This window comes from Phoxinus phoxinus (genome assembly GCF_949152265.1).
Source record: "Phoxinus phoxinus genome assembly, chromosome: 16".
Lineage (NCBI taxonomy): Eukaryota > Metazoa > Chordata > Actinopteri > Cypriniformes > Leuciscidae > Phoxinus > Phoxinus phoxinus.
This window is the reverse complement of record NC_136891.1, coordinates 17,101,334-17,389,691: the sequence shown is the minus strand read 5'-3', so window position 1 is coordinate 17,389,691 and position 288,358 is coordinate 17,101,334. Positions and strand designations below refer to the sequence as shown.

The 288,358-nt window shown below is 40.2% G+C and overlaps 7 protein-coding genes across 7 annotated transcripts in view; 3 read left to right on the top strand and 4 right to left on the bottom strand.

Moving 5' to 3' along the window:
* Positions 1–29,447, bottom strand: part of rps6kc1 (ribosomal protein S6 kinase polypeptide 1) — a gene marked incomplete at its 3' end in the record, with an annotated part of 45,303 nt that extends 15,856 nt beyond the window's left edge. Inside the window, exons 1-9 of the mRNA XM_079584222.1 lie at positions 29,239–29,447; positions 28,663–28,698; positions 28,081–28,201; positions 27,725–27,840; positions 23,943–24,036; positions 18,604–18,954; positions 16,768–16,889; positions 10,806–10,898; positions 9,466–9,513 (exon numbers count right to left, since the gene is read on the bottom strand). Of these exons, the coding sequence (XP_079440348.1) occupies positions 9,466–9,513; positions 10,806–10,898; positions 16,768–16,889; positions 18,604–18,954; positions 23,943–24,036; positions 27,725–27,840; positions 28,081–28,201; positions 28,663–28,698; positions 29,239–29,340 (1,083 nt within the window). The 5' untranslated portion in view covers positions 29,341–29,447. The remainder of the gene's footprint in view (positions 1–9,465; positions 9,514–10,805; positions 10,899–16,767; positions 16,890–18,603; positions 18,955–23,942; positions 24,037–27,724; positions 27,841–28,080; positions 28,202–28,662; positions 28,699–29,238) is intronic.
* Positions 29,448–42,814: 13,367 nt separating this feature from the next.
* On the top strand, positions 42,815–55,781 carry ndufaf7 (NADH:ubiquinone oxidoreductase complex assembly factor 7). Its single transcript, XM_079639289.1, has 10 exons — positions 42,815–43,023; positions 43,727–43,887; positions 44,373–44,453; positions 44,547–44,657; positions 50,211–50,421; positions 50,519–50,577; positions 50,667–50,780; positions 51,273–51,416; positions 54,556–54,729; positions 55,289–55,781. Exons 1-10 carry the CDS (start codon positions 42,984–42,986, stop codon positions 55,490–55,492), a joined length of 1,299 nt encoding a protein of 432 aa, XP_079495415.1. The 5' UTR covers positions 42,815–42,983; the 3' UTR covers positions 55,493–55,781.
* A 1,763-nt stretch (positions 55,782–57,544) lies between these two features.
* Positions 57,545–79,787, bottom strand: cebpz (CCAAT enhancer binding protein zeta). Its single transcript, XM_079639288.1, has 15 exons — positions 79,468–79,787; positions 75,645–77,146; positions 73,786–74,017; positions 73,350–73,500; positions 70,160–70,248; positions 70,024–70,077; positions 67,994–68,096; positions 67,843–67,911; positions 63,639–63,705; positions 63,447–63,553; positions 63,302–63,362; positions 59,711–59,901; positions 59,246–59,310; positions 58,837–58,918; positions 57,545–58,644 (listed from the first exon to the last, which is right to left on the bottom strand). The coding sequence occupies exons 1-15, from the start codon at positions 79,612–79,614 to the stop codon at positions 58,490–58,492; spliced, it is 3,075 nt and encodes a 1,024-aa protein (XP_079495414.1). The 5' UTR covers positions 79,615–79,787; the 3' UTR covers positions 57,545–58,489.
* A 26,516-nt stretch (positions 79,788–106,303) lies between these two features.
* On the bottom strand, positions 106,304–110,018 carry marcksa (myristoylated alanine-rich protein kinase C substrate a). Its single transcript, XM_079639673.1, has 2 exons — positions 109,582–110,018; positions 106,304–107,946 (listed from the first exon to the last, which is right to left on the bottom strand). Exons 1-2 carry the CDS (start codon positions 109,675–109,677, stop codon positions 107,410–107,412), a joined length of 633 nt encoding a protein of 210 aa, XP_079495799.1. The 5' UTR covers positions 109,678–110,018; the 3' UTR covers positions 106,304–107,409.
* Positions 110,019–149,193: 39,175 nt separating this feature from the next.
* lama4 (laminin, alpha 4) lies at positions 149,194–230,845 on the top strand. Its single transcript, XM_079584142.1, has 40 exons — positions 149,194–149,641; positions 184,721–184,822; positions 185,043–185,170; positions 186,573–186,653; positions 186,745–186,959; positions 188,663–188,763; positions 189,827–190,007; positions 191,835–191,918; positions 192,340–192,491; positions 192,590–192,700; positions 194,425–194,536; positions 195,358–195,522; positions 195,613–195,806; positions 199,979–200,095; positions 200,531–200,679; positions 200,825–200,966; positions 201,833–201,926; positions 202,968–203,084; positions 204,341–204,526; positions 205,611–205,750; positions 207,168–207,332; positions 208,903–209,048; positions 211,103–211,265; positions 211,396–211,529; positions 212,178–212,349; positions 213,218–213,349; positions 213,448–213,590; positions 213,682–213,811; positions 214,914–215,051; positions 215,292–215,425; positions 216,218–216,376; positions 218,165–218,318; positions 218,400–218,584; positions 220,260–220,449; positions 220,687–220,842; positions 225,517–225,676; positions 227,187–227,317; positions 228,651–228,744; positions 229,050–229,169; positions 230,360–230,845. Exons 1-40 carry the CDS (start codon positions 149,546–149,548, stop codon positions 230,503–230,505), a joined length of 5,619 nt encoding a protein of 1,872 aa, XP_079440268.1. The 5' UTR covers positions 149,194–149,545; the 3' UTR covers positions 230,506–230,845.
* A 649-nt stretch (positions 230,846–231,494) lies between these two features.
* tube1 (tubulin, epsilon 1) lies at positions 231,495–275,741 on the top strand. Its single transcript, XM_079638985.1, has 12 exons — positions 231,495–231,738; positions 232,204–232,277; positions 233,379–233,431; positions 233,522–233,576; positions 240,472–240,587; positions 253,048–253,169; positions 253,259–253,446; positions 259,632–259,804; positions 260,521–260,661; positions 271,275–271,415; positions 272,642–272,816; positions 273,260–275,741. The coding sequence occupies exons 1-12, from the start codon at positions 231,714–231,716 to the stop codon at positions 273,407–273,409; spliced, it is 1,413 nt and encodes a 470-aa protein (XP_079495111.1). The 5' UTR covers positions 231,495–231,713; the 3' UTR covers positions 273,410–275,741.
* An 8,237-nt stretch (positions 275,742–283,978) lies between these two features.
* Positions 283,979–288,358, bottom strand: part of ccn6 (cellular communication network factor 6) — a 24,997-nt gene continuing 20,617 nt past the window's right edge. Inside the window, exons 5-6 of the mRNA XM_079584221.1 lie at positions 286,211–286,354; positions 283,979–285,159 (exon numbers count right to left, since the gene is read on the bottom strand). Coding sequence (XP_079440347.1) covers positions 284,878–285,159; positions 286,211–286,354 — 426 coding nt within the window. The 3' untranslated portion in view covers positions 283,979–284,877. The remainder of the gene's footprint in view (positions 285,160–286,210; positions 286,355–288,358) is intronic.

Here is a 288,358-nt window from a genome sequence, read left to right as displayed (position 1 = left end):
ATGAGATCTATAAGTGTACCGAGTTTCATATTATTTCATGCAAGCGTATTTGATTTATGGACCAAGTTTTCGGACCGCGTTCCAGGGGGGCGCTGTCGAGCCCCCCTGCCACGCCCGGGTACCAGCTTCAGTCCGGCTCTAATGGCCGCGGGTTCTGACATTTGTGCAAAGTTTCAAGAGTTTTTGAGCACGTTAAGGCCCCCAAAAGTGCCCAAAAGGTAGTAATATAATAAATATAGCTGCAAGCAGCGATTACGGGCCCAAGCCGGTGGCACCGCCACCCTGGTGCTTTTAGTTACACTAAAGGCACCGGGCTGGCGCTGCCACCGGCTTGGGCCCTCCATCGCTGCTTGCAGCTATATTTATTTATATATATATATATATATATATATATATATATATATAAAAAGCCGCCACCCCGTTGCCTTTCGGGTTCCTGTGCACGACGGGCAATAACGTAACCCCGCTTTGACTGTCGAGAAGAAGTCTGCTTTAGAGCTTGTATCAGTGTGAGTCTTTCTGCTCCCCTACAAACACACATAGAAAAGGGGGGGGGGGGGCTGTCTGTGTGTGTTTTTCTTTTCTCGCCATAACTTCGTTTCCTCGCCACGGCCAAACCGTTCGAGATATCAAAAATCCGTCCGCAATTTAGCGTCCTCAATGTCTTTACTTCATGCTGACCGAGTTTGGTGGCGATAGGATAATTTTTCTTGGAGGAGTATATCAAATTCCAGGGGCATGCGTTTTCATACAACCCATAATAGCAGACTTCCTGTTGGACTGGCGTAAAACTTAGAGCACGAAAGTTGTTCGGCCCGATGATATCTAAATGTGTACCGAGTTTCATACTTATTCATGTAAGCGTGTTTGATATATGGACAAGTGTTCGAATCCCATTCCAGGGGGCGCTGTCGAGCCCCCATGCCACGCCCAGGTACCAGCTTCAACCCGGCCCTGATGGCCGTGGGTTCTGACCTGTGTGCAAAGTTTGAAGAGTTTTTGAGCACGTCAAGGGCCCCATAAGTGCCCGAGAAGTCGCACACAGCAGAGAAAGGGTTAACATAAAGCCCCCCTCCTCTCTCACACACACAGACACTGAGAGAGACTGGCAAAATTCTCAGATTTTCTCCCATTCAAACCAAAATATCTGACTTCCTGTTGGTCGGGGCTAATGAGTGTAAATTAGAAAGTTGTCCGGATCGAAGAGAAGAATATCCGTACCGAGTTTGGTTACTGTAGGTGAAACTAATACCCCATTTTTGACTAAAGGTGGCGCTACTGAGCCCCTTACCACGCCCGTTTCTGAAACTTCGCACAAGTGTACTAGGCAATAAATGTGATATGCATGTTGAGTTTCATGCAATTTGAAGCATGTTAAGAGCCTCAAATGCATCCAAAAAGAATATAAAAGTTTAAAGCGTTGCCATGGCGACAGTATTAAAGATATCAATAATCCTTTCACAGGTCTACATCTGTCGTGTGTTTACATTATACAGATGAAGTTTGAAGCAAATCGGGTAAAAATAAGAGGGTGAATTCAAAGCATTTTGAAAGTGACACACTTCCTGCTGCCAGTTGGTGGTGCTATAACTTTGACTCACAATAGTCACATCCATGTGATCGGCCTCTTACAGCGAACACACTGCTGAAGTTTCATCAAGATCAATTAATGTATGAGGATGTTATAACACACTTCCTGTTTCCAATATTCGCCATAAATTCGTTTCCTCGCCACGGCCAAACCGTTCGAGATATCAAAAATCCCCTCGCAAGTTTTCATCCTCAATGTCTTGACTTCATGCACACCGAGTTTCGTGGCGATTGGTTGAATCGTCTAGGAGGAGTATTTTAAATTCCATTGAATGTGTTTTTCTAACTACCCCAAATAGCCGACTTCCTGTTGGGCTGGGGTAAAAAGTCAGAGCACGAAGGATATATGAACCGATGAGATCTATAAGTGTACCGAGTTTCATATTATTTCATGCAAGCGTGTTTGATTTATGGACCAAGTTTTCGGACCCCGTTCCAGGGGGCGCTGTCGAGCCCCCCTGCCACGCCCGGGTACCAGCTTCAGTCCGGCTCTAATGGCCGCGGGTTCTGACCAGTGTGCAAAGTTTCAAGAGTTTTTGAGTATGTTAAGGGCCCCAAAAGCCCCCAAACCCTTGAAGAACAATAATAATAATAATAAATAATAATCCTTTGGAAAACAATAGGGCCTTCGCCTTTTCAAGGCTTGGGCCCTAATAATGAAGAATAATCCGAAGGAAAACAATAGGGCCTTCGCCTTTTCAAGGCTTGGGCCCTAATAATAATAATAATAATACTAATAATAATAATAATAATCCGAAGGAAAACAATAGGGCCTTCGCCTTTTCAAGGCTTGGGCCCTAATTAAAGCTGCAAGCAGCGATTGCGGGCCCAAGCCGGTGGCACCGCCACCCTGGTGCCTTTAGTTGCACTAAAGGCACCGGGTGGCGGTTCTACCGGCTTGGGCCCTCCATCGCTGCTTGCAGCTTTAATTTATATATATATATATATATATATATATATATATATATATATATATATATATATATATATATATATATATATATATATATATATATATGCTTGGAAACATCACAGTGGAGCGGTGCTTACTGTGAACGGTACGAACTGTACAACTGACTATTTAAACAGAGCAGTGTAATTTTTTTATGTTAGGTTGACTATTTTATTATTAAAGGGGTCATGACATGTTTTTTTTTATTTTGTTATTATGTTCCCTTAGGTGCAATTATAGTATTACTATAGTTTTTTTTACAAAAAACTTTTAAAATGTAGTGATTTATGACCTTTTCCCACCCTGTTTCTCATCCTCTGATTCAAACAGTCTGTTTGGGGGGTGTTTCCCCTTTAAGAGTTCAGTGTTAACGCCCACTGCTGTGATTGGCTAACGTCAGTGCCTATGCATCAATTATTAACGCCCCCAGCCAGAACATTTGCGGATTCGGCGCAACTGTTTATTAGCGGGTGATGCATGCGAAGCGATGGCTCTTGCAATGATAAAACCTTATTATGTTTGAGCCGGAATCAGAGGAAAATGAACCATCACCACAACAACGAAGACTGGATCCGTCCGTGTCCACATGGAAAGTGAAACTATTTTGAATTAATAAAAAAAAATTAACCGGAGACACTTGAAAACGGATTATTGTTGCATAATTATCCTATAGCTTAATTTGCTAACAGTTTAACATTATTTAACTAATCACATGTAGGCCTAGCTAACTAGAAAGGCGACATATTTTCAAGATTCTCTTATACAAATCTGTTTATATTAGCCATGGTAAAAAGTAAGTTTGCGTCGTCGTTGTTGAGCCCAGAATAGTCGGCACGGACTTATCTTTGAGCAACAGTTTTCTGGCAAAGCCAAGCATCATATTGGGATTTTTTCCTCAAAACAGTCATCCTTAAATGTATAGAACAAACGCTTAAACTAACACTGCCGTGACTGGGACGTCCGCAAAAAATAAAGTGCATCCATTTTCCCCTGACGACTGGATCTTTCTGCAGCGTATTTAAAAAGTAGTTTAAAGTTTTAAACACATTACTTACAGTTTGCGTCGTCGATGTTGAGCCCAGAATAGTCGGCACGGACTTATCTTTGAGCAACAGTTTTCTGGCAAAGCTCAAAACAGTCATCCTTCAAATGTACAGAACAAACGCTTAAACTGACACTGCCGTGACTGAGACGTCCGCAAAAAATAAAGTGCATCCATTTTCCCCTGACGACTGGATCTTTCTGCAGCGTATTCACAGATGTTGTTTGTCCACAGCCAAGAACAGCACATCTGCGGCATCGTAATTTCCCTGTACACAGACCCACTCGCTGTCCGTCGACTGAACACTTGTGAGGCGGGCGCGACAACGATACAAAATGAGCGTAGTTGTCTTGCGCTTAAAGCGTAACTGTCTTCTGCTGGAGGCGGTCATTATGCAAACGCTGGTACGTCACTTCGTACCGTGACGTCACTTCTTACCATGGATCCAGAACGAGCTGTATTTAGAGCTTGATTAAATAAATGATTCGTTTATAATGGGGAGGACGTCTTAAGCTATGAAACTTGCAGGACGTTTAAATGGTACAAAGACCTCTTATATACCAAAAGATAAAGGCAAATTTGGTTTCTCATGTCATGACCCCTTTAAATTTTATCAAGGCTATAATGAACATGCTGCGATGTCAAGATTGGAATGCTGTGTGTGTGTGTGTGTGGTGTGTGTGTGTGTGTGTGTGTGTGGCTCGATCGAATGGAGACATAAAAACATACTCCGTCATTTTGTTCACACAGGACATCATTCAAAGTGTTTCTCTATATTTGTGTACACTCGCTCTCTCCTCCTCTCCACTCCGACTTCAACCAACCGGAACTGGACAAATACTCTGATTCATTCTGAACTTCATACACTGTTCACTCATTGGCCAGAGGAGAACTGGCCCCCGACTGAGCCTGGGTTCTCCCAAGGTTTTTTTCTCCATTCTGTCACCTGATGGAGTTTTGGTTCCTTGCCGCTGTTGCCTTACCTTCTGGCTTGCTTAGTTGGGGACATTTAATATTCAACAATATTATAGATCTGCCTTAAAGGTGGATGATGATGAAATTGTTTTTTTTGTATTATTTTCATGTTATCACTGTGAAGCTGCTTTGATACAATCTGTATTGTAAAAAGCGCTATATAAATAAAGATGACTTGACTTGACTTGACTCGCAATAAAGCACAACATTGTGCTTTTGTTAAACTATAAACTCTTGTCAAACTGTAACCTACAACTGTCACCCAACCAAAATCACACACACACACACGCACGCACGCACACACGCACGCACGCACACGCACACACACACACACGCACACACACACACACACACACACACACACACACACACACACACACACACACACACACACACACACACACACACACACACACACACACACACACAGAGAATGGCAGAGAGACAGAGAGAGACACAATCCACATTCAAACCACAATATCTGACTTTCTGTTGGTCGGAGCTAATGACTGTAAATTATAAAGTTGTTCGGCTTGATAAGATCAATATACAAGCTGAGTTTTTTAACTGTAGGTAAAACTATAACTAAGTTATAACACACTTTATCCTCGCCACGGCCAAACCGTTCGAGATATCAAATATCCCCTGGCAATTTATCATCTTCCATGTCTTGACTTCATGCTGACCGAGTTTCGTGATCATCGGATGAATTCTCTAGGAGAAGTGTTTCAAATGCGAGAGCAAGCGTTCTCCAATCAACCCGTAATAGCCGACTTCCTGTTGGGCTGGCGTAAAACTTGACCCAGGGAAAGTTGTTCGGCCCGATTAAATCTATATGTGTACCGAGTTTCATATTAATTCATGCAAGCGTGTTTGATATACGGACAAGTGTTCGAAATCCCATTCCAGGGGGCGCTGTCGAGCCCCCCTGCCACGCCCGGGTACCAGCTTCAGCCTGGCCCTGATGGCCGCGGGTTCTGACCTGTGTGCAAAATTTCAAGAGTTTTCGAGCACGTTAAGGCCCTCAAAAGTGCCAGAGATTTTGCACACAGCAGAGAAATGGTTAAACTAAACTAGCCCCCCTCCTCACACACACACACACAGAGGGGCAGAGGGAAAATGCTCCAAACAGTACACATTCAAACCAAAATATCTGACTTCCTGTTGGTCGGAGCTAATGACTGTAAATTAGAAAGTTGTCCGGATCGAAGAGAAGAATATACGTACCGAGTTTGGTTACTGTAGGTAAAACTAATACCCCATTTTTGACTAAAGGTGGCGCTACCACGCCCGTTTCTGAAACTTCGCACATGTCTATTACACAATAAATGTCAAATGCATGTTGAGTTTCATGCAATTTGAAGCATGTTAAGAGCCTCAAATGCATCCAAAAAGAATATAAAAGTTTAAAGCGTTGCCATGGCGACAGTAATAAAGATATCAATAATCCTTTCACAGGTCTACATCTGTCGTGTGTTTACATTATACAGATGAAGTTTGAAGCAAATCGGGTAAAAATAAGAGGGTGATTTCAAAGCATTTTGAAAGTGACACACTTCCTGCTGCCAGTTGGTGGCGCTATAACTTTGACTCACAATAGTCACATCCATGTGATCGGCCTCTTACAGCGAACACACTGCTGAAGTTTCATCAAGATCAATTAATGTATGAGGATGTTATAACACACTTCCTGTTTCCAATATTCGCCATAAATTCGTTTCCTCGCCACGGCCAAACCGTTCGAGATATCAAAAATCCCCTCGCAACTTTTCATCCTCAATGTCTTGACTTCATGCACACCGAGTTTCGTGGCGATTGGTTGAATCGTCTAGGAGGAGTATTTTAAATTCCATTGCATGTGTTTTTTAAACTACGCCAAATAGCCGACTTCCTGTTGGGCTGGGGTAAAAAGTCAGAGCATGAAGGATATATGAACCGATGAGATCTATAAGTGTACCGAGTTTCATATTATTTCATGCAAGCGTGTTTGATTTATGGACCAAGTTTTCGGACCCCGTTACAGGGGGCGCTGTCGAGCCCCCCTGCCACGCCCGGGTACCAGCTTCAGTCCGGCTCTAATGGCCGCAGGTTCTGACCAGTGTGCAAAGTTTCAAGAGTTTTTGAGCACGTTAAGGCCCCCAAAAGTGGCAAAAACCTTGAAAAAAAATTTATTATAAAGAAGAAGAAGAAGAAGAAGAAGAAGAATAACAAAAAACCCTTAGAAGAACAATAGGGCTCTGCGCCCTTTCAGGGCTTGGGCCCTAATAACAAAAAACCCTTAGAAGAACAATAGGGCTCTGCGCCCTTTCAGGGCTTGGGCCCTAAAAATAAAAAAAAGAGTATATAGAAAATAAGGAATATTTTCACAGTTTTTCACAATTTACAGCTATTGGGAATTTCATAATCAATAAAAATAGAATATTTTAACCAGTATTCTACTGTATACAGTATTCTATTGAGAGCATACCATCTGGCAATGTCTTGTCATTAGAAAAGGTTTACATGACACTAACTGTTGTTGTACTCAGTAAATGAGAAAAACAGGTTTCTGTTTAAAAGCAGCTTATGTTCCTCTTTTCTCTTTTAGTTGTGCAACCCATAATTTTACACCCCTTTCAGATATTTATCATTAAAAAAAAATTAGGAGGGATCACAATTTTTTTTTTGCATTTAGTTTTTACTAAATTTACTAGATCCGTACATTCCACAAGACAAGATAATAACTGAATTCACACAAATGAGCTAATTCAATAGCTTAAATCTATTGGTCCTTATTATGGTGTGAAGTTTCCTCTATGATTTATCATAGTATTATTTTCTGTGAAGTTGTTTGCTGTTCTGCCATTCATAGGTATCTAAATGTAAAGATAATAATAGCCTGATAAAACGTCTCATCTAACCTTTTAATATTCATATCCAATTGGGCTCAACTGATGAAATTATTATTTTTTTTAATTGAGAGCTGCTGGTGAGCAAAACTGATTCCCTTGTGAGCCGCTGCATAGCGCCGAATTGCTGATACTGCGTACCGGTGAGCAACTTTAAGCACTGCATACAGATCAAAATCACATTTTCCTCAATAGTTAAGGTTATTGACGTTTTTGTCATTTCAGGTCGAGTCCAAGTCAGGTCCATTCAAATTACGAGCCACTAACTTGAGTGCCCATCTCTGGATGTATAATGGTTACATAATTGTGCCAAACAATCTCTCCAACATAGACTAGAATGAGTCCGTAATATGAACACATTTTCAAATCTATCTAATTTAGAGGGTAGAAATTAGTTTATTGTACTTCTACAGGATAAAGGGGAGATACAATTTTAATGATGACTGTACTTTATTACACATTTTTAAAGTAACTCTCGTCCATTTACATATTACAATATTGTCACAATGGGATTCTACAAAGGGAAGTAAGGTTGACAGAGCCTTTTCTCTTATAGCCCCTTTCACACAGCGCGTTGATCCCGGGAAATTGCCAGAGTGCCTTCTGTGTGAACGCAAACAAGTCCCGGGATTGATGCCGGGTTTGATCCCAGGTTGGGGACCAATAACATTGCCGGTATCAGTCCCGGAACGCGCCCTGTGTGAACAAAAGCCAGGATCAATGCCGTAAGAGGTGTGTCATAGTGATGACGCAGGTGCCATCGCGCGACTGTTGCTCTTAGAAGAAAGTTTGTGTTCGTCATCAACAAAGAAAGAACGAAAAAATTTCTGCAAACTGGAACGAAGCAGAGACCAGGAGCTCCTTACTATCCGTGCTGAAGATGAGATCGTTCGCCAGCTTTGTGGAACGGTACGCGATGCGTTATTGTACATGTTTTCGACGCGTACGTTACACGTCTCATTCTGACATCACGTGTCTTTACGGGATCTTACCGGGATGTGTGGAACGTGCTCACTGATCCTGGAAAATCACTGGCAGTGTGAATGAACCAAAATCAAACGATCCTGGGACAAATCCCAGGTCACATTATCTGCGTATTTTCCGGAATCTCTGTGTGAAAGGGGCTTTAGTTTAGCTAGTGTTATTGATCAGTGTTGGTCAATTGGTTTCAGCTGCCAGTAATAATACTTGAAATTTGGAAGACTCACTTCTCCATCAGTCTTCATAAACTGTAGGGTTTCGTACTGTATTTTGGGCAGAGTAGAGGCCAATAATTAATTTCTCTAATTTGACGAATGTACTTTTGGTGATATCTACAGGCAACATCCGTGGGCCCTTGAAGCCACGTATATGCCCTTAATATTCTGTTTATGCTATCACCATAATACCTCCCTTTTATAAATCCAATTTGATCTCGATTTATAATATTGGTAATCACCTCGTTTAATAGTTGAAATTAGATGGTTATGTATGAAGATCCTCGTTTAAAAGAAGATCCCTGTATACACGACACATGGGTCCTTGCCTTCCTTGTGCATTACAGTTTTTCAAAAAGAGATGATTTTCATTAAAAAAATTCAAAATGGCAAAGGAAGGTATTATTATCAACCATGGCAAAATTGGTAACACTGTTCTCTGCAAGACCCAAAAAATGTAAAGAGAAAGGGCTTGTGACAATCGGCCAAATTAATCAAAAGTTATGTCTTTTGTATATAGTTTAATCACTAGGTATGTTCACCAATCCTCTGTCTCAGGTCCCTATTATTACGATCAAATCCATCCATTTGGCCCCCTTTTTTTCAATATTTAATTATTTATCAATTTGTAATACTTAAGTCCTCGAAATGGTTTAGATACAGCTTTTCTGGTATTTACCCTTACTGTTAATAGTTAAATCAAATTCAAACAGTCAAATTAAACAGAAGCGAAGCATTACAGCTTTTAGGGAGTATTATAACTCACTGTAAGTGATTCCTGTAAAATCGTTAGGTGTTATTAACTCTAAATGGACCACTTACTTTCAAAATAAAAGTTTCCTGCGTTCTCTTATCCATCACCAACAGCACCTGCACATAAAACACACGTATAAATAAAGGCAATGTTTAAACAAAAACTCTTTTGAAACAGTGTTATATTACGCCACCCTCTAAACATCTTTTGGTCAAGGGAGTTATATTTACAGTAAATATGGGTCACTGAGTCACTGTAGCATATAGATAAAAAAGTAAAAACAAACTAATTTAACAATTTAAAAGACAGATTCTTGTCATGAAAACAGTAACAATATACCGGTAGTTACGAGTAGTGATGATGAGCCCAAGCAGTACCTTGCCATCACCACCAGAAGGCTTTAGGAAAACATTGTAATTCAAGGAAATAAAAGAGGATTTCTTAAAAGTTTATCATAAGTGCCACATTTCCTGTTGCCAGCTGGTGGCGCTATGAACCCACAAAAGCTACAACCAAGTGATCAGCACCTATGACCACATACAACTGCAAGATATGAGACACTTTCGTTTCCCTTTGGTGCTTTTTTTTTGTTGCAATGGCAACACTGTTCAATATATCTCAATTTATGTGCATTGCTTTTATAGAGACGACACATTGCTTCCAGCTCTATATATACTTTTTTTCCCACCAAGATTTTGAGGGCTTTTGGAAAACATGCTTAATTTATAATGTCACAGAGGTGAGAACGGTGCGGAGATGTGTTCCGAAGATGAACGAAGGTCTTATGGGTTTGGAACAACATGAGGGTGAGTAAATGATGACAGAAATATAATTTTTTGGTGAACTATCCCTTTCATTAGGCAAAGCATGAAAACACGTGCAAATGATAAACTTTGTGCAAATGAATCGAAAAATCTATTATTCGGCCCATTACTGTATAAAGCGAGATACTAAACAGATTTCTCTTCTGCGTCTTTTTGCACTTGAACAGACAAATGCACACAAAAATGTCAAAATATTCTCGCAAACAGTAGTGTAAGTCTTAAGTGAACATAAACATTTGACAAAAAAAAAAAACACGTAACAGTATATCGTGTAAATGTTCTGTAGACTGTTGATTTTTGTTCATAGTATTCAGCTGCAATGAAATGTTTTACAATAAGACTTAGAAAATGTGAATTATATTATAATATTTTTTTACCTTATTGGAATTGAAATTAGGAATCAATAAAAATCTGAATCGAAAACGGAATTGTCAAAATTCAAACGATACCAAACACAACAGGCAAATGTATTTATTTATTCAACTTCGCCCTGTTAATTGTGGCATATACCATTAACTTGTACTGAGATGATTATGGTCATACCTGCCACTTAGAAAAGAGCTTGTGAAGATTGTGATGTGTACCTTATCAATAACGCCCAGCACTCTGTAATGCTTCAGCTCATCAAAGTGAGTCTGCTCAGACCACGAGCCGCCACAGCACTGCGAGCCCAACGCCTGGAGAGACACCAAACAAAGAGACATGATGGACAAGGTTGTAATTCATAAAAATGTGCACAGAATAATCCAATATGTGAGTGCACAATGTTTTAAATGTTCCTGTAAATGTATAAAACATTCATATACAAAGTACATGTATTGTTCACTCAGTTTGCCTTTACATCTATTAAAATTGTAAAAATCAAATCAGCATAAACTTGAATGAAGTAGCAGTGGATGACACAAATCCTGCACACATATGGCTTTTCTGTCTCCATACAAATAAAAGAAAATTGATTTCAGTTTCTGTTTAAGATCCACTGAAATTAAAATACTGAAACCTGAAGCCAAAAGCAGAAATTCTAACTTTACATTAGTTTTTAGATGTACATATCACACATGCTTTTCAAAACATCTCTCAAAACTAAGCCTGTCAGGTTTCAAAATATATTCTTCAAAATTAAGTTTATCCAGTTTCTGTTCATATTTTAAGCCTATTTACTTTAAAAAAATATTCAAATAAATTACAAAAAAAACTGTCTGGTTTATACCTTCATTAAAGGGATAGTTCACTCAAGAATTAAAATTAGCCCATGATTTACTCACCCTCAAGCCATCCTAGGTGTATATGACATTCTTGTTTCAGACGAATACAATCTGAGTTATATAACAAAAATGCCCTGGCTCTTCCAAGCCTTATAATGGCAGTGAATGGTCATTTCTGAAGTCCATAATAGTGCATCCATCCATGATAAAAGTGCTCCACAAAGCTCGAGGGGTTAATAAAGGCCTTCTGAAGCGAAGCCATGCGTTCGTGTAAGAAAAATATCCATATTTAAAACTTTATCGACTAAAATAACTAGTTTCCGGCAGATGGCCGTTACACACCGATTAATGATGAAAGTAACACTTGACTAGAACTTTGAAGAGAAATGTCGTAGGAGCTTGTGTTTGTTGCCCAGCCCTGTTTGTTTGAACCGCGAGAGGCATCAAAGTAGGTGTGGGCGATATGGCAAAATATCATATCACGATTTTATCACGATTCTTTTTCATGTTGTTTTTACTCTTTTGCAAGTGACTGAGCATTACAACCAAACTAATTTCCCTATTTTAAAAACAAAGCCTTACTAGGTAACAAAATATGAAATAAAAAAAGAATGGCAGACAATTAGGCCAAAGTGGAGCAAATAAAATAGGCTACATAACATAATATACAAATGAAATAAACTGTTTTATTTTTTCAGCTACAGTAGGTGTATTTAACAGTAGCATTCAAATGAAAAGAAATTAAATAAACAAATATAAAAATAAAACACTATAGACATCACTGTATAAATTATACATTGATTAAAGTTACTTTTAAAGTTCTCAGTCAAGAGCAGTGAGTGATTTTCTCTTTGTGTTTTGTTGTTTTATTAACATTAAAGGAACACTCCACCGTTTTTTGAAATAGGGCTTATTCGCCGTCTTTCCTACATTTAGATAGGTGGGCAAATGCATTTGTGTCTCAGTGCATGCATTGTTTTAGTTTGGCAGGCTCGCCGCTAGCTTAGCTTAGCATAATGAATGGAATCCTTTGTTGCCAGCTAGCATGTCCTGAGTAAAAGTGGTCAATCAAAAAAAAAAAAAAACACCTAATTATTTTTTGTGGCCTGCGTATTCACAATGAGTACAAATAGCAATGCAGATTAAGACTAGGCGATTTCTTAGGCAGATATTGACTTGGGACCATATTAGGGTGAAGCACAGGCGAAGCACTGCTACTTGGACGCAGAGATATCACGCAGCACCTAAAATCCCACAACTTCCGTCAACATACCGGTGAATAGTAGCTGGCTATTTTTCCTACAGTAGACATAGTGAATGGCAATGAACAAGGCTGATTTTGTGAGACGAAGAGGGTGACTTCTCAGACAGTCAAGATCCAGAACCATACCTCTATGAACCAGAGTTTTCAGAAGAGGAGCTGCGTGCTTTGGAAATAAAACGGCAGGAGGAGGTTGCGATCCCTCAACGCAGGAGCAGCACGTGAGCGTCAAAGGAGCGCTCAATTAAAGTGAAAGCACACTTGATGGACAAAAAACTAAATATGATTTTTACACAAAAGTATGAACTGGAGTAACATTAGGCTGTCTATGTCTAAAATTAAGACATCAAAAATATTTAGGCTATAAAAAATAAATAAATACATAAATAAATAAAGTACACTAGCCAGAAAATATGATAAACTTTATTTTACTTTATTGTGTAATACTCAGACAGGCAGGTTCTAGCAATACCGAAATAAAACCCGAGTTTGCAGTCTTTTTCCCCCGCCGAGTTTACGGTCCAGTTCAGTCCATTTTTATACTATAGCCTAGGCTACATGAAACATGAACTAGTAATTTTAAGGAAGAATTTATTTACAAATGACAATCAAAAAATTACATAGAAGACATGCATTTCTCAAAAGAGCACTATTTACAAAGTTGTAATTAACTTTTTTTAACACTAATTAATATGTAATTAATATTTTTTATATATATTTCATTGTTTGAAATGGTTCTGTCGGCGTTTAGTAGAGAAAACGCTTCCAGTGAATACTCGTGCGCTTACGGCGTGAAACCGGCGAATAAGCCAACCTATGCCGACTGAAATAGTGTCTGTGTTGTGGCGAGTGGGACAAGGTACTGCCATCGATGACCAGGCTCAAGTTGTCAGAACAAGATGAGCGTGCCTGCAGTTTTCACAGCTACAGAGTGCGATAAAGTAAACTGGAAAAAACGCCCAACGCCAAATGGACAGCTGTCCACAGAGTAAGTGATTATTTTCAATTACCAATCCATGTTTGCTGTAACTGTAGCTGTACCTGGACTGTAAAAAGTCTGCTGGGCCAGACCAGATTGAGCCATTTTTTCTTAAAACTGCTGCAAATTTGATTGCTAAACCCATCTCTTCCATTTTTAATCTTAGTTTATACAGTGGTTCTATTCCCAAATCATGGAAATCTGCATTTGTCCTCCCACTATTAAAAAGTGGAGACCCGTCGGCCTTAGATAATTATCGGCCAATTTCCAGATTATCTGTTTTGTCTAAACTATTCGAGTCTCTTATAAATGAGGATTTAAAACATTTTTAAGCTGATAACTGTATTTTAAGTTCCACTCAGTCTGGGTTCCGGAAAGGACACAGTACAATTACGGCTGTAACCTCTGTTACAAATGATATTGTTAATGCTTTAGATGGCAAAAAGTCTTGTGCTGCTATATTCATTGACCTATCTAAAGCATTTGACACTGTTGACCATAATCTTCTTCTGCAAAGATTGCAAACCATAGGTTTTAGTAGCACTGTGTTAAACTAGTTTTCTGATTACCTGAGTGGTAGAACACAGTGTGTGACATTAGATAACTGTACCTCATCATTGCTAGAAGTAAAAATGGGTGTCCCCCAAGGATCAGTTTTGGGTCCTATTTTATTTTCTATTTATATAAATAATTTAGGTGTAGATCTGAATCAAACAAAGGCTCATTTTTACGCAGATGACACTATTTTGTACACCTCTGCTACATCATTGAAGGAAGCAATTTATCATTTACAGTCTGCCTTTAGTCAGGTACAAAAATCTCTGATAGGATTAAAGTTGGTATTAAATGCTAAAACAACTAAATTAATGGTCTTTACACGTTCACATTCTCCTGTGGATTTCACTATTTTAACACAAAGTGGTACTCCAATAGAGAGAGTGACTTCTTACAAATACCTAGGTATTTGGATTGATGATAAATTGTCTTTTGGGGTTCATATTGAGAGCCTTTTAAAAAAACTCAGACCTAAGTTAGGTTTTTATTTTAGATTAAAGAAGTGTTTTCCTTATCCAGCAAGGAAAAGGTTAGTGCAGAGTTCATTCTTAACAGTTTTGGATTATGGTGATTTAATTTATATGCACTCTACCTCAGTTGTATTAAAAAAATTAGATGTATTATATCATTCTGCCTTACGTTTCATTACCGATGCAACAGCTAGAACTCACCACTGCACTCTGTATGAAACTGTAAAATGGCCCTCCCTTTCTCTCAGAAGAAAATTCCATCTATTGATTTTTATTGCCAAAGCATTAATGGGGAAATTACCCATTTACATTTCAAATTTACTTACTTACCAAAACAGTGTTTACAGAACAAGGTCGTCAAAAAAATTATTATTAATTATTCCATCAACAAAAACAGAATTTGGTAAAAAAGCTTTTTCATCATATGCACCAAATCTCTGGAATGAACTCCAAAACACCTTAAATTTAGAATCACTTCCATCTATTCATATTTTTAGAAACCTTTTAAAGACAACTTTGACTGAACGGTGTAATTGTTTTTAAACTAGGTACCCTTTGTAAATTATATGTTTGTATTTACTTAAGTAAAACAAAATGTTTTGTTTGTATATGTATAGTCTATAGATATTTGTTGTGTAGTATGACATGTTTTGTCCTGTTTCTTTTTTTTATTTTGCAACTTTTTTTGGCCGCCTATCTTGGCCAGGACTCCCTGGGAGAAGAGTTATTGTAACTCAATGGGACTTTTTTCCTGGTTAAATAAAGGTTAAATAAAAATAAATAAATAAATAAACTTCTCAAAATAAACACAATCCAAAAACGAAGATACTCTGTGCAGGTCACGCCGGTATGTTGACGGATTTCAGGTGCTGCGTGATATCTCTGCGCCCAAGTAGCAGTGCTTCACCCTAATATAGTCCCAAGTCAATATCTGCCTAGGAAATCGCCTAGTCTTAATCTGCATCGCTATTTGTACTTGTTGTGAATACGCAGGCTACAAGAAGTAATTAGTTGGGTTTTTATTTATTTATTGATCACTTTTACTTAGGCCATGCTAATGTAGCTGGCAACAAAGGATTCCATTCATTATGCTAAGCTAAGCTAGCGGCGACCCTGCCAAACTAAAACAATGCATTCACTGAGACAAAAATGCATTTGCCCACCTATTTAAATGTAGGAAAGACGGTGAATAAGCCCTATTTTAAAAAAAAAATGGTTGAGTGTTCCTTTAAAGGATTAGTTCTCCCCCAAAATGAAAATTATCATAATTTACTCTCTTAAGTTGTTTTAAACCTAAATACGTTTCTTTCTTCTGTTGAAAATAAAAGTTATTTTGTAGAATGTGGGTAACCAAACAGTTGCTGGTCCCCAGTGACTTCTATGGTATATATTTTCCTATGGAAGTCAATCAGGACCGTAGTACTGCAGTAATACTACTATGCATTAATGTGATGTGTGAGTGTATGTAGTGTTGAGATGGAGGCGCCAGAACTGAACTGATAAAATGCACTAACACGATACTACGATATTTCTTCAAAAGCAGATCGTTGAGGCATTTTAATCGTTCATGATCAAAAAACGTGATATCGCACACCCCTACGTCAAAGCTACCATTACATCTACGTCATACATCATCAAGTGAGTCTTCTGGCGCAAGTCGACTTGCGTAGGCCGTCTGACGGAAGCTAGTTACTTCAGTCCATAAAGTTTTAAATACGGATATTTTTCTTACACGAACGCATGGCTTTGCTTAAGAAGGCCTTTATTAACCCCCACAGAGCCGTATGGAGCACTTTTATGATAGATGGATGTGCTCTTTTGGGCTTTAAAATCTCATCCTCCATTCACAGCAATTATAAAGCTTGGATAAGCCAGGATATTTTTTTATTTAACTCCGATTGTATTTGTAAGAAAGTCATATACACCTAAGGCTTGAGGGAGAGTAAATCAAGGGCTAATTTTCATTTTTGGGTGAACTCTCTTTAATCCTGATTTGTTCCTCACTTTATAGAGGATCAAATATGCATGTGCATTGTATTAATGAGGTCTCAGGTGAAAGGTCAGACACACACTGACCCTGCTTTGAGTTGAGCTCTGGCCCATGCTGTCCTTGAGCTGTGCAGAAATGAGCTCGGCACGCATCAGATATTCTGCCGTCTTTCTCTTCACAGCCTCCCTTCTGCTGGGACTCACCTCTCCTGAAATATGCAATAAATACACACGCAATAATCACTAGGGGTGTGAATCTTCAGGCACCTCACAATCCGAATATCTGAAAATTCTCGCTTTACTTTATTTAATACTTTTATAATATAATAATACTTTTGAGAATAATTACACATTACTTAATTGGATTTTAAGAATTATTAACCAACTAAATATAGCTTCTTAACAACATAAATTAATAAAGGGAAACAAAGAAACATAAGCAATAATCAAAAAGTGCTTTCAGTCAGTATCTGTGAGTGCTTTAAGTATCTGAAAGTTTCATCCAATGGCAGTGAGGGATTTTTTCTCTTTCTCAGTATTAATGCTGTTGCTGTTTGATTATTATGACAGCTGCATGCCACATGCGTTCTTCAAAATGAACACACACAAAGCACACGTGAGCATTTGAAATTCCAACAGGTGAAAAAGGCTTTATATTAACACTTAAACCTTATGAATGTTTATACAAGTTTGATAGTTTTGTGTGTGTTTATTTGTTATTGGCAGCCAGCAAAAAACAGGACACTTCATTCATATTCAGCAATATTATTGATCTGACTGTATTGACGCAGTTGTATGAGAAATGAGCTGGATGACAATTTTTTGTAGAACTGCTTTATAGATTAAATAAACTAATTTAATAATTGACAATCTTTACAATGGAACTGAATCATCACTGAACGGACTTCAGTTGAACAACAGCCGAAATACACATTTTCCTGTTATCACTCTAAAGCTGCTTTGAAATAATCTGTGTATTGTATAAAGCACTATAAAGGTGAGTTGAATTGACTCTAGTGCAAACAAATGTCGTGGCAAAACCCCCTGTGAATGTGAACACAATGGCCAATTTGAGACAAATATTATGTTGAGTGCATGAACACAATGGCCAATCAGAGACATATGTTGAGTATGTGAACACAATGGCCAATCAGAGACATATTATGTTGAGTGTGTGAACACAATGGCCAATCAGAAGCATATGTTGAGTGTGTGAACACAATGGCCAATCAGAGACATATATTATGTTGAGTGTGTGAACACAATGGCCAATCAGAGACATATATTATGTTGAGTGCGTGAACACAATGGCCAATCAGAAGCATATGTTGAGTGCGTGAACACAATGGCCAATCAGGGACATATACAGTATTTTGAGTGCGTGAACACAATGGCCAATCAGAAGCATATATGTTGAATGCGTGAAGACAATTGCCTATCAGAAGCATATATGTTGAGCACGTCAACACAATGGCCAATCAGAAGCATATATGTTGAGCACGTCAACACAATGGCCAATCAGAGACATGTGTTCAGCGCATGAACACAATGGCCAATCAGAGATATGTTGAGCATGAACACAATGGCCAATCAGAAGCATATGTTGAGCGTGTGAACACAATGTCAATCAGAAGCATATGTTGAGCACGTCAACACAATGGCCAATCAGAGACATATGTTAAGCGCATGAACACAATGGCCAATCAGAGACATATGTTGAGCGCATATACACAATGGCCAATCAGAGACATATGTTGAGCGCATGAACAAAATGGCCAATCAGAAGCATATATGTTGAGCAAACGAACACAATGGGCAATCAGAGACATACATGTTGAGCGCGTGAACACAAAGCAAGTACATGCGACCAATAGTAGACAATTGCAGCTGTGCATGTGTAAATACATGCATTTAATGACATACCTTGTACACCCTGCAGCAGAAGATCCACACCTCTACGATAGTAGGAAAATGCCACTGCAAATTCCTGCTCCACCTCTTTCTGGACAGCTAGAGAGATCAGCCCACTGGCCTTTTCCAGGTAGTCCTCCTTCTCTGTGGAGCTCCTGAGACTGGAGGAAAAGCTCAAAGACCCACTGGTGTGGCTGGACTCTACACCCACCCGGCTCGGGGACGTCACTGGCTGTGGGATTGGAGACGGGTTGTTTTGTGTTGCTTTGTGCTTGATGCTGCCTGATGCCATTCCATCGTCCACAGCAGCCAGAAAGTCTCCATCAACCTCAAGAAAATTCAGCTCACTGTGACCGCTGCCACCTGCCATCAAAGACACAAATTCAGTATGAACTACACGACTGTTACTGCAAGCAGCAACAAAAGGCCCAAGCATTAAGGCACCACCACTACTAAATAGCTTTAAGAAAACAATGCACAGTAGGCCCATCCATGTGATCAGCCTCCTTTACCAAATTTACAACATCAATTTGATCTAAATCTCACAATGCACAATGAGACTCTTCTTGTGTCCCTTTCTTGTCATTAATTTGGCTTGACGAAAACAATAACTGTACTGGTGGTGAGTCTGGTGACTGTAGTCAAAATTGTTTAGCCAAAAGAGGGCGCTACAGAGTAGGGTCTGCCCAATCATACTTCGCCATTCGTCATTTTGTCTGACAAAGCAGTCAGGAGAGTTAGTAGATTAACATGGGAGGATTTACAGTGTACTGACGCCTTATGTTCATTCATGTTTATACGATGCTATAAATTAACTAGAAGGAAGAGATGATCGGTTAACACGCAGCTTTAACTGAGGCTCGACAGCGATCTGTAAGACACATTAAAGAGCCACAAAACGGTATTTTTTAAATATTAAATGTATATATAAAAAATTTTACAAATTTGAAAGGTGAGACTTTGTTTAAAATCAAAAGTAACCTGGTCTGTCCTTGTCTGTCAGTGCCCTCTCTGCTCCGCTATGTATTTTTCACTGCGTGAGAACATGGTGTGGCGTGAGAGTGTTGCTATGTCCGACAGCCACGCCGCATAGCAACAGTAACTAAAGGGTGCGGGTCTGTGCGAACGGTCACGACCCCAACTCATCTAAAAAGTAGTGTCTGTAAATATTTTGGGTTCTACACCATAGATGGTAAAGTAACCGTTAAAGATAAAGTTCTTCTCTCAACATTGACGCGCAAATACCTGTGTGTAACACCGCGGAGAACATCATCAATAAAAAGAGAGCCGCACTTGATCCAGATCAAGTTGATAGATTGGTGTTTCCAGCAAACAATATTAAGAAATTAATTAGGCTAGGCTATAGGCCTTACTCCTGCTGCTGTTTAAGTTGTCACATTATTGTTTGTGCCCAATGTGCCGTGCTGTTCCGATTCTGTTTTTTTCCATGTAACGTTAGTCTAATTTTTTGATCATTGGCTATGCATAGTGGCACTTCATATAGATTAAGTTGATAACCTGCCGTTTCAAACATTAAGTCAATTTTTTTTATTTCAGACAGGCTGTTAGACTTAATAAATGTATGATTGAATCTCCGTTACGGTGTTTTTTTTTTTAGGGGGCGGGGCTTGTAGATATTCAAATACATTTCTTGATATTTGATATCCGTTCGAATTTTATTTTTCTCAAAAGTGACAGCACATCTTTGTTTTAGCTTTTACCTATGCCTCCTAACAGCCAACAACTCAGATATGTTTGGATGACAAATTTCATGAAATTTTAAGCATGCTAAGAACTTTAAAACACCAGAACATGCAAAGAAAAGATGTGTTACCAACACTATTTAAGAGATCAAATGTCCCTTTGCAATTTTACAAGAACCATGTCTTGAAATTATTCTAACAGCATATTCTAACAGCATATTCTCATATTTCAAAGCCTGTTGTGTGTGTGTCCTGCTTCCTGCTGCCAGTTGTCGGCACTATGACCGTGACTCACAATATGCCTTTATGACAGTCTGCATGTCGTCACATCCGGCTCTGATTAGTAGCGTAAATTAATTTGCACCTGCATTAGTGTCAATGGACAGATGCCAGTTTTGAGAAGAAAATTAAACTACCGTATTTTCCGGACTATAAGTCGCTCCGGAGTATAAGTCGCATCAGTCAAAAAATGGGTCATGAAGAGGAACAAAACATAAGTCGTTTAATAAAAATAAAAATCCAAGACCAAGAACAGACATTTAATCTGAAAAGGCAAGTTATTCAACTACACAATAGCACACAGAACAACAGGTTGAATAGGTGTCCGGCATGTTAACGTACTGTAACACAGGGTTTCCCACAGCACTCCTGTTTAGAGCTTAGATCCTCTGCCCGAGCACGATATTTCCCGCCGCTATAGTCGGGCCGGGCCCTTGATCTTGTGACGTCTCTCAACCCACAGACATTGCGTCTGATATGGAGTGTTTTCGGCGAGGCAGAGGTCGACATCAGAGGTCCATCATCTATGCCAGCTCTGGGAACCACGCTTGGGTTCTCCAGAGAGGGGCTACTAGAAGGACTGGGCATCCGCTCTCCTTGGACGGACTAATTCTATCGCCCCTTTTGCTAGCAGATTTTGCACTTCTGCTAGCAAAAGCACATGCGTCACGTTGCTTCTCGCCGAGGTCTCGATAACCGCCTGAAAACGCGGGGGTCTGCGAGTGAATTGGAGTGAGTAGCCTCGCTTTATAATGTTCAAAACCCAGTTCGACACTTCGGGGATGGCTTGCCAGGCCTGAGCCCATGTGGCTAGGGATTGAATATACATTGGGGCTGGGCCACCTCACATAGGGGGACCTAATACCCTTGTGTTGTGTGCACATTTTTTCTTTTGTGTGACAGAGATAGAGTGACAACTGGGGGGGAACCACCTAGCAAAGGGGGATCGATTACCCGTGTGCTGGAATCACTCTTTTTGTGCTTTATTGGGTTCGCTGTGAAAACAGCGTTTGTTTGTAGGGGTGCATGCAGTGCAACGGACCCATTGACTACAGTATGAAGGTTTCCAGCCGCCTGAGATAAACAGGGAGCAGCGAGACCTAGATGTGCTCTTTTCGAGGACGGTCCGGCTAGAGCGGGACTCCGCAAGCCAAAAATGGCCGTGCGTACGCCAGAACCTGCGCAGGATTCACTTTATAAATCCCAGTCAGCGGAAGATTGTGCGCACATGAGTCTCCTCCCCAAAATAACCATATATGGAGCTTTCAACGGCTAGTTTTACTATGCATATCCTCATCTGCATATTATTTGCATATGATTATTCATCCACGTGATAACATGTTTAACGGTACAAGACATTAGGAAAATATGAAATACGGATGTGCCGTCACATTACATTAATAAAAATCATTTAGTAGCCTATCCTTGCCTTGTTTTTGAATAAATAAATCAAATAGTGTAAAATACATTTCAGAGAAAGTTTCTCAATCTTTTCCACTGGCCAAATAGTCTTTTTAATTGATTTATATTTTTTATGGAAACAGATAGACCTTGTTGTGCATTATATTTGCACAATCAGCTATTATCATGATAAGCAATCTCTGTAGTTAAAACATTGAAACACAGCATGCCAAAGGAAAAGTGTTCAAAAGTTCAGTAAATGTCATGTAGTTTAAGTGTTTAACTCCGTTAATGAGAATGGCATATTTAATCTAAATGTTTATATCAGAAATAAAACAGTTTAAATCATTGTTTTATAAACTGTAGCCTATTTATGATTAGGACTCATAATGAAGATTTACGGTTTTACTTCATCTGCCGTTAGATTTGCGTCAGTTTCACTAAACGGCCCAACGCGCTCGCTGGCGCGGACATTTAAGATGTGGATATTTGCTTCAAGTGATAGCTGGTGAGTGAAATTATATTTGTATTATCTTTCTGTATATGTATAATTTTATTTAGATTTTCTGTCTAAAAGTGACCAAAAAGACATTTAACTCCAGCTCACCATCGGTGTCGCCAAACTGCTCCGTCTCCAAAACGTTCGTACGCATGGGTCAGAGTTTGCGTGCAGGTGCGCACATTTTCCCATCAAGTTTGTTTTTATAAATCACAACTTATACGTCGGAAGTGGCGTACGCCTCTTTCGTGGCCTGTTTTGTGCGTACGCAACGGTTATAAATGAGGCCCCTGAGGCGCCGGTTTCGCTGGTCGAGAAGGCGGTGCACTCTTGTGGTGGCTTGAGGCAGAACTGGAGCGTCTCGGCAGGAAGTGCTTCATGGCTCGCGAAAACTTCTGTGCTTTGGTGAACCTTTCGGAGAACCCCTTCACAGCCGGGCCGAAGAGACCGGTGCATCGAGGAACGCTGTTCTGTTCGCTTCCTTGATGTCAGTGAGGTTCAGCCACAGGTGACGCTCGAGCACGACAAGGTTAGCCATCTTTCTGCCGATAGCCTGCACAGTAGCCTTGGTAGCGCGGAGGGCTAGATCCGTAGCGCTGCGCAGGTCACGGAACGATTTGGGCCAGACTCGTCTAAGCTTGGAGAAGTTTGGCCTGAAACACTTGCAACACCGCCATGGTGTGTAGAGCCGATGCAGCCAGACCGGGAGCGAAGAACGCGCGTCCAGCGAGGGCTGAAGTGTTACGGCAAGGCTTTGAGGGGTGCACCGCTCTAGCTCTCCAGCCAGCAGCAGTGGGCGGGCACAGATGCGCGGCGACTGCTACCTCTAGCGGTGGTAGCTTCTCATACCCTTTTTCTGCAGCGTCGTCAACGGAGGAGAGCGTGGGAGAGGTGGAAGCGTTCATGCGTGCTGAATAAGGCGTCCGAGTTTGTCCTGACTCTTTTGTTTGTCCTTTGATCCGCCAAAGGAGACAAGACCCACCGCTTGGTCGGAGGGGCGCTGGTCTGCCTGGGTGAACACGACCGGCGATAGAGACTGAGAGGGAGACAGCGAAGCACGCGGGGACTCGCTCGGCGTGGGCTCGCTTACTTCCATCTGCTCGGGCTGCCGTAGGCTTCTTCCGCGGCTGAAGTAGTGCCGGGAAGGGAAGAGGAGGTGTAGCGGTGTCGCCGTCTCGGAAGAGAGCAAACCGCAACGTCGAGATGGGCATACTCTCGCAGTGGGAGCAGGCCGCGGCAGAGAGTGCATCCTGAGCAAGGGCGGGTCCCAGGCACGTGGCACATTTCGTGTGCCCGTCATCCTCGTGCAGGAAAACTCCACACGAGGTACACGAGAGGCGAGGCATACCAAATGCTGTGCAGCTGCACTGCGTTTTAAATTATTTGCTTCAGTATTTCTCAAGGAAAGGAGTTTTCCCACTGCGTATAGCTACGCAATACGAAGTGACCGCTCTCGAAAGGGAACTTACCTTCAGAGCTGCTATCTAAGAGACTGTCAGCTAGGAAATCAGAGAAGGGCTCGGCTGGGCCGATGAGCTCAGAGCTGTCTTGCACCTCACCACCCTAAAACACACAAAACATTTGAGATCACTATGTTTAATTACTGCAAAAAGGGGAGGAAATGATAAACAAGAAAAACATGAAAGGAAACAATGGTTACTCTATATGTCTATACAGGTCTTCCTTTACACTGTTCTCACTCTTGGTTTGATTAGCTGGATTACCTGGATACCTGAGTTTGATTTAACCAAAAAAAAAAAAACCTACACAACAATTCAAAAGTTTGGACTAATCTACTATTCTACTACTTTTTCAACATTTTACAATAATTTTTATTCATTACAACTATAAAATAAAACAACTGGAAGTATAGGAAAATTTATAGACTAAAAATATCAAACAAAAACTATAGTTCTGTCAGGAATATGGTTTTGGTTCTGTTCTGGGCAAGAACTCCAGCGATAAAGCCCCTTTAGAGTAAACAGATCAGAACCAATATAAATGTATTGCAAATATCATCGCTGTTCAATAATTTAATGTACAACATAATTCAATAAAAATTTGTGATTTGAAAAGGAATATCAGAAGGCCAAGTCCTGACTGGATGAGAGGAGAAGCTGGGGATGGAGGAGGGTTATTATCTCCCGATCAATTTCTCTGTTCTTTTGTCAGCACACACTTGAAAACACCCGATCTGCTCCGCAGTCAGTGAACACGCACAGCCAGAGGAAAAGGCAGAGCAGAAGACAATCGCTGTGAGGTGCAGGTAGTGATGATGCCGGTCACAAGTGTTCTGAATCTGTTGATTGTGCTGGAGTTTCTACTGGACCATCATCAGACCCCATTAGATATCACTAGACCCAATTTCTAAACCACTCTCAACACTTTTTGGAAATAAATTAATGACAAATTTCTTTGAAACAAAAAAGCATGTTGAATTATTTTTTTTTTTAAATGCACTAATTAAAAAATATGCATTGCAATAACAGTTCTTGTATTTTAATGCAATGCATTTTCAGGGCTGAAATTCACTGTGGTCAGTTGTATTTTTAAGCTGAGAAAATTTCAACTTAAAAATGAAAAACTAGACATTCACCTTCCAGACTTCACGCTGTGATCCTTTTTCTAACTCTTATAGACGATAGCAACGTCCAGTGGCGACGTGCTGTACACTACTCTATCCGACGCATGGCATTGCACTTAGTGACGTGAGGCTTGGCCATGGAAACCCATGCCATGAAGCTCCCATTGCACTTTTTTTTTTTGGCTGATATTAATGCCAATGGAAGTCCGGATCTCTTCAGCTGTGCAATCAGCAGAGCGTTGCTGACTTTTACGCACCATGCGTTTCAGCACTCAGTGAACCGCTCTGTGACTTTACATGGTCTTCCGCTTCAGAAGTTGCTGCTTTTCCTAAATGCTTCCACTTTCCAATATTACCAGTTATTCGTGGAATACCTAGCAGAGGGGAAATTTCACAAACTAAAAAATTGAAAAGGTTGCAACTTGCATCCTATCAAAGTACAACGGTGAATTCACTGCTCTCTTCACAACAACCTTTATTTCCCCACAGGGGAACACAGCCTGTTTACACTTTGACTTCAAGTGCTTTCTCAGATTGGATAACTATTTGATCGTGAAAAAAAACAGGTGTAAATGCCCTCCGAAATGCTTCCGAGATTGATTTTATCCGATCATTCAAACCACTTTAGGAGGTGAGACGCATCCCAAACGAAACTGGACAAGTGTTAATGCATCTGGTTGTTGAAACCATATATATATATATATATATATATATATTCATATTCATTATTAGAAGCTGCACAATGTTGTGGCATTGTTGATTCTTACTGTGAGTGACGAAATCCTGTCCATTGCAAGATGGCCGGCACATATACGTGTCTGGAGCGGTCGAAACTGTGCGGTTGAAACCACATACTGCATGTATGTTTTACTCCTCCCAAAATGGTAAAAAAATAAGTGTGAGCGTGTGTTATAGGCTATATGAAGTTATATCCTATATCCAGATATGACGGCACTAGTGAAACACACATCTCCACAGTTATGGCCCACCACAGAGTAGTAGCTGAGTATCTCTTCAGCAAGCAGACGAGCAAACTTGGCCCAATAGATTAAAAGTATTCAAAAAGTTCCAGGACAGTGACACCTTGTGAAAAAAAAAAAAGAAATGTCTACACCTTTCAAAGGTCTAACCATTGAAAATACACATCAGAGCAAAAACCATGAAATGATGTCAAGGAAACTGCCTGCAGAGCTCAGAGACAGGATTGTATCTAGGCACAGATCTGGGGAAGACTACAAAAGCACCAAAGGTTCCCAAAAGCACTTTAATTCTCCATAATTCCTAAATGGAAGAAGTTTGGAACGACCTCCCCTTGCGGAACAAAAATATATGGGAATATGCTGCAAAATATAATGTGATATATTACATAATACATTTCCATATATGGGAAACTAGTGCTTATATTTTTCAATATGGTGAAATATATGCATATGGCTATATATTGATACATATAAAAAATATTTAGAAATAAAAACAAAAATAGCATTACATATGCTATTTTTATACATATAAAATTGTATCCTTTACCATGTACATATAATGCACATACATGTGAATGTACACACACACATATACTTTATTCACAGAATGAGTTACGGCAGATTTCTAGTTCCCAGCATGCTTTGTTTGACTGTCAAAGGAGAGAAAATGTTAAAATGAAGTGTTTAATGTGTTTTGCTCAATATTAATATAGTGGGAGATCAGTTAGTTTAATGTTCTATTATTTTGGAATTTAAAAGGTTTTCTGGTATGTGTGAGTTTTGGGGTTACCATTGTGCTGAAGAGTAGAGCCTGTGGTGAGGTTGACGATTGGCCCAACATAAATACATTTTGAAAGTAATGGCTGTGCACTCTTCAACACAGTGAAGATAGCTTAAAGATTTGAAATATTTATAATGTTAATAATTATAAAATATAAGAAATATATTACATTTTAAATTCCTCTATATATGTGTGACTGTGTGTATATACTGCAAGAGAAAATATATCTGTACATATGCAGTATCATATCTTATCACATGTACATCAATATATTATGAAGTGTATTACTAAATATATTTTTAAATGTATGAAAAGCAGCAATTCCTTATGTATTATTCAATATATTGTAATTTATTATTCTGTATATTTTCAAATATACCGTTAAATCATTCAATATATTGATCATTCATATATATATAAGTAAATATATTTTCTTTGAGTAAGGTTGGCCTCTTCTTAGAGTTGGCTGAACAATTTGAGGAGAAGAGTCTTGGTAAGAATGAGGTGGTCAGTGTGTTTGAGCTCCAGAGATCATGTGTGGAAATGCAGAAGGACACTGCAACACCAATCTGGACTTTTTATAGCAGAGTGACCAGGCGGAAAACTCTCTTCAGTTATATAGAAAAAAAACATTATACAAGTTTTTTGCATAAGTCTGCAACATAAAAAAGTGAAAAATGAAAGGGGTCTAAATACTTTCTGAATGCACTGTAGTTGATCGTGAAATAAGGCAAGTTATGTGTGATGTCCAGAGGGTGTCTTATAACTTATGAAACAGTGTTTCTCAATGAAATTCATGCAGGTCCATAGTTAAAATGCACATGACTATATTTGATAAATGAATAAATGTAAATATTATCAAAAACAACCCAACAGCTTTGATAGTATCTTAGTTAATATACATACCTTAAAGAAATCCTGTATATATTGGCTGCCATACAGAGCAGGAATATTAGCACTGAACTGCAGCAAATCCTCTGAGCACTGTCTTCTCTTTTCAATCACAGAATCATCAAAACGACCTTAAAACACAAAAGCACAAGTTATGCTATAATGCACTTGCTTTCAGGATATTTCTGATTTCAAACCTGCACAACCAGTCAAAAGTTTGGACAACTACTACTCAATCTTTTTTTTTTTACACTTTAGAATTAACATTTTATTTATTTATTTTTATTTAAGGAATTTCCATGTATGCCATTGCTGGCTGACACACACACACACACACACACACACACACACACACACACACACACACTTACCAAAAACTATAGCTTTGGCAAAGGGGGGGAAGAGCTCTGACTGGCCAAAGAGGTTTCGGTGGATCTGCCAAAGGTCTTGATGAAGCCTTTTGAAATCACTATACCTTTTCCACACTGTGATCTATTGAGAACAAGTCAGACAAATAAAGACAGTGTGTGTTAGTAACTCACTGAACAAGCTGTGCTTTGTACGGTTTCCCAAACATTGTTTCTAGTTTGAAACAAAAGTCTTCTTCGACAATGTGGCAATTTTATGAGTGAAACAAGATTTTTAAATCTATCGTTATTTTCAATTGCAAATCAGTTTCATTGCATTAACCTGCATTCATTACTATAACTAGCAAGATTTAAGAGAAGCTGCATTAGCTACAATGGTAGACTCAAAATACCTAAACAGCTAGGCCTAAATGATGAAAAATGAATCAGTGGTAGATCAAATCATTACATTTTGAAGAAACAATCTGAGGATTTTTTCCCCCTGATGAATAATGTGCACTGATGAATCATTCACAATAAGACCGGTGATATGTATTAATATGAGTAAATTAGGTCATTTTGATTGACTTTGTTAAGAATTCTCACCTCCTGAATGTCCTCTGGGTTCTTCCGTGAGATAATCTGGAAAGAAACAGAATAATATAGTCATCAATAGAGAGCAGCAAATATCTTTGATCTATATTATGAACAATAATGCTGCTTTAGTCAGCTCTTTATTGTTCATATGAGTGTGTGTAAGAGGAAGGAAGAGAATGCAAAACTGAAACACACTGCACCATCTAAAAACCATTCATTTGTTTAATATTAAATAACATATTTACTGTGACGGTAAGTTACATATTTTTGTCTATGTCTGATTCAGTCACATCTGATCTGATGCTTCTGTTGACATGTGTCTAAGTTTGAGGAATATAAATAAGAAACAAATCACAGGTTTATGATTATAATATTACACAGCTGACTGTAACTGTTAAAGATGCATTAGATTTACTTGACATCAGTAAACACAGCACACACACATACATACATGGCATTACAAATGTGACATGACAAATAAAATAATCCACTAATTAATGTTTTCCTAGTTTGTGTTGGTATTACTGCTAAACATTAGCGTTAGCACATGGGCACTACACCCTGGTTAAATCAGTCAAGTCTTACCCGGGCCGTGACTTTATACACCGTGTAGCCTTTCTTGTGTGTCGTAGGGTCGGTGACCGTGTAGAATCGCACAATTTCGTCTTTGTTCCGCGCGGAGATCATCCTGAGACAAGCATCGCCATAGCAGGACAATTACCCGTACAATAGACAGCTACAGCTGAGCTCATGAATATTAAGCAAGCCGTGCTGATGACGCTGCATGCGTAGGTAGCAACCTTCCGGGAAGCGTCACATTTAAAGGGACAGTTCACTTAAAAAAAAAAAAAAAAAAAAACCTGTCATTTTCTAACCCCCTTTCGTTCCTTCCAAACCGAAAATAAAATAAAAATAAAAAATAAAACTTAAAAAGATACAATGAGGCAAAAGGTAGCTACACCTTAAATGGATAGTTCACTCAAAAAAAGAACATTCTGTCAAGGTCAAGCTTTATTAATATGGCCAATTTGGATGCAGCACTAATAGACACAACTGACGGTAAGCCCACATCTTAAAAGTAATAATAATACATTATGAATCACAAAATACAAAAGTACACAAATTGTATAAAAATAACCTAAGAAATTCCTTTAAGACTATTTAACAATCGAATTGCACAAGTAACAAAGGAGTATTTGTATCGGTTATTTTTCATCTTTGGTAATCTAACGACGACCTGAAGGCAGCAGAGAAACAACTCCGGGTATGGTCACTATCTTCTAGACTCACAGAGTGGACTCGACTCAAAACATTTCTGTGAAACAGACCGGTCTTTATGAAGTTTGTTTGTTACAGAACAGAAGTTTGTTCTTTATGATCTTCCCACTGTTTCTAACTATTTTATTGAATGCATTTTTATGTTTCACACTAAGTGCATCATCCTGCCAGTATGTGCGCCATTGTTCCCCTCCCTCCGCATAGCCTACACAATGGGTCTTCCCTCATTCCCCATCTGTGGAGGTTTGTTGGTGATGGAAGTCGTACACTGAACGGAGCAGGAAGGAGATGTGAAAGGGCTCCAGTCTCCAGATCTCAGGCCACGTGATCTTCCGCTTCGGCAGGTCCCACTTTGTCCAAGCACCTTGTGCTCCAAGTTCGACGTCCCTAGACCCGAGCCTTTCTTCCTCCAGGTGTCGGACCTCGGCTTGAATCATGTCCCTCCTCTGCCTTGGGTCTGCTTTTCCCCACTGCTGGAAGTGGGTGGATTGCACAACCTTGATCCCAGAATGCACTGCAACATGCTTTATAAATGTCTGTGTGTCTCTTTTTTGAACTAAAGAAACTTTTTAGAAATTATTTGGATTAAATTGTAAAAGTTTATAATATTATGGAGTACAAGGCCAATACTGCTATAGTTTATAAAGTTAACCTAACTCATGAATTGGACTCAATATGAGTTCAGTGATTCAGGTCAAATGATTGTGAAATATTGATTATGCTAAAACACAACCATCACCATTAGATCACCGTTTCTCTTTGATCATCCAGCTGTTATAACTCATGTACAGCAGCCAAACAAAACTTAAAGTTAAAAATTTAAGGGTGAAGAGCCCAACTAAAACACACACTAATCTCCATAATGGTGACTTTAATTATGGTTTTCTCCTTCAGTGATTCTGCTTGTTAACATCAGGTGTCTTCAATGTTGGCAATAACATATATTTTGTAATTTGTACTCATTTTAAATGGTTAACATTTAAGGAATTAATTTGATTAATTATTACTCAATTCTAATTTGTTCAATTTAATTAATAATATTGCTTGTAATCTGTTGCCTCATTTTTATTAATTAGATATCAATAAAATCGATGTTTTCATTTTTACAGTGAGTAAGGTCATCCATAAAGCCTCTTATTGGAGGTTGGCGGGTGCCAGACTCCATTGATGGCCCTCTGGATTCCTTTCCTGCAGCTGTTATGAGCAGGTTCATTCCCATGACAAACAGAATGGGGGAGATGGTGCAACCTGTCACGATTCCCTTTTCAAGGTCCTGCCACTGGGTTGTGAAGTGGGCAGTATTGAACCGTAGATTAAATCCTCCGAAGTAGCTGGTAATTATACCCCTGGTGTGGTGGGGGATATGGTAGTGTTCCATAGCCGTGTTGATGAGGCCATGCGTGATTGAACCGTATGCGTTTGCCAAGTCAAGCCAGACAACCGTTAGGTTTCCTTTGCTCTCCTTGGCCTCCCGGATCAGTTGGTTGAGGATGCCCGTATGTTCCAAGCACCCGGAGAAACCTGGAATGCCACCCTTCTGGACTGATGTATTGACATATTTATTGTAACCAATGTTAGGGCAGAGGGTCAATAACCACACTCCGGAGGAGCAGACACCAGAGGACACCAAGAGGCGGACAAGAAGAAGTGAATTTTAAAAGGTAAGTATTTTATTAATTTAAAATAATAAAAGCAGTGATGCGAATGTTCGTGGCTGGGACCCGGCGTGGGAAGAGGAACGGGGGGTGCAGGTAAGTGGTTCTTCGGGGGTTCCTCTTCTCACTGGTTCGTGGGTGAGACAGTGGCTTTCTTCGTCTCTTCGACCCGTCAGATGTGCTCGTGAGACAGGCAAATGACAGTGCTCAGACTGGGCTGGTGTGTATGTGAGTAGAACAGCCGATGGAAGGACAGCAACTTCTCCTCTTCTCCGAGGGACAGACAGTGACAGTGCTCAGGCTCGGCTTGTGTGTGTGTTCGTAGAACAGCCGATGGAAGGACAGCAGTTTCTCCTCTTCTCCGAGGGACAGACAGTGACAGCGCTCAGGCTCGGCTTGTGTGTGTGTTCGTAGAACAGCCGATGGAAGGACAGCAGTTTCTCCTCTTCTCCGAGGGACAGACAGTGACAGCGCTCAGGCTCGGCTTGTGTGTGTGTTCGTAGAACAGCCGATGGAAGGACAGCAGTTTCTCCTCTTCTCCGAGGGACAGACAGTGACAGCGCTCAGGCTCGGCTTGTGTGGCCGGATCGCGGTACTTTACCCGCCTGCGCTCTCGTTCCGGGTACAGCAGAACGGCGTCGTTGGAGAGTTCGTGAGACTGGGCTTTCGTTGACGCGAGAGATAGTGCTCGTGAATTGTGGTGCTCAGGGTGTATTGAGCTCCTCGCCACACCGTGCACAAAGGGAAACCTGGACACAGCTTTAGACAGATCAATTTGAAGGGATCTTCATATTCAGACGTCAATTTTCATTCATCACAGTTTCAGAGGAAACACAGTCGTTTGATCTCACCATACTTGTGCATAAATCACTCTTATAAATCCTCACACGTGTGCATTTCACTTTTTCAGACACTGCAAACTCACTTCATCTCCACAGTGATTAATCGACCCGTTTCTCTTCTCGCTGTAGGGTGAATGATTCAAGGAATAGTGTTTTCAGAAGATTGACGTGAGCACATCAGCGATCCTCCCAGCTGTTCCAGTTACTTCGTTTCGCTCTTTCAACAGGATAACGCACACTGCCCGCAACACAGGTTAGTCACGCACTGGTGATGGACAAGCTTCACATGTGGTTTTCTCAAAGGGTAATCAAATGAAGGGTGCACTTAACTTTTCCTCGGTGTGTTATTCCAATCCTGCGATGGTTTCCTCTCTCACTTTGGCCAGTCACTTCTCCTTTTTCTGCTGTATAATCTCCTCACTTACTTCGTGGTGCTGCTGTTCATGGTTGCTTCAGAAAACTCACTTAATGAGCACGTCTCGGGGAAACTTCACAATAGAACACCGATCAGACATTCAACCTTCAGCTTTCTCTTGTTGCGCCGCTGTCAAGACACACACTGCTGTCGGGAGACACACACTTGCCCAGATACACCACCCTCTCACTGCTCAAACACTTCCCTTTTATGCTCCCTTGTCCTGAGCGCGTGCTTCAATGAAGCGCAGCTGATTCACCTCAGCTGCCGCTCGTTATGGCCAGCAATCAAGCACAGCCAGAATTGGGACCAATGAGGGATTTTTTTGAATATCTGGTTCTTTCACCCGGTGACACCATTCTTCACCATGTAGATAGTCATCCTTTTTGCCAGGACAGAAAAGAATACCTTGCATTCGACACTTAAGAGAGAAATGGTTCGGAACTGACTGATGTCGGAGGAGTCCATTTCCTTGGGTACAAAACACCCCTCTGCTCTTTACCAGGATGCTGGAATGATACCTTTTGTCCATATCTTTCGCAACAGTTTCCATAACCTGTGGAGGAGCATCGGTCATCGTTTGTATACTTTATAAGGTATATCGCTTGGTCCTGGGGCAGATGCTGAACGGGCTTTCTGCACAATGTCCGGGACTTCTCTCCATGTTGGTTCCCTGGTATCAAGCTCATCCTCAGGAGTTTCAGCAGTTCTGCTGATCTTTTGGTGTGCACCGCAGGCTTGGTTCCTGAGGGCGTCACTGTGGCTCTCTTTCAGGAACTCCTCTACAACTTCCTTAGGCCTGGTCAATCTTCCGGATCTTGGAGGTAACCCAGCACAGGCAAGCAGCCATCCGGTCCTGCAGCTGGTCACAGACCCACCTGTCAGACTGGGGGTACAAAGCGGCAAAGGCACGGGATGGGGGGTGGGCGGGGTGATTACATATCTGTATATATATATGTAAGAGTTTGTGTATGTGTAGGCCTGGAGAGTCACTACGCCTGGCATCATAATCTGGGTGCCTCAGTCCGCAGGATTGTCATAGCGATACACAGCAAGTTGCCATGGAGACAACCTTGATCAGGTCCCAGACAGAGTCAACAATCAGCAGGTGTCTGTGGGGAGTGGGGGAAGGAACGCAAAAGTGGCTCACTGCAGTGCTCTTCCGGGGGAGTTGTTGTTCCAGCAGTGGCCTCGGCCAAGGCCAGTGCTGGTTGAGGGGAGGCGAAAACAGATAAGATTGGGATTGTTTGGTCTTGGGGCGAGTAGCCGCATTCTAATTTACACGACTATTCTCCTGGTCCATTTTGGTCTCCGAATCGATCCATTTGCCTTTGCAACGCTGTGAGCTTCTCCCTGATGTTATCCATATTGTGGTTCATAGACCCAGTCTGAGTGCTGACAGCCCTGCCCACTGCTTCAATCATGACGGGCAGCCCTGTGAGGCTTTGGACAGCTGTCACCGTCTTCTTAATTCCTCTATAAACCAGGGCAATGCCTAATCCAATCAGCAGAAGACCTGTTATCAAGGTTCCGAATAGGTTGATATCTTCAACGTCCTCCACGGAAAGAGCCGCCAGACACACGACCCGCCACCTCTCCCACGCGTCCATCGTGTAGCCATCTGCGAACATTCCGGCAGGGCAGTCAGGTTCCCCCAAACCCAAGCTTCTCGTTGAGAAGATGGTGTCAATTGCGTTGAGAGACCAGTTGATCAAATCCATGATTTCTTGGTTTGGAGAGCAATGCGGAGAGAGTCTCTCAAAGTATAAGACAGTAGACTAGACGTGATGAGAGGAGGAAAGCAGGGGAGGTAAGGCGGGGAGAGGGAGAGAAAATGCGACCGCCTTCGTTGAGAGCCAAAGAGAATACAAAAATAAATGGAAATATAGCTGCAAGCAGCGATTACGGGCCCAAGCCGGTGGCACCGCCACCCTGGTGCCTTTAGTTACACTGCCTCAGATCTAAAATGGGTCTGAGACCCCCGTCTTTCTTCGGTGCCAGGAAATATCTGCTGTACAGACCCCCTTCGCTCTGAGCTTGAGATAAAGGCTCTATGGCCCCTTTGCTCAATAGCTTCGCTATTTCGGCTCGAAGTAGATGTGCTACTTCTGCTTTTACCGTGGTTTCGACTCTCGCCGTGTAACTGGGAGGGCGTCGATAAAACTGTAGCGAATAGCCTCTTTTTATAGTCTCTACCACCCATTCTGAGACCCTGGGAAGTCTTTCCCATGCATCTGCACGCGTGACTAGGGGTTGAATGTAATCTGGGCCCTGGTCGCGAAATGGCGGCGACACGAGAGCAACCGTGTGCTGTAACATGGACACCGTGGCGTCTGAGGCGGGGGGCATGTTTAACACAGTGTGCATCCCGCGCGCGCTCGACTCTCTAAGTTGAGAGAGAGCGCGCGGGGCGAGCCCCGTAGGACTTGTTATGTTTGTGAATAAATGTGGGCGCGGGGTAGCGGGCACATTTATAACACCGGGGATACTGTGTCTGTGAACTGACTGACCGTTCGTTGGTTTTGTTTTTACAGAAACCGCGAAACGTGCAGTGTGTAGTGGTTGTGGGCACTGGACAGTGGGCACGCTCACTACATGTAAAGCACAATCGACATGAGTCGATTTTATGTGTGCAAACCCTGTGTTGTATGGGGCTGTGCTTGTGTGAATGAATGGGCACTGGGTGGGCATTGCAGTTACACACATTACACCATCGGCCTTGGCCGTAACACCAGAAATTAAAGGGTTAGTTCACCCAAAAATGAAAATAATGTCATTAATGACTCACCCTCATGTCGTTCTAAGCCCGTAAGACCTCCGTTCATCTTCGGAACACAGTTTAAGATATTTTAGATTTAGTCCGAGAGATTTCTGTCCCTCCATTGAAGCTGTATATACAGTATACTGTCCATGTCCATAAAGGTAATATAAACATCATCAAAGTAGTCCATGTGACATCAGTGGGTTAGTTAGAAGTTTTTGAAGCATCGAAAATACTTTTTGGTCCAAAAATAACACAAAATAAGACTTTATTCAGCATTGTATTCTCTCCCGGGTCTGTTGTCAATCTGCGTTCAGGACTCCGCAGTGACGCTGCTGACGTAAGACGCTGATGACGTGTTATCTGGTGCCCCCGAGCTTCGTTTACAGTCTGAGGAAGACGCACGCTATATTCAAGCTATTCTACATTGTTTGCGTGGATATCATTTTTTTAATGGTGCGTAAATGTGAATGTCGCGGATGAGACACTTTTACAGCGTGCGTTTCCCTCAGTCTATAAATCAAGCTCGGGCGCACCAGATAACACGTCATCAGCGTCTTACGCCAGCAGCGTAACTGTAAAGGATTCACAACAGACCCGGGAGAGAATACAATGCTGAATAAAGTCTTATTTTGTGTTGTTTTTGGACCAAAAAGTTTTTTCGATGCTTCAAAAACTTCTAACTAACCCACTGATGTCACATGGACTACTTTGATGATGTTTATATTAACATCGCTTTTTACGGCGCGGCGCTACAGGGGGTGGAAGAGCAGCTTCCGTGAATGATGCAAGGCGAGTCCGCAGAGTCGCGATGGGCATCATGTCACAGTGATGGCAGCCGCCATCACCGAGAGCGATAGCTGCATATTCCTCGCCCAAGCAGGAAACACACAACACGTGGTGGTCCCCGTCAATGAGCGCGGCTCGGCAGGAGCCGCAGGAATAACGAGGCATCTTTAAAAAGACACTCGTTGCTCTTTTGTATGAGAAAAAATGTGTGACGCAGCAGCGAACACACACACAAAACACACACAAAGGATGAAAAGGATATTCCACGCCGGAGAAGCGCAGCAGGGAACGGCGGCTGAAGGCGGCGAAGACCAGCGGCTTCAGGTAAGGGCTCGTCCTGCTGAGGTGCTTGTATCAGACGGCTGTGGCGGCTCGAATCCAGTCCTACGATGCGTGTAGCTTCGTGAAGAATAGAAAATCAGAGTGGAAGACAGCTATGCTCGTATTTATACGCCCGTTTCGGCGGGAGGTGACGCAGAGGGCGCGGAGCGTCCTCATTGGTCAAGCGTCACTGGCCTCGCATAGGCTGTGCTTTTCTGGCGGAGCAGCCAATGGGCGCGCGATTTGCTCCGCCTAAGGTTGTATGCTACAGAAAAGCGTTTTACATATTTTACAAAATTAAGGATTAATTTTTAGGCTTCAATCTCGAAAAAGAAATCTTTCCCGTAGCTTCTTTCGACGCAGTACGAGAGAACTCTACGTAAGAGAACACATTTATACATAGTATAAAACACTAGATGGCACAATATACCTATTTTTAATAGTCTTTCTGCCCCCCTCCCCACACACACAGACAGGGGGGGCTGTCTGTGTGTGTGCCCTCCCTCCCCTCTCCACACAGACACACACACAGACACACACACACACACACACACACACACACACACACACACACACTGGCAGGGGGAACTCTGTCAGAGAGAGGCAGAGAGAGACAAAACCACATTCAAACCAAAATATCTGACTTCCTGTTGGTCGGAGCTAATGACTGTAAATGAGAAAGTTGTCCGGCTCGATAAGCACAATATACATACCGAGTTTTGTGACTGTAGGTGAAATAACCCCCCCACTTTAGTCAAAAGCATCTTGAAAGTAACACACTTCCTGCTGCCAGTTGGTGGCGCTATAACTTTGACTCACATTAGTTACATCCATGTGATCGGCCTCTTACAAAAAACACACTACTGAAGTTTCATCAAGATCAGTTAATGTATGAAGACGTTATAACACATCGTGTTTCTCTTTTCTCGCCATAAATTTGTTTCCTCGCCACGGCCAAACCGTTCGAGATATCAAAAATCCCCTGACAATTTTTCATCCTCCATGTCTTGACTTCATGCTGACTGAGTTTTGTGGCGATTGGTTGAATCGTCTAGGAGGAGTATTTTAAATTCCATTGAATGCGTTTTTCTAACTACCCCAAATAGCCGACTTCCTGTTGGGCTGGGGTAAAAAGTCAGAGCATGAAGGATATAGACGAATCCGGCGAAACTACCGGAAGTAAGCGGGCGCCATAACTGAGCTGTTGCTGGGTAGCGTTGCGCCATTGCCTCCTATAGGTTTAGTTGCAACTTGTGTCCACTGGAATAAACAGCCCGCGATTTACGACTGTCACTAACGTGTAACTTTTATAATGTCGAGTGGGAAAACATGTTCCGTTATCAATTGTTTCAATGGCGGCTGTAAAATTTCAATTTGGAAGAGTAAACGTTGTGAGTTACATAAAATATAATAAATATGTAATATAGTGGTCAGCAAAATCTCCTCTCTAGCTATTTTTTTCTATTCAATTAACATGCTATGGTCATTAAATGGCTTTCCTGAGCTAAATGTAACGTTATGTGACACTGTTCTGCTGTTATATTGACCTCTTTCCATGTTTAAAAACACTAATTTGTCGATATTATGTATACTTTCTAGCTGTACCTTACCCTTGCCTTTTGCAATGTGAAAATGAAATAAATAATAGACACAAATGAAAAACAGGAATTCGTTTATTTGATGTCATTCATTTATTTATTATTGCCAAATGGACAGATCTTTTTATAGTTTCGTTAGCTAACGTTAGCCTAGATAACATAGTTATTGCCAAACTATTTTCATAAATAATCTGTAAGATTGTTTGTACTTCATCTGTGACTGGAGGCCACTGTCTAACATCATATCAACCCAACAAGTCATTCTGCCTGGCTGTAGCTGTCATCAAGGGTGCGTTATCACGGAGGTTTGTTTACATACCGGTAACAGCTCAGTAATGGCGTCGCCACAAGATGGCAGCCTACACAGAACGCTCGTCGGATTCGTCTATATGAACCGATGAGATCTATAAGTGTACCGAGTTTCATATTATTTCATGCAAGCGTGTTTGATTTATGGACCAAATTTTCGGACCCCGTTCCAGGGGGCGCTGTCGAGCCCCCCTGCCACGCCCGGGTACCAGCTTCAGTCCGGCTCTAATGGCCGCGGGTTCTGACATTTGTGCAAAGTTTCAAGAGTTTTTGAGCACGTTAAGGCCCCCAAAAGTGCCAAAAGGTAGTAATATAATAATAATAATAATAATAAAGAAGAATAATCCGAAGGAAAACAATAGGGCCTTCGCCTTTTCAAGGCTTGGGCCCTAATAATCCAAAGAAAAACAATAGGGCCTTCGCCTTTTCAAGGCTTTGGCCCTAATAATAATAAGAAAGAAGAATAATAATCCTTAGAAAAACAATAGGGCCTTCGCCTTTTCAAGGCTTGGGCCCTAATAATAATAATAATCCTTAGGAAAACAATAGGGCCTTCGCCCTTTCAGGGCTTGGGCCCTAATAATAATAAAGAAGAAGAAGAAGAAGAATCCTAAGAAAAACAATAGGGCCTTCGCCTTTTCAAGGCTTGGGCCCTAAATATATATAATTGTAAATAAATAAATGCATGAATAAATAAATAAATGAAGTTTTATGTAACAAAGTTCGGGAGGAGCATGTTCTGGTAATCATCCAATCAGCACAAGAAGGAGCCAGTATAAATAAAGCCTCCCCTTACCTCCTGGCTGTCTCATGACTAATTTCTCAGCATCCCACCACCACCCCTTCACCCCACATTCGGCTGGGTCCGTTCATAGATACCTATGATCTCTAAAAGTTATGTGGGGAGTACTCTGGGGTCGGGCCGAATTCTGAGCTCGGAGCCATCCCCCCGGACAGCAAGCCAAATACGCATTATAATATTACATCAGATTTCATTAAAGGATAATTCCGGTATTTAACACCTTGAGTCTATATTGTAGTTTGTTTTGGATGAACAAGCGTGGTGGACAACATTTTTTTGACAATGGTTCCTCTCTCGAGTTTTTGACTATAAAAGAATTGGCCATGGACCCATTTAACATTGGAGTCAATGGGCATGTCCGAAAATGTCATTAAAACAGCCAATAATGTACGTTTACAAAACTGTTAAACTCACCGAGTGGTTAGTGGTGTTCGTTGATGATTATAAACAATATATCGTCGCAATATATGATTCCAATCCGTTTATTTTGCTATAGTGGAACTATTTTTTCAACAATGGGATTTTACAAAATGACGAATAAAACACGACAGAAACTGAATTTCGCAACACTTTTTGTTTCTGGAACATCAACTAACACCACTAATCACTCGGTGAGTTGCACAGTTTTGTAAACGAACATTATTGGCTGTTTTAATGACATTTTCGGACATGCCCATTGACTCCAATGTTAAATGGGTCCATGGCCAATTTTTTTATAGTCAAAAACTCGAGAGAGGAACCATTGTCAAAAAAATGTTGTCCACCACTCTTGTTCATCCAAAACAAACTACAATATAGACTCAAGGTGTTAAATACCGGAATTATCCTTTAACATGTAAACTCGTGAAATGAATGAATGGAATGAAATGTGGAAAAAATACAACCGTACATAAATAAGGAAAATGTTGTATATTTATTTATGTATTTATCTTTATTTATTTTTTACATTTGTTTGTTTTCCATATTCCATATCAGCTCTGGGGCCTGTTGCACAAAAGTAGAATTAAGACATCCGGGATAAATGACTCAGCTGAGCTCAATGAAGCCAAAACATGTGCGTCCAGGCTTAATTGGTTGCACAAAGACCAAGCCAGGATGAGCAGACACGGATTCATTAAGCCAGGTGAAACCAAGCCTGAATAGGTGCGCGCTCACGGCTCACTCAAATAGACCCCGCCACAGATCACAGATTAACTGATTTACCATGGCAACTAGAGCAGCGTACTTTTCCCCGTCGGAAGCACAAATCCTCATGGAGGCATACGATGAGGTAAAAGATATAATTAAGAAGAAAGGCAACACCGCCACAGTGATAAAGCAAAGAGAAAAAGCGTGGCAAAGTATTGCAGACCGCCTGAATGCGTAAGTAGTGCACAGTTACACACTCACCGCTCCGCTGAAACATCACAATTACAATTCAAATATTTAATTTACATCTCCAAAAACGCATTTGTACTGTAATTATGAAACGGTTAAATTTTTAATTGAAATGCACTGCAGATATGAGTGAAATTGTGTAAAGTAACTCCATCACACTGTATGATAAATTATTATTAAAGCCTTACATTATTATTTAACGTTACTACGCTCAGTACGGTTTAATCTTAGCCGTTGTACTCCGCTTCTTATGTTGTCCACTGTTTTTTGTGTGTGTTTCTCCTGCTTTTATTAATGTAAAGCTGCTTTGACAGAATGAAACAATTGTGAAAAGTGCTATATAAATAAAATTTCATTGAATACATAGATGAGCTATAATAATAATCACTTTAATTTATATAGCGCCTTTCAAAGGACCCAAGGTCGGTTGCTCACTGCACTGCAAAAATGTCTTTCTTACTTAGTATTTTTGTCTTGTTTTCAGTAAAAAAAAAATATCTAAAAAAAATCTTAAATATTTTCTTGAGCAAAATTACCTAGGAAAATAAGCAAAAAAATCTGCCAGTGAAACAAGAGAACTCTTCTAAAATTAAGTGTTTATGGAAAAAGTAAACTTATTTCAAGAGAATTTTTCTTATTATATTGACAGATTTTTTTTATTTTTTTGCTTGTTTTAAGCACACATTTACTTAAAGTTTATATTTTTTGTCTAAACTATAAGGAAGGAGAGGGCCACCAGAGTGCCACCAGCCATGGACTGGGAGAATCCGGCAATCTTCCCTGATGACGACAGTGGTTGGCTGCTGAGGGACCAATATGTGTTGAATTATTTTAGTTAGTATGTGTGCTTTCAATTTTGGTTAAATATGTCCTGCGGTGGCAGAGGAATTTGGGTTTTTTGGGGTTTGTTTTTTTTACGAATTTGGCCTCTTATGATGTTTGTGCGGTATACTGTGTGTAATACAAGGCTGCAGGGAGGCTACTGCATCCATTCATTTGTCTGTTCAGTTGATGTGTATGGATTTGTCCTGCATTTATTTTAGTGTGCAGACATGCAGGGTGTGTTATATACAGACCTTTGAATGTGTATGTATCATTTTGTATAATAGGCTTTGATTCTGTGCTTTCCATCTTGTAGAGTCACTGTGACTTCAGTTTCGAAAGGAGCTGATGGTTTACCTGCTTTGTTTTGTCCTTATTCAATAAAGGAACATAATGTTACACATTGTGTTTTTATATTCATATGGAATGTGTATTTGTTTATATGACAGAGTACTAGGGCCACACTGAAGAAAAAGGATAAAGTCATACATTTATGAGGCTGGTTCTTTCTGCAGAAAAGCTACATATTCTTTTTACAGTTTTAATACTTATGACAATGTGATACTTAATATTCTGGCACATCAGCATGTCTTTGTTTATGAAACTGAAGTACAATTTCACGAAATGCCCCACATCTGTCATTTTAACAACTGTCCTCCTTTAAAACAACTGGTTACAATATTATGACTTGTGGTCTTTTTTTTCCTCTGTGGCCCTAATATTCTATCATTTTATATATAGCCTTATAGTCTATGGGAAACTGTAAATTATCTAATGATAGCAACATCATCTAAAAATCATTATCTTTCCAAAATCATTTAAATTAATGATCGCAAACGTTTAAATAATGACAGTGGGTCTAGTTATATGTGATAATGTATAGTGAGCAGTGAAATAACTATTGGTTTCCATTTGTGGTGACTGCTGACTGACATTAGGGATGAGATTAAATAGATCCTGGAATTTAGCCTGGTCTGGAGCAGGTTAGCTCCACAGAATAAATCTCCATGGTAATTTATACCATAACATATCCTCCTGCCCCCTATCCAGCTTTAGTGCAACCGGATTACGGATCAATTGAGCCAGGATCACCAAGATATCCTGGCTTAATCCCTTATCCTAGTTTTGTGCAACAGGCCTCTGGTCAGGGAGGCAGGAAGGGTACTATTGTCAGCTGCCATGAGATGGCAGTAATGCACTGAAAATGCGATCTGCCAATAACCAGAAGAAGACAACTCAGAAATGAAGGACATATGACAGCGGAGTGTGCGTGTGTGTTTGTGTGTGTGGCTCCGGCTCGTCAATGTTCACTCATATGTCTATGATTTCGGGTCATGAAATAAGGTGTTAATGAGAGAAGCATGAGGACTGTGCTGAGGCTGAAGCGGCTCATGCCAGAAGGTGAGATGAGTTGTTTTTTGTTGCTCAGAGAGTGATATACTATAAAGTGGTAATTAAATAGTAACGTGTTGAACACCAAAATATATGCCATATGATTTCACTTCGTCGCGTGCTTAGCTCTTCGAGTGTCACTCAAAATAAAACTTGAGGTCTGATCAAAAATAATTATTAAATACTATGCATGCATAAGGTCATGCTCATGGTCTAATTCTCACATTTTGCAAGTAATCGTGTAAACATTAATATTGCTAATCCGAAACAGGGCTATATGTATTTTTAAGTGATAAATAATTTGATAAATTCATGACATATCACTGTATTCTGTAGAAGCCTATTTAGTTGGAATTCATTTTCTGTAAATTTAAATAATATATTATTTAATATTTTGGTATCTTAAACTCCCCAAATGTCAGGTGGCGCAACTGTCTGAACAAATAAGAAAACTATTTTAAATGGTGTCTTAATAATAAGAAATTCTAAATAAATACTATGAAACATTAGAAATCATTCTAAGATGCTGATGTTAATGTTTATTTTTTCTGTACAATCCATTAAGCCTTTTTTCTTTTTTTTTTACAAGGTGTGCATTAATTTTATTTTGTTCTCTTAATTGCAGTCCAGGGTTTAATCTCTTTGTAGAGAGAGATGACAAAGTCACAACAACTGAAAGAGCTGCATAGTAATACAGTTCTGTGTGTTGTAGTGCTTTGGGCCATGTGTGGGAACCGATCCTGCTCAAACTCTTCCACCCGGAGACTGGAGTCAAACACATCCATCCTTAAACATCTTATATCCAAGATCACTGCCACAGGTCCAATCTCAGTCGCTGAGTATATGAGGGAGTCACTCACTAATCCAGTGTCGGTATGTATCATATCACAATCACTTTTATACTGTGTATTCTGGAACTTTTTGTATCATTTGTATCATCATATTAGGGCTGGGTAAAATTTTTACTTTTCAGATGAATCACAGTCCTTATTTGAACGATTAAATTAAGGGTGCACGATACTCTTTTTTTCATAACCGATTCAATTCGGAGTATCAGCCGATAATATGATATGATATCTGTGCTGTTTCTTTCTTGATCATTGTAGAATATCTATACCTTTGTGTGTGTAGAACTAATAATCACTATTTTTCATGTGTTAAACACAATCAACACTACTTACTGTAATTATTGAGAGAAACAACAAATGTATAAAATATGTCTATAAATGTCGGTCTTAAACAATAAGCATTTATGCATTGATTTTAGCCTACCCACTCACTTGTAGACATTACAATAGCTTATTAGATAGTAATTGCCCTTCCACCAAACCTCACAATTCTGTTTTCTGTGTTTTTAGGGATATTATGTGAAAAATGACATGCTTGGAGCTGGTGGTGATTTTATTACATCACCAGAGCTCAGTCAGATTTTTGGTGAGGTAAGCATTGTTTTTAATAATAATTGAATGTAAAACCATGAATGGAAAAAAGTGTGTGTGTAAATATATATGTATTTGGTCTTTCTTCCACAGCTGTTGGGTGTCTGGTGTGTCAGTGAGTGGATGGCAGCGGGGAAATCCAGTGTGTTCCAGTTAGTGGAGCTCGGACCAGGTAGAGGTTCATTGGCCAGTGACATCCTGAGGGTAAATACTCCAATGGATATTGTCTGGTAGGGGAAGGCGCCATAAAATGCATTAATTTTGGCACTTTTGGTAAATATGAGCAAAATAGGATGTGTAAAAAATGGCTTCTTGGTCTTTCATTCTTAACCTTCACAAAAATCTAACTTTTAAATCCAAGTAAAATTATGTGCCACAATGGTTGCTTCACCTATAATGCTTAATGATGTTGAAGGCCACATAGCAAGGGATCTGAAAACGTTCCTCCTTACAGAATCTCTCCCAGTTCTTTAGATTCAGAAGAAGAACAAAACTAAAACGATAATGAGTTCTGTAAACCATTTGCCAATCATGCAGTTCAGTGCACTAGTAGCAGCTCATCTGACCATAGAGCACGGTCCCACTAAAAGCTCCAGTAACGTCTGGCAGTAAGTGTTCCCCATTAAGCATACAATATGAATTGGGAAAAATAATAAAAACAATAAAATGAGGGGGAGAAAATATTTTCCAATACATGTACTACTTTGACTCTTCAAAAAGTTAATAAAACATCATAAAACTAACCCATATGAATTGAGCTGTTTAGTCCAAATTTCCCGAAGAGACACGATCGCTTTATAAGTTGAACAGATTGAATTTAGGCTTTTATTCACATTTAAACATTCATAAACTCACACATCAGTTGAGATCAACAGAAGAAGTTAGCTTGACGTGCGAGAACCAATGAGGTTCATTCTCGTGTTACGCAGCACAGTTTGAACTTCCTCAAGAACCAATGAGGTTCATTCTCGTTACGCAGCACGTTTGAACTCCCTCAAGAACCAATGATGTTCATTCTCATGTTACGCAGCACATTTGAAGTCCCTCAAGAACCAATGAGGTTCATTCTTATGTTACGCAGTACGTTTGAACTTCCTCAAGAACCAATGAGGTTTATTCTCGTGTTACACAGTACGTTTGAACTTCCTCAAGAACCAAGGAGGTTTATTCTCGTGTTACACAGTATGTTTGAACTTCCTCAAGAACCAATGAGGTTTATTCTCGTGTTACACAGTATGTTTGAACTTCCTCAAGAACCAATAAGGTTCATTCTCGTGTTACGCAGTACGTTTGAACTTCCTCAAGAACCAATGAGGTTCATTCACTTCCTCAAGAACCAATGAGGTTCATTCTCGTGTTACGCAGTACGTTTGAACTTCCTCAAGAACCAATGAGGTTCATTCTCATGTTACGCAGCACGTTTGAACTTCCTCAAGAACCAAGGAGGTTTATTCTCGTGTTACACAGTATGTTTGAACTTCCTCAAGAACCAATGAGGTTTATTCTTGTGTTACACAGTATGTTTGAACTTCCTCAAGAACCAATGAGGTTTATTCTCGTGTTACACAGTATGTTTGAACTTCCTCAAGAACCAATGAGGTTCATTCTCGTGTTACGCAGTACGTTTGAACTTCCTCAAGAACCAATGAGGTTCATTCACTTCCTCAAGAACCAATGAGGTTCATTCTCGTGTTACGCAGTACGTTTGAACTTCCTCAAGAACCAATGAGGTTCATTCTCGTGTTACGCAGTACGTTTGAACTTCCTCAAGAACCAATGAGGTTCATTCTCGTGTTACGCAGTGCGTTTGAACTTCCTCAAGACCCAATGAGGTTCATTCTCGTGTTACGCAGTACGTTTGAACTTCCTCAAGAACCAATGAGGTTCATTCTCATGTTACGCAGCACGTTTGAACTTCCTCAAGAACCAAGGAGGTTTATTCTCGTGTTACACAGTACGTTTGAACTTCCTCAAGAACCAAGGAGGTTTATTCTCGTGTTACACAGTATGTTTGAACTTCCTCAAGAACCAATGAGGTTTATTCTCGTGTTACACAGTATGTTTGAACTTCCTCAAGAACCAATGAGGTTCATTCTCGTGTTACGCAGTACGTTTGAACTTCCTCAAGAAGCAATGAGGTTCATTCACTTCCTCAAGAACCAATGAGGTTAATTCTCATGTTACGCAGTACGTTTGAACTTCCTCAAGAACCAATGAGGTTCATTCTCGTGTTACGCAGTACGTTTGAACTTCCTCAAGAACCAATGAGGTTCATTCTCGTGTTACGCAGTGCGTTTGAACTTCCTCAAGAACCAATGAGGTTCATTCTCGTGTTACGCAGTACGTTTGAACTTCCTCAAGAACCAATGAGGTTCATTCTCATGTTACGCAGCACGTTTGAACTCCCTCAAGAACCAATGAGGTTCATTCTCATGTTACGCAGCACGTTTGAACTTCCTCAAGAACCAGTGAGGTTCATTCTTGTGTTACGCAGTACGTTTGAACTTCCTCAAGAACCAATGAGGTTTATTCTCGTGTTACACAGTATGTTTGAACTTCCTCAAGAACCAATGAGGTTTATTCTCGTGTTACACAGTATGTTTGAACTTCCTCAAGAACCAATGAGGTTCATTCTCGTGTTACGCAGTACGTTTGAACTTCCTCAAGAACCAATGAGGTTCATTCACTTCCTCAAAAACCAATGAGGTTCATTCTCGTGTTACGCAGTACGTTTGAACTTCCTCAAGAACCAATGAGGTTCATTCTCATGTTACGCAGCACGTTTGAACTCCCTCAAGAACCAATGAGGTTCATTCTCATGTTACGCAGCACGTTTGAACTTCCTCAAGAACCAGTGAGGTTCATTCTTGTGTTACGCAGTACGTTTGAACTTCCTCAAGAACCAATGAGGTTTATTCTCGTGTTACACAGTATGTTTGAACTTCCTCAAGAACCAATGAGGTTCATTCACTTCCTCAAGAACCAATGAGGTTCATTCTCGTGTTACGCAGTACGTTTGAACTTCCTCAAGAACCAATGAGGTTCATTCTCGTGTTACGCAGTACGTTTGAACTTCCTCAAGAACCAATGAGGTTCATTCTCGTGTTACGCAGTGCGTTTGAACTTCCTCAAGAACCAATGAGGTTCATTCTCGTGTTACGCAGTACGTTTGAACTTCCTCAAGAACCAATGAGGTTCATTCTCATGTTACGCAGCACGTTTGAACTCCCTCAAGAACCAATGAGGTTCATTCTCATGTTACGCAGCACGTTTGAACTTCCTCAAGAACCAGTGAGGTTCATTCTTGTGTTACGCAGTACGTTTGAACTTCCTCAAGAACCAATGAGGTTTATTCTCGTGTTACACAGTATGTTTGAACTTCCTCAAGAACCAATGAGGTTTATTCTCGTGTTACACAGTATGTTTGAACTTCCTCAAGAACCAATGAGGTTCATTCTCGTGTTACGCAGTACGTTTGAACTTCCTCAAGAACCAATGAGGTTCATTCACTTCCTCAAGAACCAATGAGGTTCATTCTCGTGTTACGCAGTACGTTTGAACTTCCTCAAGAACCAATGAGGTTCATTCTCATGTTACGCAGCACGTTTGAACTCCCTCAAGAACCAATGAGGTTCATTCTCATGTTACGCAGCACGTTTGAACTTCCTCAAGAACCAGTGAGGTTCATTCTTGTGTTACGCAGTACGTTTGAACTTCCTCAAGAACCAATGAGGTTTATTCTCGTGTTACACAGTATGTTTGAACTTCCTCAAGAACCAATGAGGTTCATTCACTTCCTCAAGAACCAATGAGGTTCATTCTCGTGTTACGCAGTACGTTTGAACTTCCTCAAGAACCAATGAGGTTCATTCTCGTGTTACGCAGTACGTTTGAACTTCCTCAAGAACCAATGAGGTTCATTCTCGTGTTACGCAGTGCATTTGAACTTCCTCAAGAACCAATGAGGTTCATTCTCGTGTTACGCAGTACGTTTGAACTTCCTCAAGAACCAATGAGGTTCATTCACTTCCTCAAGAACCAATGAGGTTCATTCTCGTGTTACGCAGTACGTTTGAACTTCCTCAAGAACCAATGAGGTTCATTCTCATGTTACGCAGCACGTTTGAACTCCCTCAAGAACCAATGAGGTTCATTCTCATGTTACGCAGCACGTTTGAACTTCCTCAAGAACCAGTGAGGTTCATTCTTGTGTTACGCAGTACGTTTGAACTTCCTCAAGAACCAATGAGGTTCATTCTCGTGTTACGCAGTACGTTTGAACTTCCTCAAGAAACAATGAGGTTCATTCACTTCCTCAAGAACCAATGAGGTTCATTCTCGTGTTACGCAGTACGTTTGAACTTCCTCAAGAACCAATGAGGTTCATTCTCGTGTTACGCAGTACGTTTGAACTTCCTCAAGAACCAATGAGGTTCATTCTCGTGTTACGCAGTGCATTTGAACTTCCTCAAGAACCAATGAGGTTCATTCTCGTGTTACGCAGTACGTTTGAACTTCCTCAAGAACCAATGAGGTTCATTCTCGTGTTACGCAGTACATTTGAACTTCCTCAAGAACCAATGAGGTTCATTCTTGTGTTACTCAGTACGTTTGAACTTCCTCAAGAACCATTGAGGTTCATTCTCGGATTACGCAGTACGTTTTAACTTCCTCAAGAACCAATGAGGTTCATTCTCGTGTTACACAGCACGTTTGAACTTCCTCAAGAACCAATGAGGTTCATTTTCGTGTTACGCAGTGCGTTTGAACTTCCTCAAGAACCAATGAGGTTCATTCTCATGTTACGCAGTACGTTTGAACTTCCTCAAGAACCAATGAGGTTCATTCCAATGTTACACAGCACGTTTGAGCTTCAGCAAGAACCAATGAGGTTCATTCTCGCGTATAAAGCAGTTTCGACTAAGCTTCTATGTTTGCTGATGATCAATGTTTACTTTTGAATAAAAGCCTAAATTAAATCTGTTCGTCATATAAAGTGGTAGCTGTCTAGGAGGGACAGAATAGCTTTGATTTCATCAAAAAGATCTACATTTGTATTCCGAAGATGAATGAAAGTCTTACGGTTTCGAACGACATAAGGGTGAGTAATTATTTACCCTCAACTATCCCCATAAATTAAAAGCTGACATTTTAAAGATTTTTGTGGACATTTTAAATGAATAACTCAGGAATTAAAGTTCTCTGTCACTATCACAATTTTCTGTCAACTGGAGTGTAAAGAGAGTGTTTTAAATTACTATTTTAAATGAATTAATCGCTGTCCTTAACTTTCATACATTGACTTATGTTACTCGTTCACTGAAGACCCTCCCTGTATAAGCTCTATTTTAAAGCATCTGACTTCTTTGTCCTCTTTTCATGCCTGTTAAGACGACCAACTATGAAGGAGAATTTCTTTGGGTTGGACCTACTGAACAAATATGTCCAGTTTTGTTGAATCAGTCGTCATGTTTGTGACTGAGGCAATACAAATGCAATGTAAAAATATTGGTCATGCCTATAAAGCACCTTACATTTGAAAATAGAACGAGAGAGGGCAAGTCATTTTTCACCATGGAAAGCAGTCTTGTACGGAAACACGGAAATAATGCTGGTGTAACGCATGGATAGCAGCCTATGCACAAACCATAATGACTGCACAAATACAATTTAGAGAACCAAAGGAATACTTCTTGGTTACAAGTGTGGGGATGCCCTACATTTCACATGGGAAAGTGTTGTGTTCTTATTTGCCAGGTTTTCAGTCAGTTAAAAGCTGTCCTGGGAGAGACTGATATCTCTGTTCATCTTGTGGAGGTCAGCCCAAAGTTAAGTCAACTTCAGGCCAAATGTCTAACTGGAGATCAGACGTGGACATGTAATGATGATCAGCTTGTTTACCGCAGTGGCACCACATTTACTGGCCTGCCTATAAACTGGTACCACAGGATAGAGGATGTCCCTAGGGGTACGGACACATCAAACTGACTCAAACACTCTTTTCCTGATAAGGCAATTACAGTATGATTTCTTGTTGTAATCAAAGTCTGTTTTCCTTTTGCCAGGTTTTAGTGTCTTCCTTGCCCATGAGTTTTTTGATGCTTTACCCATTCACAAGTTTCAGGTACAATCTTAGCATAAGTTAATTTTAAATAATAATTTACAAACTTAAACATTAGCCTTACATAAAAGGATTTTTCCTTTTTCCTTTAGAGAACAGAGAATGGCTGGCGGGAGGTGATGGTTGATATTGACCCTGAAAGTCCAGAAAAACTGAGATTTGTGGTTTCTCGCAGACCCACACTGGCCTCCAGAATGCTTATACAGGCGAGTTCTCCCTCCTTCGCTGACAACATGTGTCATGTGGCCGTGTAAAAGCAACATCAGTTAATTGAAATGCTATCCAAAATAGTAAGGTTAGAAAGAAGTATAAAATATATAATAAAAAAAGAGCAAATATGTACACTCCCACAACACTTTAACAACAATTTACTTTGCTCTAACTCAAACGCCTGACTAAAAAGATGCGTCTTTGACGTGGGCGTGGGCGAGAAGGTTACATTATCCCTCTATGTGCTTGTCCAAAGTCTGGCAATACATAAATAATGTTGACATAAGAGGGAAACATCCTTTTTGCATATTTACACCATTGTAATGGTAGATCAATTGAACTTTTTATGAAATGGAATGTTTAGTTCAAGAAAATGACAATATTCATGATTCAAAAATTAATAAAAAAAATATACTTTTAAGATTTCTACATTTCATCCTTTTGTACATTCTTGTTTGTCAGTGAACCCTGTCAATTGTTATTTTCAGAAAGATGAAAACAGGCAGCATGTGGAAGTGTGTCCAGAAGGTGGAGTTATTGCTCAGAAACTGGCCAATCGGATTGCAGATGACGGAGGCGCAGCATTGATTGTAGACTATGGGCACGATGGAACAAAAACTGATACTTTCAGAGTAAGTGCCATCTCTTTCAGGCTTTCTCTGATGTGGTCAGTGCTGGATAGTTGTCATGTTCTTATCTTGTGGATGCTTGTGGACATGATCATTTGCAGGGCTGTGAAATGTATTAATTTGGACTAACATTTACTTTTTTAAGCAGTCATATTGTTGCTATTTTAATCATTGGGTGTAATAGAATAGGTTAACATGCTTTAATGTTAAAAAACTCCCACAAAAAAACAATGATTTTTCACATACTGTACATTATTGCAGCTCTTCAATAGAGTGGTGCAGGTATGACATCACTTTGTTGGCCAAAACGCGGAAGCGAGTTGCATTTTAGCACTGTACACAACTGCATCAGTATCACCCCACTCGTGATTTTTTTGAAGCTGTTACGTGTTTTGAAAAATAATGCTTATAATTGTGTTCTTACTAACTATTCTAACTCAGACTTTCTGGGATTTTTTTTTTTTGATAAAAACTTAGAGTTAGTGATGGTGACATAGAAGTCATGTGACCATGGTGTAGTTGGTGTGGTTCACCTTTAGCTTTTTACTTCTGGTGACTGCATTTAGGCTTCAAAATTAATAAAAGTTGTGTTAATCTGCCTATGGGAAAATCCTATTGGGTTTTTGTTGAGGGAACTAGTGTGATATGAATGGCCTACAAAGTGACGTCACACCTGCACCACTCAATACCCAGTCTGTCTGAAACACACTGATTTCTACAAAGCCCCTCCTCCCGGAAAGCCCAGAGTGCTCTGATTGGCCAGCTGTCCCAGTGTGTTGTGATTTGCCAAACACCAAGCGTGTGTTGAAAATGTTACACCCCTTACCATAACCGTAAGTTTCAGAGTCTAAAGAATTGAAAGTAATTATAAACACAAACAATTAAAGGTGCTCTAAGTGATCTCGGTTGGCATAACCTCTTGTTGATGTTTGAATTATTATCAAACAAAACGGAGGCTAGCTAGACCCTCCCTCCTCCTCATCCACGCAATAACCCCCCAAACCCCACACCACATCATTCTTGTCGGTTATTGGCTGGAACAGTTTGTTATGTTTCGTGGTGCGGGTCGCTCTGTTTATTGCTCAGTTTGTTTTTGCTGCTGTTTGTGGAGCTTGGGATCTCTGCAGAGACTGTGTTTTTTTACAGTGTGTTCAGGGGACAGGCAGGTAGCGGATAGTGAGGAGATGTTTGCGGTATGTGAAAAAAAAAAAATGTTTGGCCTAAAAAACGCGCGAGATCGCTTAGAGCACCTTTAATAATGCCATCTTAGTTAGAGCCCGAGTCACATCCTGAAAATGTGGACGATCAAGCAAATCGATTGGAAATGACATTGCAAGCATGACTTGTGCATATCCGGCACTACACAAGCAAACTTTTGGGTTGTACTGCTCAAGAACATAATTATAACTAAATCTTAAAGGAACACTCCGACTTTTTGGGACTTTAGCCTATTCACCTTATCCCCCAGAGTTAGATAAGTCCATACATACCTTTTTCATCTCCGTGCGTGCTATAAGTCTGTTTGACGCACCCACCGCTAGCCTAGCTTAGCACAAAGACTGGATGTAAATGGTTGCAGCTAGCATACTAATCCAAATAAGTGACAAAATAACGCAAACATTTTCCTATTTACATGTTGTGATTTGTATAGTCACAGAGTGTACAAAAAAACAAGGTCACATGAGAGACAGACATATTTTAACCGTATAAATACTGGGAACTATATTTCTCTGAAGGCAAAGCACTGCTACTTGGGCGGCGTGATAACCACAGCACCTGAGACGCACCGTTGTTTCTTCTGTCAACAAAACCAACGTGACTAACTATTAGCGGACGTGAATGGTGATCATGGCTGATTTTGAGGAAATTTCAGATGATTGCTGACTCTGTTACCCAAACTCTGAACGAACTCTCTGCTCCTCACCTCGGCGTGTCTCAGGTGCTGCGGTTATCAATCCGCCCAAGTAGCAGTGCTTCGCCTTCAGAGAATATAGTTCCCAGTATTTATACGGTTAAAATATGTCTGTCTCATGTGACTTTGTTTTTTGTACACTCTGTGACTATACAAATCACAACATGTAAATAGGAAAATGTTTGCGTTATTTTGTCACTTATTTGGATTAGTATGCTAGCTGCAACCATTTACATCCAGTCTTTGTGCTAAGCTAGGCTAGCGGTGGGTGCGTCAAACAGACTTATAGCACGCACGGAGATGAAAAAGGTATGTATGGACTTATCTAACTCTGGGGGATAAGGTGAATAGGCTAAAGTCCCAAAAAGTCGGAGTGTTCCTTTAAACACTGATTCCTAATTTCATCTGTTTTCAGATGGCAAACAAATGGGTTTTGCTTTCACATCCAAACACACGACATGACGACAACACTACACTTCACTTGTCTTCTCTCGCTGTGTATGCCTTTGGGTGGGCATTATGCAAATATTTCACATTGTGGTGTGGCAGTAATGTCTGGACTTCGTTCGAGGTGTTTTAGGCAGGTCTGGATCTGTGTTCAGTTAGAATTAATCGCTTTGTGGGAGACTATGAGCTTCGTAACTGCAAATCTTATACATGCACTAACAGATACATTACACACTAAAGGAAAAGGAAACAGAAGAATTGAATCAACCTAATAAGCTTGATTTATCATAGAGAAGAAGATCTAAGTAAACCCTTTAATTGTTTCTGCACTATTTGGTGTGATCAAATCCTGAGCAGATGAACTGTAGAATGGGACAGTGAGAACCATCTCAGTCAACAGTCTGTACTTCATTAACATACAGATCATACAGGGAAATTGCAACTGTATAAAAGTTTAGGATGTTCAGTGTTCATCCGGAAACCAAGGTGCTTCATGCACTTTGTCACCAGACAAGTGTCACCTCTATTCTGCATACTTATTATTTGCTCACATTTTTCCCCTCAAGTACTTATTTATCTTGGTATGAGTAAGTCATATGGATTTGTAATGACATGAGGGTTCATTTTTATGTCCCTCCCTCGCCAAATCTGAAAGAGTCTTATTTACTTGGATGTACGTCATTGGTTACATTTAGCAAGTGCTTACAACTGTCTACAAGATCATTTATTATTTACATGTTTTTTTCTGCATGAATTTGTTGTTAAAGTTGATGTTTGTGGCAGGGCTTTAAAGGCCATCACCTCCACAATGTCTTGGAAGCACCTGGCATGGCAGACTTGACTGCAGACGTGGACTTCCGTTACCTGAAGAGAATGACAGGGGATCAGGTGACCTGCTTGGGACCTGTCACACAAAGATCCTTCCTGAAGAACATGGGCATTGACTCACGCCTGCAGGTGAGGATGACTGAAGTAATGTCTGTGTACTTCTTTCAAAAGCATCCTAAGCAATGTGACACAATATATATATTTTTTGCCCATTGACCAACTGAAACCTGGTCTAAAGTCAATGGCACAATTATGTTTTTGTTATTTAAAGAGCCCGTTAGTAATGTGTGCCTATAGGCGGGTCCACAAAATGCGTACACTTTGTCCCGTAGATGGTCTGTTGCACGGTTTATTGTGTTAAAGGCCAATAGAACCATTTTTAATTACTGTCGGGTACCATTCAGAAGTTTGGGATCAGCAAGATTTTTTTTAAAAGAAATAAATACTTTTATTTAGAAAGGATGCAATATATTGATAAAAAATGACAGTAAAGACAATGTTACAAAAAAAAAAAAAGTTTGTTTATATTAAGTTTTCTGTTAGGGTTAGGATATAGTTTTTACAACTATCTGTATATGAAAATAATAGAAGTGTAAGTGTGTAGTATTTTGATAACTGACCCAAAACAATTTTTTTGATAAAGAATTGCTTTATCTCATTACCTTTGTGTTTTCATGTTGTGTTTCAGGTCCTCCTGAGGAGCTGTCAGGACCCGTCCACCAGAGCGCAGCTCATCAACAGCTACGACATGCTGATCAACCCTGAGAAGATGGGCCACAGGTTTCAGTTCTTCTCTGTGCTCGGTCGAGGTCGGCTGGCTGAAAGTCAAGCGAGTCAGAAGAACTCGACGCCGGTGCCCGTGGCGGGCTTTACTGAGCTGACTGCGCAATGAAAAGACTGTAAATGGACATCCACGTGTTCTGAATAACTACACAACTAGATGTAGATCTTGGGCTACAGATGTACATTGGACTGCACTCGTTTTTATAGTATCAAGCGCATTTCTCCCAATCTCCCTTTGTGTCTGAAATCACCCCCTATACCCACATTTACTGTTCTCTACTTTAGCCCACTAAAAGTCCACCTGAAGGAGTGTATAAAAACGTAAGCAAAAACAAAGTTCAAACTCAAACATTTTCTCTGTAAATATGCCCAGTTCTAATAAATTTTATTTGAAGGAAGTTAATTCAATAATTAAGAGCCTGATGAAAGATCAATGATTCTGAATTCAAAATGAATCATAGCCCTAGATAAATTAGGTGGTAACTTTTTACTCAGCTCATAGTGAACGTTTTCCAAGGGATATGTAATATCACTGGTCATAAATGTATAAGAATCATGTCATGAATATTTTTATTTTCATATTAATTCTGAAGTAAATATATTTTTCTACTTGTAGTTATTATAAGGGAACCAAGTAAATGTAGCTCATAGCAGAATCATTACAATTTAAAGGGGGAATAATGATGAAATTTGCGAAGAGAGGCTATGGAATTAAAATTCAGCAGTGGATTGAAGAACAAAAAAAAGAACAGAAATTCATACAGGGTTGGAACAACATGATGGTGAGTAAATTACGACAGAATTGTCCTTTTTGGGTGAACAATCCATTTAATGAGTGTCGAAGACTTGAGCTGTATATAAAGTCTTTGCAGTCAAGTCAATCTAGGAAAAGTTTAACGAAAGCTCAGATTTGACAGTCTTGGATGGCAAGAAAAAGTGTATCCACCTTGTCTTACAGTAATTAGCATAGTGTCCGTATGGTCATGTGATTATCAACTTTCCATGATTTGGTCATAATTTCATAATGGGGGTTATGATAAGTTCTAGCCAAAGTTCATTTAGGTCACATTTCTTGAAATTAGTCAACAATCACAAACAAACACTTTCAGCATGCTTGTTAGCCATATTTGTATATGTAATAATTGAAATAATGGTGAAAAAAAGATTTTAAATGTGCAAGTTATTGTCCACAGGTTTAGACAATGTTGTTCCTGGAAGGCCACAGTCCTGCAGAGTTTAGTTCTGTCCCTAATCAAACAATCCTGTCTGTAATTTTCAAGCAATCCTGAAGACAGGAGATTTGTGTTTGATTCGGGAGAAAGTAAACCGTATGAGTGTGTGGCCCTCCAGGACGAGTCGCTCAACATCTGAACTGGTTTGTGCGTTTGCTGCCGGATAAAAGCTCATTTGGACCTTTGTACATGTCAGGAGTAAGGAAGCATTTCCTTCCTCCGTGCTTTTGGCCTTCCTCAGTGAATCTCTCTCTTCCTGTCTAATGCCACAGTATAAATCTACTCATCCGATCTGGTGACATTTTTAACTTAAGATTTATGACTTCTTTTTTACACAATTCTACATAATACAGTTAATAATTTTAACTATTGGTTGCTAATATTGTACTGAAAATACTGCACCTATTTGTATCAGTTTATTCCTCTATTTTTGCAAGCACCTTGCTCATTTGCAACACTCTGCTACAACTAACAGGTGTCTGCACTGCGGCACACTTTGCTGGAGCTTGCAAGGCTGTGCTGTTCTGCCTGCTGGAGGACTAAATGCCTGTTTGAACATCACAAACTTCTTGAGCTCCTTTGATGCTAAACATGTCATCCAGGCTCCTTCAAACTCAGGGTCTATGTATCAAATCTACAAGGGTTAGTTTTTTCCTGATGCTTCTTGCAGTTGTGGATGCAGAACACCACCTCCGCATGATAGACTGCTGAATTAGGGCACAACAGTAACGGTGGGACCCTGGTGTGGTTACAAGCCTTTCCTGGCTCTGATCTATCTCTCCGTCCTGTGATCACTGTCAGCCCAGCAAAAGCAGAGGTGTGTGTGTGTGAAGGCCACCTGCATCATTCACGTATATAAATGGTGTATTTGCTAGCTTCTTTTAATTATCTGAATAATTCAATTTGCCAAGGCACAACTTTTTCTTTTTGAAATGTATTCAAATAAGACATTGGATTACAAGTCAATCATTGGGATTATTCACTAATATACTTGTGAATATTCCCCATTTTAAATTTGCTTGATTTCAGACTTGTTTCCACAAAAGGGCCTAAAATCTTGTTCAGTTTCTACAGGGCCATGACCCAGTTTACTTACAATCCTAATGTTTATTCAGGATCTAATATTGCAGGTCATGGCTTCCCAGACACAGAATTTACCGGTAATAGCCCTGATATACAGCATCCTTTAATAGCCTAATAGATGGTTTCAATTATGAAACATTGAACTGACTTGAGCTGAATAATGACAATTGTCTTCTGTATAGAGCTGCTTTACAGATTTACTTGTTTATTACTGCAAAGTTGCTTTGAAACAATCTGTATTTTATCAAATTTGCTATATAAATAAGTGACTTGACTCTCACCAAATGTGAGGAATAAAGTTAAGGGAAAACAAATTGTCAATACGTTCTCAAAATGTAAATATCTAGGGAGAACATAAGTTGTTTTTGTAAACAATTTAAAGTTTCAAAATATTACTTTTTAAATGGTTTTACAAAAAAAAGCTTCCCAACCACTAGAATATGGACATGTATACTAATTTTTTCTTTTGTTTACAGGTGTTGTATTTATTGTAAAAAGAAAAGAAAAAACACCAAGCATTTTCAAGGGAGATGTTAAAATGTAATTTTTTTTAAAGCATAACAGAATCAAGCATTTTCCAAAGAATGTAGGAACCCTGGATTTAACAACACGTGTGAAACAGCCAATATTGCCTCAACCACTTAACTCTACAGCTATAATATAGCAGGAACATGGCATAGCATTCGTCCCTGTCCCGTATATTACAGGTCCAGTCAGTGGGCCGGGATGTAATGTATCCGTGAAGCAGTTTAGGAGGTCTGATCCATCAAGCTGGAGAAGAAGTTGAAGACTTAAGTTTTTATTTTCTTCCTATTGACACTCTGATGCTTTTTGGGTCCTCCAAACTTTCTCTTGTTGAACGTGGCCTTTTTCCTCCTGAGAGTTTGGACATCTCTCCCACAGATCCAGTCATTGCGTTGAACTTCCCACTTCAGCTGCTTAACATCTGATGGAAGAGACACAGGAAATTCAGGAAAGATTTCATTGCACAAAAGCAGCAAGTCTAGTTTCTTCTTTCAACAGATGTCACTCACAGAAACAGTTTATGCAGGAATGATATTAAGCATTTTAATTCTCTATTATTGTGTATCAAAAATGTTTTCACTGGAAAACTAAAATATCTATTATCATCACTCACCGGCTTTGTCCGTATTGGCCATTGCATTCATACCAGTGTTGTCAAACTTCAAGCCTGCGTTTTCATCCAGCAAACACCCAAACTGTTTAAAAAGACATTTCCGGTTCATTCAGCTGCATTAAAAAGATGCTTACAATCTCCTTTCTTCTGATCTAGGTGCACATCTAATTCACTAATAATCATTTCAACTGTTAACTGGTTTATTAAAGGTTACGGTTAAGCCCTTCCTATCGGTCTGTCATATCAAAAAGATTGGAACATTCCTGTTGTTTAACTGTGTAAGTGTACATAAGAAATAAAGCAGGTTTAAAAAGGCAAGGAGTGGTCACATCAAATATAGATTTAATTTAGTATTTTGCATGTCAACAATACTTCTATGAATCTTGTATTTAACCCATAAACCATCTACCTCTTCAGCTGATGCAAACACTGCTTGGTCCTTTGTTCTTTTCTTTTTCCTTTCAGGTTGAACGCCTTTGGGACGATGGACACGGACACACGGATACACACAGAGAAAAAAAAAGTCGATTCAGTTGATTAGGACAAAACATAAGGGTAAATCTCATAAAAACACTATTACATTATACAGTAAAGAGAGTTTGTGTAGAGTTGCATCTGATTGAAATGTACTGCTGTGAAACACACCAGTTACCATTCCCAATGGATACCATAAAGAAGGATTTGACCAGGTTGTGTGATATTCACCAAAAAAAAGCGATTCTTTAATCCGAGCCAGTCATCCAGCTGATACAATTACCTTTTTTATTTCTTAGATTTTCCATGGAAATCGTAAACATTTCTCATTTTGTATCATCTTTGAAATTACAAAATCATACTTCTAAGCTTGATAATGAAAACTGCTGTATTGACGCACCTGCTTCATCATCATCATCATCATCATCATCAGCATCTTCTGTTTCCATGAACTCTCCACCTTCATCCTCCAGCTCATCTTCTAAATCCTCCATACTGCCCAGAGAAACCTCCTCATCATCGAGGTCATCGTCAGAGTCAGAGACAGAGTCTTCTGGATCTGAACCTTTCTTGGACTTCGGCGTCACATTGCTGCAACAAAGATCGGTTGGCCACGTTAACTGCTATTACATTACTGGATAAAGATTTTAAGATCATTTAAAACGATTTGTGCAAAAGAATATATTCACTGGTTATAATATACTCAGTGGTTCTCAGCTGGTTTGACCATGGGACCCACACTTTCCCATGGTAATCAAGCCGCAACCCACTTTTTTTAGGATATATATATTTATAAAACGGTTTGTTCCAATCCTTGGTTTTATATTGTTTTATATTCACGATAATGAATTTTATTCACGACAGCCTCTCGTACCTTATTGCTTACACATATACAGGGTTCCTACACATTTTCCAAAACATTTTCCATTTCCATACTTTTCCAGACTCAAATTTCAAATCTTCTCTGTAGATTTTCAGACCATATTCAAAGTGCCCCTATTATGCTTTTCAAATATTCCCTTTCATGCAATGTGTAATGCAGCTCTCTGCAAAGGTATGAAAATGAAAGAGCATGCAATAAATTAAGTTATTGTTTCTCAAAAGAAAGAATCGACTTTGAACCACCTACAACGAGTCATCAGGAATTTGAATCCCACTTCCGTGACGGCTACAAGTCACTGGGTAACCAACCCGGTCACACTAAATGCGTCCCTAGCACCTATTGTGTTTTAGGGCTGTTGGAACGAATTCCGAAATTCGAATAGAATTCGAATATTTAAAAAATCAATACTATTCGAATGCTGAAGTTACTATTCGAATATTGCTTTTTTATTTATTTATTATTATTATTATTTTTTTTTAATATGCAATCTTGCTTTTCTCGCCAACTTGGCTTACACACGCATGTGGAAATGAAATGCTTTTGTTTCGTCTGATAAACAATACAGTTTTTGAATCGTAACACAATTGTGCGTGTTATCCACGCTGCATCGTCATAACAATACTGTCAATAATGGCGGCGAGGAATGTCTCCATGGAAACGGAGATCACCACTCCTGACAAATTGAGAAGCGATGTGTGGAATGTGTTTGAATTTCAAACCATAAATGGGAAAATCACAAATAAAGAAGAGGCAATTTGCAGAATATGCAAAATCCGAATGAAATATCACTCCTCAACTAACAACCTTACTGTGCGTTCACACCGGACGCGAATAGCGCGTCAAATTCGCGCCTGCCGCGTCTAGTTATACGCTTGACCACTTTGTGTCCATTCGCGCGTCAAGAGAGTAACGCGTCTTTGCATTGACTTTACATTGATGTCACTCTATATCACTTTATTGTAATGTTAGCTGTCCCTCTAGTGGACAGAACGTGTGACAACAACCGAATGCTATAGTGGCATTGACGATCCATAAGCCTGTGTAATGTCGTAAATATTAATAATAGGATGAATTTGAGCATTTAATATTCGAATATTAAATAAAATAAGGAATGAAATTCGAATAGTATTATAGAAGAAGATTGACAGCCCTATTGTGTTTATCGTGCAATTTATACGCGAGTGAGTTTTTACGTGCAGAGGATACGCATAGGTACTGTAGGTTTAGGGTAGGTTTAGTAGTGGTGTGGGGTGCGTGTGTATTATTTTTGGTTAGGATTAGTAGTGTGGGGTGCGTGTGTATTACATGCAATAAAGTGTGTATCATATGCACGCGAAAAGTGTGTATACTATTTTACGTAAAAACTAATTTTTGCTTATAAATTGCACGATAAACACAATATGTGCTATAGAGACGCATTTTCATGAGATAAGGCTGGGTAACACATTTGCCTAATGCCCACCTATGTTCTAGACTGTCCGCCCGCGAACAAAAAATGGTTTTAAGCCAGTTATTTATATATTCTGTCAGTAGACATAGGTTATATATAAAACTAGAAATTGTAATGTACAAGCATGCAAAACAATTCACGTGCACATGTGAATAGTTTCTCGAGGCACAAAACAGTTTATCATATATACTACTGTGCAAAAGTCTTAGGCATGTCAGTATTTTATTTTCACCCCAAAAAGTGGATTTAAGCCGGTATCACCTGTGTCCCATCATGACAGTTTCACAGCATCCCTCCACCACCCCATCACCTCACTCTTGGCTGGTTTTCTATCCCAGTCAAAAGGGGGATAAATTACTATATCTGATTTCATGTATGTGTGAACTCGTGAATGCACAGCATTTTTTTTTTGTTATTCATTCGATTTTCTATAATAGAAAACTAAACAGGGGCAATAGTCTGGAAATGCAAATATTTTTTCCATACTCTGCTTTCTTTTTTCCATACTTTTCCAGACCTAGAAATGACTAAAATCAAATTCCATACTTTTCCAAACTACGTAGGAACCCTGCATATATATATATTAGGGGTGGAACGGTACATGTATTCGCATTGAACCGAAATTGTGACGGTACGGGTGTCACGGTTCGGTGCACGAATTTACACGGAGAATACACGGTATAAAAATAAATAAAACTCGCGTGCAAATTAATGTATTGCGGAACTACTGTTAGACGCGGGTTCTGTAGCCCTGCCTTAAGCTAGGTTTCCGCTGTCTATAGGTTTGCGAGCCTCCGCTGCACGCGCGCCTCCCTAAATGGACGAGGCATTTATACTTTGCGCTCGCCGGTTTACTAGGCTATTCTTTGAAACGACAGGGTGCGACTCGGTGTAATTGTCCTCTAAACAATCAGGAATCAGCGGTGAGAAGAAGTAAGGTACACTCGTTAATGTTTATTTTAATACAACACTTTAGTACACCAAAACCACACTACAAAAGAATCGTGCAAAGCAGTAAACCAGATTATTCCTTGTGACATTAGAAAAACGTTATCTTACATAATTTGTAAACATTTTTATTTAGTTTTGTGAACCTTTTTATAAAATATGGCCATTTATTTTGATTTAAAGGGATTATGTCTGCTATTGTAGGCTCATTTAGTTCATGTAAGCAACTAATTTAGACGCAAGAACTGGGTGCCGGTGCTGTGAGATGTACATGCTCGGCCAGATGCGGCTTGAAGTCGTGCATCTTCGGATGCGGAGCCGTGCACTGCACACCGCCACGCGAAATGGGGCCTTGCCCACCCAACGCGCACGACCGCCCACACAGCAATGATGACACCAATGCCTTCTCCTGCCCTGAATTCAAATTCAACTTCCTTTTCTATGCTTTTCTCCATGTCGTAATGTTAAGCTCACACTGTACTGTTACAGTGTGGCGGAGGGGAGTGGCGGAGAAATCATGCTTTCTGCCATTTAGAAATCATGCATGCTTGCATTGTGATCTTATTATGATTTTGATTAACCGCACAACCCTACACACCAGCACCAAAATACCGGAAAACTCAACTCAACGTCAATTATCATAATTTCGGATTATCCATTCGATTATGTTTTCTTCTTTGGATAAGAAGTGTAAACAGCACTGCACATACCTTGCAAAGTCCAAGTCATCATCCTTGAACTCAGTGAAAAAGCTGTCTCCTTCAAAAGCATCTGAGGAGACAACATTTCGAGCGGGTTACTTACGACAGGAAGATCAAAAGTATAATGCTGAATGGTTTTGATTTCAGGGCCTACCAAGAACCCGATCAAATTCATCATCGTCAACGTCCTCCACACTCTCATTGTCTTCCTTTCGGTTTGGCCTTTTCCACCGTTTCTCTGCATCGCGCTTCTTAAAGTACCTGAATGACACATAACAGCAAAGTTACATTGTTTTCATCCACTCTAAGTAACAGTATTTTGTATTTGCTTGAAGCTTCTACTAACCTGTAGAAGAACACCTCATCCACAGGTATCTGACTCTCCTCTTTGGCCAGATATTCATCACAGTTAACTGCACAAAAAACAAATAAAAAAATCTGTTGTTGTTCATGACCTACCATAAAACTTAACCTTCATATAAAAAATGATTGCCGGTGCAACAAAATGTAGTTAGAGGTCACACTGGTGTCACCACCACATTGACCAACTGCTAAGAGTTTGCATATGAGAAACATCAAATGCCAAGCGAAACAAAAGCAGAACGAAACCGCGCTTCTCGTTAAAGAGAAGAAAGCATGAGCTCAGAACAGGTAATCTCAGGCCGGTCTCAATCACTCGACAGTTACTACACAACGCTGGGACATCCAGTGAGAAAGCATTTGAATTCGCCACGGTATTAATAACATCGCTGTCAGATATAGTGAGGAGCATTTCAATTCAGCGCAGAATTCTCTGTTATAAACCATATCAGATCAAACAGCGCTGACTTGAAGACCAGGAAAAGCATTGTGCCATGAACTAACAAGTTATAGGCGTTTCAATCCACAAATCACTAACATTCACCGTGGGTTTAATGTAGCAACGGTGGCTGCAACCATGGTTTGTGGCAGAAATAAGTCAAATGTTTATACGTTATTCATTTCAGGGTTCGTACAACCTTTTAAGAAAGACTTTTAAGTGCTTAACACTTCTATAATATTATCCAGTTTAAATGTTATTTTTAATATGAGAACCAAAAACAGTATTTATTCATCTATCAAAGATTGCCCCATTTGTAAAATCAAAAGTTTTAGGAGGCAGGAACACTAACAAGCTTTTATAAAAAAAATCATATATATATGAAATTACCATTATAACCAGTAGATGGCGGCATAGGAGCACATATTGACTTTTTTGCTACTGCCACTCCCTAATAGTTTATTTTCATACATTTGTCTTTACATTTATATTTAGATGTTATTTAATCCCAATTAGAAAATACCAAATCATCAAGAAATCAATTTGTCAAAGTTTGACACTTTTGGTTATGAAGTAGGAAAAGTAGTGTCATCAAAACCTTCAAATTGTGAAGAATTACACAAAATAAAGAGCGGAGAGCGCTCCTTTTATAATCACTGAAGCTGCCTGTCAGTTCAGTATGATACTATAGGAGAACAATAGTACATTTAATAAGAGTAAAATATATTCCCCCTATAAAAATTAGGTTGTTAAAAGTTAATTTTATCTGCAACTTAAAGGCACACCACAGAACTTTTGGCCACTAGGGACGCTAGACCTGTAACTTTCACGTCTAGTGCCCCTAGAGGCCACAAGCGCCGCAGCACTGTCGCAAAAGTAAAGAAGACATCCACTTAAAGGATTAGTTCACTTTTAAAGTGAAAATTCTGTCATCATATACTCACCCTTAAGTTGTTTCACACCTGTATGAATTTCTTTCCTCTGCTGAACACAAAGGAAGATATTTAGAAGAATGTCAGTAACCAAACAGTTTTTGGTTCCCATTGACTTCCATAGTAGGAAAAAAATATACTATGGAAGTCAATGGGAACCAAAAACTGTCTGGTTACTGACATTCTTCTAAATATCTTCCTTTGTGTTCAGCAGAGGAAAGAAATTCATACAGGTTTGAAACAACTTAAGGGTGAGTATATGATGACAGAATTTTCACTTTAAAAGTGAACTAATCCTTTAATAAATGAATTGCACAAAAGTGAACAGAAAATAACTGGTCAGGTAAGTCGCATAGACCAGGGGTGCCCAACCCTGCACCTGTCTGTCCTGCAGAGTTCATCTCCAACCCTAATCAAACACACTTTAATTTTCAAGCGATCCTGAAGGCGTTAATTGTTTGCTTCAGGTGCGTTTGATAGGCCCTATGCACAGCTGCACTACTTCCTGAACTTGTGCAGGCTCCTTTGTTTCCTGTCTGCCAGGATTGGCCAAACTGATTAATCCAGGTGTGTCTGACCAACAACAATAATCAGACACACCTGGATGAATCAGTTTGGCCAATCCAATGCAGACAGGAAACAAAGGAGGCTGCACAAGTTCAGGAAGTAGTGCAGCTGTGCATAGGGCCTATTAGGGTTGGAGATAGGGTTGCCACCTTCAGTGTGGCAAAATAAGGGACACCCATTCATCCCCCCCCCCCCCCCCCCAATGCTCAACTTTGACAAAGTCATTTTTATTGTTATAATTGTGATTTCATAATATGTAGATATGAATCCAACTAAAAGCTATTGAAAATATGTATTTTAGTCAAATAGCAAATGGTGTAGCTCTGCAGCCATCTACTAAAGTGATAATCTTAATCTTAATAATCTTACACTAAACCATGTCAAATTATCTATATCCATGAACGTTAGAAATGTGGGTCTTTTATAAAGTGAATTTAACTTTTTTTTTTTACTGTTTTTGTTTAAAAAATATTTATTTATATAGCCTAAAGTAAAAACAATATAATAAATCCTCCTAAAACTATAAATCCTAAAAAAAAAACTATTATGTTTCAAAATGACATTTTGTTGAAACATCACAAGTGTGACTTTTTCCCCCCACACTAACATAAAAAACAGATATTATTCAAATTTATTTAAATTTTTTTTTGTAGATGTAGAAAGTGTTGTCAACCGTGCAAAGTCTCACATCATTTGGACAAATATAATGTTTTATTTATTTCAGCAAACGTCATTTGGGGTCGAAAAGACCCGAACAGCGCGCTACAAGGGGTTAAAAAACGTGCAGGTTTACAGCGCATGTTCACGAGACTCAGTCGCTATAGAAACAAAGACGCTAAAATGCAATCACGCAATGAGCTTCTCTACTAAGAAATTGATTTCTTTATATTTGCTATTAGTATTATCCATACTGCAAAATCCTTATGTTTTTATTCAACTATATGTGGGCCTAATGTAAAATACGGGACAAATCGCGTCCCTTATTGATTTGATACGGGACGCATCATCTTACTTGTAAATACGGGACGATTCCGTATTTTAAGGGACGGGTGGCAACCCTAGTTGGAGATAAACTGTGCAGGACAGTCGATCGGCAGGAGCAGGATATAGACGTTTGGTACCTAAAACTAAGTTGTTATTGTGTTGGTTTTGGAGTCATCTTATTTGTGTTTTTCCTGTAGTAAACTATGTATTATTAGAGGCTTATATGATTTTTGATTCAAATTCATAGACATTTGTATCTAAAATCATATAAGCCATGAATAATACACACATATATGAATTTGTAAAAGGACAAACAAACTGAAGCCTACAAATAACGGCAGTAGGTTTTGACATATCAGTTTTGTTACACGAATTCACGACTTCGCAGTAAATATTACATTATATATCCACTTTTATGCCGATGTTTATGTTTTATTTTCAATAAATAAATAGGAATAGGAGCGGACTTCACTCAGTGATTAAACGTAAACTTTAAGAGTGCTGGCCTGAATAATTAGAACAGGAGAGAAGGCCGCACTATGCATAAATAGTCTTTTTATTTGCACAAACGCGTGTGCAAACTGAAGAAGGCACGCGCCAAAACGCGTTTGTGCAAATAAAAAGACTATTTATGCATAGTGCGGCCTCTCTCCTGTTCTAAATGTTTTATTTTCAGTCATCATTTTCTTCGCCCCTTGAATAATCTTCAGAGTCCCGAAACAGGAGGAGGACGCGGAGGACGACGAGGGAGAGCCGGGGAGAAACAAGAAAGCTTCTTGTTTTTCTGCGAGCACGATCCCTCTCGCGTTTTCTCTTTCTTGCCTCCTCAGGAGCAGTTTTAAACTTTTCCTTGCCTCAGCCATGGCCAGGAGTCGAGCAGGCGGAAAAATAGTAGCAAAAGCCTTAGCTCCTTGAGCATATCAGAGCTTGTGGTCACGTGACAGTCGTAAAGTGATTCGTTCTCCAGGTCACATGACCTGTCCAAAGATGGTCCGTCTCCTCCAAACTTACATAGGCGGTATTTCAAGAGGGAAGCCCCGCTCGGAGCATTGATAGTGTCAAACACTGTATAATCCTGAATAATCATTTAAAACAACTCGTATGCTTCAACTCTTTAGGTCAAAAGTTCCACGGTGTGCCTTTAACTCAAGCTCAGTGCTTTACTGTCAAATGTGCATTTACCAAAAAACAAAAAACATGTAATATTATTAGTAACGACATTTAAATGCAAACCAATAGTAATATTATGATTAAATTGCAGGACTCACCAGGTAATGACTTTGCATTGCTGAGCGTCCTCCTGTACTTCGGCTGCATCAGCGTAGCATCTGTGTTTTCTAGAATACAAAGAATAGATTTAGCAAAATAAATAGTCACCAGTTCAAGAGCTTAAATTGTAATTTTGTTGAGTTTGCTTACGTTTTCCCTTCATTTGCTTTGGATTCCTATACACAAAGCGATCTAAGAATCGGATAAGTGTGAAGTCCTGAAGCGGATCCCCCGTGTAGAGAATGAACTCTCCCTGTGGGTCAAATGAAGGATGTCTTTAACTTCTATGTACTAACATTTAAATGAATCATTTGATACAGTGCACTTCTTGTGCACATACATGTTTTAAAATTAAACCTGTATTATTATAATAACCTGCATGTAATTAAAGCTCCAATTAATTTCTGTAATTAATTTCTTACACACTGTTGACTTTTCCCTTACATTTGAACAGCACTGCAGAAAACGTCCCCCTAGCATGTTTTCTAACATTTACATTGAAAAACAATAGAAATGTAGCGCGGTGGAATGGAAAAACGAGTTCTGTATGGATGAGTTCTAAGGCCTGTTTACAACAAGACAAATATTTCCTATAATAAGCATTTTAATTTGAATGAATGGCTGTTAATTGCGTCTGACACAAACATTTGAATTCAGTCAATTAATTGTTTTTATTTTTACAAGGAGAGATCTTTAGATCTTTTCTGTCTCACTGCAAAAAAACTGGCCAACCAAAAAGATTCACACATTTGGTCATGTGCCCGGAGCCACTGCTGTCATAAAACTGACTAGGTGGCACTCGCACACTATTTTGCCAAGCAACAGTGAATAGCAGAGAAAGAATCTGAACATGTCTCTGGCTGCATTTTCACTGCAGGTCTTGATGCCCAATTCCGATTTGCTGACTATATCCGATTTTTGACGACCCGCTTACATCATCTTTTAAAAGTGACCCGTATCCGATATTTGCATTTACACTATACACTGCCGAAACAACCCAATGTAGACGTTCTGACCCGGAAAATTAAGTAAAACAGCTCGATATGTCAAGTAATAAAAATAACATTCTGATTAATTTCGGGTAGGTCGCGGGTGTATATGATAAATTATTATTAACGAAAATAACAAAATTCTCTAAAATATGAGCATGTTTCATTCCAGTTTAAGTTTCAAGGGAATAAAAGCCTGTTTATGCCATTAAGAAAATGAAATTCTGTCAAATAAATTTTGTTTTAAAGAAATGTTCATTTAAAAGCAGCGCTCACTCATCAGTGTATTTTAGCCTACCAGAGATGCGCGCATCAACCGTCGCCGAGTCCGCCGTTGAAGGTGATGATAATCAATTTACCCTCATGCGTTACAACACATACGAATAATAGTAATTTGACCAGTGGGTGTGGATACTTAAATCAGAGAAAATTATTGGTGAGGGTGAGTGGCGGGTGGATGATTTGTTTTTGGCTGCGGATTCGGGTGACGTTGGAGCTCATCCGTAAATCTCTAATTATCCAGTGTTTTACTTTCCGCACTATTTTCAAAGTTCAGCAAAACATTGCTCTCGTAAGGCGGAGTAAGGCACTGTGTTGAGCCTTCGTCCTCCATCGCGCCATTGATAAGTCACATGATCACAGTTGGTGTCCACCCGAGTTGACGTCCTTTTTTTAATGGCGTAAGACTCACATTTACTGGGGAATATCTGATTTGTCTGCTTACATGGCAGACGCAAATGCACGTATCCGATTCATATCTGATTTATTTCCACATATGAGTGAGGCCTGAAACCAATTTTGAGAATATCTGAATAAATTTGCTTTTTTCCTGCTTACACGTTCGCTGTTCATATCTGATCTGTGCCACATGAGAGGAAAAAAAAAAAAAACAATCGGAATTGGGTCACTTGAACTATGCAGTGTAAATGTGGCCACTGTTCACTCTTAAAATGTAAAGTTGTTTTTTTGGCATCTATCGGAGTGTCTACATTAGACATGAGCGATACGACAACAGAACCTATTATGAGTGATGCTGTCTACACTGGATGTGTTGTTTCGAGGTGGAGTAAGTTTCTACATTTGGCTCAAAGGTTACAAAAGACAAACTTTTTTTAATGCACTGGTAAATTATTCACAATAACACCAGGAGTGTGTACCAAGAGAGTGAATGGATAAGTTGAAAGTTGTTACCTGCAATAGAGTCTTAGCAAAAAGAGCCACGGAGGGATGGAAATGAAGGGAGAGCTGAAAGAGAGAGCATGACGTCAGAGCACAAATCACAGTAATAATAATAAGAAGAATAGAAAAACAGTGTTAGTCTTGGTACCTTCTGCAGTTCCCAGAGGGCCGTGTGATCGGCCCCGCAGTACAAAGGGTTTCTGTTCATGGGGTCATATATCTCCTTTTTTACACCACCTGAAGACAAGAGGGGTTTAAAATAAAGAAAAAGGCTCATAAGAGAACAGTGGCATGTGGAGACAAATAGACAAAATACATTTTTAAATGTAAGACACACTGCATGAAGGTAATTATGATACTCGCGTTTGCTGATTTTACTCATTTTATTCTCAATAGTGACATTCTAACGTCAAAAACTCTTAACGTGGCTTAAAGGTGGAGTATGTAATATTGACAGCTAGCAGTTGAAATGGGGTTTTCCCCGTACCCGCCTCTTCAGACTCGATCACACTGGTTGCCAGATTGAGGACACGCAACAGGAGCGAGCGCAAATGACAATGGAAGCCTTACAATAAGTTGATTTATTGTGTTTTTAATATACCACTGATAGAGCTTTTTAGGTCAGGTAGAATCTGCGATCTCTTACCCAGTTGTAATTTCCTGGCTTCCAATGGCTGCAATACAGCATGATTTACACCAACTGGCAACCCAGGGTGTCGAACTACTATTGGGTAAATTGGCAGTGGGCGGAGTCACACAGACCAAAACCAAGACAAAGATGCCGACACAGGAGAGTCCCCACAAAGATAGCGAACCAGAAATGCGTGTGTGTGAGAAGATATCTAGAGGAGAAGCTCAGGCGCTGTCTCCGAGGAGCAGAGGCTAAAACGCTGGTGACATTCAACCAAGGGCTGGGCGATAAAACGATAATTATCGCGATATAATTTTTTCTCGATAAACCGATATCAAGAGTTCGATAAATGTTCGATAATGTTTATGCGGCGAAACGAAACTAATTTGAACCGCGCGCCACACGACCATTTATCCGCTCGGCTCAAAGTCCAAACGGCAGCGCAGCGCGAGCTCACTAGAGCAGTTGCGTTTACTCTGATCGGTCTCGGTCACGAGATCCAGTGAGAAGCGCTTGAATTCAGCGAAGAACACAAATGTCTCAGTGATTTAAACCAGTTTAAAGGCATTTTAACATTAAATTTAACATAGTACATCTGCGTCCTAACTCAAGCTAATACTACTGTCAACTAGGGATGCACCGAAATTAAAATTCTTGGCCGAAACCTAAAAAAAGAGGAAACCAAGGCCGAAAACCGAAACAAATTATGCCAATTATTAGTACCATTGCATTTATGGCTATGATTGTGTAAACACAAAAAATCAAGTGACTTTACTAAAATCAAGGCATTGCAATTGCATAAATTAATATTAAAGTTTCAAAGAATAAATCAATGACAAATTATGCAAATATTTATTTAGCACATTGCAACAATGCACAGTATAAAACAAAATTCTTTAACTTGACCCCACTCATGTGTACATTAAATAATAAAGTACAGGCCTAATGGCCTGCAGAAAGGTTTTAAAATTAAATGTTCTCTCATAAAAACAAAGTGCATTTAGGTCAAGTGCATTTAAATTTTTTCTCTGTAGGACTACTACAAGAAAGTGCATTCAGAACAAGTGCAACTGCTTAAAGAAACAACAATATTTTCTCTGTAGGCCTTCAACATAATAGTGTATCAAAACAAAGACTGCCATAGCCCATATGTTAACAACAAATCCACCAAAAATCGCAGATGTGCAAAGTGGATAATAAATATTTAAACACTAGAATGACGACATCTGTGATTCTGCTGTCACTGCTGCACATGTGGATCTCACACACGTCCCATTTACTCACAACTCTTAACGTTAATTTAAGACTTAACTAATTTAAGACTGCTCTCATGAGGATACTCAACAAAACGACATTTTGGCATAACGTGTTATTATTCGTTAAACGCGAAAGATAAGTCGATCTGGCTCTAAGTCAGACACACACGACTTAGCGCCAGATCGACTTATCTTTTGCGTTTAACGAATAATAACACAGTTATACCAAAATGGCATAACTGTGTTATGTCACAGTTATGACTCAGCAGGACATTCACAGACATTCTGCATAAAGAAGAACATGATTATATAATGTAACGCTAGCCAAAGTATGACAGGAAAAAAAAGGATGCTGCGTTAATTGTTTAATATTTTTATATAACACCGAAATGTTTATGTGAATACGCGGCAAGACGAATGTTGTGACAATGTTTTTGTGTGTATTTGACCGTAAGCACAACAAGCCATGAAAAAGAGGCAGCTTTATGTGGACGCACGGTGAATGATATCAGACGCAACCACCGCAATTCAACAAATTCGAATTCATTTCGGCCGTATTGTTTAGGTGATAAAAGTCTTTCGGCCGAAAATTTTCGGTGGCCGAATATTCGGTGCATCCCTACTGTCAATTCACTGTCAAATATGCGTTTCGAGACAAAACATGTAATATTAATATTGCAGCCTGCACTGCAAACTGTGCTGAAGATACGTGCCATCAAAGTCAGGCTACACAAACCTGTTTCAAGACTTGAAACAATATCCCCCATCAGCACATGCAGAAACTGAGAAATTAATTTTCCAATAAAGATATTTATTTTTGTTCACCTGTTTGGCAAGTGTTTGTCATGATATGTTCTGGCAATAAAGAGTAGTTTAAAACCACAATTAACGCTCTGGTTTCTAAAAATTTCACTTAGGAGAAAATAGAAATAAAATATATAAAGATTTGACATTTATCGTGATAATTATCGATATCGACTGATATAAAACAATTATCAAGATAATTTGTTTTAGCCATATCGCCCAGCCCTAATTCAACCTTATGTAAACAAACACGCATGTAAACACAATGCTATATATTGTGTCATGTCCATATACTGTACAAGTCAAAATATTTATTGTGACAGGCCAACCCTCTACAATGCGAAACAAATTTCACGCTAGGTGACTAAAATGTCTTTGATTAGCCAATGGCTAGTAAATAATTAAATTATTTTAAATTACTTTGTTATATTGTATTTATTTGTGTTATTGCTTGTTTAATTATTTGCTCTTAATTTATTACAGACCGTTTACTTTTAATAATGTTATTTTATATTACATTTACATAGGCTTTTCATTTGCATTGTTCTTGTATTACATGTAAAAAGTCCGGCGAGTAAAATAAAGCAAATGGCGACTCGAGCTTCAGTGTGTCCATCAAGAGTTACAGGCCTATGAATGAGGCTCACCTTCCAAATTTTGATGATGTACCCATGATGCAGTGGGCTTCATCTGGCATTGTTTTGCGCTTTGTTTTTGTACGCCTCTGTCAGGATCCACGGGTCCCTCCTCATCATCGCTATCCTCTTCGAGATCCTGATACACCTCTTCCTCGTCATCCTGCGGAAATAGCTTTTTTTTACAGACAACTCTGTGCTGGGTTCATGTTTATGCTATACCTCAAACTGTGATTAAATAGAACAATTGCAAGAGCGATTCAAAGACACCAAGGCTAAAATATTATTGTTCTTCAAGGCAAACATGTATTCACGTTGACCGTCATACTTTCTCCAGTGGTACAGCGGGTAATACACGAGTGTGGGATCTCCTCACATAATAAGAAACTCTGAGCAAACACTACACTGTAGATTGTGTGTGTGTTTGTGTGTATGTATGCAGACTTACCCCCTCATCCTGTAGCAGTAACTTGAGGCCTGGCTTGTCCTTCATCACCTCCGACACAAGGAATAGCGCACCACATATAAAGGCCGGTGTCTGCTCACAGCTGACCTGAAGTAACCTTTTCACAAAAGCCTTCACCCGTCTGATTACTATATCAGCTTTTACAGACTTATACAAGAGGTTGAGAAACATACTCTTTTTTGAGCATGACAATAATCCTGGGTCCAGCAATTTCCTGTGGATAGCAAACAAAATGGAGACATGAACCATAATGCTCTATTTCACAATTTACCAATGACATATATAACAGTGTTTCTGCAGTGTTTCTAAAATCAAATGTACGTTTTGAATACCTGCACAAAAATAATACAATTTTTCCATAGCAAACTCCTACAATCACAAATTAATCTCATATTCTTTCACTTAAACAGGCTGCAGCTCACATTCAACAGAAAAAGAGGGTAAAATAAAATAAAAAAACTTTATTTTAAAGAAAGTTTAAAATACTCAAGAAAACATATTTCTTCAATATATAAATTTGATCTATGCACTAATATATAAATGAATATATAAACAATTTAGAGGTTCAACTTCAACAGATATTGGATTACGCTTATACAATAATAACGTGTTCAAAGAAAGGCAATAAAAATATTCTTGTGCTTGAACCTATACCAGTAAAATCCAAGACTGAAAAAATGCTAAGTATTTGTTTTTGGTTAGAGTTTGGGTTGTGGGTGTTGCACTCAAAACTGCTAAGTTTATGCAGACTAAATGAATGGAAAAGTGTTTCTAAAAACTTGTTCACTTTTAGTTAGAAGGAACTGCATGTATTGTTAATGCAGACTATCTCTTTTCTCGGAACAAGCAATTGTTCCTGCAAAAAAGATTAATTCAGACTTGGACTAACAAACAATTTAAATTGACAAACACCAAAAACATGCCATAAAATTAGTCTGTTACAATTCGCCATTCTTTTAACCCCATTTGTCAAAGATGAAAAAGCCACATGGGGTTAGGGATTAGAAAATGTTTGTTGATCGGCCAAATATTCCTTTTCCATTGCTTCTGGCAAAGCAGTATCATCTGGTATTCATTTTGAAATATTGTAAGCCATATTTGTATATTTACGGTAAATGTTTTGTTCTGTATTTCTTTGCAACACAATGTAGTGATGTCAGAACTAAGTACTGCCACTTCAATACCAAGTCAAAACTACAATAAGAATCATTATATATCAGTAATGTCTTTCTGCAGTACCAACTCCATTTGGAGACTTTACATTTCCCTGTACAAAATGAGAGTTTTCCCCTTACAAAGGGATCTTTTATGCTGTTTGAAATGCAGTACGTTATATACACACAACTCACTGATCGACAGGTGGCTGATTTTAAAACATGCTTGTGCACACGATCTCTAAAGAGCACTCATTGCATGAAGCTGTGTGAGCAGTGATCAATAGCCTTTTTTTACCTTATTTATATGGGGTTGGTACCAAGCACTGAAATGTTGGTATACTTAAAATAGGGCTGAATCCGAAATCACCCCCTAAACCCTCATACACTATTCCATACATTAGTGCACTAATACTGTAGAGTGAGTGAATTCAGACAGCCGTTGAGCCGAGCGTACATTGGTTGTACACTGGTTATTGCAGTGCGATGTGGGATTGAATAAGTGCACTCAATAACGTCCACTATGGATTGGGACACCACTACAAATGGCCATCCCCTCAAATAATGCCCTATTTAAGGGTATAGTAGGAAGCAATTTCGGATTTAGCCAAGGTTTAAATTCAGTGCACCTACTGACTTGTTCAACTGTTTAGTCATTCATGAGAAAAACAATGAGCATTTGTTCACCTGTAGAGTGCTACATAATAGCGATCTGAAATGGTCTGCTGGGAGTTCATGACCTGAAAGAGCAGCATGAGGGCTTGGACCGCCGTGTTAAATCTGACGATGTGGACCACTTTAAAAAGCGTGTCCAGCTGCTTGCACACATTCTCATCCCCACTCTTCGCGTACGGATACGCTCGGTTCACTCCGGTTAGCAGAGCGCTGAGCATTTTGGACTCGATATCCTTCTTCTTAACACACGCATTGAAGAAGGTGAAGTAGATGGTGATGAGTCTGGCGGCGAGGTCCGCTTCCTCGTGACTCAGGATGACCTGGTTCAGGAAGCATGCGGCGTAGTACTGAGCCTTCGCACTGATGTTGGCCCTGAACATGAGGCGCTCGACCTCACAGCACACCACCGTCTTCATGTTGGGGTGTTTGTGAATCACAGTTTCCAGCAGGTGCGAGGCTTTGCAGGCGGTTTTGTATTCAGGATCCCCCAGTTTGTTGACGACCTGCACCAGAAGTGCTTTCTCCTGCTCTGGCTGGTTGCACAGCAGCTCGTAGGCAGTGGCAAGAGCTCGCATTTTGGTGGTCTGGACCGTATCGTGAGCCATTGCGTCCAGTGCGATGACAAACTCTGTTACCTGAAACTTCAGCTGGTGCTCAAAGTACCAGAGGATAAGCCTGCGGTCCCGGGCGTCCCTGTTCCCACTGGCTTTTTCCTCCAACTGATCAAAAGGATGCTGGGAGAAAGTCCAAAGTTTGCGGTTATTCGGTAGAAGGTCACTGAGAAGCAGCTCTTTGAGAGTATCCAAAGCCATAAGGCCTTGTCTGCGACTCCCTTTCTTCTTCACCTGGGACACAAGGCTCTCGATGTGCTGGAGACCGTGAATCGGAGCATCCTGAATTAACACAGTCATCGCCGCCATCCTGTCGGTCAGAGTCCCCGTGGACACCACGCTCTTCATCCAAGTGGAGTTGGCACCTTTCTGGAAGTTCTTCTTGGTTTTGTAAAGGACGGTTTCATTCTCGTAGAGTTTCTGAGCCAAAGCCTTGTACTGAGCAACCTCAGACTCATTCTGAGGTGCAGACGTGCTCTCGGAGGTGTACTCCATGTCATACCACTTCCCCCCGGGTTTGAGAAGAAGAGTCTGCCGTGGGTTAAACTCAAACACGTTTGTGCTCTTTTGTTTTTGCTTTTTTGGCTTTTTTTCAAGTTGTGTAAATTTCACAGGGGGTTGTTTGAGCTCTTCTGCCGAGGGTTTAATGCTATTTTTCACACCAGGCTTTGAATCCTCTTTCAATTTGGAGCTTTTTGCCTTTTTCCCCTCTTTTTTACTTGGCTCTGAGGATTTTTCATCCTGTCCATCTGGAATGATTTGTTGCCCTGCATAAGCACGAATGCCCAGCTTTGTAATGAAATCTTCCAGCTCTCCCTTCTCCAGATCATCAATTGCGTTTTTCTTTCCACCATTCAGGAGCTCGTTCGAGTCGCTGACGTTGGCCAGCATGACATAATCGGCCTGTGATGACACAACAACATGATTTATCAGACAAACAATAAACATTACACCATATTCTTGATTACTTGTGGGAAATTAGGAGTCGAGAGAAAAAATGCTGTAGGCAACATTTTAAGTAGATCAAAAAAGGTGTCCTAAGACAAGAATGGGCATTGTTCAAAATTCATGTATAACTTTGATGAACCACTTCAAATGTTGACTATATAACAGAAAAACAGAATTTCAATGCAGTTGAAAAAGAAACGAGTGAGTAAATATCATAACTCCTGCTTTAATCAGTCTAACCAGACAATATGTGAACAGATGAACATTTAGAAAATGTAAATGTTAGGGGTGTAACGGTACATGTATTCGTACCGGACCGTTTCGGTACAGGACTTTCGGTACGGTTCACATGTGCACCGAATGCAATCTGTCACGTAAATTAGGCTAGTTTTGTGTGCGGAACATGCGTCAATTCCGAGTTTCCACACGAACATATTAAGTGTCGGAAGTCTCCACGTTGCACTGATTAAATCTGATTAATCGTTTTTGTGATTCAAATACATGTAAAATATTACCATAACATCTGTCTTCCTGTGTGCGGAAATTTGTTTGTTTGTGACAGCGAAACGCGTGCATGCGCTCTGTGTTAAGAGCGCTTGTTGCTCCATGCGTGCTGATGTGCTCATCTGTTGACATTTCCAAATCCCTTTCAGTTGCTTAATAAAAGCGGCCTTTCCACACAAACAAACATACATGTGTCATTAGTATGAGAAAAAAAAAATGGGATTTTAACTCTCGGGTCGGGCTCGGACATAAATATCTTTATGCCTGTCGGGCTTGGGTCGGGTTCGGTTACTGCTGTCTAAAATCTACTGCCTAAAATTCGGCCCGATCACCACATACACAGCTTTAGCCCAGCCTCTCGCTAGCTAGCGTCATGGCCAGTATTGGTTTAAGAGTATTTTATTTAGTGGAGAACTTTGCAGCAGTATTTTATTTCTTATTCTTTTTTTATTTTATATATTTTTTATTAATTATATTTTATTAAAAAGTGTGTTTAAAAAAAGTGTAAACAAATTGTTAAAAAAAAGTTTATAGTAAACAACCAGCAGTTTAATGTTTTGCCTTTCTTTCCCTTACTGTACCGAAAATGAACCGAACCGTGACTTTAAAACCGAGGTACGTACCGAACCGTGATTTTTGCGTACCGTTACACCTCTAGTAAATGTACATCTTAGTATGAACGAGGGTTCTACTTGTACATGTGCTTCTAGCTGCTCCTCTAAGAAGTTACAATTCGTTTAGGTTTAATTATGAATATTTACAACAGATTGTTTCATAATTATTTTTCATGATTTTATTGTTACATTTATTCTACTTGTAAGGTTGTTATTAACAACTGGTCAATTTGCTTGGTTTTGACTATTTTCTCATTTTGTTATCAGTGAAACCATGTTCAGCTTAACTATAGCTATATTAAACTTTACGCTTTCCGCTCTCATGATATAGGTTGGTCAATCTCTTGTTCAAATTATTTCTGGCCTCAGTTTCATAAAGATAATAAATAGTTACGGCCTATGTCTAAAGAATTATTTTCCATCTTAATAAAGAAAATTAAAGATTGAGTTTACAAAAGAAAGTGGGGAGAATCATTCAGAACAAGAATAGCTTAGCTTTCTTTCCATATTTTACCCAAGACTGATTCAGCCCTGAATTATCAATGACATCCATGTCAGATTACCTATTAATTTGTCATTTATACTATCACTGGAACAGTTATTTTATTCTGACAAATTGTCCAAGTAATTTTGGGTTGCTTTTCAAAACAATTTATTGAGAAGAAGAATAGTTCATAAAACAGTTAGTTTTATCATTAGTAGGCTATGCAACTTTTCTCTGTTCTCAGACGAAAACAATTAACGTTACATAAGAAATATGTAAAACATGAAACATTTTCATGTGAAGACACACTGATGTAGATTGATGATATAAAAGACCCGAGTTTAGTTTATTGACATATTTCATAGCGTGAAATATGTGTGAAAGACATTCCCTGAAATGTATGAAAACATTAAGCCCGTGTAGTTTTTTTGTATAGATTTTGAGCTTTTGTTTGTTTACTTTTGTCATATGGATCTGTCAGCTAAAAAAAAAAATGATGTACGGAATTTTTAAATATTAAAATTAAAAAGTTGGCAGCAACGTCACATGCCTTTAGTTGAAGAAACAACAACTTCGAATTTCAGGAATATATGTAAGAAGAAGCAGTTTGTCCCTTCAGTGTGAACATGTTTTCAGAATGACACGTGTGTTGGAGAGACAAGCTAAAAGCTCACCTTTGTCCCGCCCAAACGCAACACATCCTCGAGTGAGAACTCTTCTTCATTATTGTCATCCTCGGTGGGGTCGCAGTCTTCATCCTCACACTCCTGGTCGTTATTCGTGTCCATGCTGTTGTTGCCCTCCTGATCGTGTTCCTCCATGATGGTTTCCGCGTGGACTCACACTCACAGAAACACGTGTGCGCTCACGATCCACAAGAAAAGTCCCTCAAAAATCAAAATAAAAGTCTGTACTTGGAGTGACTGGTGCTGCTGCTTCTTCGCTGGGTTTTCCTGGCCGTTGCAAACGAGCAGGATATGCCACCTACTGTACTGGAGTGTGGGGAGTATGGGATGAAATTAGTATCTAAATGATTAACTCATGCAAGCACAATTATCAATGAACTTGATACATGTTGCAAATATGTTTTATCCATGTCTTTCAACTTGCGTGTGCAAAATTAAAAATGTAATGAATGTGTAACAATTTGTACAAATGCAGACATTTTTGTGAATACAAATGTTTTCTTTTGTATTAGTGTATCATAATTTGCTCATGCAAAAAAGAAGATATGCATGTGTGGATCAGATGACACGTGTGCATTCATTGACGTCTTTTCTGAGTCGATCTCATTTGATTCATTTGGATTTTGAGACTTTCTTTTCGCTGTTTTTTATGGAGCTAAAAGAGTCTCAATAAAGATAAATGCACACACTACATTCACATATGCACACACAGGATTGATTCATACATGCACACACATGATTCATAAATACACACACAGGATACACAAATGCGCACAAAATTCACAAATGCACACACAAAATTTAAAAAGCACAGAAGATTCACAAATGCATACAAAATTCACAAATTCACACAAAATTCATAAATACACACACAATTCAGAAATACAAACAAAATTTACAAATGCACTCAAGATTCAGAAATGCACAGGGCAAGATTCAGACGTGTATTTCTGATGCACACACAAATATATATTGATTTACAAACTGCTTGCGGTCTGTGAACTTCACTGCACCAATCAGATATCTCCCTTGGTTTAGCCAATCACAAGAACGCACCCCGCGTGGGGGATTGTTTACTCATAAGCCAATCACATGAATGCGTTCACACAGCGCGATATGCATGTGGCGCGGGCACGGTGGAGTTCTGTCTGTCAGTTGGTTGAGACATAGACATCATATAGAAAGACGCCCTATCGACCGCTACTGTATGGGAAGCCAAACAAACCAAAAGTGGGACGAGACAGCGGGGGTTTACAGAGCTCGCACCGCGCTGACATGTCATCTGCGCGGTTCAATGGTCCGAGCCGCACGGCCGACTCGTCAGCGCAGCGCGGACGTGTTTCCTAGCGACAACCAATGGCCAGCGCGGCGCGAACAATCCTCACTAGCGCTGCACTGATCAAACAGCGCAGCGCAAACCATACATGCAAATAAATGTACAATAAAGAAACCCCAGCTTCCTTACAAAAAATTGGTTCTCTGCTGAAGTTTAGGAGTTTTTCCCTACAGAAGACAAAGAAGAAGAAAGACAAGATGAAATGCATACATTTCTTATGTTTATTATAGCTATTTAATACTGTTAGTAAAGAGCAGAGGCGTAGGTTTGATTTTGAGATTGGTGGGGACATTCCCGGAAGCTGAGGATTCAGGAAATAAATAGTATAACAAATAATGACAAGGAGGCAGTTTGGCTGACTTATTAACTTTACTCCGCTTATAGTGTAATGCAATAATTAATTATGTAATGTTACAGGTAACAAATAATGACAAGAAAGCCGTTTAACAGACTTACTAACATGTCAACATCATGTCAAAACTTGACCTCACCTGTGACCCTGCCTCTCCACTTGCCTCTCTTCCTGAGCAACTACCTAGCAGGACTGTTTCTGTCACCTCAGCTGGCAAAACAACACATTGACGGAATTAACAGGGAGAGAAAACGTAGAAAAAATTGTTGATGAATGATGACTCTACACTTTAGCAATTGAGAAAATATTTTAAATGACTTACTTGTATTTGTTTTAAAGTAGCTCCTAATGTCTACCTTTCTTTTTTTAGCTGCCATCCTGACTCAGCACATAAAAAAAAGCCTAATTGACAAACACATTTGTTTCACTATATTAGTAAGCTCAGGTCAGGACATTGCAGACGTCCACTTTTTGTATCAAGTTCAAAATTCATATTTTACACAACCCTTACAGAAACTTGTGCAAAACACTAGACTTAAATAGAAACATGATTTGTCAGATTTATAAATCTTTTTAAATAGCAAGCACATATAAAATAGTTGTCATGATCTTTTAGTGTAAGTGCCCATCACAAAGTGTACACACACACACACACACGCACACATTTTTTGTACTGTACAAACTGTGTAAAAAAAAGTCTACACGAACCCTACCCATCACAGAAAACTTTTTTGCATTTTCAAAAACATCAGTTAGATAATTTATAAGCTGTTTTCCTCATGTGAATCAAAAAATCCTTGTCCACATAAGGATTTCAAATATTGCCATCGTTGTGGGGCATTTTACCCCCACAAGGGTTTACCAGGACATACAGAGACAGAAAGACACACGCACACGCACACACACACACACGCACACACACACACACACACAACACCCAACCAGACACACACACAGTTTGGGTTGGCTACTTATCCGCGATTGTCATACATTGAAAAAAAACTGCACTGGCCCAGAATCAATATTTGACGCGATTATTTTTGTTCACAGAGCTGTTGATTTCTTTCTCCCTCACTTACCGCATCTAGGTTTCGGAGGAATTTTGCCGCTTCTCACAACCGAATTAAGCTACAGCCTCTCACAAGTTAGAAAGAAAAAGCACAGCCAATCGGATTAGCAATGTGGGTTTGCGAGGCGCGGGACTTCTACGAGATCTATTATTGTTGTGTACCAGGAATTGCGCTTTTTTCACAGAACGCTCTTGTAAGAGTGGTTTTATATATACATATATTTTAATTTATATATAAAGTTCGTTTTATATAAATATATATATTTTAAAAATCTAAATTATTGCAAGGGACAAATCAGTGGTCATTGGATATTGGTAGGGACACGTCCCTAGCGTCCCTACTAAATTCTACGCCCCTGGTAAAGAGTAGTGTTGTGCGTCGATACTTTGAAGAACTGCACATATAGAGGCTACGGAAAGAGCTGTACAAAGCAGAAACTTCAATGACTTTCAATTTCGTAGTCGTCTTGAGGAGCACGCCAACCTTCTGGAAACTATATCGGACAGTACATGTTCAGGTAATGTATGTTAGTAAGTTTTGCATTCAGCCATCATTTGTAGACTTTAAAGGTGAACTAAGTAACTTTTTTACCTTAACTGATCAACTTCGGAGTCACTGGAATGGTTATATTACTTATTTTGGGTTGAATGGTGGTGGTTTCGCACCCCCCTGGTGCCCGTGAGCGGAAAAACAGCGTTTGCAACTTTGGGCCGGCGACCCGCCGGCCTCTTCGTCTGGAAGTATCGTGTGATCCCAAGTCTCGCGAGGAAAAGAATTGCTTTACTGCAAAAATAAATCTGCTATAATGCTGTCATTATTGCGCTCCCTCACGCTGTTAGAACCCGAATGAAGACGGCGTTGCAAAGAGTTTCCCATCTGCTTTGATGTCGTTGATCTACTAAGCCTCTAGTGTCTGAGAATAGCCAGCGAGTTTTTAACAGTTGTTGTCAAATATCTATTCCGAAGCTGCGGGGGGAGCTCTAGAGAGAAACCTCCGAGCAAAACGCGAGGATACAACAAAGAAATCCCGATCTTACTGAGGGCTGCTTTAAGCTTTTTATGTCTGAATTCCATAATCATTTGTTAATTTTGAATAAAATGTTAAAACTAAAGATCAATTTTATGTTATTGATATTTTGTGATATTGATTTATAGGGTGAATTCAGTGTGATTTGGACACTTTTTGCTATTGAGATTAATTGGAAAAAGTGTCCCTCCCAATCAACCTGAATACACACACACACACACACACACACACACACACACACACACACACACACACACACACACACACACACACACACACACACACTATATATCGCCTATATATAGTCTAAAACTGTATAATGTTTTAGAATGACCTTGACCTCATCACCACTGTGATGTGATATCTGGAAGTTAGAATTAAAATGTTATGGTTTCACTATTCTTAAGACTATAACAAATTTGTTTTGCCTTTATAGTTCACCCAAAAAAATTAAAATTGTGTCATCATTTACTCACCCTTAATATAAGTTGTTCCAACCCTGTATGATTTTTTCTGCTGAACAGTGAACCCAGAAGATATTTCAAAGAAGAATGTCAGTTACTAAAAAATATATGGATCCCACTGACTTCCATAGCATAAAAAAAAACTATGGAAGTCAATGGGACCCATCAACTGACAGATTCCCCTGCACTGCACAGCAGATTTTGATTTACATGAACCTAAAGAAAAAGCCTTGAAAAATGAATAATTGCAAAACTGCTGTGTCAAACTTAAAATAAACATTACCTTGGCTGTCCCCTGGTATGTAAAATTGGTAGTGAAAATGGGGCGTTCACAGGAGGGTTGAAAATGGTCCACCAGAAGACATAAGTCTTGTATAGCCTCTTGAAGTTCATAGATTGTGGTGATGAGGTCAAGGTCATTCTAAAACATTATACAGTTTTAGACTAGGCTACATTGTTAGCCCTTACTGTAGAAAAAGCCCAAATTCGTACAATATCATACCACTTTCCATTAAAACAGTAATATACAGGAATATACCTACAGGAATTTACTGTGAATTAACAGCGCTCAAAGTCGACACTCAGAGGCTGTGTTCCCAATCACACCCTATACCCTCATTCACTATTCCCTACATTAGTTCACTAATATAGTCCACTTGAATGAAAAGAAGTGAGTGAATTGAGACACTGATGAACACCTGATAAGCAGAATCACTGAAGGACAGAGAAACAAGAACAGAAAAAAAGAGAAACACAAGAACTACAACTGACTTCCAGCCACACTGAGTGTGAAACCAGTTTAACATTATTTATTTCATACATGTACAAAAGTTATTGTTGAGAATGAACAGGGATTTAGTTCATAATAAAGTTTGTTGTCACCATGATGGAGATCAGTATTTGCTTTAGTTGGTCTCTTGTACCTTGACTTAAACATTACTTCCATTTCTCTCTCTGGCTGTTGTAACAGTGAGTTTATAAAGCACATTTCTTTCAGCAAGAAGAAGTCAAGAGGAAGTTGATCAGGTGTTTTTGGTTTTGTGATGAAGTCATAATCATCCATGAGTGAGTTTTTGCTATTTTTTGTATGTGAGATATGAATTTATGGGTTTAATACAATACATTTGAAAATCTGTAACACAAAATCCAGCAATCTTTCCATAATCGGGTCAACTGAAGAATATTGTTATCATATAGTGCATTAAAATTGTATTTAATCCTGCTTGATTCAGGCACACACAGACATCAGCAATCAGCGTATGAATCTCAACAATGGTGACGATCAAAAGTTTCATGTCGCAATGCATGCTGGGTATCAGGATAGTATAAAACTCCCAGCATGCTCTGCTGCATGAATAATAATAAATAAAAAAATATTCCCACCATTGTTGAGATGCATGTTCTAATTTGTGATATTTCTGTGTTTCTTTATTACAGCGTAACTCTGTTATTTTTGGTTATGCTTGTGTTAGCAATAAATTAGTCGTTGTTGTGGTTTCACAGTGGTGGTACCGTCAACACTTCTGATTGACAATTAAACTCTGAATGAGAGAGAATTAACTTCTTAGTGAATGAAAACGCTATATAATGATTTACTCATAACCACAATCATTCACAAACTGTGTGTGTGCACAAATGTGATTTGCAAAAACACAGCTCAAGCAGCAAGAGAAAAACTAATATGTTAGCATCAGCAACCCAACTAAAGCAAACACTGATCTCTATAATGGTAACATTATCAATTAAACATCTCAATAACCACTTCTGTAGATGTATGACAGAAATAAAGATATACTGGTTAATAATAAGTGTAATAATGTGTTATGGCTGGAAGTCAGTTGTAGTTCTTGTGTTTCTCTATTTTATGTTCTTGTGTTCCTCTTTCTTTCAGTGATTCTGCTTGTTAACAGCAGGTGTTCATCACTAACGCTCAACAATCACTTACATATTCACTTTATTATCTCACTGCAACACTGTCAATGTTACTTTTTACTCTTTGTAGTGTGGATTTACGTGTGGGGTTGAAAGGGTTACCAGTGTAAGATAAAAAGACACACCCACGAAAAGTATTTTAACAGTAATAAACTGTAAGTTATAAAACAGGTTTATACTGGCAACACTGTTGCCAGTAGTTTACTGTAAAATGTAGTTTTTTGGGTCACCGTTGTGCTGAAGAGTAGAGCCTGTGCTTCAGTCCAGGAGAAGATCTAGAAACATTGATGATATGCTGCATGTTGCTTTATTTATCAGGCGGTGACTGTGTAGTTGCTGGTCCAGTGGAAATCTTTTTGTGTACTTAAGTTTTTTAGTGCTTTCTAATGAAAGTTCATAATAACTCTTTTCTCACATAATTAATGCATTACACATATTAGTTAATACATTTAAATGACAGTTGGTCAATTTAAGGCAGTCGGTTTCTGCAAGTGAAATTAGTTTTAACTCAAGTTATAATTTAGTGCATTTTACAGTAACGCACTGTATATTACAGTAAAATACTGTAGATTACAGTAAAGAACTGTACAATTAACAGTAAGTTACTGGCAACAGTGTTGCCAGTATTTTACTGTAAAAAAACCCGGTAAGGTCTAACAGTGTATATATAGGCGACCAGGTAGATTGGGAGGGACACTTTTTCCAATTAATCTCAATAGCAAAAAGTGTCCAAATCACACTGAATTCACCCTATAAATCAATATCACAAAATATCAATAACATAAAATTGATCTTTAGTTTTAACATTTTATTCAAAATTAACAAATGATTATGGAATTCAGACATAAAAAGCTTAAAGTCTACAAATGATGGCTGAATGCAAAACTTACTAACATACATTACCTGAACATGTAAACTGTCCGATATAGTTTCCAGAAGGTTGGCGTGCTCCTCAAGACGACTACGAAATTGAAAGTCATTGAAGTTTCTGCTTTGTACAGCTCTTTCCGTAGCCTCTATATATGTGCAGTTCTTCAAAGTATCGACGCACAACACTACTCTTTACTAACAGTATTAAATAGCTATAATAAACATAAGAAATGTATGCATTTCATCTAGTCTTTCTTCTTCTTTGTCTTCTGTAGGGAAAAACTCCTAAACTTCAGCAGAGAACAAACAGTGTTCCAGCCAATAACCGACAAGAAGGATTTGGGGGTGGGGTTTGGGTTGTTAGTGCGCGGATGAGGAGGAGGGAGGGTCTAGCTAGCCTCCGTTTTGTTTGGCAATAGTTTGAACGTCAACAAGAAGTTACGTCACCCAGGATCGCTTAGAGAACCTTTAACAGCATGAGACTTTGCACAAAACAGTTTGAACTATTTTGTCATTCAGACACACACAGACATCAATAATCCACAATCTCTAGCTACTGAAAAGTCACATCAAAAGAGCAAAAAGAAAAAAGAAAATTTAGTAAAATTAACAGAAATTACTAAGACAATTCAGCTCATAATTTATTCATGCTGCAATGCATGTGGGGAGTGGTTGAATTTTGATTGGTGCACCCAGAATGCACTGCAGCATGCTTATTGATTGTCACCATTGTTGAGATTCATACGCTGCTAGTAGATCAAACCTTTTACAGTAGAACACACTTTGAAAATTATTCAGATTGAAAGTCTCAGGGCTGCTGAGAACAAAAAAAAAAAAAGATAAACAAAAAAAAGTTAATCCTCTAGGCGCCACGGTCGAGTTTACTCGACAAGATGCGGCACTGAATAAAATGGCCGATTTTGTCAAATAGGGTGTCACATTTCCTTCAACCTCCCATCCACTAGTTGGCAGACATGTTATACTCCATCCCAGACTCAAAAAAACGTCATGTTTTTATACAAAATCTTCGAGCTAGAGCGCATTGAATCAGCTGAATCAGCTGAATCTGCTGAATCAGCGCGAACAAAAGCGGAGCTAGTGTGCGAGTGAGCCATTTTATCAGAGCAATATTGTCAACGTCAGCGAGTATTTGCATTAGATTATTATTATTATTATTATTATCTAATTGCATCAATAAAGCTTACCCAGAATGAAGTGTTGGGTCTTCTATTCGCGGACCCTGGTTCTGAAGGGAAATATCTGCCTTCAGAAGTTGACGGTGATTATGAAAGTGAAAGTATAGCCCGTACGTTACACCAAGCACAAACGGTGAATCCTTTGCCCGATGTCAGTGGTGGGAACAATGTTTCCCGGGGTCGGAGTGTTCATCGCGAAGTTAGCAGGTGTGTTATTGTTGTGGGGAACGAGGCGGGAGATTTTTTTTACCGCGCTAGCCATGTAGTTTGTCTTCTGACCGTGCCTCTCCGCAATCGCGGCGACATTATTGTGGTGGAGACTTTGTCGAAAACGACTGGCTATGTTAGATGAGGTCAAAGTATTCATAGGACAGTTATGGGCAGGGTGGAGAGTCACAATGACAATGACAGTAGTCCGAACTGTGCGCACTCGGCGCGCGCGCGAGGCAGATCTGGCCGCGCCCGCGCTGCTCGTAGCAGGAGCAGAGGCGGTGTGACACAGGGCAACTAAACAGGTCTTGTCTACTTGTGTTTGTGTGTCATATGAATAATATATATATGTAATATATATATAATCAGAGTGCCTACTGTAGTAAATGGAAAATCTCTACAGCAAAAGGCCAACCACTACATGCATTCGGTTTGTTTCTACTATTTATTAGTAATGATTTACACAGTTTGTTTACTACTTACTATTTATCTGAGCATTCAGTATTGTGCAATATAGCATACAGAAGGTGAGGGACATTTTTTGGGGAAAGAAGTGCTGCATTTTATCATTTAAACTTGTGAATTGTCATGAAAATTCTATAATCCAAGGTGGCCGCCACCATATGACGTCATTATATGCGAATTAGATGGGAAAATGTAATCCCTACATAAACATTGGGTCATCCTTAATATTTCTCTAATTTACAGAAAGTCTCTATCTTTTATCACTTTTAAGATATAGGCTTTTGAAATTAAGATGTCAAAATCAAACGTTTTAGGAAAAAACCTCTGGCGCCTAAAGGGTTAACTCACCTATAATCAGTGTTTTAACATTGTAAAAGATTTAATGAGGATAAACCATATAGCCACTAACAGATGACTGGAATTTTTCTTGGCTTTCTTTGCTCTAGCAATTGTGCCTTATAAACAAAGAGTTATAACAGCCAGAGAAAAGCTATGCAAATTATTTGTGTATCCGATTGGATTAATCGGTTATGCACAAAATTGGATTTTGACTGACACTGTCCAAATTTAACACTGTTTTTTTTTTTTTTTTTTTAGCTGTGTAGTGAGTCTGAAGGTCTTGATTAGCTGGTGTGTTTATTTAGGTTATTTATTTATTTAATTAATTTATTTAGCTAAACTTTGCAGGACAGTGGCCCTCCAGAAACAGCATTTCAAAATGATTTCTGAAGGATCATGTGACACTGAAGACTGGAATAAGGATGCTGTAAATTCAGTTTTGCATCACTGAAATAAAATATATTTTAAAGTATATTAAAATAGAAAACGATTATTTTAAATAGTAATAATATTTCACAATATTACATTTTTTTCTGTATATTTGATCAAATAAATGCTTGATGAGCATAAGAGACTTCTTTCATGGCAATTTTATTTTTTGCTTCCATGTACCCACATAGCAAAAAAAATTAAACCCAGATCCAGACCACATACAGCAATGAATGACAGCCCATGAGCAGCTCAATCCTGTTTTCCTGATCTGGGCCACAAGCAGGCCATAGCAATGCCACATGTCAGCCAAAGAGCAAAGAAATAAACCACAACTGGACCTTTTCTGAGCCATCATCATCATCGCCTGATCTCAATTAACTTTTGCTTTTTTGCAAATATACTTGACACACACTGTCACACCAGCTAAAAAAAAAAGATAAAAACTATGATAAGAGTTGAGAGACCAACTAATGGAAACACTAATCACTGTTATGGTGACTTAAAATGAAACAAGAGTTAAACCTCTGTTATTTCTCAATAAGAACTTCTGTAGACTTCTGACAGAAATAAAGTCAATCTGGTTAGTAATAAGTGATGCTGGTAATGCTGTTTGTGAAGTTCTTTAATCCTCCTCTGCTGAGATCTTCAGAGATTTAAAGTCTTCTTTTCTCTTCAGTGGATTTAATCTAAGGCTGTGTCTGAAGTCAGTTGTAGTTCTTGTGTTTCTGCTCGTCTCTTTTTCTGTTCTCTTCTTTCCTTCAGTGATTCTGCTTGTTAACAGGCTTATTAAGGCTGAGATTACTCCATACTTAATACACACTGAAATGTGGCATTGCTATGGCCTGCTTGTGGTCCAGATCTGGCAAACAGGAGTGAGCCGCTCAAAGGCAGTCATTCTTCGTTTGCATGTGGGCCAGATAATTTTTCCACGTGTGCCAGATGTGGGCCGGATCTAGGATGAAAAAACGTTGCTATAGGTATTTGTAAGAACTATATAAAGTTCTATATAATTTGTTATGTGAAATTAACTAACAAGGTGTGTGATATTAGGGGAGAATCTGAACCTTTTATTCAGTACAGTTTATGATGACTGTACTGGGGGGTTGGCAATATGTACTGTAGGAACTAGTTTACACCAGGGTGTCCCTTTTTACAGTACAGCTTATTGCAACTGTACTGGGGCGTTAGGACCTACTTAGACCTGCTGGCCTCTCCAACACCTCTTCCAGCAACTACCCAGTTTCCCGGAAGTTTCCCATCCGGATGAAGACTGAGCTCAACCCTCCTGAGCTTCAGTGGGAGTGCAGAAGAAAGCTTCAAGTTGATCATTGCTGGCCGGGGCTTCAGGTCTTCTCACCACAGCTGTCTCCAAACACTGATGGTGTTGAAGATTTTATTATTTAGGAAATAAGTAATTCAGCTATATATTTGTACACTATTATTTCCTCTCTGTGTGTCTTTGGTTTGACTTTTGGGGGGCTTACAGAATGGTCAGAATGCTGATGCAGCAGATGATTCTATTTAAGTTTGTCACATGGTGCAAGACCCTATCTATAGGATGTATGACCATTTTTGGAGGCGATGTATGTATATATGTGAAAAGCTAACCGATGTTCCGGAGTCATCTCCTGCGGGGAGTCATGTCCTGCAGGACCGCCCTGCAGGAGATTGCTCGGCTTTGTTTTGTTAAATAAAGTCTAAAATATTTCTGGCATCAAAGATCTCTGAGAAGTGATTTCACAGAAAGATTGAAACCACAACAATGGTCGTAACAATGGCGACAATAAAAACAAAAAAGCTCGGGAATCAAGGATGCATTTTGTATTATCTATAAAAGCACCCAGCATGCATTGCAGCATGAAGCCTTTTTTATTTTGATTGTCACCATTGTTGTGATTCAAATGCAAAATCTTGATGTCTGAGTGTGACTGCATGATAAACTCACTTACTGACTAATTTGTTACTGATCATTTAACTACATGCATGATTAACTGTGACTATACGTCACAGCATCAACAACTGCTCAGTTTAAACAAAGCAACACACAGCATATCATCAGTGTTCCTGCTCATTTTGGACTGAAGCACAGCCTCTACTCTTCAGCTCAATGATGACACACAAAACAGACCATAGAGAAACACTTTACATCCCAACAGAACATTAAACACTAACAGATCTCTCAAGATCTCAGCATCTTCACTTATAATCCTGTATTTATCTCACACTTACATTATTATTGAGAATCAGCAGAGGTTTAGAAGTTGATGTTTTATTGAAAATAATAAAGTTTGGTGGTCAGTGTCTGCTTTAGTTGGGCTCTTGACCCTTCAAATTTAACACTGTGTCTCTGATACATATTTGTTATGGTAAGAATCCAAAAGGAGCACAGATCAGCTAATGTTGGTCACATTATAGTGATGATAATCATCATGTAGTAGCCTGGTTTATGAAGTTATTATACAGAAAAGTTTTGTCCAGATAATAGAGACTCACACAGACATCAAGAATCCACATATGAATCACAACAATGGTGGCAATTAAAATAATTCTGATCAACTCTGAACGTCACAAAAAGCTTTGTTGATTGTCCCCATTGTTGAGATTCATATGTTGATTCTTGATGTCTCAATAATCCTAAAAACCTGTTCAAGCCATTTTCTGTACAATATATATGCATTTATAATTTCAGATTATCATACTATGGATGCCACAATATCACAAAGGTCATGTGATTTTTTTTTACATTAATACTCTATACATACAATTAAATACTCTCTATATAATACATAAACGCAGAGAAAGTGATTCAGGCCACCATTTGATGACTTCACCAATAAGTGACCAACATCATCTGATGACATTTTCTCTTGCATTTTTTGCTATAAGAAATATGTATCAAATACATAGTTAAATCAGCCAGAGACCAACTAAAGCAAACACTGATATCCATCATGGTGACATTTCTGTTAAAGTTTCTGCACTTTATTTAAATTAGAATGTTTTACTTTAATTTTAATATTAATTTAACTTTAATGTTTTTTTGTTTGGCAGCTGTAGCCAAACTGTAGTCATCTTCATTTATATAACGCTTTTAACAGTGTAGTTCTCTTACGAGAGGTTCTCTCGTACTGCGTAATAGCATTATGCTATGGGTAAAGTCATCTTTTCTCGAGATATGAAGCCAAAAAAATATCCTTAATTTTTTTATTTATTGTCAATGCAGTGCAGCAGCAGGCAGATCTTGAGCAGGCTGTCTAGCGCGCTCATTGGCTGCTGCAGCAGCCAACAACTGAGCCTTGCGTGACGTCACGGCTTAACGTATAGTTGCCAAGTGCGCTTATAATCCGCGACTTTGGGCTTTTTTTATTAGTAAGTCGCGTTAAAACAGCACGGGTTGCGGGTTGCGTTTTTTTGGGCTTATTAAAAAAATATGGTTGCTTGTTAGGAAAATCTGACAAGCAACTTTGTTTTCTTTACATCTATGGTCACGGTTGCCGTTTTGACAATCTCCAATACATTGATTGACACTCTCTGCTCACAGCTATAGCCAATCAGTGCAATAATATAAGTGCTGTGGCATAATTCGTCAAAACATTCCGGCGAATCCGCCCCCTTACCCCCCTCATTGGAGGAAAAATCACGTTCAACGTGCAGGCGCGCGACGCTGTAAGCTATGATAGACGTAAATAAATACACACATTTCAATTTCTACAAACAAATGCCTCCAACGAAGTGGTCCAAGTATGGCAAAAAGTACAACAAAGACTAGGAAAAGGATAAACAACTTAAAGACTGGATAGCGATGTGCAGGTACTGTAAAACGGAGATTCGTGCTCACCATGGAGACCTCCTACAACATGTAAGCACAGAAAAACACAAGCCGCTTTGTTGCAGTTCGCTGATTTTTTTTATCCTTTTTTCCCCCCTAATCTGTTTATCCTTTTGTAATAAAGTAGTTGTTTCAGTTTAATATGTTGCAGGCTCATTTATTGGTAATAAATAATAAATGATAATGCTGAAACTACACTGTTAGACCTTACTGGTTTTTTTTACAGTAAAATACTGGCAACACTGTTGCCAGTAATTTACTGTTAATTGTACAGTTCTTTACTGTAATCTACAGTATTTTACTGTAATATACAGTTTGTTACTGTAAAATGCACTAAATTAAAACTCAAGTTAAAACTAATTTCACTTGCAGAAACCGACTGCCTTAAATTGACCAACTGTCATTAAATGTATTAACTAAAATGTGTAATGCATTAATAATGTCAGAAAAGAGTTAAGAACTTTCATTAGAAACCACTAAAAAACTTAAGTACAAAAAAAGATTTCCACTTGATAAGCAATCACCGCCTGTTAAATAAAGCAACATGCAGCGTATCATCAATGTTTCTAGATATTCTGCTGGACTGAAGCACAGGCTCTACTCTTCAGCTCAATGGTGACCCAAAAAACTACATTTTACAGTAAACTACTGGCAACATTGTTGCCAGTATAAACCTGTTATATAACTTACAGTTTATTACTGTTTAAATATTCTTCGTGGGTGTGTCTTTTTATCTTACACTGTTAACCCTTTCAACCCCACAGGAAAATCCACACTACAAAGAGTAAAAGTAACATTGACACAGTGTTGCAGTGAGATAATGAAGTGAATATGTAAGTGATTATTGAGCATTAGTGATGAACACCTGCTGTTAACAAGCAGAATCACTGAAGGAAAGAGGAACACAAGAACAGAAAATAGAGAAACACAAGAACTACAACTGACTTCCAGCCATTACACATTATTACACGTATTATTAACCAGTTTGACTTTATTTCTGTCATACATCTACAGAAGTAGTTATTGAGATGTTTAATTGAAAATGTTTGATTTGAAGTTACCATTATAGAGATCAGTGTTTGCTTTAGTTAGGTTGCTGATGCCAACGCATTAGTTATTCTTTTGCTACTTGAGCTGTGTTTTTGCAAGTCACGCTTGTGCACACACACAATTTGTGAATGTTTGCGGTTAGATTTACTATCATGACAAAATCAAGATATAGCCATTCACTAAGGAGTTCATTCTCACTCATTCAAAATTTAATTGTTAATTAAAAGTGTTACGTTACCACCACTGTGAAACAACAGCAACAATGACTAATTTATTTTTAACACATGCATAACCAAAAAGAAAGAGCTACGCAGTCTTGTAGAAACACAGAGATATCACAAATTAGAACATGCATCTCAACAATGGTGGGAATATATATATTTTAAATTATTAAGCATGCAGCAGAGCATGCTGGGAGTTTTATACTATCCTGGTACCCAGCATGCATTGTGATATTAAACTTTTGATCGTCACCATTGTTGAGATTCATACGCTGATTGTTGATGTCTGTATGTGCCTGAGTTAAACAGGAGTTACTACAATTTTAATGCACTATATGATTACAAAATTCTTCAATTGACCTGATTTAAGAAATATTGCTGGATATCATGTTGTAGATAACCAGATATATGGTATTAAATCCATAAATTCAAAGCTTACATAGAAAAAGAGCACAATTTCATAAATGATTATGACATCATAACAAATCCAATAACAACTGATCAACTTCCCCTTGATCTTTTCTTGCTGTAGCAAATGAGCTTTATAAACTCACTGTTACAACAGTCAGAGAGAGATGAATGGACAAAGTTTATGAATCAAGGTACAAGAGACCAACTAAAGCAAATACTGATCTCCATCATGGTGACAACAAACTTTAATATTAACTAAATCCCTGTTCATTCTCAACAATAACTTGAAATAAATAATGTTAAACTGGTTTCACACTCAGTGTGTGGAAGTCAGTTGTAGTTCTTGTGTTTCTCTTTTTTCTGTTCTTGTTTCTCTGTCCTTCAGTGATTCTGCTTATCAGGTGTTCATCAGTGTCTCAATTCACTCACTTCTTTTCATTCACTCTGTCAAGTGGACTATATTAGTGAACTAGTGTAGGGAATAGTGAATGAGGGTATATGGTGAGATTGGGAAAACAGCCTCTGAGTGTCGACTTTGAGCGCTGTTAATTCACAGTATATTCCTGTAGGTGTATTCCTGTATATTACTGTTTTAATGGAAAATGGTATGATATTGTAAGAATTTGGGCTTTTTCTACAGTAAGGGCTAACAGTGTAAATAATCTAATAATATTGGGCGTGTTTTGGGCTTGTTTTTGAAGCTCCAGTTGCTTATTTGTCTCGCGAGAGTTGGCAACTGCGGCTCAGGGGCTGCAACCCTGATTTTTCATCTCTTCAGTGTAGTTCTACGCATCGCTGGACTCTGAGAGAAGCTGCCGTCGAAACAAGCGACCAGCAAGCTTAGGACAGCGTCTGAGGACGCCAGCTGCCTTTGCCACCTTTAGCCATCCGTGCCTGCTACGCTATCCGGCGACAATATCCTTTGATATCTTTGATATTCTGTTATTATCCTCTCCGTGCGTTCGCCGCTGAGACGCAAAGAGCAACTTTGGGACCACTCCTTTTTTCTATTTACGTTAATAACTTACCATCAATTCTTAATAACTGTTGTGCTCAACTTTATGCCGATGACACCGTTTTATATACATCTAAACATGATCTTCCACAAATTCAAGCGTGTCTTCAGTATGATTTCAAAATTTTACAAGATTGGCTTTTCCATAACAAATTATTGCTCACCAAAACTAAAACATATCTCATGATTTTTGGTACCAGACAAAAACTCAAATCTGAAACCAATTCTTGTATAATGACTGCACTGTAAAAAAAATCTGTAAAAAAACGGCCAAATTTTACAGTAACATACTGTTTTTCATTAAAACAGTAATATACCGTAAAAAAATGCCTTCTGGGTGATATTTGTCGTTTTCGAGAAACTAACCTACAGGAATATACTGTGAATTAACAGCGCTCAAAGTCGACACTAAGAGGCTGTGTTCAAAATCACACCCTATACCCTCATTCACTATTGCCTAGTTCACTAATACAGTCCACTTGACTGAGTGAATAATTTCATAGTTAATTCAGTTAATTTTCGAAGTTAATTGAGACACTGAGGAACACCTGCTGTTAACTATCAGAATCACTCCTCTATCAGAACAAGAGGAACAGAAAAATCTTAGCAAAAGATCTTAGCAGAGGAGGATTAAACAACTCCACAAAAATCATTACCAGATTCACTTATTACTAACCTGACTTTATTTACATCTACAGAAGGACTTATTGAAAGGTGGCAGAGGTTTAATGTCATTTTATTTTCATTTGATGTTACCATGATGGTGATCAGTGTTTGCTTTAGTTGGGCTCTTGACCTTTGAACATTAGTTTTTCTTTGGCTGCGGTAGCTGTGTCTTAAAAATACATTTGCTATGGCGAAAAAGCTGAAAGAATACAGTATCATATGATTATGGCTGTTGTGTGGTCTCAATCATCATATAGTGGCCCAATTCACTGATCTCATTTGTTGTCTAATAATATTATTGATGTTTTATATTTTTGATTTTGGTGTTATTGTGATTTTACAGAATGATATTTTTCTGAAATTTGGCATTTAGAAAATATGACGGATTTTAAAAAGTTTATACTAAGAACATTTTGAATTTTCAGATCAGCTAGACATACACACAGACATCAAGAATCGGAGTATGAATCTCAACAATGGTGACAATCAGAAGTTTTATGCTGCAATGCATGTTGGGTACCAGCATAGTACAAAAAAATCAGCCACCACTCCCAGCATGCATTGCAGCATGAATAAATTATGCAGCTGAATTGTCTGGTTATTTTCTTTAATTTGTACTTTTTGCTTTTATTTTTGCTGTTGGTTTTGTATTGACTTTTAGTAGCGTATTCTGTGATGTTCAGATTTTATGTTATCTTTTTTGTTGATTGTCACCATTGTTGAGATTCATTGGCTGATTCTTGATGTCTGTGTTTGTCTAACTGAAATCATAGTTCAACATTTTTTTATGAATTATGAGTTTAAAAATCCTTCACAACCGATTGCATAGCACTGCTTGATCTTTTGCGTTAGTTTCATAGTGTAGTAATATTAAATTAAACTGTGTTAAAAAACACATTTTTGATAAGTAATTAGAAACTGATTGAGATCAGAGAGACAAACATTATGTGATGACGTAATATTCAAAACATAACCAGCAACACCTGATCTCAATTTTGTTGGCTTTGCTTCTGCCACAACAAATGTGTCTTATACATACACAGTTAAAGCAGCCAAATAAAAACTAATGTTAAAGTCAAGGGTCAGGAGCCCAACTAAAGCAAACACTGATCTCCATAATGGTAATGTCAAATGAACCAAAACAACATCTAAACCTCTGTTAATTCTCAATAGGAATTTCAGTAGACGAAAAAATGAATTAAGTCAATCTGGTTAATAATAAGTGAAGCTGGTAATGCTATTTTTTAGAGTTGTTTAATCCTTCTCTGCTGAGATCTTTAGAGATTTCATGTCTTCTGTGGCTGAAGTAAGTTGTAGTTCTTGTGTTTCACTTTTTTATCTTCTTGTTGTTTCTCTGTCCTTGTCAGGTGTTCATCACTAATGCTCAATCATAAGTTAATTAATCACTGAATTATATAATTAACTTCAACACTGCTTCAGTGTTACTCCAACACCCTGTAGTGTGGACATACAAGTGTTCATTTAAAACTGAAGATTTTGCAGTGGGGTTTAAAGGGTTAAATGTGTCAAATAAAAAAAAAAACAGAGTGAAGTGTAATTTAACGGTAATCAACTGTAAATTAATTTACGGCATAAAACTGTAGAAAAACAGCATTTTACTGGCAACCACAGCTGCCAGTAGATTACCGTAAAATCAAGGAAAAACAGCAATATTCTGTCAAATTTAACGGTCAGGTTTACTAAACAAAATAAGTTAATTTCACTGAAATGTTAGTAAAAGTTAATAGAAAAAAGTTTTGCGAAGTCAATAACTGATAAAGAGAGTAAATATTAAACTGAAGTGTTTTATGTGTTTTGCACAAGATGATACAGGAGAGATCTTTTAGTTTAATTGAGTTTTGTGGGTCACCATTGTGCTGGAGAGTAGAGCCTGTGTTTCAGTCAAAGATGAGCAGAGTAACACTGATGTTATGCTGCCCGTTGCTTTATTTAAACGCAGGAACTGTGTAGTTGCTGATGCAGTGACAATCTCGTTGCTAAATACTTTAGCACATACATGTGTGCTACTGTTCGCTAAATGCTAACTGCAAAGATTTTAGTTAATGTCATGTTTTTAATTCATTCACGATTACACATTAGATGTTTGCAGTATTATATTAAGAGATATTAATTTTCAGTGGACTTAAATGAAGTTCACAATACTATCAGTATAAATACTCGTTTTTAAACTTGAACTGTTTGAAGCAATCGGTTTCCCAAATGATACAAGTTACCTTCCATTGTATTTTTACAGTAACATGCTGTAAAAAAGGAGAGCTGTATAATAACGGTAGAGGCCTGTAAATGAACAGTACTTTGCTGGCAACCACAGCTGCCAGTAGATTACTGTTATTTTACAGCGCAATTTTTTACAGTGTGTGTTCTGACTGTACTCCTCTGACTCAAGTTGAAACATTTAAATATCTTGGTGTATGGCTAGATTCTGAGCTTTCTTTCAAAATTCATATTGGTCATATCTTACGTAAAGTCAATTATGGAATTAATGTTTTATATCGATCTCGTAACTGCTTCACTTATGTGCGCAGGAAACTCGCCTCTCAACTTATACTTCCAATTTTTGACTATTGTGATATTGTTTACCAAAACTCTGTAAAATCAGACCTTTCCCATCTTAAAACTTCTTATAACAGACTGTGCAGATTTGTCCTTGGATGCTCTTTTCTCACGCATCATTGCACAATGTATTATGCCCTGAATTGGCCATCTTTAAATATAAGAAGACAAATCCACTGGCTTCAACTAATAATTAAATGTATCCATTTCAATTTCCCGTTTTATTTAAAACAGTATTTTGTTCCTATTACTTCAAATTATCATTTGAGGCACTCTGTTCAGCTTTATTTTTCTGTCCCCCGAGCCAAGAAGACAGTTGGCAAAAGAGCTTTTATGTTTAAAGCCACTTTAGATTGGAATAACTTACCTTCTGATATTAGATCCATCACTTCATTTGGGATGTTTAAGCATACCTTGTCTTCTTACTTTGTGATTGACTGCTCTTGTAATGTATGATGCTGACACAATGTGATTTTTTAAAAAAATATTTAAATTGATTGTATTATTATTTTGTGATCCAAATACATATATATATATACTTTATACATTTCATTTCAAATGTATTTCTGCCAATTTGATCTATTGGTTGTAAAGTCCGGTATATTTCGGTTAATATTATTGTTATTTTTATTTTTGTGTGTGTTTGTGGTTCTGTATGTATTTGTTTGTCCAATATGTATAATTGTACTTTTGTTTATTTTTTTATTGTTCTTTTGTGATGGTTGTGATGTATTTTAGGACCCCCTTGAAAAACGAGATGATGCATCTCAAGGGGTTTATCCTAATAAAATAAATTTGGAATTACAATTACAAGTGATTGTTTTCAGTGATATTGAAGGCACAGAAATGTACATCCGCTCTTTCGACCAGTCATTGCAGGGCTTGTATTGTTCCTGTTCTATTCAGGCCAATTCACTCTGCACAGACAACGCCAACAAACACATTTGCTGTGTTTTGTTGGATCAGTGTGTCCCCTGTCAGTGTCTGTTGGCGTTGGCGGGGTTTGTTTCCACCTGACTGAACATGTTCAATCAGCGTTTGTCTGTGTGTGTTGGGGCAGTTTGAACATGACGGTTATTTTTCATAAAACTCTAAATCCAACAGCCAACTTGTTTGTGTTTGTATTGAGGTGTGAATTGGCCTTTACAGTGAAGTCCTTACAAATCTCAAACTTGAAGGGAAAAGACACTGTTACTGTTCCCTTTCAAGGGAACTCGAGCTGCGTCGAGACGCTGTGCGAATTAGACTATATCGTATCACACTATATCGACGATTGGTTAAGCCTAGCTCAATCTGAGCAGATGGCAGTTCGGCATCGAGATGTCGTTCTGTCTCATTTAAAGATGTTAGGTTTTGCGACTCAACGCCAAGAAGAGTGTGCTCCTCCCAGCTCAGAGGACCACTTTTCCAGGTGTATTATGGGATTCACAACGATTCGCCGTAAATGGGGTAAAACTAGGCCAGTCACTCACTGTGGAACAGTTTCAGACTGTTGGGTCTCATGGGTCTCACAGCTGCGTAGTTGAGGCTATCTCACTTGCTTATGAAGCGGCCGGACAGCCTTCACCTTTGGCTGTCCGGGCCCATTCTACGAGGAGTATGGCTGCCTCTATGGCTCTAATTTACTCCATACTGAACTTGTGATCGATAAGACATCTCTTCATTTACTGCTACAAACGGATAACGGTCAGATAAGTATGATTTAAACCATGCTAGTGCAATTCCACTAATGCCAACATAATGTTTGAGTCTATTTAAAAGAATGTTGTGGTCAATAGTGTCAAATGCAGCACTAAGATCGAGTAACATCAATAGAGAAATACAACCACGATCGGATAATAAGAGCAACACTGCAAAAAATACTTTCTTAGTTAGTATTTTTGTTTTGTTTCCAGTCCAAATATCTAAAAATTCTTAAACCAAGAAGCGTTTACTAGAGAAGTAAAATGACATAAGAAATTCTATTTTGTTTTAAGATAAAAAGAAAGTAATTTAAGTAATTTTTGCTTAAAACGAGCAAAATTATCTGCCAATGGGGTAAGCAAAAAAATCTTGGTTTCCATTCGAATTAAGATTTTTTTTCTTGTTTTCCATTCGAATTAAGATTTTTTTGCTTACCCCATTGGCAGATAATTTTGCTTGTTTTAAGCAAAAATTACTTAAATTACTTTCTTTTTATCTTAAAACAAAATATAATTTCTTATGTCATTTTACTTCTCTAGTAAATGCTTCTTGAATTAATAATTTTTAGATATTTGGACTGGAAACAAAACAAAAATACTAAGTAAGAAAAGCATTTTTTGCAGTGAAATAATTTGTGACTCTAACGAGAGCTGTCTCGGTACTATGGTACGGTCTAAATCCGGACTGAAAATCCTTGCAGATATCATTTCTTTCTAGATAGGAACAAAGTTTGTGAGGATACTAATTTTTCTAGTATCTTTGACAGAAAAGGCAGATTCGAGATCGGCCTGTAATTGACTAATTTTGTATGATCAAGTTACGTTTTTTTAACAAGCGGTTTAATCATAGCCAGCTTAAAGGTTTTTGCTACGTATCCTAGAGACAAAGACAAATTAATGATATTAAGAAGAGGATCTATGACATCTGGAAACATCTCTTTCAGTAGCTTAGTTGGTATAGGGTCTAACATACATGTTGTCGATTTAGATAAATTAACGAGTTTGCAAAATTCTTCCTCTCCTATAGCAATAAATTCGAATAGAATTTTTCCTCAGGGAGACTACAATGCTCTCCCTGATGCAATACTGTAGTAGACGGTTGCATAGTAATAATTTTGTCCCTGATATTATCAATCTTATAAGTGAAGAAGTTCATAAAGTCATTACTGCTGTGTTGCTTGGAAACTTCTGGGCTAGAAGCTTTCTTTTTCGTTAGTTTAGCCACTGTTTCAAATAAATACCTACGATTATGTTTATTTTCTTCTAATAGGGTTGAAAAATAAGCAGTTCTAGCAGCTTTTAAAGCCTCTTTGTATGCAATCGAGCTCTCCTCCAAAAGAATGTGCTCCTCCCAGCTCAGAGGACCACTTTTCTAGGTGTATTATGGAATTCGACAACGATTCGCCATAAATGGGGTAAAACTAGGCCAGTCACTCACTATGGAACAGTTCAGACTGTTGGGTCTCAGGGCAGCTGCGTTCAACGTATTACTTTTGGCCTTCTGTACATGAGACCCCTGCAGTGGTGGCTCAGGACCAAGGGATTTTCTCCAAGGGGAAATACGTTTTTGCATGATCAAGGTCATGTGGCTATGCCTACGTACCTCGGTCATGTGGAAGAACCTTGGTTCCTCGCCCAGGCCCAGTGTTGGGGGCTTCTTGTCGACGCATAATGCTATCGACGGATACTTCCCTCACAAGTGGGGGGTGACCATGAGTGGTCACTCGGCGAAGGGTCTTTGGCAGGACCATCTTCCTGTTTGCACATAATTGGCTAGAAGTGATGGCTGTATTCCGAGAATCTCAATATTTCCTCTCAGACCCGAAATTCACCATGTGCCTGTCCTTCCGGACAACACACTGATGGTCTTGTAAATCAGAGCAGATATCCTGTTGAAGCAGGGGCTGAGGCCCGGGGAATGGAGACTTCACCCTGAGGTGGTGGATCTTCTTTGGGAGAACTTCGGTAAAAACTCAAGTCCACCTTTCGCATCGTTTTATACAACGCATTGCCCTATGTGGTTCTCCCTGATGCATCCAGCTCCGCTTGGACTGGATGCGATGTATTAGTTGTGGTTGAGGCTACATCTGTACGCATTTCCCGATATCTTTGCTCTCGGGAGTTACCCTCACCCGGAGTTATGGATACTGTGGCCTCGGCCTCTGAGGGGGCCCAGCTCATAGATTCAGGCCTCTCGACTGAGGTCGTGGAGTCCATACTCCAGTCTAGAGCTCCCTCCACGAGAAGAATGAATATACATTGAAATGGAAACTGTTCTCTGCCTGGTGCGGAGAACACCTTCTGAATCTTGCTATCTGCCCTATGGTACAGTACTTGATTTTTGCAATGAATGTTTCTTTGCTGAGTTATCTCATTTATCTCGCTTTCACAGACCCAAATGGCCACCAAAGCGCTTTACATATTGCCTCACATTCACCCATTCACACACCGACGGCGGTGTCAGCCATACAAGGCGCCATCCAGCTCGTCGGGAGCAGTGAGGTGTCTTGCTCATGGACACCTCGACACTTGGTCAGGTGGAACCGGGGATTGAACAACCAACCTTTCGGTTTGTAGACAACCTACATGAACCACTGAGCCACTGCCACCCCAAGAAGAGAGATAAGGAGAGATCCTTATTTCGTCTTCTCCGTGGTACATGAGGCTGAGGCCTGCACGTACTTGGATTTGCCACTGGTATGGTGATAGTCTTTCTTCACCCCAGGCCGGGTTGTATTCCTAGGTCCCTACTAAATTTGCCGGTCTTTTGTGCTGCAGGCGTTCTGTCCTCCACCTTAATACCCCAGATCAGGAATCACCTTTGGGCCCATTCTACCAGGAGTATGGCTGCCTCTAAGGCTTTATTATCGGGGGTTTCCCTCCATGACAACTGTGATGCGGCAGGCAGGTCCTCACCGCATACATTTGTTAGATTTTATGACTTGGATCTTGGCTCCACTCCAGGGTGCTTGCTTCTTAGTGTGCGCATTGACAAAGCCTGAAGCAAGTCGATCACAGGCATGCAGGGAGTATGGCGTCTCGACGCAGCTCGAGTTCCCTTGAAAGGGAACGTCTCAGGTTACGTATGTAACCCTGGTTCCCTGAGAGGGAACGAGATGCTGCGTCGCCTTGCCATACTCCCTGCATGCCTGTGATCGACTTGCTTCAGCTTTTCAGAAGCTGTCGCGGTCTGTTTTCAGGGGTGCTTTATAGCTTTCTGGTCGATGACGTCACCCGCTTATGACGTCTCGTCTTTCCATTGGACTGGTTATACACGTACTTCATGACGCAATCACACAGGGTGTTCCCACTGCACAGCACCTCGTTCCCTCTCAGGGAACCAGGGTTACATACGTAACATGAGACGTTTTATCTGATGATTACATATGACAATGTGTGTGTCAAAGATAATGTCTTTAATTAACCACATTCATGTAAAGAACAAAATACCATGTTTGGATGTTGCTAGAATTATGTTTGTTCACATCAGAAGCTGTACAAATGACAGCACATGTTAGTTCGAGGCGGGATCCTCTTACTCATTAATTTTGGGGCCCTTTGAAGGTCTATTTTTTTATTTCAACTTTTGTTGAGGCATATTGGTCCCTTTATGCTGTCAATGTGTTGCCCAACAGCATATTTTGGTCTCTCTTTCTTTGTGTCTGTATGTGTGTGACCTTGATATTCGAGAAGGTTGGGTGGGGCCGCTGTATATTCAGGTACTGCTTAATGACATCATCACGGCATTGAATAGCACCATTGGGCCACAGGGTTTGACTGAGAGTACACTGAGCCTCCTTTTGAAAGAATGATTTTATCTTTGAAAGGTTAAAGGAAGCGACTGTAAATAAGGATTCATTGGTCTACAGGCTTTCTAACACAAACACCAAAGCCACCTGTATACCTTGCACTGTACCAAAAAAAAAAAAAAAAAGCACAAAAAAAGCAACAAAGTACAAATAGTCAATAGCCATTTTTCCTTGGTCATGTGGTGATAACTAAAACTTTGAGATAACTTGATAACTTTCAGTCACAGTGCTTGGGCCACAACATTTATCAGCATCTCTCTTATGACTCATTTAACCTTCATCCTTCCCTTGGGTAATTTTGACCCGGAAAATCTTTTAAAAATTGAGTGTTCATCGGAGGGGTCCAAGACCCCAGGACTTTTGTTGCACTTGAACCACGAATAGACAAAAAAAGAGTTCTGTGGTTGAAATGTAAGAAAGTAACAAATCCTTCCCTCACGGGTCAATTTGACCCCCATAGGAATGAGTGGAATGCTTAAAATGTAAAACTAAAGCCGCCTTTCCACCGAAATTACCCGGAACAATTTGTCCCAGGAACTTTTTTTGCCCCAGACCGGTTGCTTTCTGCGTTTACACCGCGGTCTAAAGTACCGGGAAGATTATAAACTGCGCTCGACTGCTCCTCCCAGTCGGCTACGGATAGTAGCGGACAGCAAAACATCAGTTTTGAGCGCCACATTTATAATAAGTGTGGAGGAGATCCAAACTGTGCTGCAATTGTTTGTGATGTATTCGTTTACTAACGAGGTAATTAACAAAACGGCAGAGGAGCACTGATACTAAAGAGTGTTCAGAAAGCTCGTAATGCTAGATATAAAATTAGACGATGCGGACATTGACCGTGAGATGGCTGGGACGAACGCGCAGAAAATGTCCTGTGAATTTTAATTAATTAAATTAAATATTTGCAGACAGACAACTCTTACTGCATGAAGCCACGAACCGCAATACATTTTTAAAAATGCCGGTTAAAATAGAATGCTGCGTGGAGTCATCCAATCAAAATGTGGCGTGAACACAACCGATCAGCATGTTCAGCACACAAGTCCCACCCCCAAAAGTTTCTGAACTTTGAAAAAGTACTACCTCGCCAGCAGGGACTTTTCGGCGAAAAATTTACCTGGAACTTCATTTAGACCCTGGTTCCTGCGGTGTAAACACACCGAGTACCACCCCAAAGTTCCTAGTTCCTGGGGAAAGTTCCCGCAGTGGAAACGCGGCTTTAGTAAAAATGCTCAAAATTCTAACTAAAAATGCTAAAACTTTACCAAAAACTACTTTCTAATATCTACATGTGTATCTGAATGCATAATGACTTCAAGACCCAGCAGAACAGCTCATTTGCGCCAAATAGAGCTGTTATATTATTTTTTTCCACAAGAGGTCACCAAAGACCAATGGAAGATATTTTGAGCTGAACCAAAATGTTTATGCATGGCATAGTGAATTATTTTGAATTGTGAATTATTTTGAATTTAAGTTGAAAGAATGTGAAGAATTTGCTTAAATCAAATCTAGTCATTTAAAGGCAAATAACATTAAAAAAATCTCCCAAAAATGCATTAAAAATTTTAAAAAATATTAACAAAATTTTAAAAAAAAAAGTATAATTTTAAGGCTTCTGATAATTTTGACCCGGATTTGTTACAGAACGATAGGGAAGGATGAAGGTTTTTGTACACATAGCCTAATTACTGCCTAATTACTTTAAAATGTTAAATCCTTCACTTGCTCCACTTGGTAAGGTCACGTGACAATGCAACATATACTGTCTGAAATAGTTGTTTTACATTTTTAAAGCAAAAAGCTTTTTTTTTTAAAGATTAATGGCAACTAATTATTAATGGCTTGTAAATAAAAGAGATGAAACGATTCAAATTTGATTCACATTTATTTAGCTTTTAGTGTACATACAAAAGTACATTTTACATACAAAAAATGTAGAACACCATCAGCAAGTTTCATTGAAATTTTGTAGGCAAAGTTACATTCAATCTCTAAATCAAACGTAAAAGCTTCTCCAATATTTACAAAAGAAAGAGACAAGATGCTACACAAACATTGCATCTGACAAGTTCCTTAATTTTGTCAAAAGGCATCATCTGTTGTAATCAAAACAGAGCACAGTATAAACAGGAACCAGAACACGTGTCACAGCTTGGGGTTGACTTCAAAATTTGCTCCAATGGTCTAAGGATGATAAAAGAGCTGCATGTGCTTCTTGAGATCAAGATATCATTTGTACAATAATCACAGTTAAAACACCCCTTCTATACATACTTACACTTTAATAAGCTCATAGAACCAGCAATACACCATATGCAAATTGTTTTCCTACTGAAATCACAGATAGCTAAAAATGTTGAAAGTTCCCAAAATACATGGTTATAAACTTGGCATTGTTGATTATATTGGCAGGAATTTAGAATTTTAAGAAATGAAATCACTTTAGTGTTGTAAACTGTAGTGGATGAATTCATGGTCATTCTGTTTTTGGGCTTTTCTTTACATCTGTGGTTTAATGCTGAATGATCAAGGTGCCACATGTATATATTAAAAAAATAATAAACTCCCATTCCTAATCCCTGCATGCCCTTTTTGCCCCCTAAACAAGCTGCCTTTAATCCACAGTCATGTCCACACATTTTAAACACGTTTACAGTTTTATTTGTAAAAAAATCCCTCCCCCCCAAAAAACAAAGAGTTAATACTGATGCCAAAAATAGATAAATATCACTTTTTTTCCCCTGTATTCAATTCAGCCATCTATTTCACAGCTCTAGGAATAACCACATTGGTCGAGTGAGATTTGTGGAGGGACAGATATCAAAAAAACCCTAAAGACTAAAAAAAAATCATTCAAATATTCCTTGTTGCAGACAAAGTCCTCCAAAGTCCAACACCCTGGCACTACTCCATTGTACAACGGAAATATTCCTTGATTATCTGTTCTTTTTTTTCCCATCTCTCTCTCTCTCTCTTACTCTGTGGCCGGTTCAGGACTGGATGCTGCTTCTTGTCCCGTGGGAGCAGGCGCTTCAGTGGCGTCTGGCACGGATTCTGCTGGTTTCTCCTCTTTGGGCTCTTCAGTGGCAGGACTGGCAGCGTTGGGCTCCTCTGCTGGTTTGGCGTTCTCTTCTAACGCTCCTTCTTCCACAGATTCAGCTCCCTCAGTTTTGTCTTCCTCCACCACATCCTCAGCTCCATCTCCAGTCTCCTTCTTGGTTTTCCTAAAAGTGAAGCCACTTAGCTTGAATGACTTCTTAAAAGAGAAGCGCTTCTTCTTCTTCTTCGGCGTCTCGTTGCTTGCGGAGGGAGTTGCTGCATCCTCAGGTTTGGCGGGCTCCTCTTCAGCAGGAGCGCTCACTTCAGTGTTTTCCTCTTGTCCCTCCGCGGGCTTCTTCTCCGCAGGATCCTCAGGTTTCTCTCCATCAGCACTGCCATTAGCCTGAACCTCCTCTTTCTCCTCAGCCGCCGCTGGAGACGCGCCTCCGTTCGCCTTCACGTGCCCGTTTTCCTGAAGCAAAACACAGAGCATCATTACACAACCAGCTTCAAACTCTCATCTCCACTCACTGCCACTATAGAGCCTGGAAGAGCCAGGTGATTTTTAATACAACTCCAAATGTATTCGTCTGAAAGAAGAAAGTCACCTAGGATGACTTGAGGGTGAGTAAATCATGGGGTAATTGTAATTTTTGGGTGTATTGGTCTGTAAATGTATTACGACATGCTACATTAATTTTGTTATATCTGAAAATGTATTTCTGATATCAATAATGAGAGTAACTTCAGATATCTAAAAGTACTTTCTTACTAGTAACAAATCACACATGGTATCAAATTAGGATTTTTACTAGTAAGGGTCCTTGCACAATGTGTCCGAAATTTTCGTATGCGTTTTTTGTATTCGTCATTCGGTGGTTCCGAATTGTTAAAACATCTCTCAAAATGCTTGCTACTAGTGCGGAAAACGCAGAAAATTTAACCCAAATTCCCAATCCGATTTTTTTTTATGGCGGACGAAAGTTTTGGAGACAGTGTGAAAACTTGATTGACAACATGCGGTCGTATTTATTTTTTAACGTCCGAAAATTTCAGACTCAGTGTGCAAGGACCTTAAGAATTATATTTCTGATTTGTGAATTTCAACTCAGTCTCAATCTCAATTGTTTGAATTACAATGCAGCATGACATTTATCTAGAGAAAATAAAATTACAGATATCAATACCAGTTTAAATTTAATTCTTGATATCAAGAATTTGTATTTCTGCTAGTTGTTGTTGATATCGAGAATTAATTTTTCTAGTGGAAATGAAATTCCTGATAACAAAAATGGCCATTGTTTCTAGTAGAAATCTAACTCCTATCAAAGATTAAACTAATGAAAACGTAATTGTTGATATGAAAAATTCATATCCCGGGGGAATGATTAAAAGTAAAAGCGGTTTGGCTTTGCCATCTGGGAGCTGAGGCGCGATACACAACACAACCGCCAGAGACACCCTTTCACCATCAACCCTGCGACAGAACTAACGGCGCGCAAAAAAAAAGCACACAAACTTGTACAAAACCCCGATTGTATGAATGGCCATCACAGCACAGTATAATGCATTTAATGATTACAGCCGTTTTCGTTGCTCTAATGCGATTTCCCCAATTCAACCCATTGTGATCCTGAAGCGTCTATCGAGCCTCTGTGAATAAAGGCGTGGCGTCATTGTTACTCGAACAATCAACCCCCACATTTCCCCCTCGTTCTCAAGACGGTAAACACACACTGAAATAGCAAATTAAATTATTCCCCACACAATCCAATAGTTTATCCGCACAAACATAGCACCAGCTCTTTCGATTTCCACACAAAAAACGCTAACGTTATTAAGTCAAAACAGAGGCTTCTCCTGAACAAGCCGACGAATCTGATTTCGAAAAATATTTAACGTTAAGCAACATTTTACAATCATACATAAAGTTATATCCAATACATAATTACTTCTTATGTATCTGATGTTAAAAGCTGACAAAGCGCCTGGGTTATAAACATAATTCGTGTGGTTGTTGGATGCGGGTCTCCAGCAGAACTCCTACTATTAACACAACGTAATTAAACCAGTTCTCTTGTGAAATGACCGGGTTTATAACTGTTACCTGGCCGTTGGCTTTGGATGGCGAAGCTGCAGCCTCGCCGAGTTTTTCTGCAGCTGTTTCTCCATTTCCAGCTGTCTTAGAGACTTGCGCTCCCATGCTTTCACTCCAACAAAGAGCTCAACAGACCCAGTACAGAACAAAGAGCAACAAGCGAAGCCTCTTCCCCGGAATAAACACCTGGCCGACGAGCGCGCTGCGAGTCAACGAAGCGAGCGAACCCAGTCTCAGAGAGGAAACCGGTAAGAAAAACCCTGGCAAGCAAGTGCAAGTATTTATTTAAAACCTAGATTTGTGCCCGTAACACTCTAGACTGCACAGAAAATGGAGAAATTTCCCTGGTTTGCTAATAAGATGCGGAGTCCAACGCCCAACGGCACCGATGAATGGGCATTCCGCGCGATTACGTCACTTGGAGCCGTCGTCGACCAATCAGGATCGACTATCAGCGAGAGGGCGCCACTTAAATCTGAACCAGCCAATCGTAGCAGAGCGTCTGAATCTGGGCGCGGCTTAAAAGTAACAATAGAAACTGACATTGTTGTATATAAAACCACGAATAATTTTAGAGAATACATACATCTGTTTTTCCCAAAACCGTTTGTCCTATCTATGTTGGAGCCTATCCCGGATCTTAGAAATGGTTTAATCATGAGGTTATCATCAAAACGTTTAATTTGTACAATAAAAAATGAAGCAACATTTTACTTTGAAAGATATGTGATTTGTTTCTAGTAATAATCTTTTTTCTAATAATCTGAGAAACATGTCCCTCTTATTTCACACTGCCAAATGTGTACTAATCTCCAGCAAATCTAGAAAGATAATATTTCATCACAAAATAAAAGTTATTTAAGATTCAAAATAAAAAGAATGTCCTTTGTGCATAACATCATCACTTTTTTTTGTTATTAAAGTGATTCATGTAGTCTAAATAATTTGCATGAGAGATAACATGTTAGCAGTCACACATGCAAGAAGGGGTCAGCTGTTCAGTTATTTATTTAGTTTTAATGGCATGTATGGAAATGGAATTTTGTATGGAATGGCATTAATGGAAAGGGATAGTTCATCCAAAACATCATGTCATTAATTACTCACCCTCATGTTGTTCCAAACCTTCGTTCATCTTCAGAACACAAATTAAGATATTTTTTGATGAAATCTGAAAGATTTCTGTTCCTCCATTGACAGCTACGCAACTACCACTTTGATGCTTCAAAAAGTTCATAAAAAGATCATAAAACTAATACATTGAGCGGTTTAGTCCAAATTTTCTTAAAAGACACAATCGCTTTATATGATGAACAGATTAAATTTATGCTTTTATTCACATATAAACATTCATCAACTCACACTTGTGGTAAATGGAAGCTCAAGCATATTCTCTTGAATATTCTGGTTCTCTTACGAGAGGTTCTCTCGTATTGCGTAGCATTACGCTACGGGTAAAGTCATCTTTCCTCGAGAAATGAAGCCAAAAAATTATCCTTAATTTTTGCATTTATTGTCAACGCAGTGCAGCAGCAGGCAGACCTAGAGCAGGCTGTCTAGCCAGTCAAGTCAAGTCATCTTCATTTATATAGCGCTTTTAACAATGTAGATGGTTTCAAAGCTGCTTTACAGAGATAAACGTATAATTTAAGGTAACAGATTGTTTTGGCTTTATAATGCATTCTTGCATAACGTTATTTTCCAGCTAAAGTTAGTTTTGATTGATTCACTTCCATCGAGAGGATAACTTGTTATTAAATTAGGAGCCGCTAAGACGACACCGTTCTCTCTAAACAGACTTTAAACGCGAACCTGTGAGAAACGCTGAAGCTGCTCACGTGCGCATCAAGAATTAATTCTATAGTTATAGTGCTTTGAATATATGTGCGCATGTTTGTAATTCTCTACAAACCAAGCCTAAATAAACTACTTGTCCTGCCTATAAATTTGATACAGAATTTAATTTAATTTTATCACTATGGGGTAGATGCGCGAATATTCCCCAATGCTTTATCTGTAGAGTGATAAAGGGATCCTCCATAGGGAGAGGCTAGTTGGCACTTCAGCACTCCGTTGTCATCGGGTCCAGGCGAAGGTCCTTCGTCAGATCTGGATACGGCCTGGATCCGGCAGGCTGCGGGAAAACCTCGGGATAAACAAAGACACTAAAATTAGCATGGATGCCATTTTTTTTATGATGTTACGAGTACATCAGGATTTAAGGGAAGTGTTCCCACTTCCGGCTGACCTAATCTATGCAGCCTAACATTGAGATATAGAAGTCTATAATGCATTATGTGAATGCTAGGTCAAAGAGATGTGTCTTTAATCTAGCTTTGAACTGACAGAGTGTGTCTGCTTCCCGGACAATGGTAGGAAGACTGTTCCAAAGTTTTGGTGCTAAATAGGAAAAGGATCTACCGCCAGCAGTCGATTTTTATATTCTAGGTATTATTAACTGGCTGGAATTTTGAGATCTCAATAGACGTGAAGGACTATAATGCGTTAAGAGCTCGCTCAAGTACTGCGGAGCTAAACCATTTAGTGCTTTGTAAGTAATCAGCAATATTTTAAAATGTATACAATGTTTAATAGGCAGCCAATGCAGTGTTGACAGAACAGGGCCAATATGGTCATACTTCCTGGTTCTGGTAAGAACTCGAGCTGCTGCGTTTTGAACTAGCTGTAGTTTGTTTATTAAGCGTGCAGGGCAACCACTCAGTAGAGCATTACAATAATCTAGCCTTGAGGTCATAAACGCATGGACTAATTGTTCCACATTTGTCAATGAGAGCATATGGCGTAATTTAGATATATTTTTAAGATGGAAAAATGCGGTTTTACAGATACTAGACACTTGACTTTCAAATTAAAGATTGGTATCAAAGAGCACACCCAGGTTCCTAACCGAAGACAAAGACTTAACAGAGCAGCCATCAAGTGTTAGACAGTATTCTAGGTTATTACGTGTGGAAGTTTTTTGTCCAATAATTAGAATCTCTGTTTTTTCTGAATTTAGTAGTAGGAAATTACTAGTCTAAATTAATAACTTTTTTATATCAGCTATGCATTCCGTTAATTTTGTGAATTGGTAGGTTTCGTTAGGTTTTGAAGAAATATACAGTATCATCGGCATAACAGTGAAAGCTAATCCCATGTTTCCTAATGATATCTCCTAATGGTAGCATGTACAGAGTGAACAGCAGCGGTCCTAGTACTGAGCCTTGTGGTACTCCATACTGAACTTGTGATTGATAAGACATCTCTTTATTTACTGCTACGAACTGATAACGGTCAGATATGATTTAAACTATGCTAGTGCAATTCCACTAATGCCAACATAATGTTCGAGTCTATTTAAAAGGATGTTGTGGTCAATGGTGTCAAATGCAGCACTAAGATCAAGTAATACTAATAGAGAGATACAACCACGATCGGATGATAAGAGCAAATCATTTGTGACTCTAACGAGAGCTGTCTCGGCACTATGGTACGGTCTAAATCCAGACTGAAAATCCTCGCAGATATCATTTCTTTCAAGAAAGGAACACAGTTGTGAGGATACTGCTTTTTCTAATATCTTTGACAGAAAAGGCAGATTAGAGATCGGCCTGTAATTGACTAATTTTGTATGATCAAGTTGCGTTTTTTTAACAATCATAGCTAGCTTAAAGGTTTTTGGTACGTATCCTAGAGACAAAGATGACTTAATGATATTAAGAAGAGGATCTATGACATCTGGAAGCATCTCTTTCAGCAGCTTAGTCTGTATAGGGTCTAACATACAAGTTGTCGATTTAGATGATTTGACGAGTTTGCAAAATTCTTCCTCTCCTATAGCAACGAATGAATCAGATTTTCCCTCAGGGAGACTACAATGCACTTCCTGATGCGATACTGTATTAGACGGTTGCATAGTTATAATTTTGTCCCTGATATTATCGATCTTAGAAGTTCATAAAGTCATCACTGCTGTGTTGTTTGGAAACTTCTGGGCTTGAAGCTTTCTTTTTCGTTAGTTTAGCCACTGTTTCAAATAAATACCTAGAAATATGTTTATTTTCTTCTAATAGGGTTGAAAAATAAGCAGATCAACAGCTTTTAAAGCCTCTCTTTAAGCAATCGAGCTCTCCTTCCATGAAATCCGAAATACCTCTAATTTTGTTTTCTTCCAGTTGCGCTCCATTTTTCTGGCTGCTCTCTTAAGGGCCTGAGTGTGCTCGTTGTACCACGGCGTTGGACTATGTTCTTTAATATTCTTTAAGCGCAGCGGAGCAACTGTGTCTAAAGTGCTGGAAAAGTGAAAGTTAAAAGTTTCTGCTGCAATATCAAGTTCTTCTAAGCTATCCGGGATGCTGAGATGATGAAACTGATTAGGAAGATTATTGATCAAGCAATCTTTAGTGGCAGAAGTTATCGGTCTAACATATTTATATAACACGGAGTCGGCTTTGCAGCCTTGAAATGTAATTTACATGAGACTAGATAATGATCTGAGATGTCATCGCTCTGCTGCAGTATTTCAACTGCATCAACATCTATTCCATGTGATAGTATTCGATCTATGATTACGGCAATGAGTAGGTCCTGACACGTTGTCTAACTCCAATTGAGTTTACAATGTCTTTAAATGCCAATCCCAATGCATCTTTTTAATGATCTAGCCTATGTGTATATTAAAATCACCAACAATCAGTACTTTATCTGCAGCCAATACTAATTCTGATAGAAAGTCCGCAAATTCTTTGATAAAGTCTATATGGTACCCTAGTGGCCTGTATACAGTAGCCAGCAGAATTTTCAAACGTGATTTATCGTTTACACTATATATTTTTACATTAAGCACCAACACTTCAAAAGAATTATATTTAAAACTAGATTTCTTAGTGGTTTTGAAAATATTACTATAAATTACAGCAACACCTCCTCCTTTGCGTTTCAGACGAGGTTCATGTTCACCTAATTTTTTATATATATATATATTTCAAAGGTTGTAGTAATTCCCTAGTGACCAAACTGACTTACTTCAGGTGACATTTTGACCATATCTCCCTTACTGTACGTACAGTACACAAATATTAATATGAAAATATTACTGTAATTCACCTTTAGTGTGTTTTCATATTTAAAAGGTTGTAGTAGTACCCTAGTGACCAGACTGACTTACTACAGGTGAAAATTTAACAATACGTCCCTTACTGTACGTACAGTACACAAATATGAATATGAAAATATTACTGTAATTCACCTAATTTATATATATATATATATATATATAATATATATATATATATATATATATATATATATTTCAAAGGTTGTAGTAATTCCCTAGTGACCAAACTGACTTACTACAGGTGACATTTTGACCAAATCTCCCTTACTGTACGTACAGTACACAAATATTAATATGAAAATATTACTGTAATTCACCTTTAGTGTTTTTTTCATGTTTCAAAGGTTGTAGTAGTACTCTAGTGACCAGACTGACTTACTACAGGTGAAAATTTAACAATACCTCCCTTACTGTACGTACAGTACACAAATATTAATATACAAATATTACTGTAATTCACCTATAGTGTTTTTTCATGTTTCAAAGGTTGTAGTAATTCCCTAGTGACCAGACTGACTTACTACAGGTGAGATTTTAACAATACATCCTTTACTGTACGTACAGTATACAAATATTGATACTAAAATATTACTGTAATTCATCTATAGTGTTTTTTCAAGTTTCAAAGGTTGTAGTAATTCCCTAGTGACCAGACTGACTTACTACAGGTGAAATTTTAACAATACGTCCCTTACTGTACGTTCAGTAAATTTTCACCTGTAGTAAGTCAGTCTGGTCACTAGGGTACTACTACAACCTTTTAAATATGAAAAAAAAGACTTTAAGTAAATTACAGCAATATTTTCATATTAATATTTGTGTACTGTACGTACAGTAAGGGAGGTATTGTTAGAATGTCACCTGTAGTAAGTCAGTCTGGTCACTAGGGAATTACTACAACCTTTGAAACATGAAAAAAACACTATAGGTGAATTACAGTAATATTTTCATATAAATATTTGTGTACTGTACGTACAGTAAGGGATGTATTGTTAAAATTTCACCTGTAGTAAGTCAGTCTGGTCACTAGGGAATTACTACAACCTTTGAAATATAATAAAAATATTTAGCTGAATTACAGTAATATTTTCATATTAATATTTGTGTACTGTACGTACAGTAAGGGATGTATTGTTAAAATTGCACCTGTAGTAAGTCAGTCTGGTCATTAGATAATTACTACAACCTTTGAAACATGAAAAAACGCTATAGGTGAATTACAGTAACATTTTCATATTCATATTTGTGTACTGTACGTACAGTAAGGGAGGTATTGTTAAATTTTCACCTGTAGTACGTCAGTCTGGTCACTAGGGAATTACACAACCTTTGAAACATGAAAAAACACTAAAGATGAATTACAGTAATATTTTCATATTAATATTTGTGTACTGTACGTACAGTAAAGGATGTATTGTTAAAATTTCACCTGTAGTAAGTCAGTCTGGTCACTAGGGAATTACTACAACCTTTGAAACTTGAAAAAAACACTAAAGGTGAATTACAGTAATATTTTCATATTAATATTTGTGTACTGTACGTACAGTAAGGGAGGTATTGTTAAATTTTCACCTGTAGTAAGTCAGTCTGGTCACTAGGGTACTACTACAACCTTTGAAATATAATAAAAATATTTGGCTGAATTACAGTAATATTTTCATATTAATATTTGTGTACTGTACGTACAGTAAAGGATGTATTGTTAAAATTTCACCTGTAGTAAGTCAGTCTGGTCACTAGGGAATTACTACAACCTTTGAAATATAATAAAAATATTTAGCTGAATTACAGTAATATTTTCATATTAATATTTGTGTACTGTACGTACAGTAAGGGATGTATTGTTAAAATTGTACCTGTAGTAAGTCAGTCTGGTCACTAGGGAATTACTACAACCTTTGAAACATGAAAAAACACTATAGGTGAATTACAGTAATATTTTCATATTAATATTTGTGTACTGTACGTACAGTAAGGGACGTATTGTTAAATTTTCACCTGTAGTAAGTCAGTCTGGTCACTAGGGAATTACTACAACCTTTGAAACTTGAAAAAACACTAAAGGTGAATTACAGTAATATTTTCATATTAATGTGTGTACTGTACGTACAGTAAGGGAGGTATTGTTAGAATGTCACCTGTAGTAAGTCAGTCTGGTCATTAGGGAATTACTACAACATTTTAAACATGACAAAACACTTTAGGTGAATTATTTTCATATTAATATTTGTATATTGTACATACAGTATGGGAGGTATTGGTAAAATGTCACTGGTAAGTCGGTGTTACTAATAGTATCCCACTGCAAGCTTTGGAATTTAAACATGTCCTTTTTTAAGTATAAAAAGTAATTTTAACTAGTAAAAAAATTTATAAGTTTTAACGCAGTTGGTGTAATTGGCAGACGTTCCCTCAAGCATTATGAGCCGTCACAGCGCGTTAAAGGACTCTCAGGTATAAATATGCAGCTATAATGCACGTAAGGTTATTTTTAACTAATTTTTCATGTCGACATACATTGATTGACTACTGTTAAAAGTAATCCTGGTATTGATATATCTGTAAGACTGCCGACTTTATAGAGTAGTGACATGGAAAAACGAATGTCTGGAGAATATCTAACCTAAAACTAACTTTACCCCGCTGTGTGACTCTAGTTCTTAAATCTTCTCCGTCAGCCTGACTGTCTCCTTGCATTTATCACATATAAATCCTATAGGCCTATTGCCGACAGAGAAGGCTATCATGTGACATGAAGTGCAGGTGACAATAACAGGACAAGACATTACTCACCGTGTTTGTTGACTGATTCTTTCTAACCTGGGCTTATATGAACTCAAAGACGCGGGCGCGCGAGAGAAAAATAAATAACTGAGCGCACGGGTGGTGAGTTAACAGGCTGGTGAGTTACTAGCGTGTTGTGCTACCAATAACGGAAGCTAGCAATGTCAGGTTAATCTAAGATGTTGGGTAAACTGTATTTAGTAGAATAAACAACTAGAAATTATAGTAAATGTTCAAAACAGAAGGAAATATGAAGCTAATACGAGGCTTAGTCGAAGCAAACAAATTCACAGCAGTAGCAACAGTCACAGCGAGGCAGACAGGAGCAGATTACATTATGTAAATTTGGTTTTAATGACACATGTAAATTTAATGAAACATTTAACTTACAACATTTCCAACATAGTCTCTACCATATAAAACATTGTGATGTTAATGATGAATCATATGCATGGCTACAGTCACAAATCAATGATTTAATCTCTGATTACAAAGACAGACTTGCTGCCCAAATTCCTCCTGTTCACTCAAAACCTGGGGTCCATTCTTCGTGCTGCAACCTATGGAGAGACTGACATGAGAGCCAATAGGAGCGTTTCGCGCCCACTATGGGTCATAACCCGCCAAAATGGGCGTGGCTTCGTACTATAAAATGCTGCGTCGCCCATAGATGCCTTGTTTTCATCAACTGAAGCGATACAGACGGAGCACAACACGGCAAGATAAATCCTTATCTCAGGGAACCGAGGTTATGTTAGTAACCGAGACGTCCCATAGCGAGAGTACTCTCGTGTTGCGTAAGCTTGCTTACACATCGGGAACCCCGTGTAAAACGCCGTGTGTGCTTACAAAAATTCCCTTCATCACCGTCCCAGGGCAAGTGCCCGGGGCTCATAGACGAATAACTAAAGTTCAGGCCAATGGGGGCTAAACCGGGAATATGTAGGGATGGGGCCGAATGTGAATGGACCCTAAGTGCTACATGAATAAAGAATGCTTGACACATTATATCACAGTATGCCGAACCTAAGTCGGGCAGCATAACTGCTATAGCGCGGCTAAACTGATAACAGTCTAGCTTGTAGCGCGGGAACTTCTAGGTTATAAAACCTGATAAATGTAGACGGAGAGGCCCAGCCTGCCGCCGTACAGATATCCTGTAGTGAAATCCCACTGGACCAAGCCCACGACGAGGCCATGCCTCTAGTAGAGTGAGCTCTAACGCCCAGAGGGCAGCAGAGGCCTTTGGATGCATAAGCTAATGAAATAGCACCGACTATCCAACGTGAAAGGCTCTGTTTAGTGGTAGCCAACCCTTTAGTGCGGCCACCAAAGGATACAAAGAGCTGCTCCGTTTGTCTGACCACAGCAGAGCGCTCCACATAAATTCTCAGGGCCCTGACAGGGCAGAGAAAATTCACATCCCTCTCACAGTCAGATGCAGGGACAGCAGAGTGGCAAGTACTTTAGGAACGTACCCGTGTCTCGGTTTGAGAATGACTTTGCAGTCATTGGGCCCAAATTCAAGACAGGTAGCGCTCACTGAGAGCGCATGCAGGTCACCCACACGCTTAACTGAGGCAAGGGCCATCAGGAAAACGGTTTTGAGCGAGAGATATTTTAAGTCTATAGACTGCATTAGTTCAAATGGATCACCTTTCATGGCCTCTAGGACCGTGGAAAGGTCCCAGACGGGAACCGACGGAGGTTGAGGAGGGTTTAACCTCCTGGCTCCTTTAAGAAAACGGACGACTAAGTCATTTTTCCCCAGTGACTGACCAGACGCTGGCATTAGGAAAGCCGCAATGGCCGACACATATACTTTGAGCGTGGAGGGGGATCTGCCCGCTTCCAACAGTTCTTGGAGGAAGGGGAGTAACTCCGTTACTCCACAGTTTTTCGGATCCATGTTTCGTGCTGAGCACCAGCTCGAGAACACTGACCATTTTAAAGCATAAAGACGCCTAGTAGATGGCACTCTAGCCTCTGTGATGGTGTTTAACATTCCCTCTGGGAGGTTAACGGGTACCCGTTGAGAGCCCATGCATGCAAGGCCCACAGTTCGGGGTGGGGATGCCAGAGCGTCCCTTTGGCCTGAGAGAGGAGATCTTTCCTCACTGGGACTGGCCAAGGAGCTGTCCCTCCTAGCTGCGTCAGCTCCGGGAACCATGTTCGGTTCCTCCAGAGCGGGGTGACTAGGAGCACCGCGCACCTGCTCTCCCTGATCCGTGTGATGACCTGTGCTAACAGCGCGATCGGTGGGAAAGCATAGAGCGGGCGGTTGGGCCAGTTGTGGGCCACCGCGTCCCTGTTCTTCGTAAAGTATGCTGGGCAATGAGCGTTGATCTTCTGAGGCGAAGAGGTCGACCTCTGCCCTGCCGAAGATGCTCCATATTAACTGAACCACCTGGGGGTGAAGAGACCATTCCCCTGGGGGAACGTTGCCTCTGGATAACATATCCGGACCCAAGTTCAGGATGCCTAGCACATGCGCCGCTCTCAGCGAGCGCAGGTTGTGCTTAAGGCGTTTGGCCATGGTAAACAGGCTCCGGGATCTGATACCGCCCTGGCGGTTTATGTAGGATACCACCGACATGTTGTCCGACCGGACTAAGATGTGGTGACCCCTCAAGCGTGGGAGAAAAAACTCCAGAGCTAGCTCGACCGCTTTCATCTCTAGACAGTTTATGTGTAGGCACTTCTCTAAGTCTGACCATGGACTGGAGATCGGCCTGCCCTCGTGCAGGGCCCCCCAACTGAGGTTGGATGCATCTGTCGAGACTACTTTTAGCTTCGAGACAGTTCCCATATCGACGCCTGACTGGTACCAGTCGGCTGCCTTCCAAGGTTCCAGTGCTTCGACACAGCGCTGGGTAACCCTGAGACGAAGGCGACCCGTCGTCCAAGCGCGGGGCGGGACTCGGGATTTCAGCCATAGCTGGAGGGGGCGCATGTGTAACAGCCCCAGCTGGAGCACTGCTGATGCCGAGGCCATGCGGCCCAGAATCCTCTGAAAATTTTTGAGAGGAGTGACGTTGCCGGCTCTGAATGATGCCGCTAGGCGCTGGATAGAGAGCGCGCGCTGTGACGTAAGCCGCGCTTTCATCGAAACAGTCTATTTCTATCCCCAGAAAAGAGATTTTCTGACTGGGCGACAATAAACTCTTGTTCCAATTGATTTTGAGAACCAGATTTTCCAAATGACTGAGTAACAAAACTTTGTGAGATATCAGTTCTACCTCTGACTGAGCAAGAATTAGCCAGTCGTCTAAATAGTTCAGAACTCGCACGCCCTGTTGTCTCAGGGGAGCGAGAGCCGCGTCCATGCACTTCGTGAACGTACGTAGTGCTAAAGACAGGCCGAACGGTAGGACAGTGTACTGATAAGCTCGACCCTCGAAGGCAAATCTCAAGAATGGCCTGTGACGGGGTGCTATTTGTATTTGAAAATACGCGTCCTTCAAATCCACTGACATAAACCAGTCCCCCGGACGAATTTGCGCGAAAATCTGTTTGGTCGTCAGCATTTTGAACGATCGCCTCATGAGCGCTTTGTTCAAATGTCTGAGATCTAGGATGGGACGGAGACCGTGGTCCTTTTTCGGGACGAGACAATAACGACTGTAAAAACCCGCCTCGCTCTGTGTCAGAGGAACGGTTTCTATAGCCCCTTTTCTCAGCAGTTTCGCTATTTCGGCACGAAGCAGATGTGCTACTTTGTTTTTCACCGTCGAACCATCTCGACCACGGCTCGAAAGCACGGGGGTCTGCGTGCGAACTGCAGCGAGTAACCTCGCTTTATTATCTGTAGCACCCATTCTGATACACCCGGGATGATTTCCCATGCTTTTGCATGTATGGCTAGGGGTAGAATGATGTCTAGGCTCGGATCGCTGTGCGAAAGGGATCCGGCGACCTGAACTGTTTGTGCTTGTGACACTGTATTTACAGCTTACATATAAATGAGGCGGCGTGCATAGAGTTATGGGCGTCTGCTCTACATATGATACACATGTCGCGAGAGCGGGGAAATGTTTTATGGGAGGGAGCCCTAAGTGTATGTGGGACACTGAACGGGCAGTGTTTATGAGTAGGGGTGAGCACTGAATAGTGGGCACATTTCCTACATTTAGAACACATTTGGCATAAACCGGAAAAAACCCAGACATTTTGCTCTTTTTCAGATTTATTTGGGTCGCCGTGAAAACGGCGTTTGTGTGCAGGCGAGCATGTTGTGCAACGGGCTTGTTTGCTGCGATATGAACAGTCACCTTTGAAACGCGGGAACTGGGGAAAAAGTGCGCAAGCTTTTCGACGGTGGTCCGGCCGCAGCGAGACTTAACCGTCGCCGTTTTCCCCTCGTGGTCCGGAGGGCTTTGGATGCTCGGGGTTCACCGCAATCCTTGGCCTCGGCCCCCTAGGGGGAGGCGGTCTTCGACGGCTCGACGAGCCTGAGCGCTGGCGAGCATCGGCGGACTGGCGACGTTGGAAAGCTGGAGGCGGCGGTGCCCTTGAAGTCTGAGCAGGCGGCTGTTTCTTCGAGCGGCCTGTCGCAGAACTCGAGCGTCGTGGCAGAAAGTGTTGCAAGGCCTGTGACGCTTTCTGAGCTTCGGTGAATCGCTCCGCGAAGCCCTTGACGGACTGGCCGAACAAACCAGATGGTGAGATGGGCAAGTCCAGGAAGGTAGCTCTATCTGCGTCCTTCATCTCTGTGAGCGTCTCCTCACAGATGGCGCTCCAAGACAGTGAGAACCGCCATGTTCCTGCCGATAGCTTGCGCGGTGGTCTTGGTAGCTCGCAGGGCCAAGTCTGTTGCTCTGTGCAGGTCTCTGAATGCCTCAGGGTCGGGGCCAGCCTCGTCCAGAGTGCGGAGAAGGTTGGCTTGAAACACCTGAAGCACCGCCATGGTGTGAAGTGCCGATGCAGCCTGGCCGGCGGCGGTGTAAGCATGACCGGCAAGGGCTGACGTAGTTCGGCAGGCTTTAGAGGGGTGGGCAGCCTTCGACTGCCATCCAGAGGAGGGCGGGCAAAGGTGCGCTGACACAGCCTCTTCGATAGGGGGAAGATGCTGATAGCCTTTTTCCAGGGCGCCGTCCACAACGGAGAGCATCAAGGAAGCAGACGATTTGAGCCTTTCAGAAGACGGCGCCTTCCATGACTTCGTCAACTCGTCATGGAGTTCGGGAAGAAATGGAGCGGGCCTTTGCTGAGGCGTCGGGCGGCGCCCCAGCAGAAACCACTCGTCGAGCCTGTTGCGTGTCGGCTCCTCGGGGGAAGACCACTTGAGGCCGAGGTCTTCGATGGCCTTCGCCAGCAGGCGGACGAGTTCTGTGTCCACGCTGGCCCTAGTTCCACTGGTGCTGGCTTGGGTTGAGGGGGGCGGGGTCTGGAATGGAGCCTGACCAGTCCTCGCTTCCCGAAGCGGCGAGTGAACAGCTGTCCTCGTCGACGTCCTCATCCTCAGGAGCACCGAAGGTGATGGGGACGGCGGCAGAAGCAGACGGGCGTTGGCCATCAGGGACAACCGGTGAAGGCGAATCAGACAGCGAGGCACGCGGGGAGTTAGCCGGCGTGAGCTTGCGGACTGCTGAGGCCTCTGGAGCTCACTGAGAGCGGCGCTTTTTACGGCGCGGCCCTTGAGAGAGCGGCAATGTGGTGTCTTCGCCGAAGGAGGCTAATCGAGCCCGCAGGGTCGATAAAGCCATCTCGTCGCACTCCGGGCAGCCGCCTTTAGAGAGCGCGAAGTCGGCGTGGTCCTTCCCCAGGCAGGAAACGCAGATCTCCATAGGTTGCAGCAATTGCTGCAGAGCAGCCAATAAGCGCGCGAGCCGTCTCGCTTGGGTCTGCTTGCTGCAGCAAGTGCGTTTTAAATTAAAGCTAATTATAAGGATAATTTTAGGCTTCAATCTTCTCGAGAAAGGGGCTTTCCCGATGCGTAAGCAAGCTTACGCAACACGAGAGTACTCTCGAAAGGGAACTTAGGCAGTTGGCGTGTTGCCTCGCTGCCCTATGAGGCAATGAGTTTGCAGGCAGTGTTTGTGCAGGAGAGACCTCACAAAACTGATTTAGGGCAGACTTCTGAGGCAGCGTTTAACGGTTTAATGGTCTACAGCAGAATATAAAGAGCTTTGGTGAAAATTAAGTGAATATTTAATAACTACAATAGCAATTTCTTGCTAGAAATGACATCATAATTAGAAAACGTTGATCAAAAATGTATGGGGTGGATGTTGGTACTACCCTTATCCAGCAGCTCCTGTAGGAAGGAGAAAACCTCTGTTTCCCCGCACTGCAGGGGTGATACACCCTGGGCTGAGCACCAGCCAGAGAACACAGACCATTTAGAGGAATAGAGCCGTCTAGTGGACGGGGCTCTAGCCTGCTCGATCGTGTCTAATACTCCTTTTGGGAGTTTAGCGGGTACCCGTTGATGGCCCACACATGTAGGGACCAAAGCTCCGGGCAAGGATGCAAAATCGAGCCCCTGGCCTGAGAGAGGAGGTCCCTCCTCACTGGTATCGGCCATGGAGCAGTGCTCGTCAGCTGCATCAGTACTGGAAACCATGCTTGGTTTGTCCAGAACGGAGCCACGAGTAGCACTGAGCCTACGCTTTCCCTGATTCGCTCCAATACCTGAGGTAGAAGCGAGACAGGAGGAAAAGCATAGAGCGGGCAGCGGGGCCAGACGTGGGCCAGCGCGTTCTTGCTCTTGGAGAAAAATTTCGGACAATGAGCGTTTTCCAGAGATGCAAACAGGTCTATTTTTGCTCTGCCGAATGTCCTCCACAGCAGTTGTACAGTCTGTTGTGTAGAGACCACTCTCCCATAGGAACATTGTTCCGTGAGAGTCTGTCTGGGCCGATATTCAGGTGCCCTGGCACGTGTACTGCTCTCAGCGAGCGCAGGTTGTGCTGGGCCCAAACCAGGAGGCGTTCCGTTAACCTGTAAAGATTTCGGGATTTGACACCGCCCTGGCGATTTATGTAGGCCACTACTGACATATTGTCCGAACGGACCAGGATGTGATGTCCTTTTATCCGGGGACAAAAGCGCCTCAGCGCGTAGTCCACTGCCAACATTTCCAGGCAGTTTATGTGTGGGAGCCTTTCCCGTTCTGACCACTGGCCAAAGAACGGTCTGCCCTCGAGCAACGCTCCCCAGCCTGAGGTGGATGCGTCCGTAGACACCACCTTCACGCTCGAGGAAGTCCCCAGGCTTACACCTGATTGGTACCAGTCTGTCGCACTCCATGGTATCAGAGCTGACACCCATTCCTGATTGACCTTGAGGCGACAAAGACCGGAGACCCATGCTCGGCGCGGCACTCGCGCTTTCAGCCAGAACTGCAGCGGGTGCATGCGCAGCAGGCCCAGCTGTAGTACTGATGATGCTGAGGCCATGAGACCCAGCATCCTCTGAAACTTCCTGAGCGGAACTATGGAGCCGCTGCGGAAGGTTTTTATTATGTGCAGAATACCCAGTCTGCGCTGTGATGACAGCTGTGCTGTCATAGACAGCGAGTCCAGTTCTGTGCCCAGAAAAAATATGGTCCTGTGCTATACAAGCTCTGATCGCGATTGGGCTAGAATCAGCCAATCGTCCAAGTAATTCAGAATTCGTACGCCTTGGAGTCTCGGGGGGTGTCAGCGCCGCGTCCATGCACACTGTGAACGTACGAGGTGCTAGAGACAGGCCGAACGGGAGGACTGTATACTGATATGCCTGGCCCTCGAAGGCGAATCTCAAGAATCGCCTGTGACGTGACGCAATTTCTATTTGGAAATACACGTCTTTCAGATCTATTGACATAAACCAGTGTCCTCTGCGAATCTGCGCGAGGATTTTTCTGGTCGTGAGCATTCTGAGCTTGCGCTTCATAAGCACTTTGTTCAGCTGCCTCAGATCTAAAATGGGTCTGAGACCCCCGTCTTTCTTTGGCACCAGGAAATATCTGCTGTACAAACCCCCTTCGCTCTGAGCTTGAGATAAAGGCTCTATGGCCCCTTTGCTCAATAGCTTCGCTATTTCGGCTCGAAGTAGATGTGCTACTTCTGTTCTTACCGTAGTTTCGACCCTCGCCGTGTAACGGTGGGGGCGTCGCGAGAACTGTAGCGAATAGCCTCTTTTTATAATGTTCAGCACCCACTCTGAAAACCCCCGGGAAGTTTTTCCCACGTATTCGCATGAGTAACTAGGGGTAGAATGAAATCTGGGCCCTGGTCGCGAAATGGTGGCGACACGAGAGCAACCGTGTGCTATAACATGGATGCCGTGTTTGCAGTGTTTGAGGCGGGGGGCGCGCTTAATCAGCTGAGAGAGAGCGCACGGGGCGAGCCCCGTAGGGCTCGTCATGTCTGGGAATAAATGTGGGCGTGATAGCGAGCACATTTATAGAACTGGGAGTACTGTCTATTAGAACTGACTGAACGTGCATTGGTTTAGTTTTTACAGAGACCGTGAGACATGCAGTGTGTAGTGATTGTGGGCACTGAATAGCGGGCACGTTCACTACATGTGATGCACAATCGACATGAGTCGATTTTATGTGTGCAAGCCCTGTATAGTGTAGGGCTGTGCTTGTGTGTACGAATGGGCACTGAGTTGTGGGCATTACAGTTAAAGATATTGCCAACAACTTTCAGATGACGCAGATGATCCAAAAGCCCACAAGAATAACAAAGTCTTCCCAAACGCTTTTAGACTTAATTTTCACAAATAAACCAGATAGAATTAGAAAGACTTATAACCTCATTACTGGGTTATCAGATCATAATTTTACTCTGGTATCCAGAAAATTGACAAAAACACGTTTTAAAAATCAGAACTCAATGAAGGGGAAATCCATGCCTTTTTATCACTTTAAAGGACATGGCTTTCATTGAAAATGAAATAAAGCAAGTAAATTGGCATGACACCATTGGGAGTATGCCCTGTGAGCCAGCCTGTGATGATTTAATGTCTACCATTAAAGACATTATATTAAAATACACTAGGAAAAGGGGCAAGAAAACAAATAAAAAATATAATCTACCCTGGTTCAACACCAATATCTGGGAGTTAATGAAAAAAAGGGATGCTTCTTTGAAAAAGTTTTTAAAATCAAAATTACTTACTGATCATCTGATTTTTAAAAATTTAAGAAATAAAGTCACACAACAACTTAGAAAGGTTAGAGCAAATTTCTTCCTCAATGTTATTAGTGAGGCAAAAGGAAACCCTAAAAAGATATGGAAGAGCATTGATAAATTACTTGGAAGGGAAAAATTAGCAAATGACCATTTAAAACTCATGGTGGATGGCTGTATCCAGGATGATGAACAGCTTATTGGGGAATGTTTTAATGATTATTTTATAAATTCAGTGCGAAAATTGAGTCTAAGCTTTCCAAAAACTCAACTCACACAACCTTTAACTTGTGATGACTCTGCTTTTAAGTTTTCCCTAATTAACACAGAGAAAGTGGAAAATATAATTTCACTCCTATCTAATAGCAAAGCTAAAGATATATATGGCTGTGACACAGCTTTTTTAAAACAACACAAGACATCTATTATGATACCTCTAGCGATGATTATAAATAAGTCTTTTAATGAAAACATCTTTCCCAGTGTGATTAAGCCTGCCATTGTCACCCCTGTGCATAAGTCTGGGGATACTCAAGTGGTCTCTAACTACCGACCTATCAGTATTCTCCCAGCAGCATAAAAGGTTATTGAGAAGGTGGTGGCAGAACAACTAATAGCACATCTGGATTTAAAGTCCCTTTTCCATCCTATGCAATTTGGTTTCAGAAAGAAACATTCTACTGAAACTGCATGCTGTTATCTCATTGAAGAAATTAAAACGAGCTTAGATCAAGGAGGAGTGGTGGGAGCAGTCTTCTTAGATTTACGCAAAGCCTTTGATACAGTTAATCATGAGGTACTGATACACAAACTGGCCAAATACGATATTTCCATAAATGTCCAAAATTGGATAAAATCTTATTTGATAAATCGAAAACAACGTGTGCAAATAAATGGCACATTGTCTACGTCTCTTGCATCTACTATGGGAGTTCCACAGGGATCAATCCTAGGGCCACTGCTGTTTTGCTTATACATTAATGACCTGCCTTCGGTATGCAAGGGCATAAATATTGTTATGTATGCTGATGATACAGTTTTATATACCCATGGGAGAAGTGCAACAGACGTAGCCAATAAATTATCTAGTGTCATGAGCAAGGTCAGTGATTGGTTAAATGACTCATGCCTCACATTAAATGTTGAAAAAAACTGTAACCATGTTCTTCACAAATCGGTCTACACTTAGGACTTATCCGGAAATTTTAGTAAATGGCCAATATATAAAACTTGTAGATACATTTCAATATCTGGGGGTAACTCTAGATTCAACGCTTAGTTTTAAAATTCATATTAAAAAATTAATTGCAATAAATTGAAATTGAATTTAATAAATTTTAGATACATAAGAAACTCTCTTACCACTGAAGCATCTAGTACATATTTAAATGCAATGATAATCCCTCACCTTTTGTACTGCATTACATCCTGGTCTCAGGCATGTAAAACAGTTATAAAACCTTTAGAATCTATATATAAAAATTGCCTTAAAATCCATGATAAAAAAAACACGTAATTATCATCATTGTCATATACTGGTCAAATATGATCTACTTAGTTTTGATAATTTAATAAAACACTCAAATTTGTCTTTGCTACATAAAATCATATATAGTGCTACTGCTCCCCCTCTGAAAAAGTTTGTAACACTCTGCTCCGAAAAAACAGTACGAACAACTAGAAGTGTCACAAGGGGGGAATGTAGCTTCCCAAAACGTAAAACTCAATTTGGGAGTTCCACTTTCTCATGTGTGGCCATGAGGCAGTGGAACACCCTTCCCACTGAACATATCTTATGTGCAGATTCTCGCACCTTCTCATGCCTAATAAAGAGCTGGTTATTGGGCAAGCAAGCTTGCACACATCTGTAATAAAATATGTTTTGTTGTGTACTGTATGTGTACTGTGTGTGTGTGTGTGTGTGTGTATGATTGAGTGTCTAGAGTTGTATTGTACTATAATGTGCTGGAGATGCTGCTAAACTGTCTGATGGTTGATGGCCTCCCTGTTTCTGTTTTAAATCTGCTAGTTTGTAATTATAATGGACACCATTTTTATTCATAACTCTGTGAAATTTCTATTTTAAAATCAGTAGGCCTATCTTTATTTTAATTTTATTTTTAATTCGTTATACCTGCCCAGGGACTACAGGTGGAAATTAGCAATTGTTGCTATAACCTGTCCCAAAACATATTCTCTTGTTTAACAAGTTTAATGTTTATTTGTGCATTGTCCCTGTTTCAAATAAATGATTTCCAATTCCAGTTACACACATTACACCATCGGCCGTGGCCGGGACACCATATAGCACTGAGAGTACTGTCTATCAGAACTGACTGACCTAAACTAATGGTTTAGTTTTTACAGAAACTGTGGGACATGCTAGTAGTGATTGTGTGCACTGAATAGTGGGCACGTTCACTACATGTGATGCACAATCAACATGAGTCAATATTATGTGTACTAGCCCTGTATTGTGTAGGGCTGTGCTTGTGTGCACGAATGGGCACTGAGTTGTGGGCATTACAGTTACACACATAACACCATCGGCCGTGGCCGGGACACCAGAAAATACACTCTTTTCAGATATACCTGGGACGCCGTAAAAACGGCGTTTATGTGCAGGCAAACGGGCCGTGATGCCGGTTTGTTGACTGCAGAATACACTGGCACGGTTGCATGTGTTGGAACTGTGCGAGCGAAAAGTTTTGGTGAAAATCCGGCCGCAGCGGGACTTGAACACTGTTGCTTTCCTAGGCGGGCTAGGAAGGCATGGAGGCCTCGGGCTTCATCGCGATCTTTGGCCGAGGCCCACGCAGTGGAGGGCGGCGTCCAGCTGAGCGAGAGCGCAGTCTCTCCATATTTCGCCCGATGGCATGTGCAGCGGATTTAGTGGCGCAGAGAGTGAGGTCTGTGGCGCTCCGTAAATCCTGCACGCAGATCGCTTCCGGGCCTTCCTCGTCGAGCTTACGGAGAAGGGTTGGCCTGGAAGATCTGTAACACCGCCATCGTGTTTGCCATGTCGACGCAGCTTGTCCAGCGGCGGCGTAGGCGCAACTGTTCAAAGCTGAAGACGTGCGGCAGGCTTTAGCACTGGAGGGAGGGACTGGTATCCCCTGTCTCTAGCCCCGTCCACCACGCAGAATGCTGCTGAGACAGAAGTACGCACCCTGGCTGAAAATGGGGCTATCCAGGACTTCGCGACTTCTTCGTGAAGCTCAGGAAGAAAAGGCGCGAGTCGTGAGGACGGCGAAGTACGGTCCCCTGCAGAGAGCAGCCATCCAGCCGGTTAAGCGCAGGCGGAAGTGCAGCTTCAGCGAACGAAGCCAGGCGAGTCCGCAGAGTCACCATAGGCATCGTTTCACAGTGATGGCAGCCGCCATCGGCGAGAGCTTAAAGCTGCGTGGTCCTCACCCAGGCAGGAAACACATATCATGTGGTGCTCCCCATCGCTGAGTGGAGCTCGACACGAGCGACAGTTGCGAGGCATCTTTAAAAAGACGCTCGGCTCTTTTAGTGTGGGAGAAAAAATGTGTGACGCAGCGGCGAACACACACACAAAACACACTCACTGTTCAGAAAAGGATATAATATTCGCTCGAAGTGTCCTCATTGGGTCAAGCGTCATGGAGGCCTCGCATAGGCTGCTGCTTTTGCCGCAGAGCAGACAATAGGCGCACAAGCTGTTCCGCCTAAGGCTGTATGCTGCTGCAAAGCGTTTTACATTATTACAAAATTAAGAATTAAGGCTTCAATATCTCGAGAAAGAATCTTTACCGCTTTACTTCGACGCAGTACGAGAGAACTCTCGTAAGAGAACTACAAGGTACTTCAACCATCACTGAAACGAGAACAATACATTACACATAGAAAAACACCAGGGTACACGTAACCGCAGTGAAGCTGTATTTGTGACTTGTTAACAAGTGATCCACTTTCCAAAAGCCACTATTGTGATCACATGTGGAGCACATGTGAAATGTATGTGGTTTTTCGGGATCAATGAGACATATCTGGCTCCATACTTTTACTGGGATTTTGCCTGGTCTGTCATCAGTTATTCAATCATTAAACTAAATTACGCTAGGTGGCGCTCTCGGGTTGGGTACAGAAATGGATATGTGTTTCCGGTTGGAGATGGACAGATGTCCAAATTCAAGGGTTTAGGGAGGAATTTTTGAATGCATGTTGGAATTTGGGGTCTACAATTAAACAGACGAAGAGCAAGTAAGTTTGTTAAAATGAACAGTATTACAAACAGTACAGAGTTAATACATATTATACAAGTTATCACTATGAGGTAGTTTATTAGTCAAGTCCCTTATAATTTCTATAGCCTAGTGCTTTATACATAGTGTTGGGTAGTAACTCATTACATGTAAGGTTTACATAAATTCAAATCCAAAAATTAAGTTCTTGTTAGTAGAATATATTACATTTTAAAATACTCATTTTCGTTCAACAGTTACTTTTTTTTGGATGTCATGATTACATGCTATTTTTACAATGGCAGTAATTTATTCATAATTCATTGATTCTTTATACTACTATTTTATCTTTTAAATTTTCCTTTCTAGAAAACCTACTGCTAATATATGTTCATAAGGTTTTCCAGGTTTGTGGAATTTCACACACACATACCAGCCACTAGTCATGAGAAGATCACTGAAAACTGAGACCCACACAGCATTTGATTACTGGATTTACAGAAATCATTGAACTTTTAAGAAGTGTTTGCTCAAGATTTTAACATTGCATAACTAATTGCCTCCTGAAAAACACATTAATTATTATTTTAATTATCACTCATTGAGTCATTTAACCATGTATTACGGTCTGTGGAAGGTTTTTGAGTGAGTGACACTTGAGTAATTATGATGCATTTTATGATCATCTTCTGTTAAAAAGATCTGGACCATTATTGTTTTTCACTTCTGAATAATGGTCCAGATTTCTAGTAATGCACCCAGAGTGATTAGGTAACACGTGAGTAGGGGAGAGTGGGGTGATTTGTGGCAGGGGGGAAGTAGTTCCACCCCTTGTTTCTGGAAAACCATAGGAGAAATTGGTCATTTGACCACATAATTTTGAAATGCAATCAATTTTACTCATCCTCCAAAGAAGAGAGACACATGGCATGAGTGTTAACACATTTTAGCTCAAAAAACAGTTTTTTTCCTTTCAAAGTAAAATTTCTATGATTAAGGTTTTTTGATTGTTGTGTCTGAACAAGTATAGACACGTTTGAAAACATTTCACATATGTTTTAGTGCTTTAGCATGCTATACAATGAGTATATACAGTTAGCATAAAGTTAGCTCTTAACTGCTGGATCATGCTAGTTTTTCAAACTTGTGGGTCTGGGGTGATTTGTGCCAAAGGGCCTGGGTTAAGTTGTGCCAGATCCAGACCACCTAGACCTACATACTCACAGGGGATAATCTGGAGAAGTGAGGAGATGGGCATGCCTCATCATCAGTGTTTGACTTAGGCCTACCTACCATTTGTTTAATTTAGCTAACACTGATTTAAGTTTTGAGTTTGCACTATGTTATTAAAGAGAAGTTTTATTAAGTTTTTAAGTGGCCTAAATCACAGGATGTTTAGAAATTAGCCTAGTCACTTTATTCTTATATGTTACATAATTGACAGACAGCATTCTATGTCAAAAGGCATCTATTGCCACAGCCTTTTTGCCTGAAATGATTCACAAATATCATAAATTGTGTTGCTATGGTGCTCTAAATGGTTGCTAGGGCGTGGCTTGATAGCTTCACAATGATCCTGAGAGACTGATTGGTTGTCTGAGTAAAATGAGCCCGCCCTCTTGTCTCTGTGACACTGTGATCCAGAGTTATGTTCAATACAAAATTTACCATATTGGAAAAACGCATGCTATGGTATTCTAACAGTTTAATAGGGTGACAATATCTAAATAAAGCTTAAATTAGTAATTTTGTATTGAATTTGTCTTGCTTTTATATAGCATTACAGTTCATAACATTAAAATGTTCTGTTTTACTTCAGAAATCACTGGCACAATTTACCCCCAATGTATTCCCCCAAAGGCACAACTTACCCCGCACCAGGGGCAAGTTGTGCCACGAGACCACTTTTTTCCCAAAAGCTATATTTCTGAAACAATTTATTTCAGATCCAAAGTTATTGTTCTCAGGGATGCACCACATCCTGAAATATATGCACATCCTTAAGTTGAAGGCATTACTGTCATGGCCTCACTTTAAAGTCACTTTGAGTAAAAACTGGCACAACTCACCCCACTCTCCCAATGTTATCAATGTTATCAATGTTAGTGATGCATTGTATTACTTTAATCAGAGTAAAAAAAAGATGATTGCTTTGTTGTGATAATGTTGTGAATAGTAATTAATTGGTAATTCGGAACTATCTTAGTCCAAAATTGTATATTGCTTACTGATTAGTTCAACATGTTTCCATATTTGTTTATAGTAGTAGCTGAAGTGTTTATATAGGTTAGTTAAAAAATAAAAATTCTGTCAATTATTCACTCTCATGTTGTTCCAAACCCATAAGTCAAGTCAAGTCACTACTGTCACTTTCATTTATATAACGCTTTTAACAATAATAGATTTTTTTCAAAGCAGCTTACAGTAGGAAATGAAAGTAACAGAGATTGTTTTGGCTTTACAGCAGCTCTAGAATAAAGTTATTGTCCAGCTAAGACCATTAGTTATTAACTTAGGAGCTGCTAACACAACACCGTTCTAACAGAAAACCCTTAATGCGCTCCGGCCGCCCAACAGTGCTTGTTGTCTCGAGAATGCAAACCTTTAAATAGGTTCCAAGGTACAAGCCTTGAAAATGTTTGGGGAAAAAAAGTTATCTCTGCGCAAACTTCGAAAACGCTGATGGCGCGCACATGCGTATTACGAGTTTAGTCTATAGGTATGCGCATTTGAATATATATGTGCACAGGCCTGTAGTCTTTCTTTAGAAATTTACCTCAAAAAATGACCAGCTGTAGTTTGTTTATTAAGCGTGCAGGGCAACCTAATAGCATTACAATAATCTAGAACGCATGAACTAATTGTTCCGCATTGTCAGAGCAGTCATCGAGTGTTAAACAGTACTCTTATTACGTGAGGAAGTTTTTTGTCCAATAATTAGAATGTTTTTTTTCAGAATTAAGTAGTAGGAAATTACTAGTCATCCAGTTTTTTATATCAGCTACGCATTCCGTTAATTTTGTGAATTGGTAAGTTTCGTCAGGGCATGAATAAATATAGAGCTGCGTATCATCAGAATAACAGTGAAAACTAATGCCATGCTTCCTAATGATTTCTCCTAAGGGTAGCATGTACAAAGTGAACAGCAACGGTTCTAGATCGATAAGACATCTCTTCATTTACTGCTACAAACTGATAACGGTCAGATAATTATGATTTAAATCGTACTCGGTTACTAACGTAACCTCGGTTCTCTCTAGAGAGAGGAACGAGTACTGCGTAGTAAACTACACTTTGGGGAAAATCCTTTTCAACGAGAATACTGAAGCCAAAAATTATCCTTAATTTTGTATAAATGTAAAACGCATTGCCGCAGCATACAGACACAGGCGAGGCAGCTTGCGCGCCGATCGGCTGCTATGCGGGCAACTGCTTGAGTCTATCGAGCGAGACCTAGAGTGACGTCACACCCAATGAGGGTCACGTCCCGCCGAAACGGGCGTGGCTTAGGGCTATAAATTGCGCTCGCAGGCTAATTCTCTCTGATTTTTAACAGTGAAGCACCCAGAGCGCATACATGGCAGGATACGCAGTACTCGTTCCTCTCTCTAGAGAGAACCGAGGTTACGTTAGTAACCGAGTACGTTCTCTTACGAGAGATACTCTCGTACTGCGTAGTAAACTACGCTTTGGGGAACGCAATGTAAAACGCTGTGTATGCCGGGATCCAACACCATAGACCCAGAGCAATCAGCTGGGGTTCATACAGTGCATAATCACCCAGAAGACTCACAGGGAATCCTGAAAGAAGTGGGTTTTAGCCACTATCTTCCAAAAATTGGCAGCTCAGAGCAGCCTAGCTATTTATCATAGCCATATATCAGAGACTGAGACTTCAGTCTAACAACTTTTGGCCATACTAGACCGATAGTAACCTGGCTTGTAAAGCAGGAACCACTAGGTTATAAAACCTGATAAATGTAGACGGGGAGGCCCAGCCTGCCGCCATACAAATATCTTGTAAGGCAATCCCACTTGACCAGGCCCACGAAGAAGCCATGCTCCTCGTGGAGTGCTCTTTGACACCCAAAGGGCATTGAATGCCTTTGGATGCGTAAGCCAGAGCTATAGCGTCCACTATCCATCTGGATAGGCTCTATTTCGAAGCGACTAGTCCCTTAGAACGCCCGCTGAACGAAACAAAGAGCTGCTAATGCCCTAACCGGGCAGAGAAAACTCTCGTCCTCAATTTCCTCAGTGACCGGAAGGGCAGACAGGGAAATGACCTGTGCCCTAAACGGTGTATTTAGGGATTTCGGGACATACCCATGCTTAGGTTTGAGTATGACCCTAGACTCATTAGGCCCAAACTCCATGCACGTAGCACTCACTGAGAGTGCGTGTAGCTCCCCAATGCGCTTCACTGAAGCGAGAGCCAGAAGGAACACTGTCTTGAATGACAGGTGTTTAATATCAATCTCCTGAAGAGGCTCAAAAGGATGACCCTTCATGGCGTCCAGCACCGTGGAAAGGTCCCATATGGGAGATCTTGGGGGATTCAATCTCTTAGCTCCTATAAGGAACCGAATGACTAAATCGTTCCTTCCTATAGACTGGCCAAGCGCTGTCTCAGAGAACGCTGCTATGGCCGCCACATATACTTTGAGCGTGGAAGGGGACCTTCCCTTATCCAACAGCTCTTGTAGGAAAGATAGAACCTCTGCCACTCCGCAATCTGGGGGTGACACGCCACGAGTCGTGCACCAACCAGAAAATACTGACCACTTAGAGGCATAGAGACGTCGCGTAGACGGAGCTCTGGCCTGCATGATCGTGTTTAACATTCCCTGTGGGAGGTCAGCGGATACCCGTTGATGGCCCACACGTGAAGGGACCATAGTTCCGGGTGAGGATGCCAGATCGAACCGTTGGCTTGAGAAAGGAGATCCCTCCTCAGAGGCACTGGCCACGGGGCGGTGCTTGCTAACTGCATCACAGCTGGGAACCAAGACTGATTCAACCAGAGCGGCGCTACCAGCAGAACTGAGCATCCTTCCTCCCTGATCCGCTCCACCACCTGGGTCAGAAGGGAGACAGGGGGAAAAGCATAAAGAGGACGACGAGGCCACAAGTGGGCTAGAGCGTCCTTGCTTTTTGAGAAAAATTCTGGACAATGAGCGTTCTCCTGAGACGCAAACAGGTCTACATCCGCTCTGGCGAACTTCTTCCACAGCAGCCGTACTGTCTGTGGGTGTAAAGACCATTCTGCTGTCGGAACGTGGTTCCTGGACAGTCTGTCTGGTCCAACATTCAGGCGCCCTGGCACGTGCGCTGCTTTCAGCGAGAGCAGGTTGCTGCGCGCCCATATCTGGAGGCGTCTGGTCAGCCTGTATAACAGCAGGGACCTGAGGCCGCCCTGGCGATTTATGTAGGATACCACCGATATGTTGTCTGAACGTATCAGGACGTGGCAACCCGTAATCAGGGGACGATAACGCGTGAGCGCTTTGCTCACTGCTAACATCTCGAGGCAGTTTATATGAAAGAGCTTCTCCTGCTCTGAGCATAGGCCAAACAGCGGTCTGCCCTCGAGCAGCGCTCCCCATCCTGCGTTGGATGCGTCCGTAGACACCACCCTCAGTCTCGAGGAAGTCCCCAGGTTTACACCTGAACGGTACCAGTCTTTCGACCTCCAAGGGTTCAAAGCTGTAAACGCATGCTTGATTGACCTTGAGGGGAAGCCGACCGGTGGCCCACGTATTGTGAGGCACCCTCCCTTTGAGCCAGAGCTGCAGTGGGCGCATGCGTAGCAGGCCCAGCTGGAGGACTGATGATGCTGAGGACATCAGACCTAGCATCTTTTGAAAACTCTTTAGAGGGAGTACAGCGCCGCAGCGGAAATAGCTGACTGTGCGCTGAATATGCAGTGCGCGCTGTGGCGACAGCTGTGCTGTCATTGACAGCGAGTACAGTTCTATTCCCAGAAAAGAAATAATCTTTTTTTGCTATAAAATAGCAAACTCTTTTCCCAGTTCACTGTGAGACCGAGATTCTCGAGGTGATTCAGTAACATGGCTCTGTGCGCCATGATCTCTGAGTGAGATTGGGCTAGAATGAGCCAGTCGTCCAAATAGTTCAGCACTCGAACGCCCCGAAGTTTGAGGAGAATGAGCGCTGCGTCCATGCACTTCGTAAATGTAGGAGGTGCCAGGGACAAGCCGAACGGCAGGACTGTGTACTGGTATGCCTGACCCTCGAAGGCGAATCTCAAAAATTGCCTGTGACGTGACGCAATCTGTATTTGAAAATACGCGTCCTTTAGATCTATTGACACAAACCAGTCTCCCTGGCGAACATGCGCAAGGATTTTTCTGGTCGTGAGCATCTTGAACTGGCGTTTCATAAGCGCTCTGTTCAGCTGCCTCAGATCTAGTATGGGTCTTAGACCCCCGTCTTTCTTGGGTACCAGGAAGTATCTGCTGTAAAGCCCCCCTTCGCTCTGAGCCTGAGATAAAGGTTCTATAGCCCCTTTTCTCAGAAGTTTCTGAATTTCGGCTCGAAGTAGGTGTGCTACTTTCGAATCTACCGAAGTCTCGACGCGCGCCGTGTGGCGGCGAGGGCGTCGGCGAAACTGCAGCGAATAGCCTTCTTTTATGATGTTTAGCACCCATTTTGAAACCCCGGGAAGCTTTGCCCACGCATCTGCACGGGTTGCTAGGGTCTGAGTGAGAAGCGCGCTTTGATCGACTCGCGATACTGCGGCTTTTGTGAGCTGTGACAGAAATGTCGTGCTCGTAACATCTGAGGCCGGGGCCGCGCTGATAACAGCGGGCAGAATGTCCGCGCTCGACCCCTCTGCGGTGGTTAACCGGGAGGGGGAGGGCTGGACAGGCTCCGTTGGAACCGTAGTGCTTGTGTATGAATGTGGGCGCGGGGGAGCGGGCATGTTTACCACCTTTATAGCATCGCTCGCCTGAGCAGAGCGCCTGCACGCTGGTTTTGTTTTTACAGATAAGCAGGAGGTAGCATTAGTGGGCACTGGGTTGTGGGCACATGTGCTACTTTTAACGCGGAATCGAGCTGAGTCGAATTTATGTGCGCGGGCCCTGTGTGCGGGGCCGTGTTTGTGTGTAGGGATGGGCACATAGCAGTGGGCAGTCTTACTACACATGAAACACCAGAAAATACTCTCTTTAAGGGATTTATCTGGGTAGCCGTGAAAACGGCTGTTGTGTGTAGGCAAGCGGGTACTGGAACAGGCTTGTTGACTGCTAAATACACTGGACCAGTGACTTCTCTTGGGACTGGACGAGCGGCAAACTTCGATGAAGGTCCGGCCGCAGCGGGACTTGAACACCGTCGTTTTCCTAGGAGTGCTAGGATGACTTTGGTACCTCAGGCTTCAACGCGATCTTCGGCCACAGACCACGCGGCGCGGGGGTCTTCCTGTCGGTGAAGTCTTTGACCGAGGTTCCGAAGAGGCCAGCAGGGGAAAGCGGCGCGTCGAGGAACGCGGTGCGCTCCGCATCTGGCATGTCTGAGAGCGTGAGCCAGAGATGCCTCTCAGACACGGTGAGCGCCACCATGCTCCGTCCGATGGCCTGATCTGCAGAATTTGAAGCGCGGAGAGCGAGGTCTGTAGCACTTCTCAAGTCCGCCACACAGATCACGTCAGGTCCTTTCTCGTCCATTTTCCGGAGGAGATCGGCCTGGAAGATCTGTAGCGTGGCCATCGTGTGCAGCGCTGACGCAGCTTGTCCATTAGCGGCGAAAGCACGGTGGAGCAGGGATGACGTCATGCGGCAAGCCTTAGAGGGCAGCGCCATCTTCGTACGCCGTCCAGCGGAGGGCGGGCATAAGTGCGCTGCTATAGGCTCTTCGACCGGCGGGAGGGAAAGGTAGCTGTTTCTGGCGTCGTCGACTTCGGAGAACGCCAGAGAAACAGAAGACCTAGTCTTTGTCGAAAACGGGGAGCTCCAAGCCCTAGCGACCTCTTCATGAAGCTCAGGAAGGAAGGCCGCGGGTTTGGAAGCAGGTGAAGACCGCTCCACGGGCAGGAAGTAGCCGTCCAGGTGGTTGTGGGCGGGCTGCTCAGGCGAAACCCATTCAAGGCCAAGGCTCGCCGTGGCTTGAGTGAGCACGCGAACTAGCTCCGCCTCGATGCTAGCTCTCTTTCCCGTCGAAGCACAGACAGGAGGCGCGAGGTCCTCAGAGCTCGCCCAATCCTCACTGCCGGACGCCAGGATAGAGCTGTCCATCAGGAAACGACTAGGAGGAAGCCGGTGATGTAGCTCGCGGGCGCACCGGCGAGCTTTGACGGCTGGGAGATGGTTCCGGGATCCGCTGCGCACGGCGCTTCTTACGGCGCGGCACAACAGCGGAGAACACAGGCTCTTGGAACGATGCCAAGCGAGTCCGCAGAGTCGCTAATGGCAAAAGTTCACAGTGAGGGCAGCCGCCGTCAGAGAGAGCAAGAGCCGTGTGTTGTTCACCCAGGCAGGAAACGGAGATGACATGGCGGTCCCCGTCGCTGAGTGTGGCTCTGCACGAGCCGCAGGAAGGCATCTTTAAAAAGACGCTTTTTGTGAGTGTGTGTCGCGCCGGCGAGCACACACTAGAGCAATGAACAAAAAGGATATAGGCGCCGGATAGCGCAGCAGGAAGGCGATGAAGGCGTGGCCAGCAGCTTCTCGACTCGTTCCGCGTTTGTTGCTTCTTCGACGGCGCGGCTTCTCCTCGGATCCAGCGATGTGATGTCTTCGCTTGAAGGATTAAAAATCAGAGACAATGCTCAAGCAGTTGCCCGCATAGCAGCCAATCGGCGCGCGAGCTGCCTCGCTTGTGTCTGTATGCTGCGGCAACGCGTTTTACATTTATACAAAATTAAGGATAATTTTTGGCTTCAGTATTCTCGTGGAAAAGGATTTTCCCCAAAGCGTGGTTTACTACGCAGTACGAGAGTATCTCTCGTAAGAGAACATGCTAGTGCAATTCCACTAATAACAATTTTTTAAAAATTATATTTAAAAGAATGTTGTGGTCAATAGTATTAAATTCAGCACTAAGATCGAGTAACACTAATAGAGAGATACTACCACGATCGGATGATTAGAGCAAATCATTTGTGATTTTAATGAGAGTTGTCTCTGTACTATGGTACGGTCTAAATCCTGACTGGAAATCCTTACAGATACCATATCTTTCTAAAAAAAAACAGCTGTGAGGATACTGCCTTTTCTTAGCCTGGCAAGCCAGACCCACATCAAGATGTTAGGTCTGGCAATTGGGATGGCTCAATCCGAGGAGCGGGATAAACGATTGTCTTTCAAATTCCCTCTGCACACAATAGGATAGCGCTACAACCAACCAGAGCAACGAAGAAGGTGATGTAGTCAGAGCGGCAAAGATCCAGTCCAGCAAAACTCAGAACACATCTTCCTTTTTTTTTAAATGACTTCAGTGCCGTTCTTTGTTCTATTCTCAAAGAAAAGCTTAACTCCAAGTCCTCCAGAGTCGTGGCCAAAGCCGATTCAAAAGACAGCTGTTCGCCAGCAGCAGCAGCCTTTCTTTGTTTTCAAGTAGCAGGGATTCGTCGCAACTCTTGTTCCGCCGACTCTATACACAATGTGATTGGCCTGACTAGAGTTTGGTTTTTCCAGCTCGCATGCCAATGGAGAGTTGCTAGACTACCCTGGCTGCAAAATAAATTTTGCTGCCGCTAGGGTGCTAGATTTCTTGGCTATCGCAGATACCATTTCTTTATCTGCTTTTTCTATTAACTTTGACAGAAAAGGTAGATTCAAGATCGGCCTGTAATTGACTAATTCTGTAGGATCAAGTTGCGTTTTTTTTAATCATAGCCAGCTTAAAACTTTTTGGTATGTATCCTAATGACAAAGATCAATTAATTATATTAAGAAGAGGATCTATGACCTCTGGAAGCATCTCTTTCAGTAGCTTAGTCGGTATAGGGTCTAACATGCATATGAATTGAACGGTTTAGTCCACAATTTCTGAAGAGACTCGATCGCTTTTTATGTTGAACAGATTTAATTTATGCTTTTATTCACATATAAACATTAATCAACTCACACATCAGATATGGCAAACAGAATCTCAAGCATGTTCGCTTGACACATGAGAACCAACGAGGTTCATTCTTGTGTTACACAGCACATTTGAACTTCCTCAAGAACCAATGAGGTTCATTCTTGTGTTACGCAGCACGTTTGAACTTCCTCAAGAACCAATGAGGTTCATTCTTGTGTTACGCAGCACGTTTGAACTTCCTCAAGAACCAACGAGGTTCATTCTCGTGTTACACAGCACATTTGAACTTCCTCAAGAACCAATGAGGTTCATTCTCGTGTTACTTAGCACGTTTGAACTTCCTCAAGAACCAATGAGGTTCAGTCTCGTGTTACGCAGCACATTTTAACTTCCTCAAGAACCAATGAGGTTCATTCTCATGTTACGCAGCACGTTTGAACTTTCTCAAGAACCAATGAGGTTCAGTCTCGTGTTACGCAGCACGTTTGAACTTCTGCAAGAACAAATGAGGTTCATTCTCGTGTTACACAGCACGTTTGAACTTCCTCAAGAACCAATGAGGTTCATTCTCGTGTTACGCAGCACGTTTGAACTTCCTCAAGAACCAACGAGGTTCATTCTCGTGTTACACAGCACATTTGAACTTCCTCAAGAACCAATGAGGTTCATTCTCGTGTTACGCAGCACGTTTGAACACGTTTGAAGATTTTGATAAATTATCCCTTTAATGTAGTACTACTCATGTGTCCTGTATTACTTCCATAGATAGGCCTACTTAATAATGAATGACCATTATTCTAAACTGTTTACAAATTAATACCTTTCTCCACATCTGAATACACTAATTGCCAACTGCAAGTTACCTCTTACAGCTGATAGAAATATTTATAATAAATACTAATTCCCTTTCCTAATCGCTAATTGCCACAGGCTGAAGTTGTAGCCTAATGTCGTCATAATATTTAAACTTAGGTGCCTGAACATTGCAAGTGTTTCATAAGATAAACCCACAAGACAGCTAGTGAATTCTAATCCAGTTTTAAATATCTGTGTAAGTTGAACAATGTTGTAGGGTTGGAGGTCAGAGGTCACAGAGGGGAAGGTTGGCGTCAGTATTATAATTCAAGGGCTGCCACAGGCAGGGCTGCCTCACTATATGTGTCACGAACACACACAGGAAAAGGTAGATCCAAGCGCAGTATTTATTAGGGGTAATCCGTACTCACAAAACAGTCCAGGCAAGGGTCATAATCCATAAAGGATCCCCCCATAATCCCCCCCTCTACGGAGCGGCTACCAGACGCTCCAAGACCCACAAAAAACAAACAAAGAGTCCAGGCAGGAGGTGGAATGGTGGAGGATCAGGGGGAGGGATGGAGGGCCAGGACCATGAAGGGGAACAGGAACAGGGGATGACAACTTAACCGGCGGCCGTGGCGAAGCAGACAGTCCATCGGGCGGCCAGGGCGGGGACGACAGTCCATCTGGAGGCCAGGGCGGAGACGACAGTCCATCTGGCGGCCAGGGCGGAGACGACAGTCCATCGGGCAGCCAGGGCGGGGACGACAGTCCATCTGGAGGCCAGGGCGGAGACGACAGTCCATCTGGCGGCCAGGGCGGAGACGACAGTCCATCTGGCGGCCAGGGCGGAGACGACAGTCCATCTGGCGGCCAGGGCGGAGAAGACCCCTCGGGCGGCCAGGGCGGTGAAGACCCCTCGGGCGGCCACGGCGGTGAAGACCCCTCGGGCGGCCACGGCGGTGAAGACCCCTCGGGCGGCCACGGCGGTGAAGACCCCTCGGGCGGCCACGGCGGTGAAGACCCCTCGGGCGGCCACGGCGGTGAAGACCCCTCGGGTGGTCACGGCGGAGACGACCAGGGTGAATACGACCACTCGGGCGGCCATGGCGGTGAAGACCAAGGCGGGACAGGGACAGACCCTGGCTCGGGAACTGCAACAGACACCACCGGCTCAGGAACTGCAACAGACACCACCGGCTCAGGAACTGCAACAGACACCACCGGCTCAGGAACTGCAACAGACACCACCGGCTCAGGAACTGCAACAGACACCACCGGCTCAGGAACTGCAACAGACACCACCGGCTCAGGAACTGCAACAGACACCACCGGCTCAGGAACTGCAACAGACACCACCGGCTCAGGAACTGCAACAGACACCACCGGCTCAGGAACTGCAACAGACACCACCGGCTCAGGAACTGCAACAGACACCACCGGCTCAGGAACTGCAACAGACAGCACCGGCTCAGGAACTGCAACAGACACCACCGGCTCAGGAACTGCAACAGACACCACCGGCTCAGGAACTGCAACAGACACCACCGGCTCAGGAACTGCAACAGACAGCACCGGCTCAGGAACTGCAACAGACACCACCGGCTCAGGAACTGCAACAGATACCACCGGCTCAGGAACTGCCTCTGGCTGGGCGGAACTCAAGTGCTTCCCCCAAGCGTGCAGAACCGCCAATGAGTAAAACCCAAAGACAGCTCTCCTGGCCGTGGCAGGACTGATGGTGGGCTGTTCGGGGACGGCCTCCGGGACGACAGCGGGCTGTTCCGGCACGGCAGGCGTGACGTGAAGCTCAGGCTCGGCAGGCGTGACGTGAGAAGTTTCTGGCTGGGCGGAACTCATGTGCTTCCTCTGTGCATGCAGTACAACCACCACATAAAAAAGGAAGACAGCCCTCCTTGCCGTGGCAGGACTGATGGTGTACAGCCCCGGGACGGCCTCCGGGACGACAGCGGGCTGTTCGGGGACGGCCTCCGGGACGACAGCGGGCTGCTCAGAGGGGACGGCCTCCGGGACGACAGCGGGCTGCTCAGAGGGGACGGCCTCCGGGACGACAGCGGGCTGCTCAGAGGGGACGGCCTCCGGGACGACAGCGGGCTGCTCAGAGGGGACGGCCTCCGGGACGACAGCGGGCTGCTCAGAGGGGACGGCCTCCGGGACGACAGCGGGCTGCTCAGAGGGGACGGCCTCCGGGACGACAGCGGGCTGCTCAGAGGGGACGGCCTCCGGGACGACAGCGGGCTGCTCAGAGGGGACGGCCTCCGGGACGACAGCGGGCTGCTCAGAGGGGACGGCCTCCGGGACGACAGCGGGCTGCTCAGAGGGGACGGCCTCCGGGACGACAGCGGGCTGCTCAGAGGGGACGGCCTCCGGGCCATTGGGGAGGCAGGAAGTCTTCCTCCTCCGCCGTTTTCGATGGCGAGATGCAGGCTCTGGGCTGGAAACCACTGGTCCAGAGTCGAAGAGTGGCCAAAGCGGGGAATGGTATCGGGGTCCATCTCGACCACCTCCTCCCCTGCGGCCTCCACGGGTTCCACGAAATTTGACTAATCGGGTCCCCGCAAAAAACTCTCTTCTCTCCCGCTCAGTGGCTGGGGAAGAGACATTGAAAGACATACCGCTGGATCTAGTGTTGATGGAATCCTTCTGTCACGAACACACACAGGAAAAGGTAGATCCAAGCGCAGTATTTATTAGGGGTAATCCGTACTCACAAAACAGTCCAGGCAAGGGTCATAATCCATAAAGGCAATCCGAAGACACAAGACAAGAACAAGGTACAGGCACCAACAGGAACGGAAGTGTGGGGACATTAACAAGGATTCCGTGACACATATTAAAACAGACAGGGTTATATACACAGGGAAATGACAATGCTAATGGGGAATTGGCTGAGTGCAATGATTAGTGACAAGGGACAGCTGAGTGTAATAAGAAGACAAGGATCGTGGGAAATGTAGTTCAATAGTGTGATGGACACCGTGGGGAAGGAGGACATCTAGTGGTGACCCAAGGAACATAAACCAGACACTGTGACAATATGAGCCCACTTTATGTAATACAGTAGAAAAAAATGTGTGTGACAGCAGTTGCGTGTTCATGGTCTGACCTTGGACATTGAATACTATTTGCTCCTTCAGATGAATGGACTCATTGACAGTGATATCAAGGCATTCTTCTGTCAGTCTACAATACTGTCTATTCTTTATTCCATTGCCGTGGTCACACACAAATAAATGACTTACTGCTGTACACTGTGGTCTATTCTCTCTTTTCCCTGATCCCTCACATCTGATATAAATTAGAGCAGGCAGTATCTAAATTCCTGTTCAAGTTCCAAGAGAAAAACAATTCCTCAAGCCATGAGAGTAAGCAAAACAGTTAACATTCCATCCCTTCAGATCAACAACAAATACGCCAAATCTGAGCCAAATAATTGTAAACAGGATCCTGCCACTTAACTATACTCTTTTTTTCAGATCTTTTCGGGGCTGGATGTATAAACATACTCAAAGATGAAGGCAATAAGGAAATATTTAATAAATCCAAACAAGTACACGATAGGCCATTACACGATAGGCTGAGGTGCGTCACGTGATCCAAGTTACGCTTTCTCCAATGGTAAGACATACAGACCCTCTCATCTCCCTAACATAAAACAATCTCTGATCCAGGAAATCTTTATGAGCCGGCTCAGGTATTTTGATTAGGGCTGGAGCTAAACTCTACAGGACAATGCATCCCCAGGAGTGGAGCTGAGGACCTCTGGTCAAAAACTTTAGCTAATTTAAGTAACAATATATATATATATATATATATATATATATATATATATATATATATATATCTTTTTTTACAATTAATATTTACGAAAATATAATATTTGGTTACCTTTTCACAAGGGATGTATTTAACCTAGCCATAATTAAATAGATAAATAGTTAGAATTTGATGAAATATGTCTGATTTTTTAATTTTTTTATCTAAAAATAAAAAACACATCCAGATTCATAAATCCATTTCCTGTTTTTTCAGGTGTGCAGAGGAAAAGACTCACAGATCTATATATGGGACATTACTAATATAATGAGAGACAGGAAGTTCTCTTTGTGTAAACAGATGTATACTATTTGTCTGCCACACATATTGGAGGGTTAGACTTTTCAGGTACGGAGGGTTAAGGTTAGTGTCTAGATCAGGGACAAAATGGTGATAGCTCACTTAGCCTTAAACCATCCGATTACTAGTCTCAGCCTCAGACAGGACACCAATAAACCCCCCACAGCATGTTTACACATGTCATCAGTGGTTCTCACTGCCAGTAGGCACTGGCACCAGCCCCAGTGAAATGAGTACCGGAATTGAGAACCACTGACTCAAAGAGAGATAAGTTTTCGCTCAATAATATTTTCAATTTATTTAAATCTCCCAGCATGCCAAAATAACACATGAGGAGTCAGATGACTGGTCTGAGAACTTTCAACCTTCCTAGCTGGCATGTGACTGAGCTTCAAAGCTGAAATGTGGTTGAAATAATGACTTTTTTTGTTTAAGCATTGAAACTAAATTTAAAGGTGTAGTTCACTTTAAAATTAAAATTACCCCATGATTTACTCACCCTCAAGTCATGCTAGGTGTATATGACATTTTTATGACATTATTAAGCTCGGAAGCGTCAGGGTGTTTATTAATATAACTCTAGATCCCATCCCCTCACACCATCTACAAGCCATCTCTCCCACACTTCTACCAGCACTCACACACATCATCAACTCATCCCTCCATACTGGTATATTCCCTACAGCATTCAAGCTGGCTCGGGTAACTCCCCTATTTAACTCCACTACTTAAAAAAACAACATTAAACACATAACTTGTAGAGAATTACAGACCTGTCTTTCTCCTACCATTCATTGCGAAAACACTTGAATGAGTTGCTTTTAACCAAGTATCATCTTTCCTGTCTCTGAACAACCAGCTGGATGTCAACCAATCTGGGTTCAAGAAAGGGCTTTCAACCGAGACTGCATTATTGTCGGTCACAGAAGCCCTGCGAATAGCGAAATCTGCTTCCAAATCATCAGTTCTCATTCTCCTGGATCTGTATGCTGCTTTCGACACTGTGAATCATCAGATCCTTCTGACCACCCTCTTATCCAGTCCTATCTCTCAGGGTCGCATGGAGAGGTGAGGTATCTAAAGCACATCAACTGACCACAGGGGTTCCTCAGGGTTCAGTTCTTGGACCCCTCCTATTCTCCATTTACACCACATCACTGGGACCCATCATACGGGCAAATGGTTTCTCTTACCATTGCTATGCTGATGACACACAGCTCTACCTCTTATTTATACCAGATTATACCACTAGCTGCACGTATCTCAAGCTGTCTGGCAGACATCTTGGCATGGATGAAGGAACATCACCTGCAGCTCACATTACAAAGACAGGTCATGCAGGTTTGCTCTGCACAACATCAGAAAGATCAGGCTTTTCCTAACTGAACATGCAACACAACTTCTCGTCCAGGCCCTGGTAATTTCTAGGCTTGATTACTGCAATGCTCTTCTGGCTGGACTGCCATCATGTGCAACTAAACCTCTACAAATGATCCAGAACGCTGCAAATTATCCGTCTTGTCTTCAACGAGCCCAAAAGGGCCCACGTCACCCACGTGTTCATCTCTCTGCACTGGCTACCACTCGCGACTCGCATCAAGTTCAAGGCATTGATGCTTGCTTACAGATCTACCACAGGCTCAGCTCCCTCCTGGTTTCACTCGCTCCTACGAGTTTACATCCCTAACAGAAGCCTACGATTGGTCAATAAGCGACGGCTCGTTGTACCATCACAGAGAGCCACACAATCACTCTCCAGAATATCTCATTCACAATTCCATACTGGTGGAATGATCTCCCCACCCTCATCCGGAATGCAGAATCCCTGACTACATTCAAAAGACAACTGAAAACTAATTTCTTCCGTGAGCACTTAACATAAAAAAATAATAATAATTTGTTCCTTTTCCTTTAATCCTCCCTTGTCTGGTTTATGCTACTCTGAGCAATGCCTGAACTTTGTATTTTGAGCACTTCTTGCATTGTTTTTGCCTCTTCACGATGACTCGCATGCTTTAGTCCTCATTTGTAAGTCGCTTTGGGCAAAGGCGTCTGCTAAATGACTAAATGTAATGTAACTCCGATTGTATTCGTCTAAAAGAAGAAAGTCATATACACTTAGGATGGCTTGAGGATGAGTAAATCATGGTTTTTAAATCAAGTAAAATCACTTTTAATTTTCATTTTAAAGTGAACTACTCTAATGCTGAATGGTTGTTAAAATTACTTATAAAATCAATGTTGAAGTTTTATCAAGATCTGCCATTCAAAAATAATAATCTGCCTATAAATCATTATTAAGATCATTATATATTTTTTAGCATTTATTGCAGTGGTTCATTCATTGCAGTGCATGCCTGCATATGATGGGGGTAATACAGGCATACCAGGCCGACCTCCTTAAAGAGATGGACGACAGTGGGGAGGTCGCGCTCAATGATGTTAAAAAGCTCTGTCGAGCGGCAGACTTGTCTCTCCGTGCTACCAAGGAGACGTTCTGTGCCATCGGACGCTCCATGGCAGCATTGGAGAGACACCTATGGCTGAACCTGTCGGGCATTGGGGAGAAAGACAGGGCCTTCCTCCTCGATACCCCGCTTTCGCCTTCTGGCCATGCTGTCAATGCTGTCTTCGAGAGGTTTCAGAAAGAGGTCCTGATGAGCAGACAGGTCCTGTCTTCGAGAGGTCCTGATACCCAATTGATGCCCCTGATTTCTGTCCCTTCATTGGCAGTCCATGCAGTTATACGCTTCAAAAAGTTCATAAAGAGATCGTAAAACTAATCCATATCAATTGTGTGGTTAATTTCGGAAGAGACACGAAATATGTCACATGAAATGTGACAACATGAGGGTGGGTAATTGATGACAATTTTTACATTTTTGGGTGAATTAACAAAAATTATAGAACTATAAACATTAAAATCTCAGAGAGAGACTACAAACTGTAATCACAGATTTTACACTTTTGATAAGTGACTACATCAGTGGTTCTCAATTTAATTCTTGGCACACCACTGCTATGAACATTTTACTTATTTCTTATTAACATACTTATTAACACACCTAATTCAGAACATCAGCTCATTAGGAGAGTTTCAGATTAGAGAGACATTCAAAATGTGCAGAGCGGTGAGACTCCAGGAATTGAGAGGAATCCATGAACTAAGGATCACTGGACGAACAACCAAAAGAAACACAAGAGCAGAAAACTGACCCAGTTTTGTGTAAACCTACCTAAAATGTTGTCATGTATGTCATCTGAATGTGTGTGTGTTGGAGGAGATGGCATTTCCAGTAGGTTAGAGAGGTTAAGAGACATCAGGGAGGGGGAGGGCCACAGTCAAGGTCAAAGGGTACGGTGAGCTGACCATTACTTTCTTTCTGCCAATCAGGCAACGTTTATTCACCTTTAGGGTAACAACAGCAGAAGTTACAGTAGAATACATAAAGAGTCCCACTCCCTCAGTTTGAATTATTTAAACAATTTTTTCCTCAGTTGCATGTGATTTCCATTCAAGATCTTGTGAGGGAAAAGTGTGAGTGAAGAAGAGGGGGGCTAGGGGTGTTCGAGGGAGGAAGTCCAGCTTGGCAGGGAAGGGCGTAAGCGAGAGAAGAAGAGAACAGCAGCACAAACTTACGTAGGCTTGAGAAAGGACAAAAAATAGCCTGGGAAGAAGTAGATGTGAGTTGGACTCCACAGCAGGGAACACAACCACACACTGCTGGGCTTTTAGAATAGTTGCAGGGGGAATCATGGCCTCTCTGCTGTTGGGATCTATCTGCGTTTTCTACATCTTGTCAGCACTCACGCATACAGCTTCATCGCAACAGTTTCACACAGTCTACAGGGTAAGTCCTCTCTTTTGAATTAACATCATGTGCTGAAGGTTTCAAAATAAACATAGTATTAAAATGATTCACTTTAGTTTCTTTATTACACGTTGTTTGCAGATGTTGCATTTTATCCAGTGCAGTTTCCTTAATAGTGTTGTATTCTTTTTAGCTTTGTATGTGCTCAAAATTATCAGATACTAAAGACAGCAATCAAAGGAGATTTCCATATGCTCTAATATTTATAATCAAATTCAGCATTCAAATGATTTGAGCAAGGCTATGCTAGTTCTTATTGTATGTCATTGAGTACCTCATTTATGTATTTTTATCGCTCCTGAAGAATTAAAGGGAAAACATCAGAGATAAAGTTGCTGTTTTGAAACAATGTGTAGAATGAAAAGCACTAGGCTATATAAATAAATTTGACTTAAATTAAACATCAAAACTTCAAGAACAACTTTAGAGCAATAGCATTTTACTATGGGCTGTTCTTACTGGAGATTTTGAGAATCATCAATAGTTGTTTATCTGAAGGAAATGTTTGACTTGGCTGTTTGGGTGTGGACTTGTGTTAAATCTAATGCTACATTAAACATCAGGTTCAGTGTTTAATATGCTATGAAAACAAACAGTTAAAATGGTCTAAATGGAGAGAGGGGTTTATGGGTCTTATGCTCTGTAAGTTTGCTCCCACCCCCACCTACCCAACCAGCAGCTGTTGAGAGCCTAGAAGGTCTAATAGTCACTCCCCACCGGAAATGCAACTGAGAGCGAATGGAGGCCATCTGTTGGGGTTGGGAAATACTGCTCTAGTGGGTACCCAAGAGTGTGGGAAAAGTTCCTTACTGGTACATTCCCTGTGGACCAGAACAAATTCAAGTTGTGTTCCAAAGCATAGTAAGCTAGACCATTTTAGAGCTAGAGCCATTATAGACATGTTTCCGATACAAAGGCTGTTTCTCAAAGTAGGCAGCTAAGGGTACATTTACACAACATCAATCTGCTTAAAACTGAGAAGTTTTTCCTTTTTTCCTTCCAAGTTTTCCGTGTACATACGACACCATTGTCAAAACGATCCCCTTTCACACGGATCCGCGAAAACAACTAAAAACTGCCAGGCCATTACATGGCGATGAAACACACGTAATACACATGTGCATGCATCATTGTCTATTTAGAGATTTGCGTTTTTGTTTGTTTATATGGAGACCGTTATCAAAAACTTGAACTTTGAAACCCAAAACGCTGTAGTCGTGTAAACGAACCGCCAAAACGCATTATGGGCCCTATCTTGCACCCAGCGCAATTGACTTTGTACACCGACGCATGTATCATTCCTATTTTGCACCCGCGCACAGCGGACTTTTCCCTCCATAGACGCACGTCGGTAAATTAGGGAATGAATTTGCGCTCGCGGGGGTGGTTCAGCGCAAAGAGGAGACGTGTTCCGGCGCAAAAGTTCGCTGGTGCTATTTTCCAGTTTTAGAAAGCAATTGCGCCACTGACCAGGAAAAAAACAGTCTAAAGACAGTGGCGCGTTGCGCGTTAGTGATATGGTATTTTAAAGGGCGCGTGCTTGGCCTTAATAGCGAGTTAACGTGGATCCACTTTGATTCTCTAATATAAACAGACGCAGCAGTTTTCATTTTTGCAAATCATACATTATTACAAGGAAAAATATTAACACACGAGGGAAATCATTGCTGTGTCCGTGAGGATGTGGAAAAGATCTATCTAGATTTAAAAAAAATAAATAATCTAGATTAGGCTACACATTTACCCAAATTATACTCCTGTTTAACCGTAGCTAATTTGGGTGGGTTTCTCCCATCATCCCCAATGTCAGTTCTCTGTGTCTTACGTCCCTGCGAGAACGTCGGTCTCCTCGGCTGTGAACCGCTTCTGGCGTGCGCTGGCAAATCCGCCGTTATAATAGCAATCCGCCATGGAACAAGCGCGCCTGCTCTTAAAGGGAATGTGAGAGGACGCTCTGATTGGTTTATTTCACGTTACGCCCAAACCACACCTATGAATAATGAAGCTTCAGACCAACCCCTTTTAGATTTGCGCCAGGCGCAAGAGGCATTTATCCCGCCGGGAAAATAGTAACAGCGCACGGATAAGCCCACAAAGTTACTTGCGCTTTGCGCTTTGACACTTGCGTTTCAGATCGTTAAAATAGGGCCCAAAGAGTCGTATGTTTTCAGTTGAAATCGGGGTCGTGTAAACAGACCCTAAGTAACCTTGATCAGTCAAATTCTAAAATAGCAAATGTTCATCATATTCATTCAAACTAATGTTTAATGCAATTTAATTACAGTGATCAACTTTATCTAATATTGGTGGGCTGTGCATGGTATGCTTTAGCTTAGTAACTTGCTAACATTGAAAAAAAAGAAGAAAAAAAGGTGGAAACAGGCAAAAATACAGATGCAGTAACTGGTTTAGAAATAGTTACCAACCTAAACTTTGTTTTGTGAATCTAAACCAGGGATGTTTAACTTCGGTCCTGGAGGGCCACTGTCCTACAGAGTTTAGCTTCAACCCTGACAAAAACTCTTTTCTAGTAATCCTGAAAACATTGATTAGCTTGTTCAGGTGTGTTTAATTAGGGTTGGAGCTAAACTCTGCAGGACAGTGGCCCTCCAGGACTGAAGTTGCCCATCCCTGATCTAGACAATGCACCTGTGATATGCAAACTATGAGGACTTTGGCAATTTAGTTCGAAAATGGAAAATAGGAAATCTGACAGCTGTCATGGAGGCCATGAAGTGCACTGTGAAGATCAGTGTTTGGTAGCAATAGAAGTGTTGTCAGCGTTGGGTTGCAGCAGGGGTGAAATCAACGGCTGTATTTAATTGCAGCAATAATTTGATTAAACAAATTTAAATTGTAACAAAAACTATCAAAAATATGAACCAACATAGGAGGAGACGAGAACGGACAAATACTGAACCAAGGCTATAAATACAGAGGGATGATTAACGTAGCTCAGAACAGGTGTGACTTAAATCAGTAACCAAGGAAAGCACACAGACAGACTAGCAGGCAGGTAAAAAACAAAACTAGAACACAAAGGAAACAGAACATAACCATGATGACAACTGTGACATGATTTGTGTGTGAATTAATGTAACTCAGACTTGGGTCATCACTTTTTAAGGAAGCAAATAATATATGTTTTAGCCGATGAGTATGGAAGCTTTTGTTTCCGCCACTGAATAAAATAATAAAAAAGTAATTTTTACTTTTTCTCAAGTCAGAATTGTCAGGTCAAGTCACCTTTATTTTTATAGCGCTTTTTACAATAGATTGTTTCAAAGCAGCTTTACATTGATAACAGGAAAACAATGCAACAAAGTTTGTTTCAGCTGTACAGCAGATTTAGAATAGTGTCAAAGTCCAGTTTAAGTAAGTTCAGTGATGATTCATTTCTGTTGTAAAAAAGTTATTACCGGTAATGTAGTTCATTTATAAATACAGCCGCTTTGGAGAAAACGGTGATGTCATCGTCCAGCTCAGTTCAGTTTTCATATGGTGTCAATGCAGGCAGATCAATGATATTGTTGAATATTATTTGTGAGATATAAACTCACAATTGCAAGTTATAAAGTCAGAATGGCAAGATATAATCTCATAATTCTGAAAAAAAGTCAAGTCAAGTCACCTTTATTTATATAGCGCTTTTTACAATACAGATTGTATCAAAGCAGCTTCACAGTGATAACATGAAAATAATACAAAAAACAATTTCATCATCGTCCACCTTTAAGGCAGATCTATAATATTGTTGAATATTAAATGTCCCCAACTAAGCAAGCCAGAAGGTAAGCCAACAGCGGCAAGGAACCAAAACTCCATCAGGTGACAGAATAAAAAAAAAAAAAAAAAAAAGGTGATAATGATAATGCTAATTATGAGATAAAAAAAAAAACAATCACCGCTTTGCTTCCATTCTATTTAGTAGGCCTACTCATGCATAGTCTGGACTGCCTTGAACACAGACAAGAAGAGTGAAATGTCGCATCGTTGTTACATTGTACAGTATGAAGTCTTAGAACACTGCTTGGCCAATCAAATTTGAGGACCAAAACTAACAATTACACCCATGTACTATAAATGGACCAAGTATAATTAGAATGCAGTATGCAAACAGTGCTGAAATTCAGTTGTCCTCTGTTTTTATGATCTGGTATGTGTTTCTTACTTGGTGTGTGGTTTCACTGAAGTAAACAGTGTGTGTGTGAGAGAGAAGGAGAGAGAAATGCGTTACAGCCAAGAGGGAAATGGCTGTTGTGAGAGCCTATGTTTTTTTATACATTTACATTTTACCCATTTATTTTCATTTTAAACAATGTAACACATCAAGTTCATATTTTATGAGCTCATGCATTCACTGGGACTGGCAGTGTTTCTGCAATGTTAGAGCTACAGGAATGCATAATCGTGTGTGTTGCTGTGGACCCCTACTATTATAGCTATAGGACTATGACTTCTTTGATTAAGAATAACCATATCCAATATGGTTACAATTATAATAATTAGTTATATTGTAACTTATGCAATAGCCAATCATGACACTGGTAGCCAGTCATGTACCTGATATTTTTGTGTAGCCAGACTTTTGACTGTCCAAATGTCTGGTCCACTGCTGTTTATTCTGGCCAATAATTGCCCACTTAAACAGAAAGTATATCAGTCCGATGTCCATGCATACTGTTCGCATGCAGCCCGGTTTTTGTGTGCAGACATCTGTGGACTGTGTTCATTGTGGAAATTATGTCAGGGAAGTATACTTTTGGCTTAAGTGATTGAGTGTTTTGACTCTGGTTTACATGTATTTAATGTTTAAGTAAATGTTTATACAATACAGATTGCTTCAGAGTAGTTTCACTGTAATAAACAGGAAAGAAACGTTATGATTACAACTACAAAGCAGCTCTGCAGAAGATAATACTGTATATCATTATTCAGTTTAATTCAATTCAATTATTCTGTTCTCCTTCAATAGTTCCAGTGCAATTAACTGAATAGTATTTGTCTTTTTCCCACCCATTGATTTAGTCAAAGTGCGACAGTGGCGAGGAACAAAAACTCCTCAAAGTAGTCGGGAAAAAAACCTTGAGAGAAACCAGGCTCAGTCACGGAGGATTATTGCAGGAGGTTGTTCTCCTTTGGCCGAATACAACGAAAATAAGCTGAGTGATGATTTCAAGCTACAGCACAAGGCTATGTTTTTTAAGGCCGACATTATTATTAGGGCCCAAGCCTTGAAAAGGCGAAGGCCCTATTGTTTTCCAAAGGATTATTAGGGCCCAAGCCTTGAAAAGGCGAAGGCCCTATTGTTTTCCAAAGGATTATTAGGGCCCAAGCCTTGAAAAGGCGAAGGCCCTATTGTTTTCCTTCGGATTATTCTTCTTTATTATTTATTATTAGGGCCCAAGCCTTGAAAAGGCGAAGGCCCTATTGTTTTCCTTCGGATTATTCTTCATTATTATTATATTACTACCTTTTGGGCACTTTTGGGGGCCTTAACGTGCTCAAAAACTCTTGAAACTTTGCACAAATGTCAGAACCCGCGGCCATTAGAGCCGGACTGAAGCTGGTACCCGGGCGTGGCAGGGGGGCTCGACAGCGCCCCCTGGAACGCGGTCCGAAAACTTGGTCCATAAATCAAACACGCTTGCGTGTAATAATATGAAACTCGGTACACTTATAGATCTCATCGGTTCATATATCCTTCGTGCTCTGACTTTTTACCCCAGCCCAACAGGAAGTCGGCTATTTGCCGTAGTTTAAAAAACACATGCAATGGAATTTAAAATACTCCTCCTAGACGATTCAACCAATCACCACGAAACTCGGTGTGCATGAAGTCAAGACATGGAGGATGATAAATTGCGAGGGGATTTTTGATATCTCGAACGGTTTGGCCGTGGCGAGGAAACGAATTTATGGCGAATATTGGAAACAGGAAGTGTGTTATAACATCCTCATACATTAATTGATCTTGATTAAACTTCAGCAGTGTGTTCGTTGTAAGAGGCCGATCGCATGGATGTGACTATTGTGAGTCAAAGTTATAGCGCCACCAACTGGCAGCAGGAAGTGTGTCACTTTCAAAATGCTTTGAATTCACCCTCTTATTTTTACCCGATTTGCTTCAAACTTTATGTGTATAATGTAAACACACGGCAGATGTAGACCTGTGAAAGAATTATTGATATCTTAAATACTGTTGCCATGGCAACGCTTTAAACTTTTATATTCTTTTTGGGTGCATTTGAGGCTCTTAACATGTTTCAAATTGCATGAAACTCAACATGCATATCAGATTTATTAGGTACTAGGCATGTGTGAAGTTTCAGAAACGGGCGTGGTAAGGGGCTCAGTAGCGCCACCTTTAGTCAAAAATGGGGTATTAGTTTTACCTACAGTAACAAAAATCGGTATTTATATTTATCTCCCCGAGCCGGACAACTTTCTAATTTACAGTCATTAGCTCCGACCAACAGGAAGTCAGATATTTTGGTTTGAATGTGATTTGATGGGAATTTTGCCAGTCTCTCTCAGTGTCTGTGTGTGTGAGAGAGGAGGGGGGCTTTATTTTAACCCTTTCTCTGCTGTGTGGGACTTCTCGGGAACTTTTGGGGCCCTTAACGTGCTCGAAAACTCTTGAAACTTTGCACACAGGTCAGAACCTGCGACCATCAGGGCTGGGCTGAAGCTGGTACCCGGGCGTGGCAGGGGAGCTCAACAGCGCCCCCTTGAACGTGGTCCGAAAAACTTGGTCCATATATCAAACACGTTTGCATGTAATAATATGAAACTCGGTACACATATAGATTTAATCGGGCCGAACAACTTTCGTGCTCTAAGTTTTACGCCAGTCCAACAGGAAGTCGGCTATCATGGGCTGTATGAAAATGCATGCCCCTGGAATTTGATATACTCCTCCAAGAAAAATTATCCTATCGCCACCAAACTCGGTCAGCATGAAGTCAAGACATTGAGGACGCTAAATTGCGGACGGATTTTTGATATCTCGAACGGTTTGGCTGTGGCGAGGAAAAGAAGTTATGGCGAGAAAAGAAAAACACAATGTGTTATAACGTCTTCATACATTTATTGATCTTGATGAAACTTCAGCAGTGTGTTTGTTGTAAGAGGGCGATCACATGGATGTGACTATTGTGAGTCAAAGTTATAGCGCCACCAACTGGCAGCAGGAAGTGTGTTACTTTCAAGATACTTTTGACTAAAGTGGGTGGGTTATTTTTACCTACAGTCACAAAACTCGGTCTGTATATTGTGCTTATCGATCCGGACAACTTTCTCATTTACAGTCATAAGCTCCGACCAACAGGAAGTCAGATATTTTGGTTTGAATGTGGTTTTGTCTCTCTCTGACAGAGTTCCCCCTGCCATTCTCTGTGTGTGTGTGTGTGTGTGTGTGTGTGTGTGTGTGTGTGTGTGTGTGTGTGTGTGTGCGTGTGTGTGGGGGGAGGGAGGGAGGGAGGGCACACACACAGACAGCCCCCCCCCCCTTTTCTGTGTGTGTTTGGAGGGGAGCAGAAAGACTCACACTGATGCAAGCTCTAAAGCAGACTTCTTCTCGACAGTCAAAGCGGGGTTACGTTATTGCCCATCGTGCACAGGAACCCGAAAGGCAACGGGGTGGCGGCTTTTTATATATATATATATATATAAATATAAATAAATATAGCTGCAAGCAGCGATGGAGGGCCCAAGCCGGTGGCAGCGCCAGCCCGGTGCCTTTAGTGTAACTAAAGGCACCAGGGTGGCGGTGCCACCGGCTTGGGCCCGTAATCGCTGCTTGCAGCTATATTTTATTATTTATTATTATTATTATATTACTACCTTTTGGGCACTTTTGGGGGCCTTAACGTGCTCAAAAACTCTTGAAACTTTGCACAAATGTCAGAACCCGCGGCCATTAGAGCCGGACTGAAGCTGGTACCTGGGCGTGGCAGGAGGGCTCGACAGCGCCCCCTGGAACGCGGTCCGAAAACTTGGTCCATAAATCAAACACGCTTGCGTGGAATAATATGAAACTCGGTACACTTATAGATCTCATCGGTTCATATATCCTTCGTGCTCTGACTTTTTACCCCAGCCCAACAGGAAGTCGGCTATTTGGCGTAGTTTAAAAAACACATGCAATGGAATTTAAAATACTCCTCCTAGACGATTCAACCAATCACCACGAAACTCGGTGTGCATGAAGTCAAGACATGGAGGATGAAAAATTGCCAGGGGATTTTTGATATCTCGAACGGTTTGGCCGTGGCGAGGAAACGAATTTATGGCGAATATTGGAAACAGGAAGTGTGTTATAACATCCTCATACATTAACTGATCTTGATGAAACTTCAGCAGTGTGTTCGCTGTAAGAGGCCGATCACATGGATGTGACTATTGTGAGTCAAAGTTATAGCGCCACCAACTGGCAGCAGGAAGTGTGTCACTTTCAAAATGCTTTGAATTCACCCTCTTATTTTTACCCGATTTGCTTCAAACTTTATGTGTATAATGTAAACACACGGCAGATGTAGACCTGTGAAAGAATTATTGATATCTTAAATACTGTTGCCATGGCAACACTTTAAACTTTTATATTCTTTTTGGGTGCATTTGAGGCTCTTAACATGCTTCAAATTGCATGAAACTCAACATGCATATCAGATTTATTAGGTACTAGGCATGTGTGAAGTTTCAGAAACGGGCGCGGTGGAGGGGCTCAGTAGCGCCACCTTTAGTCAAAAATGGGGTATTAGTTTTACCTACAGTAACAAAAATCGGTATTTATATTTATCTCCCCGAGCCGGACAACTTTCTAATTTACAGTCATTAGCTCCGACCAACAGGAAGTCAGATATTTTGGTTTGAATGTGATTTGATGGGAATTTTGCCAGTCTCTCTCAGTGTCTGTGTGTGTGAGAGAGGAGGGGGGCTTTATTTTAACCCTTTCTCTGCTGTGTGGGACTTCTCGGGCACTTTTGGGGCCCTTAACGTGCTCGAAAACTCTTGAAACTTTGCACACAGGTCAGAACCTGCGGCCATCAGGGCGGGGCTGAAGCTGGTACCCGGGCGTGGCAGGGGAGCTCAACAGCGCCCCCTTGAACGTGGTCCGAAAAACTTGGTCCATATATCAAACACGTTTGCATGTAATAATATGAAACTCGGTACACATATAGATTTAATCGGGCCGAACAACTTTCGTGCTCTAAGTTTTACACCAGTCCAACAGGAAGTCGGCTATTATGGGCTGTATGAAAATGCATGCCCCTGGAATTTGATATACTCCTCCAAGAAAAATGATCCTATCGCCACCAAACTCGGTCAGCATGAAGTCAAGACATTGAGGACGCTAAATTGCGGACGGATTTTTGATATCTCGAACGGTTTGGCCGTGGCGAGGAAATGAAGTTATGGCGAGAAAAGAAAAACACAATGTGTTATAACGTCTTCATACATTAATTGATCTGGATGAAACTTCAGCAGTGTGTTTGTTGTAAGAGGGCGATCACATGGATGTGACTATTGTGAGTCAAAGTTATAGCGCCACCAACTGGCAGCAGGAAGTGTGTTACTTTCAAGATACTTTTGACTAAAGTGGGTGGGTTATTTTTACCTACAGTCACAAAACTCGGTCTGTATATTGTGCTTATCGATCCGGACAACTTTCTCATTTACAGTCATTAGCTCCGACCAACAGGAAGTCAGATATTTTGGTTTGAATGTGGTTTTGTCTCTCTCTGACAGAGTTCCCCCTGCCATTCTCTCTGTGTGTGTGTGTGTGTGTGTGTGTGGAGTGGGGGGGAGGGGAGGGAGAGAGGGCACACACACAGACAGCCCCCCCCCCCCTTTTCTGTGTGTGTTTGGAGGGAAGCAGAAAGACTCTCACTGATACAAGCTCTAAAGCAGACTTCTTCTCGACAGTCAAAGCGGGGTTACGTTATTGCCCGTCGTGCACAGGAACCCGAAAGGCAACGGGGTGGCGGCTTTTTATATATATATATATATATATATATATATATATATATATATATATATATATATATATATATATATATATATATAAATAAATATAGCTGCAAGCAGCGATGGAGGGCCCAAGCCGGTGGCACCGCCACCTCGGTGCCTTTAGTGAAACTAAAGGCACCAGGGTGGCGGTGCCACCGGCTTGGGCCCGTAATCGCTGCTTGCAGCTATATTTATTTATATATATATATATATATATATATATATTTATTATTATTGTTCTTCAAGGGTTTGGGGGCTTTTGGGGCCCTTAACATACTCAAAAACTCTTGAAACTTTGCACACTGGTCAGAACCCGCGGCCATTAGAGCCATACTGAAGATGGTACCCGGGCGTGGCAGGGGGGCTCGACAGCGCCCCCTGGAACGGGGTCCGAAAACTTGGTCCATAAATCAAACACGCTTGCATGAAATAATATGAAACTCGGTACACTTATAGATCTCATCGGTTCATATATCCTTCGTGCTCTGACTTTTTACCCCAGCCCAACAGGAAGTCGGCTATTTGGCGTAGTTTAAAAAACACATGCAATGGAATTTAAAATACTCCTCCTAGAAAATTCAACCAATCACCACGAAACTCGGTGTGCATGAAGTCAAGACATGGAGGATGAAAAGTTGCGAGGGGATTTTTGATATCTCGAACGGTTTGGCCGTGGCGAGGAAACGAATTTATGGCGAATATTGGAAACAGGAAGTGTGTTATAACATCCTCATACATTAATTGATCTTGATGAAACTTCAGCAGTGTGTTCGCTGTAAGAGGCCGATCACATGGATGTGACTATTGTGAGTCAAAGTTATTGCGCCACCAACTGGCAGCAGGAAGTGTGTCACTTTCAAAATGCTTTGAATTCACCCTCTTATTTTTACCCGATTTGCTTCAAACTTCATCTGTATAATGTAAACACACGACAGATGTAGACCTGCGAAAGGATTATTGATATCTTTAATACTGTCGCCATGGCAACGCTTTAAACTTGTATATTCTTTTTGGATGCATTTATAACATGCTTCAAATTGCATGAAACTCAACATGCATATCACATTTATAGCCTAGTACACTTGTGCGAAGTTTCAGAAACGGGCGTGGTAAGGGGCTCAGTAGCGCCACCTTTAGTCAAAAACGGGGTATTAGTTTTACCTACAGTAACCAAACTCGGTACGTATATTCTTCTCTTCAATCCGGACAACTTTCTAATTTACACTCATTAGCTCCGACCAACAGGAAGTCAGATATTTTTGTTTGAATGTGGACTTGTGGAGGATTTTCTCCCCCCCTCCCTCTGTTAGTGTGTTTGGGGTGTGAGGGATTTGTTAAAATGATAGAGCCAATAAGTGGTATTATACTGCCCCCTGCTGTCTCTTCATCATACTACTCCCTAATATTGTTATATAATTCATATTTAGACTTTATAAAATCAGTATTTTAACATTTACAATGACATTTGATCAAAATTCATCTATTGTTGTATTACTATTGACAATTGTGTCACACTGAGAAATGGGAAGCCTGAAAGCGAAAGTATAACGGTGGCCACGCCCCCCAAGTACAAATTCACTCATAACTCGAAAACGGAAAGTCGTTGCGCGCTCAAATTTTGATGGTAAGGTCCTCTCCAGGCTCTTGATCGAAATATATTGTCGCGGAGCTCGGGAACGCCCCCCCCGGCGATCGCAAAATCACGAGACCTCCGACCTTTGATTGGCTGTAACTCCCGAACCAGACCACCCCGATCCTTGTGGAATAGCTTGTTGGAAAGGGCCTGTCCTTACCTAGCTTCGATTCGATTTTGGTGCGATTTGGCCTGGGCATTCCCGAGATATAAGCCAAAAAATGTTTGCATTTGAACGGGAATAACTCCCGGCCCCAATCGCCCACCAACACTGGGATGGTCTCATTACACAGGGCACCTCGAGCACTATCTAAGCTCCGAGTTTCAGATTTTTTCGCTCTCTCGTTCCCAAAATATATGTGAGAAACCAAATTTCCATTCATTCATTCACTTCAACTGTAAGATGGAGGCTGTAATAACACTGTCGTCCACTAGAGAGAGCAGCAGGATTATATTTGTAATCTTTTATCAGCTTTCAGCATTGGCTAACAAACAAATGCTTAAAGCTATATATTTGTTATTATGATGGACGTGTAATGTGTGTAAGCATGCATAATGGAGTTAACATGCAAAAACTGGTTTGCTTTGGTGCAAAATACTGGTAAACATCAAGACTTGTAAAATGAAAGTGAGTCAATAAGTGGTCTTCTACTGCCCTCTGCTGGACATTCTACTTATTAATAGTCTTTTCACATGTGCTTTTGCATTCATTTATTTAGACACTAAAAAAATCCCTTATATAACAATTACTATTATAACACAATCATATTTTGTCAGTTTATCACTTCATTTGTTCTGATGCTTCACATAATTACTAGCAACGTGGTAAATCATGGTTATTAGAGCTAGAAACATGGAAAATCATAATAAATAAGGATAAATCATGCTATAATCCTGGTAAATCATTCTAGAATGTGGTAAATCAAGGTAAATCATGCTAGAATAGGATGCTAAATTGCGGTCGGATTTTTGATATCTCGAACCTTTTGGCCGTGGCGAGGAAACTAATTTATGAAATGATGAATTTACACCGGTACTTAAGAAAAGCTGGTACAGTTACCATTTAATTTTTTTAGTACCGAAATGGTACCGAAGTACCGGGTCTTTTGACAACACTAATATATATCTATATATATATATATAAAAAAAATTCTTATATGTGCCCTCGATGCGCACTTTTGCAAAACCCACACTGATGCAAGCTCTAAAGCACACTTCTTCTCGACAGTCAAAGCAGAGTTACGTTATTGCCCGTTGTGCACAGGAAATCTAAGGCACCGGGGTGGCGGTTTATATATATATATATATATATATATATATATATATATATATATATATATATATATATATAAATAAATATAGCCGCAAGCAGCGATGGAGGGCCCAAGCCGGTGGCACCGCCACCCTGGTGCCTTTAGTGCAACTAAAGGCACCGGGGTGGCGGTGCCACAGGCTTGGGCCCGTAATCGCTGCTTGCGGCTATATTTATTTATATATATATATATATATATATATATATTTAGGGCCCAAGCCCTGAAAGGGCGCAGAGCCCTATTGTTCTTCTAAGGGTTTTTTGTTATTCTTCTTCTTCTTCTTCTTCTTCTTCTTCTTCTTTATAATAAATTTTTTTTCAAGGTTTTTGCCACTTTTGGGGGCCTTAACGTGCTCAAAAACTCTTGAAACTTTGCACACTGGTCAGAATCCACGGCCATTAGAGCCGGACTGAAGCTGGTACCCGGGCGTGGCAGGGGGGCTCGACAGCGCCCCCTGGAACGGGGTCCGAAAACTTGGTCCATAAATCAAACACGCTTGCATGAAATAATATGAAACTCGGTACACTTATAGATCTCATCGGTTCATATATCCTTCATGCTCTGACTTTTTACCCCAGCCCAACAGGAAGTCGGCTATTTGGGGTAGTTTAAAAAACACATGCAATGGAATTTAAAATACTCCTCCTAGACGATTCAAACAATCACCACGAAACTCGGTGTGCATGAAGTCAAGACATTGAGGATGAAAAGTTGCGAGGGGATTTTTGATATCTCGAACGGTTTGGCCGTGGTGAGGAAACGAATTTATGGCGAATATTGGAAACAGGAAGTGTGTTATAACTTCTGCATACATTAACTGATCTTGATGAAACTTCAGCAGTGTGTTCGCTGTAAGAGGCCGATCACATGGATGTGACTATTGTGAGTCAAAGTTATAGCGCCACCAACTGGCAGCAGGAAGTGTGTCACTTTCGAAATGCTTTGAAATCACCCTCTTATTTTTACCCGATTTGCTTCAAACGTCATCTGTATAATGTAAACACACGACAGATGTAGACCTGTGAAAGGATAATTGATATCTTTAATACTGTCGCCATGGCAACGCTTTAAACTTTTATATTCTTTTTGGATGCATTTGAGGCTCTTAACATGCTTCAAATTGCATGAAACTCAACATGCATTTGACATTTATTGTGTAATAGACATGTGCGAAGTTTCAGAAACGGGCGTGGTAAGGGGCTCAGTAGCGCCACCTTTAGTCAAAAATGGGGTATTAGTTTTACCTACAGTAACCAAACTCGGTACGTATATTCTTCTCTTCGATCCGGACAACTTTCTAATTTACAGTCATTAGCTCCGACCAACAGGAAGTCAGATATTTTGGTTTGAATGTGTACTGTTTGGAGCATTTTCCCTCTGCCCCTCTGTGTGTGTGTGTGTGTGTGAGGAGGGGGGCTAGTTTAGTTTAACCCTTTCTCTGCTGTGTGCAAAATTTCTGCCACTTTTGAGGGCCTTAACATGCTCGAAAACTCTCGAAATTTTGCACACAGGTCAGAACCCGCGGCCATCAGGGCCAGGCTGAAGCTGGTACCCGGGCATGGCAGGGGGGCTCGACAGCGCCCCCTGGAATGGGATTCGAACACTTGTCCGTATATCAAACACGCTTGCATGAATTAATATAAAACTCGGTACACATATAGATCTCATCGGGCCGAACAACTTTCCCTGGGTCAAGTTTTACGCCAGCCCAACAGGAAGTCGGCTATTACGGGTTGATTGGAGAACGCTGAGACATTCTGCATTTTTACATTTTCAAAAATATATAATTTAGTATGTTTATTAACCCATTCCCCTCATGGGGACCGCTGGCTGGTCCCCACAATGGAGGTGAATCTCAGGTTTTACTATCCTTGTGGGGACATTCGGTTCCCACAATGCATAATAAACCAAGCCACACACACACACACACACACACAGCATTCCAGCATTGCAATCTTGACATCGCAGAATGTTCATTATAGCCTTAATAAAATATAATAATAAAATAGTCAACCTTACATATAAAAATTACACTGCTCTGTTTAAATAGTCATTTGTACAGTTTGTGCTGTTCATAATAATTTTTTTTAATTTTTCTATATTGGAACGTGAGTGTACAAAGTACAAAGCCTATAAAAAGAATAGTTTAGCATCCAAAAATGTTAATAATATATATATTATTATTATATATATAATAATATATATGTAAAAAATAGGGGGGAAAAAAGAATTTACATAATATATATATATATATAATTAAAGCTGCAAGCAGCGATGGAGGGCCCAAGCCGGTGGCACCGCCACCCGGTGCCTTTAGTTCCACTAAAGGCACCAGGGTGGCGGTGCCACCGGCTTGGGCCCGCAATCGCTGCTTGCAGCTTTAATTAGGGCCCGAGCACCGATGGTGCGAGGACACTATTGGAATTGCTCTGTTTATTATTATTATTATTATTATTATTATTATTATTATTATTTTCCGCATTTGATCGCATTTTTGAGGGCCTAAACATGCACGAAAACTCACGAAAATTTGCACACGCGTCAGAACTGGCGAAAATTGACATCTGATATGCGTTTCAGAATTGGGCGGGGTAAAATGGCTCGATAGCGCCACCTATAAAGGTTCAACGGAGTGCGCCTCCCGCTACGTTTCACGTACGTGTACGAAATTCGGTACATACATGTAATGACCCAATACCTACAAAAAAGTCTCTTGGAGCATAGCCTTAAACACAACAGGAAGTCAGCCATTTTGAACTTCCTCTCTGATTTTTGTGCAGTTTTTGGCATTTTCAGGCCTCGTACTTTAACGAACTCCTCCTACAGTTTTAATCTGATCATCTTCAAATTTGGTGAGTGTAATCTTAAGGCCTTTGCGACGTTAAATTGCGAAGATCTAGAGTTTTCGTCGAAGGGCGTGTCCTCGGCGGCCTGACAAATTTTGATGTTTCGCCATGAAACAGGAAGTTGCTGTAACTAAGGCAAACAATGTCCAATCTGCCCCAAACTTCACACGTTTGATAAGCGTTCTGTCCTGAACACATGACCATGCTCAAATTCAGTTACAGTCATAGCGCCACCTGCTGGCAACAGGAAGTGACATGTTTAACACCGTTTTGGACTCCTAATTAACATATACAAAATTGCCAGCAAGTGCTAAACATGTTAACACCATACTAGAAACATGCTAAAACATGCTAGCAAACATTAGCTAAGTGCTAAAGCATGCTATTACTGCAATTAAATAGGAATTTGCTGTAACTCAGGCATTGAATGCCCAATCTGCCCCAAACTTCACACGTTTGATAAGAGTTCTGTCCTGAACACATTTACATGAGAATATTCAGTTATAGTAATAGCGCCACCTATTGGCAACAGGAAGTGACATGTTTAACACTGTGATGCTGTACTAGCAATATATTAAATAAACCATTGAGTTATAAACATGTTAGAAACATGTTAAAACATGCTAGCAATTCTTAGCTAAGTGCTAAAGCATGCTAATGCAATGAAACAGGAAGTTGTTGTTACTCAAGTAGGCAATGTCCAATCTGCCCCAAACTTCACAGGTTTGATAAGAGTCCTGCCCTGAACACATCTACATGAGAATAATCAGTTAGAGTAATAGCGCCACCTGCTGGCAACAGGAAGTGTCATGTTTAACACCATTTTGGACTCCTAATAACATATAAAAAATTGCCAGCAAGTGCTGAACATGTTAACAACACACGGGAACCATGCTAAAACATGCTAACAAACATTAGCTAAGTGCTAAAGCATGCTATTCCTGCAATTAAATAGGAATTTGCTGTCAGGCATTGAATGTTCAATTTGCCCCAATTTCACACGTTTGATAAGAGTTCTGCCCTGAACACATCTACATGACACTTTTCAGTTATAGTAATAGCGCCACCTACTGGCAACAGGAAGTGACATGGTTAACACTGTGATGCAGTACTAGCAACATATTAAATATGCCATTGAGTTATATACATGTTAGAAACATGTTAAAACATGCTAGCAATTCTTAGCTAAGTGCTAAAGCATGCTAATGCAATGAAACGGGAAGTTATTGTTACTGAAGAAGACAATGTCCAATCTGCCCCAAACTTCACATGTTTGATAAGAGTCCTGCCCTGAACACATCTACATGACAATTTTAAGTTAAAGTAATAGCGCCACCTACTGTCGACAGGAAGTGACACGTTTTAAACTGTGATGCATTGCTAGCGACATATTTAATATGCCATTGAGTTCTAAACATGCTAGAAACATGCTAAAACATGCTAGCAACACTTATCTGAGTGATAACGCATGCTATTATACCCATGATAAAGGACATTTTTGTAACTGACTTTGACATACTACTCCTATTTTTACCTACTTAAATGCACATTGCCCACCGTGCTCTGTCTTCCTAAAGCCACCGGGTGGCGGTGGCACGGGTGCGAGGGCCCTTTCATCGCTGCTTGCAGCTTTAATTCTTCTTCTTCTTCTTTATAATAAATGTTTTTTCAAGGTTTTTGCCACTTTTGGGGGCCTTAACGTGCTCAAAAACTCTTGAAACTTTGCACACTGGTCAGAACCCGCGGCCATTAGAGCCAGACTGAAGCTGGTACCCGGGCGTGGCAGGGGGGCTCGACAGCGCCCCCTGGAACGGGGTCCGAAAACTTGGTCCATAAATCAAACACGCTTGCATGAAATAATATGAAACTCGGTACACTTATAGATCTCATCGGTTCATATATCCTTCATGCTCTGACTTTTTACCCCAGCCCAACAGGAAGTCGGCTATTTGGCGTAGTTTAAAAAACACATGCAATGGAATTTAAAATACTCCTCCTAGACGATTCAAACAATCACCACGAAACTCGGTGTGCATGAAGTCAAGACATTGAGGATGAAAAGTTGCGAGGGGATTTTTGATATCTCGAACGGTTTGGCCGTGGTGAGGAAACGAATTTATGGCGAATATTGGAAACAGGAAGTGTGTTATAACATCCTCATACATTAACTGATCTTGATGAAACTTCAGCAGTGTGTTCGCTGTAAGAGGCCGATCACATGGATGTGACTATTGTGAGTCAACGTTATAGCGCCACCAACTGGCAGAAGGAAGTGTGTCACTTTCAAAATGCTTTGAAATCACCCTCTTATTTTTACCCGATTTGCTTCAAACTTCATCTGTATAATGTAAACACACGACAGATGTAGACCTGTGAAAGGATTATTGATATCTTTAATACTGTCGCCATGGCAACGCTTTAAACTTTTATATTCTTTTTGGATGCATTTGAGGCTCTTAACATGCTTCAAATTGCATGAAACTCAACATGCATTTGACATTTATTGTCTAATAGACATGTGCGAAGTTTCAGAAACGGGCGTGGTAAGGGGCTCAGTAGCGCCACCTTTAGTCAAAAATGGGGTATTAGTTTTACCTACAGTAACCAAACTCGGTACGTATATTCTTCTCTTCGATCCGGACAACTTTCTAATTTACAGTCATTAGCTCCGACCAACAGGAAGTCAGATATTTTGGTTTGAATGTGTACTGTTTGGAGCATTTTCCCTCTGCCCCTCTGCGTCTCTGTGTGTGTGTGTGTGAGAGAGGAGGGGGGCTAGTTTAGTTTAACCCTTTCTCTGCTGTGTGCAAAATCTCTGGCACTTTTGAGGGCCTTAACATGCTCGAAAACTCTTGAAATTTTGCACACAGGTCAGAACCCATCAGGGCCGGGCTGAAGCTGGTACCCGGGCGTGGCAGGGGGGCTCGACAGCGCCCCCTGGAATGGGATTCGAACACTTGTCCGTATATCAAACACGCTTGCATGAATTAATATGAAACTCGGTACACATATAGATTTAATCGGGCCGAACAACTTTCCCTGGGTCAAGTTTTACGCCAGCCCAACAGGAAGTCGGCTATTACGGGTTGATTGGAGAACGCTTGCTCTCGCATTTGAAACACTTCTCCTAGAGATTTCATCCGATGACCACGAAACTCGGTCAGCATGAAGTCAAGACATGGAAGATGATAAATTGCCAGGGGATTTTTGATATCTCGAACGGTTTGGCCGTGGCGAGGAAACAAATTTATGATTAAAAAAGGATGCATAAAGTGTGTTATAACTTAGTTATAGTTTAACCTACAGTAACCAAACTCGGTACGTATATTCTTCTCTTCGATCCGGACAACTTTCTAATTTACAGTCATTAGCTCCGACCAACAGGAAGTCAGATATTGTGGTTTGAATGTGTATTTTCTCTCTCTCTGTCTCTCTGCCATTCTCTGTGTGTGTGTGTGTCTGTCTGTGTGGGGAGGGGAGGGGAGGTGAGGGGAGGGGAGGGGGGATGTGTGTGTGTGTGTGTGATTTTGGTTGGGTGACAGTTGTAGGTTACAGTTTGACAAGAGTTTATAGTTTAACAAAAGCACAATGTTGTGTTCTGTATGAACAAAATGACGGAGTATGTTTTTATGTCTCCATTGTTCGATCGAGCCTCTCTCACACACACACACACACAAACACAAACACAAACACACACACACACACACACACACACACACACACACACACACACACACACACACACACACACACACACACACACACACACACACACACACACACACACACACACACACACACACACACACACACACACACACACACACAGCATTCCAGCATTGCAATCTTGACATCGCAGAATGTTCATTATAGCCTTAATAAAATATAATAATAAAATAGTCAACCTTACATATAAAAATTACACTGCTCTGTTTAAATAGTCATTTGTACAGTTTGTGCCGTTCATAGTAAGCACCGCTCCACTGTGATGTTTCCAAGCACATTTTTGCGCATTTGAAGAGGATAATTTTTCTATATTGGAACGTGAGTGTACAAAGTGTACAAAGTACAAAGCCTATAAAAAGAATAGTTTAGCATCCAAAAATGTTAATAATATATATTATTATTATTATATATAATAATATATATGTAAAAAATAGGGGGAAAAAAGAATTTACATAATATATATATATACATATATATATATATATATTTTTTTTTTTATATATATATATATATATATATATATATATATATATATATATATATATATATATATATATATAATTAAAGCTGCAAGCAGCGATGGAGGGCCCAAGCCGGTGGCACCGCCACCCGGTGCCTTTAGTGGAACTAAAGGCACCAGGGTGGCGGTGCCACCGGCTTGGGCCCGCAATCGCTGCTTGCAGCTTTAATTATATATATATATATATATATTCTTCTTCTTCTTCTTCTTCTTCTTTATAATAAATTTTTTTCAAGGTTTTTGCCACTTTTGGGGGCCTTAACGTGCTCAAAAACTCTTGAAACTTTGCACACTGGTCAGAACCCGCGGCCATTAGAGCCGGACTGAAGCTGGTACCCGGGCGTGGCAGGGGGGCTCGACAGCGCCCCCTGGAACGGGGTCCGAAAACTTGGTCCATAAATCAAACACGCTTGCATGAAATAATATGAAACTCGGTACACTTATAGATCTCACCGGTTCATATATCCTTCGTGCTCTGACTTTTTACCCCAGCCCAACAGGAAGTCGGCTATTTGGCGTAGTTTAAAAAACACATGCAATGGAATTTAAAATACTCCTCCTAGACGATTCAACCAATCACCACGAAACTCGGTGTGCATGAACTCAAGACATTGAGGATGAAAAGTTGCGAGGGGATTTTTGATATCTCGAACGGTTTGGCCGTGGTGAGGAAACAAATTTATGGCGAATATTGGAAACAGGAAGTGTGTTATAACATCCTCATACATTAATTGATCTTGATGAAACTTCAGCAGTGTGTTCGCTGTAAGAGGCCGATCACATGGATGTGACTATTGTGAGTCAAAGTTATAGCGCCACCAACTGGCAGCAGGAAGTGTGTCACTTTCGAAATGCTTTGAAATCACCCTCTTATTTTTACCCGATTTGCTTCAAACTTCATCTGTATAATGTAAACACACGACAGATGTAGACCTGTGAAAGGATTATTGATATCTTTAATACTGTCGCCATGGCAACGCTTTAAACTTTTATATTCTTTTTGGATGCATTTGAAGCTCTTAACATGCTTCAAATTGCATGAAACTCAACATGCATTTGACATTTATTGTGTAATAGACATGTGCGAAGTTTCAGAAACGGGCGTGGTAAGGGGCTCAGTAGCGCCACCTTTAGTCAAAAATGGGGTATTAGTTTTACCTACAGTAACCAAACTCGGTACGTATATTCTTCTCTTCGATCCGGACAACTTTCTAATTTACAGTCATTAGCTCTGACCAACAGGAAGTCAGATATTTTGGTTTGAATGTGTACTGTTTGGAGCATTTTCCCTCTGCCCCTCTGTGTGTGTGTGTGTGTGTGAGGAGGGGGGCTAGTTTAGTTTAACCATTTCTCTGCTGTGTGCAAAATCTCTGGCACTTTTGAGGGCCTTAACGTGCTCGAAAACTCTTGAAATTTTGCACACAGGTCAGAACCCGCGGCCATTAGGGCCGGGCTGAAGCTGGTACCCGGGTGTGGCAGGGGGGCTCGACAGCGCCCCCTGGAATGGGATTCGAACACTTGTCCGTATATCAAACACGCTTGCATGAATTAATATGAAACTCGGTACACATATAGATTTAATCGGGCCGAACAACTTTCCCTGGGTCAAGTTTTACGCCAGCCCAACAGGAAGTCGGCTATTACGGGTTGATTGGAGAACGCTTGCTCTCGCATTTGAAACACTTCTCCTAGAGAATTCATCCGATGACCACGAAACTCGGTCAGCATGAAGTCAAGACATGGAAGATGATAAATTGCCAGGGGATTTTTGATATCTCGAACGGTTTGGCCGTGGCGAGGAAACAAATTTATGATTAAAAAAGGATGCATAAAGTGTGTTATAACTTAGTTATAGTTTTACCTACAGTAACCAAACTCGGTACGTATATTCTTCTCTTCGATCCGGACAACTTTCTAATTTACAGTCATTAGCTCCGACCAACAGGAAGTCAGATATTGTGGTTTGAATGTGTATTTTCTCTCTCTCTGTCTCTCTGCCATTCTGTGTGTGTGTGTGTCTGTCTGTGTGGGGAGGGGAGGGGAGGGGGGATGTGTGTGTGTGTGTGTGTGTGTGTGTGTGTGTCTGTGTGATTTTGGTTGGGTGACAGTTGTAGGTTACAGTTTGACAAGAGTTTATAGTTTAACAAAAGCACAATGTTGTGTTTCATTGCCAGTGTACACAAATATAAGGAAACACTTTGCATTTTGAATGATGGTCTGTATGAACAAAATGACGGAGTATGTTTTTATGTCTCCATTGTTCGATCGAGCCTCACACACACACACACACACACACACACACACACACACACACACACACACACACACACACACACACACACACACACACACACACACACACACACACACACACACACAGCATTCCAGCATTGCAATCCTGACATCGCAGAATGTTCATTATAGCCTTAATAAAATGTTTATCTAATTTTCCATACACAGAAGACCATGGAATGATCACTAAAGCAATCGGGTAGAACACCAGATTCGGTAATTCTGTTAGAGTGGGTGACCAAAATCCAGTCCAACAAAGATTTGGATCTGTAGTCAACCCGGGTAGGTTCTCTAATTAGTTGAGTCAGATTTAAGCTTTCAAAGTAATTTCTATCATTTAAAGATGACCGATCTAACCAGTTAATGTTAAAATCATCAAGGATAATCCTCTTGTTTGAGTTACCCACATATTTTATAGTAGTGCCTATGCAGTTGTATTGACTCTGTAGGGGAGTTTGGAGGTCTGTAGATGTTCCCTATAATCAGCTGTTTTTTTACGTGGAAACTAATTTTAAGGAAAAGACATTCAAAGTATACAGGATTTTCCTTAGGGGCTATAGACTCAGATAATAAAATTGAGGAGACATGACTACCCCTCCTTCACGAGTACCCCTATTAGCTCTATACAAAACATAACTATCCAGTTTAATTTCCTCGTCTGATATATTATTATTCAACCAGGTCTCAGACAGTGTGATAACATTAGGTTTATTATAGACAAGCCAGGCCCTTAAAAGATCGATTTTGTGTGGCAAGCTCATGTTCAGGTGAATGACAAATAAGCCTTACCCATGTTGACTATTCACACACACACACACACACACACACACACACACACACACACACACACACACACACACACACACACACACACACACACACACACACACACACACACACACACACACACACACACACACACACACACACACACACACACACACACACACACACACACAGCATTCCAGCATTGTAATCCTGACATCGCAGAATGTTCATTATAGCCTTAATAAAATATAATAATAAAATAGTCAACCTTACATATAAAAATTACACTGCTCTGTTTAAATAGTCATTTGTACAGTTTGTGCCGTTCATAATAATTTTTTTTTAATTTTTCTATATTGGAACGTAAGTGTACAAAGTGTACAAAGTACAAAGCCTATAAAAAGAATAGTTTAGCATCCAAAAATGTTAATAATATATATATTATTATTATATATATATAATAATATATATGTTAAAAATAGGGGGAAAAAAAGAATTTACATAATATATATATATATATATTTTTATTTATTTTTTTATTTATATATATATATATATATATATATATATATATATATATATATATATATATATATATATATATATATATATATATATATATAATTAAAGCTGCAAGCAGCGATGGAGGGCCCAAGCCGGTGGCACCGCCACCCGGTGCCTTTAGTTCCACTAAAGGCACCAGGGTGGCGGTGCCACCGGCTTGGGCCCGCAATCGCTGCTTGCAGCTTTAATTATTTATTAGGGCCCAAGCCTTGAAAAGGCGAAGGCCCTATTGTTTTCCAAAGGATTATTATTTATTAGGGGCCAAGCCCGTAGGGCAAGGCACCTATTGTATCCGTTAGTTTTCTTATTATTATTCTTCCTCCTCTGTAAGTCTATGGCAGCCCTATGAACCGTACATAGGAAAATGATGAAATTTGGCACAGTTATAGATATGACCATGAATAGTAATTGGACCAATTTTTGAGACTCTAAGTCAAACTCTATAGCGCCACCACCAGTTCAAAAATTGAACATTTAAATAGTTATAACTTTTGAACCCTTTGATCTAGGAAAATTAATCAATTTCAGGTGAATGACAAATAAGCCTTACCCATGTTGACTATTCACACACACACACACACACACACACACACACACACACACACACACACACACACACACACACACACACACACACACACACACACACACACACACACACACACACACACACACACACACACACACACAGCATTCCAGCATTGCAATCCTGACATCGCAGAATGTTCATTATAGCCTTAATAAAATATAATAATAAAATAGTCAACCTTACATATAAAAATTACACTGCTCTGTTTAAATAGTCATTTGTACAGTTTGTGCCGTTCATAATAATTTTTTTTTAATTTTTCTATATTGGAACGTGAGTGTACAAAGTGTACAAAGTACAAAGCCTATAAAAAGAATAGTTTAGCATCCAAAAATGTTAATAATATATATATTATTATTATATATATATAATAATATATATGTTAAAAATAGGGGGAAAAAAAGAATTTACATAATATATATATATATATATTATCCGCCATTTTGGAACAAATGAAAAACAGTTTTTTCACTACTTCTCCTTCAAATCTTGCTAAATTTTGTCCAAAATTTGATCAGATGTTCTTTGGACTGAGACGCACAGAAATGACTGAATAGATTTTTTATATTTGCTACCGTTCCCGAGATATTCATCTTCGAAGTTGACCTAGCCTGTGTTTGTTGCCTTATGCTAGTTAGCTTAGCATAATAATTGGTTAGCATGCTAACCAGATGCCATTCTTTCTAATGTGGCTCTTCAGCTATCAGGATAACCATTAGCTTCATTAGCATTAAGCTAGCTTAGCATGCTAATCTCGTTAACATGATTTTGTGTGCTTATTCTTACACTGAAGCCTATCCTCTGCAGCTTTGAAAGTTACGTCCTCTGAGTGGCGCAATTTGATAAACCACGTGTCTCGAATCCCGAACCATTCTGGTCGTGGGTTCGAATCCCGTGTGACACATGCAAGAGATACTGTGGCCAGAAGTGGTGCAAAAGTTGCTTCTATTCAAGATATTGTGTCTTTCTGACAACTTCAATATAACATGCAGTACATCTTTATACAAATTCTTAATTTTTAGTTGATACTCACTTGAACTGTTGAATTTTGCCAGCTGTGTAAATGCATGATTGCCAAGAAGCACAACAAGATGAGGGACAGGCACCTGACCCATAGATAGTGGGTTCAAGTCCGTGTGGGACAACTTTCAAAATGTGTATGAATAATTCCTTTATTATCCAGATAAGAGCAATACTAATCTTTTGTAGGATTGGAAATAAGTGTTTTTTTTCTTCATTCTGTGTTCGTTCTCATCAGAACGTCTGTTCATTTTGATTTCATCCTATCTGTACTTCTGAAGATATCTGTTCTTCATGTACATTCTATTTCTGCTCTTTTTGCCCTTCTGGCTCTGCATTGCGCTGCAGCCCATTTCTTTCTTACTCTTGGATTGGAAATAAGTGTTTTTTCCTCTTCATTCTGTGTTTGTTCTCATCAGAACTTCTGTTCATTTTTCATTTCATCCTATCTGTACTTCTGAAGATATCTGTTCTTCATGTATATTCTATTTCTGCTCTTTTATCTCTTCTGGCTCTGCATTGCGCTACAGCCCTTTCTGGGCTTGGCCCCGTGTTGCTGCTTGCAGCTATATTTATTATTATTATTATTGTTCTTCAAGGGTTTGGGGGCTTTTGGGGCCCTTAACATACTCAAAAACTCTTGAAACTTTGCACACGGGTCAGAACCTGCGGCCATTAGAGCCGGACTGAAGCTGGTACCCGGGCGTGGCAGGGGGGCTCGACAGCGCCCCCTGGAACGGGGTCCGAAAACTTGGTCCATAAATCAAACACGCTTGCATGAAATAATATGAAACTCGGTACACTTATAGATCTCATCGGTTCATATATCCTTCGTGCTCTGACTTTTTACCCCAGCCCAACAGGAAGTCGGCTATTTGGGGTAGTTAGAAAAACGCATTCAATGGAATTTAAAATACTCCTCCTAGACGATTCAACCAATCGCCACGAAACTCGGTGTGCATGAAGTCAAGACATTGAGGATGAAAACTTGCGAGGGGATTTTTGATATCTCGAACGGTTTGGCCGTGGCGAGGAAACGAATTTATGGCGAATATTGGAAACAGGAAGTGTGTTATAACATCCTCATACATTAACTGATCTTGATGAAACTTCAGCAGTGTGTTCGCTGTAAGAGGCCGATCACATGGATGTGACTATTGTGAGTCAAAGTTATAGCGCCACCAACTGGCAGCAGGAAGTGTGTCACTTTCAAAATGCTTTGAATTCACCCTCTTATTTTTACCCGATTTGCTTCAAACTTCATCTGTATAATGTAAACACACGACAGATGTAGACCTGTGAAAGGATGATTGATATCTTTAATACTGTCGCCATGGCAACGCTTTCAACTTTTATATTCTTTTTGGATGCATTTGAGGCTCTTAACATGCTTCAAATTGCATGAAACTCAACATGCATATCACATTTATTGCCTAGTACACTTGTGCGAAGTTTCAGAAACGGGCGTGGTAAGGGGCTCAGTAGCGCCACCTTTAGTCAAAAATGGGGTATTACTTTTACCTACAGTAACCAAACTCGGGACGTATATTCTTCTCTTCGATCCGGACAACTTTCTAATTTACACTCATTAGCCCCGACCAACAGGAAGTCAGATATTTTGGTTTGAATGGGAGAAGATCTGAGAATTTTGCCAGTCTCTCTCAGTGTCTGTGTTACCCCTTTTCCACCAACAAGAACCAGGTGCTGGTTCAGAGCTAGAGCTAGAGCCGGTTCGGAGTTGGTTCTACTGACGGTTCTTCTAAGAACCGGTTTGCCTTTCCACAGGCTAGAGAGCCAAAACAGAGCCAGATCTTACGTCACTGTGTATACATCTCATGTTGCCCAGCAACGCTAGCGCGGCAGCGCCAAACAAAAACACACCAGGCTTGTTCGAGATGGTTCGGCTTCTCGCAGACCGATCGCCGCGTGACATTAAAGCACTGCGAAAGCGATCAAAAGCACAAGGAGTCGTATGCTCTCCAAATACTCCCGGAGCTCTGATCGGTCCGCGCCGCTCCGATGCATCTCGAACAAGCCATCAACAATAACGGACGTTGCAATACTATGGATCCTCATGGGATTGCAAAAATACATCGGAATCCAACGCGTTCGTGCAGCTCGCCGTAACTTACATAGACGGATATTATAATCGAGCTGCTATTAGCTCGACTAGCTGCTATTTAAAAATGGCGGTCACAAGTTTCTATTCGTCTTGTTGGTCACGGTAACCCCGCCCCCAGCCCCTGACGCAAGCGGTTCTTACTTGGCTCCGTTCTAGCCCAGCAATGATTTGGTGCTACTTAAGAACCACTTTTACTGGTTCGGAGCTGGTGCTTTGGCGGTGGAAAAACAAAGAACCGATTTGAAACTAGGCTCTGGCTCCGAACCAGCACCAGCTCTGCCTTGGTGGAAAAGGGGTATGTGTGTGAGAGAGGAGGGGGGCTTTTTGTTAACCCTTTCTCTGCTGTGTGCGACTTCTCGGGCACTTATGGGGCCCTTGACGTGCTCAAAAACTCTTCAAACTTTGCACACAGGTCAGAACCCGCGGCCATCAGGGCCGGGTTGAAGCAGACAGACAGCCCCCCCCCCCCCTTTTCTGTGTGTGTTTGGAGGGGAGCAGAAAGACTCACACTGATACAAGCTCTAAAGCAGACTTCTTCTCGACAGTCAAAGCGGGGCTACGTTATTGCCCGTCGTGCACAGGAACCCGAAAGACAACGGGGTGGCGGCTTTTTATATATATATATATATATATATATATATATATATATATATATATATATATATATATATATATATATATATATATAAAAATAAATATAGCTGCAAGCAGCGATGGAGGGCCCAAGCCGGTGGCAGCACCAGCCCGGTGCCTTTAGTGTAACTAAAGGCACCAGGGTGGCGGTGCCACCGGCTTGGGCCCGTAATCGCTGCTTGCAGCTATATTTATTATTATTGTTCTTCAAGGGTTTGGGGGCTTTTGGGGGCCTTATCATACTCAAAAACTCTTGAAACTTTGCACACAGGTCAGAACCCGCGGCCATTAGAGCCAGACTGAAGCTGGTACCCGGGCGTGGCAGGGGGGCTCGACAGCGCCCCCTGGAAGGGGGTCCGAAAACTTGGTCCATAAATCAAACACGCTTGCATGAAATAATATGAAACTCGGTACACATATAGATCTCACCGGTTCATATATACTTCATGCTCTGACTTTTGACCCCAGCCCAACAGGAAGTCGGCTATTTGGGGTAGTTAGAAAAACGCATTCAATGGAATTTAAAATACTCCTCCTAGACGATTCAACCAATCGCCACGAAACTCGGTGTGCATGAAGTCAAGACATTGAGGATGAAAACTTGTGAGGGGATTTTTGATATCTCGAACGGTTTGGCCGTGGCGAGGAAACGAATTTATGGCGAATATTGGAAACAGGAAGTGTGTTATAACATCCTCATACATTAACTGATCTTGATGAAACTTCAGCAGTGTGTTCGCTGTAAGAGGCCAATCACATGGATGTGACTATTGTGAGTCAAAGTTATAGCGCCACCAACTGGCAGCAGGAAGTGTGTCACTTTCAAAATTGTCACTTTTTTTGGATGCATTTGAGGCTCTTAACATGCTTCAAATTGCATGAAACTCAACATGCATATCACATTTATTGCCTAGTACACTTGTGCGAAGTTTCAGAAACGGGCGTGGTAAGGGGCTCAGTAGCGCCACCTTTAGTCAAAAATGGGGTATTAGTTTTACCTACAGTAACAAAAATTGGTATCTATATTTATCTCCACGAGCCGGACAACTTTCTAATTTACAGTCATTAGCTCCGACCAACAGGAAGTCAGATATTTTTGTTTGAATGTGATTTGATGGGAATTTTGCCAGTCTCTCTCAGTGTCTGTGTGTGTGAGAGAGGAGGGGGGCTTTATTTTAACCCTTTCTCTGCTGTGTGGGACTTCTCGGGCACTTTTGGGGCCCTTAACGTGCTCGAAAACTCTTGAAACTTTGCACACAGGTCAGAACCTGCGGCCATCAGGGCCAGCCTGAAGCTGGTACCCGGGCGTGGCAGGGGAGCTCAACAGCGCCCCCTTGAACGTGGTCCGAAATCTTGGTCCATATATCAAACACGTTTGCATGTAATAATATGAAACTCGGTACACATATAGATTTAATCGGGCCGAACAACTTTCGTGCTCTAAGTTTTACGCCAGTCCAACAGGAAGTTGGCTATTATGGGTTGTTTAAAAACGAATCCCCCTGGAATTTTATATACTCCTCCAAGAAAAATTATCCTATCGCCACCAAACTCGGTCAGCATGAAGTAAAGACATTGAGGATGCTAAATTGCGGACGGATTTTTGATATCTCGAACGGTTTGGCCGTGGCGAGGAAACGAAGTTATGGCGAGAAAAGAAAAACACAATGTGTTATAACGTCTTCATACATTTATTGATCTTGATGAAACTTCAGCAGTGTGTTTGTTGTAAGAGGGCGATCACATCGATGTGACTATTGTGAGTCAAAGTTATAGCGCCACCAACTGGCAGCAGGAAGTGTGTTACTTTCAAGATACTTTTGACTAAAGTGGGGGGGTTATTTTTACCTACAGTCACAAAACTCGGTCTGTATATTGTGCTTATCGATCCGGACAACTTTCTCTTTTACAGTCATAAGCTCCGACCAACAGGAAGTCAGATATTTTGGTTTGAATGTGGTTTTGTCTCTCTCTGACAGAGTTCCCCCTGCCATTCTCTCTGTGTGTGTGTGTGGGGGGGGGGTGGGGGGGGAGGGAGGGAGGGCACACACACAGACAGCCCCCCCTTTTCTGTGTGTGTTTGGAGGGGAGCAGAAAGACTCACACTGATACAAGCTCTAAAGCAGACTTCTTCTCGACAGTCAAAGCGGGGTTACGTTATTGCCCGTCGTGCACAGGAACCCGAAAGGCAACGGGGTGGCGGCTTTTTATATATATATATATATATATATATATATATATATATATATATATATAAATAAATATAGCTGCAAGCAGCGATTACGGGCCCAAGCCGGTGGCAGCGCCAGCCCGGTGCCTTTAGTGTAACTAAAGGCACCAGGGTGGCGGTGCCACCGGCTTGGGCCCGTAATCGCTGCTTGCAGCTATATTTATTTTTAAAACTGCTCCTCTTGCTTGTTAGCTTGCTTGTGGCGTGTGCCACAACAGAATTGGGTGACACCATTGAGGTGGAAGTTTTAGGGCCCTATCTTGCACCCAGCGCAATTGACTTTGTACACCGACGCATGTATCATTCCTATTTTGCACCCGCGCACAGCGGACTTTTCCCTCCACAGACGCACGTCGGTAAATTAGGAAATGAACTTGCGCTCGCGGGGGCGGTTCAGCGCAAAGAGGAGGCGTGTTCCGGCGCAAAACTTCCATGGTGCTATTTTCCAGTTTTAGAAAGCAATTGCGCCACTAACCAGGAAAAAAACAGTCTAAAGACAGTGGCGCGTTGCGCGTTAGTGATATGGTATTTTAAGGGCGCGTGCTTGGCCATAATGTTAACGCGCATCCACTTTGATTCTCTAATATAAAAAGATGCAGCAGTTTTCATTTTTGCAAATCATACATTATTACAAGGAAAAATATTAAAACACGAGGGAAATCATTGTTGTGTCCGTGAAGATGTGAAAAAGATCTATCTAGATAAAAAAAAAAAAAAAAAAAATCTAGATTAGGCTACACATTTACCCAAATTATACGCCTGTTTAACCGAAGCTAATTTGGGTGGGTTTCTCCCATCATCCCCAATGTCACTTCTCTGTGTTTTACAGCCCTGACGAGAACGTCGGTCTCCTCGGCTGTGAACTGCTCCTGGCGTGCGCCGGCAAATCCGCCGTTAATAGCGATCCGCCACGGAACAAGCGCGCCTGCTCTTAAAGGGAATGTGAGAGGACGCTCTGATTGGTTTATTTCACGTTACGCCCAAACCACACCTTTGAATAATGAAGCTACTTCAGACCAACCCCTTTTAGATTTGCGTCGGGCGCAAGAGTCGTTTATCGCGCTGGGAAAATAGCAACAGCGCCGGGATCCGCCCACAAAGTTACTTGCGCTTTGCACTTTGACACTTGCGTTTCAGATCGTCAAAATAGGGCCCTTAGTCTGACTGGCAGGTTGAAATCATGGAGGTAGAGTTGCAGTATCGGCAGACAACTGGCGTATTGATGAGTTTTTGCATGGCAGTCTTACTAGTTAAGGTCTGTTGCGGACATAGCTGGTTTGGGCATGATGCATTGTGGGGTCTGTGCCGAGGACTTGTCTGGTAATTGAGGTTTGTGTATAAAACACCAATTCAACTTTTAAAACTTTACATTTTTCGGGCTCTATATCTGTAATTATAAAAGTATGAAATGTAAGAACTGAGATCCAGTCCATCTATTGTTCTGCAGAGCAGGACAGAGTTAAACTGGAAAAGAGATTGCTCAAATATTTACTCCACTTTTAGTCGTTGTGCGTTCAGAAGTGGAACAGTCAGAGTATGAAGGTCAGCTTTGTTCTGCCTTGCAGTGGGAGCTAATTGAATTAAACACTTCTCACTAGACGACAGTACCAATATAACCAGGCCACTCAGTAGCATTATTGGATGCTTTCCTGGGGTGGGCATTTAGATATGTGGAGGGAAAACTAATGTCAATGTGCATAGAGATAATATTCAAATGACAGTTTTTTTATTTTTAATAAAATTTCTCAATACTTAGTTCACTTTTTCAAAAGTCTCCACACTGTTCTCCTTACCAACTTCCAGCTTGACACAGCAGCAAATGCACTTCATACATGTCTAAAATCAACTCATTCTTACATAACTGGTTGTCACGCAACAAACACATTTTGGGCCCTATTTTAACGATCTGAAACGTAAGTATCAAACGCGAAACGCAAGTAACTTTGTGGGCGGATCTCGGTTGTTGCTGTTGCTATTATACCGGTGGGATAAATGACTCTTGCGCCCGACGCGAATCTAAAATGGGTTGGTCTGAACTTGCTACATTTATCATAGGTGTGGTTTGTGCGTAACGTGCAATAAACCAATCAGAGCGTCATCTCACATTCCCTTTAAGAGCAGCCGCGCTTGTTCCATGGCGGATTGCTATTATAACGGCGGATTTGCCAATCACACGCAACTTACATGACTTACGCACTTACATTTTGCAGTCTTCAGAATTTAGTTTCCTGGTTCTTGACGGACAACCCACTTTGTCAGATGTCCTTATATACCTATGTGTCTTGCCACTATTGATCAAACAGGTTTGATCCGTCATTACTACAATTAGCCTGAATAATTTGGGTAAATGTGTAAGCTAGATTTATGCCTATTTTTTCACATCTTCATGGACACCACAATGATTTCCCTCATGTGGTAATATTTTTCCTTGTAATTATGTATGGTTTGCAAAAATATGAACTGCTGCGTCTGTGTAGATGAGAGAAGCAAAGTGTATGTGCGTTGTGCACACGCTACATTATGGCCAAGCATGCGCCCTTAAAATAGCATCTGAATAACGCGTGACACTGACTTTAGACTAGGTTTTTCCTGGTCTGTGGCGGAATTATTTCCTGAAACTGCAAAATATCACCAGGTAACATTTGCGCCGGAACACACCTTCTCTTTTCGCTGAACCGAGCGCTTGTTCATTCCCTAATTTACCGACGTGCATCTGTGGAGGGAAATTTGCGCTGGGTGCAAGATAGGGCCCTTTGTCACTCATGCTAACTCTAACACATAATAACACAAACACTAACAACAGGTAGCATTGTACGTTTTCTTTTGTAAAATTTCTTTACAAAACAAGAATGACACTCTCTGTATAGAATTCACTGCAGTATACCATATGTTTATATAATTAATCATTATATAATATAATTATATAATGTTATTAATATATAATAACATTATATCATCTGTTATCTCAACAACATCCTCAAAACATTCTCAAATTGTTACATTTAAAATGTTGACTGTGTCATATTACTAGAACTCAGAACTTAATAATATCATCAAAACATTTTGCGAACGTTGATTTGATGATGTTCCTCCTCTGTTATTATGGAACATTGTGCCAATGTTTTATAAAAGATCATTCTACAAACTTTTACCCAAACAACATCCTCAAAATATCCTCAAAATGTTACATTTAAAATGTTCTAGCTTCTCTAACACGTCACATTACAAGAATATTTTATAAAAAAACACTCATCATCTCAGGCCTCAATAATATCCTCAAAACATTTTGTGAATGTTGATTTGATAATGTTTCTCATCTGTTATTATGGAACATTGTGCCAATGTTTTATCTCAACAACATCCTCAAAACATCCTCAAAATGTTACAGTTAAAACTTTATTATTTAGTTTACATTTAACCTTATAGGAACATTATTTAAAATGAGAAAACATTCTTAAAACATTCTTTCAACATTACATTCAAATGTTTTCTTTAAAACATTAACCAAACTTGTAGGGAATGTTAGCCAAAGTTCTGAGAACGTTCCCTGCTAGCTGGGTAGTTTGTGACGTCAGAAACACCAGCGATTTCAAACGTGTTTTTGAGACTGTCTTTGATTCACTGCAGTTTTAAGGAGAAAATACTCTGGTGTTGACTAATGAATTTGTACATGATTTGTCTTAAAGCATATTTAAAACACCACATAGACATATAAACATTAACATTAAAAACTTGATTTTCACCTCAGGAGGACTTTAACATAGTAACACTGTTTTATTCAGTTTTGTAATATGTTCGGCTTTGAACTTCAGTTTTGAAAAAAAAAAAGAAGTATAGAAATATGCAAATTGGCCTGTAGGTGTAGAGTTTTGGCTGTGGTTGTGTCTGAGAAAATAATTTTTGAAAGATGTAATTTGAAAGATGTAGCCTAGTCATTGAATTCATTTTGCGCCACAGACATTACAAATGTTCCACAGTTAATTTAGGGCGCACATAGACTACTGTTGTGCCCACTGTGAATACTTTTTTTATATATATATATTTGGTATGTAATATATTATTCTAGTCAGTAAAATTAAAAAGACTGTAATGTATCCTATAGTACAGTAAATATACCCCTAACAACATAAACATCATGAATCATGACTCTCAAATCTATACACAAACACACATTAAAAGAAGAGGTTTTGTTTCTCCCACTGTTCCTCCTAGGAGTAATGATGACTCAAACAGAAAGATTCAGCTTCCCACTATCCTTTGCCCGAAAGTCCCATGAGTGGAACTGATGTACATGTAAATCAATTCATGTAAATCAAACACACTTTTTTCCCCAGTAATATGGTCTTTATAATAAAGAATCCTTTTAATTTGCATGAATGTTTTTCCTTTGAAGATGAAATATTTTTTAAAAATACATTTAGGGAACCACTAAGGGGACATGGTGGTGGAAACAAATATGGGTAAACATCAAAGCTTTTCCGTTCTCTCGCAAAACTTGTGAGTTCAGACAAAAACGTCCTGTTTATTGTCCCGCTGGCAGTGTTTCAGACAGCTCCGGACGTTAACAACCCCCCCCCCCCCCCCCCCCCCCCCCCGGACCCCCCCAATACAATAAAACCTCATATTTTAGAGTGGCCTTTTATTGTGGCCAGCCTAAGGCACACCTGTGCGATAATCATGCTGTCTAATCAGCATCTTGATAGGCCACACCTACTTTCAGTAGAGATATGGCACATATCATGACTGTGTGTTGATAGTTCATGTTCATGTTCGGCAATGACTTTATTGCAGGTATGTGCTCGAGGATTCTTCCTGAGTGAACAGGAAACCTGTCTCCCCTGTAACTGCAAAGCCCATGCTGATAGCTGTGAGGATATCACTGGGATATGCATTGTAAGCACAACTCTTTAAAGTAAAAACATTTTTAATTATTTAATGTAAGTGCTTTAACAAAAACAAGCTAAACAGAAACTGAAATTCTTCGATGTGGTAACTGTCACACTGGCACATATGGTGTTGATTTTATCATTTCTGCAACCTTGGCAGTGTAACCAGCATTTTTTTTTTTTTTTTCTGAAATGCACCTCACTTCTTTTCTGCATCCCGTGTTCAGGAATGTCAGGATCACACTGTTGGAGATTTCTGTGAGCACTGTGAAGAAGGATTTTTACCTGTGTCTCTTCCTGATGGCACCTTCATGTGTAGACCATGTGCGTGCCCGATATCACTGGAGTCTAACAAGTAAGCACAGAAACGTACACCTAAATCATCCCGACACAATCCCTAACAGCAACAGCAAAACTAAATAAATAAACCTTCTTTATTTATTTTATTTCAGGATAACTTGAGTCCTTCTTATCCAGTAAAAAGTGAAATATGACATGCAGCAAAAATGTTGTCTTCATTACTAGTATTGTTATTTGTGTGATTGCATCATGTTTATATTTTTAGCATGAACAAACATCCATAGCCTGGACTTCATAATGTAAAAAGGTTCGGTAACACTTTATTTCGATAGTCCACTTTAGACATTCTACTAACTTTGCAGCTACATGTCAACTAACTGTCATTTGAGGATTAGTAGACTAATTAGTAGTCTGCTTAATATCAGCTAATACTTTATTTTGTTGATCCCAACAGACATTCTACGGACTATAAGTTACTTGGCAACTACAAGTCAACTTATTCACTAACCCGAACCCTAACACCTAACCATAACCTAACAGTCTACTGACAGTCTACTAATAATCTAATAAGAGTTAGTTGACATGTAGTTGAAAGGTTACTTATAATTAAAGTTACTTATAGTTAGTGGACTTATAGTGGACTATCGAAATAAAGTGTAACCAAAGGTTATTTTCTTTCACACAGCATTAGGGCTGGACTGGGGCTAATGTTGCATATTTTTTCACACAAAAGTAACAGTAAACCATTGAGTGTGAGTTAGGAGGCAGTTGTCACTTGTTCGGTGTTTGTGTTTCCCAAACGACTCCTAAGTTGAAGCTTTCTTCATTTAATTTCTTCAGTTCATTTGGTTTCCATTGTTTCCATTTTCACTTCAGCTCTGTTTCAGTTCTCTGTTTTCTGATGTGCGTATAGCCGTACGGATGTGCAGCGAAAAACCAAAAAGGAAAAAAAGAATATGATCTTTCTCAAAACTCTACTTTCGTGACATGTTCGGGGCTGCCATGTTTCAGCTATCAAAGTACGCAACATCGCTTTGGCGAAGCTTGCTCGCTCTCATTGGTAGTTGCGACAAGCCTCGAATAAGGCCATGCCCCGACCCAACATCCCTCCACCTCACTTTGTGAAGTCCATTCTGATGTGCACTCATGGTTGATTGTAACACACCTTTAGTATAATTAAATATTACATTAGGCCTTGCAAACTATTTCTTATCGTATCCTATTATATGTGTAACGGAGGCCAGCTATTGAGAGCTGTGTAGGTAAACCTCACTCCCCTGATCTCAAGAGAGTGAGCATCACTAGCAACTGGTGCTAGAGATTGTGGTCTTAAGTGTCCTTGTTAGCGCGCGCAACTCCCATGCCAGCGACCTGATGATGCATTGTTCAAAAGGTGTGGAAATCCTGTAAAAGTGTCCAGCAGGATGTCTGATGTTTTTCTCTCTTTTTTTTCTCAGCTTTGCAGATCACTGTGATAAGAGGGGTAATTTTCTGAGATGTGTGTGCCAGGAAGGATATGCTGGTCACTACTGCGAGAGGTTGGTTCTTCACTCGCAAATGGCTTGATATATACAGTTTTAAAGTAGAATTTTTGTATTTTAGTACTAATTACATTTTCCTTCTCTCAAGATGCGCTCCAGGTTATTATGGCAATCCCATGGAGGTGGGCAATTCCTGCAAAAAGTGTGATTGTAATGGCAACTCAGACCCAAACCTTATCTTCAATGAATGCAATAATATGACAGGCCAGTGCCTGAACTGCTGGGCAAACACCGCTGGTGACAACTGTGAAAGATGTGCTCCGGGTTTCTATGGTGATGCCATCAGTGCTAAGGACTGTCGGGGTAGGTGCTAGAAATGGTCAAATAAATTGCTGACAGTGTAAAAATGATCTGGTGATATCTAGTCAAGAGAGCAATATTACATACATCAATTTCTAGTTGTAAAAAAGTTGTACATTTTATGGCAATGATTGCTCCCATGACTCGGCATATTGTGGCTTAGAGTCAAAATTACCGGCAGTTAAAGATTATATTATATTTCTATGTACACGTTTAACTGCTGAACGTTAATAAACTGAACTTAGAACCTATACTATTAGCATTCAATTCCAGCTGGGATTGTTAGCATTAACAAATACGGTATGTGCAGCTTTGCCATGCTGTGACTTAGGCCCCGTTTACACGATGGGAAAACGCAGATATTTCTCTGCGTTTTGGCCTGTCATTTACACGAAAACGCCGTTTTTATCCCAGAAAACGATTATTTCTAAAAACTCCAGCCAAAGTGGAGATTTCTGAAAACGCCGGTTATATGTTGTCGTGTCAACTGGGAGAAACGGGGTTTTAGGTTCTCTCTTGTCGATTCTGAGGATTCTGATTGGCTTGCATGGATTTATCCTTCTCCCTACACTGCCGCCCATAGGTTTGGCATAGTTATGATGACGCTCGACGGCGTATTTATGCGGGTTGTGTGCACGATGTTATTATTGAAAACGGAGGGGGGGGGGGGGGGGGGGGGGGGGGAATATTCGTTTCTCTAAATACCCGGCTATGTGTAAATGTGGCCTTAAACAAAAGCTTTTAGCTATATATAAAAATGAATGCTCTTCATGCACATCCTCTACCCTGACTGCATGTTTCAATATTTGAAAACATTGAGGAAGACTGCTCTTATCAAGGCACTTCAAGGAGACTTTAAAGTATGGGTCCAAATTAATTTCTCTTTTGTTATCACTCTAAAGATTTCAAGTTTTCTTATGTACTACTGGAACTGAACCTCATCCAGCCGAAGCTAAAAATTCTAAAAGTAAAAAAAAATATCTTCATTTTAATGGTAAAAGACTGTCAAAATACTCTGGTAAAAACCTGCTATTTGGTTAACGGTAAATTCCCATACTCTATACAGTGAAAAAATGCAATAGATCTAGTGGGATATTTTATGTAATTTAACAGCAAAATATTGTTAAATGTACAGTTATTGGAAGTTAAATAGAACATTTATTAAAAATAAAAAAAAACTGATTTTAGTAAATTGAATATTATTTCAGTTAATTGTTTTTTTATTGTAAATTTAAGTTCAATCTGTAAAACCTGTTGCTACCATAGTTTTTTACGGTAAAGTTCTTGCAAAAAAGCTGCCTTTTTTAACTGCAAATTTCACAGATGCACAAGTTAAATTGCTGAAAGACCCTGTCATCCAGGACTGTACTATATGTAAAAAAGGATGTCTCGTCGCCCTACAGTATTGTAGAGATTGTAGTTCTAGTGATTTATAGTCACACGACTTTAAAGATGTGTGTAAGTTATGCGTCTTTAGATGAATCAAACAGAATTGCAATAATAATTTTCAAACAAGTTTCTCCAAACTTTCCAGCCATCGGCCGTAGATAGTCACGTCCAAAGTAACGTCAATGGTTTATTCAGTTAGATTGTCAGTTAGATTGTTCTAAATATGTTTACTATATTTCATGTATGTTTTATGGCTCAAATGCATTACATAATTTTTTGTCTAGAGGGTTGCCATGATCTCTCTCTCTGTGTTTCAGAGTGTCAGTGCGATAAGTGTGGTACTGCATCGTGTGATGACCGGACAGGTGTGTGTCACTGTAAGCCCGGGGTCACAGGTCACCTATGTGACAGGTGTGAGGTATGGACATTCAAAGAATTACAAATTGTCACTATACAGTATATATGTACACTTCACTTTCAAATAGTCTAGAAACTCAGAAAAAAAAAACATGTTGCTGAATACTGAACACATTTACAAGTTTTTAAAATCAATTTAATATTATTCATTCATCAAGTGGATGAATATTTTTGTGGGGCTTTTGCCCAACTGCCGTAAACTACTAAGCTAGGTGTTTTTATTTATTTTTTATTTTGGTGTGAAATAGTGTGAAACACACTCATTTGCAAGGGACTGCATTAGGAGAGAGTAAATTTAGGGATTAAGTTTTATTATGTGATGAAAATATTATTTTATGTGTTTTAAGGGAAAGATGTTGCTAGTTTATACTAATGTTTAATGTTCAGTTATGTTGGACATTTAGATTAGTTTCTGTTATTGAATGTTGTGCTTACTTACCATTGTGGTGAAGTGTGTAGCCATATAAGTATAGAAGTATGTCAAATTTAAATTTTCACTCTGATGCAACCTAATGTGTATAATATCCCACATAATTTCTCACTGAAGCAAAACCTGCCGATCAACAAGGAGCAGGTACGCATGTATCGAGTGTGTCCATCCTGAGCTTTATTGGGTTCAATTCAAATAACTCAATTAAGTTATATCAACATTTATGGTACATAAACCTGATTGCAGTATAGGTTACAACAACAAAATTACAATTTGCAGGAAGAATCAAGTAGAAATACCTCCTTAAAGCAACAACTGCACGTTCACTTTTTACAGTGTAATAGATATGATTTTTGAATATATTAATTGTAAAGTGTTTGCTTTAAAATGTGTCAAGTGTCTGTTTTTAATTAATTTACTAACACGGGCAGTTGAAATGGTTCAAATGCAAAAGTAAAATGATTGGTTTTTGTATCTGCCTTAAAAAGTGTTTGATTATTTTTGTAGTCCCCCAGAAACTCCATATTCAGTCTCTGTTTCTTAAAATGCATATAAACCCAAATTCACGCATATGCACACTGAGCACATTTAATATGCACTATCTCTTGAGAATCTTCACATTTTTAATGTGTAGGAGGGTTACTCTGGCTTTGGAAGCTGTATGGGATGCCGTCGGTGTGAATGTGCCTCTGCTGCCCTGCGTGGCACCTGCCACCCGCTCACACACAGCTGCCAGTGCCACTCGGGGGCTGGAGGCCGGTACTGCGAGCGCTGCCTGCCAGGATTCTGGGATTACAGCACATCCGGCTGCAAGAGTGAGTCTGTTTAACACTGCATACGGCATGATTTACGGCTGGAGGAGGTTCACATTTCACTGCCTATTGTCTTTTACAAAAATTGCAACCCATGCAAAAAATTCTTCCATATAGGGCAGTGCATATACTGAGAGAAGTGAATCAAATATTCTGTTTCATTACTAACATGCATCACATTATCAATCCAATATTATAGATAAAAAAAAGAAAGAAAAGCTTTTTCCTCTTTGTTGTTTAATTCACGGGACCAGACACCAGTTATTTTGCCAAGAGATCTCTTTTATTTATTTTACACATTCCATGTCTCTAACTCGTCCAGCACACACACTCCCTGTCTCCCACACTCACACATATATTCAAGAACACTATGATTAACAAAATAAAATGATTACAAATGATTATGAATACTAATAAAGAATAAAACTACAAAATACAAATTTTAGTCTTCAATATGAACAAGAGTAAGTAGTTATTCTATATAAATGACATATATAAGGCTGTGACACTTGGTTTTAAAAGCCATATTTCATCGTTTAAAAAGACTCAAACCAAACTCTGACTTCAAAATAACCTCACCAAAACCTCCTCTATAATGAAAGTAGTCAACAGATAACAATCAGCAATAAAATCTTCACTTAGCAACAGTTTTAAGTAAGTTAACAGTTCCTGTTGACTGCAATACCCCTTCCATCTGGCCTGTGAATCTGGTGGGAGAATGCAAAAGGTCCTTGTCCTGACAGAACAGTTGAACAGCTGTTCTCACAACCCGTCGGTCTTGATTTCATTAAGGGATCTGCCCACCCACACACACTTGGCCACCTGCACATAAGAACAGGGATTTACATTATTTCCCATGACATCATCATCACCTCCATCTCAACATACCAGCCCCAGTTGTGACCCGTGGAAGTTTTGAGTTCATGTCAGTGTGTCAAATAGGAAATGGGAGAGAAATGAGGGCATCTTTGCTGAAGTTTATTTCTAGTAAATGCAGTCAGTTTGTTCTGATTGTTCTTTTGGAAAAATGTTTCAGTTTAACCCCTGCTGTGTATTAGTGACCACTGGTGTGTCGCAAAAATGTATATAATGTTTAAGTTTGTGTCTCTTTCTTTGAATTAAGTGTAAATCAACTTGTAACATGCTCACCCATTTGTGAAATAGACTGTAGGGCTTTTCACTGCATTATCGAATGGAAGCTCGTTTCCGCCACAGAATAAAACATTTTAAAAGATAATTGCGAGTGCAATTGCAATTCTGACTTTATAACACTCAATGGCAACTTTATATCACGCAATGGCGACTTTATAACACGCAATGGCAACTTTATATCACACAATGGCGACTTTATAACTCGCAATGGCGACTTTATATCACGCAATTCTGACTTTATAACTCGCAATGGCGACTTTATATCACGCAATTCTGACTTTATAACACACAATTTCGACTTTATATCTCACAATTCTGATTTTATAAAACAAAATTGTGACTTTTTATCACACAAAAATCAGAATTGCGTGATATAAAGTCATAATTGCGAGTTATACAGCCAGAATTCCATTATAAAATGTTGCAATTCTTTTTAACCTTGAGTAAAGGAACGTTTAATTTAGATTTGGGGTTAGCAACGCTTTTTACCCGGGGTTAAGAAACCTCACTTCACAATATTGAAGATCTGTCGCTACTTCCGTTTCATCACAACTTTACCTGTTTCAAGTATGAAAAGGCCTTTTGTTTGTGATCAGGGTTGTGTAGTTGCTTTGGATGTGTGCTCTATTGTGTGTTTTAATGTATAATAAATGTGTACTGTGTGTTTGTCTTCCTCAGAATGTGATTGTCCAGAGGAGAATTGTGACATGCACACAGGAGAGTGTCTTCCCGAGGCCTCGCAAATCAGCGAGTGTAATATCAGTGAGTTCAATGACATAAGAGAAAACACTAATTCAAACAGTATACTGGGAGGGATCCAAAAGTCCAAGACCACATTTCAAATCTGGGATTTTATTTCCATTTAAAGGGGTTGTGACATGTCTTTGTTAATATGTTCCTTAAGATTCACTTATAATGTTAGTAAAAAAAAATAAGAAATAAAAAAATAAATAATATATTGTATTTGTAAAACCTGATTATTTTCCAGAGGGACCAAAGCACCATAGACTAAGCAATAGCCTCCAGAACTTACACAAACAAGTGCCATTTTAGATTTTTTTTTTCTTTAAAACAAGTACAAATCTAGATCAAATTAAAAACTGAGAATTGTTCAGAAAATCTTATAAACATAAAAAAATATGATAACCCAATATGAATAATAATAACCCTTACCACCTCCTAGACTGTGATGCGTGTATTTGGAGTCTGATCGGAGATATTCGTCAGTCCAACAAAACTCTGGACCAAGTGAGGAACAGCGTGCTGAACATTTCTACAGGAGCCGCTGCCAACGACAGATTAAAGTACTACAACTACACTGCACACAGACTACAGGTAACAACACTCAAACTGCACATCGCTCAGAGAAGTGTACGCCCAGAGGATGTGGTGTTTAAACAAGAGTGTGTGTTGTTCTCACTGTGTTATAACAGGCTCAGTTCGTAGGCTGGAGAAATAAGTATGCAGTGATGAGAGCAGATACGGGACACCTGGAGAAAGAAACTCAAAAACTGCTTACTGACATGGAGCTGCTCGCAGGAGAGGTGCCACTCGTTCCGGGTGTCATTGATTTCAATATTGTTTAAATGTGAAGTGTATATCTTCTGTGCCACTTGTAGTCTGAAAACTGGACCAAAAACCAGAACTATATTTACAATCAAACCAAAAATGATTCAGACACCAGATATAATTCTTGATCTTTTTTTACTAGTGGCTGCAGGACACTGTAGGTAATTTATGTATGTGAGGAGAGCAAAATAAAGTAAACTGTGACATATTATACCCAAAAATTCTTCATACAGTGGACTAACGGTAAAATGTATAAAAATTTGGGACCAAAAACGATTCAGACAATTTGACCTGACCGTGTTTTGCTTAATGTTTTTTCTTTAATTGCTAATGCGACCTTTTTACACCACAGACTGAACAAAATAAAGCATTGCTTGGTAATTGGCTGAGCTATATTGGTATTATATCATTGTGTAGTTCAATTTAACAGCTGACAGATATTAAACCTTATTCATCTGTGAGACAGTCTAACAGAAGGATTGTTTATTTTTTATTACCATTTTCTAAACTATAGGTATAGCGAATAAACTGTGATAATGTGAGAAATGTTGAAGGTGTCTGAATAAATTTTGGTTTGACTGTATAAGTCATTTCGAACAATATGATCATTATGAACACATTAAAGGCTTTAAAGTTAGAGATACAAAGGGAATTTATCGCTAATTCCCTTTGTATCGGATGACTAACTAATTCCTGTGAGATTCTGAAGTGTGCATCTACTGGACACTTTACTACTGTATAACATGAGGTCACAGGAGAGGAATTGTGAGTGGCAGTGAAGCGAAGCAACTGACGCTGTAGGTCACATGACACTAACAAAATGGCTGATGTATTATGTCCATAGACAGTATATAAGATTATGTCTGAATTTGATTCATTCTATACACACATTCATAGTATATAGAACATACCTTTTTAACGAACAACAAATTCACGAGAATAGGCATACATTACAGATCGGTCCAAAATCTGTTTGTGATCAACAAATCTGGAATACAGGTTAGCCATGCAGTGGTGATACTGGGGATGGACATCGGTAAAATCATTTCCACGTTTCTGGTACCGAAAAAAACTTTGTGCATCTTGATTTTGATAGTGCCACAGTTTTGATAGGATCACAAAGCCTGAAGTTTTTAGAAAAGTCAGCTAACTTGCTTTACACTTACATAGTATCTGCATATGAAGCTGGCATAGGAGAAAGTATTTCAATATCCAGGAAATGTGTGCAGAACATCATGATTTTTATCAATGTATCTATGGCCTAGTGGGGGAAAGTTGCTTAATGAAACCCCTCACCTTTACCTTCATCTTTACATCTTGTGACCAAATATCCTATGGATATAATATTTCTCAGGGTGTTTTTTTAATGGAATGGATTTCAGAACACAATCTTTTCCCCCACACACATTTTTACATTCTTTTTTGTCTGTGTTCACATCGTGCTGTAATTACTGTAATTGCAAGATGACAAGCTGAGCTGTTCAAGTAATTATTTGTTTCTATGGCAATGCAATTTAAATCATGAGGAAGTACAACAAAAATTCTGAATAGATTTCTTTAATTTCTTCAAGATAAATTAAATTAAAATCCTTTTTGTCATTATATCCATCTCTTCCTCTCTCCTTCATGCTACACTGTTCACGATATTGTAAATGTTCTTCCTGGTGAAACTGAGCTAGTGTTTGTTTTATTTCTTCAGGAGGAATCAATGCAGTCGCTGGGAGAGCGGGTGGATCAAGAGACACTTGACAGCTCCACGCTTGCAAATACACTTATTGCTAACCTCTCATCACTCAATGTTCTCATAGAAGGTAACATGAGACCTTGCGCAATCTGTATTTTTTTTAATGTTGTGCTGGCCAATATCAAGCACTGTATCTCAATGATACTTGCTTGGCTGGAGCAGATTCCCCTCTGAAAGTTGCCAACTGTCCTGTATTAGACAGGACTTCACATGTTTTGACCCAAATTAAGTCACCCCGTATGCAGTATCAGTCCGGTTATCAAAGTATAATCTGGATGCAATGTGCCGCTAAATGGTCTGGTTAACCACTTCATCGATTGTCTATCAAATCATACACCAATCAACCATTAAAGTATATTATCGCACAAAATAAATTTTCTTATGCACGCACACTGACTGATGTAAAAATGTTTGAATAACATACTTTTGCAGTAAAAAAAGTGGCAATTTGCACAGGCCAGTCAAAAAAAGTAAGAAAGCTATAACAAGCAATAGAAAGAATAATCTGACATTGCATGCTTCCACTGAGAGACCATAATATGGCAATGCTTACAACAGTTGCAAACAATTCTTTGTGAATTGCTTGCCAATAAAAATGTCTGGAATTGAAAAACGGAAAGCCTGATATCGTGACAACATAGATTGGCACCAAAGTAACAACACAATCCCAAACCCTGACAATCCTGAGCTGCATGTGGAGTAATAGGTAGCAGGCAGGAATTAGGAAAAAATACTGAGTGCCCCTTCAACAAATATAACATTTAAGAAGCCTCTTATAATTTCTCTCATAATTCTGAGCTCAATTGTATTCTGAGTCTACAGCGCTCTCTTATCTTGCCTTGATTACAGACGATGAACATAATGCATTTGTATGTGCATGTGTTTCAGATATGATTAGGGATTGGGAATTATACGGTGTCTATCAGGAGTTAGATCCTCAGGTAAAGCTGCAGAAAATAGCAGAAGCCGAATGGATCTTGGGCTGGATGAGAAATCTGGACCTCTCACCCAAAGAACCGCTTGCTACTGATGAATCCTCCGAGGCCCATGAATGTAAGATTGTTTGTGTTGGTTTCTAACGGAATTCTGCTTGTGTGTGTGTGTGGTCTCATTCATCCTGTACCTTCATATGTCCGGTTGTAGTGCTCCGGCGTGTGCGCCATTTTGAGAAAACTCTGATGACTACGCAGGGGCGTCTGTTGCCTATGCGGGAAGTGCTGAGTCGATTCACTTCCAGACTCTTTCAAGCTCAGGATCTCCTCAACAAAGCGGATGACACACTGCAGCAGTCACTAGACAAATATAAGACCAACCAGCTCAAACTACAGAGGAGAGAGGTACCTTCTTACACATTTACAGTTTGTTATGAGAATATAAATCATTAAGCTCAAAGTATACATCGGTTTTGTTGCGAATGCTTGAGTACAGCGCTGTTTCTCTCCAGGAGTCAGGACCAATAATGTGTCACTGTTCAAGTGTTGCAACTTGCAAGTGTCTTCCCAGCTAACAGATTTTTGTTATAAGAACGTTCCCTTAAAATTCAGTGTTGGTTCTGGGAACGTTAAAAATGTCCAGTTTTCTTGACGTTAGAGGAACGTGTTTTAAAAGGTGTGATGCTCCTCTGCTGAGATCTTGTGAGATTAAATGTCTTCTTTTATCTTCAGTTGATTTTATCTAAGGCTGTGGCTGAAGAAAGTTGTAGTTTGTGTTCTTATTTCTCTTTCTTTCAGTGCTTGTTCACTGCAGGTGTTTGAATGATTGAACAAATGTTTCAGGAACATCACACTAACCTTTAAATAACATTCTATTAACATTAAGGAAACATTTTTATGTTCAAGGTTCTTATAACAAAAATCTGTTTGTTGTGTTTAAACCTCCTTGCACAAGCGCTTGTCAACATGGGCATCAGTTGTAGTTGCGATCTCCACTGTTTGTTGTGTTGTCTATTCTATTTGTCTCTTCAACTGTGGTGAGCTTAAGGGTACCCATGGTTGGTAAGATGAGGCAAAAGAATGTGTTCAAGGAAGGGAAAAGCAGGTCCTGCATGGATGTCTGAGCAGGGAGCGAGAACCATGGTCGTAGTAGGGTAAGGAAAGTGAAGTCGTTTGGTGTGGGTGAGTCGGGCAATTGACCATACGACTGCGATTACTTGACCACTCCCACCCCTTTTTAAGTTATGTGTGGTGAGTTGGCTCACATGATTTAAGTTTTGCACTTCTGAACTTCCGTTAGGAGAACATAGTGAGCATCGATGTCCCTGGTTTTCATGGCGCATTGTGGGACTTTTTTAGGGTGTTTCAGTGCACTAGAAGGATTCAGCAATTGACAGCCCTCATAATGGCCGACTCCGGCGAGGTGCACAAACTACAAAACATTTGGTCAAGAGGCAGTTCCAACCAACAGCAAAAAAATTGATTATGAGATTGTCTGGATTAGTTCAACCTTATTGTTGCATTGTACACAACAAGACATTCTGCAACTGCGAGACAACGTTCTGACAATTAATTTTTTTAAATGCTAGATAGGCCTATATACCGTATATCCCCCATTTAGCATTTTATGTTTTGAGGTTAATTTTTAAATAGTCAGATATTAGATAATTATATAGCCTACTTTTTAAATATTCTTATTAAATATTATCCTTATTATTATTTAATGGGGCTATCAGTAAATTTGCCTAATTATAATCAACACCTTCAAGTGAACGCTTTGAAGAGTAAAAATGACAGAAGGTTAATGTTACGTTAATTCAACTTTATTAAAACTGCATATGGTAAGTTAATCAAATTGCTCTTCCAAAAGTCATACATTTGTGGGAATTTTTTTGCTATGGTGCCCGGGGAGCGATTCGGGGTTCGATGCCTTCAGAAAGAACAGAACCAGAACAGAAGAAATTCCATTCACTAGCCTCTCTGGATATCTAATATTGGATATACACATACCATAACATCTTTTTGCCATGATGTTGAGAAGCCTTATCATTGCAGTGATTTAATTGGCTATTTGGGCTGTAACCTGTATGTCATTTTTTTCTGTGTTAAATTAATTGTTAAATTAACAGTCTTCGTCTGCACCTGTCTGTCTTAGTCTGCACTACACTTCCCAGAATCCCTTGTGTCTTCACACCTGAACTCACTCCCTCAATCATCCACCTGTTCATCGTCCTCATTATCTGTGTCACCTGTCTTCACCTTGTTAGTGTTCGTTTGTATCTGTATTTAGTTTGCTACTGTTCAGTCTGTCCTTGTCGGTCCTTGTATATGTTATTGTGTATGGAGAGTGTTACCCTTGCCTGTACCAGTTTTGTTTCAGTTTTATTATAGTAAAAGTTTGAATTGGAACTTTGGGTCTCTGCCTGTCTTCATCCGCACCATACCCGTGACAGAAGGACCGACCACCCTAAAATGGACGATTGGGTAAAAATTATCGTCCTGGCCAAGGAGAGCCAAGATCTCCCAGCCTTTGCCCATGGAGGGTCGTTTGAGGGAACCCGTCTGGCCAGATTTCGCGGGACCCGTGGAGGCCGCAGTAGAGGCGGTGGTCGAGATGGACCCCGACACCATTCTCCGCTTTGGTCCCTCTTCGACCCTGGACGGTTGACGTCCAGCTCCAAGCCTCCTGCACCGCTGGTCCCGTCCAGCCCAGAGCTTCCTGCACCGCTGGTCCCGTCCAGCCCAGAGCTTCCTGCACCGCTGGTCCCGTCCAGCCCAGAGCTTCCTGCACCGCTGGTCTCGTCCAGCCCAGAGCTTCCTGCACCGCTGGTCCCGTCCAGCCCAGAGCTTCCTGCACCGCTGGTCCCGTCCAGCCCAGAGCTTCCTGCACCGCTGGTCCCGTCCAGCCCAGAGCTTCCTGCACCGCTGGTCCCGTCCAGCCCAGAGCTTCCTGCACCGCTGGTCCCGTCCAGTCCAGAGCTTCCTGCACCGCTGGTCCCGTCCAGCCCAGAGCTTCCTGCACCGCTGGTCCCGTCCAGCCCAGAGACTATTCACGCCATGTATCCACCGCCTGTGTCCTCAGTGACCGCGACTCTGGCCATCATGGCCACAACCATGTGGTGTGTGTGGGCTGCGCACACACTGGAGCCGGTGTCTGTCCCTGAGCCGGTGTCTGTCCCTGAGCCGGTGTCTGTCCCTGAGCCGGTGTCTGTCCCTGAGCCGGTGTCTGTCCCTGAGCCGGTGTCTGTCCCTGAGCCGGTGTCTGTCCCTGAGCCGGTGTCTGTCCCTGAGCCGGTTCCAAATCCTGTCACTCTCCCCAAGTACTTTTTGGGGGGGGGGCTATAGGCCTCCGCCTGCACCGCCCGAAGGGTCCTCACCGCCATGGCCGCCCGAGGGGTCCTCACCGCCATGGCCGCCCGAGGGGTCCTCACCGCCATGGCCGCCCGAGGGGTCCACTCCGCCTGCACCGCCCGAAGGTTCCACACCGCCATGGCCGCCCGAAGGGTCTTCACCGCCATGGCCGCCCGAAGGGTCCACACCGCCATGGCCGCCCGAAGGGTCCACACCGCTATGGCCGCCCGAGGGGTCCACACCGCTGTGGCCGCCTGCACGTCCTGCTCCGCCCTGGCCGCCTGCACGTCCTGCTCCGCCCTGGCCGCCTGCACGTCCTGCTCCGCCCTGGAGGCTTCCTGCTCCAGATCGGCCAGCCCTTCATCAGCCTCCAGGGCGCCCACCCCCCCACCCCTTTGATGTTCTACGGCGCGAGGTCGCGCCTTGCTGAAGGGGGGCGTTATGTCACAGTCTTCGTCTGCACCTGTCTGTCTTAGTCTGCACTACACTTCCCAGAATCCCTTGTGTCTTCACACCTGAACTCACTCCCTCAATCATCCACCTGTTCATCGTCCTCATTATCTGTGTCACCTGTCTTCACCTTGTTAGTGTTCGTTTGTATCTGTATTTAGTTTGCTACTGTTCAGTCTGTCCTTGTCGGTCCTTGTATATGTTATTGTGTATGGAGAGTGTTACCCTTGCCTGTACCAGTTTTGTTTCAGTTTTATTATAGTAAAAGTTTGAATTGGAACTTTGGGTCTCTGCCTGTCTTCATCCGCACCATACCCGTGACAGTTGCCATATACAAGCTAGAATGTCTTGAGAGCAAATTCCAAACAACATTTTTGCACCCTTGAAGGGCACTTCGGGAGGGGGATGCCAATTGTAGTCGCGTTCAAACCGGTGTGAACAATTGAATCACTTCATGGAGGGCCCTTCCACAAATTCCGTTAGTGAAGGGAACATGTAATGTCTCTTCAAGGAAGTAATTTAATAATTTATGCTCATGTTCTGCCCTTCCGAATTAATAGGGCATAGGGATGTTCACTGGAATTTGTCATTTGAGTGACTTTTCTTGAAAGGGATTTTGTCCGGACTAAGCAATGCCAAACATGCTGTCCAGAAGCACATTTCATAACAAATAAGTAAAACTTGAGTGAATTGTATGAAATTGTAAAATATTTTTTTGTCATGTAATGTTTATATTGTGAATTGATGTCAGAAATATTTCATTAACTTTAACTCAGGCACAGCAGCAGCGACTAAAAGACATCTCTGACATTGTCAATCAAACTATTGTTACGGCTGGTGTAATCTTCTCTGAGGCAAACCTGACTGTCCTTGAGGTGGAAGATATGATCACGGTAAAACTGCTTTTTATCAACTTAATTACTGCATATTCTGTAGGCTACTGCATGTCGTCTTACAACATAAATATTATTCAAGAGGCCATATAATTTCAACTCTACACTTATATTTTATACTTATAAAGTCTATTGACCATTTTCCATTAAATGGGACAAAACTAGATATATTTAGCTTTATTTTTTTTCTTGTTCACTGCTGCTTTATGGTACCTCCTTGGTTATTAAACTATTTCAAAATATTGACTATGTTTTTATAAGTTTTTACAAATTCTTTAAGATAGATTTCATTTAGATGCACAAGGATAAAAGCTCAAACCAAAGAAATAGTGTGCCGTACCCAAATTGAAGTTTAAGAACATAAAAAGAACATAACCCCCTTTAAACCTCAGTGAACATATTAATTGTTGTTTTTTATTGCATCTGTGTGTATAGAATGTGAGAGAACAACATGCAGAAATCGATGGGGCTCGTGTGTTGCTGGAGAGAAAGACAGAGAAAATGTCTCAGTCAGACAGTGAACTAGTTCTGAGAGCCGAGGAGCACGCTGACGATCTGCTGAGACATGCTGAGGAACTGCAGTAGTGAGTTTCAAACCAGAAATGACCAATGTTATTTCTCTATCTGTATGATATTTCAAATGTACTCTCATTCATGACTGTCACAAAAGGTTGAACGCTCGTAGGAGCATCACTAACATGACAAATGCTGCTCTTATCTCTCCTTTAGTAATCTGAAAGGAAGCGATGCAAATGGACGTGTGCAGAAAGCCCTGAATGCCTTGAATGTGTATGACAATATTGTCAAAAACATAGATAACGCTAACATCACTGGCCTGACTGCTCTCAACATCTCCAGCACTACACATGCCGTAAGTCAAGTCAAGTCACCTTTATTTTTGATAGCGCTTTATACAATATAAATGGTTTCAAAGCAGCTTCACGATATTAAACACGAAGGTAACAGAGTGAATGATGCTAAATTCAAGTTCAGATACTGCTGTAAAGCGGCTGTAGCAAGACAATAGTGTCATTCAGCCCAATTCAGTTCAGTTCAATAACTTATAAAGTTCATTTTTTATTAAATAAGTTTGAATCAACTATATGCTAGCCTGGTTCTGCCAGACTCTCGTACATTTGATTTGTACAGAGAGTCTGACCTCTCTCCATTGACAAGCGTTAACTTCCTCTGTTGAAGTTTAAAACTATTGGATATGCCCAGAGCCACTCTGGATCTGCCATAACCAATCGCTAACGTTTGGTTGTGACGTATGACGACTCAAACTAGCGCAGAACGTCATCGTTCTCAGCCACTCCTTCTGTCCGCTGATTGGACCGGTAAAAAATTGACTGGAGAAAACCCAAGAATATACCACAATCCCAGACCTAGTACTGAAGGAAAATGGAAATTGAGCAGAAGTACGTAGGAGGGCGGAGCCAGGCTAGCTATATGCAGCTCTATTCTCTAGACAATAGGAGATATCAATACTTTGATTCCTGGTAAATAATTCATTGCAAAATATTAAAAACACAATGTTCACAATTTCCTAAAAAAAAACTATTACAAGAAGTTGGAAAAGTAATTATGATGAACAGATTGCAATACTATGGTATATGTATAGTACCACATTACTGAATGATTACCATATTATTTGCATTCGCACCTTTGAAAGCTAATGTATCTCTGTGTACGGTGGTTAATGTGGTTACTTGACGTGTTTCCTGATGTTTCTCTCAGGATATTGACGGATTAAACTCTCAACTGAGCCTCATGCGCTCTCAGAGTGACAGTGTGTTGGCAGAGGCCTCAGCCCTGTACTTTCAGCAGAAAGGTAAAGCAGAGATAAGGCTTTTTCTCACTTTTCCTACACAACACAAACTCCAGTGTTAAATTAACCCTCCTGGGAATTTATTTGACTCCACACGCAAGAGTGTTAAATTAACTCTGAAGCAGTGTTAAAGTTAATGAGATAATTAAATGATTAATTGAGTGATGAGTGACCATTATTGAAGACACCTGATGTTAACAAGCAGAATCACTGAAGGAGAAAAATCACAATTTTAAGTCATTATGGTGATCAGTGTTTGTTTTAGTTGGGCTCTTGTCCCTTCATTATTAACTTTAGATTTTGTTTTACTGTTGTAACTGAGTTATAACAGTCAGATGAACAAAGAGAAAAGGTGAACAGGTAGTGTCAGTTTTAACATAATCATTTGACCCGAATCACTGAAACCATTTGGAGCCTAATCGCTGACTTAAATTTATATTGGTGATTACAGCATCACTGTGATCCTGCAGCATAAAATCCAGAATAACAAAAATAATCCAAAGGATTTCTTAAAAGTTGGTCTGATATTTTTTAGACATCAAGACACAGACATCAAGAATTAGTGTATGAATCTCAACAATGGTGACAAAAAAGAATATTCAATTAGGAAAAGGAAATTACTAAGACGATTCAGAACATAATTATTCATACCGCAATGCATGATGGGAGCCATGAATGAGTTTTGATTGGTGGCACCCAGAATGCACTGCAACATGCTTTATTATTGTCACCATTGTTGAGATTCACAGGCTAGTTCTTGATGTCTGTGTGTCTAAATAAAATAGTTTTTGAAAGGATTTTGATCAGAACAACTTTTAAGTTTATTGAAAATGCTGAAAATCGTTTGCTATAGAATCACAGAGCTGCAGTATTCAACAAGGTAAACATAACATTCTAAATGAGTTTAGTGATTCGGGTATAATGATGATTATGTCAAAACATCATTAACACTGTTTTTAACAAGAGTTTTTGCTGTGTACTTTGTGGAGTTTTTGCTGTGTACTTTGTGGATTTAACTAAGTCCACTTTATTTTATGTTTGCAGACATTGTATCCACAGTCCTTGACAATAAGAACTACATCGAAGAGACCAATGAGATGATGGATAGCTCCTCTAAAAAAATAGCTAAGATCATCAGTGACATCAATGCAATTCATAAAGGCAAGAATAAATTGTACATTGACTTTTTGTTGTTGTATCTCGGCCTGTCCTGGTTATGTATTTGGTTAGCTCTGCCAAGTTTATTTTTTTATTCTTTCATTTACAATTTTCTATTTATTATGTCTTCTTTACTCTTGATATTGCTTCTCTTCTTAGAAATAAAGTTAGAGTCAGACATTTTTTGAGGATAACATTAAAGGGGACCTATTATGCATACCGGTAATTCACTTTTATAAGGTGTTTGGACACTGATGTGTGTCCGCAGTGTGTGTGAACAACCAGCCTAAAATGGTAAAGATCCACCCTCCCTTTTTTATTACTCCCATAAATCATAACCAGTCTCTCCAAATGACCGGTTTCAGATTTCCCCCTATACTCTTACGTGATGCGCAATGATGCACAAATCATTTTACGCCGGACTGCTTCACAAACGGGGCCAAGTTTAACGCTGGATTTGCACAAAAGTTGTTTTCTCAAAGATTTTTAGATTCAATTAATTAAATAACTCCAAAACAACTATAGAAATGTATCCACTAAACATTCAGAAAAGCCAAGTTGCAGTCCAAAAGTCGTAACTTTTTATTGTAAAGGTGAACACCACTACTGACAATTATCTGTGTGGCATTCTCCTGCTTTCCTTATAAAGTATATAAAGTACTTTATCAACACATACATTTTTTGATTATATTTACAAAGGGTGTCAATAATTCTGACCAGGACTGTATTTGTAGATAAACTAAAAACATGTTTTCTAGTCAATGATTAATTTAGTTTACTCACCATAAATAAAGACAACTCCAAAATACCTTAATATGTCTTTTTTTTAAAAGTATGCTTCATCATTTCTGTTATGTACTAACTTAATTCATTATTTTAGTACATAACAGAAAATATGATGCATATTTTAAAAATGCATCACAATAAACATTGAGGTCTTGTTAATTCATTAATACATAATATTAATATCAATAATTTCTGCAGTTAGTAAAGCTAGACAGTATATCAGCACATCAATTTTGTCCCCCAGTTTTAACAGGTTTAAACTGGAAACCATGATTTAAAATTAGACCATAATGTTTACAAAAAGTTCTAGTCAAGTTTGAGACTGCTCTTGTTAGAGTTCCATTTCCATTTGACCAGGGTTGTATTTCTACACTAGTATTGCATTTAAAGTATATGTGCATATTTGAATGTTTCTGTTATAATACACATTTGCGAATGAGTGTGATGTTTGTGTGTTGTTTGTGTGTTTCTAGACCGGACTCCAGGACGTCTGCAGTTCACTCAGGAAGTGTCTGAGGCGACTCTGAACCGCTCTGCTGAAGTGCTGCAGAAAGTGACACCCATCTTGAAGAGAGTGGAGGAGTGGGATGGAAACATGAAAAATGAGGCGTATTCTGCCGCAGCGTTCGACCGCACTGTTCTGTCTGCTGGAGAAGCGGGTATGGCAGACTTCTATCAACACAGAAAAGTTCTTGTCGAAATGTCAGAATAGTGTGAAATGTCAGGACCAGAAAAGTTATAGGCCTAGTCACAGATTGATGTTTGCTTTATGCAAATAACATGCAGCTTTGTTGGTTAAGTCCAATGTTGCATCATTTAATGACAGTGTGTGAGCATAGACTTTGTGAGATTAGCACAAAACGAAAGCATGCATTGCTGGGTTCATGCTGAATGCATTGTAATAAAATGATGCAAAAACACCCGACAATGGATACCGGTAGTCTCTTCTTCTACTGCCAGCAACAGTTGGTGATCTTTTAATTCAGTGGTAGTTTCAGAGCCAAAACTTGTTTATTGTTTAAAGTTTCTCTGGCGTCTTATGTTACACCAACTGAATATATTCAGCAAACCCCATAACTTAAAAGTAAATTTTCTCATAAAAGCAAAAACGGAATACAAAGAGTCGAAAATGGATGGAAATGTTGTTATAAATTAGATTTTTTTTAAATAGTAAAAAAAAAAAATATATATATATATATATATATATATATAGGCCTATATATATACAGTATATACCGGTATATATATTATTTGGGTTTTCCATATGCTTATTTCAGTATAAACGTATTTCTCTAATGCACATGTGACTTCTGAGGCATTTAAAACTAATAAACGGTTTAATGATCTGTTTATCCACCTACACATAATAATAATAATAAAAAAAAAGAATTAGAAATAAGAAATAAACTGGTTTGTATGGCAAATAGTTTTACCATTTACTTCATTTCTTATTCTTCTAGTTATTTATATAGCCTAAAGCGGCTAATGAATTGGAAATCTTGCACATCCACAGGAAATAGTTTACTTTATAAAGCATTCCAGATTAATCACTTGTGTTTCCATGACCAGAAGGCAACTGTCAGCATTGCCACTGCAGTTCTTAGGAACAGAGATATTGTGCATGTTGGCTTTTTTTTTGTGTGAATTTGTGCAGGATTATGAAGATTGTTGCTAATGCTTTCTTAATCACTCCCACTCTCTCTCTCTGTCCATGTGTGTGTGTGTGTTTTTGTATTTGTTTAGTTGAGGACCTGTCAGAGATCGTGCCAGAGCTACTCGATAAGCTGCGTGTGGTTGAAGAGAAAAAACCTGTGAATAATGTCTCCACAAACATCATGAAAATCAGAGAACTCATCGCACAGGCCCGCAGTGTCGCGAAGAAGGTACACCAGGCATGAAACATAAACATCATTTTGACTGACCAACTTGTAGAGTACAATACATTGTCACATTTTGAATTTTTCAATTATAAGCCTTTCAACACATATCTACAAAAAAGTTGATATTGGATTCTCTGTACTATACAAAATTCTCTGTGAAGTACTACCCTTAATCCAGACGTGAGATGCACCGATCAAAGAAGGTGCTCTGACCATTGAAACAGGAACTGAGGCAAGGGTTATAATGTTAAAAGTGTTATGACACAAAGGCCACATACACAGCTAAGTTTGATTGCTATTTCACCTTTCAGTGCTTTAAATATGAGCCACTTTATGAAAAATACAAGCCTAAAGATGCTGATACTAAGGGGGAAAAGCATCACTGCAAGAGAACATTCTATGAAGCAAAGTTGCAGCATAAACAAAGCACAGCACCTCTGTGATTACACCTTTACAGTAAATGTATCTTTGGTTGCTAATACAGTATTTCTTTGATCAAAATTCTTGCTGCCAAATGGTGAATTATTTTTGTCATGCTTTAAAGTACACATATTTTGATGTTTAAACTAACATACTAAAGCACATAAAAGTGTTTGATTGCAGTTTTAAAGTCTCACTTCAGTCAATAATTGTGTCCCTTTTTGATCACCAAAATGACATATTTAAAAATATGTTCCTTGAAATTTTTTTTCTTAATGCCTTAAAATAGGTTGAATGTAACTCTACACCCTTGCTTCATTTATTATACATGGAACTATGAATATGCAAATGAGCCCGCCTCCACTCACTCACGCCAGCTCAGAGATCCACTCGTTGACGATCACACGTTGATCTGATTGGTTACAAAGTAGTTTGTGACTTCAGAAACACCAGCGAGTTCAAACCGTGTGTTTGAGACTGTCTTTGGTTCACTGCAGTTTTAAGGACAGAATACTCAGCAATGGTGTTGACTTATGAATCTGCACATGGTTTGTCTTAAAACATATTAAAAACACCACATAGACATATAAACAACATTAAAAGCTGCATTTTCACCAGAGGGGGACTTTAACTGTAGTGTGTTATTTGATATTAATTCATATTTCAAATGTACAAAATTGCACCTTCATCTTTGCAAATCTGTGTATTTACAAATAATTTAAGTGCATGGCATACAAGTTTAATTGGAAATGGGATTAAATGATTATTATAATGCAACAAATTAAATGCTGGGCTTTTCTCAGGCTGCTCAACCGCAGCTGGCAAATTCCCCACAGTTTACTGGTTTTACTGTTTACTGCATTATTTGGACTAGTATTGTTGAGTTTGCTTTTCCCTTTGACTAAAAATATTGTTGTATTAAATCAAGCTTAAACCGCCATGTTATTGCTGGTTACATTTTCTGCCTCTAAATGCAATTAGTTTTTTCCTATAATTGCAGGTGCAAGTGTCCATGAAGTTTAACGGCCAGTCTGCCGTAGAGGTTCATCCCTACTCCAACCTAGACGAGCTAAAGGCGGTCACGTCCATCAGTTTTTACATCCGAGTGGACCCAGACAAAGACCCGATAGAAGATCGCTTCCTACTGTACCTCGGAGACAAGCAGGTGAGCACTAGCTAGAAAACTGTGCTCGGAAGGGGGAATGGGATATATCATTCATTCAAACACTGGTTCATCAAGGAATTAAACACAATAACTGTGTTGTTGTTGGAGACATGCAACAGTTGATCCCATTGCTATTGGCAAATTAAAAAAAGGGAAAACAATTACTTGCAATACTCTGTCTAAAATGTAAGTTACAGTACTTAATTTTGTTGTTGTTGTATAAAATAAATATGAGTTAAAATATTAGTTCACTTCAGAATAAAAATTTCCTGATAATTTACTCTGAAAATAACGGAATAATATATGAATCAACTGCTTACTTGAGAGGAAAATTAGATTTTTTTTAAATTGTTGGTCCATGTACACATGTAAAGGATTAGTTCACTTCAGAATTAAAATTTCCTGATAATTTACTCAACCCCACGTCATCCAAGATGTTCATGTCTTTCTTTCTTCAGTCGAAAATAAATTAAGTTTTTTGAGGAAAACATTCCAGGATTTTTCTTCATATAGTGGACTGCAACGGGGTCCAACAGGTTGAAGGTCCAAACTATAGTTTCAATGCAGATCGTAGAGGCTTTGAAGCTGCACTGGACCCCATTGAAGTACACTGTATGGAGAAAAATCCTGGAATGTTTTCCTCAAAAACCTTAATTTTTTCTTTTACACTTTATTTCCCTTTAGTGATTCAGATGCTAAAACAACGGACACACAATGTATAAAACAACACTTGCTGCCAGTGGCGTCCCTGTCTGTATGCAAAGAATGCACACTTTATAACTGGACATCACTAGCATGTCAATACGAATTCTCTAACATAATTTATAAATCATGTCAGTATAACGTATGCAAATAATGATTCATATGACTTTTCCCTTGCCACAGTTGTTTGTGTCTTGAGAATGTAACAAAGTCTCTCGTGACAGTCTCTTTTTTTAATGATGCCGTCCGTCTTCTGTGGGCGCTGCGCTGGCTGTAGATTATGGTTTAGTTTATAGTTCAGGTGATCACACAGAATGAAATGCAGTGAGCTGAAAGCTTTTTTGTTTGAAAAAATATGGCATAGTGAGACACGCCAAAGACGAGTCTATCGCATGTAGCTAAATAAAAACTATTTTAAAACGGCAATGGAATGAAAATACAAAATGCAATAACGCCGTATCGCCTGCTGTTGACCAGTCCTGTCAGTCTGTTCTCACAGTTTCAACAAACCATCATTGATTCAAAGAGCTGATGAGGTAATAATAAAACTGTTCAGCCAAATTGAGAATTCATTCTATACTTTATAACTTTGCCTAGTTTACAGCGGGTCAACGTTTTAATTAAGATGGCTAATTAAAATTCCTTCCTTAATCAGACTGATTTTACACTTCTTTCGGTTGTTGGCTCAAGCCCAAGTTCTTTTCCATCTCCCTTCCCCTTTGCAATGTTTGGTTCCAAACCACAGGACATCTGCATCATAAATGTAATGGCTCAATAAAAAGAGCTATAAAAATACTTAAAAAACAACAACACTTTTTCTCAGAATGGAATGTCTTGTTAAATGTCGCTTCTACTTGTGTGTGTGCAGGGGCGTAAGGACTACATGGGACTGGCCATAAAGAACGATAATCTGGTTTATGTGTACAATCTGGGAGGAGAGGACGTGGAGATTCCACTCAGTTCAAAGCCGGTCAGCTCCTGGCCTCCAGTCTTCAATCTTGTTAAAGTGGAGAGGTAGAATAACTGTTTTCATCATCTAATCTTGAATAATGTTTTTCTTTAGGAAACCTAAGAGGAAAAAAACTAGGAAACACACACAGCAACCAATTATGTGTGGCAGTCTAAATAAAGTTACCGCACAAATGTTCAGGACTTGGACCCACATTTTGAGAGTAAGATGTGTTAACTTGTACTCCAGGAATGTTTTGTTCACACAGAGCAGTTTTTCATTTGAGGTTTCAGTTACAAAAATAAGGTCCGAAGCTTTTAGTTCCAGTTGCTCTTTTCCACCGGTGCTGCATCTTCCGGCTCTCTAATTACACCCAAATACACTAAAATAAAAACAAAATAAAAACAACATTTAAAGCCACTGTCGGTTATTCAAGATTTCACTAATTAACTTGTTGGAACTGTTTATTAAATAATGTTGTCAGTTTTAATAAGCCACAATGAAATTACCATATACTTAATCAATCTATTTTCTCTTAGACATTAAGCCTAAATGTTACTTAATATATGTCAAGATTTTTTTGTAACTTAATTTAACCATAAACAAAAGCTAAATTAGCTATAATATGAAATATGAATTTTTTACTTATAATAAAGCTAAGAACATTTTATTTATCAATCTTTAATTTTGTTATTTACTATACATTTTGTGATGTCTTTCTAAAAAAAAGCAAGAGAAAAATGAATTTAACCTAAACATTTTTTTTTTGAGTCAGTAAAGCTAGCCAGTAGACAGTATATGTTCTGCACAACACTATGGTGTCAAGTTAAAAAATACTATTGTACAGATGTATGTTCAGGGAAGAAGGAGGCGGGAGCCGGTGAGCGTTTCACAGACTTTAACAATCATAAAATAAACAAACACCAAAACGAAAGTAAAAGCGGCAGCACCTCATGGACCCCTCAAACTTGTTTAACTGGTGGAAACCATGATTTTTTATTAAAGGGGTGGTAAAATGCTATTTTCACAAGATGTAAAATAAATCTCTGATATCCCCAGAGAGTATGTGTGAAGTTTTAGCACAAAATACCCCACAGATATTTTTATAAAGCATGTTAAATTTGTCACTTTTTGAGGGTTTGCAAAAAAGCACCGTTTTGTGCCTGGCCCTTTCAATGCAAATGAGCTGCTGCAGAGGGCGGGGTTTCAAGAGCTCATGATTACCTCACGCAGACACACTAAAATGACAGAAACTGTTCTGTCTTTAATGTTAAAACGGAGTCAGACAAAGATGGAGAGACTCAAGAAGTGACAACATGTAGAATGCAACAGGACGTCTCTGAATGGTTAGTTGATGAATGTATGTTGCTGATGTGGAGTTAACTATCTTCAATTAGCATATTCTGTCATGGTAATCTATAAATCGAACTGTTGTGAGATGCACACAAAGTGACTTTCTATTGCATGTAAAAAGATGAATGCTAAAGTTTGAGCTGACTCACAAATGTACTCTTATACAACAACTTTTCCTCTTCTCAACATGGTTTATGTACATTTTAGGGTTGGTGATGTAACTAACCCGGGAGGAATGTTGTGTAGTTCCTACCAGCCGTTTATTGTAATGTTAGTCCTTTTCTTTAAAAGCAAATATCTTCCTTTGCTTTGAACTTTGAGCATTGTAACTTTGCAGATGTTGTTTATGCTCAAACAGCAACATTACACACTAACTAAAGTTAGAAAAGTGAAATCATAATCAACCACCCCTTTAAACCAATATAAAAATGTACTTTAAATTTTTCTTTAAACTTTTTTTCATTGTGGTTATGGGGGATATTGGTCACGATTGCGAGAATAGAAAAGTTGTGTTTATACAAATTGTATTCGAGCAGTTACTGTAAGCTGAACAGGACGATTCGAGAGTCGTGCCTCAATCCCAAAACTCTGTGTGTATAGCCCAAGGAAAGTGAATTTGTGTTGCTTTTCTTGCTAGGTTTCATCAAATGCGTGTTAAATGTTTTGCCAAGAGAAAACCATGCTGATATTTGTAAATAGAACTTAGTTTTAGTTTAGCTATGAATATTATATCTATAATCAGTGGTTTTAACATTCTTTCTGATAGGTTGGGTCGCCATGGTAAAGTGTTCCTGACAGTCCCGAGTCAAGACACCACAGCAGAGCAGAAGTTCATCCAGAAAGGAGAGGGGGCTGGGACAGACTCCATGTTTGACCTTGACCCTAAAGACAATATTTTCATTGTAGGAGGCGTTCCTCCTGATGTGAAGGTGCAAAAATAAATTTTCTGTTAAGATAATGTCTCAGTTAGGTCATACAAATGGGGAAATGGAAAATATGATTTAAGAATTTTTTCACTGTAACATATTCTTATGCAGAACTGTCCTCGTGTTCTTTCAGATTCCTCCAGCTTTAAGCTTGGCACCTTTTGTCGGATGCATAGAGTTAGAGACTTTGAATAGTGATATCATCAGTCTGTACAATTTTAAGCAGCTTCACAAAATGGATGTTGCCGCATCAATGCCTTGTCCCAGGTAAACCTTCCTTACATCCTTTCATGCTTTAAACCTTAAATGTTATGGTAAAGACTGCCTAAAGCAGGGGCAGAACAGTTTCATACCACCTTTGAAGTGTTAAAAGTTTATCCAGCTCATTTAATGTTCACATTCTTTATGCATTTTGGTTTGCCATTATCCCGCCACCCCATCCCACAGTTCTCTTAAGGATTGCATTCAAATATTACTGTCACTTTATTTCACCAGCCTGTTTGAAATATATATTTACAAATATAATATGTGTGAAATGTTAGTTTTATTGACATATTTTAATGGTTTTATATTTAAATACATCACAGCAAGATTGTGATATATATATGGTCTTCTACCTACTTCATTTGCAAGCAGAGAAATACAGGAATACAATTTCAGGTATCATTAGCCTAATACATATGCAAATTAGTATGTTAGGTATGATAAGATGTGTTGCTCAGCTCTAGATCTATAACTGTGCTTTATAGCTCAATTACTGTATATTGTGATTGTTGTGTTGCTTCGTGCATTTCTTCCCTTTAAATGTCAGATATTTCTCAGATATTTCTCTCCAAAGCTTGAATGAGGTCAAAGTTGGCACTTTGTACTGTATATGGTCTGTTTATATATTGCAATCTCTCTGTTTTTTTCCAGGCATAAGTTGGCTTTCTCTCAGAGTCGTGTGACAAGTTATTTGTTTGATGGCAGCGGCTTTGCTTTAGTCAACAACATTGAGAGAAGAGGCAAAATTGGCATTGTTACCCGGTTTGATATCGAAGTTCGTACTGTTGCCAACAACGGCATTCTATTCCTCATGGTTAATGAGGTAAATATAGTTTCATTATAATTATAAATGTTGTTATTCAATATTTTTTTTTACTGATTCTTGGATTCTGGGACAAAACTAGAATACTGAAAAAGTAAAGTAAATGTATGAAGAAATTATTTTGGATGAGCATGTTCAGAGGTATTCAGAGTAAAGACCCGTTCACACCAAGGATAACAATAAAGATATAGTTTTACAAATCTTTCTAAATATAAAAGATTAGGTGAGTCCACAGCACAACTATAAAGATAACGGCACAGATAAACAATATTGTTTGAATAACTTTCAGAAAGTTTTTGTTTTCGAGCTGATGAATAATAAAAACATTGACAGAGACAATTCTGAGACAATTCTGAAACAATTTTAAATTTCAGTTTACTAATATTAACAAATGGAACCTTATTCCAAAGTGTTACATAAATTACTAGTTTTTACAGCTTGTGCAATCTGATAGCAATTACATTGTTTATTAGAGCCAGAGTGTATGATGTGAAAACAATTAAGCATTTTAGCATAAGACAAAATGAAAACAAATACAATACAAACAAAATGCAAAAAAAAGGGGTCTGAATACTTTATAATTTTGCATATATATGTACATAGAAAGAGAGAGACCTGGATAAGGTTGCTTTGACATGCTATGTAAATAATTTTAAAATAATGTTTTTTCCCTTTTTTCTTGTGCATCTTTGAGTCACGGGCTGCTGTATGTTATGTGTGATCATATGATAGATTTGTGCATAATTTTCTAGAATTATAAGGCATTTGAACTTACTCACTGACGCCTTACCTTACCACCCTACAGCTATGCAAAATAAAAAAAAATGTTCTGTGCATATATTAATGCATTTATGATGGGTTTCCACAGACAAATTTTTTTGTGCTGGAGCTGAAAAATGGGTTTCTCCGTCTGATGTACGACTTTGGTTTCACTAATGGTCCTGTCATCATGGAGAGTAACTTGGCCAAACTCCAGATCAACGATGCTCGATATCATGAGGTAGTGCTTTCTTGATACCACTTCCAGGGCATCCATCAAGTCATATCTTTAAAACACAATTCATATCTTTTAACACCCCTTTGTAAATTTTGTCTCAGGTGTCTGTGATCTATCATCACTCTAAGAAAATAATTCTGCTAGTGGACAGAAGCCATGTCAAGTCCATGGAAAGTGAAAGGAAACCCTTACCATTCTCTGATATCTATATTGGAGGAGCTCCTTCTAGCATTCTGCTCTCGAGGTGAGAAACTTTGCTACATATTAATGGTAGAGAGGCTGATCCAATGACTTAGCAGTTCTAATTTGAACCCGGCCATGTGGATGTTCCACAGGCCAGAACTGTCATCTCTGGTGGGATTGAAGGGTTGTGTAAAGGGCTTCCAGTTCCAGAAAAAGGACTTCAATCTCTTGGAGGAGCCAGGAACCATTGGTATCAGCAGTGGCTGCCCTGAGGAATCATTTGTATGTAACACACCCTTCTATACTCATAGCATTGGCAAATTATTTTTGATGGCACAGGAATTATATATATATATATATATGTATATATATATATATTTGTTTTTTTGTTGTTTACTTGCAATTTTTATTTGCTTAATGTAAATGCTGTAACGCATTTGATGCGGTTATCCAAAAATGTGTGATGCAGAATGAAATCCAATATAAAGTCTTCAATCAAACAAGGCCTTCTCAGAAGTATGAGTAAACATGCATACACTACACATAAACTAAAGACGACACCGAACCCTCGACAGAAAGATCTGAGGGCTTAAATATACACAGGGATGATTAACAGAACCAGAACCAGGTGTGCAACCATGAAAACAAACTAGAAACAAGAACTCAGGAAATAAGAACAGGGAACACTGGAAAACCATGAAGACAGAATAAAAAAAGAGCTGCTTAAAGTCGACATGAAATCAAAATTGACCCTATTTACTTTGTTAGAGCATATTTCTAGTCTTGTGGTGAACAATTCATCCGTGCAAGTTAATACAAAGAAAAAAATAGTTTGCTGTGGTAATCTTTAATCAAAATCTGAAAAGTTACTTCCGGTCTGGAATGGCGTTCCTTTTCTGATGAAGTCAGTTTGACGGCTTGGGTTGTAAACGCTTAACCACTCCCTTCAAACTGTTAGTCTGCTATGAGCAGAGATGGAGAGGAGGAGTGCTGAAGTAAAACCCTGCGCTCTGTTCAATATTCCATTTCACTTGGAAATACGCCACAACACTGGAGAAAAGTTGTTTGCAACTTCCGGTTCACCCGGACTTTAAATACATACAGGGATGATTAACAGAACAAGAGCCTGGTGCGCAACTTAATTAGAACCTATTAAAAGTGCAACCACATAAAACAACAAATTAGTCGTAAAAAAAAAAAAGATGATAGGAGACTGCTCGCCAGGCTCACATATGTGCTGTATGCACTTTTTAAGCATTTACCGCTATGAATACCGTTACGTTTTTCCACTGTGTAATTATGTATTCAAATATATATATATATTTATTAATTTATTAATTTGTTTTGAAAGAACTTGCTCAAATCTGGTTGTGTTTACCTGCAGATGTCCCGTACGGCCTATTTCACGGGAGAAGGATATCTGGGCTCTACAGCTAAAATCTCACCATTCCAGTCTTTTGAGGGAGGACTAAACTTCAGAACACTACAGTCCAACGGACTCCTATTCTTCCACAGAGATGGGGTATAGTCTTTTTTACTGTGTTTTATCCAGTCACGTCTTGTTCTGTCTCTAACCTATAACTGGCGGGGAAGCTAATCCTAAACCAAGAAACAAAAGAAAAAAGAGATCCAAGGCTATTGCAAGGCTTTTCCTTCATATCAGACTGTTCTCGCTATGGGAAGGAGGGGATTGGGTGTTTGATACAGAGGGTACATTTTTTCATGATGTCACAGATCAACCTAGTCTTTATCTCTGTTGTAGTTGGATGAGTTTTCTCTCTCATTGGAGAATGGTGCAGTGGTGCTCCAGTCCAAAGGAACCAGAGTCAGATCACATAAGAAGAATTACAATGATGGACGGACTCATTTCTTAGTTGCCTCAGTGAACGATCAGAAGTGAGTTGGGGGCTCAGTGTTTATTATATTACAAATAGAAATATCATAAAATATCTGTATAATATATTACCATTTTATATTCATTCATTTTAGCCAAATTTTAATCCCTTTTACTTACATGCTATATAATTTTAGTTGAAAAAAAAGACAGTTTGTGATAATGTGCAGAATACAGTGCCTTTGGAAAGGTTTCCAAACCCTTAATTTTTTATTTATTTTGTTATGCTGCAACCTTATGCTAAAATACTTTAAATAGTTTTTCCACATTACTTTACACTCCATACCCCATAATGATAAAGCAAAAACAGATTTGTGAAAACTTTGCAAATTTATAAAAAATCTGAAACCTCACACTGTATTGTATTCAAATATTTTGTTATGACACTTGAAACACATGTTTCTAAAGTAAAAACCCGAGCTTCTGCAATAATATCATATATTAAATATTCTGAAATTACAAAGAAGACAAGCAAGAATAAGAAGCACAAGACCCTTTTTATTGGGTAATCAGGTCTGTCTACATTTTTTATTTTTCTTCTTCAAAAAAAAATGTTAGTGCATCTTATCTTGTAGGTGTTATTTCTCATCATATTTTTTGTAAACAGCAGTTTCAATTTTAAAAAAAATATTTTCATGATGCATCCTTTTCTTTCATCTTATTGTTGATGAAAAACATTCTGCATTTTGTTGATCTCAAATTAAGTTCTGAAGCTAACAAGGTTAGCTTCCTTATATGTGTCCTTATATGTATAAACTTGTTACATCAACTATTTATCCATGGTCAATTGGCAGGTATGAACTTATAATTGATGACAAAGACAAGCAGGAGAAGAAGAAGCCGTCTTCCACGTCTCAGTCAGATAACATCCCAAAGACCTTCTACTATGGAGGCTCTCCTATGAGTTCCACACAGAATTTCACTGGGTGCATCAGTTATGCTTACATTAGCAGGTAACATATACAGCCTTTTTCAACTTTTTTCAACAAATTACTTGCGTTTTACTGTGTAAACTGTTGTTTGTGGTTGGATCAGTGATGGTTCCCAACCCTATTCCCCAAGCCCTCCAACACTTCACTTTTTAAATGTCCCCCTTTCCTGACACACTCTCTAATGCACTGAGACATATAAAATGTATACAGTGTATAAGGAGGTGCAACAGAAGCACAGTTGAGAATCCCTAACTGATCAAATCCCTTCCAGATAGCAATACCTGTGATTCTGTGATATTCTGTGATTTCTTTTTGAACTGTTTTTTTAACCCCCCCCCCCCCCCCCCCCCCCCCAGTTTGTTGTTTAAGTATTGCTGCCTCGTATTTGTAAAAATGTACAAATATCAGTCATCATCCAAAGTAAAAAGAAATAAGACTCTTAAATCAAGGAGAGTCTGCTTTAGTAGATATGCTTTAGACCCTCACCTTAATAAATTCCACTCTTACTTATACATGTTAAAAACATTTGAATCATGACAACTCTCGGTTTCACTTTATTTTGATGGTCCCTTTAACCCATTCTGTTTAACACCTACAGTACATGTCAACTAACTCTCATTAGAGTGTTAGTAGAGTATTAGTAGACTAATAGGGTTTGAGTTAGAATAAGTTGACATGTACTGTAGTTACAAAGTTACTTATAGTCTGTTTAATGTCTGTTGAGGAGCATCACAATAAAGAGTTAGCAGATATTAAGCAGACAGTCTACTAATACTAATGAGAGTTAGTTGATACATAGGTGCAACGTATTGTCAACAGAATGTTCAAAAGGGACCATCAAAATGAAGTGTTACCCAAATCTCTGAATAGTTTTAGCAAGTTAATGTATGCTGACAGTGTTATTGTATTTGGTCTTGTCGGACTAGATCTTCTATGCACGCTGCTGGAAAGCAAGTATGGATTTACAATGGCCTATAGATACACAGACATGCTACTGTGAGCGTGTATAAGATATTCTGCTACTGCTGCATTAAAAGACATACATAATCCCGTAGCAGATCAGGTGGAGCTGGGGAGGTGGAGGGTTCAGAGGAACTCTGATAGCGCTGCAGGACTAGCCTCAAATGAACACTGAACCAGACTATTTAAATATTGAGCAAGCAATCTCACTGGCTGCAGGATCAGCAGAGGCCAATCAGCTCGCGCCATGTAGTAAATGTTGTGATTATTAGCAGATTGCAGGTAAAGGATCTATTAGCCTGCATTGATGATCACACACTGTAAGGCTTGTATTTTCAATGTTTAATATCTTCAAAAGTTCACACTCCAATCTCAGTAATAACACAGAAATCCCAATCTCAACAAAATCAGTGCACAAATCCTTTAATATTTTGCCATGTCATTTTCATTTATAGTTACTTTTAGTCCATTTTACTAAAGCACAGGTGGACCTCAAACATAATTTCAGATTCAATGCACATTTAGATTTAGATTCAATACTTTATTTCCATAGCAACATAAGTGCTTGGAATTTTTCAGATCAGTAATAACATACAATTTAAAATGAATCCTTTCCTAATAGTGCTCAAGATTCACCACAAACTTGTAATGTACACAAAGCAATACATAATGACATAATGACTCTGTTCCCAAACTTACATGGTATTATACAATCAGCACTTAGCCTGGATTTCTGTTCAGTGTTATCAGAAATGAGTGAGTATTGATGGTACAAAGTGGAATTGGGTTCAGTAGGACTCGACCTAAGACTGTGGATATTTATGCAAGTGTGATGTGTGTGTGATGCAGGCAGGATAGAGATATAGAGCCAGAAGACTTCCAACGTTACAGTGAGAATGTGCAGGCGTCGCTACAGGACTGTCCAGTGGAAAGACCCCCCGCTGCTCTGCTCAACAAAGACAGCAGAGACTCGTCTAGACGAAGTCCAGGACAGTCCCGCAAGGTGCAACACACCAGAACACACAGATGCAAGGATACCATGTAAAGTGACACAGTTATGCACCTAAATATATTGTTGTCTCAGGTGGGCAGGGATGAGTCCAGCCTGCCACACGGCTTGAAGAGCAATCCTTTGGATGTTCCTGAGACAGAAGCTGCTCCCTGTTACCTGTCCTCCCACCCACGAGTGACCCGTCACGCCTATCGTTATGGCGGATCAGCCCACAGCCGACAGGAGTACACAGGTGTTGCCAGTGTTATCAGAAATGAGTGAGTATTGATGGTACAAAATTGAATTAACTCGACTTATTATTGCCAAAAATTTGTGTTACTGTGGTATTTCCAACCTAGACTCATTCGAAAAAAAAATGCCTGTGGCGACATGTTTTACAACACTTTGAAATTGAAATGTCCAGTGAGTGGCACTAAAAACATGTGCAGTTTTATCTGAAACAGATAAACATTAATCTGACAATTGTTGTACATATCGCGGCACTTGAGAAATGAAATGACGGCGAGTGCTGCTAAAAGGTTGATTTAGTGTATTTGAAAATAACGTACCACCTACTCTAGACCCCATAACCTACCTTAACAAAAGCAAACACATTTACTGAAGTTTGCTAACAAGTCTTTGAGCTATTGTGTTGTGCTTCACGGGGTTTGTACCCTAGTGCAATGCTGTACTATGTGAGCTACGAAGCGAGTTTACTGTGTAAGAAAAGCCATGTGGAGCTGGTTATGTGATGCAGATGTCAAAATGTATTAGATTACATTAAAACAGTAATATACCGTAGAAAATAAAAATAGCCTACAGGAATATACTGTAAATTAACAGTGGTCCTTAAACCAGGTACTACTGGTAGCTTTGGCACTGTGTGCAGGTGCCAAGTCCTGTTGGAAAATTAAATCTGCATCTCCATAAAGTTAGTCAGCAGCAGGAAGCATGAAGTGCTCTAAAACTTCCTGGTAGACGGCTGCGTTGACCTTGGATCTACCAAACCAGATATAAACCAAACAGAGGTGACAGAACCCTGACACTCTTCCTCCAGACTCTGGGACCTTAATTTCCAAGTGAGATGCAAAATTTGCTCTCATCAGAAAAGAGGACTCTGGTCCACTGTGCTTTATTAAATCCAGAGTCAACGCTGCCCACACTGCCAAAAGAACCAAAAACTGGTTCAATGACCATGGTATTACTGTGTAATTACTGTGTGATTTCATGTAATATTCTAATTTTCTGGGATTTTGATTTTGTGAGTTTCATAAGCTGTAAGCTGTTAAATGTTATAACAAATAAAGGCTTGAAATAACTCACTTTGCATGTAATGAGTCTATATAATATATAAGTTTCACCTGTTAAGTTGAATTCTTGAAATAAATAAACTTTTTGATGATATTCTAATTAAATGACCATACCTGTATATATTGCAGAAACAGTAAGCTATGCCATTCTTAACATAGCTACTGAGTCTACATGCGGACAATTTTCTTCTTACATTCAAGTGGAAGATGACACCACGGCTCCTAGCAGCAGCCATGGCAAACAGTCAGTTAATAATAAGAATATATGTATCAACTATAGTTACATTATATGGTGATGTGAAAGAAAGAATTTGTGGATATAGCCCCATAAATCAAGAGCTCCTAACTATACAAATTCGTTGTATTATAAAATGTGCCTTAGCCCTTATTCACAAAACTCAGCACTGTTTGTCTCTACGTTGTTTTTTGATCAAATCAGCAGTTATTTATCAAGTGATGCTTTCAGGTTTCAGAACCGCAAAGAGCAGTGGTGGAGCGATAACATAAAAACATGCAAATGACGCAATCATTCTTAGCAAATTCCCCCATTTCTCATAAATGCAGTTTGATCCTGCACCGGAATTGCATTGGTGAACGCAGCGACACATAACAGTGCTTTCTGTTCTTCCATCTCTTTTTTTAGATCTCACTTTTCTCTATCTCTGAAAACTCATTCAGCGTTCGGTCTCATTTTCTACTTGGCTGACGAGTCTGAGGAGAACTTCATGGCTCTGTTCCTCACTCATGGAAGGCTGGTATTCACATTCAGTTCAGGGAAAGACCAAGTCAGAGTCCGATCCAAAGAGAAGTACAGTGATGGACAGTGGCATGACGTAAGGATGACTAAAGTCCACTTATAACACGTGCCATTTCTGCGGCATTAGCTACAGTAAATGTAATTGCACAGATAATGATCACCAATGCTGAGATGTTCACTTCAGTTGTTTGATTTCAGTCTTGAACAGAAAATGAGTTGTAATTATTTAATAGTTTGGCTATTATAAGCGTGTCTTTTATGCACCTTTTATGTGACACTTTCTGTCTATCTCTTTCTCTCTCTCTTTCTTTAGATTATCTTTATCAGAAGTGGAAATATGGGCAGACTTATGATTGACAGTCTCACGGTATTAGAGGACAGAGCTCCGGGCGGAAACATCTCAATGCTTGTCCAAGATCCTCTCTATGTCGGCGGTGTGCCGCCTGATCAGGCGGTGAAAAACATTCAGGTATTGTGATCCCTTCATTCTCACCGGGGGAACCTTTTCACTTCCTAGAACTATTGGTGGAAGTACCCGGATTTTGCCGTGTTCGCACCGCAGGAACTATGAACGATTTTAGTTCTTGGAACTAATTTAGCTCCTACTTCAGAGTTGGGTCTACACCAGCACAATATGAACTACCAGTGACATTAGTGTATGCTGATTGGCCGAGAATAACTGAAAAGCACAAGGTTAAATACACAGAGAAATCAATTAAATTAAAGACAGGTGTGAGTCACTAATTGGTAACTATAACAACTAATACAATAACAAGGAGAACACGGAAAAAATGAGCTCAGAGAATGCACTTCAACATAAAAGTCCATACAAAAGACTACTAACAATACTAAGTCCCCATGTAGTCAATAATTGCATCCCTTAAAACTCATCTTTGATCTCCAAAATGAGATATTTAAACGTTTCTCTTGAGGAGAAAATAATTAGCAACGGTGTTGACTTATGAATTTACACATGGTTTGTCTTAACATTAAAAACTGGATTTTCACCACAGGGGGACTTTAAAATATACAGTGCGTCACATAATATTACCCTTTTGTTTGTTGAACTGTTGTATAAAATCACTGTCACATTTGCAATTGTGTGGATATTCAGGAAAAAATCCATTCTTTCTCGTATTATATATTATCAACATTAAAAACATTAAAAACAAAAACAGGGTGTGTTTTTGTATCAAAGAAAGTCTAAATCGATCTCTATGCACCAGTGGCGAGGCTACATAAGGGCCAGAGTGGAACTCTGAAAAAACATTTAAAAAAAAAAACATTTTTATTTAAATGATTTTTTTTTTGTGAGAAAGGAGAAAATCATGCATAGGCCTACATGACAATAATAATCGTTCAATTTCATGAATTTAGGAGATGCCACTCCCAAACCTTTGCAGCGTGTACTGTAAGTGGCTGCTGGTCAAGCAAAATATTGATTCAAATTCTAAACAGATATATTGCCTAGAAAGCGCAGAAAAGAGCACCTCTTCAGAGCGCAAATGCAGATATGTACTGTACTGTATCGTTAACCAAATCGCCAGTACTCTATAAAACTGATCCTGGACCGGCCGTTATTAGCAGCTTTCCCAGGAATCAGAGGCAGCATGCAGTGGTTTGAGTGAGAACATTTCAAAAGGAGATCTTAAAGCGATAGTTGACAATAAATAATTTTGCGAGGTTGTCACATTCTATACTCCATCCATCCATCTTCTTCCGCTTATCCGGGGCCGGGTCGCGGGGGCAGCAGTCTAAGCAGAGATGCCCAGACTTCCCTTTCCCTAGCCACTTCTTCTAGCTCTTCCGGGGGGACACCGAGGCGTTCCCAGGCCAGCCGAGAGACATAGTCTCTCCAGCGTGTCCTAGGTCTTCCCCGGGGTCTCCTCCCCGTGGGACGTGCCCGGAACACCTTCCCAGGAAGGCGTCCAGGAGGCATCCGAAACAGATGCCCGAGCCACCTCAGCTGACCCCTCTCGATGTGGAGGAGCAGCGGCTCTACTCTGAGCTCCTCCCGAGTGACCGAGCTCCTCACCCTATCTCTAAGGGATCGCCCAGCCACCCTGCGGAGAAAGCTCATTTCGGCCGCCTGTATCCGGGATCTTGTCCTTTCGGTCATGACCCAAAGCTCATGACCATAGGTGAGAGTAGGAACGTAGATTGACCGGTAAATCGAGAGCTTCGCCTTGCGGCTCAGCTCTTTCTTCACCACGACAGACCGGTACATCGTCCGCATTACTGTGGAAGCTGCACCGATCCGTCTGTCAATCTCCCGTTCCATCCTTCCCTCACTCGTGAACAAGACCCCAAGATACTTGAACTCCTCCACTTGAGGCAGGAACTCTCCACCAACCTGAAGTAGGCAAACCACCTTTTTCCGACTGAGGACCATGGCCTCGGATTTGGAGGTGCTGATTTTCATCCCAGCCGCTTCACACTCGGCTGCAAACCGTCCCAGTGCATGCTGAAGGTCCTGGTCTGATGGGGCCAACACGACAACATCATCCGCAAAAAGCAGAGACGAAATCGTGTTGTTCCCAAACCAGACACCCTCCGGCCCCTGGCTGCGCCTAGAAATTCTGTCCATAAAAATTATGAACAGAACCGGCGACAAAGGGCAGCCCTGCCGGAGTCCAACATGCACCGGGAAGAAGTCTGACTTACTGCCGGCAATGCGAACCAAGCTCCTGCTTCGGTCGTACAGGGACCGGACAGCCCTTAGCAAAGGACCCCGGACCCCATACTCCCGGAGCACCCTCCACAGGCCGCCACGAGGGACACAGTCGAATGCCTTCTCCAAATCCACAAAGCACATGTGGATTGGTTGGGCAAACTCCCATGAACCCTCCAGCACCCTGTAGAGGGTATAGAGCTGGTCCAGTGTTCCACGGCCCGGACGAAAACCGCACTGTTCCTCCTGGATCCGAGGTTCTACTATCGGCCGTATTCTCCTCTCCAGTACCCTGGCATAGACTTTCCCAGGGAGGCTGAGAAGTGTGATCCCCCTATAGTTGGAACACACCCTCCGGTCCCCCTTTTTAAAAAGAGGGACCACCACCCCGGTCTGCCATCCCAGAGGCACTGTCCCCGACCGCCACGCGATGCTGCAGAGGCGTGTCAGCCAAGACAGCCCCGCAACATCCAGAGACTTGAGGTACTCAGGGCGGATCTCATCCACCCCCGGTGCCTTGCCACCGAGGAGTTTTTTGACTACCCCGGTGACTTCAGCTTGGGTGATGGACGAGTCCACCTCTGAGACCTCAGCCTCTGCTTCCTCCATGGAAGACGTGACGGCGGGATTGAGGAGATCCTCGAAGTATTCCTTCCACCGTCCGACAACATCCTCAGTTGAGGTCAACAGCTGCCCACCTCCACTGTAAACAGCGTTGGTAGGGCACTGCTTCCCTCTCCTGAGTCGCCGGACGGTTTGCCAGAATCTCTTCGAGGCCAGCCGATAGTCCTTTTCCATGGCCTCACCGAACTCCTCCCAGGCCCGAGTTTTTGCCTCCACAACCACCCGGGCTGCAGTTCGCTTGGCCAGCCGGTACCCGTCAGCTGCTTCAGGAGTCCCACAAGCCAACCAGGCCCGATAGGACTCCTTCTTCAGCTTGACGGCATCCTTTACTTCCGGTGTCCACCACCGGGTTCGGGGATTGCCGCCTCGACAGGCACCGGAGACCTTACGGCCACAGCTCCGAGCGGCCGCTTCGACAATGGAGGTGGAGAACATGGTCCACTCGGACTCAATATCTCCAGCCTCCCTCGGGATCCGGTCGAAGCTCCGCCGGAGGTGGGAGTTGAAGATCTCTCTGACAGGAGACTCGGCCAAACGTTCCCAGCAGACCCTTACAGTACGCTTGGGTCTGCCGAGTCTGTCCAGCTTCCTCTTCCGCCATCGGATCCAACTCACCACCAGGTGGTGATCAGTTGACAGCTCCGCCCCTCTCTTTACCCGAGTGTCCAAGACATACGGCCGCAGGTCAGATGAAACGACCACAAAGTCGATCATCGACCTACGGCCTAGGGTGTCCTGGTGCCACGTGTACTGATGGACACCCTTATGCTTGAACATGGTGTTCGTTATGGACAAACTGTAACTAGCACAGAAGTCCAATAACTGAACACCGCTCGGGTTCAGATCAGGGGGGCCGTTCATCCCAATCACGCCCCTCCAGGTAACACTGTCGTTGCCCACGTGGGCGTTGAAGTCCCCCAGTAGAACGACGGAGTCTCCAGTCGGAGCACTTTCCAGCACCCCTCCCAGAGACTCCAAGAAGGCCGGGTACTCTGCACTGCCGTTTGGCCCGTAGGCACACACGACAGTGAGAGACCTATCCCCAACCCGTAGGCGCAGGGAAACGACCCTCTCATTCACCGGGGTAAACTCCAACACATGGCGGCTGAGTTGGGGGGCTATGAGCAAACCCACACCAGCCCGCCTTCTCTCACCATGGGCAACTCCAGAGTGGTGAAGAGTCCATCCTCTCTCAAGGAGTGTGGTTCCAGAGCCTAAGCCGTGCGTAGAGGTGATTCCAACTATCTCTAGTTGGAACCTCTCAACCTCACGCACAATCTCAGGCTCCTTCCCCGCCAGCGAGGTGACGTTCCACGTCCCTAGAGCTAGTTTCCGTGTCCAGGGATCGGGTTGTCGAGGCCCCCGCCTTCGACTGCCGCCCGATCCTCTATGCACCGGCCCCTTACGGCCCCTCCTGCAGGTGGTGAGCCCACGGGAAACATTCTATACTAAATCTTAAAAAGAATTTAGCTAATTCTTCCATAATTTTTATTCAGATTTTTACATGGCTCTCTGGAATACCTGATTCGTATTGTTCACTGGCAACATTCTGCAGTCAAACCTTTTTTTTATATAATGACTGGCAAAATCAATACTTTGCTGCTGCCAAAGCTCTCCTACACTGTTGTTGTTTCGTGTCTCTCATAGCACATAACACATTCTTTCTTCTCACGTCATAAAAAAAAAACTAAAATCAACATTTCATGTCTTTTTATTGATCTATTTGGTTATTATACGTTGGGTCCTGATCAGCCTGTTTGACTTTATTTTGTGGTAATGATGACTGGTAAAAAACCTTTTATAAAAGTATAAGGTTCTGAAGTTCTCATTCTTCTCGTACTTTTGTAGAAGACGTCTGTGTCTAGCTTTTCTGGCTGCGTGCGGAGACTCCAGCTGAATGGCCGCTGGCTCACCTCGGCCTCCAGCAGTTTTGGGGTCACACCCTGCTATGAGGGCCCCTCTGAACCAGGGACATACTTCACAGAGGAGGGAGGATATGTGCTGCTGGGTAACATACTATTCATCTTTATTACTCTCCCGCAAATTCTCTTAATTAAATGCTTTAGTGTTGAGAGAGTAGAATGTATTCTCTCCAAATAGCTCAATTGATTACTAGTGTATTCCGCTATATACTAGCAGTGAAAAGTCTGGACACATTTGAATACATTTTTGTTTCTTATGATCTTTAAAATGGTTTGATCTGACAATATGTGATATATGCTTGATGAATGAGTTGGAATTCATTTTGTAGACAAGTATGCACAAATCCAACGGAGAAACAGACATGAGATGTCCAGCATACATACAGACAGTTCTACATTAACTCCATCAGTAGTGTTTTAAAAGCATACCAGAATGCACCTAATGAAGTTGGTTGAGATCATACCCAGAATGTGTAGAGCTGTCTAGTAAATGGTTGCTGTTTTAAAGGATTATTTAACTTCAGAATATAAATTTACTGATAATTTACTCACCCCCACGTCATCCAAGATATTCATGTCTTACTTTCTTCAGTCAAAAAGAAAGAAAGCTTTTTGAGGAAAACATTCCAGGATTTTTCTCCATTTAGTGGACTAGTCCAAATTGCAGTTTCAGTGCAGCTTCAAAGGCTCTACACGATCGCAGGATTCGTAGCCGAGGAATAAGGGTCATATCTAGCCAAACCATCTGTCATTTTCTAAAAAAAATAAACATTTATATACTTTGACCTGAAAGGTAAAACAACGATGTCGGATGCGTGACCTTTCAACGTGATTTAAACTGAAAATTAAAAAAATGTGCAGGAACTGGAAAATTATTTACTCAAGAACCATCAACAGTTTAACTTCTCAGGACAAGCAATGGACACATGAACAACTATCTCAAAATGAAATGACATTTCACAGTTTTGATGATATTGTTATTATTATAAAATGTGGAAAATAGTACTGATAAAGAAAGGATAGGTGTGTGCAAACATTTGGCTCATGTTGAAAAGATCTGCTTAACAAGCTATGGCCTTAACTGGTCAACAAGCTTCATCAGAATGACTGTGTTTCGCTGGTGAGAAACATTATGGTGAGATCCAAACATCTGAACCAGCTTGGAAATTTATGCTGGTCTTGCACTAGAATACCACACACACACACAAAAAAACTCAACACAAAAGTGAGAGCCACAGACAGACAGAGGGTCCTGCGAGAGAAGTGGAATGTGAAATGCCCCTTATTGCCACGCTGCAGCGATCTGATTGGTTGTTGCCGAGGTTGGGGAAGATTTAAGCAGACCTCAAGGTCTTGGGAAACGCAGTTTCAGCTGTTGAATGTGCGTAGAGAAATTTCACGCCCTAGTGTGGTGTTCACGGGGTTACACATGCACATACCTCCGCTAAGCTCAAGAGGACGATTCCAGCATGCAGAGATAAACAGCTGAATGAGAATCAGATGTCTCCTTGTCTGAATTTATTAGCCATCTTGCGGTTAGAATCGAATCCAAGGATAATATGCTGACATAAAGTATGTTCTTCTCCTGGCATGCAGATGACTCCTTTGATTTGGGCTCAAGATTTAAGCTGGTGATGGAGGTGCGTCCTCGTGTGGCGTCAGGAGTGCTACTGCATGTCTTCACTGGAGAGAAGGAACATCTCACCCTGTACATCTATCAAAGCCAGGTCTGAAGATCCGATCAGAGATTCATTACAAACATCCTATGCTGTGTGATCACATTTCTGTCCATGAAATATCATTAACTTATCACTGAGCCAAGCCTTAAAATGATTACTGACTAATCAAGAAGAGGAAATGTTGCTGTCAGACTGGTTTTTTTGCAATGTAAAGCCTCTGTGAAAAAGCAGTATACTTTAGCATTTAATAAAAGTGCTTATTACAGAAACAATACACTTAAAAATAATATAATTAACTTTGAAATGAATGCAATGTTTTTGGACACTTCATTACATTCATGCATTATAGTTATAAATTAATATTAAATGCAGTTAGTTGAGCTTAAGGGTACTTGTTTGACCCATTTAAGTAGGACTTAAGTACATCTTAAAAATGCAATTTCATACTTCTTTTGTCTTTGAAATATGGTTAAAGTGTACTGATGAATGTACTTACTAACATTTATGGTAAACTAAAATTGACTTTAGTTTAATTTATATTGAAACTTGTATGTAATTTATTACATTTTCTAATGAAGTTATGTAAATATAACACTATAATTAAAATCAGTGCTAGTCAATCCATCAAAATAAGTGTACTTCTTTAAAAACAATTGAAAATGTACATACTTTTTTTATTTGACATGATTACAAAGTGCACTTTTTAAAAGTGTAAGTTTGTTAAGTGCTCTTAAGTGGCCTTTTATTATATTATATTATATTCCAAGTAAAGTTTTTATTTTATTTTAAATATGCTTTTATTAAGATATGAAGTACACTGTAAGTGCATACTGTATTTAATACAATTAAGTGGACTTATTTTCCACAAGGGAGTCTATAGAAGGGCTGTCTGTTTGAATAGCTTAAAAAGAATGATAAAGAAATGATCCAAAAATATGTTAAAACGTTGCCCGCTCCAGAGAGGGTACACATAAATGCTCCAAATCTTTTCCAAAACCTTTTCCAACTCTCAACATGATCAGAAAGGACATACATTTGCTCCAAAGTTCATTAATGTTATTAACTTGTAATACAAATAAAATAAAATAATTTTTTGTATTGATATAAAGCAGCATATAAAATAATATAGAATCATTTCATTTATGAGCACATTTTACTGAATATCGCACTGTTCACAGAAATCTCAGATTGATTTCTATAGGAAATGTTTTAAAATTGTTTGAGCGAAGAACAGTAACCAAAGAAGCCGAGATTAGAGGATGATTATATGCAATACAATTGCAATGCAAAAGTTTATATTGTGGCCCTGTGCATGTTGTTTCCCTTCTTGCAAGATATATTTAATAGGAAGTCATGTGATTGATCTGATGGGGTTTTGTAGGTGGTGGTCGTGGTGAATAATGGTATCCGTGAGTTCTCCACCTATGTGTCTCCTAGACAAGAAATCTGTGATGGAAACTGGCACAAGATCACAGGTACAGACTGAAAATCCATACACTTTATATGGTTATAATGTATCATTCCATCAGTCACGTACTTTGTGCTTTCTTTAAATCCATTACTTTTTACTTAAATCCATAGCTTTTTTTCTTTCCAGCTAAAACTCAACTACTACAGAGAAATAACCACTCATTAAAGATGTGCTCAGTTGTGTATAAGGCTCAGTTAAATGTGTTGTAGTAGATAACTGATGTTATGGTGGCTCAGACTGCTGGCAGAGAAGTGAGGCAGCAGGGGCAGGGCAGGGCATCATTAAGCATGTGAATGTTGTTCTTTCCAGTGATCAGAGATGGCCCCGCGGTGCAGCTGGACGTGGACTCAGAGGTCAGTCACGTCATGGCGTCTGTCAGTGAACCAGCGCAGAGCTCCAGCGCTCCAGTGTTTATTGGAGGAGCTCCAGGTCAGTCACCACATAAAATATACATTTCATTGGGATAGATATAGGATGACCAGATTTGTCATGGTGGAATACGGGACGGGATGAATAGCAACCGGGGGCCCCCTTTTTTCACTATTTCATTAAGACATTTTATTTCATGATAATGATATATATATATATATATATATGTATATATATATATATATATATATATATATATATATATATATATATATATATATATATATATATATATATTACATTACTATATATATATTTTTTATTATTTTTGTTATATAAAAAAAGAACAACAAAGCAAATTACAAACAATAGGACACGAGTTACAATATGAACGTTACAAATTAAATAAACTATGTTTTTCAGGTGCAATAGGTTTATTTAACCTGTATACATTTATTTAACATCTTTTGCTGTTTGAGTATCATCAATGACACAGACGGGTATTTTAGGCTGCTGTCACTTTAAATCCGATTGCTAGGATCTAATATACTGATCATATTTTTTTTTATTTATTTTTTTTCATTTTTTTCATTTGAAACATCAGAACGTTTTATGTTTTAAACATTTAGCTTGAAAGTGTGTTTGTGCTATATTTAAAATGCAATATTTTTTTTAATGGAAACACGCACAAGTGTTGGTACTTTTGGTGCCACTTTTTGCAAACCAGCTTACAACAGTTTCAAAAGTGGTGGTCCCATTTTATATTAAGTGTCTTTAAAGCCAAAGCACAACCAAAACAATGTTCTTCCACAAAATGCCTGCAGTTTTTTTTAACTGCTAGTGGGCCAGAAGTCACATACCCCCGGTTTCACAGAAAAGTCTTAATCTAGTCCCAGACTAAAATGCATGTTTGAGCTATTTTAACTGAAATAAAACATGCACTGGTATATCTTAAAATATGTCAGTGTCATTGTTTTATCTCAAGATGAAAACCAGTAGTATTTTTTTTCTGAGGTACATTTTTAAAAGCCACTTAAAGGCCCTAATTGAATTGAATTGCCTTGTCTGTGAAACCAGGCCAAAGTAGTTAAAGACAGGTCCAATTTGGCTCATCCAATCAGATTTTAGAGCTGGAACTGTCAAATAAAAACTGTGCTTCTGTAACTCCTGAACATAATGTGAGTGTTCATTCCCACTGCAATGTCAATACTTGTCGAGTTTAATGGTTTTACCCTTTTTGTCTTGTCCAGACTCCATGCTGTCTCCCAGTCTCCTCAGCAGGAGAGGCTTCACAGGCTGCATGAGGAGCGTGTCTGTGAACGAGTCTCCCGTGAGCTTCAGTAAAGCGGTGCTGGTCAGCGGAGCGGTCGGCGTGGGCTCCTGTCCTGCCGCTTGAGCCACCACAGAAATAAACATGCCTCTTCAGCATCATTTATATTTCATTAATGACTAATGAGCTGTGAAACAGAGCACTGCAACCTTTATGTTAACTTGATACCAAAGGTTCTTAAATTGACATATATGTAATATCTATAAAAACCTTGTACTTTTTTTTTGCACAGAATATTAACAAAGCCATACAGTAAGAGAGAGAGAGAGAGACACTGTATAGTCATGATACTAAATAAAGTCCTTCACTCACTGCTTTATCTGAATACTTTTCTTTAATAAAGCTGGTGTTTTCTGATATTTGTTTTGTATCTATATCTGGGTTAATAAACAATGTGATGATGACGATGTTGAACTTCTGTGAAATGTTAGGCGAAGTTAGAACATTTGAACAAAAGTATTTTATATGTGATCACTGAACACAAACATGAATTCATATTAATTTCATATCAGTATAAAAATTGACTTTAATGTAAATATTTAAAGAATATATATTACAACTTATATATCACTTTTGTAGAAGTGGAAGGAGAAATTAATAGTTAATTGTAAATAATCAACTGACTTTTTTTTTTTTACAATATGAAAGCGAGGTTTATAGTTCAGAGACATGAAACTGCGATTTCTGATTGGGATGTGTCTTAATGTTACAACAAGATTGTAATCAAAAGGCCACATTTTTTTTTTTAAATCTGAAAACCTATATGGCCTTACTAGTTCCCATGATAGCTATATGAAAATGAGAATTGTAAAATATGTTAATAAATGATGATAAAACCACATTAAAAATATCTGCACAGGCTCCAAAGAACAAAAAATATCATTCTAAACACAAAACACAGTCATATCAATTAAAATAAACATAAAATGGGTATTAACAAAATATTATAATTTAAAAAAAAATGTATCAACTAAACGCAACAAAATCCCAGCTTTTTAATTCTTATTTAAATTATTCTTGGAAAGTACAAACAGGGGGATGTCTGAAAAAAGGATTCGAGGGAAAAACTACAAACAGAACAGAACTTCCTGTCGCGCTGTGAAACGTCATCAACCGACGACGCTTTTGACTCCAGCGCGCGAAACGCCCACTGTTTCTATAGCAAACAACAACGGCCAAAGAACAAGTAATAACTTTTACAGATGGACGTCGTTTACACATCGATAGTGTAACACGTTTCTATTTAGATTGATGAAATTGCATGAACCAAAAAGATGACACAGTCCATAGTAGTCCAAGGTAAGAGAGTTCATTGTTAATGTCCCACTGCTGCGTGTCAGATGCTTGATCCGTGAAAACAAACCGCTGATTTGGTACAAAACCGAGTTTTTGCGGGTGTGTGGTCTTTTAGAAAATATTAATTTGTCAACTCAAGACCACTGATATGGAAGACTTGGTCTGCCACTTTCAAAATTAAATGAAGAAATGAGTCATTTCAATGTATTATTAAACAAATAAAAATGTCCTTGAAAACATAAATCCCTATTAAAATGGACAAATACATACAGTTTAAAAGTGTTTCTTGGATTCATGTTTACAAGTATGTAAGGATCCCCTTCCATCTAAAACTAGAAGTGCACCACCAGACCATCATCAATCATGTCTCACCTGGAGAAAAAGGTCAAGCTGTCATTGGTGCACAAAAATGTATTGATGCCCCTGGGTAAGAATGTGTCTTCTAGTTACCTCTTTTTTTTCCTCCAGTTGGTCAGTGTGGGAATCAGGTGGGCTGCCGCTTCTGGGACCTCGCGCTCAGAGAACATGCACATGTCAATCAAGTAAGAAACCATTTTTGTCAGTATAAGTAGCTTTTATAAACGTGCCTTGTGTGCGTCTTAAGACAAAACATTGGCACTGACACATTTTATGATATGTCAGTGCAAGTTGCTTTCAGTTCAAACAGCTCAAACATGCATTTTAGTCTGGGACTTGTGTAAGCCTTGTCTGTGAAACTGGAGGTGAGGTATTTCAGCTTCTGTTATTTAGATTAAGATACTATTTACAGTAAGATTTACCTTTAACGTGTAAATTTCTCTAAAGGCCCGTTCACACCAAGGACGGTAACTATAGTGATAATGAATATAAAAGATTAGCAGAGGTCACACCACATCTATAATCAAGTATTCCACAGAGTGTAATAAAGATAAATAAATGTTAATCAAGTTCTGTTTATAATAAGAGTAACATTAAAATCTCTTAAAATAACTGTAATAACGTGCCCCCCAATAAGTTGGTGTGTGGTGGGCGTTCTGGCGCAAAATGGCTGCCGTCGCATTAGGGCTGCACAATTAATCGAATTTCCAATCGCGATTACGGATGCCACGATTACGTAATCGTTCAAAGCCACAATTACATTTTTTATAATTTTTTTTATTTATTTAATTTTTGTAAGTGTACGCTGAAATAAAAAGTCTTTCATCTCAGAAAAAATTGACTTTCCTGTCCGCCGTTATACTGTGCTCGTAGCGTGCAAATGTGGCGGTGCGCGCTGTCTATCGCTTTCACTGCATATAAAGTGCAAAAGAAACTACGAGCTTGAAACGTTTACGTTGTAAATTAGTAAGTCACGAAATAAAAGTAAAATACCAATAAATTACGTTACTGGTACGTCGTGTGCTAGCTGAGAAGGATTTATATTCAGGTATGATTTTCATTCTATTCACCAGGAGGAGTTTCCATGTTTCATTAACAGTTCTTGTTAGTAATGTGTATTCACCTTGGTAACTGGTTTTAAATCATCAAATACACATCCGATATGTGGACATCTAACCTTCATCTAAACAATACAGTTCTGCTCATGTTGACATACCCCATGCTCAACATGCATGATATCAAAGATTAGAAACATCATTAACGGAGTCTTGATTTTGTCTCTGCAGACAGGAGTTTATGATGAGGCGCTGAGCAGCTTCTTTAGAAATGTTGACCAAAGGTAGGCTCTCTCTTCTACTCTGTTCACGACCCTCTATTTGTCCACATGTCGTCCTCTCTGCTGATGTGTGTGTTTGTGTTGTTTCTGTAGGAGAGCGGGTGGAGCAGACGCTACAGGGGGCAGGATCACTGCTCTGAAGGCCAGGGTGAGCACTATGTTAGGTGATGTTTTGGGAGTGGAGCATGGAGACAGGACTGTAGTATCTGACTGCTATGTTGTTTGTGTGTGTGTGTGTGTGTGTGTGTGTGTGTGTGTGTGTGTGTGTGTGAGCTTCAGATCTGTGCGGTTTGGCTTACAGTGCCTACAGAATGTTACGCAGAAAGACATTAAAAGAGCAAGACTAGTTATACAGCAGCCAAATATGTCAGTCTTAAAGGATTAGTTCACTTCAGAATTAAAATGTCCTGATAATTTACTCACCCCCACGTCATCCAAGATGTTCATGTCTTTTTTTCTTCAGTCGAAAATAAATTAAGATTTTTGAGGAAAACATTCCAGGATTTTTCTCCATATATTGGACTTCAACTGTTTAAATATCTTTGTATCTTCATTCTTTATTGATTTATTTATTTATTTTTTTATTGCTCAAACGTAAACAACAGTATACAGAGTATACAAAACACACAACTTAATATTACCCTTGCCCGGGGGATAGACATCACATACATTCAAACAAATTGTAAGTTATACAAATATTTCTAGTTTTCATAGTCTTTTTGTTCAATTAACCACTAATTAATTTTTATATACGATAACACATCACAATAGAAATGTTTAAAGGCCGGTTTTGTTTTATATATTTGCATTTGTGGATATAGAATTTAGCTTGCACAATTAATACATTTATAATAAAGAACATATCTTCTTTACTTTGTTTTCAAAAAAAAAAAAAAAACACAACATTTTCCCACTTCAAAGTAAAGTCCTTGTAAAGTTCTTTCATAATAAAGCTGCAGAAGTCCTTCCAGAAGGTTGTGGAGTGTGTGCAGATCCAAAAAAGGTGCTGGGTGGTCTCAGGGTGATTTACGCAAAAAGAACAGTTCACATCAATGTCCCTTTTAAATTTCATCATATAGTGGTTAGCAGGGAAGTACTTATGGATAATTTTGAAAGAAATTTCTTTGACCTTGTTTGTAACAAAAAACTTATTGGGAATTGTCCATACTTTTTTCCAGTTAATATCATTTACAAAAGAATTCCAGTATGAAACAACATGTGGAACAGATATCACTGAAACAAAGACCGTACATATTTATTGTTATTTCTAGAAGAGGTCAGACAAATTTTACCTATTTCTGAATCGATTGGATTGTAGAAAGGAACAGAAGAGAAATTAAAATCAACACTTCTAAATAGTATTTTGACACCAGAAGGTATAGCATCATATACTATTGCATATTCTTTCGGTGTGGCTGGAAACTTATAGGTGTTTAAGAATTCTGTATAAGACATAAGTTGTCCATCACTATTGAACAGTTGAAACACTAAAATAATCTGTTTCTCAATCCAGTTAGAAAAAAATAATGACTTATTCTTATACAAAATATCTCGGTTGTTCCATATAATATATTTATGGGGAGAAAAGTTGTGCTTATATATGAGGAACCATGCTAACAAAACTTGTTTGTGAAATAAAGAGAGCTTTTCCGGTATTTTGTCTACATTGTAATTGCAACCTAATATGAAACTCAAACCACCAAATCTAGAAAATATAAAGTTAGGAATAAAAATCCAAATGGAAACAGGATTTTTAAGAAAATGTTTGGCCCAGTTGATTTTAAAAGTATTGTTTAGAGTAGCAAAGTCTAACACATTTAGCCCACCATGTTCATAGTTATTCATTATGACATTTTTCCTGATGTCATGTGTTCTATTCTTCCAAAGAAAGTTAAATAGCATACAATCGATATCCTTACAAGTTTTGTTGTCTACATGAACAGAAAGAGCTGCATATGTTAGTCGAGACAAGCCTTCTGCTTTTGAGAGCAAGACTCTCCCTCTAGTCTTACTGTTAGGTCTCTCTGCAACCATTGATTTAATTTGGTTTGTGTTTTTTTAATAAGCGGTGGAAAGTTTAATAGAATTCTTCTCTTTTCATCTTTACAAATGATTAAGCCTAAATAATTTGCTTCCTTTCGGTTGGGAATCTTACAAATATTCTGATCCTTACAATCTTTGATAGGTAATAATTTAAATTTGCTTAAATTTAAGGTCAAGCCAGAAGCTGTGGAAAATTCTTCAATCATTTTTAAGGCAATAGGCACCTGACTGGCATTCTTAACAAAAATTGTCGTATCATCAGCTAGTTGGCTGATGAGTATTTCTTTACCTGCTATGCTAATACCTTTCATGATGCTATTAGAAATATGAGAGGCAAAAATTTGCATGCAAAGTAAAAACAAATAAGGGCTGATTTAAGTTTAAGATTAAATCTTGACGTTGTGCCATTTTTCATTCTAACGGAGCTATTAGCATTTGAATACAGGGCCAAGACAGCATTACAGAACATCACCCAAGCCAAAATTTTTAAGAGAGAGAAATATGAATTCATGCTCAATAGAATCAAAGGCTTTGTAGAAGTCTAAGAGGAGGATCAATGAGTCATCCTGTATCAGATCTGAGTAATCCAAAATGTCAAAAACAAGTCTGAGATTATTAGAGATATGCCTATTCTTCATAAAACCAGATTGAGTTTTGTCTATAATATCATCTAAAACATATTTTATTCTTCTGGCCAACACTAAAGCCATGATTTTATAGTCATTGTTTAAAAGACATATTGGTCTCCAATTTTCAATAAAAAGCGGATCCTTATTAGGCTTTGGGATTAGAGTTATGAGGCCTTGCGTGAGACTCGTTGGTAGAGTACTCCTTTCAATACTTTCGACAAATACTTGTAACATGAAAGGTGCTAGTAGATCAGAAAATGACTTATAGAATTCTGATACCAGTCCATCGTTGCCAGGTGATTTATTATTTTTAAGAAGAGCAATAGCTTTAATAACCTCTTCTTTCGTAAGTGGACTGTCACAATAATCCCTATCAGTGTGTTCTATCATTTTTACATTATTTATAGAGTTGATAAATTTAGTCGCTGTATCTGCATTGTACTTAGACTCATATAGCTTTGAATAAAAGACACAACAAAATTGGGAGATGCTTTGGGCATCATCAGTGACTGTGCCGTTTATATTCAACTGATGAATAGTATTTGTCTTGGATCTGTGCTTTTCTAAGCGGAAGAAATATGCAGAGTTTTGTTCACCTTCCTCTATCCATCTTTTTCTCGACCTAACAAAAGCTCCTTCAGCTTTTCCACAATATAATTAATCGAGTTGACATTAAAGTTCTCTTAGATGTAATTTATCCTCCTCTGATACTCCATCTGGTGGTAGTTGATATATTGAAGTTTTTCTTCTGCTGCTGCCTTAAGTTTAGCCATTTTAGCTCCATATTGCCTTAAATTTGCCTGCTTCAAATTAAAAAAGTTCCCAATTAACAGAATACAGGTTATTTTTCCTACCCTTATCCCAATATAGCTTTATTAACCGCCCTAATTTCTAATTTTACTGCGCTATGTCCTAAGAGCGAGCTGTTCAATTTCCAATATGAGGATCTATTGTTATTATGAGCAGAGAGTTGGAACTTTATATAGATTGCCTGATGATCAGTAAGTGATGTTGTAAGGATATTGACTGTTACACTGTCTTTCGATATATTATTAGAAATTAAGTAAAAATCTATTCGAGATTTCCTTGAACCTGAACTGTTTCTCCAAGTATAGGATATATTATTAGGAAACTTTTCTCGCCAAATGTCAACTACATTACATTTTTCCATAAAAGTTTTCATTTTTAAATTATCTCTGGAATTTGGGACGTGGGCCCACCTATCAATTGAATTATTTAAAGTAATATTAAAATCACCTCCAATTAAGATAAATGAGCTAGGGTATTTGGAGAGTCAAAAAGTTAACCTTACATCTATAGAATCAATTAATTTATCATTTTCAGGCTTGGTATTGTAACCATAAATATTAATAACAATAAAGATAGAGTGGTTATGATCAATTAGTAGACAAATATAGTGGCCTAAAGAATCACAATCTGAATGTAGAATAGTGCCATTAAAAGAACCTTTCAAAGTTGTGACCCCAGCTGACCTCTCTGACCCATCCGAATACCATGCATCATTACCCCATTGGGACTTCCAGAAGTTTACATCAGCAGCTACTGAATGGCTTTCTTGAAAGAATGAAAAATTTGTTTTTTGCATACAAAAATAAGGCTTTACGTTTACAAATTTGTTTCAACCCCCTGGCATTAAGTGAAACAATAGAAAGTGACATAACAACGTATAACAAATATGAACTAATTTGTTTTATGTGTAAGGCAAGGAAAGTATATAAGTGATCTACCTCAGAAAGGGATCGAGCTTTGCTGCATGAACTAACAATTTGGCAAAAACAATATAAACAAAACTTAGATTCTCAGCTTCTGTAGGCTACAGAATAGTGCTAGATAGGAAGCAATGTTATAATCACTTTGGTTATCCTGAAGATGGGAAGATTTCTGTCCCGTTACCGAATCCACGACATCCAACGTAGTAAGCTTTCTTGCCCTCGCTGCGAGCCTTTTCGATGATGGGCCATAACTTGTTCCGTTGTTCTCTATCTTCTTTTGAGAGATCCTCTGCAAACTTCCAGTGGTTCTCTTTAAGAAATCGTGACGTCTTTGCAGCTTTCCATAGGCTATCTCTGGTCACCCTTGAGATTAATTGAATGAGAATCGGTCTAGGCTTGCTGCTGTTAGGGAGCTTGGCGCCGCTGCGATGCACAGTGTCAACCGCATGGATGCGGTTTTTGCATTCAGGTAAAACGGCTTGACAGATCTCAATGGTAATCTGGCGGACATCGTTCTTTTCATTTTCTTTGACACCAAGGAGCCTCAGATTCCACCTCCGAGAGTACTATTCCAGATCGAAGATCTGTTGCTGGTGTGTGTCCATGCGACTCTCCTCTTTAGTCATCCTATTTTCTAGAGTTCCCACTCGTTTTTTCACATCTTTTATCTCCTCACACACGAAGTCCACAGTTTTTTTAACACCATCTAGCTGCAACGCCAGCTCATCCATTCTTTCATTTATTAGTTTCGACAGGGAAGCGACGACATCTATGTCTTCTACCTTGGAAGAAAGCATCAGTTTTTTAGGAGCTGGAGATTGTCTGGCTGACAGGGACAGAGGAGGAAATTCTTCCATAAGATCCTCCATTACTGGCAAAGTCACAGAGCCAGTCGTGTAGTCATGAATGTTATCAATTAGAGGGTTTCTTCCTGAGGCGGCGTGGCTAGCATCACCTGTTGGCATTGTCAACTTTGCTTTTGGGTTTTTCAGCGGTCTTTTATTGTCGCGGGTCGACATCTCAAAGGTTAAATCCTCTTCACAAAGTTCCTTTAGCGTTAAGCACTATAAATTATTATAAGGTCCGGACTGAAAGGTTGTTTTAACCGTATTCAAAGTTTTCGGTTGCACAGCTCGACAGTAACTACCTACTCGGCCATCTTGGTCCTCCCTGTGTTGAAAACCTTGTATCTTCATTCGTTCCTCATTATTCCAGGGGGTGGGACTCACTCACGCTACAGACCTATTACAGATCAGTGGGTGGGACTTCACTTGCAGAAACTAAAAGCAATATCCGCCATTTTGTTTGGAAGCTAAGCTAACAGGCGCTGTTGAGACGGATATGAAGTTATGACAATGGCGTAAGGTACTCAATATGATATGGAAGAAGAGGATTTCGAAAGTCTGATGCTCGACTCAGATGTGTGTGGCTACTTTTACGATGCCGCAAAGAGCAGCTGAGGCTTATGGAGGAACAAGAGGCGGCTGCTGCTGTAGCCGAGGGTCGCGGACGAGGAGCTCACGGCTCGAGCTGGGGCAGACTGGTGGTGCCTGTGCGCCTACGGACACAGAGATAGAGTCTGCAGCAAATAATTGAATCTGCCAATTTCTCCTGGATGAAATTTCAGATTCAGACGAGGACAAGGACGGTTGTGTTGTAAATCATCCTAGTATCGCACCGCATATGAACAGCGGCGAGTGGGAGTGTCTTGCAGGGCTGTGCATTGTGGGAGTTGTTGTCTTTCATACAAATGCACACTAAAGTTACTTTCTGTTTTTTCCTCGGTCCAGAAGGCACCAAATTAGACATTTTTGTTACATTTTTGCGACTACATATATGACCCACTTTCAATAAATTGTAATGTTCCCACGGGTGAAATGCCCCTTTAACCACAAATGGTCGTCTTGCACGTCCACGACTTCACGTATTACGTAATCACGTTGGAAAGGTCACGTGTGACATAGGCGGAAAATGTAGGGCGAAATACTCCATCTCATTTTCCCTTCCAACTTCAAAATCGTCCGACATCGTTGTTTTACCTTTTATTTATTTATTTTGTAAATGGTGTATGACTTTGTAAACACTAGGTCTGTACTTCCTCCTGCGTCACGCGTGACCTTTCAATGTGATTACGTAATGTGTGGCTCATCACAGCTAGTGCAAGACGAGCATTTGTGGTTAAAAAGTATATAAATGTTTATTTTTTTTTTTTAGAAAATGACTGATGGTTTCGCTATATAAGACCCTTATTCCTCGGCTGGGATTGTGTAGAGTCACTGAAACTAATATTTGGACCTTTAACCCATTAAAGTCCACTATATGGAGAAAAATCCTGGAATGGTTTCCTCAAAAACCTTAATTTCTTTTCAACTGAAGAAAGCAAGACATGAACATCTTGGATGACGTGGGGTTGAGTAAATTATCAGGAAATTTTAATTCTGAAGTGAACTAATCCTTTACATGTGTACATCGACCAACAATAAAAACAAATTTTTTTCACATTTTTTTCTCAAGTACGCAGTTGATTCATATATTATTCAGTTCTTATGTAGACAAAATTACCATTCCTAGTAAAAACAACAGAAGTCAATGGAAAGTACCCAACATAATAGAAAAACAAATTTGTGTGTATCTGCAGGCCGTATTAGTGGACATGGAGGAGGGAGTCCTAGGAGAGATTCTCCAAGGACCGTTGCGTTCTCTCTTCAACAGCACACAACTCATAAGTGATGTCTCTGGTTCAGGGAACAACTGGTGAGGGTCTGTCTCAGCAGGGACTTTGTCACACTGTCTACATGCTTCTAAATCGGACACAGTTCTAATTAGGGCTGGATGGTATGTTGTTACATACTCTCCAAAGAGAGAACTGTCAACAGATTCTGCTATAAGTAAATTAAGACCACAGGTACCTGTCAAAACCTGCTGGAAATTATTATCTGCCCGTCAATGAACGCTTACTTTCCGTCCCAAGGCCTCTGCAATTCAGACATATGCTACACGCACTATGGCATACACGCATTGCTCTTGATTCTTTATGGCATTACCTCCTCTCCAACCCCATGGCTAAAGCCCAAAGTAATACTTTGTTTTTGCACTAATGCTAGGGTATGTATGTACACTTTACACGCACAGCCTGGTTTCTCCAACCAGCTTGCACAAGGTGGCAGCACTAGCCCAGGCCATTATTTCACAGTCAAAAAAGTTACGTATGGAATCCTGGTTTCCTGAGGAGGGAACGAGACACTGGGTCAGCAGCTGGCACTATGTACCACCCTCCAGGGTCCGGTTGCATAAACCTCTAAGACTAGTCTTACAAGTTAGACATCAAATCTTTTTCTTTAAGACTATTCATAGCTTTCTAAATGTTACATAAAAACAAAGATTAGCCTAATTTGATACCGAACTGTAGTGTATGCTAGTGTTACTAGTGGTTACTAGTAACTGCTAGTGGGTCATACTAGAATTTAAGACACTGTCTTAACGTAATGGCTGTGTTTATGCAACCAGCCCCAGGTGTGACGATTTTCCGTATAGAATCACACCAATTAATTGGCTGATGTTGGAAGTTAAGACGCATGCACCTCAGATCAGAGGGGGACGCACGCCACTGGCAAAACCAGCAATGCAGGTTTGAGAGGTGGCGCCCCGCCAAATCTCGCGAGAATACGACTTTCGTTACGGCCCAACATATACAATTATGCAGTAGCCTAATATTTGTCAAGTCAAGTCAAGTCATCTTCATTTATATAGCGCTTTTAACAATGTAGATTCAAAGCTGCTTTACAGAGATAAACGTATAATTTAAGGTAACAGATTGTTTTGTAGTGATCGACCGATTTATCGGTTTACCGATATTTTTCCCTATATTTAAGCATATTCCCATAATCGGGGAGCCTGGGAAAACCCAGACCACTCTCAGTTGTAACTGAGTAAGGGTCTGGCAAAGCTCCATAGACAATTCATTTCCACAGGGGCGTCACCAACGGACGTCGGATAGATCTAAAACCAATCAGAGCGATGAATGACATGACGTATGCAGAGCGATGGAGAAACATCTCGAGACTCTCAGCAATTCTCTGTTTGTGTTAACGAAAATGACCATTTTAAATCGCTTGAAACAGACGCGATAGCTGATTCGAACAAGTGATGTTGTGATGTTCCACGGCGGCATCCATCTCTGTAATGTACAAAATCTGCGTCACCGTCTCTGCTCTGTCGTCATCGTGTAAAACGTTTCTGATTGGTGCCGCGATTTCGACGGATTGGAAATGGGTTTCAATGGGCTCTTTGCCAGACCCACTTGCAGAGCAAATCTAAATTTGCCTGAAGTGGTCTGGGTTTTCCCAGGCTAATAATCGGGTATCGGTTTTGTAATTTCGGATTCACCGATAAACGTCGCCATCTTGTGGGCGTTTTGAGAATTCCGCCATTGCAGCACCGCATCTGAGCAGAGATGAGACAACAGCAACTGCGTGCACAGCACAGGTAAAGTAGACTATATGTAGGCCTACTTGCTTTGCTTCAATTATTCAACCTTATTTAACATAACAGACATAATGCACAAATGAGAATTGAGACATAAATGCCTGATATGTAGTTTTATGCTGCTTGGCGGCTCAAAAATAAATAAATCACAGAGTCACGTAGCGTAATCCGTTGTGTCCTGTCTCAATAAAGACGTAACTTTACATGAATTAAATAAAACCGACGTGAATGAGTGCATGTTGGAAATAAAAGCGCTGAATTTAATTATCTCTCTGTTGTATACGCTCACCATTAGTCGCGTAAAAAAAGTTTGTTCATATTGCTGAGCACTCAGTGGGTTGATGATCAGGAATGCTCAAGCACGGCCACTGCATGAAACTTTTAACAAGATTCACTTGTTTAAAACACCCTAAATTATATTAGATCATTAGTAAATTTCGCTAATACACATCTAAATAAATACAGCTCTGTGGAAATTAATTATTAATTATTTCCACGAATCAGCGCCGCCGCTCCCACCAGGCGCATCACGCGCTGTGAATAGGGTAGGGCTGCACGATATGAGAAAAAGCTGCGATGTGCGATAATATTGTTTAATATTGCGATGACGATATGACTTGCGATAAATGTGATTGTTAACTATACTGTTCCCATGTCTTAGTGCTTTAATAGGTTCTTTGCGTGATAGGTCAAAGGTTTATTACCTGCCTGGTTCAGAATACACGATTTTGGCACGATCTGTTTGGCGTATGGGTGTCGTGGAGATTCGTAATAACAACGGGCGTCGGGACGCAAGATTCGATCGTGTCATCGTATAGTGTGTCATAGTGGGCGACAACCTACGTCGCGTCTGCGATGCTTCACGACAGAAAGACTATAGCATGTTTAATTATTTAACGGTCCTCCACGACGGGTTGAATATGTGAGCGAGGCGAGACGTGAGTGAGTGCAACAGTGAGTGTGTGTGTGCGCCAGTGAAAGTGTGAGCGTGTGTGTGCGTGCGTGCGTGCGTGCGTGCGTGCGTGCGCGAGTGAGCGAGGGACAGTGAGTGTGTGTTTGTGTGTCTGTGCGTGCGAGTGACTGTTTGCGAGTGAATGTGTGTGTGTGACGGCACGCGATGACTGGTCGGAAAGCAACGTGTAGTCTGACATATTTCTTGTCCACGACAAGATTTTAGGAGTCAAAAACGTGTAAATTAGTGCTAATCTGAACCAGGCATTATTCATCGTGTCAGGCTGTCTGTTGCGATGTGTTCATCGCGGGAGTTCATATCGCGATGACGATGAAAATTCGATGTATCGTTCAGCCCTAGAATAGGGCACCGAGTGCTGAGGGGACACCAACAAAATAGCCTTTTAAAATCTCAAATTAGTTAAAATCTCCCGGAATCTAGAGCAAGTGAGCGAGCGAGCACGCCCGCGAGACAGAGACTGTGCTCCAAACCGCATAGCGCGTGCACGGCAGAGAGGGAGAGAGAGCAAGAGACAGCGCGTGCCTTATGAAGCGCATGTAAGACTTTTTTTTACCTCATCAAAGCTTTTATTTTTAAACAAATACACTTTAGTAACAGTGCACTTCATTTTTTGCCCTCAGACCCGTCTATTTATTGGTGTATAAATACGTTTTTGTTTTGTTTTTGTATACAGGAGGGAGTGATTGTTATAAATAAAATGGTTTGTTCAGTTCAGTTGTGTTGTAATAATTGTGTCAAAAACAGAAGTATAACCGTAAATAAATATCGGTTCTGCATATCGGTTATCGGGCACATAAACATGCAAATAATCGGTATCGGTTTCAAAAAATCAATATCGGTCGATCACTATTGTTTTGGCTTTATAGCGGTTCTTGAATACTGTTACTTTCCAGCTAAAGTTAGTTTTGATTGATTCACTTCCGTCGTAAGGATAATTTGTTATTAAATTAGGGGCCGCTAAGACGACACCGTTCTCTCTAAACAGACTTTAAATGCGAACCTGTGAGAAACGCAGATGGCGCTCACGTGCGCATCAATAATTAATTCTATAGTTATGTGCGTTTGAATATATGTGCGCATGTTTGTAATTCTCTACAAACCAAGCCTATACAAACTACTTGTCTTGCCTATAAATTTGATACAGAATTTTATTTTATCACTACGGGGTAGATACGCAAATTTTCAACAATGCTTTTTCTGTAGAGTGGTAAAGGGATCCTCCATAGGGAGAGACTAGTTGGCACTTCAGCACTGCGTTGTCATCGGGTCCAGGCGAAGGTCCTTCGTCAGATCTGGATACAGCCTGGATCCGGCAGGCTGCGGGAAAACCTCGGGATAAACAAAGACACTAAAATTAGTGTAGATGCCATTCTTCTTATGATGTAACGAGTACATCAGGATTTAAGGGAAGTGTTCCCAGTTCCGGCTGACCTAATCTATGCAGCCTAACATTGAGTTATAGAAGTCTATAATGCATTATGTGAATGCTAGGTCAAAGAGATGTGTCTTTAATCTAGCTTTGAACTGACAGACTGTGTCTGCTTCCCGGACAATGGTAGGAAGACTGTTCCAAAGTTTTAGTGCTAAATAGGAAAAGGATCTACCGCCAGCAGTCGATTTTGATATTCTAGGTATTATTAACTGGCCGGAATTTTGAGATCGCAATAGACGTGAAGGACTATAATGCGTTAAGAGCTCGCTCAAGTACTGCGGAGCTAAACCATTTAGTGCTTTGTAAGTAATCAGCAATACTTTAAAATGTATGCAATGTTTAATAGGCAGCCAATGCAGTGTTGACAGAGCGGGGCTAATATGGTCATACTTCCTGGTTCTGGTAAGAACTCGAGCTGCTGCGTTTGTTTGTTAAGTGTGCAGGGCAACCACCCAGTAGAGCATACAATAATCTAGCCTTGAGGTCATGAACGCATTAACTAATTGTTTCCGCATTTGTCAATGAGAGCATATGGCGTAATTTAGATATATTTTTAAGATGGAAAAATGCGGTTTTACAGATACTAGACACGTGACTTTCAAATGAAAGATTGGTATCAAAGAGCACACCCAGGTTCCTAACCGACGACGAAGACTTAACAGAGCAGCCATCAAGTGTTAGACAGTATTCTAGGTTATTACGTGTGGAAGTTTTTTGTCCAATAATTAGAATCTCTGTTTTTTCTGAATTTAGTAGTAGGAAATTACTAGTCATCCAATTTTTTATATCAGCTATGCATTCCGTTAATTTTGTGAATTGCTAGGTTTCGTTAGGCTTTGAAGAAATATACAGCTGAGTATCGTCGGCATAACAGTGAAAGCTAATTCCACGTTTCCTAATGATATCTCCTAATGGTAGCATGTACAGAGTGAACAGCAGCGGTCCTAGTACTGAGCCTTGTGGTACGCCATACTGAACTTGTGATTGATAAGACATCTCTTCATTTACTGCTACAAACCGATAACGGTCAGATAAGTATGATGATTTGCGTGATTATATAACGATTTATTGTGCAGGCCTAGTATACAGGGGGGAGGGGATCAGGCCGTGAGTGCAATTTGCAACAGTTTGACAAAAACGGAAATCTTGCATAGTGTGCCTTTAAAGGTTGGGTAGGTAAGAATTGTCTAAAGAACTTTTTTTTTCAAATTGGCTTAAACTGTCTTTATATACCAATACATAATTAAAATGTAAGTACTTTGAAAAAGAGAGTATAAAAATTGAGTTACTATAGTGTATTTAATCTTCAAAAAACACAGCTCATTAATTCCTACCGGGACGAAACAAGTGATTGGCTTGCGCGACTGTCACTCTCTGTCGCCATGACTACTGCCGCTATTACTGGCTCTGCCCACGTGAATTACACGTAATTATGTATTGGTATATAAAGACAGATTAAACAAATTTGAATAAAAGTTTTTTTTAGACAATTCTGACCTACCCTACCTTTAACAGATGATTAGAATATCATTTTTTGAAATGTATGAATCGATTAGAATCGTTAGAAGATAGAATTTATATGCCAGTTGATTTTTTTCGCCCACCCCTGATATATGCATCTACACAGTAAAAATTGGTCAGTAGACTTTGACATTTTTTTAAAAAATTGAGGAAACGTGTTGCCTTAAAATTAAGTCATAAACTTAATGCATAATGAAAATAATTAAGTTATGTGAAACAAATTTAGCCAGTAATTTTACCAGCGTGGCCCAGCACAGCTATACCGCACCATGTTACAGCACAGTAGGGCTATTGCAAACAGAAACAAGTATACTACTACATAGAAGTTTCATGTCGGCTTTGCTTTTCTGATGAGCATGAGGGTTCGCATGGGCCGTGAGCAGAATACGGAGCGCAGCGACAACTGCCAGAGCGAGAGTGAAACCTGAGCGCTGAACACTGAGGGACGGCTGGGGCAGCATATATTTTCGGCTCATATTTTCAGCCGTTTTTCTTTTGATAGAAAATGCCATTTTCGCCCGATAATGTCTGGCTGTCGAAATTTCAGTGCATTCTTATTCGCAACAGGCAAGGATTGAGAAACTGATGGCCATCCGGGGCAAACCTAAGCCTGTTTGAGCCTGACACAGAGCCATCCTTGACAAGGCAGTGACATCGGAGATGAAGACGAGTTAGATGTCGAGGAAGCGGAGATGGAGGATTGTTGATGAGGTCCAGGAAGAAGCCATTGAGACCTGAATGGATTGAGAGGAAATATGCAGAAACCAGAAGTTTGAGAGAATGTTTTCATTTACAAAGTTCTACTTAGGGATGCTCATATTGACCGTTTAACCGTTAACCGAAAGTAAAAATTTTGACCGATTAATACTATCAGTTAAACGGTTTAAAAGTAAAAAAAATAAATATATATTTTTCGATTTTTTTGTTGTTGTTTGTTTGCTGTATGGTAAAAAAAAAAAAAAGCCTATATTTGTTAACTCACGGGGTGCGTCGGCACGCGCAACCGCACGCGCCTAAAGACATATTTCGCTGAGCAAGCTAAATGAAGCAAGCGAAAAGAAGTAGCCTACTGTGTGGGACCATTTCGACAGAAAGGGCAACGAAGTTACTTGCAAAATATGCTATGCGGTATTAAAATAAAGCAGTAGTGCAAGTACAATGCAAACATCCACAAGCAAATGAAAGGCGCTTTCCGAAGTTGGCCACTCTAGCGATACGTTATCTCTGTATTCCATCGGAGTGTGCCATCGGAGACCCAGACTAACCCCACATAATGTAGACATGTTACTTTTTTAAAAATAAGAACTAGACAAGCTGTGGATTGAGGTAGGCCTGCTATTTTTATAAAAATAGAAAAACGTTTTTTTTTTTATATTACGAAAAAACGTAGTCTGATGGGGGAAAAAACCCTGTTTTTTCAAAGCTTCAACCTGATTCAGTGTTTTCTTGTCATCTTAATTTGTTAATTATTTAAGTTTAAAAAATATACTTAGTGTAGGCCTATTTTAGTTTTTTTATATAGGCTATATTATTTAATTCTGTTGTCACTGTCAGAAATGCTGCAGGTGCGTGATCATTTGATGTGGATCCAGGTTCTGTTGTTGATCTGTTCTGCATGCTGCTGTTTGCACATTAAAATAAACCCGTGATCATTTTATTTTTTATTTTTAACGGGTCACAGACACTCGTTCATTTTATTTTTATTTAATGCCAATTCAATATTATAATCTTATCAGTTAACGGTTAATAATCGGATAACGAGCGGCGGTTGTCGGTCGGGAAAATTAACCGAAATGAGCATCCCTAATTCTACTCTGTAAGACTGGAAAAACTCGAAGAGAGGGCTCTCTCCGAGAAGACAAAGGACCTTGCTGGAAATTACCATTTGAACTCACCCTTGAACTCACCCTTCAAGACGAAAGTCTCACCTCCGAATCATCCTCATCTACATTTCTTCCTGTCATCCCCCACTCCTCCTCTCCCATGCTGAGATCACAAAAAGCTCACCCAAGAATATATGGTTTAATGTGAATGATTATCATCGAGTATTATACATGTTTAGTATCATTTGAAATGTCTCAGGGTGACTGGTACAAATGTTTCATTTCCAAAGAGTAAAACAAAAGGTTATAAGATTTTTAAGAGTTTAGAGATAACTGACACACAAATGAAGGTAGGCAAATGGTCTCCTATTCTCAGAAGGCAAATTCTTGCATTTGAATGCAAATTTCCATTTTTAGCACATGTTTCCATGTGAAAGAGGTTCTGTCTATATAATGAAATGCAGCAAAGAGTTCGGGGCCTTCTGTACCCCAGATCAGCCCGTGAATGTTGACTCTCAGCTTCATGTATTTCCTAATCTTGGGTTTGCATCTCTTCTCTTTATTCCAGAGCATTTTATGTTTTGTATCAACTATCTTTGAATTATGTAATTGGCATGATACATTTACCTGACATAATAAATTGTTACATTTGATTATTGTAATTGACTTTGACATTATTTTCATTAAGAGTTAAAAGGAATAGTCAAACATTCGCTCACATTTAATGATGCACAGATATCATTAAAACTTTTGCATTTATGGAGTCAGATGAAATAACGAGTTTAATACATGAGAAAATGTATTGCATTTAATCAAAAATACTTTGCCACGAGAAAATACAGTAACACATAGAGACCTTCCCCCCTGGTCGGATGCCGGACTTTGGACCGATCGATTGAGTTGGCTTTACAACTCAAAAATAAATCCAAGTCAAATATCATTTGACTTGTATTAATTTTCCACCCCTTTGCAACCCTACTTGTTTTCTTGTTAAACCTTTGATGCACAAGCTATGCAAACGCCTTCTAATGCACAACATGGGTCTAAAAAGACCCATATTCATTTCCTATGTTATTTCATGCATGGCTTGCCATTTTTTTGTTTCATCTTTTGACATAACTTTATTTCAGCATTTAATATTCAATGATCTATGAATTCCATGATTTATGAATATTCCAAATATCTTGTTTTCAATTTTCACAAATTCATATTTTAATATTTCCTAATTTTGTGTCAACACATCAAGTTTACATACATGGGTCATAAATGACCCATCTATGCAAGTGTGATAAACCAAAAAAAAAAAAACTTTTGTTAAAATAACCAATTTTACAGTTATTTAGATCAACACATTTACTGTAACACCTGAAATATGTTTATTGGCCACTTTGTCACACATTAAACACATATAGCACTGATAACACTGAAATTGAACTGTAGTGTAGTGCAACTACTACAGTACTACTGTACTGTAGTGAATTGTTCTGAATGTGACTGAATGAAAAATGTGCCATCTTAAATCACGGGTACAGCGCCATCACCTGGATGATGTGACAGCAGCCATAGTGCACCAGAACGCCACCACACACCAGCTTATTGGTGGAGAGGACAGTGATGAAGCCAATCAGTATATGGGGATGATTAGGAGGCCATGATGGACAGAGGCCAATGGGCAAATTTGGGATTTTTTGGAGGTGCCCTCCAAGCGCCTCTTCATATGGGGCATGACAAGCTTTGTGCATTGATCATGCATTGGTCACATCACCCATGTAATCAGGGTGTTGTGCAGTGAAGTTGGTGTAGGCGTTGAGGGTGGCAACATCCAGCACATTGTAGTATTGGATAGTTTCTGGTTTCTTAACACCGTTATCATCCACCTTTTTTCATCATGCATGGTGCTCAGGAGGATAACAGCCTTTCCCTTCTTCGACACATAGCTTACCATGGAATCCAAATTCTGAGCCATGCTTCTCCCTCAATTTGGATGGCTTCATCTTGACAGGCGGTATGTCTGGCTTGTTCTGACAGACGTACTGTAAAGGGTGACCAATGGAATTGATTTATGATAACAAATAAAAATGACGAAATATGGAGATACAAGGTTTCCGCCCGACAGTGACAATGTATACTTGTATATATAATAACGTTCTGTTTCAACTTTTACTTTGTTGACCTAGCTAACATTAGATAGAATAGAATGTGTCAACAGCAAGCTAGCTAATAGTATTGAACATGTTTCTCTTTCTCACTAGTAATGTATTTAAAGGTCAAGGTAACCTTAGCCTAAACTTTCAAATATTATATCCAGTTGTCTTTCACAAAATATCAAATATTTTCTGTGACCAAAAAATTATAAAATCAGACTTACATGCATGAAATACACAAACGCAGCCGCGTTGAGTTGTGAAATGTGTGGCAGGTGAATAGTTTTATGTAGTAAATATTTTCTTACTATTTACAAATATCAAAGGTTCCTATATGGGTCATTTTTGACCCATGTGTGTAAAATGTTTGTATAAATACAAAAACTGTGTTTGTTTGTAAAGTAAGACAGGAAAAATAAACATAATGATTTGTGGAAATCAAAAACAAGATATTTAATGAATACCTGGATTAATAAATGATAAAATAAATGTCTTTCAAAGATTCAGCACAGAAACACTCTGAGACATAAAAACAATTTTTATTCGAAAAGTAAGAAAGGAAAAATTTAAATAAGGATATGTGATCTAAAACAAGTTAATTGAGGAATACCTGGAATACTGAATGATGAAATTAATTTCTTGCAAAGATATAGAAAATGAAATCTCAGTCGGGTCACTTTAGACCAATGTTGTGCATCAAAGTTAAAGTTATTTTTTGTTATTGTGTGATGATAAACAGCTTTTATTGAAACCAAGCATCCTAAATTACTCGTTTTGTCCTTCTTCCTCTTTTTTATGTAATTGTTGGTTATGTAAACACACTCTTCATTGCGAAACAAAACCGTGCGGGTTCACCTTCAATCTGCTTGTCACAGATCACCGGAGATGGATTTTATAACCAGGTTTAAACTGGGCCTATGTTACTATTCTTCATGTGTCGACACACCCATGTTTTATACTTCAGAAGCTCCTGACAGCCTCCAGGCATGTTACTGAACAGTCACACTTTATGGGGTTTGACTGTTTAAGTGGTTCTTCATGTACCAGTGCTCAAGGTCGATTGCTCGTCACCTTCTTAGACAGGTATTTAGTAACTTTGATTTTGATTGAAATGACACCAGTTGTAACCTAAGGCCAAAGATGAGTCAAACCGTGTCAGACTTTGTCATGTTGCCTCACATTTGTAGTGTTAAAACATTTCAGTTCACAAAATCATCATATAGTCGAGGTATTGATGCAAAAGCTGTTCTAAAATGTAAGTGACATGTTTTTCTACCAGATACCTTGTACCAGATTACCCCCACAAAAAATCATCCAAAATACTTACACTTTTGTTTAAAAAAACAATGTATACCTTGTTTTACCAGATACCCCCAGATACCCCCCCCCCCAAAAAAAAAGTTTAAAAAAGAAATAAATTAATAGTTGTATTTAGCAAGGAAGCATTGAACTAATCAAACGTGACAATACATTCTATTTTAAATAAATGCTGTTCTTTTTAACTTTCTATTCATCAATGTTACTTGAGCACCAAATCAGTATTTTAGAAGCACCATGTGACACTGAAGACTGAAGTAATGGCTGATGAAAATTCAGATTTTTGCTTTGTCATTAAGGGATTTTTAGAGTAGATTGATGTGTAAGCAATAAGGTACGAGAGGCTGTTGCTTTATCGTGAATAAGTGACTTATTCACGATAAAGCAGTTGCCTCGAGTACCTTATTGCTTTTATAAAACGGTTACCACACAATACAACTAATAAAGTCCGTGTGAACTGGAAGTTGCAACCGACTTTAGCTCAGTGATGTGACGTATTTCCGAGAGAAACGGAATTCTAAATGTGGAAAAATAGTGAAAATAATATATCTGCTGTAAATGCAGGTACACTCGCTTACTTGATCTCTCACAATACTTTACTATAGCTTCAATGAACAATATCGATGAGATCAAACATTTTTAAGTTGCTAAGAGTGGTTGCTAGGGGTGTTGTGTAGTGATACATAGAACAGTTGGGTGAAGCGGTCGTAGTCGTGTTTTATCGTGAATAAAACACAGCTATTGGCCAATCAGAATCAAGGATGGGAAATAACCGTTTTATAAGAAAAAGAAAGCATTTTATGAACATCACAAATGTGGGGGAAAAAAAACAAAGGGCTCTGAATATTTTAGGTTAGTTCCTCTAACTGGATTGGACAAGCAGTATTACAAGAGCTGATTTTATTTCACCTGTTCTTTTTCGTTGCTTGAAGTGTTTTCAGTAGGGGTGTAACAATATATTGTGTCACAATATATCGCAATATAAAAATGCATGCAACAATATTTATAGTGGATAGTGACAATATGTATCGTGGATATTTCACCCAAAATGAAAATTACTTTGTATATTACTACTATATAGAATGTTAAATATAATGTATAAATAATGCAGTGGGGGAATATTTGTAGGTCCTGATAATGCCAATTGTCTTATGTTAGCAGTAAAAATATATCTAGTCAGTGAAAAAGTGCCAGCATATTCGTCTAAAATAATTCTGTATTTTTTTAGCGTCAGAATCATGCATTTTTTTTTTCTGGTGTCACTATTGTCCTGTGCTTTGGGTCCAAGCCTATTAATTTACACCCACAATGTAATACCAAATTTAGCATTTTAATCAACAGATAATTTTTTGTTAACCTTTAACCATATTTCTTGGAGTATCGCAATAATATCGTGTTGAGTTCAGTATAGTGAAATGTATCAAATCGTGTCATGAGGGTATCGTTACCCTTTAGTTATGCATTGTTGTTTTGACTGTTGGATCAGTGATTGACCGTGTGATTGGTCTATGACCTCCAGGGCAGTCGGGCACCACACATACGGCTTGACCTACAGAGAGCAGATTGTGGATCAGGTCCGTAAGGCTGCAGAACACTGTGACTGTCTTCAGTGCTTCTTCCTCATTCATTCCATGGGAGGAGGTGAGCTTCTGATGCCTGTCATGTTACCTGTGTTCAGATTTGGTGGTTGAGAAACATGGGGTGACATAAGCGTACATTTGTGTGTTTAGGTACTGGTTCGGGGTTAGGCACATTTGTGTTGAAGCTTCTAGAGGAGGAGTTCCCAGAGGTGTGCCGGATAGTGACCTCGGTTTACCCGACGGCAGAGGATGATGTCATCACCTCTCCCTACAACAGCGTCCTAGCCATGAAAGAGCTCACAGAACATGCAGACTGTGTCTTGCCGGTCGATAACCAGGTATGACTTCGTAAAAATGTAAAGGGTATTAGAACTGAAAATTCTGTCATCCGTTATCTACTCACATGTTTTTCCCATTTGTTTTTCTTTGTTTTGTGGAGCAGATGTTTGGCCAAATGTTCACACTGCACTTTTAAACACAATGAAATGGGCACATATGTGACCCGTCATGGAAAGTAAGGACACAAGTCGGCAGCACAACTTTTGAGCAAAATGAGAAAGAAGCGTTTTTTTTCAAAACTGGTGATTTTTGCTTTTTTGCAGAATCTGTTAGTTGAGATCACGAAGAAGCCTCTCCATGTTTTAGATATCAATATTGGTATATTTAAAATCTTACATTTCTAGGTTGAAATCGGCTTGTTTTGTGAGATTATAGCTCGCAGTAGGGGCGTGTCATTGTCTGTGTGTATTTCCATACTGGATAAGCTGGCTTTTGTTTCTTTTGTTATTGCCCCCGCCCTCCAAGGGAACAGCGTGTTAGGACTGGGCGATATAATATCGATATAAAAAATATATTGATATATTTTTTAAATGGGATATGGAATTAGACCATATCGCATCGATATAGTTCAAAGTTGCGCTGTGATCCTTGCTGCAAGCAAGCTGCTGCGTGCTTTTGTAGCAGTCTGCGTCTCAACAGCCCAGTGTACAATGCGACAAATACTCACATTAAATGTTTACGCAGAGGAACAGGACACTGCAGTTCTCAAAAGTTCATTATTTGCATGTGCTTTAAAGCCTTGCCGGTTAAACATGTCATTCGCTGCTGAAGCGCTGTTCTAATGCGCTTTTCTGAGCGCAAACAGCCGACGCGCGCATGCACTAAAAGCCTGTCTAACAGCGCCTGGATACTGGACTAAGTTATCTTTCGAGTCTTTTTGAGCTAATACTGTCAAATACACTCAAGGTTTACATAAAGAAAGTTGGTTATGTCTAAATTGAGAGAAATCTGCGTGTCATATTATGCGTACATATTAGACGCGTTGCTTTCAGGTCTTAAAGAGACAGTAGCCCTAATAGTAAACATGCAGCCGCTTGTCCTTAAAGGGATTGTTCACCCAAAAATAAACATTTTGTCATTCTTTACTCACTCTAATGTTGTTCCAAACCTGTATTTATTTATTTCTTGTGCTGAACACAAAAGAAGATATTTGGAAGAATGTGGGTAACCAGACAGTTGCTGGTCCCCATTGACTTCCATAGGAAATAAATATAGGAGTCACTGGGGAACATCAACTGTTTGGTTACCCACATTCTTCCAAATAACTTCAACAGAAGAAAGAAACATATTCAGGTTTAAAACAACTTGAGAGAGTAAATGATGACAATTAACTAAACATTTGGGGAGAACTATCCATTTAATGTTAATAAAACAACATGTGCTTCCCTATTCAAGCTCTCAACATTTGATAACAATGATGTTCAACAACATTAGCCACTAGGGGTGTAACAATACCTTCATGTCACGATTTGATACACATCACAATGCTGAACTCACGATAAGATATTATTGGGATGCTCCAAGACATATAGTAAAAGGTTAACACAAAATGTACTGTTGATTAAAATGCTAAATTTACTATTACATTATGTGTGAATGAATAGGCTTGGACTTGGTGCTGGAAACCCAACGCACAGGACAAAAGAGACACCAGAATAAAAAATATTCATGATTCTGAAGCTGAAAATACAGAATTATTTTACTATTTATTTAAATATTATATTACTCCTTCACTGACTAGATATATTTAAAATAATACTTTTTACTGGTAACATAAGACATTTGGCATTATCACGACCAACAAATATTCCCCAATTGCATTATTATATAATATTCCACATTATTATATAATATTCCACATTATATATTATTTTAACCCTCTGGGGACCAAGGTGTTTTTGGGGTCCTTGAGATGTTTTGACATGCCCTGATATTTGTATTTTTTTCAGTTGCTTATAAACATGTTAATGGCAAAGGTGTAATTACACTCTATTTAGCTCGAACATGGCTATAATAATATGTGAGCAACATGTATGTACATGTTTGCATTTTTGAGAGAATATTATTTATGCATGGTTATTCAAAAAACTCAAACTAAAATTTTCTGATATAAGACCACATACTTCACATATTCCCACAATACTTTTGACTAATTGAAGTTGTCTCCTAGAGCAGGGGTCACCAAACTTTTTTCTCTGGGGGCCACATTATCGTTCCTGACTGTGATGGGGGGCCGGGGCCGGGTCAGCTATATAACATAGAATTGTATAACCCAGACCAAAATGACCACCAGCAGGCCTCATTGTGTAGTAGAGATTACTAGCCTGGCACAGCCATCCCCACTACTATATCCACACTACTATATCAACACTTGATTCATGGTACATATTTGTTTATCTTTACTAGTGGTTTGCAAAAGTTGTAATCGAGTCTTCACACTTTGTTTTATTTAAAGTTATTCTTCACAAATAATCGTTGATCCACTGTTCTTTGAAAACTCTGCACTCTCTTTTAGGGGTGGAACGGTACACAGAAGTCACGGTTCGGTTCATACCTCGGTTCTGACATCACGGTTGGTTACAATAAAGGGAAAAGCAAAACAAAAATGCAGAAGGCTTGTGCATGTCTCAGGCTGGACCACCAAAAGAAAAATAAATGTCTTAAGCCTTGTACTTTTTTTAAAATAAGTTTTATTAATAAAGTAAAGGCATAGAAACAGTTTATTTGTAGTGCACTCACTGACAATAGTTTTATATAATTAGTTCATTAATTCAATTAATAAAAATACCTTGATATGTTTGGTAATTGTACCTGAATTAATTGAAAATTAATCTGCTACATTTCAGATTAATATATTTGTTTTCCTTAAAAATGTAATTAACAGTAACTTAAACACTTTGCAGTTTGAATGATGTCCTGCATAAACTAAATGACGGAGTATGTTTTTATGTTTCCACTGTTCGATCGTGGCCGCGCCACACACACACACACACACACACACACACACACACACACACACACACACACACACACACAATATAAGTAAACACTTTACGACTTTTCGATCGCGCCCACACCTCTCTCTCAACATATTCCAGCATTGCAATCTTTACACCGCAGCCTGCTTCAGAGCTTCAGAGCTAAGGCGGAGCTACAGATTAGGTGTCCCTAAGAATCCGCGTATCTAACAGTAGTTCCGCATTACATTAATTAAATTGCACGCAAGTTTTATTTATTTTATACCGTGTATTCTCAGTGTAAATGTATGCACCAAACTGTGACGCCCGTACCATGACGACTTTTGGGGATTGCCTCATAGGGCCGGTTCAAGTAGTGGGGGGCAGAGGGGCTGGGGGGCCAGTCAAAGGGGGGTGGCGGGCCTGAGTCGGCCCGCGGGCCTTAGTTTGGTGACCCCTGTCCTAGAGTTTTTACTTCAAAATGATCTGAAAATCATCCGGGCTAATCGTTCACATTAAACAATAGATTGATTTACATTTTGTAAGACACTTTTTGTTTGGAAAGGCAATATGCAGGTGGGCGTGAATGATCCAACAAGGTCATGAATAATGTCCTAATTCACACCTGAGAGAAGACAAAGACCTGGTAATGCTGCATACTAATGAGCCTTTCATTCATGTGTCACTGAGCCACAAGAAAGAATGCAAAGACAACACACACACAAACACACATATATACAGTATATATACAGTATATATATATATATATATATATATATATATATATATATATATATATATATTATACAATTTTTCCACAAACATACACAGTTTGTGGAAAAATACACTTTTTTTCAAGATGTTTCCAACTCTATACCAATTCTGTAGTAATATATAAGAATTAACTGCACAATTACTAGAAATGTTTACCTTGGATACTCATTTGTATTTTCAGAAAGTTTTGGAATATGTAGGCTATCCTCTCCCCAAATTTGTCACTAATAAAACACAAAAATAATTTAAAGAGAAGGCTTATATTGACCTTTTAAGATTTTGTTTGCACCTTGTAAATTAGGTTTTGATGTGGCAGTAAAAAACTTTATAATCTATCCAAAACGAAATGTTGTCTTTCATATTTCGTCTGTAACATCGTCTTTTATAATATATATTAGGGCATAAATGTTAATTTGCAGTTTAATATGTTGCTTATACAAAGACATTTTATTTCAACGTATTCAGTCGATTTTTACTCATCTCAGTAGGCAATATAGATAGTTTGCTAAAAGCTAAACTAAAGGTTAATTCATCACACACAGACACGCGTGAGCTGTAGTAAACAACAGCATGCATCTGTGCCGTTCATTCATTCAAACACAGAAACGCGATTCAAATTTAAACAGTCTTTTGCGGTTTACAGACACCATTTCATATCGCGATTAGAACAAAGCACTTACTGATCTGCAGCTGGATCCGTTGTTAGGCTACTTCAGCACGTTTGAGGTAAAATTTCCAGGATTATCACGATATTATTATTCCTCACAGCGCCTCAATGTAAAGTAGGCTCAGTGTGTTATCCAGCTGTTGTGGGTGTTGACTGGTTTGCATGTGTTGCTTCAGGTCATCTGCGTCTGAATAGCGCGCGCTCTCCATGGGCGTGTCACATTAGCAGAGTAATGAGATGCCAGAACGATAATGAGAACGGCTGATCTCTCTCTCTCTTTATATAGATTACATGAACAGAGAATATTTGTTTTAGTTTTGAATTAGATAATTTAAAACTACACACTTAAATGATTATAGAGATATATAGCTCATGTCTGAGTGAATAGTATTCGCTGAGTTTTGTTTAAGTTTAGTGACGTGCTTCAGAAAAAAAGTTCACGGAGACGGAGAGGCAGAAAGCACACCCTGTTTACTTTCTTTATTTTACAAAAGCACAATGTTTTATTTAACAGTTTATTTTTTTATATTTCTTAAGCCTGTATGACAAAAAATGACGGGAGTATTTTAAGTCTATTTTGCTGCTATGTGAATAAAACCGAGGCAAACGCGCCGGCACGTTTTTGGTCCCCAGAGGTTTAATGTAGTACTGACACTAAAACTAAAACAAAATTATTTTCCACACAGTCATTTTTATTTTGGGTGAACAATACACAATACAGATCGTCACTATCCACAATGCATAATGTTGCATTTTCGTATTGCAATATATTGTGACACGATATATTGTTACACCCCTACTGGTGTCAACCATTTGCAACACACAATTTGAATATGTTGATGTGCCAATGAACCTGGATGGAACGTTTTTCAATGAATAATGACTTAAATAACGGTCTATTTCTCACACAAGTGTTGTGCAAGTTAAAGTAATTAAATTACTGATTACTTCTTTTAAAAATAATCAAGTTACTATTCTGATTACTTTATTTCAAAAGTAATTAGTTAAATTACTAGTTACGTTACTAGCCCCCCCACCCCCCACCCCTTAAAAAAAAAAAAAAACACAACAACATCAACAGAATAACCTCTTTAGCCTGCTCATGAATTAACTTTATTGGGAAGCGCTTACTCCATCTCGCAACAAACAAAAGCCAGTCTCTTCTGACTTTTAATTCCAACTTTTAAATATTTTTATATTTGGACTGGACTCCACAGTAGAAGTAGATGCCCTGTCTGTCCTATTGTGACAGCGCACATTAAAGTTCTTACCGTTGACAGAAATAATCTCAAAATAATGATTGTATTTCCAGCTACAGAACGCGTAATTTTCTCTCTCCATGCTGAGTTTGTTTTTGTTGGTTTACCCGCCGCACAAACTCTTACCAGTCAAAGTAGGCCTCGGGTAGATGGCGTCGCGGACTCGCGTTTTGTCATCTAGATTGTAAAAAGAGAAATAGCTTTTCAGATCATCTACCCGAGGCCTACTTTGACTGGATTACTTAGTAACGCGTTACTGCCCAACACTGATCGTGTCATCAGGAAAGTTGTAATAGAGGTTACAAGTCACATGGACCAGTATTATTGTGCTTTATTGTCCTGTTTGGAACAAAAAAAAGCACAGCCCTGATTACTGCAGCTTTTGCTGTGTGGAAAAGAGCTGTATTGATGTTCCTCACAATTTTTCCTTTTGTGTAAAAACAAATGGGAACTCATACAGTTTTTGAATTGCACGAGGGTGAACAGATCATACCAATTTTAATTATTATTCTCTACTATTATTCTAGTCTCTGGTGGATATTGTTGGTAAGATACAGCACATGTCCAACACTGGCAAACCAAGCTGTACTATCAAGAAGGACTGTACCATCATCTCTGGACATGGAGGGGTGGTGAAGGTCGAAAAACCTTTTGATGCCATGAACAACATTGTGGCCAATCTACTTCTTAATATCACCAGGTACTAAATCATGTGCTAAAAAATCGGAAATGCTTGTGCTTTATGCAGTAGTGAAAGTGTTGTGAAACCTTAATTAGGAATTAAAAGAGAAGTACATAATAAGAGGAATGCTTTTCACACAAAAATAACCTTTTAAAGAGGAATCACAGGAATTATTTTGTGCATAACAATTGAGATTAATAGAAATTGGATGCATTTCACGCCTGAATTTATAGATTTAATATTTTAATCTCGATTAATCACACACTTATCTTAAAATTAAGCACACACCATTTATCTTGTTTAACACATTTGTTTAGTCACCATTTTCTATATCCAGCAAAGTAAACCAAGGTAAATTGTGAAGACTCCAAAAGGACACGAAATAACCAAATTATATGAGGAGTCTATATAATTTATAGATGTGTGCACACCAAAGCACCCATAAAAACAAAAACATTACAGATTTTCTTACATAGTTTTTACTCTGTGCATCAATAAAACAGACTCTTGTGCTTACTGTACGACTCCTGTACATCACCGCAATCGTCTTTACCTTGATTGCAATCCTCATCAATCAAAACTAGCTAGAAGCTGATTTTTATGTACATTTAAAAGTAGTTATAAAAATAAAGTTTATAGAAAGTAATGGAACTGGTAATCTGTTATCTTTGATTCTTTCATATCTTTTGTTAAGAGATTTGATCACCCATTTAATTTGATTTCTTCTCTTGCAGTTCAGCACGCTTTGAGGGCTCTCTCAACATGGATCTGAATGAGATAGCCATGAACCTTGTACCGTTCCCGCGGTTACACTACCTTGTGCCCAGTCTAACTCCTCTCTACACACTGGCAGATGTCAATGTACCACCACGCAGGTTTGTCATTATACATTTGCAGTCATTTTTACCCAGTTTCACCGGCATCCTTTTCCACCATCAATCACTCATGCACTGTTATCTGTGCGCACAACCGCACATACAGAGTGGGGTTTCCTCTTTCGCATCTCCATGCGTTTGAATAGACTAAGATGCGACGATTACAGATTTTGTTTGTACGATTATAGTCAGAGGAATAATCACGGTTTAAATATTATTATGCATTCATTAATTTCACAACACTACTAATGTATAAAATCACATGAACACTCTTTAGATTTTATAGTAGATGCACTGGTATCGGTCCCGATACTTAGTTCATGTAGTCGTACTCGTAAAAATGCTCCGTACCAACAAACGAAACCAGGCAGCGTTTGTACGCTTGTGTCCAGACAAAGAAACACTGACAACAGAGAGTAGGGTTGCCACCCGTCCCTTAAAATACGGAATCATCCCGTATTTACAAGTAAGATAATGCGTCCCGTATCAAATTAATAAGGGACGCGATTTGTCCCGTATTTTACATTAGGCCCACATATAGTTGAATAAAAACATAAGGATTTTGCAATATGGATAATACTAATAGCAAATATAAAGAAATCATTGAGAAGCTTATTGCGTGATTGCATTTGGCCTTATGTTGCCACACTGAAGGTGGCAACCCTAACAGAGAGTATAATGGGGATAAAAAAGAAGGCTGTCTATGAAGTAAATGTATCTTATTAGTGGAATATTAAACAAAATATATTAACAACTATATAGCTGTGGTGCGCGAGCTGATAAGAGAAAACCGTGCAGTGGATTGAGCGCGCAGCGACACAGCAAGCGGGTCGAGCGCATCCCTTTTTCACAGACGTCAGTGGAAAGTTTGTAGTTCAGTCGGATGTCAATGGCAAAGAAAGTAAAACGAGGCATGTAGCTTATTATAACGTTAACAGAGAGAGAGAGAGAGAGAGAGAGAGAGAGAGAGAGAGAGAGCACTTATGTTGAATGCTCTTGATTGCTGATTGTTCACTCAGCACAAGTTAAGTGGATTAAAACTAAATCGTATATGTAAGTAAAACAATAACTTTTACCTGATTTATGTATAACGAGTGGTTCCCTACATTATTACAGAACATGTGCAAGTCAAGAAGTTCCATGAACGCAAATATCCAAAGCGCGAGCCCCGAAAACCAGCGTCTTGGCGTGCGAATACTGAATTGAATTGTCTTTTACGTATCTTGCTTGTACTGGCGAATTCAAGTGAACGTAGACAGTATATTCAAATGGGGTCCGTGCATTCGGTCTTAAAGGGCCAGCAGCCTAATAAACCTGCTGCAGTGTTTTAAAGGAACACTTCACCTCTGGAAAGATGAATGTGTATTTAAAATGGGTCATTTATGTAGAAGAAATGTGAAATTATTTTTGAATTTGGAGCCTTCTAGACTGAGAAAAGCCAGAAAATGTATTTTTGGCTTATGGGGATGAAAGACAACAACTCCCAGAATGCACTTGCTTCGCTGCCCTAGGAGGCCACGCCTACCGGTAAGAGATCGCAGTAAACAACAAGGCTATGCTACTAGTGAGTCTCCGTGAGTCTGCCCGGTATTTTGATGTCGCCCAAAATGTCCAGGATTCGGCTTTTGCGTTCTTCAGTCGCCATTCATTATGTTTACTGTGACGAGCAGGAACGAGACTGACGGCCGCGGAGAACGATGCGAGCCCGGTGGCGTGATTACTGATGAGCGGCGCCGGCGCCTGTGAGACGCACCGGTCTCGTATCTCTCACGGAGGAGCGGGAATTTTCTTAGCAATGTTAAAACGCACATCAAACGATCACTTGTTTAGCGTTCATGTAAACACTACATTCAGATTCACCAATCGGAATGAATTCAGTTAGATTTAAACAAAAGGTGTGCATGTAAAAAATGAATGCGACTGCAGAAAGCAAAAGCCGAATCCCGGAAATTTTGGACGATCTCGACGGCCGGACATGTCCGGGAAAAAGAGGATGGTAACCCCTACTACTCAGCTTTCTCCACAGAATAAGAAACTTTTAGCTTAGCTTCCAAATAAAAAAATGGCTGACACTATGTACATTCTGTGAGTGAGATCCCTCTATGGGCGGGTTGAAAACATGCGGAACAGCGCCTTCTACTGGATAAATGATGAGCTAGTGTTTGTAGTCTTACCCTTATTCAAAGAAATTTGACTTCCTGCTTTTTATGACGCAAAATGACGATTTTTGCGTCATAAAAAGCAGGAAGTGGAACACTTAAATCCTTATTTCTCCCATCTCAGGGAAAAATAAGGGAATAAACCATGACCATTCGAAAATGTGACTGGGTTTCTAAAGATACAAAGTCTAATGCAAATGGGTGAAGTGTTCCTTTAATGTTAATCAAACAAAGGACAAATTACTCACTGCTCTTGACTAGATAGGGTACCTTTTGTAACTTTACAAAAAGATCCATCTATTTTTAATTTATTCAGTAATGAATATGCAGTGTTTTTTTATTTACTGTAGTTTTTGTTGTAGTATCAAAATTAGAATAAAGAATGGATATTTCACTGGTGTCTAAACATTTGTACCACTGACCCACTCCTCAGCACTGAGCCCTTCTGGAGCTGCTCTAAATATGTGCTGTACTATTAAATGAAAGATAAAATATGATAGAGCAATAGATTTCTAAATAGAAATATTTAGTTGATGAACAAATTAAGCCAACTAATATGATTTATATTCTATTGGTTTTTCTACCAAAACATTTAAAAATTACAAATGCAGTGAAAATACAGGTATCGGTTATACGATATCGGTATCGGCGAGTACCAAAAATGAAAGTATCGGTATTGGACTTGTTCTGGAAAAAGTGGTACCAGTGCATCCCTATTTTAAAGTGTTATTAGGGGCCAAGCACTGAAGGTGCGGGCACCTATTGTATCTGTTCCCGTTCTTATTCTTCTTTTTCTTCTTTTTCTTCCGACTGGGCGTCTATGGCAGCCTATAGAACCGTTTGCGGGAAACTTATACAAATTGGCACAGTGATAGAAGACAGCCTGAACTATCACCATAGCAAATTTGGAGTCTCCAACTCATTCCCTCTAGCGCCACCAGCTGTCCAAAGTTTCACTCATGTTTATGCTAATAACTTTTGAACCACAAGGGCTAGAAACAAAATTCTTTTTTCCTCTGATTCCTGAGCTCATGACGATTCGACTGCACCATATGACGTCATTTTCCGTCATAATAGTTTTCCCGCCATTTTGCATTTTACGAAAAAACTACTTTTTCGAACTCCTCCTAGGCCGTTGCTCCGAATTTCACGAAAAATGAACCAGATCATCTCCAGACCTTGACAACCAAAAGTTATGGAATTCAAGTTGATTCGAATTACCGTTCTCGAATACCGCGCAAATAAATTTTACGTAGCGCTTGCGAAAACAGACGTAAGGCCGTATCTCCACAACGCTTTATCGGATTCAGACCAAATTTGGTACATGTCATCACAAGCATGACCTGAGGCTACATGCTGCGTTTCGGCGCAGCGCCACCTACTGGTCCAGAGATATGAAGAATTTATTTTTTTGCTTATAACTTCTGAACGGTTTGTCCAAAAATCACAAAAATGGTCTCGTTAGATTCAGGGCGTCGTGCTGAGTTGACTGATATCCAATTTTCCCATATCGGCAATTTTGGCTGTCGGCCATTTTGAATTATGTGCTAAAATGCTGTATTTTATGAACGCATGAACGTATCGTTACGAAACTCAGTATGAGTCATCAGTACAACTCCCTAAAGGTACTCAAAAATTTATGAGACAGCGCCACCTTTTGGTCAAAAGTTATAATGAAATTTCCAAAAATGCTAATAACTTTTGAATAAATTTGCCTATAGTAATGACACTGGTCTCAATAGATTCCTTGGGTTATGCTGAAAACATAGATACCAATTTTGCCATAGTCAGCCAAACTTCCTGTCCGCCATCTTTATTTTCTTTTAAAACACACTTTTTCGAACTCCTCCTAGACCGAACGTCCGATTTTCACCAAAATCAGATCGTGTCATCTCCAGACCGTGCCGAGTGAAAGTTATGGATTTCGTGTCGATAGACAAAACCGTTTTTGTATACCGCAGTGGCAAAGTTGAGGCACAATGCCAAAATGACTATTCAGGCTTTATATCTGCAATGCCTTGACATATTGACACCAAACTTTGTATGTGTCATTGTCACTTCACTCTGACCACATCACATCAGTTTCGTAACTGCGCCACCTACTGGTCGAAAGTGATAATCATATTTTTAGTTATTGTATGTGATTTTTCAACCATTTTGCCAAAATTCATCTTCAAATGTCTTTAATTGCTCCTTGCTGCAGTTTGTCTCACACTTTCAGCCATGTAGGCATATCTCGTCGTCTGCTTTTGCGCTTGGCCCCGTAATGGCTGCTTGTTTATTATTGTCTTTTGAAACAGAAATAACACAGAATCCAATTAATACAGCACAAAATAATAATAATAATAATTAAACATTCATAATAAAAACATTCATACCAGTCATAAATTAGATTTCAAAAATCAGTCATAGTGAAATTTACTTAATGATAACTTCAGGTTATTTTTATGGTAGCTATGCCATAAAGTGTCTAAAAATTTAAACATGATTTTTATTTTTGTTGATTATGATTTCACTTTTCTAACTTTAGTTAGTGTGTTTGAGCATAAACAACATCTGCAAAGTTACAACGCTCAAAGTTCAAAGCAAAGGGAGATATTTATTTTTAAAGAAATTGCTTTTTAAGGACTACAACAAACAGCTGGTAGGGACTACACGACATTCCTCCCGGGTTAGTGACATCACTAACCCTGAAATTTACATAAACCCCACCCCCGGGAACGTGATTTATAGATTATCAAGACAGAATATACTAATCAATGACTAGAAGATAACTACACATAAGCTACATAAATTCATCAACTAACCATTCAGAAATGTTGTCTACATGTTGTCTACAAAGCGTCCTTTGGATGAGACGTTAAACCGAGGGCTTGTTTATATGATAGACTACAGGCTCTGTACTAAATTTAACAATAAACACTAAATATTACATTTAAATAACAATTTATAATTTATAAATAACCAGCTTTTCAAAATAACAGTTGCAATGTGCAATTTTAACAAACTATACAAATATTTACAAATATTTGTGCTAAAAAGTGCAAAACAACATAACAACTGAAACAACAACAACTGAATTTTAACAAACACTATACAAACTATAAAACACTGAAGTGCAAAAGAAAGTGCAAAACAACATTGTCAAAATGCAGAGGTGGGAATTTAATTGAGTAAAAGTACTTTTCTGAGTTCACAAGTTTTGGGATGTCCCAACGTAAGACAACAATTATCAGGTAAAGTGAGGTTACATCTTAACAGTGAGCATGATTTATATTTCCCTTACTCTTTCTATTTGTTTTATAGGTAACTGTTAAGATATGAACTCCCTTTACCTGATAACTTTTGTCTTACGTTGGGACATCCCAAAACTTGTGAACTCCGATTAACTCAGAAAAGTACTTTTACTCAAGTAATTTCCCACCTCTGTCAAAATGTGCAAAGCTCATAACAGTCACTGCTTATGGCAGAGCTGACACCTAGCATCGCTACAGGCTATCCTCCTTGGTTTAGAAAAAAACAATTCAAGGGCCCTTCGGTAATTGCACTCTTTTACGAGTGGACCATTTTATTTTCATGCAGGCTGTCAGACTGTTGCCCTGCAGTCTGTTCCACAAGTCTGTCTTGATCTATACACGGAAAGATTATTTAGATTATTTTATACTTTTGTGTAATATTTACAATTTTGATAGAATCTAAGATTTAGTGATGATGATGGACTTACCCTATTCATCGCAGAGAAATCCCTCTCACAATTCACACTTGAGACAGGTTTTGTTAGGGCGATTGTTGTTAGGAGGGACATGTTTGGGTAAAGCAGATGTAGCTCATCATACCAAGATGCCATTGCAGTCATTATGTCTAGCTGGGACTTGTCCTGATGGATGAGAACATTGGTCAATTACAGATATGCATGAACTTACATGAATAACTTCATATATATGTTAATGACTCACTTTTAAGATTCCAGTTGTTGTAAGAACTTTAAAGCTCTGCCATTCTTGGAGAAGTGTCTTCTCATTGATGGGCGAGAACTGCTTGGCCAGCATTTGTAGGTCTGAGATGGTATGACTCTCATCACCTTGTGGTCCTGGTGGTCCCAGAGCACTAAAGGCACTAAGAATTGCAAGCTGCTGAAACCAGCTCCAGGTGCTGAATGAGGCTGTCAATGTAGGGCTCCCATGACCTATTAACATTAGATGTGAGAGAACATTTTAATTTAGGCTGATAATATTTCAGAAACTTGTTATTGTTTATTAATTCTTGAGCTTGCTAACTTGTGTCTGAAAACGTGCCCATAAGGTGAGGTTGGACAGAGGCGCCCAACGTCTCCCCCTCTCTTCTTCGGCATCGATATTAAGATCACCTTCTCTTTGACCTGAGCTTGAAAGGAGCCCTCGGGTTGCTGTTCACCTGCTGCTTTAATTTTTCTTAATGTCTCAATAGTAACAGGAACCTAAATAGACATGCAAATTAAACATGATTTCATTTACAGAGGAAAACTGCCATTTAATTATATAAATAAAAATCAATGTGACATGACAACTTACATGGTTTTTGATTGCCATGAAAATGACATCTTCCTTCTGGAACAATTTGGAAAGTTGTGTCAGGTAGGGTAGGATGTTTGCCTGCAGGTAAACAGCAGCAAATAATCTGTAAGTTGCACAGTATGTGTACAACCCTCGTGCCACTGGGTCCTCCTTTATATCTGCCTGCTCAGCAAGTGTAGCAAGCACTGCAGGCAGATTTCTTTGAAGATTTGAAATGGCCTTCTCTTGTGATAGCCACCTAGTGTCCTTAACCTCCTGTGGTGGGGTAGGGCAATTAATTTAAATCCATATTTCTACAAGGAATTTGATGTAGCCTACAATGTTTTCACTCACTGTGACTTTCAGGTCCGCTACTCGGAGAACACTGGCAGCTGCTTTTAGAGCACTAGTGGGGTTTGCACTATTCTGAAAATAAAGGTGCAGGTCCTGAAGGTGCTTTCTGAAAGTTTTCATGTATGGCACTTCCTCTGCTGCATCTTTACATGCCAGGGCCAGGCGATGAGCAGCACAGTGCACCAACACTAATCCTGGCCAGGTGTCGGTCAACAATTTTGCTGTGCCATTCTGTTTTCCTAAAATAAAAATTGGCAAATTTACAAATCCATGACAGCAAATGTACACTAATGAAATATAATTCTTACCTTCAATTTGGCAATATATTGGCAGCCTAGGAGGTCTGCCAGATCCAGCAATGCCGGGTAATTGGTATGGTACACGGTTTTAGGCTTTACCAGCCAGTAAAGACATTTAAAGCCGCCAATTATGGCCTCATGCTCCACATTCAAAATGGGCTGAAATGCCTCACTGATGGGAAGACCTAATAAACAAACATCCAATAAGCTGTTACTGTTAGTTTCAATTAAATAATTTAATCACACTAGTTTGTTATTCCTGAACAACTCAAACACTTACTTTGGCTTGATTGGGCTGCAATGCCCACTCAATGAACGTGATTGGTTGAGCTCAAGTGTGAGTCCATGTCTTGTGCCTGTAGTTAGTGCAGGGGACCTCTATGACAAGCCTTTGAGAGGGGCCACATGATGCCCTTTGACGGTGCATCCTGCACAATCTGAAAAACATGCAATAACTCATTTAATATAGCTTAGTCAATACTTAATATTTCAACATTTAATATCAAATAAATAACACTCTACTCACCGTGTTCTGTGTGGTACAGCCAGCCCACTCCGGGTTCCACCCACTACCTCGGTGTTTAGAGGATTGCGGGGGATCCGGCGGTGGAGGTGGGGGAGGCAGTGCAGATGGTGAGGTAGGCCTGCTTCGTTGTACGAAGAAGACCGCAATTTTAGGCTGGGTTTTTCTGTCCATTTTGCTGTGTACAATGCGAGAGAAAATCCCGTGCAATTATCAAACTTATAGCTATAATACAACAACTTTGTAAATGCAACTAGCCTTGATAAGAATACATTACGCAAAATAATTTCAGATATTTCAAGCGAACAGTTGATGGGTTGTTTATAGAATTATAGTATTTATAGAATTTAGATTATTCTAGTATTTATAGAATTTAGATAAATTAGAATAATTGTCTTACCTTGATGCGACAGGTTGATTGGCGGCAATCCAAATGCCAGATGAAAGTTTTTTTCTTTTTCCCCGGATAAATAATGTTGTAGAATGATGACATTCAACCACTAGATGCTGCTGTTCGGACGCATCACACGATCACACATATTTAAAGATTGAAAGGGAGAAAACAGGACAGAGTAACGCGGCGGATATCGCTCGTATAATTTTTTTGACGATGTAGTTAAGGCGGCAGGCATGTGTTGCTTAGGCGGCCGTCTTAGTTCCAAAGTGCGACGGGAAATCCTGGACTGTTTACGAGTATACTAACCAAGACCAGAATTTTGACACAATTTTGCGTTTTATATAATCCGTGAAAAATAACTTTTGTTACTCGCAAGCTTCTTGTGAGACAGCTTTACTGTATGTATGCGCGCAGAGAAAACATCTCTCAGAGAGTGCGCAAGTAATCGACAGTTTAAAATCCTTAACGCGAGAGTGTAAGTATTGCCGCGTGCCTTGTGCAACATATTTTGAGAGACGAGAGAGAGAAGACGCGGCAGCACCGCTGAACACTCACGCTGTGGGGTGAAATTGCATCTCGGAGAAAGTTTGGTTGTTCTTGACGGTGTGTTTTTGCTTCTTGTGTTTCCACCTTTAGCGGTAACAGTTGTTTTGTGCATATTTTTCTAAATATTGTGCTTTGTTGAAGGTCTGGCCTCTTGTAACCAAACCTCTTCCATTCTATTGAAGTAGCTTCTTTTTATGTACTAAATCGTCATTGGAGGCTGACAGGCTGCTCTCACACTAAGGTCGTGTGTCAACCAAAGCGTTTTTTTCACGCTGCTGGCGTGTTTTTTTCTCAATTGTTTTCAATGGGAGCGCAGCATTTTTAAAACGTCATGAGCATAACGTGGCGCTGAGCATCTTTTTCACACTGAAGCGCTGAGCGTTCGGCATTTTTTACATGTCGCCGAGAGTTGAAGAATGTTAAAATTTCGGTAAAACGCAGCGCTCATCAATGTCACTTTTTACCCAACCGTCCATTCACAGTGGAGGAGGGGCGGGACTAATACCACACCGACCAACGGATATTCTGTGAATAGCAACGAAGCGTCTCAACTGAAAAAAAAACTGCACTGCCAAAACGCTCTCAAGCGCACATAGCTCTGCGTTTTTAGCAGAACGCCAAGCGTTTTCAGCTGGCTAAAAACGCTTTGGTGGACACACGGCCTAAGTGTTGTTGTTTTGCGCGCTAGGGAACGGAAATGCGCCATACATCATCGCGTCGCTATATCATTGATATGGCAATATGACACTTTTTGTATCATGTAAAAATGTATACCGGTATTATCGTGGACGGTATGATATGGCACGCCCCTAATAGCTTGTGTGTGGTGAGCGCACTGGTACTGCTGTGGCTGCCGTCGCATCATTCAAGTGGATGCTGCACACTGGTGGTTGAGGAGAGAATCCCTGATGTAAGGAATAATTGACGACAGGCCGTTGAATTATTCGAAAAATAATGCACACCCGAGGTGGTAATGTGGTCACGACGCGAAGCGGAGTTCCCTGTCAGTTAACGTGTTTTCACACCACTGCGCACCTGTACACACAGACATCATACGTCATCAGTGTGTTCACATACGCTGTGCAGATAGAGCGAGAATGGCAGGCAAACGTTATTGTAGGACTGTGTTACTCACTGAACTGTGAAGTTTTCTCATTGGCGAATGACACATGACGTAATCCAATAACGTTGTCCCTGTCGTCTCTCTTCTGGTCTGTGTGTGTTCATGTGTTTTGGAGGAGGCGAGGCTTTGGACGGCGATTTGCCGTAAGGCGGGATCGTATGCTTCAATGCTAGCAGGCTAAAGTTAGCATTTCCCAGATCACCTATTGCACATTTAATGTTAATCAAACAACTAAACTCAGCTTTAACAAATATGAATCTATATTTAATTTATACAGTGAACACTTTAGTGTTATTTTACATTTAGGCCTAATTAAGCTGTATTAGAATACTCTACTTTATTCATAACTTTGTTGTATAGTATTTATCTAAGCTTGTAATAAGTGAAAAATATGTCTCTCGGGCAGCTTTTTACGTCATGCAAGTACAGCTCTTATCTCTTTGAATGGGGAAACATCAAATCCTCCAAAACTGTTCACCAACTTTACGATTAAATTTTATATTTGAAATCACCAATGAAAACAACTGTATCATACATTTTGTTTTTGTATTGTTATTCTATAGTTTATAGTCTTTGTTTAGAGCTGAACTCTTGCAAAGTTGAAAAATCCTGCCACAGAAGCATTAGTGTCTTATGTCATCCTCAAGTGAATAAGTGAATGCTGTGCTGTGTTTCTGTAGGCTGGATCAGATGTTCTCAGATGCATTCAGTAAGGATCATCAGCTGATCAGAGCCGACCCCAAACACAACCTGTATCTGGCCTGTGCTCTTATGCTGCGTGGAAACGTTCAGATGTCAGATCTGCGCAGGAATATTGAGCGGTTTGTCTGTCCCATAATTCCATTTGTTTAGTCTATTTTTTCCATCCATATCTTTTGTATTGTCACTTAAAAACCTGATAAGCTGTTAACTGTGCACATGCAGCTGGTTTCTAAGGCAGCATCCTAACCTCTTCATAGGCGCTCGCACATGATCCTCATGCGAACATAATTTTTTTGACAGAGAGAATAAAGAATAAATAAAAAATCTTCGATGTCAGTTGGGTTACCAAAATGCAAATAGTTAGCAAGAAACTAAACTTGCACATCAAACAGGCAACACAATCTTGACGAAATCTGAACGCATTTGAAGTGCTTTTTATAGGGTAAGTTCACACAATAATGAAATAAACCAATGAAATCAATAAACCTTCATGTTGTTCCGAATGCATAAGACTTTTTGATCTATGAAACACAAATTAAGATATATTTTTTAATATACCCCGAGAGCTTTCTTTCCATCCATTCACCTTAAACTTTGAACCTTCAAAGACATTGTAAAAGTAATCCACATAATGATAATATCTTTATATAATGAACAGATTTAATCTAGGCTTTTATTCAGATATAAACATCGTTCAATGAACATCAAAAATGGAAACTCAAACGTTCTTGCTTGATACTCGAGAACAAATGAGTTACGTTCATGAAGCAAGAACGGTTGAGCTGTCGTTGATCATATTTGATGTGCTTTATGTTTGTTTGTTGAAAAATATATCCACTTGTGTTTTGAAGATGAATAAAAGTCCTATGAGTCTGGAATATCATGAAGGTGAGTAAATGATGACAACATTTACAGTTTTGGGTGAACTGTCCCTTTAATACCAGGTGTAAATGGTAATGCATCTCTCAACTGACCACTTGTGATCGGATCAATGAAAATACACCTTAATATTTTTCAAACAGAAGATAGAGAGGCAAATGTTCATACTTCAACTTTATAGTAATATTACTATTTTTATTTCTTTAGTTTCATCCACTGTCTTATCCTTGAAAGTTTCTGTCCTACATTTTGGTCAACTGGCAGCATATTTATTGTTGTTGTTGTTTACTATTTTAAAGGCTTTGCATTAGGAGCACTCCTGTGATGCTTTTAAAATGCTGTCTAAGTAGGAATAGAGCCATAGCATATCTCTCTTTTAATAAAGTGATCTGTATATAATCCATGATCATGTACTTGTGTCTATTTCGAAGTAAACAATAATCTGTTATTTTTTCTTCTTTTTTAGGCTAAAGCCCACCCTGCCATTTGTCCCATGGAATCAGGAGGGATGGAAGACTAGCCTGTGTTCAGTCCCTCCTGTGTGTCACTCACATTCACTGTTGGCCTTAGCCAACAACACATGTGTGAAATCTACCTTTTTTGATCTAAGGGAACGTTTTGTGAAACTCTACCGTAGGAAGGTGTGTCCCAAAGCACCACTGTATAGCATATCACACATGTGCCATATTCATAATTGCCTTCTGTTTGCACAGACACTAGTTCTCATAATAATGACAGTTTAAGGGGAAGTAAATGGTTTCATGTCATGCGTGGGCTTTTAAGATGTCAAGTAAAGGAGAATTGTATTTTTAAGAATGTTTCGTGAATCCGGGCTATGGTTGGGATGATGGCGCCACAGGACTTAAACTTTTCAGGGAAGCCAAATGGCTAAAATTGTTTTACTGGAAAGTATTTTAACTTAAACAGTTATACATTTCACCTTTGAAAATAGTTGTTTTGTCTCACAAACTTGAGATCATTTCAAATTAAAGCCACATGGTTTGAAATTTTGCTTCACATTCCTATATTTTTGTGTCGATATATACAGTATGTATTAATGGTGTTTTGTTTGTTCTGCCCTCAGGCTCACTTGCATCATTATCTAGCAGTGGATGGCATGGAGTTGGCTGGATTTAATGAGGCACTATCATCTATCTCAGATCTTATTGAAGACTACACACACCTGGAACACCCTCTCATGCCCAACGCGCCCAGACTCGTCATCGCCACCTGACCTGTGTTTATACTAGCAGAGTCCCTTTAAGGCAAGTCATTTCAGTCGGCGGCCATCTTTAAAACTCCTCTCGGGCAGCTATTTCAGTCATGCAAGTACAGCTCCAATCTCTTTAATTGGGGAAACATCAAATTCTCCAAAGCTGTTCACAAAGCTTACAATTAAATTTCATATTTGAAATCACCAATGAAGCCTTACAAAAACTGTGTCATAAATGTTGTTTCTTATGCTCAAAAAGCATTAAAAAAGCTTCTAACAGCAGCCGCAGTGACACAAAGACTTTGCCAATCAGCGATTAGCTCTTTTAGTTAGAAGGCGGGACTTATTCCGCCATATTGTGCACTGCACTTTCTCCCATTCAGAGTAATACACCGTCTTTAGCCTGATTCGGACGGTAATCATTTCTCATGTGGACGTCTGAAAATAAATTTGCATGGCACCTCAGTGGTAAACTCATGCATTCGGATGGCCATTTATTTACGGTGGAGGAGCGAGTTTTGTGATCCTACGAACTCGGGAACACGCTGCTCACGTGGTCATTCACATGATTGTCTGCTGTAAATAAAATGTCATGCTTGGAATTATAATAAATGTGTATTTTATTTAAAAATAGGAAAATAATATCCTATTTATTATGTGGTTATTTATATCTCCTGTTTAAAAATAAGAAGATAGACGCGCTATAGTTAACATAGTTTTCTGTCTTATATTTTATCTAAATAGATGTCATTTTAAAATGTGGAAATTAGCGGAAATAAGTTAATAAAGCCTCTTATTGACATGAGCTAAACATAAAGCTGCTTGGTTTATATTTTTAAATGTATATGGTTGTTGCCATTTCAAATGCTTTCTTGCTTTTCTTCTCGTTCTCATTTGAGCGGTGATGAAATATTGTTTTTGTAAATACTTTCCAGCATTTCAGTAGAAAAAGTGTATAGGTTAAAGATTAAAATGCATCCAAATTACAGCTAAATTACATTAAATCACCTCATGACCTTGGTGTTTATCAGAAAAACAGTAGGTAATTCGGCTAGGGATTTTTACGCTTATGGTGGGAGAAAAACACTGACATTCTGGATTTGGACAGCAATAAAATCACAGACTAACCCCTGCATGTTGAGAATACCTTATGACCCCATGAGAAACAGTTATCGCCAGAACAGGCCTTTTGTGTATATAGTCTTTTATACTATACTAGATGATCTAGGTGTAAAATTAATAATACTTTCAAATGTTTGGACTGATATTTTATTGATGTAAAATGTCTCTGTTGTAGAGACATAGAAACATTGGCTCAACCAGTGGTTCTGTTAGGTGACCTATAACAGACAAAGAGAGTTTTGTTGACACCAGTGCATTGATGGTGCAGAGTTGAGCTCCATCCCTAATCTAACAATCCTACCTGTAATTATCCAGTAATCCTGAAGACTTTGGTCTGATTTTGTTTTATTTTTTAAAAAGGTGTTGAATTAGGGATAGACCTAATCTCTGCAGGACAGCAGGACAGTAGCTCTCTAGGGCAGGAATTGTCCATCCATGTACTAGTGCCACTTCACCTGTAAAGTGTTATTACACTGTGTGTGTGTTTGTGAAAAAAAGTTAATAAAATAGTAATAATATCAAACATTGCCTGAATAATGTAGTTTTAATAGAAGGAAACAGATTAATTTTTTATCACACTTCAGTAAAAGAAAAAGAAAAAAGAAATGCCACTTTATCTGATACTAGATCAACATACACAGTCAAAACTATAGTCTTGTCATTGGCACAGTCAAACTCTCCTCATTTAATATGGCTCTCTATATATTGACCTTTTGGCAGATGATTTGTTTGCAGGTTAGCAGTATTTTTGCTTAACACTTATTTTCACACCACTATGATAATTCATTCAGAAGGTTTTTATTTAATCAATTGGTGCAGGTCCCTAAGTATCATTGTCCTTCTCTATTGACCAGTGATACAGTCCATTGATCAGAAGCTATCTCTCCCTAAAAAAACTTTTTCATGCCTCATCGGTTTTTAATTAAATTCAATCTTGAATAATCTTGGATAAAGTCATAAGAGGTCTTAAATGTAATGTTCTTAAACATACAGACAGTGCTGTGTAGTAAGTTATTTCATTACGTAATCATATTCCAAAAATGTAGTACTTGTAATTAGATTATATTATGTTTTGAAATGCTCATAATCTGATTACAGTTACTTTATTATGGATTACATATTCACACAATGGCAGTAAATTATTCATAATTTATTAATTCTCCCTTTTTATTTTCCTTTCTAAAAAAATCTGATGGTGTCCTACCATTTAGCTTTGATTATATTCACAATGTAAAACGTACTCGGTTACTAACGTAACCTCGGTTCTCTCTAGAAGAGGGAACGAGTACTGCGTCGAAGAACGCTACGGGAAAGATATTTCTTTGTCGAGATTGAAGCCTAAAATTAATCCTTAATTTTGTAATATTGTAAAACGCTTTTCTGAAGCATACAACCTAGGCGGAGCAATACAGCTCACCCATTGGCTGCTCTGCCAGAAAAGCACAGCCTATGCGAGGCCAGAGACGCTGACCAATGAGGACGCTTCGCGCCCTTCTGCGTCACCTCCCGCCCAAACAGGCGTGGCCTAGGCCTATAAATACGAGCATAGCTGTCTAACACGCCGATTTTCGTCAATGAAGCGACGCAGCGCGGACACGCACGGCCATGAGACGCAGTACTCGTTCCCTCTTCTAGAGAGAACCGAGGTTACGTTAGTAACCGAGTACGTTCTCTTACGTAGAGTTCTCTCGTACTGCGTCGAAGAACGCTACGGGAACCCCATGTAAAACGCCGTGCGTGCTCTTGGACCGACACAGACACCTAAGGGCGCGCGCGCCCTGGTATACAAGTGCCTACCCCAAGAAGTATAGGGAGAGCGGCTAAATTAGCATCATCCCTTTATAGTAGTGCCTCTTAAGGCATAATAGCATATATATGTAAATATAGATATATATGAGGGGTAATAGCATGCTCATGGGACACATTGTCAGTGAGTGATGCTTAAACATTGAAGTGACCTGGGCCGCAGCGCGGGGCAGGAACACTTATACACATTAAACATTGAAGTGACCTGGGCCGCATCGCGGGGCAGGAACACTTATACATATTAACATTGAAGTGACCTGGGCCGCAGCGCGGGGCAGGACACTAATACATAGTCTTCTAGACCGAGAGCAGTTTAGCCTGCAACGCAGGAACCTCTAGGTTATAGAACCTAATAAATGTAGACGGGGAGGCCCAGCGTGCCGCCATACAGATATCTTGTAACGAGATTCCGCTATACCAAGCCCATGAAGAGGCCATGCCTCTCGTGGAATGTGCTCTGATGCCCAAAGGGCATTCCAAACCTCTAGATGCGTAGGCTAGCGCAATGGCGTCCACTACCCATCGAGACAGACTCTGTTTCGTCGCGGCTCGCCCCTTGGAGCGTCCGCTGAACGAAACAAAGAGCTGCTCCGTCTGTCGAAAAACAGCGGAGCGGGACACGTAAGCTCTTAATGCCCTGACCGGGCAAAGGGAGCTATTTCCGTCCTCTGAGGCCGGCAGGGCCGACAGGGAGATGACCTGAGCCCTGAACGGTGTGTTGAGGGACTTAGGCACGTACCCATGCTTCGGTTTCAATACGACTACAGAGTCGTTTGGCCCGAACTCCATACAAGAAGCTCTCACTGAGAGCGCTTGCAAGTCTCCCACACGCTTCACTGAAGCGAGAGCCAAAAGAAACACGGTCTTGAAAGACAGGTGTTTCATGTCAACTGAGTGAATAGGCTCGAAAGGGGCCCCTTTCATAGCGTTCAACACTGTAGAAAGGTCCCAAACGGGGACTGAGGGGGGCCTTGGAGGGTTTAACCTCCTGGCGCCTCTAAGGAAGCGGACCACCAGGTCGTTCCTGCCTAGTGAACGGCCAAGCGTTGGATTAACGAACGCTGATATGGCAGCCACATAGACTTTGAGCGTGGATGGGGTTCTTCCCTTATCCAATAGCTCTTGCAAGAAGGAGAGAATCTCCGGTTCTCCACACTGAAGTGGTGACAGACCTTGATCTGAACACCATCCAGAGAACACCGACCATTTGGAAGCGTAGAGTCGTCTAGTAGACGGAGCCCTAGCTTGCTCGATCGTGTCTAACACTCCTCTTGGGAGGTTAGCGGGTACCCGTTTATGGCCCATACGTGTAGGGACCAAAGCTCGGGGTGAGGATGCAGAATCGCGCCCTTGGCCTGTGAGAGGAGGTCTCTCCTCACTGGAATCGGCCACGGGGCAGTACTTTTCAGTCGCATCAAAGCTGGGAACCAGGTATGATTCGTCCAGTATGGAGCAACTAGTAGTACTGAGCATCCGCTCTCCTTGATACGCTCCAGCACTTGAGGCAGGAGCGAGACAGGAGGAAAAGCATAGAGCGGACGGCGGGGCCAGACTCTGGCCAGCGCGTTCGTGCTCTTCGAAAAGAATTCTGGGCAGTGAGCGTTTTCCTGGTTTGCAAACAGGTCTATTTCCGCTCTGCCGAACGTTTTCCACAGCAGACGCACTGTCTGTGTGTGTAGGGACCACTCTCCCGTAGGAACGTTGTTCCGTGAGAGTCTGTCCGGGCCTACGTTCAAATGGCCTGGCACGTGTATTGCTCTTAACGAGCGCAGGTTGTGCTGGGCCCACACCAGTATGCGTTCCGCTAACCTGAATAGGTTTCGGGACCTCAGGCCACCCTGGCGGTTTATGTAGGCTACTACCGACATGTTGTCCGAGCGGACCAGGACGTGGTGTCCTTTTATCCGGGGACAGAAGCGCCTCAGCGCAAAGTCCACCGCCATCATTTCCAGGCAGTTTATGTGCGGTAGTTTGGCTCGCTCTGCCCATTGGCCAAAGAGCGGTCTGCCGTCGAGCAGTGCTCCCCAGCCTGAGGTGGACGCGTCCGTGGACACCACCTTCAGGCTCGAGGAAGTCCCCAGGCTTACACCTGACCGGTACCAGTCTGACGCTCTCCATGGTGTCAGGGCTGAAATGCATTCCTGAGTGACCTTGAGGCGATAACGACCGTGTAACCATGCTCGGCGCGGTACGCGCGTTCTCAACCAGAACTGTAGTGGGCGCATGCGCAGCAGGCCCAACTGCAGCACTGTAGAGGCTGAGGCCATGAGGCCCAGCATTTTCTGAAATCTCCTGAGCGGCACTATGTGGCCGCTGCGGAAGGATTTCGCCATTTGCAGGGTATTTCGCCTGCGCTGTGATGACAGCCGTGCTGTCATAGACAGTGAGTTCAGATCCAGTCCTAAAAAGGAGATCCTTTGACTGGGAAACAGTGAACTTTTCTCCCAATTGACTCTCAGACCTAAGCACTCGAGGTGATCGAGTATTAGTGTCTTGTGGTGAGCGAGTTCTGACGGCGATTGAGCTAGAATCAGCCAATCGTCCAAATAGTTCAGAATTCGAACGCCTCGGAGTCTCAGGGGTGCCAGCGCCGCGTCCATGCACACTGTAAATGTACGAGGTGCTAGAGACAGGCCGAATGGCAGGACTGTGTACTGATATGCCCGGCCCTCGAAGGCGAATCTCAAAAATCGCCTGTGACGTGACGCAATTTGTATGTGAAAATACGCGTCTTTCAGATCTATCGCCATAAACCAGTCTCCTCGGCGAATTTGCGCAAGGATTTTTCTGGTCGTGAGCATTCTGAACTTCCGCTTTGTTAGCGTTTTGTTCAGACGCCTTAGATCTAAAATGGGTCTGAGACCCCCGTCTTTCTTCGGTACCAGGAAATATCTGCTGTACAGACCCCCTTCGCTCTGAGCTTGAGATAAAGGCTCTATGGCCCCTTTGCTCAATAGCTTCGCTATTTCGGCTCGAAGTAGATGTGCTACTTCTGTTTTTACCGTGGTTTCGACTTTTCCCGTGAAACGGGGAGGGCGTCGATGAAACTGTAGCGAATAGCCTCTTTTTATAGTCTCTAGCACCCATTCTGAGACCCCGGGAAGTCTTTCCCATGCATGTGCACGTGTGACTAGGGGTTGAATGTAATCTGGGCCCTGGTCGCGAAATGGCGGCGACACGAGAGCAACCGTGTGCTGTAACATGGACGCCGTGGCGTCTGAGGCGGGGGACATGTTTAACACAGTATGCGTCCCGCGCGCGCTCGACTCTCTGAGTTGAGAGAGAGCACGCGGGGCGAGCCCTACGGGGCTCGTTATGTTTGTGAATAAACGTGGGCGCTTGGTAGCGGGCACATTTATAACACCGGGGACACTGTGTTTGTGAACTGACTGACCGTTCGTTAGTTTCGTTTTTACAGAAACCGCGGAACGTGCAGTGTGTAGTGGTTGTGGGCACTGGATAGTGGGCACGCTCACTACATGTAAAGCACAACCGGCATGAGCCGATTTTATGTGTGCAAACCCTGTGTTGAACGGGGCTGTGCTTGTGTGAATGAATGGGCACTGGGTGGGCATTGCAGTTACACACATTACACCATCGGCCTTGGCCGGAACACCAGAAATTAAACTCTTTTTTAGATTTATCTGGGTCGCCGTGAAAACGGCGTTTGTGTGCAGGCAAACGGGCTTTACGGCCGGTTTGTTGGCTGCTAAATACACTGGTACAAACACGGAACTTAGGGCTGTACAAGCGAAAATCTTTGGTGGAAGTCCGGCCGCAGCGGGACCCGAACACCGTCTTTTTCCTAGCAGGGCTAGGATGGCGCCGAGGCCTCGGGCTTGAGTGAAATCTTGGGCCGAGGACCACGCGGTGGCGGGCGGCGTCCGGCGGAGCGAGACCGTGGTCTCTCTCGGGCCTGTTGCTGCTGGGCCGGTGCGGCGGGCGCGGGGCGCTGCTGAGTTCGGGCAGGCGGCTGTTTAGGGCGGCCTGTTGCGGAACTGGAGCGCTTTGGCAGGAAATGTCTCATGGCCTGCGAAGTCTTCTGTACCTCGGCGAATCGGTCCGCGAAGTCCTTCACGGAGGATCCGAAGAGGCCAGTCGGTGAAATGGGAGCGTCGAGGAACGCAGAGCGCTCCGACTCCGCCATTTCAGAGAGAGTCAGCCATAAATGTCTCTCGGAAACAGTAGCTGAGGCCATAATCCTGCCGATGGCGTGTGCGGCGGACTTTGTAGCGCGAAGAGCTAGGTCTGTGGCGCTACGTAAGTCCGGAACACTGATCGCGCCCGGGCCTTCCTCGTCTAGCTTGCAGAGGAGGTTAGCCTGGTGGATTTGGAGCACCGCCATGGTGTGCAGCGCCGATGCAGCTTGTCCGGCGGCGGAATACACGCGGCCGTTCAGAGCTGACGATGTGCGGCAAGCTTTAGATGGTAGGACTCCCTTAGCCCGCCGTCCAGCAGAGGGTGGGCAAAGGTGAGTCGCTACAGCCTCCTCGACTGGAGGGAGAGCGTGGTAGCCTCTGTCTCGAGCACCGTCCACTACGGAGAATGCTGGCGAGGCAGAAGTACGTACTCTGGCTGAAAAAGGCGCCTTCCACGATTTCGCTACCTCTTCGTGAAGCTCAGGAAGAAAGGGTGCGTGTCTGGAGGGGGGCGCAGCGCGGTCTCCAGAGAGGAAGCGGCCATCCAGCCGGTTGAGTGCAGGTTGTTCGGGCGTCGACCACTCGAGGCCGAGGCTCGATACGGCCTGTGTGAGCAGACGCATCAGCTCTGCTTCGATGCTGATCTTCCCTCCTCGACGTTCCGGAACGGCGGGGGAGGGGAGGTCCACAGAGCTCGCCCATCCCTCGCTCTCCGAAGCGAGAAGCGAACAGCAGTCGTCATCCCCCTCTGATACGGCTTGCTGGTCGTCCTCCATAACGGACAAAGCGGCGTGCTGCGGCTGTTGTCCGTCGGTGAGCGACTCAAGCGACACGTTGAGAGGAGCTAGCGGCGGTGGCGGCGGCGAGCTCCTCGTGGAGGGAGGTTCCGGGACCCGCTGAGCGCGGCGCTTCTTACGGCGCGGCGCTACAGGGGGCGGTTGAGCAGCTTCGGCGAAAGATGCAAGGCGAGTCCGCAGAGTCGCGATTGGCATCATGTCGCAGTGATGGCAGCCGCCATCACCGAGAGCGAGAGCTGCATGTTCCTCGCCCAAGCAGGAAACACATAGTTCGTGGTGGTCCCCGTCGATGAGCGCGGCTCGGCAGGAGCCGCAGGAAACGCGAGACATCTTTAAAAAGACACTCGTTGCTCTTTTGTGAGGAAAAAATGTGTGCCGCGGTAGGCGAACACACACACAAAACACACACAAAACTGAAAGGATATTCCACGCCGGAGAAGCGCAGCAGGGAACGGCGGCTGAAGGCGGCGATGACCAGCGGCTTCAGGTAAGGGCTCGTCCTGCTGAGGTGCTTGTTCCAAACGGCTGTGGCGGCTCGAATCAATCCAGCGATGCGTGCAGCTTCGTTGAATTTAAGAAAATCGGCGTGTTAGACAGCTATGCTCGTATTTATAGGCCTAGGCCACGCCTGTTTGGGCGGGAGGTGACGCAGAAGGGCGCGAAGCGTCCTCATTGGTCAGCGTCTCTGGCCTCGCATAGGCTGTGCTTTTCTGGCAGAGCAGCCAATGGGTGAGCTGTATTGCTCCGCCTAGGTTGTATGCTTCAGAAAAGCGTTTTACAATATTACAAAATTAAGGATTAATTTTAGGCTTCAATCTCGACAAAGAAATATCTTTCCCGTAGCGTTCTTCGACGCAGTACGAGAGAACTCTACGTAAGAGAACTACTAAACACTGCTGATGCATAGCAGTGAAACCCTCTTTATCATATCCAGTGACAAAAATATTTAAAATGTTGAATGTGTAATGTCATTGCTGTTCTCATGTTTATTATTATTTGGTCATGTAATGCAGGGATTCTTAAACTTTTTTTGTCAGAAAAAAAACCCCCTTTGACCTAAAATACTTGGGAGACCCCTGAGATTTTAAACAAGTAAAGTAAAATATAATCTAAAAGTAATCAAAAAGTGGTCAGAATATGTGACCTAAAATGAGTAATATAGATTACATTACAGTACTAACTGTAATTTTTCATCATGTAATTTGAAATTAGTAAAAGACCACAATTTGTGATGAATCTGCCCAGCACTGCATACAGAAACCCTATAGGTGGGTCAAATACTTAAGAGCTGTTCACACATACAGCAATTCATAGTTTTCAGTTCCACGACTGGCACAGACACCCATACAACTGCAGCACAGGCCTGTCAATTATCAATCTATTACAAGCCATGAATATCACCTCTCAAATGTGAACAGAAAAGCAAGTTCTGGACACCTGTGATCCATAGAGGGCACCCGCCACAGTATTTCAATCACTCCAAACAGCAGGACATCCTAAACACTTAACGTGGCTTCATGTACTATTTAAAAGATCAAATTTAGTATACACCTTATTGATGATGCGTGCTATATACAGGAACACACAAGCCCAGCATATGAGTTTAATGCATTAAGCCATATCAAATATTTTCTCTATAATGGTTTTCTATGGAAAAACGATTAACATGCAGTTGCGTTCATATTGTGTTCAAGGATTATTATGTAGTATGCATCATCAATAAGGTGTATGTTTAGTTTGATCTTTTAACAGCACTGTCTTGGTTCAAAGCTGGTAAAACATTTTTTTAACAATATGCAGTGACTAATTGTCTCAGTCTGGAAGTCAATAATATTCAATAAGAGTTGATGAAAAGTTCAAGAGAGTTCAGCTCTATGCAAATGCACAGCGCTGTGGCAGCGACCGATGGAAATGTGTACTGTGCCGGTTCATCCGACTCTTCACTTCAGTTTGCCCCTGAAGATATTATTTATATTAATATTAGCTTTTCCCATATACTGCACCACATTAATGCTCTATTTTAAATGACTTTTATCTTGTCCTCTGTTCAGACCATCTAAAGCTATGAAAAAAATATTTTTCCTTTATGAATTCATGCAGTTGAACATGAATAGGAATGCTAAAGGATGGCTTTCTCTGGGTATTGCATTATAGATCTTGCTTTTGGTACGGTTACTGGTTTCTGTGTCACCTCTAGTGGGTTGAGCTTCACTCCAGTAGTAATGCGTAGTGTGTGTGTGTGTGTGTGTGTGTGTGTGTGTGTGTGTGTGTGTGTGTGTGTGTGTGTGTGTGTGTGTGTGTGTGTGTGTGTGTGTGTGTGTGTGTGTGTGTGTGTGTTTTAAGAGGTTTCAATTACTCTGACTTTTGATGTATTCAGAAGCATATATCAATGTTTAACCTCTGAGCTGAGTTTGTGGAAGGTCAGCTGTCAGCATGTTATCCTACAAGTTCACTTGATAATGCAGTGTTATCTCTACTAGTATACTTGTGACTGAGAATGAGTCAGAGTTAAAGCAAGACGTGTATTAACATGTTTGACATTGCTTCATTAAAGTGTTTACAAAATATCTCCACTTCTTCTTTACTGATTTTTATTAAGTTGTTTGTGAAGTTGATGTGTTTAGGTATGTCAATAATATGCCATTGTTGATTTGTTTGGGTACAACATATATACATGTGTGTATTTGCTTTGTTCCTTGTGATGATTGTGTTTGTTTTTTTATTTTGGATGTTTTGATTTTATGTAAAAGCCTAACCAGGGCCGCGGGCCGCAAACTAGCGTTACGCTATATGCCCTATGAACACGGCATCGGTTGTCTATGTCTAACAATGCCTAGTGTATTGTCCCTGTTAAACAAACTAAATAGAAAATATATATTTTTAGTAAAACACTGATTTTGATCTGTTTAGACAGTTGGGCGTTTAGGCCTGAAACATACACTACTCAAATATGTGAACGCAGACACAATTTCACTGGTGCTTATAAAAAAGTAATTTCATAACACAAGTATACACTGCACTTTCTGCGCCGACTCTTGGGACGCTATCCACCTTATTTTATATTGTGGAAATAGATATTTCTGTGAATGTGCGAGACATCTGATTCATTACCTGCTATAGGTATAGCATAACGATATAACAAAGTGCAGTAAAAATTACAACTATTTGTGCTACAAACTAGTTTATTATTACGACAATACATTAAAATAATATGGTAAGAAATGCCAGTTTGCATGATCAAGCAGCAAAAAGCTGTTTTGTACAGCTAAAAATAACTAAGCGGATGGCACTGGAAGCCAGACATATTCAATTTACAAATGGCTGTGCTACATTAAAAACTACTGTAAAACAAAGTTTGAATTGGGTTTTTCTGAACCATATGTTATAAAAGCGTATAGCTGCCTGAACCAACACATTCAGTTCAATGGCAGATGATTGAAAGCAACTCTGAGGTTTATAACCGGCACCAAAGTGCATGAACACATTTACAACAGGAGTGTGTTGACAATTACTTGTGTCTTCGTTTACATACTTGCATAGTGTATTTCTGGCTAAAACTGTGCATATGTTATAGCTTACTTTAAGTAAAACTAATAAGCATCGTGTACTTTTTTTTGTCTCTGTTTTATATTAAGTGCAGCTCTGAGAACATGTCGTTGTCACCGTTACACTTCCTCTGACACACACAAGACGTGATCCACTGCATCTTCCAGCGTACGTTAGATCCTCCTTTGCAGTGGAAGTCTATGTTCAGCATTGTGGACTTGTTGGGAAGGCAGCAGCGCTTGTCTGTGCAGACGCCGCAGTACGTCGGCCGGTGCTTCTTAACGCTGCTACAGCCAGACAGCGCGAGCTTCTCCGCCTTGCTGGCCTGGAACTTCGCTCGGCAGGTTTTCCCTCTTGGCATCTGTGCATGAAAGAGAGGATTACAAGAAAAATACTTTCATTTCTTATGATTTGGGGTTCAAAAATAGAGCTTTGAAAAAGTTCTGCTTCATTAGGTAATATACTGCAATATACTTGCATATCCTTGAGTACAAGAACTAGTTAGTAAGTAAATTGTCTTTATATAACACATTTAAACATAGCAGAACTATCCAAAGTGCTGAACAAAGTAAAGAAAACATCAAATAAAACAGAAAACAACTAAACAGAACAGACAGAAAACAGAAGCAAGATAATATTAAAATGCAAGGGAATAAAGATTTTTCATATAAAGAATAAAGAAAGGGAAGAAGTTTTCAATTTAGATTGAAAAAGTGCAATTAAAGGGTGCAAGGCGGATTTCCAGAGGCAATTGGTTCCATAGACGGGCGGCAACAGTAAAGGCTCTATCTCCCTTCGTTTTTAGACGAGCGAGGGATAGATAAAAGAGCCCTGTCTGAAGATCTTAAAGATCTAGTGGATGACAGAGGAGTAAGAAGATCTCTAAGATATAACGGAGCTTGATCATGAAGAGCTTTAAAAACAAACAACAGAATCTTAAACTGAATTCTAAAATGGATTGGGAGCCAATGAAGCAAAGCTAAATTAATTTCAGCATCCTTTTATGCATTGTCTGCCAATGTTGTGAAGGAGAATGATCTGCCTGTGTGACAGTTCAGTCCAGTTGATGGAAGTGTCACTTGCCCTTTCAGAGCCTGTGCTTTTCCCCTGAAAATGTTTCATTCATTGATTCTTGTACATTCCTTTTTTGTGCCTTGCTAATGTAAATGTTTGGTTTTCAGTGATGTATTTATATAGTTTTTCCTGTTTATATTTATATTGCTGTTATTTAGCATAGATGACTTGTAATAGTCAAGATTTTTTTTTTTTTTTTAATGGATTGAGATTGATTGAAACTTTGTCTGATTTCTCTAAAGAAAAATAATTTATACAAATATATATAACGGATATTAAAATATAATTGATCATTCTTTTGTAGTGGGGCAAGTACATAAAAAACTATCCTGGGGTGCGTTTCCCGAAAGCATCGTTAGCCAACTATGGTCGCAAGTTCCGTCATTATCAGCATAGTTCAACGATTTGGTGTTTCCCGAAACCATCGTTCCAACGAACGTTCGCAAACAGCATCGCAAACTTGTGTGGTTGGAACGACAGCTCTCGAGCTGTGGTTAGAAGCATAGTTTCTAGTTTACATGAGATATAGACTGAATAAATCCTTATCTTTAGCAAAATAAGCAAGCTGACATTCAGTACAACCCGTGTTTTTTATTTAGAATACATACAAATGTAATTTACGTCTTCTAGTTTGTCAAGAAATTTAAAGCACCGTTTTTGAAGACTGCGCATGTGCGAACGTGCTCAACTATGTAAGAACGAGCCAAATATTGAGTCTGGTAATAAAGCAAAATAACTGAGAAAAAAATTAAATGGTCTTCAGATGCCATGTCTGTAACTTATATGACAAAATCTAGCGTTAATTCGATCTCAAACAGATTAATTAAAATAAGTTATTAGTCCACCACGTGCGAGACGTCATAAACCAACGTGGTTGAACGATACTTTACGACATACGGTTTCGGGAAACAGTCGCGACGAGCTAGTTGATTTCTCCAACGATGCATCGTACTATGGTAGTTAAGCAGTGAGCTATATAGTTGTACGGGAAACGCACCCCTGTCTGGTAGGCAGGAAAAAAAAAAAAACTTGGTTATAACTTTGTATAGTTTCTTGACAAATTAAATAGGGCTCACACTTCCCTACAGAAAATAAGCTGGTTTCAATCCTATAGAAATATTGGTAACACTTTATTTCGATAGTCCACTTTAGACATTCTACTAACTATAAGTAACTTTGCAACTACATGTCAACTAACTGTCATTAGAGTATTAGTAGAGTGTCTGCTTAATATCTGCTAACACTTTATTTTGTTGGTCCCCTAACAGACATTCTACTGACTATAAGTAACTTGGCAACTACAAGTCAACTTATTCTCCTAACCCAAACCCTAACACCTAACCCTAACCTAATACTCTAATGATAGTTAGTTGACATGTAGTTGAAAAGTTACTTATAGTTAGTAGAATGTCTAAAGTGGACTATCGAAATAAAGTGTTACCAATATTTCTATAGGATTGAAACCAGCTTATTTTCTGTAGGGAAGTGTGAGCCCTATTTAATTTGTCAAGAAACTATACAAAGTTATAACCAAGTTTTTTTTTTTTTTCCTGCCTACCAGACAGGGGTGCGTTTCCCGTACAACTATATAGCTCACTGCTTAACTACCATAGTACGATGCATCGTTGGAGAAATCAACTAGCTCGTCGCGACTGTTTCCCGAAACCGTATGTCGTAAAGTATCGTTCAACCACGTTGATAAGTATAGTTACTTATCACTTATCGAAATAAAGTGGAACCGAAATATTCCATGACCTGTCACATGTATCATTCTGCAGTACTTCAGTTAGCATGTATCCCATCTGTGAAATGGAAATGTGGACCTGAAGTAGCTAAAATCACAAGCCTTTATATAAAAAAAACATTCCTGAAACTGGATAGAAGTTTAGAAATACACAATTACATATAATGAAGCAAGAGGTGCTGAAGTCAACTGGTTTTAATAATATACTTAATATCTTTGTGTAAAACTAAAATAATGATGCTGCCACTATTATAAGGTTGATCTTTACTGTAGCTTCAAATAAAATAATAAAAAAATTTGGCCCCACTTTATGGTAAATATTAACCATTTTTATTTAATCATTCGTGTCTATCTTCCTTTCTTAAACAGTCTTAACAAAAGCACAACTTTCAGTTGAGGAAGCTGATTTGACATGGTGTAAACCTATTGTCAAACTTTGGATGTCAAATAATTATTATGAGCTTTGTGATTGTTGCAACCCTGTTGAGACCATTTGGAAAATGTCTAAATACAAACATTTTTCTTTCAATAACTTAGTAATATGGCAGTCAACACTACAATGTGTGTATAGGTGGTAAAAAAAAGTCAGCTAGGTTAATTGTATAGTAGATTAGTTTATGCACCGTATCTAATACAGTAGTTCCCAAATAAATAAACTGGTATTTGTGCCTCTATCGCCAAGTCCATTAGTGCCCCATTTATTAAAAGTGCATATTAACATTAGGTTATGGTGGTTTTCTGT

Excerpts from the sequence above, each read along its gene's own strand:
- lama4 (XM_079584142.1), top strand. The coding sequence starts at position 149,546 with ATGGCCTCTCTGCTGTTGGGATCTATCTGCGTTTTCTACATCTTGTCA. Across the intron at positions 203,085-204,340 it reads CATCAATGCAATTCATAAAG|ACCGGACTCCAGGACGTCTG; the intron begins GCAAGAATAAAT and ends GTGTGTTTCTAG. Across the intron at positions 205,751-207,167 it reads CCCGCAGTGTCGCGAAGAAG|GTGCAAGTGTCCATGAAGTT; the intron begins GTACACCAGGCA and ends CTATAATTGCAG.
- marcksa (XM_079639673.1), bottom strand. The coding sequence starts at position 109,677 with ATGGGAGCGCAAGTCTCTAAGACAGCTGGAAATGGAGAAACAGCTGCA. Across the intron at positions 107,947-109,581 it reads CATCCAAAGCCAACGGCCAG|GAAAACGGGCACGTGAAGGC; the intron begins GTAACAGTTATA and ends GTTTTGCTTCAG.
- tube1 (XM_079638985.1), top strand. The coding sequence starts at position 231,714 with ATGACACAGTCCATAGTAGTCCAAG. Across the intron at positions 232,278-233,378 it reads AACATGCACATGTCAATCAA|ACAGGAGTTTATGATGAGGC; the intron begins GTAAGAAACCAT and ends TTGTCTCTGCAG. Across the intron at positions 253,170-253,258 it reads CATTCATTCCATGGGAGGAG|GTACTGGTTCGGGGTTAGGC; the intron begins GTGAGCTTCTGA and ends TTGTGTGTTTAG.
- cebpz (XM_079639288.1), bottom strand. The coding sequence starts at position 79,614 with ATGGAGGAACACGATCAGGAGGGCAACAACAGCATGGACACGAATAAC. Across the intron at positions 73,501-73,785 it reads TACTGCTACAGGATGAGGGG|GATGACGAGGAAGAGGTGTA; the intron begins GTAAGTCTGCAT and ends CTATTTCCGCAG. Across the intron at positions 70,249-73,349 it reads ACATCATCAAAATTTGGAAG|GTGGTGTAAAAAAGGAGATA; the intron begins GTGAGCCTCATT and ends TCTTGTCTTCAG.
- ndufaf7 (XM_079639289.1), top strand. The coding sequence starts at position 42,984 with ATGAGGACTGTGCTGAGGCTGAAGCGGCTCATGCCAGAAG. Across the intron at positions 44,454-44,546 it reads TCAGTCAGATTTTTGGTGAG|CTGTTGGGTGTCTGGTGTGT; the intron begins GTAAGCATTGTT and ends TTTCTTCCACAG. Across the intron at positions 51,417-54,555 it reads CAAAAACTGATACTTTCAGA|GGCTTTAAAGGCCATCACCT; the intron begins GTAAGTGCCATC and ends TGTTTGTGGCAG.